The following is a 210,269-nucleotide window of genomic DNA, read 5'->3' on the forward strand; positions in this document are numbered from 1 at the left end:
AACTTTAAGTTTCACGCAATTTTCTCACGAAGAGGCAAAGTGCTGCTTTGCATGTAGTTCAATAGACAGTGCACTAACTTCGAACTATTCACGATTTATAGACAATACAGCTTTTGCCGCATCACTCCACGACACCGACGAAAACAGCGGAGCGCATGGGGAGTAACTGTTGCTGTTCGTCCTCCCGTTGCTCTCTTTCCCACCAGGGACTAAACACTTACTCTCCAAAATTTGCACACGGCACGCACATCCATGCAGTTACTCCCTTGAGGGACGAAAGCGCCCTTTTTAGGACGAACTGCCCAGTTACTCCCGTTTTCCCCGGATTTCTTCTTAGAGTGTAGTGTCTAGGGAATACGGGGCAACATCTGCGTGGTCATACGAGATATGGTTCCCATCATATGAGGCTCTAAGCAACGTGCACGAGGGCGCAACGCAGCGATTCTTGATGTCCCACTGCCACTTCGTCCTACGCGACATTGTCTCGTGCTCAGAGTTGCATGTCCGCGCGCCCCTACAGCGTCGTGCTATCGACCACTTCCGCCAGAGTGGGCAGGGGTTCGCCGGTGGAGACGTGCGCACCCCTGTCCTGCGCAGGTGCCGTCGTTCTGCTTTTTTTCGAAGATGGCCGGCCGTTGATCCAGAGCCCGATGTTGAAGAGCAGCGCGAGGGCAAGCATTCCTGCCATCAGTTGAAAGAGTCCGTCGTACGAGCCGATCGTGTCGCGGAAGGCACCTGAAAAATGTGAGTTTGCGATATTAACAAAAAACAAAAAAATTCGGCAGAACCCATCTTACTATGACTGTCGACGTTAATGCGATTAGCATTCAAGCAATGTAGTGACGCACCATATTGCCACCACCGAGAGGCGTCATGTATAAGCCATGTACCGCAGCCGGGTTCCTCTGTCGGGTTTTCCTCTAGATACGGCGTGCCATCTGGTGGCGCGCCCGCCAAGACCCTCTCCTTTTGCGCGGCATTCGAGATTGCTAAAAGGGGCTTTAGAGAGTGCATTGGTGGCGCGCCATTGCGTCCTACCACTGAGCATTAAGGGGAAGCTTTAGCTCGGAGACCTAATAGAGAGTATTAGAATAGGGGCCCCAAACACTTTGGGGCCCCAACGAAATAGCGTCGAAGCCACTGCGCATGCGCGAGACGCTAACTGCGTTTGGGTTTTGCGTTGGGAACGCAAAAGCTTTGCGTCAGCAAACATGGCGGCACCCATCGAAGCGACGGCTCTAACCTATATAGCACTAAACTGGGTTCGATTCGGGGTAACGCGTGAAGTTCGCAAGCTAGGACAAGTGACTACGGTTATCGCTCTCACAACTAGCATGTGTTATGACGATTGATTCATCAGGCGCTGCTGATTCTGAATTCGATTGTGGATTTTATGGCTCGTAGGCCTAACACGACTAAGCTTGGCTGGTGAAGGCACGTAAAGTTGGTTTGCTCAAAACTAAGCGCAACCAATTGTTTGCTGCTTACAGGATAACCTCTAAATTGTAATTAAACGCGAATACACGCAAGTCAAAATTACTATTACTATCATAAAATTGTATATTTTGTTTAATTATTTTTAATAACGTTTCTTTGACACCGTAGTGGCGCTGTCAGCGCAAGACCCTATCCGCAAGCGTAAAACTCTATTTTAAATCTCTTCACTCCTGCGTGCCCTAACGCTAACACCCGCAAAGCTCTATGGGGCCCCGAACTATTGGGGCCCCTATTCTAAACCTCTCTAATATCTCAAAACGCTGGAAAGAAGAAATTGTTTTTACGGCAACCACTGCAGCAATTTTTGATGATGTTTGTTCCACTTAAAAAGGCAACATCCAGTGACTGTTCAGAGGAAATTTTCGATTTAGGCCGTCGATGTTTTGATAAATATTGTTGAAAACCAAAAAAATTTCATAGAACGATATTATCAAGTTTATAGCCCTGTAACTCGGCAATCAAACGCGATATCACGATTCCGTCAATTGAATCTCCGTATGGATCCGCATCAATGTTGTCCGCCTTAGATGTACTATTGTACATCTAAGGCGGACAAAAAATTGATGTATTACAGTAGGTCGTCATATATACCACTAATATGTGAGCAGCAATTTAGCAAAACCCGTGTAAAGAAACTACCACTTTTACGTAAGATATAAATTGATACATCAAATTTGTCGGCTTTGGGTGCTCTAACAACGGCGATAACAATTCGATTAGTTCCGGGAACCCTGCCGCTCCTTGGATAGCTTCGGGGTTAGAAAAGTCCTGGCATGCTGCGACATGCTTCCGAGCGCACTTTCTTTCTGGACGTGAACCGTGCATGTAGTCTCTGGGCTTGTGCTGCGATTGCGGTTGTGTGTCCGGCAAGCCTCCATTGCCGCGGAATATGGATTATGTTCATGCCAGGATATGCCTAATAAGTGCTGCGTGCCCAATTGCTGGAGAAATTACAAAGCGGGACCAAAAAATCATGCGTTCATGTTTCCGCAAGATCAATGACAGAATATTGGGTGCCAATGCTAAGGCAAAGAAGAGAAAAGCTGGAATTCTGCGGAATAAGGCAGCTGTTTCTTTGTAAATAACTGTACTAATGTTTTGTATCTTCATTGCTAAACTCATTTGAGGTGTTGTAAATATGTGGACTGCGGTACTGTATGTAATAATGCGTCGAAAGCGAAATTATTCGTTTAGAGCCTAATCTAGACTGGAATAAATACATGTGTCCTGAATGTGAAGAAGGGCACACCAGTGAAGTTGTCATGAGATATGTGTTATGTTGCAGTGCTAACATTTTGTTGAAGAACTATTGTGGTCACATGAACGGCAAACTCTTTGACGCTGACGATAAATCAATGCAAAGAAGCTACTATGAAGAAGAGGGCAGCACTGTGACTTTTCAGTATAAGCCATGCTGCATGTCATCATTTACCCGAAATTCTTTCTCAATCCTAAGGTTGAACCATTTCATTTTTATGGACGGGCTTTTTAATAATGCATCACGTAAATAGTTTTGTAGTAGGCAAGAGCGTTTGGTTATCGAGGAGAGATCAGTGAGTGTAGTTTGTATTGTGGGAAGGACTGGCCAGGAGTTGTGCCTAGGTGTTAGTTTCGAGAAAACACTTTAATCGATATTCGTTTTGCGATGTTATGGCATGTAGGGAATGCGGAAATAAATATACGCAAATGCAGTTACAGTGCGTCCCAATTCATGGAGCGGAATGGATCAGGTTAATTAACGTAGAAGGTATTCGTTAGCACTACATCACTCGTGTCGCAGTAAGATCAGTATTGCAAGCGCAGCAAACGCCATCTTTGGTCTTTGTTGGTTAGCCATCAGACCGTATGTATCTTTAGACCTAGCCATTACTCCGTGTAAGAGTTCGACTTACCTACTACAGGTGGCCGAACAAAGCTTCCCACGGCAGTGACGAGTACCAGCACTCCGTAGGCCATTGGGAGGTTATCAGTCCCCAGCTCTGTAGAGATGCGTTCGGATGTGCCAACAAGGATGTAGCCTCCGGGTAGTCCCAGAATCGCAGACACGGCCAAAAAGACAAGCTTTCCCGCGACCAATGGTATCAGGGCCGAAATGACGGTAAGCGAGAGGTAGCACGCAGTAATCAACGACGCTGTCGATGCGAGTCCGTAGTCGCTCAGGAATGGTACGAAAAACCGGCCGACGGTATCCATAGCTGAGAGGACCGTCAGGGCGAGGACTGACTCGCTGACCGGGACGCCAATGTCCTCGCCGAGATCGAACATGACTGCGAGGTACGAGTCCATGAAGAAGACGTACGTGAAGAAGCTCAAGGTGTGGAAATACATCCGCGGCGCGCACAGCACTTCCCTGAGGCTGCTCAGGGCGGAGGACCGTGCTTCGACTGCGGTCACCTCGACAGTCGTCTCCTGCAGGTTTCCGAGTCCAGACGGACAGGTCACGCTTATCACCGTTCCTCTTCGCGAGAACGCATCCCCCCGGTTCAACGACAGCCGTTTGGCGGCAAACATGGATCCAGCGACACTCATCATGGTTCCCCTTCTCTCCATTGCTGCGTTCCTTGGCGAAACCGTCGGAGCGATGGAAGACACCTCGCTTGGCGGCGCTTCGCCGACGCTGCTGGCAAACGTACTACTTCGTCTGGATGCGATGGAAGGACGGTGCTCAGGCGTCGGTGAACGTAGATTGCCAGAAAAGTCCCGGTCGGCGTTCACGTTTGACGCTGTTCCTCTCCTAACCACGTCGGCGACCATAAGTCGGCGCACGCTGATAGTCGTGCTCTGCCGCACTTCAGTGGGTTTCGTGACGCTGATCACTGTCGATCGCCGCCTTCCGCGCGCCGGGATCGGGTCTATTTCCACGCTGATTCTGCCGGGAACCTTGACATCGTTGTTGTTACAGACCATGGAGACGCGCTGAGTGCCACCATTAGCCACCTGCGAATCCACAAATGTGTCCTTCATGACTAAGCGCAATAAAAGTGCAAAAATTACAACAGAATAGAAATGGGGCAGAAGTAGCTGCTATATTGACCACATGAGCGCGCCGTGTCTTACGTGCAAATAGGAACATATTGATGGCTTTGGTGAACAATACTTTATTGAAAAGGCTGTGATTTGAAATAATGAAACAGTATATAATTGGCGTCCTAAAGTATATAGCCATGCACAGTCGTGTTCAAGACTTTTCACTCAAGCGCGCCCGTGGCGACAAATGCTCTGCAATTAGCGCACGTCACAGACACTTTTTGACCGCGCTTCTTCATACTGTTGACCACTTCCCGTATTTCTGGATACTCCGTGAAATGTGCGTGCATATATGTTGCACCGAACGTGAACAGTAAACTGAAGCTGTCTCATTATCGTTTTCTTTATGCCCACATTCCTTTATGTACCTAACTTGCTTTGCATGCGCAGTTCCCCCGACCCCATCCAAGCGTCAATTTATGGGCTAGAGGCGCACCACTCAGGCCGACCTGTTGCTGCCGACTGCGTCTGCTGTCGTCTGCCCTCAATACAACGGCGCAGCAGTTGTAGCGGGAAAACACGGGGGTGTGCGCCGCGGTAAGCACCGCGGTGTGTAAGAACCAGATTGTGTATTGCAGAGGTAGACAATTGCAACAGTTGCAGCTCTAGCAAAAATGGGAAAAGCTGGAAGACCACGCAATGTGTGCACGGCCGAAGAACAAGCGAAGTACGAGGACAGGCGTCGACAGCAGAGATACGACTAAAACCAACGACAACGTGCCCGTGCGAAAGCGGCCAGTTACTGCCTCCGAAAAATGTCAGCTAGAGCAGATGTGAGAGTCTAATAATCACTGGCGTCGAGCGCAAGCTACCGATGAAGATCGCGCACTAGAGGCCGCTCGTAAGCATCTAGCTAAGTCTTTCGAGTCTGCGTCTAAGTGGCAGAAGCGTGAGTGGTCACCTCCTTGGAGCTTCACCCGGGCAAATTCCAAATTCAAGAGAATGTTTCTGGACACGGAGGTTGGCCATAGTTGCTCGGTCTGTGATCTACAGCTTCGCTGGCTAGTCCGTCACCATATTAGTGGTTCGGCCCGAAATTATTCTTCGTACGCTTTAGGCGCATACCGTCCTCCTCCGCTTTTCTTCTCGCGCTCTCTCCGCTATCGCCGTCTTTCATACCTTGCTGCGCTCCGCTCGTTCGTTTGGTTACGCCGAGGGACGACGCCGGTGCGAAACGCCGGAACGAAGGCTTAAGAGCTGCGATCTAAAACAACATACAACGATGATGCCACGTAGTGCTGTGCATGGTAGTTCAAAGGATTCAGAGCTACGGAGGGTTCGATATAGCTGCAATGAAAATATGTAGGAAAAGAAAAGACTGCCTCTAACCTCGTAACTGACTCTATGCCGTTTCACTCGTGGGAATAAATGTAGAATTCTTGGCCACATAATTGAATATTTCTTAACTAGGACCTTAATGCGATTTTCGGAGCCTAAAAATTATAAAAAATGTTTTTAGCACATCAACCGCTTCAGTAGCTGCCGCCTAATTCTTTGGTTTGGTGAAGGCGCAAACTAAGCGCTGTCTCTTCAAATGCAACCGAACTGTAGGCCAACATGCTGCCATGCTGCCAGCCTGCAGAGATAGCGCGCCACGTACTCTGGTCTAGCTGCCCTGGCGTGAGATACGGCGTGTTCTATTCACGCGACGACCGCGTCAAACCACGCCCGTCGCCGAATGCCGCCGGTCACACTGGCTGCGGCGCGACGCTACATTGTGGAGCGCCCACATACGCCAGACTATATCCGCGCCTTTAGTGATCAAGGAAGCCTCTGAGCATGGGTATGCGGTTCTCATCATAACTCGCTCCTTTTCTTTTTCATCATGGTACTTGCCCTAGATTCTATGCCGTAGGAGATGGGGTCAAAGCAAGCCCTGAAGCATCTTTTTAATAAAGTCACCCACCACCACCGTGCGGGTCACCGCAGCGAACGTCTCCGCTTGTCCCCTTTTAGTTCACCTGAGTGAGGGAGCCTTGGTCCAGTGCAGCCGAAGCGTCCCGGATGTTCTTCTCCCACGGAGGGTTGCGTAGCAGGATTCCCAGAACCGGCACGTTGACCAGGCAGCCGCCCAGCAGAAGAAAGGTGCCGCGCAGTCCGTACTCGCTCAGCAACCATTCGAGCAGCTTTGGAACCACCAGTGACGTCATTGGGGGGCCGGCCAGGTTCAGGCCCAGAGCGATGCCGCGCCGCTTGTCGAAGTATTGGGTCACGGCCACGATGGAGCAGCTGGTGATTATGCCGTGACCGGCTCCTTTAAGCAGCGAGGAAATGAACGAGGATATTGTGCATCTGATCGGTCGTTTAACGGGAAGCAAGAGTCGACGTCTTGTGTCCTAAATTGCTGGGTGTTGCATTGCCGAATTCGTTATAGACAGCAAGGAAAGGACGATGATATTAATTTCACACAAAACTATATTTTATTTATTCATTTCTTTAGCAGGCGCCCTAAAGGCCCTATAGGGCATTACATGGGGGGGGGGGGGGGCAATACCAAATCTTTGTGTCAAATATAAGAATACCTGAACAAATAGCAGAAAACACAAAAACAAATAAAGAAAACGGACTTGAATTGGGTAACATGTATAAACACCGTGGTATAAAGGAAGTTTAATGACACATTCAGAATGCTATTCGTGAGTAAATCAGGCGTAATGAGAGAAATGTTACACAATTCTAAATGTGCATAAATACCAATAATAAAAAAGAAAAGAAATGATTGCCGGGATATGAATCCCGAAAATGGTAATACAGTATTACAATTTCTGCGTATTACAATGTGAAGGTTGAGTGACACACATAAATGTACAGGAGTAAAAACAGCAGGAATAAAATAAAATAAAATGGTATAGAAATCTAAGAAACGCATTAACATACAAGCAGCTGTTACTGATGGAGATGCTCCAGAAGCTGCCTTTGAAAAGTAACCCCTTTAGTGCAAGCGACAATATTTTCTGTTAACGCATTCCATTCGTTTATGGATTGCACTAAAGGAAGACATTGATATTTTAGTGTTAGAGCAAATAAAGGTTGCACTTCATGTCCATGACCTCGCCTGGACGAAATGCGATGTGCTGGCTTAATGCGATTGGTTGCAAATGCTGTCTCACCGTAATATGAAGAATAAAAGAATGTTAAATGCGAATATTTGTGTCCGGTGTTCAGGGCGGAAATGTTGATGCTGGTTTTTAACAATGATATGCTTACGTACGGTGAGTGTGAGGAAAGTATGAATCCTACCGCCTTATTCTGTACTGACTCTATGCGGTGCTGTAAAGTACTCGGTTACCATATTTTCAACAGATATTTTAATAAAGACATAGTGAGAGATGGCTAAGCGTGAAGCTTCGTTCCTTAGTTGGCAGGACAGAAACGATGTTTATTTAATCTGAATTTCTTAAACGCTTTTTTAGTTATGTATGCTATGTGTGTATGCCAAGTTAGATATGTACTTAAATAGGCGCCCAGGTATTTGAAATTTTGCACTCTCTTTATGACTTTATTGTCTATTGTGTAAGCGTTTATAGGAGTATTGGTAAGTGTAGAAAAGTCATAAGATTTGTTTTTTATACGTTATACTCCATGTGGCAGAACTTACACCACTGGCTGAGTTAGACTAGGTCCGTTTATAAGACAGTGACGCCCTCGGGAGTCAATATCTGCCTGCAAGTGACGCAGTCGTCAGTAAAAAATCTCATTTTAGAACCGATGTTATTCGTTAAATCATTAATGTAAACAAGAAAAGCAATGGTCCCAGAAGTGACACCTGTGGTAAGCCTGAGCGGACATGCGTTGTTCCAGATGTATGTTCCTTAAGAACTTAAGAACAACTCGTTGATATTTATTAGTTTTAAGAATTCGGCAATACAACCGGTTCTGTTAGAAGCTAATTCTAGGTTATCGATATTCTGCAGTAGTTCGTTATGCGGAACATGATTAAAAGCTTTTCCAAAATCAATGAATATTGCGTCTGTGTGTTTTTCCTCATGTATGTAGTCATGAAGGTCTGTAGCTAGTTCGAGCACTTGTATTTGACAAGATTTTGACTATGTAAAAGTAAACTGTTTATATTTAACTGGTCATAATGTCCGAGAAAAGAATGTGTTCTAACAGTTTGCTGCAAATAGAGGTCAGTGATATCGATCGGCAATTGTTAGGACTTGTGCAATTGCCGGATTTGAATATGAGAATGGCATGCACCATTTTCCAGTCATCAGGAATGCTCGCTCTCTAGAAGGACTGCTGAAGGATGAGCGACGCTGAAATGGAGGAAACATGCTTTGTAACTTTTAGAAGCTTACTTTCGACGCCGCCAGGACCAGGGTTTGAATTAAGTGGCAACCGTTCAACAGCACGCGCTACGCTTGGTACTCTTATTGTTACCTGTGCACACAGGTGATGAAAAGCTGAATTCGTCTCCTCAAAAAAGCCTGAAAAGAGACTCATTAGTGAAAACTTCAGAAAAATAGTTTTTATATACATCGGCTGTGGTTCCTCCGAGGACAGCGTTACCGCTTTCGTCGTTTATTCGATGAGCTGCAAGTTCTTCTTTAGGATAAATCAGTCGCCAAAATTTTGTAGGCCTAGTTTTTAACAAGTTACCTAACGCATAATTAAAGAAAAGGTATATTTAGCCCCATTATTTGCTGTCTCAGCAATAACGTATTCCTCTTTGTATATTTTGCCAATCACTGGTAATATTTGTTTTGTGCGCTCTTAGGTATGCTCTCTTTTTTCTGTCAAGACATTTTTTAACATCTCGCGTGGAGCATGGTGTATCTATTCTGGTTTTAGTGGCTATTTTAGGAATACAAGTAAGTTCAGTTTCCTTTGTTTTATCACGCACGACAATCCAGTCCTCATTTGTTGTGCGGGTGTTGAACGTGTCTTAGAATACGGGGGCAAACTTACCCAACATTCGGTTTAGTTGTGTAGTGTCAGCCCTGGAATAGTGTAGTATCTGTGGTGTGACAGTAGACTTTGTTCGAAAGAGAGTGGCAGTGTACAGTGAACGAATATGTGGTCACTTTTTCTCTTAAGTACGTTTGTGCGTGCTTTGCCTGGCGTATTTATATATAACAAATATAGAACATGTTCGCCTCTAGTCGGCTCGAGTGCCAGTTGAACCAAATCGAGCATCCTCATTGCGTGAAGAAAGTGGGAACGATCGCGACAATTAGCCGAAGAGTTCAGAGAGGACGTTGTTCAATTTATACCAGGGTAATTAAAATCACCGCCCAATATCGTTTGCAATAGGGGTGCTCTAGTCTTTATAGGGTGTTTCCAATATATTCCTGGAGAAACATGGGCGGGATTTTTCCTGTGTGAGCTTTTCTGAATGGTGATTTGCTAGTTTTATTGTCAAGGCTGTTAAATGTGTTGCGTTAGGTTAGATACATCGATCTACCGACTACCGACCTATTACTGTTCCTACATGGCTAGGTATCCAGCACGGGCGCAGAACTTTAACTTAAAGGGACACTAAAGCGAAATAATAAATCAGTTTAGACTAATGAATCATTGTTTGAGAACCCTGCACGCAGTCATTTGAAAAAATAGTTTGATTATTAGATGAGAAAATGAAGGTACAAGTATCAGTACTTCAATTTCGCGCCGAAACCCCAGCGCCGGTACGTCAGCGTGACGTCAGGGATTCCAAAGTATGTTTTCGCATTTGGGCCGCGTTGGCTGAATAAAAGTTCCCAAAACTAGCCATGCTTAATATTTGGTTCCTTTAGAACACATCGTAGTCAATCTGTACCGCGACATATATTTAGTAGGCCCTATAAGTTGCCATCAAAATCCAAGATGTCACAGCCCCCAGCTGCGGGAACTTGAGTAGGCGTAGCCACCCGTATTTCGTTCTTGCGCTTTTTCTGGCTCACCAAACGTCTTATCATTGTAAGAGTTGTGTTTTTGGTATTGTAGAAAGGTAATTTACTGATGCAGAAGAAATCATTTTTCACTTTAGTGTCCCTTTAAAGGGGCACTAAAGAGAAAAAACAAAAACTTGAGCTGTGTTTGCAAATAGCCATTCTCAATGCCGGAAAGCGCATTCTTATTATGAGAAGAGACCTTGTAAGTGCTAAAAGACGCGAGAACAAAAGACGGCTGCTGCCACCACCTTGAAGTTACCGCACCATAACGCTGTGATGTCACGGATTTTGACGGCATCTGCTAGGGCCTAGTCAATCTATTGTTATCAGCGATGGTGGACTGCATTGTATTCCGAAGGAGCCAAAGACCGCAAGCAGCAGGTTTCAAGAACATTTACAAAGGCACATCAGACCAAATACCAAAATATATCTTGAAATCAGTGTGGTCACACTGACGTCTCGGCGCTGGGATTACGGCGTGAAATTCGAAAAATAGAACTTTGACTCATTTTCTCCTTATAACTATCAGTAAGTCATTGCGACATTAACGAAGGTTAGCTTCTAAAGACAGTACTTGATCAATCTAAGTTGATTTAGTGTGTCTCTCGAATTTTTCTTTAATATGTTGATTAAGACGACATGCTCAAAGGCCGATGAGCGAGACATAAGGACGAAGGACACGACGAGGATACGAAGCATGGGAGGTGTTTTCCATGCTGGTAAGCGCTTTATTTCACTTGACAGACGTACCGTGAACGTGGTGTTCTGCGAGTGCCCATTCGTTTATACACGTTTCCCGAGTACAGTAGACTAGATAAACTTACCTGTTACCACTCCCACTGTAAGCACGATGAACAGCGTTGAAGTAGCAAAGAATGACACGCCGAATCCGATGGACATCATAATGCCACCAAGGACGATGGTATAGCGTACTCCGAAGGTTTTAATTAGTGCTCCAGCCACAAGGCCTGAAGAGAGATAGTGGTTAAGAGATAAAAGACTTGGAACACCATTTTCCTTTCATGAATTGGTCTTCATTTACTGGAAGGCATGCTGTCGGTATCGTATCAAATTGTGCATCAGTAAAAATAAGCCTTTCATGGACTTAATCTTTCACCCCTACTACCCACACCCCCTCTCCCATCGTTAAAGAAGTCCAGGTGATAAACGTTAGCAAATATTGAAATTGGGCTAGTTGGTGAAGTTACGCCTTTTTTTTTGCGCTAGCGTTTGCAAACAACACGAACAAAGACGAAACACAAACGGTCGAGGATGAAGATGTGAAGTCAGTGTTAATTCAGCGCTTCACAGGCAATAAAAAGGCGGATCAATGCGCATCTGACAGCGCACCAAAGCATAACAAAGACAAGTATTCCAATCAAAGACAGCATTCGAGCAATTTGGAAGGTGTTCGCGTCAAAATGGCAGCACGAGTGGGACTCTTGTGCGAGAAACAAGCTACACCTGACTGAACCGGTGCCTAGGGAATGGAAGACTTGCCACCACCAAGAACAATTCATTCAAATAATTTCATGTCCACTTAGAATTGGGCTCCACACACCTGATCCACGTTTTTTCTTTTACTTTGAAATGAGCAACAAGCACATGTCCACAGTTCTTAACACAATTAAACATCAACATATTTTCAAGAATTATGCAACTTACGCATACCTTGGCCCCCCAATTTTTTTAGGACATGGTCCATTTGAAGCTCTGACGGAAGTCCTAAACTAATTCAATAAAACATATCTTGTGAACAAGCTTTAGAGCAACACAGTTTTCGCCGCTTTTTTTACTGATCTTGTAAAACCTGGTGGCTCGCGCCGCATAACCTAAGTTGCTCTAGCGCCATTAAATCCAATTTTACGAACACTGATGTTCAAGGGCATGGGTAAATCATACGTGCTCCAACACAATTTTATTGATCTGAAATCTTTATTATGGTCTTGGTGAACTGTAATTAGGTGGCCTAGATGAACACACTCCTTCACAACTTCATGAGGCCGACTTCTACTCGTGGGCTATTCCCTGTTTCGTCTATTTATCATTTATTCTAGTTTCCTGCCTATTAAAGTGGCAAATTAACGCTTATACATTGCCATTTCACGTTCTCAGTAACCCCTCCAGTCCCGAATTATAATAGACTGATGATGTATGGTATTTTTTTTTTGGCACGAGGGCCAGGTATGGCCAATGAACGCCAAAGAATGTTATGGCGAAGTCGATGACGCGGTGAATGACAAGTGTCCGACGTAACGTGGCTTTTAAGAGGCCTAAACTTTCCCGGTAAGGCACGCAATGTATAGAAGTAGTAAAATAATGTCAGGGACAATTGATGTGAGCGATGACCATATATTATATTCCGGAAAGTAAAAAAAAACAACAAGAAAATACACTGCTTCCAGCAGCACTACCGCCTCACTGTGACTTTTGAGCACAAGGGCCTGGAAGAATGCGCGCTACAAAAAAGGTTGCTCGGAGCAACACCTTCTAGACAGAGGGAGGGCTACGATTTTGTCGGGCTAGTATCATGTATTCTAAAGGAGTTGACTGTTGGGCTAGTTGGTCGTCCATATTTGAAGTAGTAACTTAGCGCGAATAAAAACACAGAAACAAGAAAGACGGACAAGGACACGCGCGTGTCCTTGTCCGTCTTTCTTGTTTCCATGTTTTTATTCGCGCTAAGTTACAACTTTAGATAGTATCATGTAGGACAACATCACTAAAAAACTTAGGCGCTGCTTTGGTCTAAAAAAAAAGTTTATTTTTCGGATGTGAGGGAATATGTAGTGTGTATGCAGAAGAATGTGTTTTTTCGTTCTGCTTCTGCTACCAGGCACTAGAGCAAGACGTGGAGTACGGTCAGCCTTTCACCCCATCTGCCTCAGAGAGGAGGTTCAGCGCCAGTCAAAAGGAATGACTGAGTACCGTATGTGCGCCCTAATCTGAGGCGGCAGAATAGAACTTCGGAACGTCGTGACTTTGTTAATTATGCCAGTTGCCTAAATGTGGCTTAATTACATGGAGTTTATGCAATGTTTGCGCTTACTACAAGTGTTGCCAATGGCTCCTGAGTTTTCTGCGTAGGAATGGCTTCAAGCCTGTGGCAGGAAGTGGTATGGACGGATTGCTAGGTTTCGTTGCTATGGGAGTTGCAATTTTATCTGTGAGCTCGTTACCATATATATACGTACTTGAACCCAGGTACCCAACGTATTACAACCTATTGGTTAGATGCATGCGTACTGCAGAGCAGTGAATAGCGGTCGTTGATGACAGGATTTTTATATTTTTGTAGCGATTGCAAAAGCTTTCACGACACTTAAGGAATCTGTGAATATGACATCCTTTGGGAGCTTTGTTTTCTTAATCTCTTTAGTAGCCGACAATAGTGCATATGCCTCCGCCGTGAAGACACTGTTTTCAGGTTGTAGAGCGTCGAATTCCGAAAACTATGGGCTGATAAGTGCGTAAGAGACGCCGGCTTGTGACTTTGATGAATCTGTGTTAAAATTTGGGTGACTGAAGCTCCAGAAAGTGCATTTGTATGTGCACACCTGGATTATGCCATTGCTGCGGCGGTAACAGCTTCACTGAAACCATTAGAGGATTTTCAAAAACTGGAACACCCATTTCTCACTGAGGTTTCTTAAACGCAGAGAAAAGGGCTGTCTTACTGCAGGTCGGTTATGAAAGAGGGTGGCACTAGCCATATCATTTACAGTTGAACAGAAGGGGTGCTCATTGTTTGCGCTTCTATCAGAAAGTACATGAACCGACCTCTGAAGATGAAGCGACCATTCACTAGTTTCACTGTGGAAACCTTCTACAGGACTTGTCCTGAAGGCACCGGTTGCCAGGCGGATACATAGATGATGGATAGGGTCCAGCATCTTTAATGCGGTAGAGTAGCCGATTACTATGGCCGCGTAATCTAAGCGTGTTTAAATTAGGATATTGTACATGTTCAAGAGGCACTTCCTCTCACTATTCCCCGTTTTGTGTGACAGAATTTTAAGAATGTCCATGGTTTTCAGGCATATAACATTAAGGTACTTCAGGTGTGGAATAAAAGTTCACTTCGTGTCCAAAATACTGCCTCAAATTTGTGCTCTCTGTTTACAGGTAAGCGTTGACCATGCAGCTCAATATGGGAGTCTGGGAACAGGTCTCTACTTCTAGAAGAGAGGACGCAGGAGCTTTTAGTGAAATTTATCTTAAATTCTTTCTCCTGTGCCCATCTCGATACTTTGTTCAGACCGAGTTGAACCTGTCGTTCACAGATTGCGGAGTTACAAGATCTAAATCCCATCTGTACGTCATCAACATAAGCGGAACAAATGAACGTAAACTTAAGTACTCCACCTTGTGGTACCCCGGTCTCCTGAATAAATGGCCTGAAAAGAGCATTGCCAACTCTGACACGGAAAGCGCGATTCGATAAACAACTTTTTATTAGGTTAAGTATGTTGCCACGAATACCAATTTACGAGAAAGCTCGCAAAATTCTGTAACGTCGGGTGGTGTCATTAGCATTTTTCTATATGAAGGAACACCGTTAGGAAGAACTTTTTGTGGAGAAAAGCTTCGCGAATGTATGCCTCAATCCGTAGGAAATGGTCATTTGTGAATCGGCCTTCTCAGATTGATAAACGTCAAGTAATTTCTTTGATTCGCGGAAGTGTACTATTCGGCGATTGATCATTTCTTTAAATAGCTTACAGAAGCAGCTCTTTAGTGCTATAGGGGGATAACTTGCCACAGAAGATGGATCCTTACCCTGTTTTGAGATAAGGATGACAACCGCCTCTTTACATGATAAAGGAATCTTCCTTGTTGCCCACATAGTATTACAAAGAAACAGAGCCATTTGTGCATCAAGGTGACGGTGTTTCATCATCAGGTACATAATTCGATGAACTCCCGGTGTGATGTCGCGGATCTACGTGTCAAGCCACTGATCCCTCAGTCAATGTTTTGGTTTCTCAAACGAATGGTGCAGCGCGCCTCTATTGGTCATGCGACCGTGTAGCGGGGCGTCATGGAGCTCCATATATACACCTACTCTGTTTATTAAAATAAGTTCCTGTTCAATCTCAGCCTAGTCTTGTTACATTTACGCGCTATCCGCGCAAGTGTGGCCCTTTGTTCGCCTGACAGCGTCTACGACGTCTTCGTCGGCGATACGACACCCGCAGCAGACTTCTCACAAGTATTCAAAGCAGCTCCGAGCTCGGCTACACCGAAAGGGCGGTTGTATTGTTCACTTCCACTGCATTCGCGTTTCAATGCCTTACTTTATGCTACCTATTTGTGCTTCAGAAAACCTGCGGAGTAATGTTGTGAACTAGAAACACGCTCGAAATTCCGTCCAAGGGCATTGGCCTGGTCTCCTGTCTCTGGCCTTGATCGTCAACTAGCGGCAAATGGTGAGAAGGCCGACCTAATAATTTTGTTACTCTGTAAGTTTGTTTCTTGCGTGCGTGAAATAATGCCCGAAATATAATTTTGCCAGCTCTCCCTTCTAGCAACATTTCGTGTTCGCCTGCCTTGTGATTTTATGTGTTTAAAGCTTATGAGGTTCTAACCCATTGGAGAGCCACGTAGGAGACACCACGCCTTGTTCTACCTTCTGTGTGCTTCCTTACATTCCTTATTCCACCACAGAATGTGTCGTTTAGAAGTATGTGGGGTGCACATTGATGCGGCTTCAACTACGCTGGCAACATCAACGTGAGGGTACGGACATCATCCTAGGAACTGCGTAAGCACACGAAACCGCGTCCAGTCACCTGAATGGACTTTCCATCTGGTAATTTGTGGATAGCCATCAACTGGTTTTGTTAACCTAGAACAATCGGAAAATTATCACTTCCGTGAGGGTTCTTCATGACATTGCACTGTAGCTACGCCATGAGTGTACCTGATGCTCTGCTTATGTCTATGGAGTAGACTGCTTTATGTGCAACGTCGCTCTTTCTTAATGAGGAGACACGCACGTGAGGAAAAAAGGAAATTTTCTATTAGGCGGCCTCTGGCATAACAACGAGGGTCTCCTCACAGGGTGCTATGTACGTTTGCATCTTCTACGACTATATAATGTTCCGGAAGTTCATCAATAAGGTTCTGGAAATCCGTTCTGTGAATTTGATAGCTGGGAGGAATGTAAACGGAAGTAATGGTCGTCATCTTTCTGAACACCAGTGCTCGGACAGCAACTGCTTCAAGGGACGTTTGGAGTTGCAATTGCTTATACAGAATACTTTTATCAACTATTACAGCCATACTGCCCGGCGAAGAGCGAAAGTCATCGCGGCCTTTCTGAAAATTGGCATATTGTGTGAGAAAGTTCATGTGTCTAAATTTTAAGTGTGTTTCCTGGACACACAGCACTTTGGGTTTAGGTTATAAAGAAGTTATTTAACATCATCTAGATTTTGCAGAAGTCCCCTAACATTCCACTCTAATATTTGTCTGTCCATACTGCAGAAGAGATGTGTGCTATGTGCCTAATATAGGCAAGTTATCTTACAGAGGCGTTTTTGGGCCCTGTGATGCGGGGTTTTTCTCTCTCTCTCTTTTTTTTGAGCGGTCGAGAGATTCTCGACGCTCCTTTGGCGCTGGTGGCGCCGGTTGACTGGAAGTCCCGTCGATCGTTTCTTGCGGGGCGCTGGATACGCGCTCTTGCGAGCGGTGTGTTCGCCTTGAAGGCCTCGACTCGGAAGACGAGACCTTTGAGGCCACCAACCCAGACGTTGACGGGCCTTTCTTGGATGGTGGAACAGCGGTGGTAGCGCCCGTTGAAGGGGCTGGTGGCCCAACCACGGCTACACTTTTGGTGGTCCGGGCTGAAGCCGGAGTCTGCTGCGGCGCTGCCCCCTTACGCGCCGCATCAGCATACCTTGCGGTATGAGGAAATGAGAAACGTTTCCGCGCTTCCTTGAAGGAGCTGCTGTCTTTTACTTTTTTAGTTATGAATTCTTTTCCTCTTTTCTATGTCAGACAAGATCGGGAAGAAGCTGCGTGGTCACCGTCGCAGTTCGTGCAATGTAGTGTGCCAACGCAGTTGTATAAGGGGTGATCATGGTCACCACACCTCGCACAAGTTCGGTGGCTTCGGCACCTTTGTGAACCACGGCTATATCGTTGACATTTGAAACATCTCCGAGGGTTCAGGATGCAGGGCCTGACACGAATGTTAATGTATCCTGCCTCGATGGTCACGGGCAGAACACTGGAGTCGAATGTAAGTATGATATATTTTGTTGGAATTTCTTTGTTCTCTCTCCTCACCTTTATCCGCTATACATTAATTACAATGTCACCTATCCATCCACCCGGAAGCTCTGTCTTGATCAGTTCAGTAAATTAATCTTCTGAAATGACACCTGGAACAGGGTTCATTGCGCAGTGTTTAGTTACGATCACCGGGATCTCCCCGAGTTACACTAGTCTGGAAAGCATTTCACACTGTTTCTTGTCCCGTAGTTCCCACAGACGGTCACCTTTGGCCATCTTCGGGGCTTTGTACCTTTGCTTTGAGAGTCTGTCAGTGATGTTACTATGTGAAAAGGCGAAATCCTTCTCGCTGTCTTTACTGTGTAGTCCCTGTGCAATACATGTATTGGGAAAACTTTGTCTTTGTTTGCCAAAGAAATGAAAAATGTCATCGGTGCGCCCTTCTTTTGAGGACGATTTGCAAGTATAGGAAATTGCGCTGCCGTAGATTTATGCCAGCCTTCAGCAGTGAGGCGAGCTACCCATCAAGTAGTCCTACAAGACGACGCGAGAAAACCATGTTCTGTATGCGCCACTACCACAACCCTGGGATAACCCAATATGCATATTCAAGGGTGGTTACGATACACAAGATTAACCCTTGCTGTCTGGAAATGTGGAAATGGAAAGAAGCGAAAAGAAGACCGGAAAGATGAAAGGCAAGAAAGAAAGAAATAAGATTGAAGAGGGGGATAGGAAAAGGCGACTGCCGATTTCTGGAGGTACCGTCTATGTGAAGCAGAGGCCGAAGAGATGTGTTGCCTCCGCAGGGGGGGCTATAAAGGTCCGAATGCCCACCATCGCTTCAACCACCAGGGCCCCCTTTCCTGAGGCACGGCTAAGCCATGTACGGCTAAGCGCGGGGGTTCCAACCCTGATGTGCTCGGGTACGTGGTGTCTCAACGCCCCAAGCGCCTGCTTACGAAGACGTCCCTGCGGTGTATGATACTGTCGAGAAATGTGTCAAATGTACAAGTATATTGCAAGGAGCTGCACAATGAATTGCAAGAAAGTCAAGCTGTAACGTCCATGCTTTGGGCATTTTCTAGTAAGTCCTCATAATTACACACTAATTAAATATCTACTTATTGGGCAGCCACTCTTGTTACGTTTTCTCATGCGAAGACCTGCATCTCCGGCTAGAGCCACGTAAACATGTCAGTTATAAGCTGCAAGCATTACAAGAAAGCTAACAATAATACTTTCGCTGATTCCTAGCGGAACGCGGTGCGCCAAGTCAAGCATGGCAGTGCCTTTAGCAAAGACGTCGTTTTTAGCAATAGGAGGTTTCTGTCTCCAAGCCTCAGAGACCACTCCATCCGGGCGGCGGAAACGGGCCTCGAAGACTATAGTATCCCTGACTGCACGCGCCGGAAACATGTCATAGATGCTACTTTTTAGACACTACCTATAGGCAGCACAATTAAGTGAAATGGAGACGTATGAGATATTAAGCTGGTAAATTTACCTGAAGCTCAAGGTTCATGTTTTTTTTTTGTTTTGCTACCATTTGATCGAACAGGTGAAAACTGTTTCGGCATGCACAAATCTGTGAACTCTGATTGAAGAAAATGATGTTAGTAGTCTGCTCTGTAACTGAAGTGGGTCATCTACATCCGCAGGCTGCTGAGCTAGTCTACGTAAACTATTTCGTCGGTTGCATCTTTACCTGGAATCGTCGCAATCTATTGAAATAATGCAGGTAGTACAATCCAATACGCGTTTATTATTCCATGTTTGTTACAATATGAGGGGTGAGAGAAAAAGCCGCTGCAGAGCAGCTTGACTGCCCCTATGAAAATGGTCATTGCCTTTATGTTTCCTTCTTGTGCCCTATGTGACCTTTATGATTCCTTGTCCTTTGTGTGACCTCCGGGACGCCAACTTTGTGTGTACCACATGTTTACTCATCCTAACGTATACCTCGAGGAAGTGACCTTTATTATGCCTCTAGGATGTGTCCTTTATGTTTACGGCAGGATGTTAACTGGGTGTGTACTATGTGTTACCTGAGTGTACACTTGAGTGCACATGTAGGTGACATAGAATGCACATAACAACTGTCTGTACATATAATACAGGCAGATATATCTGTACTTTGTGACAGCCGTTGATACACTCTGCAGAGTCATTGTAAGTACTAAATCTTGACTTATCCTTTCCTTTGCCCCAAGAAAACAACCCTTATTATAATTATTGTAGTATGTGCCCTTTGTGTTTACGGCGGGATGTTACCTACGTGTGCACTTCAGTGCACACGTAGGTAACATAGAGCATTAATCTATATATGGTGCATGCGCTCTTTATATGTTACCTACATGTGCACTTGAGTGCACACGTAGGTAACATAGAGCATTAATCTATATGGGCTACCATCTCCTTTAGCATGAGCAGCAGTGAGTAGCTGCATTCGTAACATCAAAAACAAGAGGTTCACGCTAGGTACACGCACGTACGAATTACACATTTTCGTTACCCAAGATCAGCATAATCAGTGCTATGGTGCAGGCAAAGGAAGGAAAGGAGAAAAGAAAAGAAAGCGAAAGAAAGAGAAAGGAAAAAGAAACATTCGTAGCGACAAAGCCACGAACTCATACGACATATGAACAATATCACAGATATAATTCGAAGAATTGTTTGTCATATATGTAAATAAATGCATCAAAGTCCGGATCCTAGAGCTTATGCAGGTTTCGAAGGAACACACTGCGCACCGCAGAAGGATCTCTACGGTTTTACACGGAGCTTCGTGCCACGGGTATGACGCATGCTTCTTTAGCACGTGGGGTGCTTAAGTAATCCTACCGAAAATGTGCATTTTTCTTCTTTTTCACGTTCGAGTGCAGCCGGTGCGTATACTTGTCTTTCGGTGAAGTTGCTGTACCGTTTTTCGCCGCTGCTTTTGCTTGGACATGATTTTTTGCAGGGTTCGTATTGTGAGGCACCCTCGCTATGTGCCTCTCCAACGAAGAATATCGACCAACAGTGCGCTTTTCGAGATACATATATATTCAGTGCACGATCGCAGTGCCGTCGTCTTTGGTATTCTCTCCCAAAAGTAATTGTTGTTACTGTTTATTAGCTGTGACAGTATGGACAATTTGGCAACTGAAGAGCCCGCCATCTTAACAAGTAACTAGAAAAAAACACTAATTGCAATATCAGCAGAATAAGAAAAATAAAAATAACAGCTGAGAGAAAGCACCACATACACAAAACAAATCTACTGAGAACCAAGTTGCTAAAGTATCCAAACGACCTACAAGTGCAAGACTTGTGACAGCATGAGCAATCAGCACATGACCTGCGATAACATGAATGGTTATGCATAGCGTGAGAAAGCCCATGACATGTGAAAAGCATGGTAAGTATCTACTCATGCTGAAATCAATATGTGAGAAAAAATTCAGGCGTGCAGACAATGACGCAAAAGAAGTCAAACGTAGAACGCAGACACCGCTTGTTTTGTTTGCTTTTTCTTGTAGCCTTGTGTGCACGCCAAGGTTTTTTCTTAAATGCATCCCTAGCAGTTTGCTCCATTTCCTGTCGTTCTAGTAAATAATTCAGCGCCCGAAAAGTCATTGACGCGGAAGGGTTAGGAAATTAAATTAAACCAAAGGTGATCGATTTTTGTGGCTGGTACGTACTATTAATGTGGTCGCGTTAAAGTTTCTAATATAGCCTTGTTTATTGCGTAGGCCTACAATGCTGTAAGGATTTTCAATGCTGCTGTTTATCAGAATGATTGCTCTCTGCTTCATATTACATACAGGGTATGGCGAAAGCTTCAGCATTAAAATAAAAACGCATAAATATGGTTGAGATGCACCCATACACAATTACTTCAATGTTAGCCTAATGTGTAACGTTCTGCATATACAAACCAACATCTACATTTCAAAAAGTCAATGTTGTCCGCCTATAGTCGTTCCGGAAATGCATCAATGGCGGCACGAACGTAGTCTGCGTCTACTTCACTGCGTGTTTTTTCTAATGCCCGAAGAAGAGCAACCAAATTGCGATGAGAACTAGAGCAGACTGAGATTTTTAACCCAGACCAGACTGAATAGTCAAGTGTGTTTACATCCGTACTGGGTGTGAGCCATTGGAAATGAAATCAGGGAAGTTTTTTTAGAGCCCTATTGTTGCACCCCCTTCCTTCGCCTAGTGAGCCAGAGGGGAATCCCACTGATACGTCAATCGACGGTTTCCGACTGATGATTCGGTAGAAGGCAGGACTTTTCATCAGGATATGTACTAGATAATTTGCGCTGTTCCCTTTGGCTCCCGGTTTTCAAGAAAATCAGTGGCATCTTTCCGCCAGAAGTTATTGGTCCCCAATAGTATCACTGAATGAGGACGAGAAATTCTTAAAGCAATGCTTGCACTGACATTGGCTTATCTAGAGGCTACCTGTCACTACCCTATCGTTTGGTGGTTTAAAAACTACTTGATATTGAACGAGTCTTCGTGTGGGAAGGGAATTATGCGTTTGCGTGCTGTGTTCCCAAAGGGTTGAGCAGGTATTTGCATGGGATGGCCCTGGGGCGCTATAACGTAAAACTATTCCAAACTTTTCTTTTCCAATTCTGCTATCAGCCTTTCACGATTGGTCAAAAACTTTCTTCAACCACCCACGCTTAACCTGTCTGTCACGCGACGTCACGAAAACCGCGATACCTCCCCATCTGATATGACCTGTACACACTGACTATGCATGATTTGACTGAAAAAAGAAAAATAGTTATTTCTGATTCGACCCCTTTTCGCCATTAGCCCTCGGCTATTGGTAAAAAGTTCTCGGGCTGCACCCACTTCACCTGCCTGTCACGCGACGTCACAAAACCGCAAGAACTCACCGCGTCAAAATGAAGTGTACGCGATAAAGATGCATTAATGAATAAAGAGAAAATCAGACATCCACCCATTCGTAGCAATTGCAATTAGCAATAGCAATAGCAATTGCTACGAACTGGTGGATGTCTGATTTTCTCTTCATTCATTACTTCTTTCCACCTTGCGGGTTTCCGCAGAACTACTACGTCAGATGCATTAATATGCCGAACAAAACTGAATTTTCTTCGAAACAGCCGCAGGCTGCCCCGTTCCGAAAGGAATAAAAGATGGCTGCTGCCGATCGCTCAGACGCTGGCTATTCGCACCTGCCGGAGAGCATGGGTGTATTTGCGTATAATAAAACTTCTTGCGTGGCCGTGTAATGTTTTCGAGCACTTTCGGCACATTTACCCCCTCATTCTGCCAACTCTTCTTTGCTGAGGGTCCATTTTAGCGTCATTCTTGAGCTTCCGTTGCATGCCGCCGCGATTTTCGAGCTGGATTTTCGAGCTAAAGCTGGCCCATAAACTCAAAGGCCAACTGCAATGAAACTTCACCTGGGCTAAATTGTGTATAAATGCTTAACATGCACTATGAATGTAATCTTGGCAAAGCCACGGGGATGGTAATTTTATAAGTTTCCCATTAGCAGGCTTTAAATAGCGCCTAAGCAGACGACGCGTGCACCTGGCGGTAAGCGGTAGCGATGCCGAAATGACGAAGGCTGGAGAAACATACACGACTGAGGCGACCAGGCGCGTCGTTCGCTCAACATGGGCAAGTTGATGAGTGTCTCTCTCGGCACGTGATACGAGGTGCGCACGTGATTTGAGCTGTTGCAACAATGCCGACGCGTTGCATGGCCTCCGGGCGCTCGGACACATATCCAAACACGAGAGATAGCTGTGCAGTGCACTACGCCGAGTAGAGGAAGGCCGAAAACTTCTTTTTTTTGGTCCCAGCTGTCAGGGCGCAAGCATGCACCGCGGTGCAGCAGGCCCGTGCGACGGGGACCAGCCAACGCGCATAAAGCATGTAAACTGCCTTTGACGGAGCTGCACACTCTACATTTCCACAGCACGCACACTTGCCCATGCAAAACCTGCTTGGAAAACGCTTTCTCGTAAACCGCGAGTATAGTGCTGTAGTGTAAGTGCTGTATGCCGCGATGGCGCACGAAAAACTAAGAGGCGATACTCTCGAGCGATCATTTTCGGTAGTAAATCATCTTGAAGACATTTCGCGAATCTCTACATCGTACACGTCGAAGTAGACGAACGAAAGCTTTTCTGGCACAGCGCCAGAAACGCTGTCAGCAGGAACCGCATGCTCCATTTGCCAAGAAGGGGAAAGCGACGTAGCAGCCGTTGTGTAGATTCGACCGACACTCATGCAGGCATTGGATGCCGCCAGAGCAAGATGGTCGAAGCTATTACGGCAGGAGTCCGGCCTGTGTGGCCGTGAGTTTACGTGCACTTAGCACCCCGGTCGAGCGGAGCCTCGGCTACTTGTCATCCTTTACTACGTATGGCGGTAGTTGTCTGATCGGTCGACGAGTCTTGTGTTTCCAGCGTGACAGGCAGCCGCCGGTGAAGTGGGATACGTCATGCTGGAGAGGCTAAGATCACTAAAGTTTTACCGTGTGCTTTAAAGGTGACCCGCAGCAGCGCGACGATCAGTTGTTGTCGCAGCGCAAGCGCAGAAGTGTGCGGCGAGCTAGCGCTTCGTTGTGTGTCGAAAGTGCCAACTCAACGCGCTCGCATCAGGGAACCTGAACTGTAGAGTGTACAGGTCAGCATGCTGCCGGTCGGCCAAGCTAGGGCGCCATGCAACTTCTTTCAGCGGCTCCGGCATGCGACATGACATGTCCTATTCCCGCGTCACGCCCACTAGGTTGTAGAGCGTCAAATAAATGCGTGAGCATTCTTTAGAGAGTACCCCAGCACGTAACGCAAGAAGTGTAATGTCTTGTATGTGCACAAAAATTTGTATATAATGAAGACACTTAGTCGCTATAATAGTGTCAATTTAGATGATTGGCAGCTTTATAGCGATAAAGGACAAATTAAACAAAAAAATTGATCGGAGAGAATACTCATATAGGAATACATAGCGCTGTATAAAATATGCATAGGGAAGCTTGTAGGAGGGGTGGACCAACTTGAAATTGGTGGTGGGTCAACTCGAAATTTGGAGGTAGGCCAACTTGATAGTTTAGGGTGTGTCAACTTGAAATTTGGTGGTGGGCCAACATAAATTTTGGGGTGGGGCGACTTGAAATTTGGACGTGGGCGAACTTGGAATTTGAACATGCACCAACTGAAGTATGCGGGTGAGTCAACTTAAATTTGGGGGTGGGCCATCTAGAAAGTTGCAAGTGGGGCAACTGAAATTTGGGGGTGGGCGAAGTTGAAATTTCTGGGTCAGCCAAATTGGAAATTGGGACGTGGACCAACTCAAATTTAGGAGTGGGCAACTTAAATTTGGTGGTAGGCCAACTAACATTTGGGGGTGGGCCAAATTTGAGGTTGGGCCAACTTAAATTTAGGGGTGGTTCAACTAAAATTTTGGGGTGGATCAATTTCAATTTGGGGGTGGGCCAACTTCGATTTGGTGATTGGCCAACGATTATACGATTTAAAATTATGGACTTAAATTATGGATTATACTATTTGAAATTTGGGGATGGGCCAAGTGAAATTTGGAGGTGGGCAAACTGAGATTTGAGGGTCTGCTTACTGATACATAGACGACTCGAGTGGAGTTCCTGCATACTTCTTTCGCCGACGTAGTGCAACTGCGCCTCGCGTGGATCGCGTCCGCGTTACGCCGGACTATATACGCACCTTTAGCTCGGCCACTCCAATGCACTCTTCCTGGAGCCGAGGCAGTACGCATCGAGGCTCTGCTTGGAGAACGTAGACAACCAGATGGAGAAAACCGGCTTTACACGGAGACTAGCGCACGCGATAAAAGATCATCGCGGGCACACAACGACGTTGGACAGCGCGCGAAGCCGCAAGCACAGTATACTAACTCTGTGGCTAGAAGACGTGCGGGACCTGTTCGCTGATACACGGGAACGGTACACAAGCAAGCGAAGCATACGACCCGGGCGCTGGTTATCTATAGTCTCCAGAGTACGTCGATTCCGGCAACTGGTAATGACGGCGTTTTTTTTAAAGTTTCGGTATGCATCAATTTTTACGAGTGTTTTGCGAAGCACCCACTCGCATTTCAAGCAAAAAATCTTCCACATATGCTGCTTTATGTGTAAATGATCTGAAGCGGGGCTTGCTACGCGGCCCAGAATTTCTTTGACAGTTGGCCTTTAGGAACTGAATTGCGTAACAGCGAACTGGCACTCAAACGACGCGGAACCGGCCCTCAGAGGCAGTTCACCCGATTACTGTCCACTTGAAAGTTGAGGAGGAGGAGGAGAAGGAGGAGGAACTTTATTATTGCAGAAACCATTGCGCGGTTTATTCCTGCGTGGTTCCCTCTGACAGGGCTCCACTGGCGATCGCGGCTCACCGGGCCTGGTCGAGGGTCGCCAGTTGGCATCCCAGGTCCAGTTCGGAGAGCCTCGCCTCCCAAGACCACGTAGTGCACTAGTGTGTGTGTTGTGACTCGTGGCGAAATTGCGTCGCCCGGACGGTCGGTGCATTCGTGTGTTATGTGCGCCAGTGTCGCTGTGTGGTTGCAACACCAGGGACATGTCCGCGACGTATAACTGTCTGGGGAGACTGCGTGTAGACGAGACAAGTGTGGCTATGTGTTAGTTTGCAGGCGGCGCCAGTCCCTTGCCTGGAGTGTATTGAGAGCTTTGTACGTTCAAGGGGCAGATTGCTTGGACTGTGTTCGTGTCCTGATGAGCAAATCTGTGCAGTCGGTGCCGATCTCGACTTTCAAGCGTATTGCGTTCTTCCGGGACCAACGTCTCGGAAGAACGCAGTACGCTTGAAAGTCGAGATCGGCACCGACTGCACACATTTGCTCATCAGGACACCGACACAGTCCAAGCAATTTGCCCCTTTCACGTAGACAAAGTATGCGTAAGTAGCCAATAATAAAGTAACATGGACGAAACAGTACATCGTGCTGGAAAAGTGTACAAGGGCGCGCGTGAATCTACTTACCGGCCACGTTGTAGAAACCCCCGTAGAGGGAAACTGGAACGGACGCGTCGCCACGGCTCGCACCGAAGGTGTCCATGATGGAGTTGAAGAACATCCCGGTGCAGCGGTAGAAGCAGGACGATATGAAGTTGATCGTGAAGCAGGTGATGGCTATTGACCAGCTCAGCCGGCCATCGGGGCCCACTACGGCGGAGCCCGTCTTGGCGCGGTCGCTGCTCGGGCGCTTGACCTTCGCAGCGGAGCCATTGGCCTGTGGCGTGTGTGGGTTCTGCTGCGGCGAAATAGATTATACGAGGCATTGTCAGCTTTCGGCGTACTTTCGCCAAATCGACAAACTATCTTCAAAATAAAGAAAGGGGGTTTAGGTTAGTGGAATGTCTTGTTTACTATGTTACCAGCAAAAAAAGTGACAACAAAATGTTCCTTATACTAAAGAAATTAAAGAAAAAGAAGAATAGACCCGAAGGGCGAAGCACACAAAAGCGTTGCGCTGCATCTCCTAGGCCTGCGCTCTGGCAATACGCGATAGCGACGTGTTGGCGCGATGCAGCATGCAACGCAACTGCTGCTTCGCATTAGGAACAGTGCCCAGGCGGCTACCAAGCGTCTAACAACGATGGCGCGATGAGGGGCGATGCCAGCTACGTTGCACGAGACAGACGGTAAACCTTCGGCCTTTGTCAGTGCCGAAATAAGGGAATAAATAGTTGTATAGTTTTATCAAACTTATTCAATATTTGAGACCTTTGAGAGACCGTTGAGACCTTTGAGACCTTGGCGCTCTTAGTGCGTTCCGCTTAGATGAGATTCTAAGGTGAAATGCACGTAGACGACCACGCAGTTAAGAGAGATAGATAAAGCGACACTATCCACAACTAATATGCACTCGCTACACCAGTCGATGCAGTATTATTTAGGAATGCTGGAGACATCGATAGAAGGGCTATGCATGCCGTTAAATGTTACTAAAAGTTCGGTACTAGTCTTTCCGTTATAATGGCTATGGCGGATTCAAGTAAAGTGTTTCCTTTCTGCGAGGTCCTCCCAGTGCTCAAGAAACTATAAGCGCCGATAGAAAACTTTCTGAAAGTGGTAGCAAATGTTCTGGTTTCTAGCTTGTAGCTGTAGAGTACGTGTGAAAGCTAATGTGCTTTGCCAATGTGTGCAAGATAAATAGGAGCGTGAGCGGTGCATGTTACTATTTATTAGGTAAAATATGCGAAAACAGCTGTGTTCCGGAGTTCCATTGTGGTAAGGCACTCGGTTAGCGTTATAAAGCCAGATTTTCGAATTGAAGTATTGCCACGATCGCTTGAAAAGTTTCCGAAATTTTCTATTCCTTCTATCCCTCTTTATTTCTGTTTTTTTTCCTCAAAACTATTATTGAAAAATTTAGCGGTAATTCATCTAAACGGATTACGTATAACGAGAGAGCTCGTCAACAACTTACCAGAAATTCTGATGAGTAAAAATTTAGAGCAAGTTAGAAACAGGAAAGAAACTCGCACATCACGCACCAACGAGACACAAGGTGGCCAGTTACCTTTCGAAACACATCACGTACGAAGAAGGAAATTCACGACGAACTCTCATAAAGTTGTGAAAGTTTATTCTGAAAGAACATTAACATTTCATTAGACGTGCACTAAAAATTTTCATAAGGGTAACCTTCTGGGCGCACGAAATTTGATGATGGTGATTCCATAATCGCAATTTAATATTCCCGAATGCTGTCATCTCCTTAAATGGCGCCACACGGTAAGAGCAGAAGCATGACTGTATGACTAGATTTGGCTGGAACGTTACAAGACACAGGGCGACTGGATGGCCTTCTGATAGGCCTTTTAAAAATTGCCGATGAATTTTTAACCTGGGAAGCACCTACAGTGATCCCGTAGAACCGAACGCGGCTTACGCTTAAGCACGACTGATGCATGGATATCTCGCGCTGAATCGAGCACATACACCAAATTTAGACTGAGAAAAACTCTAATAACAAGTTTTCTATGAATAGGTTTGCCTTAAAAACACGTGACTGCACTCTTTTCTATCCTTTGTTGAGAAAGGCCTGCTGAGGTGCAAGTTTTGCCAGCCAGGTGCGACACCGGCGTCGACTTTTCCTGGAAAGCCACCGTCATCCTCTAGCCAAACGGCGTCACTAAGTCTACTGTGTCCGGAGGACAATGCGCCGCGTCCGCCACTCTGCGTCGCGGGATTGCCGAGATGAGGTCGACGAACCAGGCTTTGTGACTGAACACGCCACCGCCGACCTCGTCTGCCGCGAGCGGGGGAGTTCCCGAGGGAACGCATTTGGCGGCAACGTCCCACGCGCCTTTCAAGACGCAAGACAATGGAGAACCGGGGGCCACGCTGCGGGTGTCGGCTCGGAAAATAAGATGCGCCTTTCCTGACGTAAGCCCCGAGTTCTGCGAAGACCGTCTGACCTCGGTGGGACCGTGAACCTGTGGGGAAGTGTATGTGTAAGCCCCCTCGCAGAGAGGCGGCTCGTCTGCGATGACTGGTTGAACGTTTGCCTCACCTAGGGATCGAGGGAGGACCTAGTGTTTATAAACCGCTGTTGCGCGGCTGCTCAGTGTACTTTCTCTCGCAGTCATGCTAGACTAATGAACTGCAACGTCCTTATGTAGATACTGTAAATAAATCCATATTCCTCGTTCTCGATGAGAAGCAGTCCTTCCCTTCAACAACGTCTTCAGCGTGGATAAGTTGGACGACGGCATGGGCCAGCTACCTTCTAATTCATGCCCGACTACAATTTTGACAACTGGTTACGAGCGGTGGGATTGACCTCTCAATACTTACACCGTCAAACGATTCTTTTTTCAAATATTCCGTCCTGTTATTTGCGAACCAATTTCCTTCTGCTTCGCAGTTCACCATACAATTGTACAGCTCTTGGACGACGCTTCTTGTAACAGCTTTTCTAACAAGCCAGTTCCAGCCTGTTTTTGTTCGCTGTAGAACCTGTAGTCGCTAGAATCAGCTATTGTGACGACACCCAGTTCAGCGCTCGTATCGTCGGTCTCGCGGATCGATCAATACGTTTGCCACGTTCTGCTTATGCTAGGCATGTGGGTGCTCGTGAGGAACTTGACATTTGGCGCACCTTTTATGCAGCGTGTCGACTAATATCTAAAAAATAAATAAATGCAAGACACAGCGGGACGGGAGAAGCTCTGTACAGGTCACTGGAATCAAGAGCGCCAGCTGTTTCTGAAATACAGTCGACAGCGCGTTAAGACGAACCTGGATAAGCGGAATGTTCAAAGAATACGAGGGACAATGTTGAACATTTGCTAGGTTTCCCGCAGTTATACGCAGCTACACGCAGCTACAAGCATTGTAAAGATGAAATAAATTTTCCGTATTTTTGAGGTCGCAGTCATATATATATACGGCTGCGACCTCTAAAATACGGAATATATATATATATATATATATATATATATATATATATATATATATATATATATATATACATGTATATACATATATATATTTCATTAATTTACCTCAAAATTAACAATCCATGTATTATTGGGAATGTCCTCGCAATCACGAAAGCAGCCAATGGCGTTGGTCGGCTCGCTCCTTTCTACGTGGCGGCACTGAGCGCAGGCGATTTTTTCGCTGTGTTTGACGCGAGGTTGCAAATGCCCTGCTGCAGGCAGCGCAGTAATATTTGGCTCACATGTTCAGAGCAGCTTTTACGACAGATCAGCAACGTTTTCTTACTTTGTTGGCGAAGTGTCTTAGGGCCCCTTTAATGAAGCGTTTAAAGAAATGCTACACAACTAGTGGTGACGCGTAGAATTGCGCTTACTTTCATTCTACGTGAAGCGTAATCGAGCTCAACGGTTATCTTTAAGCACCACAGTGGCACAACATATATAGCCGTCGTGTAAGGGTGGCCACATTACATCTCAACACATACCCATTTTAAGGGTTTAGCCGAGAATGGGCAGCCACCTAGTAGCACATACCGAATGTCTAAATAATAGGAAATTAATCGAATCAAATGAACTGCTGCGCATAATGCGCTATTACGTTAAGAGGTCAGTGTGCTTTACGAATGCCTATGAGCCGACATTAGGTGTTCAGGTTGAAGTTGAAATTATTATTATTTTTTTCTTTTTTGCCGAAGGGAGTCTGCTTACTCGCACAACTTTTTTTTGCGATCAGCATTCAAGCTTTACATAGACGCCTTTGCTGGTACTTGCATTCAGAACACACATAAGCTTCGTATGTATATCAACAAATACATCTGACCCGCCGTGGTGGCTTAGTCGATATGGTGTTAGACTGCTAAGCACGAGGTCGCGGGCTCGAATCGCCGGCCACGGCGGTGGCCCTTCGACGGGTGCAAAAACACCCGTTTACTTAGATTTAGGTACACGTCAAAGAAGCCCTGGTGTCGTCCAAATTCTTCCCAAGTCCCCCACTACGGCGTGCCTCATAATGAAATCGACTTTCTGGCACGTAATACCCAGAAATAAGTTTTTAACAAACATATGTGGTGAGAAACTGATGACCTACGCCAAACCACGAGGAAGTGAAAAAAATGTTCGATTAAAAGTTAAGCATAAGAAAAATAATAAAGAGGCAGCCAGTGTGAACACTGGCTCTACTGGGGATGTACGCTAACAGTCACAAGCGTTCGAACAGTCCAGTCACCTTTCAAAAGGGCCATTGGGTTTTGTGGCAAAGTGCATGCAATAGCACTTAGGCCGACGCACCAGGATCGTTTCCTGCGAGAGTGGTCTCTCATCCAAGTGGCTGGAACTAGCCCGTATAGCACCTCGTAGAGCGTCGGAGGATGGGCAGTGGCACAGAGGGTGCTCTATCGTGTCGCCGCTGCCGAGAAAATTGCACGCAGTACTGTTGGTCACTTCTATAGAAATACACATTCGTATATATCAAGCCCAACCGCATGTGACACAATAAATGTTTTTCGCGAAGGGACAGTCCTCGTGGCAGGCGAAGTTGCAAGTGGGGGTGGAGAAAATGCAAGAAGAGAGTTGGTGAAATTCGGTGCATTCCATTTTCGAAGTGCGATCTGGTGAACGAGTGATAGGAGCTGCCGCGCAGCATCAGTTCCCGAGATTGATATTGGCCTGTACTTAGGCCTCGAGGACATACTGTGGCGCTATCTGCTGGAATATCTCCGGGACTTAGAAAACGACATCACGTGTTACCGGCTTCGAAGTGTTCGGCACCTCCAGCGGTTCAGCGACGGTTATTTACGACTGTTTGCATGTTTTAAGCGTTGTATGTGTGGCGTCTTGTCTGTAAAATCACCTAGCGCGTACATCTCAGTCTTGTGTGGAGGGCAGCAAAGGTTTTTAGCGAGCGAGCAACCTGATGTTTTCGTAGTGGTTATTCAGTACACATGGTCTTTTATAAAAGTAACTATGCGCACTTATGCCGCAATAACAGCCCTGTTCTCAGCATTCTTCGCGGGGAGTGCGGCTTGCCACTTGCGCCAGAATCATCGACGATGGTTGAGCACTGGTCTATTATAATACGCGGAACCTCAACTGTTGATATCCATGTCTCCTCAATACACGCTTCCGCTGTTTTCGCGCATGCGAATTGCCTGCATCTCAGCCCAGGGTGTTCTGAGTGATGTCATATAAAGGCGAGCACGCTACAAGCCCCATGTACATTGCACGCTCCACACTTGCGGTCGCCATATTATTTCATTGTTCAGTAACTTTATCAAATATGCATCTCGCTGCCGCTTCCTTTTGGAGTACGCGTGAAAACTCACACCGGGCTCAGTCGAATAGATGCGGCACTGGGGCACTGCGGCACCGAGCGGTTAACCATGCCGTAAGAGTGGTTAACTAAACATTTGCCTTGGGAATGAGGAACGTTTTCTACAATACTAGAATCAAGGGTTCAATCGTCTGGCAAGCGAGTTGCGTAGGCTTTGGCAAAGGCCTTGACAAAGGCGCGAAGGTAAATCACGTGAAGTTCCTTCTACGTCACAGCGATAGCAGCGCCAATTTGTCCAGTGCTGGCCCTCCAGAAGCAATAGACACCCGCAGATCTTGTTGGTGAGCCGAGCGCGCAGCTTTATGTGCGCTGTAGTTGCCGACAAATGTGCAGTGGCTCGACGGTCATCTAAACAGAATGCAGTGTCCGTACTCAAGCGCTGGGTGGTGAGCGTGCCTTAATTCGTACAGTAGCTGCTCGTGTGAAGCGTGAGGCAAGCCTAACTGCAGAATCTGTAGGGCTACTTTCGAGACACATAAAATAGCCCGGTGAGGCTGCTGCAGCACATAATTGATGGCACCTCGACGAGTCGCAAGCTCTGCTGCCGTGGATGACATGACAAGAGAATGTTTAATTGCATAAAGACGGCATGTGACAGAACAACCACTGCTATGGCAAAGCTGTTGCAACTGGTGGAACCATCTGTGTAAATGTGCGAAATGACGAAACTCCGCTTTTATGCAGGACGAGCGCACAGACGCATTGTAGATGGCATGGCAGAGAAAAATCGCTGCTCTGATAGAGCTGTTACAACAGGTGGAATCATCTGCGAAAACATGCGAAATGGCGAAACTTCGCTTTTAATCAGGACGAATGCACAGACGCATTGTAGATGGCATGGCAGATAACAATCACTGCTCTGACAGAGCTGTTGTAACTGGTGGAACCATACGCGTAAACATGCGAAATGGTGAAGCATCGCTTTTAAGCGCAAAGAAGGCACAGACACATTGCTCACAGTTGATTTGCGCTTCGAAAAACGCTAAGCCACCGACGGACGCGGCAGAACCGCAACTCTATTAAAAGGTCACAGCGGGAGGCAGGGCTTGCGGACGAGGAACAGAACAGTCAGCTGGACCTCCTGCACCAAGCCCAGCGAGCTGCTTGAGCCAGTGGGGCCTTCGCCAAGGAGCTCCACCCGCATTTCCTTTTTCTTTCTTTTCTCAATAAAGCTGGCTTTATTCTTGGTCTCTCTTAAAAGGTCACAATTATGTTTCCGATGACGGTAACAAATATATCGTTGCCCTGTTTTTAACTTGAATGCTTCTTCCCATACAGCACGCGGTGAAAGTCGCATCACAAAATCCCCGCATGCATCGCGATTCCTTGTACGGAGCGCGCACAGTGTTTCTACCAAACAATCATACATGACAAGAGCTAGTGAGACTCGTTCGTTTGCGCAAATGTAAGATGCATATCGCTGGGTGAATTCTTGTCATTGTATTTTTTGCCACGAAGCTATACTGCTTATTCAAGGGAGTATAGTAACATATCATGTCTAACTAAGGCCTTGTTAGACAGCTTATGATTGAATTTTTCGCCTTATGTACGTTAAACACAAGCACTTTTGCGGGACGTTACGGTGGGCGTCCCTTGACAGTTTCAGAAAAGCATTTGCGACGAAACGCGAACGCATCACGTACGTAACGAAATAGCGTTGTCATCACTGCACATACTCCGAACGTTATTGGGTTGCTGTGGTTTACGTTCACGTAGTAGTGACGGTGAAGAAAGCCGCATAACTGGGAACGACGAAAGTAGCGTCTCATTGGGCCAACCTGTGCCCTCAAAAACAGGTTACACTCAAAGAACGGCGATAGCGCCGAACGCATTCGGCGATCGTCGAAGATCTGATCTGCCGGTCAAGCGCGTCGGCTTTTATACACGAGTCACCGAAGGTTCCAGAGTAACCGGTGGTAGCCGCGTGTCTTCCAGAAAGTTCTACATAATTCACGTGGCACATGCAATCAGATTACACAAGTTTCGGTTACAACAGAACCATCAATAATATTCGAGAAACTTCCGATACATGCGGGTGCGTCCCACGCTGAGCGATAACATTTGTTAGATGGTGAGAAGCGCTTACCCGTAAATGATAAACAAGTCCACGTGTCATATTCCCCCCCTCTCGAAAAGCATCGTCCCAATGCTACAAGCATAACAGGAGAGCGAAACACGAAAGGACGCTTATTAAACAAAAGTAACAAATCAAGAAAGGAACAATGTTCAAAGTAACTCAGTCCAAAAAACGAAAGCCCAAGTTTAGCTATGGGAAATCCGAAAGTTCGTTAGCGCTAGTAAAACGGCTTAAGTCGCACAACATGGACTACTTCAAGTCATGAGCGGCGTCGCCGTGATAGGGAAATCCCATCTTGCACGACCTCATAGTCGAGTGCGCCAATGCATCGGATGATCTCGTAGGGTCCGAAATAGCGGTGTAAAAGCTTTTCGCATAGTCCTCGTCGGCGTATTGGGGTTCAAACCCAAACACGGTCACTGAGCTTGTACTCGACGTAGCGTCGTCGAAGGTTATGGTGGCGGCTGTCGGTCCTCTGCTGGTTCTTGATCCGCAGGAGGGCGAGCTGTCTGGCTTCTACGGCGGGCTGGAGATAGGTGGCGACCTCAAGATTCTCTTCGTCGGTGCGGCAGCATGGCGTCGAGAGTCGTCGTCGGGTTTCTGCCGTAAACCAGCTTGAACGGCGTGACCTGTGTCGTTTCTTGCACCGCCGTGTTGTAAGCGAAGGTTACGTACGGCCGGACTACATGCCAGGTCTTGTGTTCGAAGTCGACGTACATTGCTAGCATGTCAGCGAGGACCTTATTGAGGTGCTCCGTAAGGCCGTTCGTCTGTGGTTGGTAAGCAGTTGTCTGGCTGTATTGCAGATGGCTTGGGTGAGTTCCGCTGTAAAGGCCGTTCCTCGGTCAGTGATGAGGACTTCTGGGGCGCTATGTCGCAGCAGGATGTTCTCGACGAAGAATTTCGCCACTTCCGCTGCGCTACCTTTCGGCAAGTCTTTCGTTACAGCGAAGTGGTGGAGGTAGTCCGTCGACACGATGCTCCACTTGTTTCCGGACGCTGACACCGGAAAGGGTCCCAACAAGTCCGCTCCGATCTGTTAAAATGATCGGCAAGGAGGCTTGATCGGCTGTAGTAATCCCGCTGGCCTTGTAGGTGGTGTTTTGCGTCGCTGACAGACTCGGCATGTCTTGACATAACGGGCAACGTCGGTGGTCAGGCGCGGCCAGCAATACCTTTCCTGTACCCTCGGATAGCGTCTGGGAGAATCCGAGCTGCCCGGCGGTCGGATAGTCATGCTGGGCGCGCAGTACTTCCGGACGCAGTGCTGAGGGAACAAGAAGGTAGTTGGCGCGGACTGGTGCGAAGTTCCTTACTAGTCGCTTGTTTTGAAGCGAGGATGAAGACAATTTTCGCTTAAATGCCCCAGGCACAACGTCGGTGCGCCCTTCCAAATACTTGGCGAAGCTGTTTAGCTCCGGGTCTGCTCGTTGCTGTACAGCGAAGTCTTCCGCGCTTATTATTCTAAAGAAGGCGTTCTCACCATCGCCATATTGCGGCGGCGGCGGCGCGTGATACGCAATCGGCGTCTGAGTGTTTTCGTCCGCACTTGTAGATCACAGTGATGTCATATTCTTGCAGTCTGATGCTCCCCCGCACCAGACGTCCAGAAGGGTCCTTTAAATTCGGTTGCTGACGACTTTGAACGGCCTGCCTATAGGTAAAGGTGGAATTTCATTGTAGCCCAAATGTTGGCGAGGCATTCCTTTTCTGTAGTAGAATAATTGCCTTCCACTTTTGAAAGCGACTGGCGACTGGCTAGTGCAAGCTCTCACCCGTTCAAGTCCTTCTTTCCTCTGGACTAGGACGGCACCGAGGCCTAGGCTGCGGCGGTCAGTGTGGATTTCTGTATTGTCGTGCTCGTCGAAGTGCGCAAGTACCGGTGGCAACTGCATGCGTCGTTTGAGTTCTTAAAATGCGTTGGCCTGCTGCGTTTCCCACTTCAACTCGACATTACATTTCTTTAGGTGTGTTAGCGGCTCAGCGATGTGTGAACTTCACAAAGCACCTGTAGTGGGTACATATGCTAAGGAAACTACAGAGCCTTCTTGTCGATGGGCTGCTGGAATTTTACGATGGCATTTGTCTTCTGCGGGCTGGGGTGGACTCCTGATTTGCTGATGATGTGGTCAATGAACAGAAGCTCATCGTAAGGGAAGCGGCGCTTTTTCGGCTTCAGAGTGAGCCCTGATGACTTGACCGCCTTTAGTACTGTCGCAAGCCGCCTAAGGTGGTCGTCGAAATTGTCAGCGAAGACTAGTCACTCAAGTAAAAAAGACAAGTTTGCCACTTCATGCTTTTCATGCTTCATCAATGCTTTCATCATCTTCATCAATCATTTTGCATCATCGTTTTGCATCAATCATTTCGCATCATCATCATTTTGCATCAATGCTTTCATCGAAACATCCGCTCAGTTTCTAACAAGAAAAACGCCCTCTCCTTGTTTTTTGAACAGGTAGGGCAATCATTTGATACGATACTGTTAACAGAAACATGGTCAATGAACGATGCGGATATTTTCCGTATCCCAAATTATAGTACCTTCTACTTAAATCGGTCATACTCTCGAGGAGGCGGAGTTTACATCCTGGTAAAGGAAGTATTTGAGTGTGACTTACCACCCGAACTTTCCGCAACAACAACTAACTATGAAATTCTAGCAATAAAAATGCATAACAACGTTATATAGTGTGTTATCGCCCTCCCAATGGCAGCGTTAGCAAGTTTTTGGATAAATTAAAAGAAATCTTTGAGTTTGTTAATAAAAATCGGCTTGATTTAATTTTCGGCGGGGACATCAATATTAATATGGTGAAAAACGATTCCCAAACTTTACAAATAGATATTTTACTGAAGATGAATGGTTTAGTGAATGTAATAGACTCGCCCACTAGAGTTACTGAATATTCATCATCTTTAATTTATATTTTTTTCACAAGAATCACCCCTGAAAAAGTTAAGGCGGGTATATTTGCCTATGACCTCAGTGACCACTTGCCTATATTTATTTGCGCCAAAGGGCACATTCGAGAGAAGGTAACGTAGCCCATGCACCAGATGCAAAAAATAACCCCACGCAATTTGTCTATATTTCGGGAACAAATAAAAAATGCCTGTTGGGATGATGTATATAGATCCAACGAAGCAAATGGGGCCTATGAAAGCAATGCGGCATTCGCATATTTTTAATCTCTGACTAAAATTAGGTGGGACAGACTGCACATAGTGACTGCTTAGGATGATCTGATTGTTTGACTGATATTACAACATTTCCAAAAATACTACACTTCTTACATGCTATGCACAACATAGCCCACCAAATTTTGTAAAAGAAAGAAATGATAATAAATATGGGCACCTGGAAAATTAGGGAAACAAATATTTAGACGCAAACTTATGGGCACTGGCATCAAATGCCATGAGCCAGGCGATGGAAGGCAGTCAACATACTTCAGGCGAATGTGCAAGAAATATGATTGGCTGCCTCGTTGAAATCAAATGTGACTACCTTCGAAGGCGCCAGAACGGGTTCACTGCACTGTCTCAGACAACTGTTGTCCGGTTTTATTATGCTAGCAAAAACTTCATTTTCTCTCTTTCTACGCCTACAGACCATTAGCTTTCGGCCGGAGAAAAAAAAGCTAGCCGCAGAAGAGAGTTACAGCAGCTCTTTATATTTTGCACTCTTGCATTGTACGGCAGTAGTTACTTTTTCTGTTTCATTTGAAGCCCCTTCATCATAAGGAAGGATATCCTACAATAAGCAACCCGCCGTGGTTGCTCAGTGGCTATGGTGTTGGGCTGCTGAGCACGAGGTCGCGGGATCGAATCCCGGCCACGGCGGCCGCATTTCGATGGGGGCGAAATGCGAAAACACCCGTGTACTTAGATTTAGGTGCACGTTAAAGAATCCCAGGGGGTCAAAATTTCCGGAGTCCTCCACTACGGCGTGCCTCATAATCAGAAAGTGGTTTTGGCACGTAAAACCCCATAATTTAATTTTAATTTTAATCCTACAATAAGCAAGCTCACAGTTTCGACACTACATTTGAGTTTACCACGTAGCAGAGTGCTGTAGGGGGGGGGGGGAGGAAAGGGAAAAGCAGGAGGCAGTGACATAATATCCAGCGTAGATGCAGGAGGACAGGTAGACGGTGTGTTCCTGGATTTTCGGAAAGCCTTCGACACAGTATCACATTCACTCTTATTGTTTAAACTTAATACCCTACACATTGATGCAACTGTTTTTAAATGGATTGAATGTTACCTTTCCCAAAGAAGGCAATGTGTAATACTGAATGGAAAATGCTCCGAATATTCAAATGTTACGTCAGGAGTCCCACAGGGCTCCGTTCTGGGTCCGTTATTATTTTTGGTGTACATTAATGATATCTCTGCCGGAATTTCATCTTCTATACGGTTGTTTGCGGATGACTGTGTTGTGTACAAAAAAATTTCCCATCACAATGATACAATTGAACTTCAGAACGACTTATCAATCATTCATGATTGGTGTACTAAATGGAAAATGACTTTGAACATAACAAAGTGTGTACATCTCTCATTTACTAAAAAGAAGAAACCAATTCAGTCACGGTATCATCTGAACAACGTACTACTGAAGCAAGACAGTACGTATAAGTATTTAGGTGTGCTAATGTCGTCTGAATGTTCGTGGAAACCACAGGTAGACAGTATCATAGCCAAAGCTGGTAAAGCTTTAAATTTCATTCAGAGAAACCTGCGATGTTCACATGCGAATTTAAAACGTATGGCATATACAACTTGTGTTCGACCACTCTTAGAATATGGCTGTGTTGTGTGGGACCCCCACGAGGTAACCTTCATTGCCGCTCTGGAAAAAATACAAAACCGTGCTGCCAGGTTCGTCTTGGGGCGGTACGGAAGAAAGGAGAGCTGCACTGCAATGAAGGCTGAGCTAGGATGGGAATCACTTTCTGCCCGCCGCAATAAACTGAGATTAAAATTTCTATATTCGATTTATTACAATAAAACAGGAATTAATAGGGAAATTTACCTACTGAAACCTCATTACATCTCAAAACGAACTGATCATAGTTGCAAAATCCTCGAGTATCCTGCCAAGACGAACATGTATGCCAACTCATTTTTTGTTCGAACAATTAAACAGTGGAATAGGCTGACTGAAAAGCAAGTGCATTGTGTGAACGAAGATGTATTTTATTCCATGTTGTAACCCCCCTGCTGTAACGCCTTCGGGCGCTGCGGGGTAATTGATGAATAAAGAATAAAAGAATAAAGAAGTGAACCAGAATAACGTGCGGTTGGCTACCCTACACCGGGAGAATGCGAAAGGGAAAACAAAGATAACAGCGAGAGAGGAGTGAGGGAAAGAAGGAAATTAGCCGTGAGTTCTCTGACGCGTGTGGTCGAATAGTAATTGCACTAGTAGTGACAGACGTTCACACAAGCCCGCCGTTCTCAAGAAGCAGAAAAGTGCCTTCACCGCTTTATGGGCCGACGAGCGATGGGGGTGGTGTTCCAGCAGCACCTGCACGGAAAGCGGCCGATTGTCCAGTTCTTGTAGAGCGTTAGCAAGTTATTGTCGTTTTGGGGCATATCGTGGACAGCGGCAGAGTAGGTGGCCGATATTTTCTTCGGTGCCGCAGACCTCGCATGCTGCACTGTCGGCAACTCTAATTAATGTAGAGTATGCCTTTGTGAAGGCATCTCCTAACCAAAGACCACAGAGAAGCGTAGCTTCACGTCGAGGAAGTCCAAATGGAGGCCGGAATTGCCGTGAGGGGTTTAATCGGTGTAGTCGTGTAAGTCTTAAGTTTGGTGAGCTCCACTCGGTCAGTCAGAGACTGCGTACCAGGTGTCGAAGCTGCCTTGCGGCGTCTGTCCTCGAAAGCGGAATTGGAACGCTGTGCTCTTCTTGATGTGATGTGCGAGCAGTGTTATCGGCGGAACATTGCCACTGATTCCACAATGGCCAGGTACCCATTGAAAGACAACCTTGTGACCTTTTTGTTGGACGTGATGGTGAAGTTTCACGATTTCATATGTCAGCTGTTGATGACCTCCGCATCGGATAACAGACTACGTCCACTGTAATGCCGGTTTTGAGTCAGAGAACACAGCCCATTTTCTAGGTCTTTCAGAATCAGTGAATTGTAGTGCACGACGCAGAGCCGTTAGTTGTGCCACCGTTGAGGTCGTGACATGCGATGTCTTGAACCGCAGTGCTATTCCTTGCGTTGGTATAGCCCACCGCACCACCAGAACTGGACGACGTAGTCCATCCACAGGTATAGATGTGCACGGGGTCGCTGTACTTTTCATGCAAGGGGAGTAAGCTCAGTTGTTTAAGAGCAGGGGCCGGTAGTTCAGACTTCTTCTGTAGTCCTAGAATCATTGAATGTACTTGTGGATGGCTCCAACACCACGGAGGAAACACGGGCTTGGCCGCAGTTGCGTACCCTGAAGTAAACGGCGCACGATGTGAATTGACCGTAGTGCTAAATGTCAAGCAGGGCCTTTCAGCAGTGAGGCTTGCCAGGTGGTGGGAAGGGTGCGTACGCATTGTCTCAACGATAATGTGCATCGTGATTGGGTAACCCTGCGCAATTGAAATTGAAAATTGAAATTGAGGTTTATTCAAAATAGGAAAGTACACAGGAAATGTGGTACAGGACATCTTGTTACACCTGATGTCCAAATACAGATGTCCTCCGCGTAGTTGGAAAGTCGTACGGTGCTTGGCAGCTTGTCAACTAATCAAATGAGGGTTGGGTTAGATTGAAAAGCATCGGGCTAAACATTCCGCCTTGAGGCACTCCTGGCCTACCGTAATGCTCGGATGTCGGGCCACTATGTGTGCGCATGTCTATAGAATGATCTCTGTGAGTAGCTGCACGCCCACATATATACCTTACCACCAAGGCCTAAGGCTTCTAACGCGTTAACGACGGCTTCATGGGTGACATGAGTGACAACGCCAAGAAACAGAGCAGCAAATAGTCGTTTACAGGCCTTCTGGTGCTGCACAAATGTTACCAAGTCAACGACGTTGTCCGTTGACAAACGGCCACGCCTGAATCCAGCCAAAGCATTTGGGTAGAATTCGTAGTACTCTAAGTACCATTCCAGACGTGTTAAATCATTATTTCCATTGTTTTTCCAACACAGCTGGCAAGTGCGATCGGCCGGCATGAGGAAATGCCCAAAGGTGACTTGCCACCTTTGAGAAGTGGAATGAGGTGACTTGACTTCCATTCTTGTGGAACCATACCCACCTGCCAGGAGTCGTTGTATAGGAGCAAGAGTGCCTTCCGAGCTTGGTCTCCTAAGTTACACCTTCAATGGCAGTAAAACTTGAAAAGTTTACGTCCTTATAATAAGTTGTATCTTTTCATTAGGTAACTATGCCTACGTATTAATTGATCAGCAAGTATAGTTGCTATGTACGCGAATCGGCGAGCATACGGAATAAATTGCTAAATTTGCTTTCATGTTGAGAAAGAAAGCAACAGCAGAGCGCGGGAGGCAATCTTGTAGAGCAAATCGAACGCATGAAATAAAAGAAAGTAAATGAAAGGCAAAAAGCGCTACAGCATGAGCAAGCCGCTTATATCTGCTTCGTTCTCCTGGTTATGCGCGTCATCCCTTGCTCATTCAATTTTGCAGCACGTTTACGTTCGTCATGCCATACTTCACTAAATTAATATTCCTCCGCCCGAAATGAATTGCGCGCTGAATGTGTGCCTGAAACAGCCCCGTAAGTGCGGACTGTTGCGGCGACAAACCTGCAAGCATAGAAGGAAATATACAAAAATCCCCGTATTTACAGGACACAAAGGCATTCTTTGTGTGGCATTTCGCTGCAGTATTATCTTGCAGTTACGTAGTTTAATATAGGAGCTCATATATCGCAATGTTGACCAGTAGCGACCATAATATAAAGCGCATAGGAGACGCCCGCCGCTTTGGCGCAGCTTCCACAGCGGAGGAAGCCCGCGGGTGCGGCAAAGCAGCGCGGCGGCGCGGCAGTTCTCCGCAAGAGCATCTTCACCCTCCCCGTATTGTAGGTCACCCTAGAACGGTTTGGTCCAATTGGGAACTGAGGCGCAAGATCGGACCATAAATGGGCATAACTACAGTGAACTAGAATACAGTGAACTAGAATATTCTAGTTCACTGTAGGCATAACCGTCTCGCGCGCGCACCTGCAAGCACGCGGCGCCAACGTGTCGCATCGGCAGACGGGAAGAAGGGGTGAGCGTCCGAAGGAAGAGCAGGCGTCGCTGGTGCACACACGCACGCACACACGCACGGCTCGCATGACTTCCAGCGGTCGCGTCTCGGCGACTCGTCGGCGCCTCCCGTAAGCCGAGGAGCCTTACGCTTCCCATCCCTTTGGCGCCGTCTGCAAAAGTGTTCCCATGCCTGATTTTGAATGTCTCTGCGCTTTGCGCTCGCTCTAACAGCTGCCACACAAAGGAAGCATGACATTAGCTATGAAGGAATTTGATGTACATGCGGTCGAGTTTCTGCGAACAATTGTTTTTCCTGTCTCGAGATTTTGGTTGAATAATCTGATCGCCATCATCGCGCATCCTGTCATCGTATTCTTCGTGATTTTCATTTTTTACTCGTACCAAGCATACTGCTACTAATAATTTCATGTATTAATTCCGCTAGTGTTCTAGTGTTTTCCATTGCATAAATTACTTGATTGTGCTTCTTTTGTATTCATATGTATGCCCTCCCTGCAAGATCTCTTGTGAGGTCTGCAGTATTCCTAAAAGAATAAATAAACGCTACGTGACTTCCGTTCGCCTGTTTGAGAGCATTAAATCCGTTCTCTTTCCGCTGCAGGAAACGAAATATTTCCCACCCATCGCCCACCTAAGACCGAGGATTCAACGGAAGAGCCATTCGCCCAATAAATGCCGAGAACACGACAAAACTGCATAAACTACAGCAATGTGATGCGTGCAAATTTCGCTGGGCTGGAGAAGGTGACTTGGCTTCAAAACGCTTCCGACTAACAGCAGACAGCCAACACAACGCGATAAAAGAAAAAAAAAACGAAGAAACGCAGATATTCTGCTGAAATGCACTAAAATAACTTGCTTAGGGCAGTTTAACAGCGCTCTCTTATTGTTACTCAAGTATTGCACAATATAAGATACGGTGAAAACAAATGCGCAAACAGCAGAACTTATTATTTAATGTTTCAACTCCCGTAAGTAAATGGGAGCTGCTCCACGCCTCTCGAGCAAGCGCCGAAATTGGGAGGGCGAGTGTCAGGTGACGAGAGGAAGCGGGGCCGCAAGGCGTTTGGGATGAGCAGATGTCTCTATGCTTAAATCTTTCACTCCTGAAGAACCTTGTTAATGGGAACATATTGCAGATTTTATTTCACTTCGCTACCAAAACAGTTTTGGGTGGAACTATCACAAATATGGTGAACAGCCCAGAATACCTGTAATGCTAGAATTTACGCCAGTAGGCTCGTTAAACTGAGCATAATATAATCCGTTGGCATTTGCGTTGGTGCTGTCGTTTGAGACTGTTCTTGTGGTTCTGACCAGCGCCATTATATTTGAAAAGTCGCACTGCTAAGCTCGAGTAAAGGGGTTCGATCCCCGTCCGCGGCGGCCACATTTCGATGGGGGCGGAATGCGAGAAACCCAGGTGTTCAAAGTTAATCCGCAGTCCGCCACTGCGGCGTGCCTCCTGATCATATCATAGTTTTGGAAAGTAATGTCTCGGAAAGTTGAGAAGTTCGCTGAATCATGCGTAATGCATACACCATAAAGGCAAAAATTTTAAATAACCTCACGTTTTAAAGTAACCTCAAGTGACCTCACGTTCCAGTAACTTCACACACTCACGTTCCCACTCACCTCCATTACCTTACACTCCATTAACTCACAAGCACTCACCACGTTCACATTCACTTTCCCTCACACGCACGAGCACTAAATCTTGTTCACACTCACCTCCACTCACACTCACAGCACTCAGTCATGTTCATACCCACCTCCACTCACACTCCTTCACGTTCACACTCACCTGCACTCTCACTCACAGGCACTCACCACATTCCACACACTCACACTCGCACTCACCTCTGCTCACACTCACTGGCACTCGCACTCGCCCTCACCTTCCTCACACTCACTGGCACTCACTCGCACTCGCCTCCGCCCAAACGCACCGGCACTCACTCACATTCGCACTCACGCCATTCAAATGAGTGCGAGTGAGTGTGAGTGAGTGCACTCATGAGTGAGTGTGCCGACCTATGGAGAGGACACTGGAGGAGATGCGCGTTGCGCGCGTGCTGCGCTCCCTGGCAACCACGTGGACGGTCGCGTCTACGCTTCCAAGGGGACGTTGCGTACCCCACAGAACTGACGCAGAAAGGTGTGCTCCAAGTTAAGCGCAAGAGCATCAAAGTGACCACCACAACCACATTTGGTCAACCGGTATATACACATATGTGCTTCGTTTACAAGACATTGTATTTGCTATGTAACATTGAACAAACACAAACACGTGTTTCAGCAATCCTTATGCATTTAAGGAAAGGTATTTCAAAAGTGTCTCTTCTCATCAGGGAACACGTAAAATTCAGCTCACAGGGAATTAGTACCGGTTTCCCCTTATTTTAGCATACTTAAAGTTGAACAAATGCCTTGTGAATGGTGGCTGAATATAAGCAAAGAGAACCCATACAAGGCGAAAACACTACGATAGATGCACCCTATTTGTAAGTTCTTCCTTGAGTGAGCGCCTCTCCGCCACTCATGATTCGAGCCGTCGACGTTCATGGCAGCAGATGTCTTGCTGTGTTAGAGATTCGTGAGACACTTACCCTATTCGCGTTTCTGTGTCATGCATGCTGTCGGCACCTTTGATATATGTGTAGTCACATATGCAACAAAAGACATAGTGTCGTCTTTAATAGCGTGCATAATTACGGTCGTAGAACATTCGAGCAGTCAATGCTGATTATAAATGGCCACTTCCGAGGAACTCAGCACCAGCTGCGACATAATTGTTGCTAACGTGGAAATATTAAACAAAATTGTGGTCTTTCACGTGCCAGAACCACGAGCTCATTATGCGGCACGCCGTAGTAGGGGACTCCGGAATGATTTGGACCTCCTGCGTTCTTTAACGTGTGCCTAAAATCTAAGTACACGGGTATTTACGCCGCCATCGAAATGCAGTCGCCGTGGCCGGGATTCGAACCCGCGACCTCGTGGTCAGCAGCCCAACACCATAGCCGCTAAGCAACCATGGCGGGACCGTGGAAATATGCAGGTAGCGATATGAATCTATGTCAGAAGAGCACGGCCGTAGGCAGTGCGCATTCGTATACTGGTGTACGTTCCCCTTTGTTTATACAGAATTCTATTGGCGGTCATATTAGGCTTTAGTATTACAGTTAACATCGTTACCCTTAGTATATCGAAATATGTAAACGTTAATATAAATTATCTTTAAAGTATTCTGCGACACGTAGTCACGAGAATTATGCACGCGTCTCCTGTATACGAGGCCGTTGCACACATTTTGTCCATTCCGCATATATACACATCAAATCTTTGAGTTCTTGAGTCATTCCGCTGTCAGTTATGCACAAGGCTCCTAGAATTTCGGTTGAACACAATAATACGCTTTCTTGGTTAGTGCGTAAGTATTAAGAATTTTGCTTGACTGTAAGCCTGTCCACTGTGCAATTCGTTCTCAGTTCGAAGTTTCACTTGGCTTCCACGCTACAAGAATGCTTCTAGTTCTACTGACGTCGAAGCTATCGCGACGCCAATAGTATTTCGCATACCATCGATCAACGCGACGTTTTAGAATGATACCAGCAAGACTGAAATGAACTGAGCGATGAACTCGTAGCATATTCTAGAACGAACGAATGCACATGTGGGAACGCGAATCGTCGATGCCGTGAATCCCTGCCGGCGCACATGCATCTATAGCACAGAAGGAAGTATAGGCTGTGATTACCACCACCACCACCACCACCACCACCACCACCATCACCACCATGATCATCATCATCCTGGCTACGCCCACTGCAGGGCAAATGCCTCTCCCATACTTCTCCAAGAACCCCGGTCATGTACTAATTGTGGCCATGTTGTCCCTGCAAACTTCTTAATTTCATCCGCCGACCTAACTTTCTGCCGCCTCCTACTACGCTTCTCTTCTCTTCGAATCCAGTCCGTAACCCTTAATGACCATCGATCATTTTCCCTCCTCATTACATGTCCTGCCCATGCTCATTTATTTTTCTTGATTTCAACTAAGATGTCATTAACTCGCGTTTCTTCCCTCACCCAATCTGCTCTTTTCTTATCCCTTAACATTACACCCAGCATTTTTCTTTTCATAGCTCGTTGCGTCGTCCTCAACAATTTAAGTGGAACCATTTTCGTAAGCCTCCAGGTTTCTGCCCCGTAGGTGAATACTGGTAAGACACAGCTGTTATACACTTTTCTTTTGAGGGATAATGGCAACCTGCTGTTCATGATCTGAGAATGCCTGCCAAACGCACCCTATCCCATTCTTATTCTTCTGATTATTTCACTCTCATGATCCGGATCCGCGGTCACAACACTCTTAGCCCGGTCCTGGATAATAGCCTGGCTAGAAACGGCACCCTTCGACGTACTGCTTAATAACGGCTATGGCCAGCCCGACAAAGGGAAATATACGTGACACTTTTCAAGCGGCCTCCAAACCAACTAGTACTGTCGATATGCACTCGCAAATACGCGGCCCATGTCCCTATACGGCCCCGCATACCGATGTTCGTGCGCGATACGCGACCGAATGCGCCGAAACTCAAACTGCCGAAGCCCCATATATAAATAAACTCACCACGCATGCGCGAATGAAAAGAGAAAAATATATGCAAGTGAGGAGAAGTTTCGGTTTGACATCGGAGGAGCCATGTGAACGCGCCTTGTCGAAGCTCCCGTTCTGCGGGCTATGTGTGCATAACGGTTGCAAAGTTTTGTACCTGCGTTGGCGGCGCCCTTCGCGCGTGCAGCAGGGCGGTATGTTTTCAACAGTGTACATGAAAGGTGTGTTGCGAGGCTAATGCAATGCTCCGCAATGTGAGTGCGACGGATTTTGCCGTTCCGCGAACAATGAACCTGCTGCACCATTCCCGGCCGGTTGACACTCATACTGTGGGCACAGCCCAGTACAACATGCACGAATTGGTGAGTGGCACTTCTGTTTTTTTTTCTATTTCTATGTCGTGAGGTTTGCTGACGCGCGTATAGGTGCAGTGTCACTCAGTATGGTTAATGCAAAAAAAAAGGGGGGGGGTGCATGCAGGTATACGTAGCTCACTGTACACGACACAGGGCAAAGGAAATCAGAGTTCAGCAACTATATTAAATGCCATGTACGTAAATTTTACAATGCTACTCATTCGAAGCGCGCACAGGTGCGTCTTGAAGAAAAGCTTAGCAGGGTGCATAATTTAGTGCGGGATTTACACTAATTATGCTCTAACCACGAGACACGTAATAATTTGACTATATTGTATTGCACGGAAAAACCTAGAGCGAAATAAATTGTGTGTCAGCTTCGTTTGTATACATATAGTCTTTCCTATGCATCAGGTTTTTCGCGGAATTCATTACTAGTTGACAGCCTATCTTATGATGTGTACTCTGTTTACATGACATTTGTTTACTGGTTTACTCGCTTGTTTTGCGACTTAGTTATGAAATGCCGGGGTATATACATTTTCAACAGTTGACATAACCCTGTATGTTTTGTAGGGACAACACAGGACGTGTAATTCTCAGCACCCAGTCAACTGCCAGAAGTGACTCAAACACAGGCCACCAGCAAGTGGACATCAGTTGCAATCTCACGTTATGCAGTCGGCTACTGGCTTGTACTGAGGCTTTCTTTGTTTTGTTTTTAATGAGGTGGTGATGTTATTCTAACGTGAATTTTGACCAAAAAGGCGCGATCATGTCTCACAGAGGCATATATGGTTGCTATTCTCTGCGAGGGACATGTGCTCATATTAGTGAAGTATTTGTGTTAGGCAGTATTGTCACCCAATGAGTCAGATATCAATACTGTAATTTGCCAGTGGCAGCAAGCAGTTGCGAGAAACACGATATATTATGACGCTGTCAGGTTATTTTATTAATTCGAAGGAAGGTTTCATAGCAGGGAAAAGGTTGCTATTCCAGGTAAAAATGCATTTTTCTCACAAGTTATATAACCAAACTGTGGATGTACGAAATTCGTAACATATGAATGGATTTTAATTCGTCCTTTAGTAATGCATCTAAAAGAGACTAGAAATGGCATGTTACTACCTCTCCAATCAGCAGATCATATACATACAGTCATAAGTGGTAGTTCCATGCAGTGCCGCACTCTATATAACCTTTCCTTTCAGCAGCATTCGAACTGGTGGCTGTGTTTTCAGAAGGAGAAGTGCACTTAACACTGTATATGCATGTGTCGATTCGGTTTTGTTTGTTTGTTGGCTCACTGACTCAAACAGTGCAAAAATGAGTTGTACCATGAGGCTGATGACGACTTATCCTGATAGAAATGCTCCACTTCATCTTTTATAGTACTGCATGGCATTTAAAGCAATGCTAGCACATAAAATTATCAAGAAAACTAACCGCTGCTATAGTTGTTTTCCTCAAAGAAAGCTTGTCCTTTATAGGCTGTGTTATTCTGAGCTCTCCACTGATGTTTCAGTAGTATTATCCCTCAGTGAGTGGGAGATTGGGGTCAATTAAACATGTTAGTGTTAAAATGGTGTTCTAATTATGCTCATTTGTTCTAGAGAACATTATTTTGCATTGTACAGCTTATGAAAACGTTAACAACTACTGAGTTGCTAACATGCATATGCATTTATCACTATGCAGGTGGCACTCGGCTGTACCACTGCAGTGCTGCGGAAATTGCCAGCACCAGCGGCGTTGCAACAGCTGTTTCACAGCATGTCGGTATGTGCTAATTTATATTTATGTTAGGACGGGCTAGTATTACGGACCACTGCTACTCTGTATTGTGACATATCCACATGATATGTGATGTAGTGGGTATATAGAAAACCTTTCAATGTTTTACTATGATACATAGAATACCTCTCCTTTTCGTCACTCGAGCAGGGGAGAAGAGCATGCAGGCACTCCTAAATGTCCATATATTTCAAAACATGACACACACACACACACACACACACACACACACACACACACACACACACACACACACACACACACACACACACACATACACACGCGCGCGCACACACACACACACACACACACACGCACACACACACACACACACGCTCGCGCACACACACACACAAACACACACACACACACACACACACACACATATATATATATATCTAATATACACAGACATACAAAAAAACGAAAGGCAGGGACGTTCCATCCTTCATCTTAAATTGCTTTGTACAGCACAAAAATACAACACTGACCAAGGAGAAGCACACATGTTAACAGATTTGATGCATACGTTAATTCAACAAATTTGATACTTCGGGTGTGCTATTTTAGACAAGGGAAAGGTAAATGCGAAAAAGTCAGAAAAAAAGAGTGGAGTTAAAAAGAAAGCAATCATGCCAAAAAGCATGAGAAGCGTCGTGCAGCAATCAAGTTGTTTCCTTATGTCGGATGAGGGAGTGATGTGGGCCCAAAAAACTGTTTAGAGCTGAAGGATTATGTTCCATGCTAGCCTCTAAGCCTGCTTTTTTATCGTATTATTATCAGCTGCTTATGTTAGGGGCAAAAAGTAAGAGTACGAACTGTTTCCTGATTCGCCATTCCACGCAACATGTCTTTGTGACTATATGTACATGCAGATGATCCATAGATGAAAAATATTCAGTACAGTGGAATCCCGTTGCAAGAGACACTTGGTTGCAAGAGACATTTGAAAATGGTTTGGTTAGTTTTTAGGTGCCTGCCACGTTAACAACACTGTATAGAAAAGACACCTTTGTTACTAAGGATGATTTTTAACTATTCTTCACTATTTCGAAGGGACACAACCCAGACACATTCAGTTCGTGCAGCTTGTGTGCTCCGAAGAGCTTAAAGATCACGCAATCTTCACACAAGTCAATCGCGCATGTCTCCTTAAGCGTGAACTAGAAAAGGAGGGCAACGAGGACAGTGCAGGGCAGGAAGTGTCGGCAGTTGAAGCTGACGAGCGTCTATAAGCACCTCAAAGGTACTGCGAGCAAAAAGGTTTGCAAAGTGAAGTGTTTAACTTCCAGAGGTTAGGAAGGAAGCTAACATAATCTACAGTCGCTAAAAAGCTGTGAATGTCTTCTTTAAAGGGCCCCTAAACCACCGAGGCTGAAATTTAGTTGCGGTGTTGCAGTTGTAGATGTTAAGGCAACGAACACGTGGCCACGAGAATTTTTCGAAACGGTGCAATAATAGTGGAGTCACGTGTGTTTTATAATCGAAAAGAAGTCCTCGCTCATTTCACTCTTTCTTTCACCTGGTACGCGCCATCTGGATGGTACCATCTTTTCTTCGCCTAGTACACTTCCAAATGTTACGTGACAGGCTACCACCAATGAGCTCTGTTGCTGCCGTGCCGGCCCATCGTCCTGCCAGGGGTGCCGATAATGACCTCGCCAATACAATGGAACCGTATAGTGACTTGCTGTGTTGACTAGCCTCATAGGGAGATCTTTCTGTCGGCGTTTCTGTTCTTTGCCCCTATTGGCTGCCCACAATGGCATCGCGGAGCAACGCGACGAGGAAGAGGCAGTGCGTGTAATTGCTTGCAGACCTTGCCGGCAGTCGTACACACTCTTTCAACCAATCGACAGCACCAGAAACTGGGGACATCATCAGAGACAGCTCGGTAATTTCAGGATGAACTTAGGGGTGCAGGATAAGTCCGGAGAGGCGCAAGGGGTCGTTTTCTTCATTTCGTGGCGCTCCCGCAGTGCCTAGCACTGCGGCGTTTGACATCGTCGATTATGACGGCATTCTGATTTCGTTGCGTGTGTTTACTTGAAATGTTCAAAAAATATCGAGAGGTGGTTTAGGGGTTCTTTAAGGCACCCTAAGCAATTATTCCTTGAGATATATCTAAACATACTTTATTGATGATTCATAATAAAGCGATCTCGTCTGGCTCCTCAGTGATTTGAAGTTTTTGGTTTCAAGAGACATGTTTCCCGTGCCTCTTGAGTATCTCTTCTAATGAGGCTTTACTGTAATGTGCACACACAATTGTGTAACTCCTGCTGCAAGTATTATTCATTAAGCCTGGTCACTGATGTACAATGCTTGTGGTTAGGTTTCCATGTCCGTATTTTTTAGGGCTTTGTTTATTAATTCAGGCTGTTATCACTGGTTCTTCGATGCACGACAAAATGCCTACGAAATTATTGGCCCTGATGACGAGAGCCCTCAAGGGGCAAACGACATCTCTGTTGCAGAAGTGAGTCCGATACCACCTGACGTTATCATGACAGGTGAGACGGCAGCAATAGATACAGAGACTGTCGTGTCTACTGCAGCTACAACTGTGTACGAGGCAAGCAGCAGCGCGTCAGCATCAGCAGCAGTGTCAGCAGGAACCGCGCCAGGCCTGGTAGGGCAACATGTGTGCTATCACTGCGAGTTTTTTTGTAGTATACACAACTAATTTGCTCAACATGCAAAAGCTTTTCACCACGGCTGTGAGTGAATGTTCTTGTGCAGAAAGTGCAAGACTACTTTTGGTGCTATATCACAGCAAAAGCTGCACTTTAAAATATGCAAAAATATTACAATCGTTGAATTCCCCGGCCAGCCGACATAGCGACAACAATGTGGAACGCATGGTGGGACACGCCTCTCCCCCAATAGAAGATAGTAGAGACTGTCAGTGTTGTTGCTAGATTAACTGGTCTTTGTAGGCAACTAGAAGGACAACACAGGTGTCATAAGATTGTTGTTGATGTTGAGGTAAAAAGGAAGTTTGATGCAGCTGAAGTGCCAACTTATATTGAGCAAATCAAAAGAAACCACCTGAGAAAGCAACACTATTGAAATTTGGGTATTTATGAGCCGCCAACTCTGCTAAAGCTCACAGGGAATGTAAAGGCTTAGAAGTTAGCAGACCTCCTTCAAAATGTGCTAAGGCACCCAAACATTGTTTAATATGTAAGGAAGCCCTGCAGAATGCAGAATGACTATGTACTTAGTGGTGACTTCTGGGATGGAACAAGGTTTCACTGACATCCAGTTTTTAACATACAAAGAAAATGTTCTCAACCTGAATCATGATGAAAAAGAACTTGCCAACCTCATTGGTTCAAAAAGAGGCAAATTGGGCAAGCTCAGTGTATTTTATTTAACAATTAACACGCCACCTGTTCGGCGTTCTAAACTGTCTAGCATCTTTTTGATGGGGGTTGGTTACACAGCTGAATTCAGGTTTTTTTTACTCTCCATGCGGTTCAAGTGGCCGTTGGACAAGCTAGCCCTTTTGACAAGCAGATGCTCATTGTGTTGCTACGAGCCTTACTAAACGAATGAAAAATGAACCCTCCAACTCGCTTGCCATGCTACTTCCTAAATGAGAACATTGTAAGTATCAAGCTAAGGCTCAGCTACAGAGGCTCTCTCACTTTGTTTTGCTTTTTTGTAAGGGGCGAATTCCATAAATACAAATCTTATTAATAACTGATGCTGGAGAAATATATATGCATCAGTATCCATGAGTGACCTACCTGTACAATCTGTAGAAACATACGCCTTATTCTTATATAACAGCAAACGGAAGTCCTCTTGAAAGTGACTATCTCGTGATATGAATCCCATGAGCTGCATCAGTTAGTCGCAAGGGGGTTGTGGGGAATAGAATCGCTAATTTAGTGGTGGCAAGTGACATTTTGTTGATGGTGGTGTGAGAGTGCGATCGGAGATCTCAACGGGGGTGCCTCAGTCACTCTTACTGAAGTTGCAGGAATGCACCTCATAGTGGCCATCTGTGAAACCCTCGCATACGCTTGGTGAGGGCGGTAGTGTCTCCCATTTCGTTGGAGAATGCTAATTTTCATTGTGCCAGGCACCACCAAACTGCCTCACGCTTCCTAGCAGGCTGATTTAGATTTAAACTGAATTACAAGGTTGAGTAAGCTTGGCTTCCTAAAATGTTGGTGAGTGTGTTCAAGTGGGGTCGGGCGAGTAGGATTCGCAGAGCATGAGTCTGAGTGAGCACTATAAATATGTTTTGCGAGTGAGCTTCAAACTTATTTTGTTGGTCAACCCATGGGGTGAATACAGACAGTGTGTATGCCTCATAGCGTCAACAGTTAATCGTATCGTCAATACTGTTGATGCTTTTGTGAAATCTATTGTTTTATGCTTTCAGATCACTGTGGAGGCAGAGCTTCGATTCAAGGATAAAATGGCAAAAATGTTGGAGCGGCTACACCTGGCAAAGGAGCTTGTGTCCAAAATGTGTGATCGTGAAAAGGACTTTCCAGGTATTGATGACTAGCTGAGGGGTAAACATGCCAAACATGCACTGATAACGGTGGTAAGGCTTTCAGTTTCCTGTTATTCACATTTTTTTGCATCCTGAACTTGCAAATGGGGTTACAACCTTTGCCGGAAAAAAAAACTGGCCCTTCGAAATGGGGGGGGGGGGGTAGGGGTATTTATACAAAAGGTTAAATTTACGCTGGAAAAATGACAAATCAGCATACCATATATGTTTACAAAAACACAACGGTGAGCTAACCAACTACTAGGCTGGTTAGCATAAAAATACCAGCGAATGTTGCACTAAGGCCGACTGAGGTTTTGGTTATTGCTCTGAAGTAATGTGCTGCACTGAAAGTAATTGCACATGCTTAGCCCATAAAAAGCTCTTCTTTGTGTCTGACTCTACCAGACCAGTTACATCACATACAGAAAGAATGTGTTGGCCGAAAAACCAGTCAGTGACGGCCGGTCTTATGTGCCAACCAGCAACCGGCTCGCTATCAAAAAACTGGCCAGACCGGTCGAAACTGTTGCAGGTGGCAACCCTAACTTGCAAGCATGCTTCAGAAGATGTGTTCGAAGATCTTATAGTATGCAGAAGATGAGCTACTTATGCATTTTTGTAACAGCCACAGGTATGAGAAAATGGGCCTGGGTGGGGTAGTACACAGAACATCAAAGTAAACTACGACATTTTATTCAGAGCACAGCCACAATGAAGCAAGATTGGATGCTATTTAGAAAAAAAATTCATGCCCGTTTTAGGATTATAGTAGCTGCTGCTACTCATTTGTATGGAGCGATGCAGTCTGGCTAATTTTACATGAAAAACAGGAACTGAAGTGTCACAGTGATGTCATAGTGAGTGATTACCAGAACGTGTTGATGCACTCTTTAGTAATGCCTTGTGCAACTGGTTTTCCTTCCATTTCTGGATGAGGATGTGCAAGCTATTTTGTCAAGTGCAACAGACACAGCAACAAAACAAGGAAGGTCAGCACTTGACGATAACAATACTGCTCCTCCTTGCCTGAGAAGGCAAGTGCAGCAGTGACGTTGCGCTTGGCATTGCAAAAGGGCGCAGCCAGTGCACCTTAGTTTAGGTTTTGCGTGTGAAATAAGGCAAACGTCATCACACCATAGGAATTACCATCATTTTCTTGCTAATATTAAAATGAATATAGATTTGCTGCTTGCATGATTGGCTCCTATAATTGGACAATGTTCAGATGTGTCTGTTATGGTTAGAAAGATTTCCGTGTGGTTACCTACTCTTCCAGTTGCAAAGCCAACTCCTGCCGTGCCTCCAGCCATTGCTGAAGTAATTTTGCAACCACATGTATATACCTCGAATCGCATTGGAACAAGTTTTTTGAAACACATTTTACATGTATTGCACCCAAATGCATGGCTTACCAGGACATACAGAACATGTCAATGAAATTCTAATGGCTGTTCACTCAAACAAATGTCCAGTAAATAAAGTTGTGGCTCAGTGTATAATAAAGTCACAAGTTTCATGGGTGTAGAATATGCTCCATGCTCATTTGATATCTATTTCAGGAAGACTTTTCTGACAAACATGCAGCAGTTCCTGGTCCAGGTGTTTTTGGTGATTGTCTACAAAAGCACTCTATTGCGGGAAACCAGATGAGATTATTGAGCTCCAGGATTCGTCGTTGACAAAGGCTCTCCTTTTGTGCCTCACGGTGTATTACATACAAGACCTGACATATCCCTCTACATTTGGACAAACTCTGGGACTAGTTCAGAGTGTCGTGCTCAAGAGAAAAAAAATTACTCACTGCTGGGCAAACAGCAAGCTACCGAAAATTTTGCACAAGCTATAATGGTGATGGATGGAACATTTGTGACATTCTTAGTCATTTTTTCATGGTGTTGAAGCATTGAACGATGTAGGTAAGCATTTTCTTTTAAAATTTGAGGTATATCATTGATTTATTCAAAGACAGCTTCCTACAAAGGTGTCAAGCTAGAATTCAGTTTTAAAGATGACAGTTATTAGACAAGAACTGAAGCATTAGATGTGCAGATGGCATAGGAAGAAGTGTGATGAAAATCACACAGACACTGCTGCTGCATTACTGGCCACAGTGATCAGCGACTTATATGGCAAGAGAGTAAACTGAAAGGAACATTACGACAGTGTCATGCTCTCATGTTACTACTTTCCATGTTATTTTGCATGATACAGCTCAACCTCCAGAAACGAGACCGCAATTGTCTGTAAAAAAAGCTCTCACAAAAAGTATTCATAAATCTATTAACACAGCAGTATCTTTTTTTTTGTGGTTTCGAGGTTCCCGGATGTTCATTAATGCAAAAAGTGAGAAAAAAAGAGCACGTGTCGTACTTACACCTTTTAACAAGTACGAGGGGACAAGACTTTTCTAGTCATGCATGTTCATCACACCATCAAGTCTTTAAACGCCTTTCATAATTATTATTACCAGTTAGTTATATCTGAGTGCACTGTATGCATGTAGCAAGTGTAAAATCAGGTCAGCTTGATCAGATGCTTTATCTGTAGGAGAGCCCTATATTAAAAAAGATTTGAATGAAAATAGGTACGTTAGACGAAGTCTCTTATCTGTTTGTTGCATGTAGTTTAGGCATTGCTCAATACTTTTGTGGATGGCAGTTTCAACTGACACAGCACTGTGCTTCGCCACAGTCACATGTTTCTTCAAAGCGGTTTTTACCAGTTGAGTTGATCTGTTTGTGTATGCATAGAGCAAGTTTATAATTTATTTTTTCCCGCATTCTTATGCTTGCAATAAGCTTGTTTAAGGTAGTTACAAAATGTACATCACAATAACGAACTGTTCTATTGAGCTTACACCTGCAAATAATAGTGTTCAGATGGCCGCACTTCTATGTAGGTGCACCGCTAGCTTTGTGTATGTTCTCATGTTTGTATAAAGCTTGTATAAGCCAGTTACAAAATGTGTGTTACTGAGCACTGTGATATTCTTTAAAGAACCGCTTGGTTCGTTTTACACTTGTGAATTAGTACTGAGGCGGTGGTATTTCCATGTAGGCCCACCGCTAGCTTTCTGTGTGCTCACGTGTTTGTATTAACCTTTTACAAGGGAGTTGCACCATGTACGTCACTAAGCGCTGTGATATTTTTTTAAAGAACTGCTTTGTTGGTTTTAGACCTGTGAGTAATGTTGCTCGGGTGGCACCAGTCATGTGTAGGCACACAGGGACCATTTGTATACATTATGCTCATGTAAAGCAGTTACAAAGTGTATGTCACTAATCACTGTGATATTTGTTGAAGAATTGCTGTGATGGTTTTACACTTGTGAATAATAGTGGTCAGGACACAGTACTTGCGATGTATAGTTGAATTTATACAGTGCCAAGACATGGGCTGTATACGTACCAAAAGAAATGCAAGTAATTATATTGTGATGATTATTACTGTTTGGATTTTATTAAACTGTAATGATGTTGTATCAGTTGAGGTATGGCAATTTGTCATGCAACCAAACTGAGGACCTGAACTTGTGCATACAAATAAACAACTAATTTAAGAGTACACTGCGCATATTCTGCTAAACCAGTAAAAGAAATCTTGTACTAGAATGCTGGAAAAATGACAGAGCTGACTGGGATGTACAGAAAAAGTTCTGCGCTGGCTCAAGGACTGCCCACACTGGAGTTGGTAATGTTGCGTTTATTGGAGTAGAACAGAAAGTGCACTTCTATTAAAAATGCGACAGTCAGTGCAGCAACAAAAAGTAGACGAGCAGATGTGGCACATTTATTTCAGGGACCTCCATGCCTACTATTTCATTTCTAGTCTTCATGTGCTCTGCGTATAAGTCCCTGTTCAGCCAAGGTTTTTACTCCATGACAGTTGTTCTACAGGGTCCCTAGCAATATTGAAGCAATAAATTCAAGGGTTTTCAAGGACTTTCGAGGCCCTGACATAGTAACTTCAAGGACCTCATGCGATGTGTTTAGTAGCTTGGCGAGACAATAACTTGTTCAACGACGACATCGTTAATTTTAATGCAAACAAAAGAAAACAAAAGAAATCGCATTTCACTGATTTCAAGAATTTGAAAGACGGTTAATTTGCCTTTCACCGCCCATCACTAAAAGCACACAGTGCCCTAACGCACACACAAAGAGGCATTTCAAGAAAGCGCTCGAAGTTTCTCTGCAATAGCATAATTAACTCCTTGGACCTGCAACATATGCAGTTTTTGAATACTGCTTGATTTGACAGTGTATGTGATGTCATTTGTTGCCTCTGCTTTTCACCATCAAATAAGCAATAGTCATTTCTAATTCCTTTTTATTGTGTCTGTAGCTCTCGATTTACTCTTTACAGCTCCTCTTCGAACGCCTCAACTGTTGAGCTTCCTGATTCTCCTCCAACTACATTTGTTACCGGTTCCATGTGCCTAAAACTGGTATTCGCGGCTCCTTTGTAATTTCAACTTCAAAGATGCCGCTTTCCTTCTATTACCTCCACAGACAATTCTCTGTGACATACGAGAGAGTCACAGAAGGAAAAAAAAAACGCTTTCCAATGTCTGCTAAGTCTAGCAAAGTGTACAAATTTAAGGACATCCCAATACTTCTAAAAATTCAGGAGTTTTCAATGCCTTGAAAATGGTATTTTAGAAATAAACGTTTTTCAATGATTGCTACACGAAGTCTAGAAGCGTACGGTGAGGGGCTAGTTGGTATGACATTATGAGAACAAAGAAAAACTGCGCAACTGGTTAAGAAAAACTGCAACTGGTAAGAAAAACTGCAACTGGTTCTTTCTCTGTCTTGTTCTTTTTTGCGCAGTTTTTCTTTGTTCTCATAATTTCTACACGACCTGGATTCTAGCACCTAATTTTACAAGCTTATTTTGGCAAGGAATTCGGAAATTCATACTTTTTAACTAACGCTGCACTATATCTGCACATTGAAGCCACAACAGCGCAACCATTTTGGAGTAAATAAAAATACTGAAAGCCTTTAATACCACTTTTTTTCTATGGAGCTCCGTATTGCCTAGTTATGTTTACAAATGTGCCTGGTTTTGTTGGGAATTTCTGCGACATTTTCCGTGAAAAGCAGATGACTAACCCCCGTATTCAGAAATGGATCTTAATTTGAAGCTCATGCTTGACTTGATATAAATGACGCCTGGTGAGAACCAACCCAAGACGCTCATTGCGTTTCTTTTGGTGAGTTCATGACCTGCGTCATTTAGATTACGTCAAGCATGGGCTTCAAGATGCATTTCTGAATACGGGGGTAAGCGTGCACAATTCGGGGCAGCGCACTGTTCCACTGACACAGAGAGGAAACGGGGAGAACATAGTTAACCCCCCATGCTCCGAAAGTTTCGTGCACCTGTTCACATTCGTGAATGGTTCGCGCGATACTTTTTATACACGTATTTCCGGAGAACATACAATGCATGGAGTGGAGAAGCACTCGATCGCGAGCAGAACGGCACATTTGTTATTTTCCTGCGGTGACGAAAAGCCGGGAAGAATAGTTCACATGTTGTCGTCTACGTTGTCTTCCTTTGTTAGTCGTAGCAGGGAATGGAAATGATGCAAACGCAAACATATTCCGATACCCAACAGCACAGTGCACTGCAGAGAAACGCCAGCCACCACCGCCGATTCCTCAAATAAGTTTCGTAGGTGTATAACCGCTAAAATAACCCCAGTGGGCGTAGTGGCACAGTGGTGTAATCGTTACGATGTGTGCTTTGAATTGTATGAATGCGAGTGTACGCGGTTTAGAATCCACGTGATTTGTATAGAGTGTTGTGAATTCTTCATAACTTGTTGATTGTGTTCTAATTAGGTTATGTGACTCCTGATTGCAAAACTTGCCAAGATAATTGAGGATTAAGTGTTAATTCACTATTCTTTTTTCCGCACTGGCGTGCGATCCGTATACGCATAAGGCCGCCTTCAGAGCAGTCAAGCCTCATGTTAGGCCGCAAATAGCAAGGAAAAATTTGACTTAAAATCCTGTATAACTTTGCTCACGCCTATTCTGAAGGCCGCTTGGAATAGGGCCGCCTGAAACTTGAGCCTCTTGAAAATGGGCCGCTGTCGCTGGGGGGCCGCCAGTGAAGCCGCCTAGCGAGCGGCATATCAGCGGCCGTAATTTGATCTGATTTCCTGCCTGCATGCGGGGATTCTAGCCAGGACTTGGCTAATAGTGTACCTGCCCAAAGTAGATCTATTCCCTTACCACTTCCAGTGCCTCGCTACCTATAGTAAACTGTTGTTCTCTTCCGAGACTGTTCAACGTTACTTTAGTTTCTTGCAGATAAATTTTTAGACCCACCCTTATGCTTTGCCTCTCCAGGTCAGTGAGCATGCATTGCAATTGGCCCCCTGAGTTACTAAGCAAGGCATATCATCACATAATCACAAGTTACTAAGGTATTCTCCATTAACTCTTATCCCCAATTCTTCCCAATCCATCTCTCTGAATACATCCTGTAAACACGCTGTGAAAAGCATTGGAGAGATCGTATCTCCCTGCCTGACGCCCTTCATTATTCGGATTTTGCTTTCTTTATGCAGGACTGCGGTGGCTGTGGAGCCGCTATAGATATTGTCACGTGGTAGTGACGTTAAAGAACACAGTAGCAGTACTGTGAAAAACAAAACTGGCTTTTATTGGGCGAACCTGGGCCTACAAAACAGGCTACACTTAAAGCGCAACGATAGCGGCGAACACAGTCGGCGATCGTCGAAAATCTGATCAGCGGGTCAAGCGCGTCGGCTTTTATACAGTAGTCATCGAATGTTCCAGACTAATCGTTGGGACCCGCATGCCTTCTACAAAGTTCGACACCATTCGTGTCAAGCGATGAAATCAGATAACACAAGGTTCGACGACAACAGACAGCGGATAGAAGCATCGATAACTTTCGAGCAACTTCGGATAGATGCAGGCGCGTCCCGCGCTGTGCAATAACATTTGTTAGTCGGCAAAACGTGTCGCCCGAAAAAGACAAGTACACGTGTCAATACCCCCCTCTTAAAAAGCATCGACCTGATGCTGCAAACAAACGAAAGTAACAAATAAGCACTCGTAGCAAAGAAAAAAACAAAAACAAAATAAGGAAAATTCGTTAGCGTCCGTAACACGGTTTAAGACGCATCACGTGGACCACTTCAGGTCGTGCGCGACGGCCCTGTGAATGCGAAATGCCGTCAGGCACGACCTCATAGTCCAGTGCGCCAATACGTCGGATGACTTTGTAGGGTCCGAAATAGCGTCGCAATAGTTTCTCACTCAGCCCTCGTCGGCGTATCGGGGTCCATATCCAAACACGGTCGCCGGGCTGGTACTCGACGAAGCGTCGTCGGAGGTTGTAGTGTCGGCTGTCGGTACGCTGCTGGTTTTTGATCCGCAGGCGGGTGAGCTGCCGGGCTTCTTCGGCGCGCTGGAGGTAGGTAGCGACGTCAAGGTTCTCCTCGTCAGTAACGTGTGGCAGCATGGCGTCGAGCGTCGTCGTCGGGTTCCTGCCGTAGACCAACTTGAACGGCGTGATCTGTGTTGTTTCTTGCACTGCCGTGTTGTAAGCGAATGTTACGTACGGCAGGACGGCATCCCAGGTCTTCGACGTCGACGGTTCGACGTCGACGTACATTGCAAGCATGTCGGCGAGGGTCTTATTCAGCCGCTCCGTAAGACCATTCGTCTGTGGGTGGTAGGCAGTTGTCCTCCTGTGCCTTGTCTGACCGTATTGCAGAATGGCCTGGGTGAGCTCCGCTGTAAAGGCCGTTCCTATGTCGGTGATGAGGACTTCTGGGGCACCATGTCGCAGCAGGATGTTCTCGACGAAAAATTTCGTCACTTCGGCTGCGCTGCCTTTTGGTAGAGCTTTAGTTTCAGGAAAGCGGGTGAGATAGTCCGTCGCCACGACGATCCACTAATTCCCGGATGTTGACATCGGAAACGGCCCCAACAAATCCATCCCAATCTGCTGGAATGGTCGTTGAGGAGGTTCGATCGGCTGTAGTAATCCTGCTGGCCTTGTCGGTGGTGTCTTGCGTCGCTGACACTCTCGGCATGTCTTGACGTAATGGGCGACGTCGGCGGTCAGACGCGGCCAGTAATAATACCTTTCCTGTATTCTCGACAGCGTCCGTCCGGGAGAATCCGAGGTGCCCAGCGGTTGGATCGTCGTGTAGGGCGTGCAGTATTTCTGGACGCAGCGCTGACGGTACAACAAGAAGGTAGCTGGCGCGGACTGGTGAGAGGTTCTTCTTCACGAGCAGGTTGTTTTGTAGCGTGAACGAAGACAATGCACGCTTAAATGCCCTAGGGGCAACGTCGGTGTGCCCTTCCAAATACTCGACTAGGGCTTTTAGCTCCGGGTCTCCTCGTTGCTGTTCGGCGAAGTCTTCCGCGCTTATTATTCCAAGGAAGGCGTCGTCATCCTCGTCATCCTGCGGCGGTGGGTCAATGGGGGCGATGCTTTGCGACTGGTGTCTGTCGAATCTTCGATGATGTCGAAAAGCAGTCTTTGTATCGTCGAAGGAGACTTCTGAGCTGTTGCCGCTTAATCACGGGGAGACTTGGATTTAAGTCGAAGTCAATAACGCTGTCGGAAGGTAAAGCGATACCGCCGGAGAGCCCTCGTAGTCACCATGCCTTGAGTGTGCTCGAAGATCAAGTGAGCCTCCCGCCTCGCTCCAGCATTGTTACTTAGGTCGGCACCGAAATACCCGCTGACGTAGAAGGTGTCATTGAAGGCGACCAACGTCTACTGCTAGGCCGTGAAATTTGCGTCGCAAGAGGGATCGCTCGACTGCATGGAGGGAAAACTGAAGTGTTGCTGACAAACTTGAGCCAGGAGTTCAAGCACGTCAACAAGGGCATGACGATCGCATACATCGAGGAAATTCTGGAAGCGAGCAATGCGTTTGTCCTCTCGGATTCCGTCGCATCCACCCCGACGACCGTAGTTCCCAAGCCAGACTTCGACATAAATCCAAGTCTGCCCGTGATTAAGCGGCAACAGCTCAGAAGTCTGCTTCGACGATACAATGACTGCTTTTCGACGTCATCGAAGATTCGACAGACACCAGTCGCAAAGCATCGCATAATAATCGAAGAGTGCGCTCGACCACTCCGCCAGAGCCCTTACCGAGTTTCGACGCGAGAACGCGAAGCTATAAGATAACAAGTCGACGAAATGCTGCGCGACATCATCCAGCCGTCGAAAAGCACGTGGGCGTCTCCAGTTGTTTTAGTGAAGAAAAAGGACGGAACCCTACGTTTCTGCGTCGATTATCGTCGACTGAACAAAATCACGAGGAAAGACGTATACCCCGCACCTCCATCAGATGTCACGTGGTAGTGACGTTAAAGAACACAGTAGCAGTACTGTGAAAGACAAAACTAGCTTTTATTGGGCGAACCTGTGCCCACAAAACAGGCTACACTTAAAGCGCAACGATAGCGGCGAACACAGTCGGCGATCGTCGAAAATCTTATCAGCGGGTCAAGCGCGTCGGCTTTTATACAGTAGTCATCGAATGTTCCAGACTATACAAAGTTCGACACCATTCTTGTCAAGCGATGAAATCAGATAACACAAGGTTCGGCGACAGCAGACAGCGGATAGAAGCGTCGATAACTTTCCAGCAACTTCGGATACATGCGGGCGCGTCCCGCGCTGTGCAACAACATTTGTTATTCGGCAAAACATGTCGCCCGATAAAGACAAGTACACGTGTCAATATCTTTCAGTATTTTTACCTATGACTCGTCTACACTCTGATTCCGTTATGCTTGCATGACTGCTGATGTTTCGACTGAATCAAACGCTTTCTCGTAGTCAATGTAAGCTATATACTCACGGACAACTTTCTGTGACAACGAAGGGAAAGCTACGGGCGTGTCGCTGCTGCACATGTGTTACGGCGCGAAGTAGTCCGCCAGCGTTTGACAGTGCTTTTGGTTGCTTAGAACAGACGCTGAATCGACGCGGCTTCACGTGCGACAGTTGCGCGTTTGCCCAGACGCGGAAAAGAAAAGCCGCAAAATAAGTAAACTTTTGCATTCAGCAGTGTGTTTTATCTTATTTAACTGTTGCTGTTGCGGCTGAACTGCGATACTCAAACAGCATCGCGGCCGACGCTTTGTGCACCATCGGTGAGGGCTGGGTGATCGCTAAGAAGCCGCATTTCAGCCGCTCAGCACGTAGGCTTTGTGCGTTGCCATTATAAATCATTAGAAAGGTAAGCTTGTTTTTGTCTATTGTTTCCCAACTACATTTCGAGCTTTCATGTTTTGACGGCAAAGCATGTCGGCAACGGACCATTGCACTTGCACAGAATATACTGCGCCCTGCACTCCTACATGTGCGATGTGTTATAAATTGGCAGTGGAAGTAGCCCTTAGTCTGTGTTGCAGACTCTTTGTATTTAGTATCCGTGAAATAGCTGCCTAGAACACAACATTCCATGTTTTTTGTGAAATAATATCGCCAGATACGTGGACTCGATCAAGCTCACTTAAAGAGGCATGACTGTATAGTAAACCACAACACGTGGCTTCATGACGCTGAAGAACCCACGCGTCTTCAAGACAGAATTACCTGCCACGTGCGGTAGCTTGGCGGCTATCCGGTTACACTGCTTGATGGTTCGATGCTGCCCTCGACGACCGCATTTAGATGGGGCCGGAAAACTATAGCGCTCCTGCACTTAAATTGAGGTATTTAGGTGAACGATAAAGAACGCCTAGTAATGAATATTATTCCTAAGTCCCCCACTACGACGTCTCGTGATGAGATCGTGGTTCTGGCACGTAAAAAGAATGTTTTAGAATTAATTTTTCGAGACGGGATTAATATTCACGAATCTAGTTTTACGATCATTCGGTGTTCTCCTACCTAAGAAGCGCATTCGCGTAAGTACCGCGTGATTGAATGAAATTACACAAACCTACGGCCTCAATCGCCAAATGCTTTGAAGAAAATTCATTAAATTGCTTCCATGGTGTACCGAAGCTTACCTCTAAGTGCAATATATTCAAGATATACCATACCGCGTATATCTGCGATGATTATATCCAGTCATTAAAAATTTGTCATTTCAGAAGAAATTGTTGCTTTTGTTTACAAAGTTTAATACAAGCGACGAACAGAAAAGTATTTGAAGAATACTTGCTAGTGAGCCTATTGCTGAAAGTTGTTCTGATTGTACAGCGAAGCTCATTGTGCCACTATAGAAGCACTGAACATGTTATATGGCTGTTTTCATAGTTTCCTTGACAAAGGAGGTACCTCACGAAGTTTGTATTTGCGGCAACGGAAGTGCCAGGGTTGACATAGAAATGTTGAAGTGTGCACGTTAATTGGGGACTAAATGAAGACTGCTGATCCCTCATTATTGGCCTGTTTTAACGCGTTATATGAAGTACTCACAAACTTTGTCCCCTGTCCTCCAAGGACCCCTACCATATCAACTCTACATTTAGAGCAAATTGGGGTAGAAATGGTTACTTGTACCGAATTTTTCAAGTTGGTTGGGTAAATAAGTACATTGAAAGTTTTTACCGAATACTCGCTTCCTTGCAATTTGATTGCCATATGAGAGGCGCGTAGTTAATTTTTGCCTGTCTCATTGGTGAACTCTGCCAGGCACATTGTTTATATATCGTTGAAGTAGGCGACACATTACGAGTCACGAGCGATAAATGCTTAGTCTTTGAAGTTTATTCAACTACTACTTCAACTACTCTCAACGACTTATTCGAGGTTTATTCAACTACTTATTCAAACTTTCCATAGTTTCACACTGCCGTTATCCGCAATGTTTTCCAGATTCCTGAACAACAGTACCTGAGCCCTAGTTCAAATTCAGCGTGTTAAAAGGGCCCTGAAACACTTTTAGGCCTCCCCTAGTGCTTGGTGAAGAAACACAGTCTGCCGATAGAATACGCTGCCGTCAACATCTCAGCCAATGTTTTCAGCCGTGCGTAGAGGCATAGAGGTCGGCTAGTGGATCGCGAAGTCGGATTTTTCTCAAAGACTCGTTTTATCCGAAGCCTTCGCCTCACTCTTATCAGGCTGCCATATTTTTTTTTATATAGAAGATTCTCATTCGCGGTTCTTATTCGCCAATAGCCAACATCAACTAAGAAAAGTGTGCGGACCATTGTGCTTTTCCTCCTGTTACTCTGCATATTTATTGATGCAGTCCAGGGCTCCGCTGGCTCTTGCCATCTTCTCAGCTCTCTGTATCAGCTTGAGCTGGTCGTCGAGGGCCGAGCTGGACAGCAGTGCCTCCCATTGCTCCCTCGTACTGTTCGTGTCAGGGTGTTCTATGTTGTGTAGTGTGCTCTTCCACGTAATGGGTTGGTGTGGCCCCGCACCACGGGCATTCCTCCCTGTAGGCGGTGGCGTGTATCCGATGTAATAGGTGTAGGTTCGTGCAAGTGCATGTCTGGAGCCTACGCCAGGCAGCGGCATCCTCTGCCTTTAGATTTCGATGGGGTGGTGGATATCGCAAGCGACTCCCTCTGTAGTAGCTAACGATGGCCGAATACTCGAGGTCGACAGGGTCCGGGTCTTCTGCAGCCGGCGTGATGAGTGCTCGGCTATGCACGAATCCTCGAGGTGCTCTGTCGGCCTGCAGGTTGCCCGTGATGCCAGTGTGGCCCGGTATCCAGATGATGGTTTGAGTGGTGATGCCCTCAGGGCCCTCCTTGAGTATTTGGGCTAGGACTTGCGTAGCAGGTCTTCCAATTCTTCCATGTAGGAAGTTGCGGCAGGCCTGCTGGGAAACCGTGAGGATAGTCAGTGGTTTGCTTGCGTGTTGGCCTTCGCGGATTACTAATGCGATGGCTAGCTCTCTAGCACATGAGTGCTAGAGAACACCCTATAGCCTTGTCATGCACATGGTCAGCCACTACCGTTGCATGTAGCTGTGGATGCAGCATAGCGTAGTTGCCGCGGCCGCCGCAGAGTGCCCTGAAGAGCGCTCTCGCTGAGCTCCTGCGGCTCATTGAGGGCAACGGAGTCCTCTGATTGGCACTGTGGGTGACGTGCTAGGCCAGATCGCTCGCCAAGATATGAGGAACAGGTCATCTGGTTCCCGAGTTGAAAACCCTCGAGGGTGAGTTTCCATCGTGATCGAAGTTGACTACGTTTAGGAATTCTTTAAACATGAATCCGGAATGTGGCATCCACCGCTTAGCTGATGTGCGCGATGCCGACGTATTTGCACGAACGAACATGAAGATGAAGTTTGTTCGATCTTAGGAAATGGTGTGATTGTCGTGCGAAAGGAAATTTACTGTTCACGTCACTTGGTGCAAGAATAGCTGCACGTAGCTATCTAGCATACTGCAGCAAAGCAAATGGATGAGATACCGGGAACTCAACCGTAAGTTAAGGGATAGCCTCAGAGTTTCGCACGTCGTAGGCGCCAAAATTAGAAGTAGTGACGTCTATGTGAACATCCAAAATCAACTTTAAACTGCGCGCCACAGTGACATTCGGCAGGCGGAGTGTTGTGGGCATCACCACCCTATACCGTAACCTTCGCAGTGGAAGGCATTGAGAAAGGACTGGGAGCACCGCAATGGGCATTACCGGCGATCTTTGACTGCCAATAACTTCCCATCTACTAAATGAATGTAAGTACTTTTCTGAGGCGCAGTACTTCTATAATGGTCTGTTTTAAATGGGTCCCGAACCACTTTTTTCCGAAGTTGAGAAATGCATTTGTCGTTAAAACAGGCTACAACAGCGAGCTTATATGTCGTGAGAATGGGGGATCTGAAGTGTAATGTGTATGCGAAACAAGCGTTTCTGGCATAACTAGGAGAGTTGAAAATATCTACAGTACCGTCATATTTTTCTACTTTTATGTGTTATACGAAGTTTGTAGTAGGTTTTCGGGGTGTCCCCCATGAACTAGATAAGCCCCATTCATACAAAAAGGTTGATTATAGGTGATACGTAAAGAAAAATCAGAGCCTCGGGGGTAATTGTGGCCTTTGTAACAAATTTCTTAAGCTGACATTCTGGAGAATTAGAAGTGTGTTTTAACAACAGCATACAATTTAACCCGCTGCAATGGAGGAACTATGAACGCCAGCAAGACCAAGTTTAGTTCAAATGGGGGGCATATCATTTTGGCTAATGTTGTCTTGCCGTAAAATCTGCGTGGACGAATTTCTGTCGTTCTAAATATAATTACGTAACAAGTGCTTGGAATCGGGCAAGCTTTCTAAGGCGCGAGTATTTGTCGGCAACTTTTTAGAGTATGCGTTTTAATCCCGAATTCTAGAAACATCTAGAAATATTTACGGAAACAGTTCGAAAGAACCTTCCGAAAGAAAAATGTGGTTGCTATTCTGCAAGTTCTCCCAAATGTGCACTATTTTTTACTGATGATTTGAAAAGGCATGTTGTCTCTGCAGAATAAAAGTCAGTCAGAACTCAAAGCATACTCGTTTGCTAGAAACTTTCTGTATAGCACTCCCTACCTTTCTCTCTTCGTCCACTGTATTTACTTGGGCAATGTAGACGTACTCTGGCATGGTTTCAGGGGTATAGCTGCAATTAAAAACTCATGTTGCGCTCTGCCAAGGTACATAACAGCAGCCACGACTTTAGCCCGAGGTATAACAGCTGTTCACTGTCTACGATGTGCAAGTGCTGAAGGTAGCGACGACCTCCTGGTAACGTTTAGTGACAACGGTTCCGCTACTCACCGGGCTCCAGCTGTCGACGCTCATGGCTGCGAGACCGGGGCGCGCGGGCGAAGCAACCCTAGCTGTCTATGTTGCACAAGCAGGGCTGCTCGAATCATACCCCTTTCGCTGATCACGTGGTTCACAGTCACAGTGCGCGTACGGCGCCTCTACCGGTCCCGGTGTCGCGCGAGCTCCGTGCAGGCATTGTGAAGGTGCAGAAGACAAAAGATATGACGACACTCTCACAACGTACATCAGCAGTGACGCAGGGCGTTCGCGGTGAGCTCTTTATGGAATGTGGTCGAGCACCTCGACAATAGCAGCGCCGAGCTGGCGGGCTGCACTTGTGAGAATTCATAGGGAACTCCGCGAACCGACGTCGAAAGGGCTTGGTTTTGTGTAATTGAGCACTGATAATTTGTTTATGTATTACGTAAATGATCAGGGGCTTCGGAAATCATGCGAGACTTGGAACGTGTTTGAGTCACCTCTCGCGGTTTGCACTGCAGTACCTTTGTGCAGCAGTAATTTCCTTACGATTATTAGGAATGGACGTCTCACGAAAACTGACAGTGAAAACGTTACTGCAACTATTTTAATGCTAAGCATGATTTGGCTCATGCCACACACCTGAGGTTGGTGGGTGGTATCGTGTTGGGCATAAATGGAAATGGACTGTCCTATGCTAGGATGGAATCTTGGCCCCCTCCGCGCTAGAGCCCGATGGTCTAACGATCGGGTTACGTTCGCTTTTTTTAGCGAAGCTTTTAATCTGACTAGAAGCGCTCAAAATCTTTATATGCCTGTTTTCATTGTTTTGCAAAAAGTAAAAACGAAATTCCTCACGAAGTTTATATTTGCAGCATCTGTCGGGTTTGTTTGGCGCGATATGCAGATAAATATTCAAGCGTGTGTGTTCGTTAGGGTAAAATGAAAATTGCTAAATCCTTGTTTTCTACCTGTTAAGCAAGGTATTTTTGAGCCCGTCAAGTTACAAAAACAACCTAAATAAAAATTACGGAAACCCGCACCACCTAGGTATAGGAGGTTTAAGCCAATCGAAAATGAATGATGAGAGGTAAAAACCCAAAGTGTAATTTGAGAAAAAGCCAATTGCAGAAAGAAAAAAAAAAGGAAACCGAGGTAAGCCGACATAAAATGAATACAAATCAAAAGTAGGGAGCAGGCATTACCGTCGAAATAGAAGTCTGCATTGGCACGGCATGTGGCGTCTTGCGATTCCGACCAGTATTCTATTAAGGCACAGAGCAGAAGAAAGGGAGGAAGAGGGAAATAAAGGGGGAAATAAGAGACAGCAGAAGAAAAAGAAAAAGGAAAGAAGAAAAAATCAGGACGACTGGAGAGGGCAGGACCAGAGGAGGCGGAGGCAGGTACAGCAGGATGCCGGACAGCAGGAGGAGATCTTCGGGTGAACCTGACCGCAAGAGGCTGGAGACAGAGTGGCACTTGGTAGGTGGCTGCCGGTCGACTAACGCAGTAATAAATGCGCTGTAGGCTCGTGGTGCGGCGCGCATCTTGTACGTGTGATCAGAGGTCTCAGGTTGGCCCGACAATGCGCCGGACGGCAGAAGCAAAGCGCAGGGTCCGCTGGACCGCCGCGCGACTGCATAACTGCGAGAGGCTTAAAAGCGACATCAAAACAGTTTCGGCGAGTGTATAATAAGCATTCGGAGAGGAGACAGACGTGGAGACAGACAGGAGATGGACAGAAAACAAGAAAGGGTCTGAGTCGGGAGGTCAGGCGTTCCGTCTAGAGTGTCCCCGGAGACGAGCTCCACCTTACTTGGCATAACTGAGGACACTATAGGGCAAAAAGCGAAGAGCAAGCTGGGAGGAAGAGGAAAGGTAAAATGAAACGAGCGAAGAAAAATAAATAAATAATTAAAAAATGAAAAAAAACGATGACGAAATATGTATGGCTGAAGGAAAGATCATACTAGGAGGGGTCAGGAAAAGTGAAAAAAAAAAGATGACGCCATAAGGCGAGCGGGGAGTGCCCGTTTGCGTTGGTCGGTGAGAAGAGAGTGAAAAAGATCAGGTGTCACGGTAGGCTGGTGATTGTCTTTAAGGAGATAAGCAATATTAAAAGTGAGAGGACAGTCGTTGGGATAATGTAGCAAGTGCGAGCAAGGGGTGCCAAGTGCGCAATTACATTGAGATGAAAGATGAAAGCGGAAATAGTAAAAAGGGAAGAGTCCATGAGTGGTGATGAGGTGAACAAGGGGTCTTTTCGGCTGGAAAGAAGGAGGAATGCGAGTAACGTTTTCGATCCATTGAAAAAGTGCAGTGTCACTGTTTTCTCGCGTCCAATGAACATTCCAATGGGCGAATGAAAAGGCACGCATCTTAGATTTTACGGAAGAAGGGGTGGCAAGGAGAAACCTAGAAAGACCGTGGAGGCGGTGGAATTAGCAAGGAAGTCCGCCATCTCATTGCCATCGACGCCCTGATGTGCCGGCACATGAAAAAGGCACACCCGTGGCCAGGTAGAAATGGAAATAAGGAGTTGCTTGATGTCCCGGACATAGGTATTGGTTGCTGTGAAAGTGTTCAATGCAGTGACCAATGATAGGCAACCCGTGTAAATATGCAGAGGGGTGGTATGAGCCAGAGTCCGTATGTAGGCTAGGGCTTCTTATAACGCGACAGTTTCAGTGGCGTAAGAAGTGGCACCACTGAATTTAAACTTGCCGACCTTAGAGATGTGACCAGTTAGACTATAATGTATGAAATAAGCGCCAGCAGAGTGGGAAGTATATGAACCATCAGTATACAGGTGGTAGACCGGCAGAGCGGTTACAGAGGGTACCTGTTAGAGTTGAAGGCAATGATGAAAAAAAAACGATGTTTGAGGCTGAAATGACAGTCCCAAGTTTTCAGGGGGTATTGGACAAGCGACGAGTGGTAGGTGGCAGGGCTATAAAAGGTGAATAAAGCGAGAATAAAGAAAAGTGGGCATTTAAACGGTCGAGTTCAATGGGGAGCGGTAGAGCATTAGTTAAACCTGGAGAGACAAGGTACGCGTCGTACGAAAAGCGCCGGTGTTTGTAAGAACATTACGTTGTATAGGAGTAATTTTGAGTTTAAACTGTGACACAGGAAATGTCGGCCACCGTACAGGAGAAGCACATGCTGTGGAAGGTAGCAGAACCTGATTATAGAGGAGACGGAGAGCAGAGGGAGGCATCGAATAGTGCACTCGAAGGAACAGGAGAAGACGGGAAGAAAGTCTGCTTTGGTACGAAGATATGTTAAATGCGCATTAAAGGTAATATGTGTGTAAAAGATGAGGCCAATAATTTTAATACTGGGCTGAGATTTGAGGGCGATACCGTTAAGGCGAACAATGGGTAGACGGGTGTGTGAAGAGGAAGAGGAGTGGCTATTGGGGAAGTAAAGGAGGAGGAGGAAATAACTTTAATGTGTCCTGAGGAACCCCTCCCCACCCACTCTTGGTTTAGTGGGCGGCAGGGGTCGCGGGCCGCACCCACGTTGGGACGGGAAGCCCGTGAGCCTCCGCCCTTTCGTGAGCCCTCTGGACGGCCCGGAGCTGGGTCTGGTGGTCGTCGCTTTGCAGGGCGTCCACCCAGTCGTCTTCTTTAGTGAACACGGTGCCGCTTAACGCGGAGCATTGCAAAGGAAATACGATTTCTTAGAAATACGATTTCTTAGTACTGATAGTGAGTTTAGTGCTCTTTGCCCAGGTCGAAATGAGATTGAGAGTGAGAGATGCTTTAGGTTCTAAGGCGCGAGGATTTGCTGCGCGATAACAGTGTCATCGGCGTAGGCCTGCGCAAACACGTCCGGGGGAAAGGCGAGGTCAAGTAATCAGTTAATAGCAATGTTCCACAGCAGCGGACTAAGGGGTGACCCTTGAGGGCTGCACAATGTAGGCGTGGCAGACACCTCACTAGCCTGAGATGAGAAAGTGACCACGCGGTGCTCTAAGAAGGATTTCAGGAGATAGTGCAGGTTAAAAGGACAATTGTGGGAGCGTAAAAAGTGGAGAACGACCGGGTGCCAAACACTGTCGAAAGCCCCTTTTAAATCTAGGCAGATGAGAATGGCGTGCAGTTTATGTCCTTATAGGTGTTTAAAGTTTTTCGCAAGCGGTATAAAGCGGTTGACGCACTCTTACCATGTGTAAAAACAAATTGATGCGGATAAAGTAGGTTATTGGAATGAAGAAAAAACTAGTCTGGAATTTAGAAGACGTTCGAGAATTTTGCTAAATAGTGGGTTCATAACAATAGGGCGGTAGGATGAAGGAGAGTCAGGAGGGCGGTTGGGGTTTGGAATAAAAATGACACGTCCTTTATGCCAATGAGCAGGGAAATAAGATAGATTTAAACATTGATTAAAAATAAAGAGGAAAAAGGACGGGTTGCTTGCTAATAATGGAAACTGAACCTGGCAACATTTAACCCGCAAACCCTGTCGAGTGAGGTTAGCTTATCAGGGCTCTTTGGTTAATTATAAGGCATTGCTTGAAATATTATTAGTATTAAAATATCATTATTATAATATTATTAATGAAATATTAGTGAGGTTAAAGAACAGCCTTTGGTTTGCACATGACATCGTCCTGTTCAGCATCACTGAGGATAAACTGCAACAAATGACCGAGGACCTTAACAAAGAAAGTGTGCGAGTAGGGTTCAAGATCAACATGCAGAAGACAAAAGTAACGTTCAATATTTTGGCAATAATTCCTAATCGCCAGGTAGCTCCTAGAGTCTGTGCAAGAGTACGTTCATCTAGCTCAATTACTCACAGTGGTGCATGATTATGAGAAGGAAACTTACAGAAGAATAAGAATTGGTCAGCGTGCATACGGCAGGCGTCACCAACCCCTGACTGGAAGCTGAGCGCTGCTGTCGTCGAAAACAAAAGTGTACAATCATTCCATTCTGCCTGTGCTAACATGCTGGGCAGAAACTTGGAAGTTAAGAGAAGCTCGAGAACAAGTTAAGCACTGTGCAAGGAGCAATGGAACGAGAAACGTTTGGCGTAGCATTAAGAGATGGATGTATGGAAACAACTTTATTCTGAATCCGGCAAATTTGACGACCCGGGCTCAGGTCTCCCATGAGGGGACTTCGAGGCCTTGCCTCGTCGCCGCCTCTCGGGCTTGCTGGACAGCCCACTCTTGTGTCTTGAGGTTGGAGCTGCGCAGAGCGGCGGCATTAAGAGAGAGGAAGAGAGCGGTGCGGATAAGAGAACAAACGGGGATGATCGATATTGTTGATATTAAGGGAAAGAAAAATAGCTAAGCAGGCCATGTAATGTCTAGGACAGATAACCGGTGGACCATTAGAGTTAAAGAATCGGTGCCAATGGAAGGGAAGTGCAGTCGAGGACTGCAGAAACTTAGAAGTCACAAACATCTAGCGCAAGACAGGGGTAATAGAAGATCATCGGAAGGGGCCTTCGTCTTGGAGTGGGCAAAATTTGAGTGATCATGTGTAAATGTAATTGCAGTTTTGCCTTTTACGCCCTCGTACGTTATGTGATCCGTTAAATTGACGCAAAAGGCAAATTTCCAGAGCTACTCGTAACTCAACCTGGACGGCCATTCAGAGAGATACAATCTATTTCTTTCCTGATGTCATAGCAACGAGACCAAGCTTTTACACAGCTCAGCTATCGAACAGCCGTGTAATACATCGGGTCCCCTAATTTAGATCTTAAGCATGAAATACATGTTTTATAATGCTGTGCAAGCTTTCTTTAATTAGTTTTCTGCAAACATTTGAAAAATATAAGATCCTCAGACTTTCTTTGGACATAAATGGCTTCTGTGTAGTCCAAATAATGCCGTAAGGCCAACCTTAATACTATGCCTGCTATTGCAGAAGAGTTGCAAAAATTCGAAGTTAAGCACCAGACGAACACGATCGCTGGTTTGAACTACAAAATCTCGAGACTCGTGTTCTAGGGTAGACGGGGAAGTAAGGCGGGTCTTACGGCATGCCATGAATCATACAGAAGGCGTTGACACCTTGTTTAACGAAATCTGAGAAACTCATATTTGGAAATGTTTGCAGTAACTTAATTAAAATAGGCTGGGACAAAATTACAATCAAAGGGCACGAAATGTACCTTATATTCGTTTTAAGCATGTAGTGTCACTTATATGTACAAGTTTTCAACAGCCTCTACCAAGGAATAAAGAACTAACAAAAACTGGTGGAATGTCTATGTCCTTCATTAAAGGGGAAGTGTAATAATTATGTTTTCCTGTGGATAGGAGGTATATATAATCTATATAACCACTATCGACTGCGCAGCTGAACACTGATGCCAAAACGTGCAAGACTGCAGGTGGAAGTCCGCTGTGCTGAAAAACTGAGGACAAGAGAAAAGGAAAGTAGGGAGGGAAGGCTTGATCGTTACGAAAACGTGAGGCATACGGTTCGACGGCTGCTGCTAAGCGGCCGCCCATACTCCAGGGTTGCTGGAGGAAAACCCTCCGCCGCTGCTCACTGGTCGAGGGTTTACAAGGAACGAGCAGACACTACTGCTAAGATGCGCGTCGGCTGCTGGTAGATCGCTGCCCGCAAGCATGGGGATGCACAATTTATTGAAAGTTTGATCGGGAGGAAAAAAAAACATATTTTCCCTGTTCCTCTTAGAGTCAATTTCTCAGATTTTGGTAAAAATCGAAACTGCAATAAAAGATAGTTTACATTTATCATTCCAACAAAGAAGCTTATTACCGTTATACATGCGATATTTACGCAAAGAGCACGAAGACATTGGAATGGATGCTTTCTTCTGCTCTATGAAACATTGCAAATCTGGTAACTGAGAAAAAGGCCTTTCACTGTTTAAATAACTCTCTCTGGACGCACTTGCATTAGAATCGGTCACGGCGGTGTCCACATTCAACTTTGATTGTACGTAGATGAATTTTCGAAAACGTTTACTTGTGAGTGAGAAACGTAATTGTTATGAGCATTTCAACACAAGGACCAGTTTCGTTCGTAAGAAAAGCTGTTTATCAAAGCAAATAAAGGTACTATTAAGATAGGCCTCCAGTAATGTTAAAAAGCCCTCAAGCGTAACACCGGCTGTATTTTGAAAAGCTGTGATTCCGCTCTCTTCTATGCACATCTTTACCGCAACAAGAAGTGCGTCATGTGGAATTGAACAAAACAGATCCTCAGCATCCACAGAAAACGCATTGGCTATGGATTGTTTGTTTTGTAGAAACTGCACTATGTCGTGTGGATTGCCTGTAGAGAAATGGTCATTTACTTCAACAGTTTTTAGCCCCTTTAGAATGTGCCTACTATGTAACAACTGCTACATGCCACGTTTGCTCACGATGCTCCTAAACGGCGCATTGGGCCTGTGCGTCTTTGCACTGAAAAATATGTTTAGCGCTGTAACTCTCAGATTGTTAATATCTTTGGCCAACTTGTCCAATTTGGACGCCTTACATAGCCTGACAACTTTGTTCTTTACCTTTGGTTCAGATTTCCTAATCTGTACAAAGTTTTTGTTTACAGCCTCTGCGGCTTTCTCATTTTACATTCCTCTAGGAAGTACGACAAAACACCCCTCTTTGTCTGCTTCCAAAATAACTAGGTTATGATCCCTGCAAAAAGTAACAGTCTTCCGGATAACAGCAGCATCACGACTTGACCTACACCCTGAAACGCTTTATTATAGACTGTCCACACCATCAAGCAAACATCTTTCCTTGTCCTCCTGGGGAGCTTTCCTAGCCACATTTCTGTTAAACACTGCTAGTTCATGCGCATGAACGCCGGGCTCAATGTTATACTTAGATCCTTTCGTAAGAAGATTTGTGGCATCCTCAGGAATGCTGGCATTTCCCAGCAGCACCAGGTTGTTCGTTGCTACTGTTGTCTTCGATCCACCATAGGCTTCGCGGAGCTGTCCTAGGGCTTGGTTCCACCAGTACTCCGTCATATGATGGATGACGCGTCTAGACGTCTTCAGCTTCTTAATAATACCTTTAATAGTACCTTTATTTGCTTTGATAAACAGCTTTTCTTGCAAAAACGCGGTATTTGCATTGGCTCGTGTATTGCACCGCTGCTGTGCGACATATTCTTATGCAGTGTTGACCGCCGGCTTTTCAATGGGACGGCACTTTAAACATTTTAAATGTTTTTAGATACATAGACGACTTCGTAGTACTTTTTAACAGACAAGGCTTATTGAAGCGCTGTGATGATATTTTAAACATATTTAGGGACAATGGTAAAGGGCTTTCGTTTACGTATGAAATGCCACAGCGTAACACCCTGCAATTTTTAGATTTAAGATTAACCCTTCATGATGGACAAGCTTGTTGCAACATTTCCCACGTGCCAAGAAAGGGTTGCTGCCGTATAATTCAAGGCATTCCAAAATTGTCAAGCGTGGAATTGCTATGCTCTGCCTGGAGTCTGCCCTCGGAAAATCGTGTACACACACGATGCAGGCCTCGTTCAATAATCAGATTAAGCGACTTAAAGCAGCACGGTTCCCTGACTCGTTGGTGACCTCAGTCACCGAAAGCTTTTTACGGAAGGTTAAAGGTACCAGCGTCGCAAGGGAGGAACAAAGAGCCAGAACTGTAAGGCCAACAGTGATTCCTTATGTTCATAAGGTCTCCCATAACCTCAAGAAGGTGGCAGGCCGGTATGGTGCACGTATTGCCTTTTATGCCCCCGTCAAACTGAATCGACTCTGTTCGAGAACCCCATGAGAGGATGCGAGAACCCCATGTTCGCAAGGCTGTGACAAGAAATATAGCACGTCCTACGGGAGATGCGCAACGGGCGTGGTGTATGGAATCCCCCTTGAGTGCGGTAAGTCCTACATAGGACAGACTGGACGCTTCATAAGTGAACAAGCCAGGGAACACGAACTAAATCTAATGAAAGACGGCGTGGCACATTTGCCTGCGCACTGCAAGGCCTGCATGTGCAAACCACGTTTTTCTGAGGTTAGGATTCTTGGCAGAAGTATACTTCAAACAGCACGTGAGCGAATGGAAGCTTACTATATAAAAAGGAAAGGTAGAAATTGCATAAGCGATACATCTATCGTGCGATATAAATCGGAAACTAGATTGTTTGACCACTGGGTAACGTAGATCTGTGAACAGCCAGCGCATGCGTGTATGTGTACATATATTCATGGGTCACAGCCCAAATTAAGTCAGTTGGAAGTGCCGCCCGTGTTGTCTTTATGTGTCTTCAATTTGTGTGTGTTCAAATGCGGCAAAAAACGTGTCTTTTAAGCTATAGCTGCCAGCGGCTGATTAGTGCGTGGACTTGCCACCAATTTGACGGTTCCACGTGCTGCGCGAAGTAACAGACGCCGGTCCTCGACCACAGAGCTTTTTGTATTACGCTACGTTCGAACGCTTGAACTTGAAGCCATGTCTTCTACAACCAATAACGCTCGTTCCACTTGGAACAGTCCCTCCTCGTAATACGTCCGCCATCAGTTCCGTAAGCCACAATCTCGGCGCCCGTGATCCCTCTCGCACCAGGCTGGTCAACCACCGTCCCCGATGCAACCCCGATGCAACCCCGATGCCCGTTTCCAGAACACTAAATGACGCAGCTCCCGATTGTGACCCTGTATTGATGACCTTTTGGTCACCTTTGTCCACCAAACGGAAGTTGATGGGCGTTGCATTCGATGGCGTCAGTGTGCCGCCACTCATTATGCATCTACGATTATCCGTCTCTGACAGTCCCGGATTGTCCGAGAGGCTGCACACGCAACGCTCGTTCGCTGAAAGCACTGCCACGGGCAACCCGGGACTGTCGGGGACGGATGATCGAAGAGTCCGATTGACATTGACGCACATATTCATGATGAGTGCCCAATTGTGCCGACACCTGAGTAAAGTCCACACATCCGCTGCATTCCGCACGCTCCGCGTCGCCGATGGAGGAATGCCTGCCGTGGTTGCTATCAGTGGCGTAGCCAGAAATTTCGTTCGGGGGGGGGGGGGGCTCACATTGCAGCTAGGCCTCCTCCTTAAGAAGCTTTAGCTCGGGTGCTCATCTAAATACATGTAAATACGTTTTTCTCGGCAACCACTACACCAAATTTGACCAGGTTTGTTGCATTTAAAATAAAAACTTGAATTCTACTGACTTTTCGTTTCGATATTTAATTTAGGTTGTCAGTTTTTATTAAACATTGGAAGAAATCACTAATTTTGTGAAAACGAAACTATCAAGTTTAACACTCTAATTCAACAATGAAAAATACCATCGCAATTCTATCAATTGCATCTAATAGTACATCTACAGCGGACAAAATTGATGTGTCACACATGAATCTCAACAAATTTAGTATTACGGAAATACGGCTTTTGCATAACCCTTGTACACAACGTAACTACTTTACGTAAGATACAAATTGACATATCAAATTTGTCCGCTTTGACTGTTATAATACATGCCATTTACAGAACCCCGATATCTGTTCTTGATGCAGAGCTATTAGCTTTAAACGTCGTGCTTCTATTTTCTTTTTCGAACTTTCGAATTTTTCAAGATATTTAAACAAAATTCAGACCCTAAATCGTAATTCCGCTTCCAACAGACACTATAGTTTAACTTTCTCTTTTAAGTGCAACAAATTTCAAGAAAAGCGATCGAGGAGTTATCTCAGAAAAGTGTTTCTGCGTTTTATATGTACCTGAATAGGCCGCGTCGGAGTTAGGCCCGAGCTAAAGCTTCCTCTTAAACAATTTGTCGAGGTTTCAAATAGATGAATAATAACTGCATTGCCATTGCCAAAGAAGCTGCAAACGAATTCTTGAACGCTACACACTGTCAAAACAAGTAAAATATGTATGTTTTCATAAAATAATGTACTCGTATGTGCCAAAAATTGTGCCCAGAATACCTGATGTCAACGCTTCCTTGTTGTTTGCCTATCTAATAAATAAAGAAAATATCACACGGACTTTAGAACTATACCAGTCCGAAACCAGCAAAGCAGTGCATGCCGCTGATATGAAAAATGTAAAGGCCATGAAATGAACAAGTTGAGGACAAATGTGTTAATGAATCTTTGTCATTGAACAACCTTGTTTACATTCTTGTACACATGCAACTGCCAGTGAAAAATCTCAATCACGCTGTCAATTGTTCCAATATATTACGCAGGAGCAGCTGTCACCAGTTGTGTATCGTGAGTAATTACATCGAAATTATAGTCGCAACAGAGAGCACGTATAAAAAGCAGGAGTTCTGCTAAATATACGAGGGCGAGTGAAATGAGAATGAGCCAGTGGGAATACATGACAAACAGGGCACTTTATTTAAAAGTAGTCTTCATGAGCATTTAGACATTTCTCCCCTTGACTAGCGAGTCGCGTGCTTCCCGTCTCATAAAGCTCCTTGGGTTGCTGCTTCAAAAAGCCTGCAACTGACTCTTTCACATCATAGTCCGACACGAATCTGGTTCCCTTGAGCTGTTTTTTCAGCTGCCCCAACATGTGGAAGTCGCAAGGCGACAGGTCTGAGCTGTGTGGCGGATGTTGCAGCGTTTCCCACTTGAACTTTGCCAGTTTTATATTAACCACATCAGCGACGTGGAGACGGGCATTGTCGTGGAACAAGATGACCACATTCGTCAATTTTCCACGTCGTTTGTTCTTGATTGAAACTCGCAGCCGATCCGTCGTTTCACAATAACGGAAATAATTGATAGACTCTCAAAATTTAGCAAATTATATCAGAAATGGCAGCTGACGATCGAAAAAAGAAAACTTAACAACTTTCCGCGGTAATGACGGCCTTTGCGTTCTCTGGCGGTGGTGAATTCGAATGTTTCCACTGTAAGCTTTGCCGTCGTGTTTCAGGCTCGTAGTAGTGGCACCATGGTTTGTCCCCGATCACAGTTGCAGACAAGAAGTCGTCACCCTCATTGTGATACCGGATCAGATGAGTCAAGGCAGCGCCGAACTTCTCCGTCTTCTAGCGGTGGTTCAAAATCTTGGGCATCCATTGCGCACAGAAGAGCCGATAACCGAGATGTTCATGAATTATGGCGTGAACCGAACCATGAATGATGTCCACACGCTCTGTCAGTTCATCGATGCTTATTCTCCGTTCTTGTCTCATCAGATCATCAAGCTTTGGAATTTTGTTGGCGGTGATTGCACGATGGTTTTGGCCCGGTCCTGGATCGTCTTTGCAACTTTCACGTCCTTCTTTGAACCGTTTACTCTAACGCTTCACAGTGGCCAATGAAATGAAATGTTTAACGAGCACGACAGCCATACGGCGACTAATTTCTTTTTGGGAAACACTTTCAGCTGTCAAAAACCTCACGGCACCACGCTGCTGAACTTCTGGAGCATCCATTACGTCACGCAACCATGTCCAACCCAGTGCATGAGAGCATTAAAGAACATTTATCCTCACACCTGCGTGTCACTTTTGTAAATGAGAGATGTGTGTGTGCTAGGCGCATGCCTCGCAGATAATGAACCGAAACATTATTGCGCGGGGTGGTAGGTTAACTTTCATTTCACTCGCCCTCGTACATTAGAAATGCGAATATATATTTGAATATATATACAAATGCGAAGATACAGCTTGATGAAGGGCAAAAAAGGTGTCACTAGAAACAAAGTTCACTGCACGTATACACAAAACCTGGCAACAAGAAATTTAAGTATACGCATAAGTATCCAATAAATCTACCTAAGGGAAAGTCACTGTATATAATGCGTCAGACAAGGCAAATGAACATGTTGCGCAATCACAGATTCACAGAATTCTAGATCCCGCTCCCATTCTATCCACTCTCCCCGATGTATCGCGCGCGATGGAAAGCGGCGCGCTTGCTCCCAGCTTTTCTCCTTTGCGCACACAAAACTTCACGTCCTTCGCGCCACCATCGTCAGCTCACCCATTCGACCGCCCCCGCCCCTCAAAGTCAAAGTAGAAAAAATAAATAGGAGCCTGGTTACCTTGGCTGGCTTTAGTGTCTTGATATGGATGCTTTGGCGTAGGTGAAAAAAAAAATGTTGGTATTTTTTTGCGACATGACGCCACGAACGAACCACCACAACGCTTCGTCTCATCGGACCTCGCTGCGTGCTTTGTCAGCTTGATTGATTGATTTATCGATTGATTCTTTATTGGTTTATCTTGCCTGATAGTGAGTTGATTAGGCTTGTCTCTTTGTATGTTCCGATGTAAGACTTTAGAAAGGTCAATGCACCTTTGGCGTTAAATGTTTATAACTACATTAAACCCACAAAGTTCCGCAGTTGAAAATTTAAAGCACGACTTTGGAAATGTCAATGCACCTTTCGCATTAAAAGTTTATGAGAATTTATGCTTATAAAGTTAAGGAATTGACATCCTTGCGCTCCGTAGAATTCGCGACCTCCGCGACATGCCGCGGTGAGCCCGTTCGCCATCAAATCCCCCTTGAAATTTGGTGCTCGGATGGGGCTCCTTGCGTTATGAGACTCTCGGTGCATAGGCGTTGCCGCGAAATCCAGCTCGTGTTCGCAATGTTCGCGGTGAAATGTCTTTTCAAGCGTGAAAAGGACATTCTAGACAAAATACAGAATGATTACCGGCGCCGGAGGTTGCTTTTGTCGGCCGTGCATGGACAGCACGAAAAAATTTCGGGGGGGGGGGGCTGAAATAAGCCCCCCCCCCTGGCTACGCCCCTGGTTGCTATGTGCACTGCTCGCACTGGCATCGTGCGGCACCATAACCACTGTTTTGCTTCCTAAGTCGGAACAATGCCCTAGCAACGTTATACCTAGCTTAGAAGCTCAGACTTTTTATAGCCCCGTTCAACCTTCTTTGACTGCGCGTCTAGTGTCATTCAGCTTGAGCACCCCACGGCTCCTATAGTTAACCATTGCCGTTTGTTGGGCGTGTTTGTAAACTGACTTGGAAAGCATATTTACCGCCAGCGAACTAGGGCAGGATGGAGACGACACCACAATGCGCTAATTTCAACAACTTAATTTTCAGGAAACAACCACCTATTTAACCTATGCACAGTGGCACCATCGCATCCAAATCTTAACCATCCAAAAAAGCCGTGTCCTCCTCTAACAAGTCGACCGAAGATTCACTAACACACCTATCACTATTCCGACAGATAGCCAGAGCCTCAATAATCTCTCGCACATCTGTTTATCTTTGTGCTTCGCAAGAACCCGGCAGGATCCATACACCGGCGCACAGCCGCATTCCTGACAGTGAGTTGACAGATGACCGTATTGCATATTTTTCACGTTTAGGCTATTTTCTCGTAACCGGTCATTAAGACACCTTCTTGTCTGCCCGATGTATTTTTTCCCACAGCTGTGTCGCCTGCTATAGGCTGTCAGCGAAAAAATGTAACCGGTTACATGTAAATAATGATTGAAAAAAGTAATTCAATTAGAGCGAACGTTACCGACTAAACAAAGTAGCCGTTAAATTACATAATTACCAAAATATGCAAATGACTATAAATAATTATTCATGTGAAATTTGTTACGTGCAAGTCTTGTCACTGCCCAGCACACGCAACGAGCGAAACTCACTGCTACCCACTGCCAGCAGGGCTTCCCTCCCTCCACTATAGCGGCCATGATATTCCCCACCCGCAGGCAAATCCATGTGTTCAAGGCGGTCCTCGACTTCCTGTCCAGCAGATTGTAGAGGTCTGCTGTGCACTACCAGTCCCACTTTTACGACGACACCTTCTATCTTGCTTTTCACTTGCCTTCACTTTGCCTCACTTGCCTTGTCTTCACTTGCCTCTTTCTTCTATCATTCCCACTTCCCTCTCCCCACAGACACTGAGTCATGCTCCCATTAGGGCTGCAGAAATATGAGTGTTTTCGTCGCCTCAACCACGACGTATCCCCCCCCTCCCCCGGGTCCTTTGGCTTCTGTATGGGAGCATGCTGGGAAGGAATGTTGCTTGCGGACGGACACTATTCAAAGCAAAAGGAGGGAATGTTTTCGTTGGCTGTGCAGGTCACTTCTTGGCTACATGGCAACGCGACATTTGCATTCCTCATATCTAACAACGAATAAATTTTTTTGCGACAGTTGTGCGTGAATGTTCCTTAGACGCCACATTAGAAGTTCGAGTGTTTTAGAGCGCAGCTCTTAGGCACTCGTTCCTGTATTGAGCGTTGCCGTTTCAATACCTCGTAACCGAATGAACGAAGAGCGCAGTGGTAGATGAAGAAAAGTGTGCGAGAGGAGGAATATGGAGGAGGAGGCTAGAGTGAGAGCATGAGGCGGGAACCGAAGAGGGGTGGAGGGATGGAGGGGAGACTGCCTGCTGAGTTGTGCTGAGTTGTACCTGCCATGCGGTGAGTTGCCGGTGGCCACGGCATATTCAGCCACGTGTGCGATGTCATCTGCGCTTCCGAAACGAGAAGGAGGCAGGCTCGCGTGAGGTAGAGAGGACTACGCTTGTCCGCGGCGTCAACTACTGATGTCAGACCACGGTACCAGCGTGTGTGACCGGGATCACTGCTCCTGCAAGCGGCGATGGCGAGCGGGTAGCAGTAAGGCTCGATGTGACGCTCCCTTGGGTGTTGTTGCCACTGACACCGGTGGCACTAGTTCCTCACGACGAACGGCCGCTCTCGTCATTGGTGGAACGAAAGCGTGCGAAGAAAAGCGTTGCGCCGCGCGAGACGAACTGCACGGCGGCGATGGCTGCGATATGGCGCCAGAGTATCGCGCGCCATCTGTATGGAAACAAAGAGATTCATGGGCTGGATGGCGGGTACTGCGAATCCCACCCACGCGGCACCCGCGCGCTGCCTCTCCCGATTAGCGAGGCGGTCACGCCACACTTCGTTCCGCCACACTTCACTCCATTTGCAATGTGCCGGATTCTCCACGCCAGCTACGCTACTCACAGCGCTCTCTTCCTAATAAAAACCGTGTACCTATTTAATCATGATGCAAAATATTGACTCGCGGAAATGAAAACACGTATAGAGCTTCGCCCAAATTTCGCCTTATGCAGTATCGTAACCGTCGGTGATTTTTTTTCATCAGGCTCGCATGAGGCCCTACTAAAATATTTGTTGGGGCCTGATGAGAGGCCCATTAAGAGGGCGCTGGGGTTAGGTTAAGCCAGTCTCCCACAAAATTTACAGTCGTGTGCTTATTCTCCCACATAGTTGATATTGGTATCGATGAAAAAAAATCTGAGGCATTGTGCACCTGCAGTCGCACAGTATTATTTTCGCTGCAAGAAATTTATTAAATTTCGGTTGGCCGATGACGACGCCACGAGCACACACATTTCGGCGTGTGCTTTATTTGAACGCGTGCCTTCTGACGGTCACGGCACACGCCTGGCTCAGTCGCATCGGTAGCGGTGGCAGCGTCACCCAACGGTCGGTCACTGGGTTGTAGCGGTAGGCATTTTTCGTGGCTGCTCCGGCATCGTCCGCTAACTGACCGCCGAGGATATAGATGTCATCGCCTGCAAACCAATAACGTTGCTATGTTGCATGTTATACTGTTCTATCCTAGGCGTCCTGTTCTCTCCTTACGACGCTACGGCGGGTGCTACGCGGCCACTACATGGAGATAGCGACCCAGTGACTAGCACGTTTGTCGCGTAAAAAGGAAAATGATAAATCATGCTGGTCATTTTGAATTGAATGAAACATGCTTCGATTCCCCGACAAGCTCTGCTCGAAGGAAGACGCTAAGTACAGATGGCATTTTTTACTGCTACTAAAATATGACATAACTGAGCATAGGCTAAGATGCGCCAAACAGTGTGAGTGTGTGCTATATGTTAAGCATGAAAGGAGATGTGAGAACAGAAGCGTGATATGGCGGGCCAAGATATGGGAAGGTCCCAATTACACCCATCAGCTATAGCACACATTGAAGTAAGTGGGTAGCCGAAACGGTCTTTACGCCGTTTGCTCAGGCTTAAGAACTTAAGTTGCTCCTGCGCAGCAGTCCGCCAGCTTATTCAGCAAGCTCCGCTGGCTCGCTCTGTAAAGCACACCAGTAGGCTCATGGCCTGGATGGTTGGTGTTCACAATACATAAGTTCGCTCCTATGAAACGCATGACCGCATGTGACCACGCACATATTGCGTGGCTTAGGTGTACATGGGACTTCACCGTTAAACTTAATTACATTACGGCGTTTTACGTGCCAAAACAACGATCTGATTACGAGCCACGCCGTAGTGAGGGACTCCGCAAACGTATGCCGCCTGGGGTTCTTTAACGTGCACCTACATACACGGGTGTTGTCGCATTTCGCCCCCCGTCGAAATGCGGCCGCCGTGGTAGCGATTTGATCCAGTGACCTCGTGCTTAGCAGCCCGACACCATAGCCACTGAGCAACCACGGCGGGTACCTTTAAACTTTAGTCCAAAGGAACATCGAAATGTCTCTGCCGGAGCTAATGTGGGGAAGACGCAGCTCCGGCAGCGTCGGGCTTTGAACTGTTCTTTTAATTTTTTTTATATTGCACTGCGCGCGCTTCGCGACCGGGAGCTAACTTCTTCCTTTTTGACGGGTGCTGCACGCGGAGCGAGTTGTGGCCTGCGGCCCGGGCCCCAGGCAAAGGACGTCACAGGGCTCTGTCGCCCCCCCCTCCCTCCCCCGTGTATAGGAGTGGAAGCCAGGTGAGCCGCCCAGTGAACTTGCTCAGATGGGACAGCCCGGGGTGATGAAGGAATTGAGGCCAGGTTGAGTGGAGGGATCGCGGGCGCGAGAGCGGCGACAAAGGCAGGTTTGAGTGGGTCAGCAGTCACGACGTCTTGGCGACCGTTAATGTCCAGCGTGAACGTCTCATGCGTACAATGAAGTAGGCGGAATGGTCCATCGTAGGCGGGGGTGAGGGGTGCACGCACGTGGTCACGACGAACGAAGACATGGCTGCAGGAATCCATATCATGGCTGTCAAATACACACCGGTGGCGCCGGTCAGCAGTAATTACAGGAGCAAGGTTACGAAACGTGCTGAGCAGCTCCCGGATGTAGGTGGAAGCATCATGAGTGCACGGTGGCAACGACGGCGCTAAGAATTCTCCAGGAAGGTGCCGCGGAACGCCGTAGACAAGTTCAGTCGAAGAGCAACATAGGTCAGTCTTCAGTGCTGATCGGATGTCAAGAAGGACGAAGGGAAGGTGGACGAGCCAACGTTCCCTTGGTTGATAAGTGGTGAGGGCAACCTTCACTTGTCAATAAAATCATTCCACCATGCCTTTCGCGGAAAGATGGTAGGCGGTCGTATGGATGTGTCGAACGCCCAGGATGTTGGCAAGTGCGGTGAATAGGGCCGATTGGAATTGGTGGCCTCTGTCGATGGTGACGACAGAAGGACATCACCCAGCCGCTCACGAGAGCCGTAGAAACTGTCTCTATCCTAGTGTCTCGAATGAGAAACGCCTCTGGCCATCGATTGTAGCGATCCACACATGTGAGCAGGTAGGAGAAACCACTTGGTGTTGGGACAGAGCCAACAATGTCGAGGTGGACGTGGGAAAACCTCGCGTCTGGAGGCTGAAATGGAGAAATACACGTGACGATATGGCGGTGAAATTTAACACGGTGGCATTGAAGGCAGGTTCACGCCCAGCGACGGACGTCTGCATTGATCCTAGGCGAAAGGAAGCGAGTTGTGACTAGCTTCTGGGTCGCACGAATTCCAGGGCGGCTCATGATGTGCAGTCGGTAAAATATTGCGCGACGAAAAGCCAAAGGCACGAAGGGTCGAGCAACACAAGTGGATGTCTTGCACGTTATGCAGTCTTGCAATGAAGGACAGGGACGTGGATGAGGAACGAAGGCGATGCAGCTCAGTGTTGCGCTGGGCGGCTGCTAGCTCCTCCATGTGTACTGGTGGGTGGGACGCCAGGGCATCGATGAGGGAGAGTGCATGAGCGGCAGCATTTTCCAGTCTATACGCGTGATGTAGATCCACTATGAACTCGGGGATAAAGCACAGTTGGCGGATCTCCCGTGAAGTGTAGTTGCTGTGATTCTGATGGAAGGCAAACGTCAGGGGCTTATGGTCTGTGAGGAGGTCAAAGTCCTGGCCCTCCAGAAAGTGGCAAAAATGCTTAATGGCGAGGTACACCGCGAGGAATTCTCGAGCGAATGTACTGTATTTAGCTTCAGGTGACTTCAGGTTTTGCGAGGAAAAACGAAGAAGCTGCCAACCAGATACGTGTTGCTCGAGAACTGAGCCGACTGCCATGCTCGATGCATCGGTGATGAGTCTAATTGCAGCATCAGGAACGGGGTGCATCAGCATGGTGACGTCTGCCAGCGCCTTCTTGGCAGTAGCGAAGGCGGATGCAGTTTTCTCAGTCCACTCAAGTGGCGCAGCCGGATCTTTTTTGATAGCCAGTAGGTCGGTCAAAAGCTTCAGGAAATTGGCTCACTTCGGAAGAAAGCGGCGATGACAGTTCAGTAAGCCCAGGAATTCTCCGAGTCTTCTTAGTGAAGTCGGGGTGGAAAGTCCTGAATTATCTTCACTTTGCTTGCGAGAGGCCGGATACCTTGTGGGGTGACAAGCTAGGTGGCCTAAGAACTCGATGGTTCTTAGGCCACGATGGTCGGGGCTGATGCGAGGAAGACCCAGCTTCGGCAGCGTTGGGTTTTGAACTGTTCTTTTATTTTTGTTATATCGCATAGCGAAAGTGCGCGGCCGGCAACTAACTTCCTCCTTCTTGACGGGCGCTGCACGGGGAGCGAGTTGTGGCCTGCGGCCCGGGCCCGAGGCAACAGGCGCTACAACTCCAAAGGTCCCGTGTGCTGAAATGCGGAAGCGATTTGCCGTAACTGCGGATACCACAATAAGAACATAAGTGGGCTTACGCTAAAGAGTCTTTAAAGGAATATTTACGTTATAATATATCATTGCTGTGTGCTTCGCTGATTTTATTAGTGGTTGCACAACTTGGTACCATACATGTTTTCCAAATGTCTAAGTATGCAGCATTTCACTTACGATGGCAAGTTTTACATTGTTTGTTCGTCAACGTGCACTCAAAGCAACGATTGATGAGCAAGAGCCCGTACGTTACCGGCACCGCTCGGCAGAGAGACACGTTCTATTGAAAAATCTTAACTCCATGATTCCCTCCTGACGTACGCCCCACTCAGTGCTCTAAAAAGTAGTGTCCCCGTACCTTCATCGCCATCTGTTCTGCTGCTTGGATCTACGTCGGAGTCCACATAGCACTCACCGAGCGACGCGAGCCCCACGCTGTGTGCTCGCACTGGCATAATGCTCAGGCGTGACCACGAGTCGTTGGCGGGTGAGTACTCGAGTACATCGCCGACGGGCGCCATGGGTTGCTGATGCGGCGACGCCTCTGCCGGCGCGCGCACTAAGCCACCCACAGCCAGGAGGCGGCCGCGGTGAGCCACCAGTGAGCAGTTGCACATGGGCAGGGGGAGGGACGCCTTGTGGTGCCACCTAAGGCGAACATGGCGCGCAATGAAACCGTGCCACATGTTCGCTCATGTTATCGCACACGTTGAAACCTTAGTGCTCTGTTCTACGTCAACTCAGCACTCGGATGTCGCATAGAGGGAAACCAGACGTTATGTTATTGTAGAAGAGCAAGGTGACCGAACGTACAAAAAAAAACGTAATAAGCGAGGTTTGGTTTCGTTCTCTGCATGAACGCAATGAAGAGCTGTTGATGGCATAAAATAAACGTAAGTCGCTTCACGATTGATCCAACAGTGTTCTATTTAGAGCTCACGTCTCTGCCTTGGAAGCGCAACTAGGCAAAAGCTGTGGTCAACGTCTTCAAGACATAAATGAACACGTATAAGGAAACTGTGAAATGACAGAAAAGAATCTCATTACAAAGTCAAAGCTTCAGTAGACGGAAAGATGAGATGGCTTTAATAAGGCTAAACAGCAGGGCCCATATTCCCAAGAACTTGTCTAGGATTGTTCGCAACAGCGAATTTCAGCCAATCCTGAAGCTGGCCATAATATTAGCGAAGGCAGTGAGCCAATGGCAAAGCGCGCTTTTGAATGAAGTCTGTGAATTCGGCACCAGACCTGCGACAGTAAAAATATGTTCGATAGCGACCGATTCCACGACAGCACGTAACTATATAGCCCTTATCAGAATTCCCGTTCGGGTTTAGCGTCCGCAGCCCTTTGGAGGGACCGAGCATGCGTTTGTCACCGGTACTCCAAGGTAAATATACCTGGTAGCGAAGCTTCCATAGGAGCCCATACGTTGAAAACATGGCGGTCTATCGCCGGTTCATGGGGCTTAGCGCCATCTGTATGTGGTGGGAACACTTCCGGCGGAAGAAAAAATAACGTGACGCCATGTCCGTTAAAGGCAGAAGTGACGTCATTTTGTTTTCGAAGGCGCGAAATTTGTTTTCTTGTTCTTCTTTTGGAGCTATATATTCAAATGCCCTGCCATTCGACTTGATGGGCGTTTCGAGCTTTCAACGTGGAAAGCGATGCAGGAAAAGGCCAGCCGTACGGTTGCCGAAATCGCATCCCTGCACAGAACATATGGAACATACTTTCTTTGGAGGCCGACGAAAGCTTTAGGTGCAATAGGAGTGCTGATCCTATTGTCGGATGCCAAGCCCGTCAGCCAGCGCAGTCGCACGAAAACAACTACACAATTATCTGGCGGTCGTAACTCACTACTTTTGACTAAACAGATTAAGAAGCAGTGAAGCTACCCGCGTCACCGAATTCAGACAAACTTCGACAAGCAAGAAAGCACAAATTGTGAGGGGGGCGTATTTCAACAAGTGAACTTTACGAGTGCGCTTTTCTGCCCATTTCAAGACGTGCATTGCACTGCGAGCGATAGTGGCGTCAACGCCCCCTGTAGCGATGGGCGCTGAAAAAAATGCATTTATTAATAATAATAAAATTAAACGCATTTTCTTAACTCATCACGAATATATAAAATTGACTAGGAATTTTATTTTCGTTGAATGAATCTAACTGTGTCTCGTTTGAACTAAAAAACGCGTTTTTCTTTCCCAATGTTTGTTCCCTCCAAACATAGTCGCGTTTCAATCGCTGCTCCCATAACCCCCCATGCTGATGTCGGTGACAATCTGTACTGAACCGCTTTTCGCCCGAAGCTTCGCGACCTATTTGGATCGACCTAGGGTACTCGAGCACGGTTAAAAATATTAATGAGTCTAGAGCCTTTCAAGTTGCGGATGTGCAAGCCTCTTTTCTCGGTCCTTCGATTAATTCAAAAGCTGGCACAAAACGTCCCGGAGATCTCTACAGCGGGCGTGCGCCAACAAAATTATATAAAATACGTGAAGTAAAAATGCGTCACAAGTCATATAAATGAGCCGACGTGCAATTACTGCTTGCGCAGAGCACGTACGTGTCGTCCATCGGGTCGAAGCACATAGTGTCGGGCACGATGCAAACTTTTCTCTTGTGGCCGGGAACCATCATGAGGCCGCCGACGACGTACATCTGTCCGCGGAACTCGACTGCATTGGCTGCCATGCGGGCGCAGCACAGAGGAGTCACCTCCGACCATCGGTCCAGGTCCGGGTCGTACACCTCCACTGAATCCATGAACCTGGGAGAGGTACGTGGTCACGTGGCGTGTGCGCAGTAGACAAATCACGCTCACGTGCGCTGGCAAGAGCCCCAAAACTAGAAATGAGGAGTATTTTCCCGTAGTGGAAACCGTGAAGAAGACAGCAGCGAAGCTATGAATGAGGAAACAGTTTTTATTAGGCGAACACGTGCCCACAACAACAGGCTACACTCAAAGCACAAACATAACAGCGAACAAAGTCGGCCATTGTCGAAACGTGATCAACGGGTCAAGAGCAAGAGTCGTCGAAAGTTCCAGCGTAATCACTGGTGCTCGCGCGTCTTCCAAAATATTCCAGAATTGTGGACCATGTGCACAATTCGCGCTTAGTCAGAACACAATGTTCGGTGACATGGTACAGCTTCTAGAAGAACAGATAACATTAATGAAACTTCTTATATACACGCATGCGTCCTGCGCTGAGCGATAACGTTTAACATTGGTTATCTGGTGAAAAGCAGTCACCCGAGAAAGCTAAAATGTACACGTATCAATTTCCCCCTCTTCGCTGTCGTCCCAATGCTGGAAAGAAACACGCATGCGAAAACAATGCCACGCATATTAAAGAAAGAGCCGAAAGGAAACGAAGTCCCGAAAGTCGTAAGTCGTCAGTGGGCGTAGAAAGGCTTAAGACGCACCATGTGCATGACTTAGGTCGTGCGCGATGCCGCTTTGATTGCGAAATGGTGTCTGGCGTGACCTCATTGTCCAGTGCGCTGATACGTCGGATGATTTCATAAGGTCCGTAATAGTTTTGTAACAGTTTCTCCCTAAGTACTCGTGGGCATGTCGAAGTCCAGACCCAAACGCGGTCATCGGACTGGTATTCCACGTCGCGTCGTCGAAGATTGTAGTGCCGGCTATCGATCCTCTGCTGGCTGTTGATGCGCAGACGGGCGAGCTGTCGGGCCTCTTCGGCGTGCTGTAGACAGGCGGCGACGTCGAGACTCCCTTCGTCCGTGACGTGTGGCAGTGGCGTAGAAATTCGTCGTCAGGTTCCTTCCGTCAACAAGCTTGAACAGCACGATTTCCACTGTATTCTGCGCTGTCCTGTTATAAGCGAAAGTTACGTACGGCAGGGCGTCATCTCATGTCTTGTGCTCGACGTCGACGTCCATTGCTGGAGTGTCGGCAAAGGTGGTAGGCAGTTGTCCTCCTGTGGCTTGTGTGGCTGTATTTCAGCAGGGCTTCGGTGAGCTCTTCTGTAAAGGCCGTTCCTCTGTCGGTGATGAGAATTTCTGGGGCGCCATGTCGCCGCAGGATATTCTCGACGAACAATTTCGCCACTTCGGCTGCGCTACCTTTCGGTAGAGCTTTCGTTTCAGCGAAGCGGGTGAAATAGCCCGTCGCCACGACGATCCCCTTATTTCCGGACGTTGACGTCGGAAGGGGTCCCAACAAATACATCTTGATCTCCTGAAACGATTATCAAGGAGGCTCGATCGGCTGTAGAAATCACACCGGCCTTGTCGCCAGTTTCTTACGCCGTTGGCAATCACGGCATGTCTTGACGTAACAGACGACGTCGGCGGTCAGGCGTGGCCAATAATACTTCTCTTGCATTATTGCGAGTGAACGGTAAAACTCGAAGTGCCCGGCTGTCTGATCGTCGTGCAGGGTGTGCAGGACTTCCGGCCGGAGTGCCGCAGGCACAACGAGGAGGAGTTAGCGCGGGCTGGAGAAAAGTTCTTGACCAGGACGTCGTTTCGCAAGGACAACAATGGAAATCTGCGTCTACACACCCTCGGGACAAAGTCGGTCTTGCCTTCCAAGTTATCAGCAAGGCTTCTTAGCTCCGGGTCCGCTGGCAGCATGCTGCTCGGCAAAGTCGTCGGCGCCTATTGTTTCTAGGAAGGCGTCGTCATCCAGGGGCGCGCTACATGCAGTCGGCATCAGAATGCTTCCGTCCGGACTTTTACATAATGGTGATGTCGAATTCCTGGAGTCTGAAACCTCATCGGGCGACCAGAAGATATTTAAGTTTGCCAGGCAACACAAGGCGTGGTAGTCGCTTACCGCTTTGAATTGCTTGCCGTATAGGTAAGGGCGGAATTCCACCGTAGCCCGAATGATCGCAAGAAACCCCTTTTTCGTTTTAGAATAATTCGCTTCCACTTTCGAGAGTGACCGGCTAGTGTAAGCTATTACGCTTTCAACTCCATCCTTCCTTTGAGCCAAGGCCTACGCCGTCCGAGCCAAGGCCGAACCAAGGCCTACGCTACTTCCATCAGTGTGGATTTCCGTCTTGGCGTCTTCGTCGAACTGTGAAAGCACCGGTGGTGACTGCAGCGATTGTCTCAACGCCGGAAATGCGTTTTCCTGGCGTGTTTCACATTGAAAGTCGACGTCAGATTTCGTGAGACGGGTTAATGGCTCCGAAGTTCTTCAAACGCCTCGTACAAAGCGCCTGCGATAGGCAGAATAAATATCCGCACTGCCTATTTGTCGAGGGACCGCGGGAACTTAGCGATGTCAGCTGCCTTCTGCCGATTGAGACGGACTCCAGACTTGCTGACGACGTGGCCTACAAGCAGACGTTCTTCGTAAGCGAAACGGCACTTTTCCAGCTTCAGGGTGAGTCCGGATGACTTGATCACCTCTAATACTGCCTCAAGCCGCCGAAGGTGATCGTTGAAATTGACGGTGGATGTCATTGAAGTAGACAAGTCGATGAATTAAACCCTGCTATCATCATGTCTATCAGGCGCAACGGCCGAATAGCATGACCTTAAACTCACAGAGGCCGTCCCGCGTGATGAAGGTGGTATTCTCGCGATCCCTTTCGTCGACTTCTGTTTGCCAGCAGCCATCCTTGAGATCCATCGATGGGAAGTATTTAGCGTTGCAGAGCCGATCCAGTGCGTGGTTTGTCTGTGGGAGGGGATAACCCCTCCCTGAAGTTTGTCAGCATTACTTTCGCTTTTCCCCCGTGCAGTCGAGCGATCCCTCTTGCGACGCAAATTTCACGGTCGATCAATCGACATTGTTCGCACTAGATGACGCCTTCTACGTATGCGTGTGTATCTGTGCCGATGAAAATGGCAATGCTGGATCGAAGCGGCATGCTGACTTGATCTTCGAGCACACTAGGACGTCGAGGTTTACACTTCGGTATCGCTTGATCTTCAGGCAACGTTATCGATTTCGACTTCAGGTGGATGATTGCGCGGTGTTCGTTCAGGAAGTCCATGCCGAGAATGTTGAGCACTGTTGGAGTAAAACCAAGGTGGCCGGGTAGGTGCGGTCATGGATGGTAATTCTTGCCGTGCAGATACAAGTCGACGTCATCAGGTTTCCTCCAGCGGTCCCAATTTGAGGGTCTTCCCATGTAGTCTTACTTCTTAATGTGAGCTGCGATGGGCCCACTCATGAGCGAGTAATAGGCTCCAGTTTCCACAAAAGTAGTGACTTTGTGGCTGTCGAAGAGCACGCCGGGTCACGGCGTCGGGTCGGGCTGTCGGGTCACGCCTGCATCGTGCTGACCTGTGGTTGGAACGTCGCGTCGTGAGGTCTTCTTTTGTCGGCGTATTCCTTGCTTCCAGCCTTCGCCTAGATGGCGGTGCTTCATTGATTTGTCGTCAAGATTGTCTCCCCCCTCCTCCATCCCCTTTCTGATCGCGGCCTCACAAGGCAGGAGTAGCCGCTCCTGCTGTGCATGCATTTCGGCTACTTCTGGACGTCATCTCCGAGGTGCAGCATGAGTCTGGCTCCATTGTCGGCCTGATCTGCATGTGGCGAGGCCGAGACATCTGAGCACGTATTTTGCTTCTGCACTGCGTACTCCGAGGAAAGGGCTTCTCTCTTCATATTGTTTGGGTACGTAGGCCTTCCGGCTGTTTCAGCAGCGCAACTTCTGTTCCCCAGCCGGCCTCACACCTCCGCCTTTAAGCGCATCCTTAGGTTCCTGGAGGATACGGGGCTGGTGCCTAGCTTGTAAATGCGCCACTTACCCTCTGCTGACACCCATAGGCTCTGTGAACACCCCGACTTCCTCTCTTTTCTTTCCTCTACGTGCCCCCTTCCCCAAGGCGCTGAGCCGTGCGACCTAAATGATTGCGAGAAATAGCAAATCTTACTTTATCTCTCTCTGTCTCTCTCTATTGGAGATGTTGCGAGAGGTGACACTCTGCCGCATACATGAGCTGACAGTAAAACTGAGGAGTGACACTGCCCTCGACCTCTACGAGGCCGTTAACTTGGAACAAAGAGCGCCAAAGCTTCGGTTGTGCCCACAGAATCGAAGTATTTTTTTATCACTAGAATCCCGCACTCTGTGTAAAGCCATACCCGCTGTCGACAAAGGAAAAACAAATTTCCGATTGCGTAAGTCTTTTGTGGAAGTCGAGAACATTAACCTCGATCTTCAGTGCTACTCTATAAACCTCTCGCAAAATCATTAACATACAACAAGCATTATACAGACCGAGTTTAATAAGTTTACATCAGAGACGCAACTTCTCTGATGTAAGCAAAGTCAGCGACCGGCCATCGCGGCGAAATTCATCTGGTTATTCCGCTCACTTCAATAATGAGTGGCGGACGTGACCCATCGGCCAGTCCTAAAGCAGTATTATGTTATAGATGATTTGTGAACGCTTCTGTTCTGCGTCGAAAAAGAAAAGACTGCGATATCAATTAGGTACTAGACTATTTTGAAGGACAAATGACGGATATTCTCACTATAGTTTTACGAAACGAAGCTGTCACCTGGCTTAAATAATCGTCCCCCGATGATTTGTCCATTTTTACAGCGAAGCTGTTAGTGTGATTAGAGGCGTTTGAAAACGTTATATGCCAGTTTTCGCTGTTTTGTGAAATAACTAGATCGTTCACTGAGTTTATGTTTAAACATAACCGGGGCATCCAATAACGGTGCTGTGCGGGCAAATGTTGAAAGCGTGTGGGTCGATGAAGGGCTAAAAGAAAATCATGATTTTCTGCCTGTTTGGAGGCGTTATATAAAACGCTTCAATCAAGTGTGGCATCAGTTGCGCATGTTAAAGAGAATGGGGACAATATTATTGGTGACGTGTGGTGACAGTTTGAAGAGTGTACGCCCTTTGTGGAAAATTACCTATGTATTCGCTCCGAAATTTTGTAAGCGTATAGGATGAACCACCCAAGAAGTTTGCCCAATGTCCTGAACGAACTCAACGTGCCACAAAGTTGAAGTTTTGAAAGAATATGGATCATCTGATGCGTGAGTGCGCAAAGTGCCAAACGTGTCAGGTAATTTCTTAACTAAGTAAGCGTTGGAAAGCGTCGCACGGTCGTTATCGGCTATGTCCCAGTGACCCTTAAAGACATTACATCAACCTTGCTTGTGGTAAATGTGCAGTGGGGCACCCTATATGTAATGTAGAGAGCCTAATTAAGAGCGTTGCGAATATTAGCGGGTGCTTCTTTCTTCGCTGTTTTCTGGCGTTGCGAGAGGTTTTTTAGCAGACATCGCCGATATCCTGAGTGAATTAAAGCGAGCACCTTCTTAATGCATCGTGATAATTAGGGAACGTTATAAGCAGTGTGTAGGGTAAATTCGAAGCGTGTGAATTATGGTCTTATCAGTACATAACATATACAAACGCTGTGGAGCGTTAGGAGCGTGCTTTACGAAAGCCGCAGTATTTAGCCCAGCGCCTTCGTAAAACTATAAATGCTACCAAGGTAAAGTTTAGTGAAAATGAGGGAAACACACTAACCGACGTGCTCGCGAAGTAAAATGTCCGTAGATGAATTAGAGCTACCGTAAGAATTTCCATAAGAACAAGTGCTCGAAAGCGTTACATTCGAACAAGGTGTGAAATGGGCGAACCATATTCTGGCAACGCTTTAAACGATGGCGTTTAATTTGAGGGCATTGAATTACTTAATGCAACTGTTCGAATGAATGCTCCAAAGAACACATCTCTGAAAATGGGCTGCGATTTCACAAGGATCAATAAAAGCAACCTTGTCACGAAGGTTGATTGCAAAATGATCAGCGGTAAGTGCTCAATTATCTGTAAGTCATTGTGTAACAATGCAGACAATTCAGGTCATCACACGGAGCTTTCTACAGCTGTGCTAGCCTCACTGCTATGACACCGCAATTAAATGTTGTTATAGCTCTTTTGTAATAGAGGCCATCGGAAGGACATTACAACCATAAAAAATGATTTCCGAGAGCTTGAAAACGGATGAACTTTCGAGAGGGAGAAAGGTAGACAGGTTAATCAAAAAGACGTCTGATTGACTGCTGTATGCGTGGGATGGGGAGAGGAATCGAGAAACGAGAGGGGTTTCCTAAGGCATATGTGCATAAGGATTTGCGGAATGCCAATCACACACGCACGCTGAATCTTGCAAAAAGGAAAAGAATAAAGGTACTAATAAAAGGCCGGTGGCACAGTTGTACTAATGTGTGGGAGGGATAATCGCTGTGCGACAAGCTGAGGTGGTCGATAACTTCAGCGCAACCGCTGAAAGCGCACAGAGCACTGTCAGTCTTTCAGATGAGAGAGTCGTAGACTTTCGGAATTGGAAGTCCGAGCCACAGCCCTCGAACATAAGACGTTGCAAACCAGTGCGCCACATGAACACCAGTGAGAGCGGGCTTCGTAAAGGAGCACTGTCTCGCGAGAGAGGTTTTTAGCGTGCGCTAAGAGGGCGAAGGTCACCACATTAGGCTAACCCAAGCGCGCCACCAGACGTGCAAGGCAGAATAGAGGGAGAATGTTTCTATAGGTCAGTGCATGCTATCTACGAATTGTACTGGTCGGAAATACGCGAGCCTATAAACTATGAACCGTTGTAAGTGGTGATGCACTATAACGGTCGCTGCTTTGCGCACGAACGTGAGCTACGAAATACACTATGGTGTTTATTTTTTTAGTGCGACGCCGCAGTATCCTTTTGCGAACACGGATGCATATACCCCTCGTCCACGGACTGTCCACCGACGGCGTACACCCTCCCGAGAACCACTGCGACGCCGTGGTGGCAGCGTGCGCGTCGCAAGCTGCCCATGGACTCCCAGCAGCTCCGGGACAGGCTGAACCGGTAGCATGCTGCGGTGGCCAGCTGGCTGGCGTCGTTGCGCACTTCGAAGCCGCCTGCACGGATGCGGAAAATAAGTGGCGTCAAGGCTGCACGGAGCGGCAGTCCCTGGACTCCTCCGAGTAATGCAAGACGTACGATGCAAAGTTTCGAGGTGGTGAGAAACAAATATCGGTACGGATCTCTAAAGGAGCGTGGTTTACTGACCATAGCGAAACAGAGGAGGAAGAGATATGCAGTCAGTTTACTTTTAGTACGCGCTATAGGTGTGATTTCCCATCGTGGACTCGACAGCGAACTGGCATTATTACGTATAGTTAAAATGCACAGGAATAAGAATGGTTACGCTGGTCATGTAATGCATATAGCACGTAAGTAGTGCCCCGTTGGAGTAGTACCGTGAGTGATAATTGCGAGCGCAGTGGAGAACAGCGCAAGTTAAGGTTATGTGATTGCATTAAAAAAGTTGAAGGCGTATAATTATCAATTAGTATGACACTAGGCTATAATTCGTATATTGAAATATGTGGCGTAAAGCAATTAATTAACCCATTGAGGGTCGATGCCGTAAATATACGGCGCCGCGAACAGGTCCGAAAATGGTCGATGCCGTATATTTACGGCGCCGTCTGTACGTTTAAAACGCGCGCTAATTTCCTAACTTTTTCTTGCCTGGCATGTGGTGCTACTATGTGGGAATACATGAAATTTTTTTCTCGCGTCTCTCTCTTTCAGTTTTCGTTCTATACTTTTTTTCTTGCTCCGGCGCGTCTGCTACCGATCGCGCATTGGCGCGCTCGCGGGCGCGCGGCGGTTAGTTTCGGTTTTGTTCCGCACGCGGTTTCAGCTTCTTTTGCTCGCAAAACTGATGGCTATTTCGTTCTTGTCACTCAAAGGGTGACCGCCTGTTACCCGCTCGGTTGTTGCTCACAGGGGTCCGCATACGAAGGATGCCGCCGTGCATGCGTTTCCTTTTTTGGCCCTTTATTCCGAAGTTGCCTCCCACGTCTGCTCAGGGAAGCAGTACCCAGAGGAGGTGCCATGTCTGCGCCAACACCACTCGGCAGCAAAAACATCGCGAGGACAGACTGATCCCTCAGGACCTAAATAAAGTCCTTCATACCATACAAGGTACATGCGCGCTGAGTGCAACAAACCGCTCTGCGTGGAGCCATGCTTCAAGAAATACCACACGCTGAAGAAGTATTAGTGCAAAAGGAACATTTGAGTCTTGCAAAAAATTTTCGTGCGCGCATTCTTCTTGTGTATTTTTCTCGTGTGCACAGTGTGTATAACAATGCGCCAATTTTTTGAAAATCTTATAACTTTATTTGCTATTTTTATTGTTTTTCTTGAATAAACAGTCCATATATGCCAACGCCAAACATTTTTTTCTCACTTAACGGTCACCCTAGAAAAATTACAGTAATTTTTTTTCGAAATAGCTCCCTCTGAAGAATTTAAATGTGCAATAAAAAAAATCGACCCTGAGTGGTCGCATGTGGCGAAAAAAATCGACCCTCAAAGGGTTAAAGCACTAATTATCGCAACTGCATCAATTCTTTACTTGAACATTTTGATTTCTCGTACAAGTAATGGCCGCCTCATCGCGTAATTTAGATCAAGGGTTAGAATTGTGCTATCTGCCATAGGCAAACTTTAAAAAGATTGGTGCAGCAAAAACAAAGATACACTGAGTTTAGGCATGCCCGTAAAAAGAAGAAAATCAAGATCATTTGAAACGTACTTATAGTGCAACAGCGCGTTAACTGTAGACGGAAAACAAACCTGTCATTTCCACCTCTCTTCTGTGCTCTCAGGCCGCTGCTAGTGGACTATGTAGAAAAAAAATTGCCTAAGTACTTTCTTGTTCTCTTCTTTAACGTCGCCCTTTAAGACGCCGAACGGCTGAGGTCGTTTGCCGGCAATGACATAATGCGCGTGAGCGCAATGAAAAACGCAACCTCAAGCCATGTTCCCTCTTTCACCATCACCGACACTGCAAAGTCCTCAGCATTCCTGATATCGCTCTCCCCCCAGCATGTTAGAGGAGAGGTCATGTTCAGCACGCCATCGCAAGTGTCCTTGGCTGCAACTGATACGCGTAGCCACGGAATAAGCACGAATGGGCACTTATGCTACATTCAACTGGCCGATTTCTAGCCCTCTGGAGCGCTCTTGTGGTGCGGTTTAAGTTCGGCTGGTTGAAGTCGAATACTCAGAACACATATTAGCCTCGCTCATTCAAAGCGCCTTGATTCAGCTCTGAACGCGCTCAAGCGCTATCTCCTGCGAACTGTGAGAGCAATCCGCAATTCGACAGATTATTGATGATGTGGCTACTCCGATTGCCCTGGGCATACTGAGCGTTCGGCCGGGGCAGCGTTTCTCTGGCTCCAATGTCGAGAGGGCTCCTCATAGCTGCAAGAAGAGTGGTAGTGCGGTAGCAACCAGTTGCATGTACCATTATATGCCCAACGCCTTGCCAACATATGATCATGAATGAAGATTTCAGTGGCGGCCACCTCGCCACATGCAAAGCTCGATCCACGTGCACACCCTCATGATGTTGTATGTGCTATTTTCATTTCGACTCACCCACAACATAAATGTAATCCTCATGTATGACGGCCCGGTGACCGTAGCGGGGCTTTGGCATCCTGCCTACACACTTCCACTTGCTCTCTCGGGGCCCAAATGAGTAAATGGCGGCACCTGAGTGAAAATGAGAAAGAAAAAGAGAGCGGACACGCCAGAATCACAGAGTACCCGAACAATCACGTCATAAGCGGTGGCCTTTTATGTACAAAGGTTGATTTATTTTTCCATTTTCGAATTTATTAGGTTTGCTTGCCCACGCCTTTTCGGCAAACCGATTACGCACCGAGCCCACCTAAACAAAGTGATGAACATGCATGTCAGTACTTGACGGCAAAACGTGATCAAGCGACTCACGGCAGATGTCTTCTGTGTGGAACAAAAGTCAGCCTGATATCTTGTGGTTTGCGTTTTAGCTTACGCGACTCATCACCATGTTGGCAGGCATTTAGGAAGATTGAGTCGCTGCTAAATTAGTCAATTGCCTAGTATCACTATCACGTCCAATCTGGCGACTAATTCCAAGATAAAAATGGTACTTATGTACCATGTGGGACATTAAAATGCCATTTTTATATTTATAGAAACTTAGTGCATCTGCTTCGCAGATTACTAAAATAGCTAGCGTCTGCAACAACGAAATGATTAAAGTGGAGTTTATAGAAGATTCTACCCATTTTTCTCATCCACTTTCATTTCCATTAATTTATCATTTCTTTATTTCATTAATTTCCCCTATCTTGTCTTCGGTGTCAGTGTTTGTTGTCTTCTTATATGACGAACAAAAATCGGGCCCCTCGGTTAACTCCCTTTCTTCTCGTCTATCCAAAGAGGTATGATAATATAGTTCAGTCATGTTGGCCCATATACATGGAGCATCTACGCATTTGACAGTGGACTCTTGTTCGCTCAGAAAAGCTCATGTCTGGCCTAGAATGTGCAGTTGTCACCACCTAAGTTCTTAGCATATTCCGTTTTTCGCAAAGAATGGCACGAACCGGAACCACGACGCGCTCTACGTACTCTCAAGATTAGCGCCTTTGGAGTCGGCTGCCAGACCTCCTAGCAGAGCAACCACCAGCTGCTGGTCGCCGATGGCGGCGTATTCAAGTGCCTTGGAGCTCAGGTCGGACGTGTGCGGCGTCTCGGAACGCGCCCGGTGAGGTACCTTAGACAGGCGCCGGCGACGTTTCTGGCGGTCGGTGCGGGACGTAGTCTTGCCGACGACGAGCGACAGGTCCGAGCCGCCACCACCTGAAGAGAGCCTATTAGCGCTACGCGCCATGCGTCGGACGGCGTGGCCGCCCCCAGAGCTGGACTTCTTGCCCGCCACGCCTAGGTCCGACCTGCCCCTGTCCTTGTCGGGCTTGCGCTTGGGAACAGTCGACGAGCTCAAGCTCTTGCCGGATGATTTGGCATGGCTGCTTGACCCCTCGTGCGATTTGCGGGACAAGCCCTCGTGCGATTTCGACTTGTCATGTTTCGAGACGCTTGTCTGTCCGCCCCCTCCAGGCCCTTCCGCTGAAGACCTCCTTGACCTTGACGCGTTCACAGGGGCGTCACGCTTATGGCTTCCCCCTCCTCCGCCACCAACCGATTCGGACTTAGACTCTCCGGGCTTTTTATCCTTGCTGTGCTTCTTCTTCTTGATCTTGTCCTTGCTGCCACCCTTCTTGCCTTCCTTGCTGGTCGACTTGTCCTTGCTCAGCTTCTCCTTGCTCCGCTTGTCCTTGCTGTGCTTTTCTTTGCTTCCGTGCTTGTCCTTGTTGTGGTGTTTCTCCTTGCTTTGTTGCTTTTCTTTACTTTGTTTGTCCTTGCTGTGTTTCTCCTTGCTGCTCTTTTCCTTGCTATGCTTCTCCTTCGAGGCCCGCTCCTTGCTCGACTTCTCCTTACTGCCTTTGTCCGCCTTCTCCTTGCTTCCTTTGCCCACCTTCTCCTTACTGGACTTAGCCTTGCCGGCCTTCTCTTTGCTTCTGGATCTCGAGCTGCCTTCCTTCGAGGAGCCTTTCTTGGCCTTCTTCGACTTGTGCTTGCTGGCCTCTGTCGTCTTGGCCTCGCTGCGGCTGATCGCCTCCTTTGGAGTGGATTCCTTGCCCTTGCCTACCCCTTTCTCTTTGGTGCTCTTGCTGCTTTTGCTGCTTTTGCTTAGCCAGGGACAGAAACCCTTCTTTTTCTTCTTCTCTTTACTACCCTTGCCTTTGCTTTTCTTGTGTTTGCTCTTGCTCTTCTTGTCTTTGGACTTCTTGTCCTTACCCTCTTTCTTTTTTTCCTTGCTGTCAGCCGTCGAAGGCGGAAAGGTCGTGGCCGATGTCGGGCCACTCACGGTCGGAGGCATGGTGGTCGACGGTGTCGCGGCGACGTCGGACGTCGCCGTCTTCAAGGCGACGTCCGCTTCGTGCTTGCCTCCGTGCTTGCCACTGTGTTTGCCCGGGTGCTTCTCTTTACCTTTCTTGTCGCCCTTAGCGTCTGGTCTTTCGAGCGAATCGGTCTTCTTCTTATCGGGGGACCCGTAACCCTTGCCTTCCTTGGTCTTCGGCAGTTCCTTGGGGACAAGCGAAGGCTCCGAGACGGGGGCTGCCTTGCGGAGCTCCTTGGAAGGGGAGTCCTTCTTTCCTTCCGTCGCCTTGGCCTCGCCCTTTGGTTGTTTCTCGTGCTTCTTCTCAGCGGCCTCGGCCTTTTCCTTTGACTGTTCCTTCTTGCGGGGTGCGGCCTCACCTATTTTGGCCTCCGACTTGGATTGAGGCTTTCCCTCCGGCTCGGTCGACAGCACTGCCGCCTGTTGTTCGAGGGTGAGAACTAGCGGCGCTGCCACAGGTACCGGTTGCTGCTGCTGCTGCTGCGGATGGTGCGGCGGCGGTGGCTGTGAAGGCGGCTCACGTGGTGGCGGCGCCGAGTGCACAGCCGTCGCACTCAGCTGTTGCGCAATGGGAGCTTCCGCGGGAGGCACGGGACGCGGGGCGCCAGCGTCGTAGCTCGGCATTGGCGCGACCGGAGGCTTGGGCAGCGCGGCTGCTGCCGCGGTGCTTTGGCTTGGCGGTGCGGGCAACCGCTCGGCGCCTTCGCCTGCTTCCACCTGCGCGACCACGTTTGCATGCTTAGAGTTGAAGCAAATGATGCCGATAAAAGGTATTTTTTCGCGTTATTTTTTCGGCAATTTGTAGTGGTTATTAGGCGATGTAGTTCAAAGATTTGGAGGCCTACGATGAACGATTGACTTCAAGAAGCTAGGGCCACCGCAGCCGCCACAGCTCAAGGCACTACATAAACTGTTTTGACTAAATCTTGCCGATTCACGCACTACACCATATTTCACATAATTTGAATTTTATGGTATTTTTTCCATGTTACTTCAGGATGTGCATCTTCCCGTGCATTCAATTATTTTATTGTCTTGTCATGAGCGAGTGTCGATGCCTTTATTCATCTTTATGTGAGACCCGTCATTACCCTTACCGAATAAATCAAGCAGCATTTTTTTCTTTTGTATGATTGCATGCTGAAATGTGTGATCAAACATAATCATGAAACTTCAACTTGACTACATCGGGCTCTCTAACGTGGGACGAAATTCAAGTAGGTGGGTGTTTTAACATTCCCCTCGCAACATTATCCAGCTTCAGTGGCCGGATAACGCGTACAATGAGCGGCGAACATGAGTTATATTAGATATTATGTGTGTGACTACCTAAATATCTGATATAAAGATAAGCGGACTTTGGCTAATTACTACGGAACAAATACTGTGATTATGGAACTGAAACTGGTCACTCTTCACGACATATCCGCTTAAAACACCCCTGTTCAGCGTATGTTGCAATATAAATCACGAGCAGTTCTTTTGAGTTCATGAAATTACGGTGATACCGACTCTTACGCACGTGTTTATGCGTATGCATATGCGCACTTCCCAAATAAGACCAGTCATCTATTTCCCTCTCATAACTGACTTCAAGCGACTGAGCCACCACATAGGGTAGAGGTGAAGGGCTTAGCGTTTTAATTGGCAGCTCAACGATAATCTTATCTGACAAGACCCTCTCGAAGAATTAGACGTATTCATAGATTGGTCGGGGCCTTTGAATATAGCTTTAGTAATTTACCAGCTAAATTGTAGTATTCGCAAAAATGTCATCCGTGAGCAGCAGCAGATGTTTTCGTGACAATGCCTGTTGGCTTCGTCGGTCATGTCTTAGCGCACGTGGTTGTCCTATTTTCGCCAATGCAAAAATTGTTTCCTTTGTTGAAGCAATCCTTTATTTATTTATGTGCGTAGAGCTGCATTTCAAGAGCACACATTTGCGTTGTCAGAGTAAGTACCTAGCACCAGTTGTGGACCCTACATTTACCTTTAACCAGCTTGCCAACAATATTTTTTGTTCTATAGTATTTCGCTTAGTCTATAGAGAAACCCTTTAGTATTTCACTTAATGTGCAGCTACGGCATACAAAAAGGAAATAAAGCAATGAAACCATTTTTAAGAAAAGATTTTCGGGCTCATTATGTTAGGATTGTTTAGAGAAGATGAAGCTATTTGAGTCAGCGATGTAGCAGTAGAAGCGAATGACAAGCGCATGTACTCGTCGTCTGTCGCTGTCTCTGTCACGGGTAGGAAGCCGATTTATGATTTTTATGATGTAATAACACGAGAAACAATGCGAAGCAAAAAAATTGGTAGAAAAGAGCGGAAAAGTGCTCTTTTCTGTGCCGTTCTTGCATCCCATTGTTTCGTTTCCTGTTAGACCACACTTATGCAGGAAGTAAAAAGAAAAATAAGCTGTGAGGTTCTACTTGCCCAAATCATCCTCTAATTATGAGGTACGCCGCCTTGCGGGGCTACCATTTAATTTGGCCTGACCGGTGTTATTTAACGTGCATTCATATCTAAGTGCACGCACGTTTTTCTTCTTGGCCGCAATTTATTCGTCCGCCGCGGACGGGATCGCACCCGCGACCTGGAGGGTAGCAGCGCAGCGCCATCGCCACTAAACTAACGCTGCGGGTAGACGTGCCAACTAGCGCGGCTAGCAAGTTGTAAGGTGGTCCAAGGTGCTCGGCGAGGGAACGATTTTCATGTGCGGCGAACGCAAGGAGAAATACGGTGTATATGTAAATCTAATGCTTCTGTACCAGTTGTGTCACAGTGACACGTGCCCATACTGGGGGGTCGGCCAAGAATCGACCCATAAGAACGCCATCTAGACAGTATAAGGCCTTTTCACTCCATGACATCATGTTACCTGACCCGACTGCCATAGAATTTAATGGGGATACTCCGGAGTAGGCAATAGGGATTTTGACGTCACCGCTTTCCTCAGGCCTCATCTGTCAATGGAAATTTCGGGCCAGGTAGCGTGACGTCACGGGTCGGAGTAAACAGGCCTTGCTCTATCTAGGTGGTGTTGCCCATACCCAGGTGCACGCACTCGGGGGTATCGTTAAGATCTTGGCCGCCGCATCCTCGCCTGCACCGCTGTACTCCTCTCTTTCCCCCTCGCTGTTGCCACACCTGCGCTTCCCGCACGCTGATTGGCTGCAGCGCGCACAAGAGACCTATCAGCTCACCCTCATGTCAAGAAGACGATATGAAACTTATTCGAGCTATCTTTTTTAATCTTTTTTTTCCGGCAGCCATTTGCGGGCCATGTGTTGATCACGCCGCCACGGCGCATGTGCGTTTTGCAAGTTAGGTGAGCTTCGTTTGCCGGATGAGTGCCTGGCTGCTGCGTTTTTTGGGGGAGCAGCAGACGGGAAAAAGGAATAGCGTTGTTTGCAATCCCCGGAAGAAAACGGGAGGTCGTGCGGCCTGTTTTTCTCCAGCGAGTAATTTGGGTTCTTGCCTGAATTAGAGCGAAAAAAGAAATGATTTTCTCAAAAATTTGTTGGCGGGCTCTATTAACCGGCGCAGCGAACTTTCATGCATGGGGTTAGTTTATCGAGCACAGTACATTGCGCACATATTTAGTGCAAATTTCGTGTTCAGTACGATCTAACTGGCGTGCCATTGGGAGTTGCATTTATCTACAAATTATGCTCACCAATAAGAAAAATAAACTATCGGATCGCAACAACTACTACGAGGGTAATGTCCGAGGCCATTTTTTCCCTTTTCCGAATCACGTACCAGTCGCGGACGCTTAATTCCGCCTACATATATCTAAACAATTATTTTTCATTCAATAATTAGTACTCGCACGCCTAGAAGCTCAGCAGCTCCGTAGAGTTAAGTGTCGGTAATTATGGAACACCGGCGGCGAATCTCTTGAAGAAAAAAATTGCGCATATATGATTTCCAGTCAAAGCAAATAAATTTATGTTCTTATGCATGAATTGGAGAATGTGGCCTGATTTTTTTAAAACATGCTGTAGGTGCCCAGCCTTCATTTTCTGACATCCCGAATGAAAACAATATATCACTTTACCGCTGCTAAAAGTTATGTCGGCATCCGCTGTGCAGTAAGCAGCCAGCAGCACGAAAGAAAATCGCGCAACTTACGGGCCCTGTTCGCGGCTGCTATAGAATACGAACTATGCGCGTAGCATTTGGCCCCTTAGTTCTGGTAGAAAGTACATGATGCATGCTGATGGTTTATTATGGAGGGACGCTAGCGAAGTACAAGTGCGTGCATTCTTTCGTTTACTGACTCTTCACGCAAGCCCAGAATGCATCTCGCGTAGTGGCATTGGCTCAAGTGCTTTCGGTGCCCTCAATAGTGGTAGATTTACTGTAAAAAACCATCATGTATATGCGTGCTTACGTTACCAAGTTTCTTTTAAAGACCACGCCTATCAAATGAGCGCTCGAATTGTCTGCATTGCGTAAATTTTTCGCATACCCTACTCCACCGCGATATGGATGGCCAAGCCGCGGGGCCATTAATGCCACTGAATGATAGCGATTGTTTAGAGGGTTTCCGCTAGTTTATCTTGGAGTCGATTTTCGAAAATCTTCGTCAGCATGACCCACCAAAAGGTTACCTTAGTCATATCAATTTCATTAGGCGATGAATTCCAGAATAACGCTTCAAACGACTGAAACAAAAAGCGCGCGCATTCGTTCTTCCGCGGCGACCGGCGGTCGCTGGCCCCAAAAGCGTGCCGTGCGCAACTCGCCGTCCAGTGGGAGAGTGAAATCTGAGGAGAATTGAGGAGGAAAGCGAGTGCGAGGAGGAGAGTGTCGCTATCTAGAATAGAGGGGCTCAAATTCAAGGATAGCTGCCCGCCCCGGTGATGTTCAGTAGAGAGTTTTTAGCTTAGGGGACGCAAGCGGCTTGCGTACGCACGAACTAGGGGCGACGGTATTGCGCATGCGCAAACCACTACGTCTGTGTCTACGCATGCGCATTACCTTCGCCCCTAGCTCTCGCGTACGCAAACCGCTCTCGCGTACGCAATTGCGGGCTCCGCCGTAGCCTTCGCAGTGCAAGACATTGAAGAAGCGGGAGCACTGCGAAGGGGATCAAAGGCAATTGTTCATTGCCAATGCCTCCGCTCCTGCTGAACGCATTGAAGTGCTTTTTGCTGCGCAGTAGTTCCGAAATATTCTCTAATGCATTTCTCGAGTTCGATAAAAAGTCTTATAGGGTCCCTTAATTATGCGCACGCGATTGCCTGTGCGTCGTAAAATCGTTCCGATGTTACTGCGCGATACAAAGGTTGAACTTTCAGCTCGTCGTTCTTGTCAAGTGAGTTTTTGCTGGGCTGTAAAACATATAAAAGGAGTATCCACAAGTACGTTCGAAATGTCGTTACACTAAAGAAGGTAAATTATTCAGCGATTTTCTAACGTTACATACAAACGGTTCGGCGAACATGGGCCCGCGGCCCAAATTCACGTAGCTTTTCGCTCGCAGAAGATGAATGACATTAGCCCAGTAGCCTCTGCTAAAAATAATAATACTTTAAATAGCGCTTCTTTCTGTGCCTTGCGCTGCGCGCTGAAGGCGAAAGTTGACGATATATCATCGAGCTCAAGCGCGTTATTATGGCCTCCTACTTAATAAAAAAGTACGCAGTACCGTTTTAAATACCTTGCGGAAAACAACTGCTGCGATCACAGGCGCGCGGCGTTCACTGAATAGCAAACAATGGAAATTTCTATCAAAGAAGGTGCATCCAACATAAGTGTCTAAGTGAATCCTACATGAAAGCGCTGCGCTAAAGGGATTGCTGCAGCATTTTGACGGATAAGGCGTAAAACTGCTAAATATGTACTGATCTCTGCGCGCTAGAAGCCCGTTGAACAGCTGAAAGACGTATAAGGACCAGGGTTCTTCTGACAAATGATGTATTTGCTTGAGAGACCGCGTGGGCACGGATGCTATCACATGATTGCCGCGGAGGAGAAAACGCCAGCCAGCGCGGTCGTGCTGACAGCGGCGTGCGTTACCAGCGCCGGTACGCGACACGTGTTTCGCCTTCAGTGTGCATGGGCCTCTCCGTTATACTTTGACCTGGAGGAGGTTCTCCCCATACCGATACTATCCAATATTACCAGGCAAAAATACATGGGCTTGCATGTTTAACAAGCGCGCAGCTTTTCTCAATAAATGTGTGCCGTTCTTCAAACGGATGAAAATCTCGAAGCTCGCAGCAGCTTTCCAGAGAGTTACGTCGATCTCATTCTTTTTCTTTTTTTGTGCCTTTACCTGAGCGGCACCTGCGGATGAATTCACAAAGATTTTTTTTCTAAGTGCTCTTTGTTACTGGCTGGCCGCATTTAGCGATAGTATGCCCACCATCACAGTTGCCTGCCGTTCGCTATTACGAGCAATTGTAGAATACGAGGTTTTTGTGAATGCTGGCCCTGATGTTTTCATAGTTATTGATGCCCAAGATCCAATATTACTGCAATATGCTTATTTTCTAACGGCTGTCTCCAGTTACGAAATTTTTATGTGTAAGCTTGTGTGGTTATGCTATGAATATATTTTCTTTTTGTTGCGTAGTTTGCTACCATAACCATCGTCTTAGATAAATGCTCGTAGTGGTGTCAAAGACGCCTTAACAGTACTAATTACAGTTGCGCATGACCAGGTCGAAAACATGAGTTGTAGGGTCGTGTGCGTCTTGTGGGTGACACCCTCGCGATAAGCCCCCGACTCCTTCAAATGTCGTCTCTAGGTCGCTGAAAAACAACAAGTCCTACCTCTGTCTATCTCCTTCTAGCAAATCTTAAAAGAAAGCATAATTCTACGCATATTTTGCCGACATGCTTACTTGTAATCTTGTTGTTTAAATGTATATTTTTCATGCACTCTTCTGCTTGATCGTATCTGCAGTGACCTTTCGGTGCATTTCGCTTTGCAGCGAAGCATTTTAGTACACGAGTCGTATAATTATAATGATATTACATTCCACCGAAGTAGACTCGAAAAGGGTAGCCTTACGCCTACAACCTTGCTTTAGCACCCCTCGGCCTATGCACATCGTGTACGTGGCGACTTGTCGTACGCTCCGCACATGCCATTTTTTTTATTGTTTGTACACTCAAACAGATTCATTAGCCGTTGTCAGAATATCTAAGGAGTACTTGCCTTGTGTGCTTGAGCGTATTCTCTCCCTTTGTCAGGCTTCTTCTGTCCCCTGCAAATGGCACGCAATACAGTCTATAGCCTGTATAGAAGATCGACGTCTACCCGGCAGTGTCTGTTGAAGTGTAACCATACTAAATCAGGGGAAGGCGATGCGATATTGCAAGATGATCCACTGGCATCCTCTAAATCCGATAGCGCATTATCAATTAGCAAAGCGAACTAGGACACTGACTCAGAAGGAAAGGCACATCATTACCCGCAAGTGGCGGAGGCCGCACGACCAAAGTGCTCGCGAAGCGGCAGTCGCATATATTCGCTTTCGTATAAAAACAATTGTTTCAGGTGAGCCGCTCGCTACAACGAGCTCCATGCATAGAGCCGGAAAAACTTCAAGAACAATGAGCGGCGCGTGAGACAAACTGTCGGAATAAGGCTGGCGTTTAATTTACGTAACAATATTTTAGAGGTGCGACCGGAGGCACACTCCATTCCTAGGGTGGTGACAAAATACCGCCTAGAGTACTTCTATCGCCCTCTGTCACTGTCACTTTATTTTCTTCTATATTCCAACTACAGTTCAAACTGCCACTTTATATTTCAGAACATTCGTAGTGAGCTTGTCATCAGCGTAGGTGACGGCAGCTCTAGAATAAAACACGCGAAAAGGAGGAAGAGGCAAGAATGTGCGCGATAGAAGAAGTTGACTCGGGGATGGCCCGACTGTGCGGTAATGTTTGCCAGCTTGAGGCGAACGAGACGCAAGCAGGTACTAATCCTGTGTTTTGCGCTGCGTGTATTCACGGAGATCAAAACTCCTCCCGTGCGAAAAAGAGGTGCGAATTAACAAGGGAGTGACACATGTGCCGAAATGTTTCCTCCTGGGGAGGCGGCGACTCGTAGACCGCGCTTAGCGGTGTAAATATAGGTCGCCTGGAGTCGCTCCTTTGCACACGACCGACCGCATGACCCCTGTCAATCGTCGGTGTCAGTGCACTCGAAGGGAGACGGACGGTGGGCAGCGAGGCAAACGTTTAGCAGAACGTGCTCAACTGACTGAGATTTCATGGGATTGGATGTACCGAAGCGATAGTAGTGCCGCGATGGCCGGTGCAGTTAGGAGCTCCAGAATAATTTTGACAGTGCACTCGAAGGGAGACGGACGGTGGGCACCGAGGCAAACGTTTAGCAGAACGTGCTCAACTGACTGAGATTTCATGGGATCGGATGTACGGAAGCGATAGTAGTGCCACGATGGCCGGTGCAGTGGGGAGCTCCAGAATAATTTTGACAGTGCACTCGAAGGGAGACGGACGGTGGGCACCGAGGCAAACGTTTAGCAGAATGTGCTCAACTGACTGAGATTTCATGGGATCGGATGTACGGAAGCGATAGTAGTGCCACGATGGCCGGTGCAGTGGGGAGCTCCAGAATAATTTTGACAGTGCACTCGAAGGGAGACGGACGGTGGGCACCGAGGCAAACGTTTAGCAGAATGTGCTCAACTGACTGAGATTTCATGGGATCGGATGTACGGAAGCGATAGTAGTGCCACGATGGCCGGTGCAGTGGGGAGCTCCAGAATAATTTTGACAGTGCACTCGAAGGGAGACGGACGGTGGGCACCGAGGCAAACATGTTGCAGAACGTGCTACACTGACTGAGATTTCATGGGATTGGATGTACCGAAGTGATAGTAGTGCCGCGATGGCCGGTGCAGTGAGGAGCTCCCGAATAATTTTGACAGTGCACTCGAAGGGAGACGGACGGTGGGCACCGAGGCAAACGTTTAGCAGAACGTGCTCAACTGACTGAGATTTCATGGGATCGGATGTACGGAAGCGATAGTAGTGCCACGATGGCCGGTGCAGTGGGGAGCTCCAGAATAATTTTGACAGTGCACTCGAAGGGAGACGGACGGTGGGCACCGAGGCAAACGTTTAGCAGAATGTGCTCAACTGACTGAGATTTCATGGGATCGGATGTACGGAAGCGATAGTAGTGCCACGATGGCCGGTGCAGTGGGGAGCTCCAGAATAATTTTGACAGTGCACTCGAAGGGAGACGGACGGTGGGCACCGAGGCAAACGTTTAGCAGAACGTGCTCAACTGACTGAGATTTCATGGGATCGGATGTACGGAAGCGATAGTAGTGCCACGATGGCCGGTGCAGTGGGGAGCTCCAGAATAATTTTGACAGTGCACTCGAAGGGAGACGGACGGTGGACACCGAGGCAAACGTTTAGCAGAATGTGCTCAACTGACTGAGATTTCATGGGATCGGATGTACGGAAGCGATAGTAGTGCCACGATGGCCGGTGCAGTGGGGAGCTCCAGAATAATTTTGACAGTGCACTCGAAGGGAGACGGACGGTGGGCACCGAGGCAAACATGTTGCAGAACGTGCTACACTGACTGAGATTTCATGGGATTGAATGTAGCGAAGCGATAGTAGTGCCATGGGGGTCGATGTAGTGGGGAACGCCGGAATAATTTTGGCCAATTGCGGTTCATTAACGTGTACCTAAATCAAAGTATTCTATTTCACCCACACAGAAATGCACCACCGTGACAGGGGATCGCACCTGCAACCTCGTTCTCAGTAGCCATATTTACCACTGAGTCACTGCGGCGGCTGCGCCACAGTGATAATTGAATGGCTGAGAAAAAATGTGGGTTTAATTGCTTTTTCGGCAGCGTGCGCTTGCGATACCTCATGGTACCGCGATGCAACACACTCTTCCCAGTTTACAGAAAGACTTCGTCTCGCCCGAAACAGTGTTTTGTAGACTAGCTATTTGGTATGCTACACAGACTACTGGAAGGATACCATTGTTTCCAAGTCGTGCACGACAGCTGCCAATATAGTGTCACGTCTTCAATGCGAAATGGCGTGACAAGCGAGAGGCAAGGAGAAAACAGGTTCAGACGTGATCGGGACATTGACGCAGCCTTTCTTCGCCAGCGTGTCATGTTCCGTCAGTCGAGGTTAGGGCATATATTAGATTTAGCCGTACGCAACTTAATGTAATTCATTCAGTGGCTATATGTAATTTTGAATGACTGCAACGACGGACAACGTGGGAAAAGCCAAAAATAGATCGGGTAAAACTTTCCTTCTAGTTCGTTGCATAAAGACGCCATGTAAATGCTTTAATGAGGACAAAAAGAAAAAAAGTCGGTGATAAGACACACAACATCACTGTCGCTTATGATGCCGTAACTTCCTTTCTCAGCCTTAAACGTTTCTCGTAACAATAAGATGAAGTTATTCAGAAAACAACGGACTCAACAATGTGAGAATGCTTCGAAAATTGTTACCACCACCCAACTTTCATTTCGTTAGCACCCCATCCCCTGAGTAGTGGCAAAATCAGAGATTACGCTGCAGGGAATAAAGGTACGACACGACACTTACGCCTGAGGTAGGCGCTGGCTGACGTCGAAGTACTTCTGAACTTCGGGGCACACCTTGACGGCTTTGAAAGCCTCGACCTGGGCGGCCGACATGTCCTGGAAACGGATGGCCTCAACTAGACTGCTGGCGTACTTGCTGCGCGCCTTGCAGTCGTAGTGAATCCAGTTGATAAGAGACTTGTATAGCGCCAGCTCACTGGAAGGAGTCAAGGCAACGAAGTACATGGCGAGGTGATTCAAGAGCACCTGACATCCGTTGCACCGTCTGTTCAGCACAAGCCCCGGCAGATTAGCGTCGGTGTTCACAATCAGTGGATATGTTCATGGAACTTTTGGTCGCTTCGTCCCCTTACACCCGAATCGCGACTACCATAGCGTTAGTATGACTAACTTAGTTATACTATGAACTGTATGTTAACGATGCGGAAGCCTCCCGAGATAGCAGCCCGAGAAAGCCTGCTATAGAGCCAAAATTCGGCCGCTCGCCAGAATAAATGCAGGCTCAAAGCAAAAATACGTCAACACTGCTTATGTTGTAATAAACAAGGTGGACACATACGACCTGCAGAGGCATGTCTGTTGATGCGGCTGACGCCGCGTTAGCAACGTAAGTTGTGGCAGCCACGTGGTTCTGTCGGATCTCCATTGCGCATCCAGGACTAAAAGCGCCCCCGAGCGCTCTGACGTGTAGCGACGTGTCGTAAGTGAATCAGGCGAATGTGTTCCGAAAAGTCAATTTCGCCAGGCTAATGTCATTCCGCGATAGTGACCCCTAGCCCCTGGAAGAGAGCAGTCGAATGCGTCATTGTTTTCGACAGTTCGGACCACGCAGAGCGTTCATGTGCCTCTTCATGTTAATGAACAGTTCTTGGAAGCAGCCATGGGCCAGAAACGATGGCCAGCGAGAACACCTTCAGGTAACTTCTCTTTACTAGCCTGTGAAATGTCAGAGATGTTTGTATGTGAAATATTCAGACTGCCTGAGAAGCAGTGTGACTGCACGACCTGCGCCATATGTGACTGTACACGCAGAAATTAATTTTCAGTAATGTTTATTCGCGATAGATTAGCTTAAAATGAACGTGCGAAAATGTACCAACCTATGAAACTGGTTTCTCGCCGTATATTTTGTCTCACGGGAAACTTCTTTGTGCATCTAGTTTTGGTGCTCGCTTTCGTAGCATTCATCCCTGTGGGCTAGAAATTTTTGATCAAGGCTAAGTCTTAGCTGTAAATATATTCCCTTATTTTTACTTCGGTAGACTCATATGTATAAATACAGAGGATGGCTGCAATATTTATTTGTAATAGGTACAGGAGAACTGACAGTATTACAGAAATGGTTAGTTTTCTTGGACTCGAGTCGCTGCAGTCTAGGCGGGCGGAATCGAAGTTAAAGCTCTTGTATCTCATGTATCATGAAATTGTGGGGTTTTGCGTGCCAAAACTCTCATGTATCATGATTTTTTACCAATTGATTTGTCTCGCTACATAACCCCCGTGTCTGGCGCCAGCACTCGTTGCAGTAATGGCAAACAGCTCGAACAGTATGGTACAAATATTGATACATTCAACTCTTCAGTTTGTCCCCTGCACTGTAGCAGCCTGGAATCTGTTACGGAGGGACGTTGTTGACAACTCCAATGTTGAAGTGTTCCTCGCAAAATTGAGAGCTATGTCTGAATGATGCATCTTTTTTTGCTCTTTCCATATCTTTGTAGTGAATGTCTATGTATGTGCTCACTCCTGCCTGGACTCAACAGAGTCTGAAGTATTGTAAAATAAATAAATAAATATAGAGTGTGTGATTTTCTACCGAGGTCTGGTCCTGCACAAAGAAAAATTACAACTAAGTGGATTTTTTCCCCCTCCTGTGCCGAAGATGCGGTTTATATATTTTTTTCTGTCTCCTTACGTCTCTACATTCTTCTTTTCCGCCTCATACAAGATTGCGTTGGGAAATACGAAATAGTGAAAAAGATGCATGCCTTTGCCTTGCCACCTCAACAGCAGCAGTAGCCCGGTGACAGCAACATGATCGTTGAAAGCCTGATGTTGGCAGTGTAGTCCTTCTGCTGAGGTGACGACGCAGTTTCCACACGTGGTTTGTCGTTAAATACGGAGTGCAGCGTCAACATGCATCAGCAGTGCTTACACGCCACCTAGTGCTTCACTTGAGAAGGCACCAAGAAAACTGTTGCACTAAGCGGTCCAGAAAGGTAACGACGCCGAAGGGTGAATCTCGTTTCGGTCCGGCGAGAGACACGGTAGCCCATAGCAGAACACCTTTGCGCGTTTGTTCGCAGCGCACGTTGCGAACCCTGTCACTTGCATTCCTGAAGCAGAGCGCGTCGCAGCTTAACTGGATGGCCAAGACAGTACGAAACCGGATAAAAGAAACCGTGAGTTCACGATGGAAAGATGCAACATTTTCTGCACAGACACGCTTCACTTTCGCGTTCTACCGAATCCTATTGCTACATGAATGTTGCGTGTTTCTTTTGGACGATGCACGCGGGCGCCCCTATGAAGACGAACTGCTCCTGGGTCTCGAGCTGTCGGCCGAACTGGCTAGCGCTGCAGTTGTTTTTGTAAAAATACATTGTAAATAGACTTCAGCGTTTCAGTCTTCTTTCGCATAAAATTTTCATGGATGTTGTCGCTTTCCGTCCTGGCCGCGCAGCTCCGCAGCGTCCACACCATCCAGCTTTACATCATGGATCCCGGTGACGGCACCTCGTCTGCATCCACATCTGCGACTTCATCAACAAAGTACGCCACGGTTACCAATCCAGAAAATCCTGTTATATGCTCCGACCAAAATAATGTTGTCGTTTAGGCTCAGCATGTATGAGCGTGTTAACCAGAACAACATACTTGGGTGGAACACCGCGTGGCTGATTCCAAACAAACGTGTACGAGCTGTGTAGCTGGGATGCCTTCAAGAGGAAGCTCCACGACCTCTTCGGAAACGCGGCCGGTCGCCAACTGGCTGAAAGAGCTTGCTGAGTGCAGTCTTGCACTGAATCGTACGTCTCGTACATACAAAACGTGCTTGCTTTTTGTCGGAAAGCCAAAGAGAAAATGGCTGAGATTGACAAAGCAGGCCGTGTCATCAAATGCATCACAGCTGACGCGTTCAATTTGTCATCTACGACAATGTTTCCACCATCGACGTCATTGTCAAGGAATGGGCCCTCTTCAAGCTGGCCAAAAGCCGCCGCGTCATCCCACAGTTCTCTTGTCTCACTAAGAAGGCTGCGAGGTCAAACCACGTCCACCTTACTACTCTAGCCTATATTCAACGAGAACGAGAGGCATATTCACTGCGAGCTCGAGGTTACAAGTCCAGCCCCGTTCCGTCCACGCCCACATAGACAATCAGCATCAGTGATCTCCCTCATTGAGGCAGTTGTGCGGAAGGATCTGCCAAACTCGGTTTTCCTGCTGCCTGCTCTGTCTCAAGACCTGATGTCAGACCGGTGGCGACAGCTGTGGCTCGCAGCGACCTGTATGGTCCTCCCTGGTTCCGCAACCATAATGAGTGGGGACCTCTGGACGACAAGACAATCTGCTTTTGTTGCCACCAAACAGGCCATGTAGCTCGCCACTGCCGCAACTTCTGGACGTACCCGTATTGGAGCTAATTTTCCCCCTCTCCTCGCCGATATGCAGATTCTCGCCGCTACTCGCCTCACTGTAGGTCTCCTATGTCTGACACTTTAGTTGACACTCGTCCCACTCGCTCACCATCACCTCAGCGCCGTTGGTGCCCTTCGCCCCAACCATGTCGCTATTTGTGGCCGACCAATTATGGACTCTCTTGAACGGAAAACTAGACCGTTCAAGCTCCTAGGGGTAGTGCTGCATTATTGTCATCGTGCCGAAATCTTCCATTGACTCACCCATCCAACCAGAACCCACTTGATGTTCATGTCGACGGTGTACCTTTGACCGCGTTAATTGATACTGGAGCTCAGGTGTCCATAATCGGTGGTAACCTCCATCGTCTACTGAAGCAAGTTGTCACGCCTGCTATTACACGAGCCTTACGCCTCGCCGATGGCAACACCGCTGCCGTCACTGGAATGCGGACTGCCCATATAAGCATCGCTGGCCGCCACGTTTCAGTTCTTTTTACAGCGCTGACCAGTTATCTCCATGTCTTCATCCTCCATCCACATCATTCATTTGCAGTAGATGCCTGCTCTGATTTTTCAGCATGTCCACAGGATGCAAGTTGCCTCGACGCCACATTTAGTCTAATGATTGCTGCGGGCTTATTGCTTGAACAAGCAGCAGCTATATGCCGCCTTTTGGCTTCCTACTGCGACATCTTCAGCCTCAACAATAGTCAATTGGGTCACGCTTCACGTGTTAAGCATAACATAGATATAGGTGAAGCTAGTCCTATTCATCACCCGCCATACCAAGTGTTTGCTTAAGAGCTTAAGCTTATTCATGATGAACTGAACAAGATGCTTGCAAAAGGCATCGTTGAACTCTCGTCGAGCCCTTGGGCGTCGCCCGTTGTGCTCGTTAAAAGGAAAGATGGCACGTGGTGTTTTTGCGTAGATTATCGTCATCTAAACCGCATTTCCAAAAAGGACGTCCGCCCCTTGCCTCGCATTAACGAGAGTATCTTTTGCCTCTACGGTGCCAACTACTTCTCAATAGACCTTCAGTTTGGCTATTGGCAGGTCTCAGCGGATGAAAGGGCCCGAGAGAAGACTGCGTTCGTCAACCCTGATGGCCTATATGAATTCAAAGTTACGCCGTTCCGTCGATGCAACGCCCTAGCAACGCTCGAACGTATGATGAACTCTGCTTCAACAGCTGAAGTGGTAAGCATGCCTTTGCTACCTAGACGACGTTCTCCTATATTTCCCTACATTTGGGACCCCCTCGAGAGCTTATCAGCTATTCTGCAAATCTTCCGCAAAGCTGAGCTCCAACTAAATTCATCATAGCGTCACTTCGGCCGCTCGTATATTACACTGCTTGGCCACCACGTCGACGCCTCTGGTATTCAACCAGGCGCGGAGAAAATTCATGCTGTCACGTCTTTTCCTGTACCTCCGTCTGTCAAAGACCTTCGAAGTTATGTAGACATGCTCCTACTCCAATGATTCGGGAAAGATGTCGCAGCGATTTCCCGACCGCTTACTTACTGAGCTTCTAAAGAAGAATGAGCCGTTTGCGTCGGGTCCCAATTATGTTGCCGCTTTTGCCCACCTCACTAACATTCTCACCACTCCATATTTATTGGCGCATATTGACCCGTTCTCTTTTGCAGAATTGCGTACCGATGTCAGTTGTTACGGGATCAGAGCCGTCTTAGCCCAACGTCAACTGGGACAAGATCGTGCTATCCACCTCCTTACAGCAGCGGAGCGCAACTATGCTATTACAGAGCGTGGATGCCTAGTTATCGTCTGAGCGCTTTCCAAATTCAACTCGTATTTGCATGGCACGCACTTCTCTGTAATCACGGACCACCACGCACTCTGCAGAGTTTCTTCAACCAAGGGTCCTACCAGCCGGCTTGGTCGCTGGGCTCTGCGGCTACAAGGATATTCCTATATAGTAGTGTGCAAATCAGGCCGCCTATATCAAGACGCAGACTGTTTATCACGTTATCCAGTGGATGAACCACCCACCGTCCCTAACACCGATGACGACGCTTGCGTTTTCTCCTTTTGTGAACTGCTCAAAGCGCCGACGAGCAAAGTCATGATGCCACCTTGTGTGCCATCATTCATTGGTTCGCCTTCAGATTCGTCCCTTCAAATGTTTGCCCTCCGGGTTAGTGTATTCTACCGCCACAACTTTCGCCCCAACGGTCCTGACCTACTCCTCGTCATTCCTAAGCATGTCTGCTCAGCTGTTTTCTTTGAACTTCACGGCTTACCAACCGCAGGTCACCTCAGCGTCTCCCGCACCTACGACCGGATTTGCCGATGCTTCTTTTAGCCAGGCCTTGCCCGCTCCGTCCGGAAATATGTTGTGGCGTGTGACAAATTCCAGCACCGAAAACCACCATCAGCGCTCTCTTCCGGGGTGGCGTTCTTACAATTGCTAGTAGGTACAGCGGGGCGGGGGCTTTCGATGGCGCTCGACGTTTCTGCGCAGGCGCGAGTAAGAGCGAGTGCGAGAGAGAAAATCTGGGGGCCTTCGCTCCTTGAATATGTGACTCTGCCTAGGCACTACTGTGGAGAAGTTTCTTTGCGGGTGTAGCGTGCGTTTGTCCCTAGGCGTGCCGGCATGGCGAAGGGCGGTCGAGTTTGTTTACGCTCCGACGCTGACTGCCTGCGCGGTGTGGAGGTGGGCACGGACGCCCCATTTTGTGATCACTGTCCCTGATGGAGCAAGGTTCTGACTACGTTGTATAAGAGGCGGGTTACTTTGATAGTCACAGACGTTAGATGCATTTTCTACAAGAACTGCTCCAGCAGGGCACATGTAACGGGCAAACAGAGGCCTCAGGAGAGCACCTGAGGTTATATAACCTCAGGTGCTCCTGAGGCTTATAAAACTTTTGTTAGACCTTTACTTGAATACGCCTCAGTCATCTGGAGCCCTCATCAGAAAGAAATGACTACAAAGTTAGAAAAAGTTCAACGTCGTGCCGCGCGCTTCATATGCTCAAAGTGCCGCCGTTTAGATTCCGTTACACTGATGTTGCAGTCTTGTGAACTCGAAACACTAGAAGTACGAAGGCTAAAAAATCGTCTGAAAGTGTTTTACAGAATACTACATGGACATTTAAAAATTAACAAAGATGAGTAGGTGCAGCTTCCAGGAAAACGAAGCAGTCGTGTTAACCATCAATATGTTTTAGGTCCTTACTTTGCTCACAGTGATGTGTTACATTTTTCTTTTTTCCCTGCCGTGATTGAACTCTGGAACGCAATACCAAGCTTTGTGGCAGAAGCCAGTGATGTTTGTGAATTTCAAAATTGTTAAACATGTATTTTTGTGCTTCCGCTGCCGCTTGATGCACCTGTATATATGGTCTGCCTGTATTTAAACCCTCCCTGTAAGAACCCTCAGCAGAGGGTTGACAGTATGAAGAAATAAATAAATAAATATCAAAGCACATGGCGCAGGATCTCCAGGGCACCCAAGCGTTGCCATTTGTTAGACGTGTTGGTAAACTGAAAGCATATTTAGCGCTAGCAAACAAGGACGGAAGGGAGACGACACCACAATGCGCTAACTTCAACAACTTGATTTTCAGGAAATACACCTATATAACCTATGCACAGTGACGCCACTTTATCCAAATCTTACTCATCCAAAAAAGCCGTCTCTTTATCTAACAAGTCGACTGAAGGGGCACTAACACACGTGTCACTATTCCGCCAGATAGCCTGAGCCTCAATAATCTCTCGCACATCTTTATCTTTGTGCTTCGCAAGAACTCGGCAGGATCCATACACCGGCGCACAGCTGCATTCCTGACAGTGGGTCGACAGATGACCGTATTGCTTATTTTCACATTTTGGCAATGTTCCCGTAGACGGTCATTAAGACATTTCCCTGTCTGTCCGATGTATTTTTTCCCACAGGACAGCGGAAGCTCATATACAACAGCTTCTACGCATCCCACTGGCGCTTTTCAATGATTTGTAGAGCATTCGGCAGCTGGCTTACGGTACGGGTCCGTCAATCGACATATTTTTGCCAGCTTTTCTAGTGCTGAAAAGACCACTTTTGTGTCCACCCGGCTAGCCATTTTTTAAAGTTTATGTGCCGTTTTATGCAGGTAGGGCACTACCACTACCTTCCTTCTACGTTCCCTTCCTTGATTTGCCGTGCCCCGAGTTGTGCTGAGTTGTGCTATCTGAGAATTGGCGGTGCCCAAATCCCCGCTTCATAGGGTGGCGACCTCTGGATTTTAATAAAGGATCTTAAGAGGTATGCTTTTGCTGCTTGAATGCAGCGGAAGCAGTTTTGGCAGGCGGAAACGCGTCATAGACGTCGCGTTCTGGACACCACTTATTGTATACAAATGCGGAGCCAGACATGCATCTTGGCCATCAACTTTAGACATTGCTTATCGAAAGGGCAAAATGCGAGCACCGCTCTATACTACGCACTCGTCGGCCTTGATGACGTCGGCGCGTAGAATCTCCTTGACTTGCATGGCGTCCAGCTCATAGAAGCTTTCCGTCTTCGCGATTTCGTCGAAGTTGTGCGTGATGTAGCGGAACAGCTGCTTCTCTTCGCTCGGCATGTTCAGCCGCTTGGCGGCGATCCAGGCCGGAAGGCTCCGCTCCATGGGTTCCTTCTCGAACACTTTCTGCACACCACAACAACCCACCAGCAGAGCGCGCTGAAGTTCGGTCCTTAACGTTTCCCTGTATGAGCTAGAAAAATAGTACGCGGTTCAAAATTGGACGATAAGTATAAAGCACGTGCAAATAAAGTGGCCTTCACTCAGCATGATACCCATTCTCTGTTCTTGCATTCACTTGGCGCAGTTGTATTTGTAGTTCTACTTGAGAAAACACATCTATTCTATAACTATGTTTTAAGGCAAATCCGCAATGAGCCCTTTTGTGGTTGATCAAGATTGTTCAGACTGAAAAATTTTGACCAATCGCGGAGGACTAGTGGTTGGATTCGGAATAACAGGAGTGGAATAGTTTTACATTATCGCGACCCCGTTCAATTACGACCTAGCTCTTACGTGCTTCCTGCTGCCGTATACTTTCACAGTTGCACGAGAACTCTGCCGAGTTAATTTGCATATGTTTTGCAAGAAAACACCATCTTTGATGTGCGCAAATATCCTTAATTGCCTTCAAGCAGCTCAACAGCGGCTCACAATAGTCATTTACTTTTGAAGTTTGGGCATCGGCTGATACCACCTGATGCGGGCCTCAATGATTTTGGTTTGGTCTACGTGGCTTGCTGCCAACAATCGCCGGAAAACTGTACATGTTGTAAAGGCAGACATGTCTTTCTTGCTTCATTTATTTATTACACCTTAAGGTTATGCGTATACACAATGGCGGTACAAACAGTTCTTGAAGAATGGTATGTTTCTACGGCAGTTTTGAATTGGAACTGGTCAGTCATCAAGGCGATGTAGGTGAGCAGATCGTCCCAGGCTTGGGCTATGCTTACTGAAAATGGGTGCTGAATGGTCTGTGTTTGTTTTTAAATTAAAGATATAAACCATTTCAGTGGCTGTGAAGGGAGAGGGGATGAGCTGGCTGGATAAAATAGCCGACTGCTGGGAGCGTGTGAAAGATAAAGGCGAAATCGTCCTTTAAACCACGAGACGCTGCGGTAGGAAGACTTACTTGCGCTTTAAGTGAACATAAGCTAACATTATTAATTATTTTTGTTTACGAATACTGCCTACTCTGTGTAGGGTTTCTACCAGGAATCGATAATAAGACATGTGTACTACAATGACAAAACCAATAATCATGTCAATTGGAAGTTGCAAGTCTTATTAGGACAGATAAGTTCACGCATCATAAAAACAAAAAAAAACATTATACAAATAAAAAATAATACCTCCCAAGCAGATGGTTAACCAGCGAAGCCTCGGTGTTTATAACTGTTATACCTCCCTAGGTATGTGAACACTGAATGATTACTTGAGCTAAGTGCCCCAGACCAACTCATGGAGACCCAAAAAACCGACCTAGCGGGAACAACTCTCCCTCACCACAACTGGCAAGGTCATTCTCAGTAAGGTCGGACAGAATCCCATTATGAATTCAGCAGGACGAACCACACTTCTCGGTGCGCTCAAACGCGGCGGTTGGTTATCATACCTCCAACCCGGTACATGCTTTCTGGCAAGCCCGACAAGAGGCGGTCTGCCAGAGTCAAGACCCTTCAAGAAAGGTACAAAAACAACCAACACGCCGTGTATGTCAATGCAAGTAAAGCAAAATCAGCAAAGTTACGTAATGAGTGTCATGACCGGAGCGAGAAGTAGCCTCAATGCCGCGATCATAAAAACACCGTCCACCGCGGAAGTGGAAGAGACTTCCATTGCTTTGGCCATCGCGGATCCCTCCGTGCAAACCGTCATAAGCGACTCCAATAGGGCAATCGACAACTCTTCGAGAAGCAGCATAGGCGTCTGCGCGGCGCGTGTTTACGGAACTTCACAAATGAAAAGGTTATTGAACTAGTATGGGCCCCTGCCCATTCGGGGAATCGAAGGAAATGAGGAGGTGCAGTGGCTGACGCGACGTCTGATCAACCGGGAGGTGTAACCCTAAGACTCAGATCCCATGGATGAGGCATCGACGATATACCTCGAAATAAACTACGGCAAGCATAAAAGGCGAATATATCCGCCTCCAAACGCAAGCCTCAAGCGGGCACAAGCCTGGATTCTTCATCGAAAGCAAACCAATTCGTTCGCGAGCCCACATTGACTGGGCATAATAACCAACGGGCAATGGAACCCAATATGTCGAAACTGCACAAATCAAACATTGGCTACCCAAAATCACATTCTTTGGGTGCGCGAGTGTTGTCGCTCCTGCCAACTCCCACATAACAGACGTGGGAGGAGCTGCTGAGAACGCCAGGTCAAAGAGGACAGCAAGCCCTCGTTGCCTGGGCCGAAAGAGCCGCTCCTCGTGCGGGGCCATTCTAGGACTCGAACCTGCCAGGTCATACCTCAGCAGAATTTTAATAAATTTGTTACCAACACCACCTTACGCGCCTGACTTTCTTATCAGCAAGAAGGGATGCAAAAACGAGCCGGTTTTAACGTAGTTTTCACTTATTTAAAGCTCAAGGGCAGAGCAATAAATCACTCAGTGTATTGTCACTACTATGTTGCGTCACTTCAAAGAGCTTGGACAAAGAGCAATGAAAGCAGAAGCACCAAAGAAGGCATATTTTGTCGAAACGGCATGTCATCGAATGGGATAGCAGTCATTGTATTCAGCAACAACTCGATGTCATGTACGCATTTTTATCGTACGTATAAATTGCAGTAATCATTCGCTTACTTATTAAACAAGCAAGCACGGTGTCAGGAGTGCACAGGCAAATATGAACATGTCTCATTGGATGACGGTTAACACTCGCTGCCATAACAGTCGCTTGATGAAGAGAGCTGGCAGCGGGAAACGAATGCTTCGTGCTGCCTCTCGCTTAAACGCGTATCCGAAAGATTAAACTACACGATTTCTAAATCTAGGCGCGCGGAACGGCAGCGCACACGAAGTCACCAGAGATTCTCGGCTTGCCCAGTCTTTACACCTGCCGCAGGCTGCTTCTAAAGTAGGACACGCAGGCTCATTTTGTGTACAACCATGCGGACATTCATGCGCAGCAATGGCCGAGCTGGAGGAGGAGATGCGCGCTGACCTGAGCCTCTACCCTCCGCACCCCCCCCCCCCCCCCATCCCACAACGCATCTGACTATGCTGCCACTCGCTCACCTTCGTGCCCCCCCCCCCTCGCCTTGCGCAACTTTGATCAGTGACCTCCAAGATTGAACGCGCGGGAAAATAGCGCGTATCTAGCCGCTTCTTTCTGGGCTCACCCTCACACACTTTCTCTCTCCCACAAGATACGGTGGCCGGGGCGTGATATTATTGCACTTGTACTTAGTACGAAGCATCACGGCGACAGTGGTGGTGAAAATTTGCCTATATTGTCCGTGTAGTTACTATCGTAATAAAAAAAAGTCGCAGTTTCGCCCGAAAGAGGAAGTATCGATTGCGCTAGCAAATCCATGGGATAGCTGTACTAAGTAAAGATAGTAGTTATATCGAGCGTATAGATGTGTAAACATAGGCATACTAACTAGACTAACAAGCATTGTCTCACGCGCGCACACGAACATGAACACATCTCACTCGATGACCGCGGAAACGCTGTCAAAATGGTGGAGTAAGGCAACGTTCACACTTTGGAAGCGGCAAGCGGGCGCAAAGGCCAAAGCGGGCGGAAAATATTTTCCGCGCATTTCCAAGATGTACACATTTGTTTCGCCACTGCAGCGGAAACCACTGCCGCTTTCGCCTACGTCCATCTAGTCTGCGTGCGTTTGTCCGCCTGGTGGCGCTGTTCATTGCACCATTTCGAGCGGTATCTTTATTCATCGGCCCATCAATTATTAAAAGCTATCATTTCGCGCGACTGCGTGCGTCGCCGTTAACTTTCGTCTACCATCAAAGAGGAAGAAGACACGGTTTCGATGCTTTTGGCTAGTTTTTCCTACAAATGGACAATGAACAACCAAATATGTTAAATTTTACGACCGGATGTTTACATGCTAGTGCAGCTTCTAGTGAAGCAGACCTGCTGTCCGCTTCACCGTGCCGAAAAAAAATCGAACCTAGAGCGATTGGGCGGATTTGGGCGATTGGGCGGAAGCAGGCGGATTTTGTGTTGCCATTTCCGCCTGCTCCGAGACCAAGTGTGAACGTGTAGCCTAAGCGCCGCAGCAGCAGCGAGCTAGTTGACCTTCATGCTTCCGCTCGCATCAACGCGGGCTAAGCCGCGAGAACTAAGCGCGCTGTGGTCTGTATACGCGCGCGGGCGCCCGGTCCGCCTGGAGGGAAGCGCGCCCTCCACTCATCTCTACCCGTCCCCCGGAGCCTTGTGCGTGACGAAAGACGGAGCGCTTGCTCGTCGCTTTCCTCCCTTTCGCTCGCGAGACTGAGCAGCGATCATCGGCTCAACCTCGCGCACTTTCACTCACGCATACAGCATACGGCGCGCGGCGACAATTTTAACGCGATAACGTTAAGGGCCCCGTGTCGCAGAAAATCCGGCGCCCTGCGTCAGACGTCGTTTCAGCAAAAAGAATGTCGAACCACGCGCACCCAGGTCATCCATGTGGCGCACAGAAGTTACTGAAGTAATTGAATTTCTCAAGCTAGCATACGTAGAAAAATCGTAAAGTACGACTTACACACAACCTACACAAGATACAGTCGGATTGTAATTTGAATATACGAGAAAACACAACGAGAAAAAAACCCGTAAGCCCCTTTTCCAGCGTTTCTACCATTCATAGAGCGGCCATGCCCTCCCACATTTGCGCGCGCAAATCTCAAACGCCATAAAGCGGCGCGCACGGTTCTTTGCAACACCTCTAGATGGCGCTGGCCTTTTCGCATTGAGGCTTATGCAAGAGGCCGCTTTTCTACCTAAGGCTCGCCTTCGTGCACAGCGTTCACCGCCAGCATTTCTGGGTAAACATTACGCTTACACGAGCTGCAGTTGCTCGGATCATTGAATGCCAGAATGTGAAACTTCAGCATCCTCCAAATGTTTATCGCCCTAGGACTTTATACGGAACCTCATGGCGACGCCAACTGCAGAAATGCGCTTGGAGTGTCCCTATAATTGCTATCGCAATAAAACCACGAGAAACAATGACCCCCACGCCAAGTGGCTAGCAATAGCTTTTTTTAAAAATCTAATTGGTGCGTACAAGAACATCTTTCATCTTCAGCCTATTTTTATGTCCATTGCAGGACGAACGCTTTTCCCATCGATGTCCACAAAGCCCTATATAACGCTAGCGGATTCCAACTGTTGCGCCCACTAATTACAGGAGTAATTCTCAGTATAAGCCTGCTCATGTGGTTTTGGACTGATTCAATTAAGCTTGTTAGGACTCCTTGACTCGGATCCAAGGTGTACATATATAGTGCCAACAGCGTGCTAGTTTCGAACGCTGCATGTCTTGTTGACCTTGTGGCGTGCTGCAATTCCGAACACTCGCTGCATCGTATATAATATGCCTCCAATTCCCATTCAATCGCTCTGACAAATCGTTTCGGGCATTTACCAAACAAAGCAGCTTGTATTATTCGTCAATAAAAATCAAGTTAGGTTGTTGGGTTTTACGCCCCAGAACCACGATATGATAATGAGGCACGCCGTATAGTAAAGGACTATGGATTAATTATGATAACCTGGCTTTCATCGATGTGCACTCAATACACAATACACGGGCGTTCTTGCATTTCGCCCCTATCGAAATGCGGCCACCGCGGCCAGGATTCGATCCCGCGACCTCGTGTTTTAAGTGTTTTGGGGTCGCCACGCTGCTGTTGCCGTTATTTATGATTGGTGTGTCATTGATGTCTGTCATAGTTTTACACGCCGCCGTAATTCTACCTTCGCTATGCAGTCGTCTTGTCGATCTCGTCAGAATAGACGAGCTTACGTCATCCACATGCACATAATTGCCTCACACGGAGGATGGTTTAGTTCCATGTGTTTATATTTTGTACAACCTCAAAAGAGGCGCGATAGCCAGCCAACCACAAAATGCTTCCCATAACCGTAATTTTCACTGTACAGGGTCCTGAATATATGGGTGCGCGTGTTCAAAAAAATATGTTGCGCTCACCGCTGCACTTTTCTTGCTCAAATTTTGCAGAACGATCGCATTTTGGCGTCGACATCGTTTAGTATAAAACTTGTTTATCGAAGAAATATATAAGCTTATATAACACATTGTTTACACTATTACACATTGTCTACACATAACACATTGTTTACACTGCTATCACTTATATCTTTGCAACCATACCACGCATACGCCTTACTTTGGTATTACTGTGTAGAGGAAAAGCCGTAACTAGGTCATTCATCTTTTGCATGCAGACATGGCGCTGTTTTGCGCCAGGCATGATGCTCTCCCTCTGCTTTCATAGAGGCACAGATTGGCAGTACTTTTGCCGATCCGAGCCAAAGCGGTCGCGTTTGAGAAAGCTCTCACAGCCATTGTAGTTACAATCCATCGAACTCAAACGTGCACTCATCAGGGGTTACAAGACCTACAGGTGTGGAAAATGTTGCAGACATATTTCATGCTTGCTCAGTTATGACACCCAAGCGTTCGAAACGTAGGGTACGGAAACGGCGTGAGAAGTCTCTGGCAGCAAGGCAGAGAGTTATCGAGGCATTTGACCACGGCGGGACGTGTCCGTCCCCACAGGGAGCGAAAGCGCATGCAGTAAGGAGCCCTAACCATTTACGAGTTCGGTGGGCTCTAGCGGCAAATGACTGCCTCGCGTGCCAGCAACAGGGTGCCATTTCTTTATCTTGGTGCACAAACATCATTTGCAAAACAAACGGGCCCACTAGGGATAGGCAGCGAGCACGATTGTAAAATTAGGTTAAGATACTGCCACTAGCTTTTATATGAGTTAGACGTGTAAGCCTATTAATGGACTGAGAAATGTAACTTTCGTGTTTGGTTACTTTATTCCTGCGCCCTATATTGACCATATACCACCTGCAGCATGCACAAGACGTTCAACGTAGTCCACTGCGGCAGCGTCCCTGGTATAGCCTATTTGTTTTGTTTGTTTGTTTTTGTTGTATTAGAGGACTTTCTTCCCGCCAAGATTGCAGAAAGCGTAATCATAGTACACTGATATGATGTTTTCACAACAACGCACAAAGAGTTCAATATACTTTCGTAATGTATTCCTCCACATGTGTGCTCAATATTACGTATTTTTCCCCAAGTAGAAGGAGCGAGAAGCTAGTAAGGGTTTTCGTCGTGTTTTATCCTCTTCCGACAGGATCCCGTGCTCAAAGAAACGCTGAGCCACAAATTAAAGCCGAGAAGTGTTTCCCTTTTGAGAACACGCATCTAGTAATGTTGAGATCGCCATTACTGCTCGCTAAGTAGATCTTTCCCAAAAGCAATCATAATAATGTTGCTCTTCGAAGGCGCCCGGGAGAGGGCAAGGTGGCTCACCGGCTGTAGCATTCTGCTGGCGACAATGAAGATGCCGGTTCAATTCGCCATCTTGATTGCCGCATTGTGATAGGGATGATGTACGAGAACGCCAATGTAGCATGCTTTGGGTGAAGGAGAGCTCCAGGTGGCTGATGTTAAACTGGAAAACAAACTGCGACGCGCTTCACAGCCTGTGTAGGTTTCACATGATGTTAAACTGGAAAACAAACTGCGACGCCCTTCACAGCCTGTGTAGGTTTCAGATGTTAAACCTCTGAATTTTTAAAATCTTAGTACAGCGTTCCCTTGGCATTTGCTTTCACTCATGACCAACGTCATAGCAAATTGAAGCACCGACGACAACCTGGTGTATGTCACGTGTATGCGAAAGAGAAAAGACGTTCTCACGTTCCAGCACATGGTCTCGAGCGGCGTGATCTGTAGGCTGTTGGCGGCGTGGTAGACGTCGATGACGTTCTGAACATTGATGTCAGCGTGACCTGTTCGCATGTACTCCACGATCACTCGGAAGGTCTTGTCATCGACGCCCTTGATGTGAATCTGTAGGCCAAGTTTGAAGATGTTTCTTGCGGCAGCATAAATGAGTAGTTAGGGCAATGTACAGTCTGAATCGCACTTCTCTAAAGTAGTCGAGCGGCAAGCGGCGGACTGTGCCTTCCCCAGTACGGCCCCGTGGTAGCTTTTTGCTAAGGTGTAGTTATGTTTGTCCTACAACGCATGCGACTGGACCCAGCATGCGGCGTGACCATGCGTGGTCTTATTGTGACATCAGCCTCTGCTTCTTTTTCCCTTTGCGTTTGAAAAAAATGGCGGCAAAGTCAGCTGATTGACCACTCCAGAGAAGTGTGATTCTGATAATACAGGGAATTTTGCAGCGTACGACACGCATACCTATCTAAATGTATATGCATATCACATGCGCACTTTCACAAATGTGAGGCAGGAACACTTACAGGACAGGAAAGTTCCCATTGCGACATCTCGAGAATTTCTGATTTACTGTTCAACGATGTGTTTGAAAGATTGTTGTGTTGCAAAACTCACTCGCTCTAAAATATTTTCGCATGCTTGGGCTATTTTTCGAGAGAGATTGTTACCAAATTTGCTAGGTTGGATCGTCGCAAACCTAAACAACGCGGAACAGTGACGAGGACAGCAGTGAAGGCAAATAAAAGTTCGCACACAGAATTGGTTATTTTGCTGTACTGGTAGCGCATTCATTAAAGCCTATTTTTGCGCTCCCTCAGCAGCGTGCCACGAATTTCGGCACCGACTGCTCAGAGATTGATCGGTATATAGTAAACGGATAAAAAGAATGCATTTACATTCACTAGCAGACAGGTAATGCAAAAATGGGTGCTTGTCAAATTGACAAATAAAAGTAAACCTAAAATTCCTTCTCATTTCCCCTTTAAAGGGCTCGGGAATCCCTGTGCAAGGTCGTCTTTAAATACCGCCCCTCACATGAAGTAGCCAACGCCGAATTCGAACCCGGGATACTGTGCTCTGTAGCACAGTCGCTGGCCCACCGCGGCAGATTGTAGCAATGTTCGTACAGTCGTGAACAATAAACATGGCAACACCGAATCCGTCATAACATACCTCACACAAATTGTAGACTCGACCGTTCCCTGCGGAATTGGGACGTTGCATTTATTCAGAGACGTTCTGCAGAAATGGCGAGGTACTGAGAGATCGTTTTAAACGGTAGGTTGGAACATAGCCTCAAACCAGCACGCCACGCTGCTCTCCTCTTTGCATCGTTGCGTACGCATCGCCGTTTATCCCAGAGGCAGCTTGGAAGGGCCGCGGTGTCCGAACATCGCCGGAAAGCTGCCGGGCCGACGCCGCTCATCACGCGCTGTGTTGCTTCAGAAAATAAAGTTCCCTATTGCAGAGAGTAGTTATTCATTTTTCAGCTTTCTCGAGTAACCGAGGTCTTCTTTCACAGGCGCCACTCGAGCCCTAATAGCCCGCATATTCTTTCAACGCGTCGCGTGCGACTGGTTGACCGTGGCGATTTCACGGCCACTGTCATCGAGTCGCTTTATCGACTACTCCATAATAAGAGGAAGCTTTAGCTCTGGCCCAACTCCGACGCGGCCTATTCAAATACATGCAAAACGAAAAAATGCTTTTCTGAGATAACCCCTGGACCAATTTTAACGAAATTTGTTGCATTGGAGAAAGAAGGTAAATTCTAGTGACTGCCGGATGCGGAATTTTGATTTAAGGCCTGAAGTTTGTTAAAACGATTTTCAAAAATTCGTAAGCTTGAAAAAATGGAAGCACAAAGTTTAGATAATAATAGCTCTGCAATCAAAAACGAATATCGTGGTTCTCTAAATGGTACCCATTAGACCATTGAAAGCGGACATATTTATTAGGTCATTTTTTATATTACGTGAATTTGTTACGTTGTGCAGAAATGCTCTGCAAAACTTGTATTCATACATTACTAAATTTTTCGAGGTTCATGTCTAACATATCACTTTTGTCCGCTTTAGATGTACTATCACATGTAATTCCCAGAATTGTGGTATGGTTTTTCTGTGCTGAGTTACAGAGTTCAAAACTTCATAGTTTCGTTTCCCAAAAACGTTTGATTTTTCCCAATTTCTAATAAAAAATTGACAACCTAAATCGAAAATTCCAAATCAGCAGTCACAAGATTTTAAGTTTGTCATTTAAATGCAGCAAACCTCGTCAACTTTGGTGCAGTGGTTGCCGAGAAAAACGAATTCTCCTTTTACATGTATTTAATAGGAGCACCCGAGCTAACGCTTCCTCTTAAGGGCCTTCCTTTCGAGCGATTTTAAGTTCTTTATTTCGTACCTGATGCCCAGGTGCCAGGTAATCAATGCTTAGAAAGTCATACTGCGACAATTTTAGGAGCAGGTAAGTTAGCAAAACATCTTTCCTCGGAAGTGCGGCTCACCGCATGGCATACGAAGACACCTCTGATTGTTGCCACTTGCATGATACCTTGATAGAGTTCCTGGTTAGATGCCCAATGACAACTCTTCACACGTATATTACGTATCTACAATGCTCACACTTCATTCGCCTCCTATTCCGGTTGCGGGCAGAGCCCTGGCAGCGCACTTAGGCCCGTCGCCTTTCGTAGTTGCGGCTATATCGATGCTCAGTTAACTCAGTAACGACACGCCAAGAAGTTTCCCAGTCACAAAAATTTGCTGAGGCCGCACCGGAAAACGTGCAAACGTGGCACACGTCGTCAACAGCACGTTCGCTGTGCACCCTCCAGCGCGATCCCACATACCAGCATCGCGCCAGCCGATAGACGGCGCTGTGATCGAAAAATGGCGGAAGCCTTGATAAAATGGTCTGTACGTAACGACTACTAAGTTCTATAACAATGATACAAGAAACGCATGAAAAAAATGAAATTGTTGAACGGTCTGACAAATGAATTGTTGAATGGTGCTGAGATGGAAATGCATGCAAAACAGCTTTCCCGCTCTATATTTCATTTGATGGGTCATCGTCACATTCCGCACTGATGTATGGCTACTACAGCCTGTCGAATGTAAACTGGTGCGCTCCATTCTTGTAGTGCTCGTTTAGGTACTACGTTAAGCTAAAAGGAGTCAGGCCAACAAGCGCCAGACACCCTTGCATATGGCCCATCAAGACGCTCAGTAGACCATGAATATTTATGGACCGACTAGTTCAGCAACGTGTACTTCTATCAAGGCGCGTTGGTGAAGAAATCGAAAAAAAGATGAGCGAAGTGCAGTTATGTCGTCTGTTGACAGCTTCATAGCCTTTTATTTATGAAGTTATTTGTTTGTTCTAACTTCAGGGCCAGAGTTAATATTATCAGAGGCATCAGTACTAGAAGGAACGTTCCTTCTGGTCAGTGGTCGAAATTACAAACCCATTCATTCGTAACAGCCGTTTGTCACTGGCCAGACGCTTTCGCTAGTGCTTCCATCATCACCAGTAGTTGCCACCCACCTTATGAAGTGTTGTTTTGGACGCTGTTCCTTTGAACAGTGCTTTTTGAACACTGGACACTGCTTTTGACCGCTGTTTTTGAACACTACTCGTCCGAAAAGTGTACAAGGTTTGTGAATACGAGCTTGGCTTCTGTTAAATTTCTTTCGAACGTAGTTGACCCGCTACTACCTCGGTCCTTAAGTATGCCGAGCTTGACACTTTGAGATTGGAATCGATCCTGCTATTTGACTATACATCCTGTCTCGAACATCGGCATACATAATTTTGCAGCGAACGATTGGCTATAGTTCCATTGTATATCACAGAGCAAGGACTGGTACTGACGTGCACCCAAGCAGCATAACACGCTTGATTCCCAATGGCCAATTAGATTTCTCTCCAGTGGGAGCAGCAGCCAAGAGACGAGGGCAACACATTCCCCTATATTTCAATTTTAACCCCAGCCCGCCTTCCTTGGTAGGGAATGAGGCAGCATGCCAGGCGTTAACATTTAGTACTAGGCACACTATAGTACATCATGGAGGCAAAACCGTTTTGCATTCCATCGAGTGAGTAATGACTATAGCTCACCCTACAAAAGTAGGGCTGTGCTTTATTTATTTTATTTTTGATAAACTGCAGTTCAGAGACAACACATTGTCTGGATGTTTCTTTTGGACTAATGTTCATCTTCGGCACTATTTAATCATAGAAGCTCACCCTGGGAATGGTGTCCCCCCTCTGGACGTTCACGATGTCCCTGATTATGGGGCTGTGATCGCAGAGCACCGCTGTTGGCAGCAGGTAGTCGTTCTCCTTCATCCGTATAACGCTGACACAGTTCAGTGAGCCGTCGGCCGTCTGCAAATAACCACGAGCAAATGTGGCGTTTTAAGAGGGTGGGCCACTCAGGGTGTGACCTATGGCCTTATTTTATATGCCTAGGCTTCAGGATGTAGCAACTGCGACAGAACTCCTAGCGCTCTTCATCCTTTAACAGAAATATCACGAGAAGAGCTCCGTCCTTCAAAACGTTGTCACCGGCTTCATCAGAAGGTATGAGAGCTAGAAAACTGACAAGAGGCGGGAAAAAAAGAAGAACGCTTATAAAGTTATGCCGACGGAAAGCGAGGATGAAAAATCACGGATATCGAGAAAGAAAATTTCTGTGGCACCTACCAGTAGGATATTTAGATGGATATATGAATGAAATATCGCGTCATAACGTATTTTATCAATTTTTTTTTCAGCCCCGTACTATCCTCCTACATTCGTTGAGACCTGTTATCATGCGGCGAAAAAGAATACAATGGGGAGGAAAAGAGTCGACGGAGTAATTTTTTCAGCCAAAATTCTCCGTTCGCTTCCTCTTAGTGCTACCTTCACCAAGCCGAAATAGTATGATGTGAAGAATGCTTCTCAATTACTCCAAGCCCACCTTGGGCGTGAATAAACCTGCCTAAACATCTGTATTATGCATTCAAAATACTACTTTTGCCTTAGGATACTGTTAGCACCAGGCCTCTCGCTTCAACGTGTGTTCGACACCTTAAATTAGGCGACCTCCAACGCTATAGGCGTGCGGGAAGACTGCGGGAGTGAAGCGACCAGCCGTCTCGGCTCATCCATCTTTGCGCCCAAGATGCGGCGCGTGGCCCGCGTATGCGCTCAGCCGCGCGGACAGCTTTGCACAGCCACAGCCTGCAGGTAGACGAGGCGGTGTAAGATGAGCGTAAAACGGGACACTCACGGCGTTCATGGCCTCCTTGGCGAATCCACCGCTGCCGGTGCTGTTCTCGGCCATGGCGGTGACGGGGGCTCGCTGTGGCCGACGGGCCCGCCGACCGCGCTGCCGCGACTCAGAGCCCGGGCACACCCGACCGCCGCCGGCCCATCGGTGGTGAGGCGCCGCCGCAAGAGGCCCCCGTTTGACGCTTCTGCTTCTTCTTCTTTCTTATCGCGTGTGTGGCTCTTACCCACTGTGGCGGACTGGGGGTCAAGGAGTGAATGGATTGTTCCAATTTATAGTGAAGAACTTTCCGAACGTCTACGAATTTAGCGCTGCATAACGTGGAATTATCGGTTAAAATAAAATCAGTAAAGTCACATCGAACAAATAACAGTTCATTTAATAGCGCACAAAAAGGAAAACATAAAACTTAGCCGGGCATTCAGCCATATTCTGTAAGAATTTTTGGGACTGCGGAACATAAGCGTCCCTGTGGCTGAATCGCAAAGCGGAGACGCCAAACGAAAGAATTACAAGTTCTATTGAGTCCAGGCCAAATCATTGAAGAAGTATTTCCACTACCATTTTTCTTGCCGTGGAAAAGCGGCGACAAGATAGAAGGAAGTGATGGATTGTTTCTTCCTCATTAGAAAACGAGCAGATAGGAGAGGGAACCAAACCCGACCTGTGTAAGTAGAAATCCAGGGAAGAAACGCGGGCAATGTATTTTTTTTTAGAGAAACCTCAAGTATCTCTTTGTTACAGGATTCACTACGTCAGGGAAATTCCAGTTGCTTATAATCTGGAGAAATAGTCAGAACTGGGTTTTATAAGGCTTTCACAATTGATCCCATCAGAAATCTAGCCGCCGTGATATGTGGTTTCACTGGCAGAACAGGAAGGACCGCGTCCAGGAGTCATGCCTTTGCCAGCGAATTGGCAGTTTCGTTAACAAAGTTTTATTACCGGGTACCCAGATCAAATGAACACATTGCTTATGTGCAGGGACTAGCAAGTGAAAACAGTTTTAGCATGGGCGGATTACTACTAGCGGTAAGGGAAGAGCACACAGACAGTGAGTCAGTAATAAAAGCAGATGTTTCAGTCGTTTGGTCCAACTTTTGTAAAGCTTGGATTACTGCTGTAAACTCAACCAGAAAAACAGGCACATCAGTCATCGTAAAAAAAAAAAAGAGCTGGTCGAGTGCAACGCAAAATATTCCAATGACAGTTTTTTAGTCGCACTGAGAAGCATCTGTCGCAGTGATTATGTCCGTTGCTAGAGTGTTTAGATGGCCTTGTATGCCGTTTAAGATGCCGTAAGGAAATACTTTCGCGTGGTTTGAAAAAAAATGTCTTCGAACATAATTTTGGGAGAATTTGAATGCATGTTACCGCAATCACTGGGGTACTTACGCCGAAATCTACGTAATCCGCCCTCTAACATCCGTAGGCTAGCTTATCAGACGTTTGTTCGCCCCCAGCTCGAGTTTGCCTCCGCAATCTGGTCACCCCATCATAACAACCTAATCAGCTTATTAGAATCAATTCAAAATAGGGCCGCCAGGTTTATCTCGCGTAATTACACTTACAATTCAAGCATCTCACAAATAAAACTTGATATTTCATGTTCAGCCACTAAGTACTCGACGCGATTTTGCACTCATATCATTATTTCACAAGTACGTTCATGCGGATAGAAAATCTTCTTTACGGCTTGAAGTCGCACCTTTCACATCTCACAGATTACATAATCACCTCAGCTTCACATGCATCTACGGGAACACGCATGCATTCAACTGGTCGCCGCTTCCTCGTGCCATTCGATTGTGGATCGCTCTTCCTGATTTCATCGTCTCCGAACCTAATCCCGATAAATTCCGCCAGCTCATCATTTCATATTCCACCGCGTAACTTCAATAAAGTGCACGATGCTTTTTTCCTTTTTTTCCAGTTATGTGCTCTCTTGTTTATGAGCTCATTTCGCTTATTATTCTTGTATTCTTTAGTATTGTTTAGTATTTGTACTATAGTGGCAACATTATTTTTCATTGTTTATTAAAGAAACTGTATCGTTTGTTTTTTTCTAATATGTACACTCCGGACCTTGTTATGTTGTACAATGCTTTTAATACTTGTATAAGATAGGCATATAGTTTTTCACTGTCAATTAATAATGTATGTCTATTATGTTTTTATATGTTCTATATACTCTGTTAATCTTATTGTAACGCCCCCCTTACCCAATGCCTCATACGAGGCCTGTAAGGACATTTTTAAATAAAATAAAAATAAAATAAAAAACACCGCGAATTTGTACACGAAGTGGCTCAAGAAATGTTTGCACAAATATGAGCCGGGTTGTATGAAACCTGGACCAATGAACGGGAAAAAAAGTTATTCTGGATCATAGATTAAAAGTATTTCAAGACGGCTTAATGGTGATTCAGATAGCCTTAGGAAAGTCGGCACGGTCAGAAGGTGAAATCGCCATAAATGTGTTTTTGTTATTTCTTTTTCCCGAGCGCTGGTTTCTGCCGCTCCTTCTAGCATCTGTTTCAGAGACACGATATCCCACGACCACCGGCGAAACAGGTAATAGAGGGCTGCTGTGCACGCCGTCGACACGCCGGCTGACACACGGGCATTGACACGTGATTGACAGACGGCCGTGTCGTTGGTCTTGTGCACAGCACTCCTTTATTCTCAATTCGACACCCTCGACGCTAACACACCTTCGCTCGTTGCCGTACCTACCCGCCTTACGCCCGCTCTCCTTTAGAAGCACCCCACCTATATATACTGTAACGAGGAAAGCATATATCGCCTTGAAGAAGACAAGTCCACTTGTCGAAACGTTTGGCTCCTGCTTTCACCTTGTTCGCGTTTTGCTCATCGTCACGAGCAGCTAGTGTACGAAATGTGACACCAGGCCTCTCAAATCCTGGCAGTCCAGAGGGCTCGCAAGAGGGCCGTCAGGCTTCACCTGATGGTCCCCGAGTGGGCCTAGCCAGGTGACGTTGAGCTTGCTTGCGTCTATAGTGGACCATATGAGCTTGTTTCGCTCACTCACTCACCCACTGACTCACTCACACGCTCATAATCACGCGCTCGAGAAAGGCCACGACATTGTATTTCAATGGTTGCCAAGCCATTGCGGAATGCTCGGCTACGACAGTGCTGATAAAGCTGCGCATTCGGCTCACCGAAAACGTCAGCGGGTTCCTATACGACTTTCGAAAACTCATGCTGCGCGACAACTTCAATCACTTGCTCGCCACATCACACTTGTACGATGGAATTCACCGGGTTTCACCAACTCACGCTTGCACTCTCTCGACCCTAATTTCCGACTTCGCCTGCTACCTGGACTCTCCCCTCGCGAAACAACTTTACTGTGTCGCATGTGGCTGGGCTTGGCATTTACAAATTCCCATTAATTCCTCACGGAATGGTCAGCAGCGCGGTGTGCAAGTTGTGTGGGTGTGATGAGACTCTAGAGCACCTCCTGTGTCACTTGCCCATTCTTTGAGACTCAACGACGTACTTTACAACCTAAACTCAACCTGCTAGACAATAGAGCGCTCTCAGAAGAAGAAATCTACTAACCATGGCATATATGCGTTCTTGCATGCAAAAGGCTATAAAAGCCATTCTGCGTTTCTAAAAGGACACTGGATTGTATAAACGCTTGTGATAGTGGGAATTCTTCTGCGACTGACTGTCAATGACTGACTAATATTTGTCTTTTCTCTCCTTATGTGTTCTTCCATTTTTCCCTCTCCAAGTGTAGGGTAGCCAATCGGGCCCATCCTTGGTTAACCTCCCTACCTTTCCCTCTTTCTTTCTCTCTCTTACAGTCAGAAGATTTAGGCGGCATCACGCGTGTTCGCTACGCGTATATACACAGGAAGTAAATTTCAGATTTTCGGTACTAACACTTCGCGGTTTACAAGAAAAGTGCTGTAGTTGCCTGGCTAACACACCTGTTAGTACAGACAACGTTACTTTGAGCAGCTTTGGTCTACATCAGAACTTTAACCAGGATCAAATCGAGACCATCTTTATGTATATAAATATGCAAGGGAAGACGAAAAAGACAAATCGGTAACCGACACGTCAGTCATTATAAAAAATTTGGTTTATTGATTGTTATTTAGCAGAAAATACAGAAGTCGAGTCTTTTACACATTATTCAGAGTGTCTCGCTAAATTCGGGACGGTTGGCAAGCCTAGTATCCACTATATGAGCTACAAAACCACGCCTGTGGCTAAGTGTTTCATCAGACGCCTGTCCTGTAAATTTGCTATGGTGGCAATTATTTAAAAAAATTATTGCGGCTGTTGATCAATTGTAGACTGGTACGCAGCTGGCCCTATATAACAAGTTTTCATGTCAGAGTGATTTAAGGGCCATTTATTACGTGCCCCATCTTGCGCACCCTTCCCCACCCTTCTAATCTCTAACCCTGAAGTTGTCTTTTCCATTAGGTTGCGCTTGTTCACGCTACACCGCATTTCTTCAATAAAGTATGAATTATTTCTGAAGATTGCTTTCGTTGCGCAGTGCCATCGACATAAATAGTACTTGGGGTACCTATTTAAAGTCGTCATCAGTTTTCTTTCGCCAACTTTACGCTAAAGTGCAATATCGCAGTATTACGGGTTTTTCTTAGTTTTGCTATAGAGTGTAATTTAACGCGCCGTATGGGGTCAGCGGTATGACGTTCTCCTGCTAAGTACGAGTTCGTGCATTCATATATCTAGCATCGGTGGCTACACATTGATATGATACCGGCAGAACGTAAGAACGCTCCTCTGCCAAGATTGGGGTATGCTATAGCGTTAAAAGCCGAACTGCGGCGTCTTGTGTATTTCTTGTGCTTCACAGGGGTGCTAAACGCCGTTAACGAATTATAATTACGCGTACCTAAATCTGATTCAGCGCGAGGGCGCACGACCGTATGTGTAATAAGAACGTAAAGGTAGCCCTTTTTTTCTCATAAGTCGGGAGCTTTGCGCGGCGGAGCATTGGGCGTGAGCTTTCGCGTGATTCGGATGCATACGTCCGGGATATCAACGCTAAATGAAATGAAACGTTGGCGTCACCCTGCCTCGTCACGCTCTCTAACCACACTGTTTTCCGCAATGGTCTCTACGTGCGCTCATTCAGGCTCACTGCGTTCGGTCTAAGCCAAAATTAAACCGCGTGCACACACGCTGGAGTTCAACCCCGACGTCGGCGCTGACGACACCGTTGCATCTTTTAGGAGCACGCTCCTGATGTTCGCCTTCTAATGAAATGCCAATCGCCTGGCACGGCGCCTAACGCAGATGGCGTTGACGTTTTGAGCGAGTCGCGTCAGAACGGATAAAACCAGGTGACAGCGCGGAACGGATACAGTCGCCTATCAGTTGTTGAGTAGTCGGTCGCCTCCTCAGGGGAACATTGCCCGGCCTTCTATCCTCCCTGCGAAGCATCATGCGGCGACCCCTCAGCTGGAAGCCTGTGGGTAAAGGCCACCTGTATTTGCGCCTTGTGCTAATTTCTTGCTTCGTAGGAATAATTTGCGCGCACTTGCACCTTGCGCAATCGGACGGCCAGCGTTCTGGCTTTTTCTTGAAAACTCGCTTCTATATAAGCGAATGTGGACGCCATGTATGCGTTTCTTCTGCGCTGTTGCCTACTTTATACTTTTCTTGAACCGCGGTAATCCGTGGAACGAGTGTAACCCTCAGTAATTTTTCAAAATAGTGAATAACCACTGTGCCGTGGCGTTTTTCAAAATTAGTATGATGTAATGGATGACGACCAGTTTGCTATGAGGTGCGATTCACAGAGGCGAGAACTGCTTTGCGTATTATGGAGACGGCACTCAGTCTGACGAAACTCCTTTTAGGCGCCTGCCTTATTCACTTAGAAGGCACCTCAAATCACATATGATATCCATCATATCTCACTTTTTTTGCCCGCTCAGCGTGATTTTAGCTCGTAATTTTCTTTCTTGCATATATTGACATTGCTACTTGATGTGCTTATCGCCCAGGCTTCGTACAACCTAAAGCCCCTACATCCACGCGCCACCGCCGACCAAGCTAAGTACCGCCAACCTACCCTCCTCCTCCACGCTCCTCTCCCACTCACCCCATCAGCTTCCGGCGTCAAGCGGAACTTACGTAGCTTCAGCTTCCTGTTCCGAGTGGAAGTGACGCTATGTTTTTAGCGTTGTTTACTTTCGCGTCTACGGAGAGGCTTTAATTGCACCAGCTGCGGTTGAAACAGTTAATGCGATTCCATCCAAGAACCACCGCCTATTGTAATCGGCGATCTGGTCGTGTTCGCTGCTTCGCGTCAACCTGCGACGGGAACGTTGTGCCTCGAGAGACAACGTACAGTGGAATGCAGTGCCTGGGTGCTTGGAGACCGCTCCCGTTTTTCGTGCATTTGGAAAATAGCGACCGCAAACTACTACTTCAGCGGAATACAACAGCTTGTCCCCTTTGAATTCTTCTTGTTTTGAAGCATACATCCCCTTCAGCCAGCACGTACGGAGGGACTTTAGTGATGGAGTTCGCGACGCCAATTTGTACGGCAGACACATAGAGTTTATGCTGTTGATTCTGAGGTTGAACTTGTCTCGTACGGCAGATCGAAGGTAACGAACGTCCCAAGTGCGTGCACTGCGTGAAGAACTGCAATGACGTGAAGCTATGAAATATAACAAGTTCAAATTTGCGTGGAAGGCATTCAGTGACATGGTGAAAGCAAGTGTGCTTTTCTTGTGCGATATGCACGGAGGTGTGCAGTGAATTGGTGCGTGCGCGCGTGTTGTAACGCGTGCAAAGGTGTACGGCGAATTGTGTTACTGTTGTGACGCGAGCAGATGTGTACGGCGAATTATGTTCGTGTGTTGTGCCCCAGCCCATGGCTCTCCGCACTTTGTCAGAGAAAGGGGACGACAGGCAAAGCGTGCGGGCGCAGCGTACGCAAACAAGCACGTAGATGCACACGAATGACGCTTGGTGGAATGGCTAGAGCGAGCTACTCAAATTAGCACCGGTTGCTAAGCACGGGCGTCTCACCATCGTCTGCAATCACAGTGGAAATTCTCGCAGCGCAACTCCGGGAAGCGTAAACGCCGGAACCGGAAATCTTAAAACCGGACATGCTGGAACCGGAAACGCCGGAAGCGGAAATGCCGGAACCGCATTTGGTGTGAGGGGAAAAGGCGGTTGGCGGTACTTAAGAGAGCGGCGGTGGCGCGCGGATGGAGGGGCTTTAGTACAACCTAAGACCTTAATGGGCCGCAAGACTTCCGTGCGGTTACGCTATAAATGCCTACTAATAATGTACGCAGCGCTATCGCTTATAGACCTTTTCCAGCAGCGGCAGGGCCAGAGGGGCGATGGGCGCGCTCTTTCGGCCTGCTCTTCTAGGCTAGTTCCCACCTTTCACCGCCGCTAGTTCGTGGCGCCGTTACCCAACCCTGGCTAAAAGCCCTAAATGATCTAAAAGTAACGACATCTCCTCTCTCCTCCTCCTATGCTGGCGCTCCTTCTCAAGGTCGGATTAAGAAAAGTGGGGGTCCTGGGCTAATGCGCATGCCGGCTCCCTTTCCCTATACTGACCCCCCCCTGTCACCCGCTACGCTACTGGAAATATGCCACGTTTGATTTTAAATCCACCAAATTAAACGGAACGAAGTGCGATCAACGGGATTATTATTATTATTATTATTATTATTATTATTATTATTATTATTATTATTATTATTATTATAAGGAAAACAACAAAACTTGCTTGAAACGCATGCTGTTGTAAACACCAACACATATGTTCACTTTGCGATTAATCTGTATTCTGTTTTCAGCAAAACTTGGCTTTAGGGAAAACTTTAGTGCCCTCAAGACGAACAAGAATGTAGAAAAGATAACACAGCTAAGATGTTGATCCTTCTGAAGCTAGGCCTTGTTTGCATCACTAAGTTTAATCCCGTGAGCAGACGCATGGCTGTATCCAAAACTTTCTTTATTAAAATTCAAGCATCAGACTGCAGCAATCGTTATACACGTTACTCTATAAATATGCAATAGATGTATACATTACGTAAGGCAATACAAAAACCATAAAAGTGCACTAGAATACAGATGAAAATTACCAACTGTAATTACAAAACATTTGAAAATATTTTCGTTAAAGGTAAGACAAGCAAGGACCACACCAAATAAAAGTGGCACTATCAAAAACAACAAAGATACATTTATTTATAAGCACGCTAAATATCACAAGAAGAACAAACAAGAGACGAACAACGAAGATTTCCATAGCTTGAATTACACCGTTCAGCGTTTCAATGACAACGTGGAGGCTAGGAGGCGACAAAACGAACCTATTGGAACTATTCATGTATAGCGCACACAGTCCTCTTTTAGAATGACATTTTTCGCGCCTTCGCTTTGGCGAAATCAGATATAGTCTGTTCGAAGGATAGATCGCGGAGGAGGCCACTTTCACTGGACATGATATCAAGCGAATTCACCTTGTCGTCAAGGAGGCTCAAACGAAGGCGATTTTTTACCAGCGACAACTTGGGGAACGCTGGTTCGGTCTCACAGTTTGCCACGGCTTTGCATTCGCCAAACAATAGAAAGGTTGGGAAACACATCAGTTGTGGGGATGCGCGACCCTCGCGCCTCCCCTGATGTTTTTCCCGCATAGCGCGTCTCCTGTAGTGCGGCTTCGCCGCACACGCGGCGGTCCGAGTGGTACAGGCGCAGTCCGAGAGATGGCGCCAGTGTTGCGCGGCTGCGGGGTTACCCTCGGCGGGAGAGGCAAGGCGCGCCAGGCCCCGCACACTCTCAAGTTCAACAAATGGCCACAGAGGGCGAAAAATCAATCGAGGCGCGTTTCAGCGTAAGCGCGCAAGTGCAGCTACTGTAATTTGGTCGAATACTTTAATTTGTGCTTTCTCTGCTAGGGGCGCTGAACATGCTGAATTTTTTAATTTACGCAAACCATTGACATGAACAATCGAGGTGTTTAAGGATGATTTTTTACTTCAGGCAAATAGGCAGTTGATTTTTTTTAATTTGATTGTTGAAGCTGCTTTTTAGTCATAGCGTCAAGGTTTTTGTGCTTGATTAACCACCGACAGCCGACAGCCTATTGGTATCGATGTGTTTCCTGGCCGTTGGCGTTCGAACACTACGGCGGTAAAACATTTTCGAAAGCATGCTGGTTTGTCTACGAGTCATTACATAGACTTGCTGTAAAAAGATCTACTCTTGGCAAAGAATAGTGCTTCATTTTGTTTAGGCGTTATCATAATGAGTGCGGCGGAGGTTGAGGGAGTACGCTTGAAGGTACGTTTTTATGCCGTTGATCTCCATAACACCGTAAGTACGCAAACCGATGTCACAGAACACCCGATGCATAATTGTGTGTTCTCCGTCATCGCTTGTTTGCTGTACGCCTACTAATTTTTCATTTCTTCTTCAAGTGTTGTATCCTCCTTTTGTCCTTGTTCTCTTGTGCTTCACTTACAGTATGTCGTTCCGTCAGCTGTAATGCGCATTTGCAAAACCAATACGTTTGATAAGACGCAGTGGTTATCATAATTTCACTACACATGTATTAAGCTGGCACATATGGTTCAGATACAGATACCTGTATGCGGACTTGCACGACGTTGAAGCGGAGATTAGGATAATTATGACACCCGTAAGGAAGAGGCAGCTGACGGCCGTAAGCTGTTGCGTTCTTTCCGCCAAACTACACGGCCTGGTAGTGCTGTAAAGATGCTGTATAAAAGTTACACGCGGTGACAGGGAAATTATTATACTTAGCAGCCGACCGTACGTTTTGTAGCTTAGGTCTCCTTTCTTGTGCGTTTGTGCTACCCATATTAATGAGCCATTTCTTGACTATGTTCTTGACTATGTAACCACGTTTGTGAGGATGCGTAGACGTGTGATTTTTGTTGTACTTGTAAGATGCCAATAAAATATTTTCAGGCTTACTCAATCTATGGTGTCGTGTGCGTTTATTCCAGTCGAGGCCATCGTGCCATCTGGAAACCGCATTCTGTCAGTAGCCCTACACGAAATGCAACAGCTGGAGCGCGGCGGCACAACTCGGGGTGCCCCGAGTTGTGCCGCCGAAAAACGAAAAACCGCTCGGGATGCCCTTAAAAGTCAGTTCAGAGTGTGCCTTAACTCGATATGACTCAGCGCTACATGTATTCTGCTGCACCTCGATCGTGCTCACGCCAGTTTGGTTGCTGTGTGGCAAACGTACGTAGCGCCTACATAAATCTGTAGGCGCTACGTTTGCCACACAGCAACTAAACTGGCGGGTGCACGATCGAGGCGCAGCAGCCAGAAACCCAGTAAAGCAACAGAACACCTGGTAAGCTGTGCAAAACCCCGTTTCCGTTTCCTGTTGTACAGCGCCACCCATGGTCGCATACTTTAGTTCACGACGCCACCGCTACGCTTATTTCCGTAGCACTGTGGAAGGTACAGTTTCCCTTCTCTAAGTTTGTATAGGTGTTCTGTGGGCGCGCTCTCTTGGGTTCCAGACAGCCAGCGGGAGAGACGTGCCGTCCCGCACGTGGAGCGACCCTCTTCCCCGGCGGGTCGCCGAAGCAGCGCGGACATTCCGCGCGCGCGGCGCCCGATGCATCTGCGAGACCGCCTCGCGTGACCACCTTCGAACGCGCCACGATTCGCGTGACTATACACGCGAACGACCCGGCGTTGGGATCCAGCATGGGGCGAACATATTCGCTCGCTTCCGGTCGCGGTAAGTCGGACTTCTAGACTTGTTGCGAGCCCATCGGCATGTTTTGTGGATAGCAGCTCGGCTAGCAGGCATTGATGTATGAAAGGTGCAATAAATGCCCTTGTGATTGTGTGCACTACTGTGTTGTCGTTCCTTTGTCCCAAGAGTACGGTGTGAGAATCCCACTTCAGACCCCACACAGTAAGCTTTCTTTCGTGCAGCAACTTTATTATTCCCAGGCGACTCGTGTCCTGGCACACAGAGTTGTGCAGAATGTTCGCAAACTGAACGATTGCAGCGGAAAATGCTGGCTCCAAATCATTTTTATAGGTTTTCACCAACTTCTCAGCCTGCTGTGCCAGAGAGGCCTCGCTCCCAACTTCTGTCAGCAATTTTAAGAATCCTAACCTTTCGCAGAGTTCAGTGTAGGCAGCCTTTCGCACTCGAAAAGCAGAGCCTAGACTGTCAAGTACAACATTGCAGGTCTCTACGATAAACGTTTTTCTACCCTGTAGCTCACTATCGCTTTTTCTGTCCGGTTGCTTACTCAAAACGTACATTTGCCCTCATCCTGATTAAATTGATTGGTACTTAGCGTGCGTGCTCTCTCTTCGAAGGTATCAAAGAGAGGTTGCAAAGCATTAACAAAGCATTCTAGAGAGCTCAGCAGGTCTACAGCAGTTGAAATTTCTAGGCCTGGTTTCTGAAGCGCTACGCTCGTTTTGTCAAAGCGCTCCAAGATTTCACTCCAGAAAATCGCCATATATGCAGTCTCTAGTTTTGTCATTTTCTTGAAGAGAGAGTGCGCTTCGTTCCTAGTGTCACCGTTTTTATGCGAAGCATATTACGAGGGCTCAACCCAGCTCCTCAGGCGCGGCGGTGACCATGAAATCACGTGACACCGTGACGTCACGACAGAGGAGAAGTGGCTTTGGCTCAACTCTTGCAAGACGGGCTGGGTGGGAATCGAACCAGGGTCTCCGGAGTGTGGGACGGAGACGCTACCACTGAGCCACGAGTACAACGCTTCAAAGCGGTACAAAAGCGCCTCTAGTGAATGCGGTGTTGCCTTAGAAACGCGCTGTTTCTAAGGCGTGCGTCTCTTGCTCAGGCGCACGTTTCGTTGCCGCGCCGAACGCTGCTTTGCTCGACGCTCACCGCGTCCAATGCGGGGCGCGTAGTCGCTGCCCTGTAGCCCATTGTCTTACACCCCTTGGCGGGTCGACGGGAACGCTGTCGCGTTCCACTCTTGAAGGCGAAGAAGTAATGCATGAGTTGTCTCTTCGTCTAGCCGAACCAAATATAGCCAAGCAACAGCAGTTCACCAGGCTAAACAGTGGTTCAACAACTAAAATAAAGGCTAGTATGCTTCGCATCCTGGGCTTAACCTGACCTAAGCCACAGCCATTTTTTTTCCTCGTTCTTTGATATATCTTCAAGGCAACACAAGACTGCACTGAAATTTTTCAGAATGGCCTTACATGATTCAGCCTGTCTGGACTACCTGGTCTCACAGAGACTGCTCAAAACAAGCTGCTGGCCAGTTCCGCCGATGCTGTCCAAAAGATACCTCCATCGCTTAGGTGAGGCAGCAAAGAACACATATAGTCTCTGAATTAGAGTGAAAAATTTGACTGCAAAAAGGCAACTGTCAGCGCTACACGCGCCAACTAAGTTGAGTGAATGACCAGCACCCAGGACGTAGACTGCCAATTCGTTCAGGTGTTTGATTTCAGCTTGCAGTCCTTTGCATTTTCCTGACATATTACTCGCATTATCATAAGCTTCGCCTCTACAATCATCCATTGAGATTCCATTGGTCGTCAAGAGGGACATCACGGTATCGAAAAGATACAAGCCGGTATGCGATTCAATTGGAACAAATCCAAGAAAGCGTTGGTGCACTTTGCCATTTAAATAGTATCGTAAAACAACTGACAGCTGATCAACGTGAGTAAGGTCTGGAGTCGAATAAACAATTAAAGAGAAATATTTTGCGCGTTTGACTTCGTCAACGAGACGTTCCTTGACAGCCTTTGCCATATGCTCGATAAATTCATTACAAATGGTTTTTGACAGATGCGACAGGTGACCTTTTCCTTCGTTCCCGTAGCGTTTCATGTGCTCCTCTAGAAAGGGATCAAACTTGGCAATGGCCTCAAGCACTCCCATGTAATTGCCATTTCTCGGTAAACCAAAAATCGCCTCACTGCCCCTAAACGCTAGGTTGCGCTCAGCTAGAAGCGTAACTACAACGACTACATGTTTCAACACCTCCGTCCAGTAAGCGGTCTCAGTGCAAGATGCTTAACCAGCTCCTTGTCAATTGTGCTGCTCGAGTTAGAGCGGACGAGCCATGCTGCCAGGTAGTTCCGGTGCTCGACGCTATTTTCATGCGCGCAAACATTTTCTTCTGCTCTTTTCCAATCAGAAAAGTCGTGCCTGGTGAAAGCACTCGGGTTGCTTGAAATCGAAAATAGTTTCACATGAAACAGTAAGCAGAACCTTTGGACTCCGAGTACATTAACCAGTGTCGCTCGTACGCGTCCCCATTTACAGCCTTTCGCACGAAAAGATGAGGTGACGTATAGCGTTTCTGAGTTTTGTATTGCCTTTCGGAAGACGGAAAATTTTCTGCCCGATTTTGAAAATACAATGGCCCTTTCTCAAGGCATACACTCCGAAAGCTGTCAGTAATAACGTCCGGCCACTTAGCAGGGTCACTTCGGAGAATCTCGCAGCGTACCTCTTGCTGCGGGGGTGTCTCTACTTCCCTGTTGGCGCAACGAGAAGCCGTCTCATTCGTCCTCTCGAGGCACACTTTGTGGGTGGGAACATGAACGTGTTGTTTCCTGGCGCTCCTCAGTAGAAGGAGGCTCATCGGGGAGGTTTGACACCTGTTGATCAGCAGTAGTAGAAATCGGGCGTGGCGGATCGGACACCTGGAGCTTTGTGGTGGTGGCCCGGCAAAGTAAAGCCCCTCCGTACACGTTTCCTCTTCCTCCACGCTCCTCCCCCACTCACCCCCTTAGCTTCCGGCGTCAAGCGGAACTTACGTAGCTGCAGCTTCTTGTTCCGAGTGGAAGTGACGCTATGTTTTTTAGCGTTGTTTACTTTCGCGTCGCTGGAGAGGCTTTAATTGCACCAGCTGCGGTTGAAACTGTGAATGCGATCCCATCCAAGAATTACCGCCTATTGTAACCAGCGATCTGCTCCTGTTCGCTGCTTCGCATCAACCTGCGACGGGTTGTGGCACGAGCGACAACGTACAGCGGAATGTAGTGCCTGGGCGCTTGGATACCGCTGCCGTTTTTCGTGAATTATGAAACAGCGACCGCGAACTACTACTTCAGTAGAGTACAACAGCTTGTCCCCTTTGCATTCTTCTTATGGTGACTGCCACAGCTCTCCTAAGCACGCGCGGGCGTCTCACAATCGTCTAACAGCAGTCAAAGCGGAAATTCCTGCAGCGCAACTCCAGGAAGCGGAAACTCCGGAACCGGAAATTTTTAAACCGGAAATGTCGGAACCGGAAATACCGGAACCGGATTTTGTGTGAGGGGAAAAGGCGGCGCACAACAAAGGTTGTCGCTACTTAAGAAAGCGGCGGTGGTGCGTGGATGGAGGGCCTTTACGGCCAAGTAGCATAGACGTTGCTGACTCAGCAATAGGACCAGGCTCGGTTCACGTCGGTTGCTGAGAAGTATGGACGACCGAGGTTTGCACCGTTTTCACAGGATCCAGACAACCAAGATGAGTCAAACCTTGCTTCTTGCCAGGAAACCATGCTGATGGAGTTGGCAAGTCCTCCACAGAAGCACAGTCGGTACTATTAGGTGTTTGACACGGACTCTGGGTAGAGCGATCATACTGCTCCGCGGAAGCTGCATTCAGTAGGTACTTTGTCATCTTTGGTACCTTCATTTCACGCTCTTCTCTTTCTAGCTTCCCCTTTCGTTTAGACGCACCACTTTGATGCTTCCGACCGAGCATTTTCGCATGATTGGATGCTGATTGTTCACCGGGCACTTCGTCAGTCCGACGCGACCGCAGGTGTCCAACGGTGGCCGTCCCGATGACTGGCGCACTCTGCCTGGGTGGTCTGTGGCCGGCCGATAGTGTTGCGTCCCCCGGGAGCTCCTCAGCGGGCGGACTTAAGGCTGTTTCACATGCTGCGACTGGAACGACGAAAATCGGTGCTGTCGCACGCGTCGCAATGCGATTTTTAGAGGGCTCATTTGAGATGTTTGCGATTTTAACAATGAGATGGGTGCGCCGCCCAGGGTTGCTTACTGCCAGGTTTTGGGGTACACGCTGCATAATGCTTTTATTGTAATGAATAAAACGTTTACATCATAATATTATTGACTTCTTTTGATTAGTAGCAAATAATATGTACCTTTACTAATTTAAAAACATTAGTTCAATTTATCTTGGAGTGCGCGACGGCGATTTCTGTAGTTCAGTGCGACATGGCGCACGTAAACAGCTGTTCGCAGGTGGTTTAGCGCTGTGTGCTGTCTCATCTACATTCTATGACCGTTTCGTTCTCTCTGAGCGACAACAACCTACAAGATGACCTATCGACAAGTTCATATAGCTGCCCCCACCGCATATGCAGTATACTGAATTTGGCTGCCACGAAGTCGTCGTGTCAGCCCAACAAGATCCTCGCGCTACCCGTGCTCGGCGTCAGCTTCTAGAGAAATGATGCGTGTATATTGCCCGTGATTGCGCATATGTGGTGCCTGCTCCTAGCTATATTCTTACGCCAAACGCAACAAGAAGCACCAGCCCGAAAGCCCGCGTGTGCCTCTGAACGAAGCCTCAAATGATCTGTGTGATTACGACGTGGAATGAAAATTGTGTTGTAAAATTCAACCTTAGATCGCCCTGCTTGCGCTATAATATATATATATATATATATATATATATATATATATATATATATATATATATATGGGAGCTCTCTCTAAATATTTCTAAAAGCGCAAAAGCCGACGCATAAAATGTTTCGAGCAGTTACCGTCACGTTTGTAGCAACCTGTACGTTGTAACATAGCATTCTAAAAGACACGCTTCTCGTCAACTTTGTTGTCCTGTGTATCGCGCTGGTAGTATACTCGGAACTTCTAACAAGAAGACCATATCAATACGCGCTATCCATAATGCAGGATCGTAGGCCCACGGCAGGCGCACTTGCCGTATAATTTTTCAGCTTTGTGCTCAGCCTCGCACGACGCCTACGGTTAGCCTCTTTTGTGGAAATAAATATTATTATATATTATTAATGTTATTAAATAATATAGTTTCTTCACTGTAATTTATAGCAGTCATCCAGATTTCTTAAGCTAGTCATACATTTAACCTGTATTAGATAAACATTGTTACGACATGCTTATGGAAGTCATTTCAAACTGATTGCTCAGCCGGAGAAAGTACAAATGCGAATCTCAATGTTTATTCCAATTTAGTATTCCTAAACAGATTGTATTGGCAGAATTTCAAGCCTGCTTGCATTTACTGCAATTCAATGTTCATAGCTGGAAAAACTTATTCCTTTTCTTGCTGTCGAAAGGCTGCTTCAATCTCGATAGCAATTTCGATGATTCATTTCGAAAGTGTTAAGCAATTACTATATCTCTACGCTTATCAATGCGTTTTTGTTCAACGAACACAATTAAGTTTCTTTCTCCCTCTCATTGACAGCCATGGAATTAAAGTGTTCACTTTCATAAGTATCAGGATGCAAACATTCTGGAGTTTGTTCTGAGAATTTGTCTGCATCCTGTAGTGTGCATGTTTGTATCAAGTTCTGGTGCTGCAATCGTAGTGATCTACGCATACTGTTATATTGCAACAAATAAATTCATTTAACTTTGTTTTCAAATCTACAATGTGGCCATGCAGTAACGACTACATTAATAAGCACAAAGAAAAACTGCAAATTCAGTGTACGTGTTGGAATCTATGCGAAGTGAAGTTTTTGTCAAGTGGCGAATTAAATGCTGTGAAAGTAACTGCGATATATACAATTTGTCTTATTTTCAACAATCCAACATGTCATCTTTTGCAAGGTTTGCTTATGCACCACATAGGTCACAACCTTAATGCCATGTAATCTTTATGCACTACACTGTTGACAAACTATACCGAAACGCAAACGGCAGGTGATGTAGATGCATGCTGAGAGACATCAACGCAGTGACGTTTGTTGTGCAAGGAATGGTGCGAGGTGTATGCAGATGAATGAATGACGTGCTTATGCACTTATTTATTTATAAAACTCGCAGGCTGCAAGGTTGGAGTATTATGCGAGGGGGAATAAAAAAGTTGTTACAAAAGGAAGAAAGGCACAACTATAAAAAACAGCAAAAAAAGCAACACCAGTACATTGTACCAACTAGCCCAACGTGTTTTACTGGCACAACGTTATACGATACTTAACAAACAATAACAGAAAAAATTACTGCCCATGCACCCTGTACAGATGGTAAACCAGCGAAGCAGAAATGAGCGGCCCCGGTGTTTATTACTGGGTTAATTCCAATGGTTTATTAAAGTCTTTCTATATTATTGGTTATGTCTTTGTTTCTTAGTGAGGTTATGCACATGTTTGGCTTGGGTTTATCACATTGTTTATTTGGAATGCCACACATCGCACTTTTAAGATCACCATCATGGAATGTGCAATGAGTGGTTCATTGTGTTATTCCAGCGGGTCCATCAAAGTCATTCTGAATTATGTTACGCGTTTGTGTTTTGTAATGCGTTAATCATTGTATTTAAGACTCGTCTATGCACTGTAGTTACCCAGTGACACACCGGGGTTGCTCATTTAATTAAATACAGGGACACATTTTTCAACCTATTGGGAAGCCGGAGAGAGACTGCTGCATGCACGCTCTGCTGCGAGAGCGAAACGACGTCACTATCGGTCTAGCCAATGGCCCACCACACCTTTGCTGCGAGATAATTATGACATCATCAGGGGCGTCTGCGCAAGCAGGCGTTTGGTGTGTTGCGACACCACGTACCCGAGCACACAAGGGTTGGACCCTCTCGCGTGTAGCCGTGCGTGGCTTAGCCGTGTCTGGGGAAAAGGGGATCCTGGGGGTTGAGCCGAAGCTGGGTGTTTGGACCTTTAAGGCCCCCTGGTGGAGGCAGCACACCTCTTCGGCCTCGGCTTCACATAGACGGCACCTCCAGACTGACCCACCGGAAGAAATCCGCAGTCCCCTTACTGTCCTCCTCTCCGATCTTCGTCTTTCTCTCCCACTTTTGCATCTTTTCTGTCTTCACTTCTTTTACTTCCGCCTTTCCTGGCGGCAAGGGTTAACCGTGTGTAGTGTATCCAATCTTGGCTATATACATTAGGTTATAGTGGCTGTGTACTGCTGGCGCTGGCAGGCTGCATTTATACAGAATCTTATCGTGTCCCCGTGTTGGGCTCCATGGTGGGCGGCTGGCACGGCTGCCGAAATTTCAGTAATTTCTATGGCTTCTAGCTCATTCCCCAAGCTACCTGATCGACCTCTTTTGAAAAGAGGCCGCACCGATGAACCCTTCAAGTTTTTCGCCAAGAGCAGACATATTTTCCCACATTTTCACGTCATCCATAAAGAAACGAACCAAAGGACTGTAAGAACACTTTCTCCATTTGTTGTTGCGAAGTGCCTCGCTGACACACTGGGCCCTGGATACAAAATTACTAAAATGGCCAGTGGCGACCTTCTCCTTGAAGTTCGTGACAAAACAGAACACGACAAATTGACAAATCTTGTTTCATTTGGTGAAACCCCAATTTCAATAAGCCCTCACCGTTCCCTCAACAGCACAAGAGGTGTAGTTTCAGAGCAGGACCTTCTAGAACTGACTGAGGCAGAGCTCCTAGAGGGCTGGAAGGAGCAGCATGTCACTAATGTGCAACGAATCAAGATCCGCCGAGATGACAAGGAAATACCAACAAAACACCTGATCCTTACCTTTTGTACCAGCACTCTCCCTGAAACCATCGAAACAGGCTATATGAAAATTAATGTCACACAGTACATACCAAATCCACGACGATGTTTCAAATGCCAAAGATTGGGCCACGGCTCTCAGAGCTGCCGAGGCCGTACCACCTGTGCAAAGTGCGCGTCCCATGACCACCCTGCGGACAACTGCAATGACCCACTTCAGTGTGCAAACTGTGACGGCGAACACGCCGCCTATTCTCGCTCCTGTCCTTCATGGAAGAAGGGAAAAGAAATCATAACACTTAAAGTAAAAGAAAATATCTCATTCAAGGAAGCGCGCAAGCGTCTTTGTATTGCACATGGACCTACATTTTCCGAAGTGGCACGGCTGGGGGCAGGGCCACAACGGTATTCGGCGGCTGGTAGGACCACCCAGAGTGGGCCGCTGGCATTGCCACTCGCCCCCACTGCGGGACTATCTAGTGCTGGCCTGCCACACAGCAAGAGCCAGCAGCCCTCAGGGTCTGCTGTCTCTAGTTCTTTAAGGGCCTCTGCACGCGTAGAGAAGCCCGAAACACCCGCGAGCGGACATCCAACGCCTCGGCGGAGGCGATGGATACATCACAAAGTGCGTCGGCGTCCCAGACGCCGAAGGCTCGGCGCAGTTCTCAGGAGCGAGCCAAAAAGGACAAAACCCGCATCACGTGGCCTGGAAAGAGCCCTGTGGTATAAAGTAGCTTCTCTCTCCTAAACACACAGCACATATCAATAACAACATGGATACACCAATATTACATTGGAACGTAAGAGTTCTCCTCCACAACCTCGACGACGTCAAAGAACTCGTACATAATTATAATCCCAAGGGGCTGTGTGTACAAGAAACACATCTAAAACCAACACAGTCAGCCTTTCTGGCGCAATTCGCCATTTTCCGCAAGGACCGTGACGATGCCAACACCTCTTCCGGTGGTGTAGCAATAATAGCTCATAAGTCCGTTGCATGCCGTGCTCTGGAAATTTAAACACCTCTTGAGGCGGTTGCGGTTCGGGCCTTATTGTTTGGAAAACTAATTAGCATTTGTTCTATATACATACCGCCTAACTTTCGGCTGCATAGAACAGAACTCGAGGGATTAATAGATGCCCTTCCAGACCCATACATGATGGTTGGGGATTTCAATGCACACAATACTCTTTGGGGGGATTCCCGATGCGATGCAAGAGGTCGAATAATTGAACAAATCCTGTTTTCTTCAGGCGCCTGCGTGCTAAATAAGAAACAACCAACATTTTACAGTCTTGCACATAATACATACAGTTACATAGACTTATGCATAGTATCCCCGACCTTAGTACCCCATTTAGATTGGAAAGTTATTCAGAACCCTTATGGCAGTGACCATTTTCCTGTGATCCTCCAATCTACAAAAGAACATGATCCTTTCCCACACGCCCCTCGATGGAAGATTGCATCTGCAGACTGGGAAAAATTCAAGACTCTGACGTATATGCCTCGAAATGCTCTTAACGATTTTAATATAAACAATGCTGTTGCTTATTTCACCGCTTTTATTATTGGCGCCGCATTGGAGTGCATCCCACAAACAAACGGGACCCCGAAGAAAATGCGAGTGCCCTGGTGGAACGAGGATTGCAGGAATGCACGGAAAAAAACAGAATAAGGCTTGGGACATGCTGCGCCGCTCCCCAACAACTGAGAACCTTATTAACTTCAAACACATAAAGTCCCAAGGAAGACATACACGGCGCACGGCTAAAAGGGAAAGCTGGGAAAAAATATGTCTCCGGCATTAACTCCTACAAACAAGAAGGAAAGGTATGGAGTCGGTTGAAAAAATTAGTTGGCCACCAACCTTACCTCCTGCCTTTGGTCGATGTCCAAGGCAATAACCTTGAAGACTAGGCTAACACCCTTGGACAGCATTTCGAGCACGTGTCCAGCTCCGAACATTATTCGGAGTCTTTCCACAAGCTAAAACAATCTGCAGAAAGCAAGCCGTTCAATAGAAAGTGTCGAGAAAACGAAACTTACAACAGTCCCTTCAGTATTATGGAATTCTGAGCATCATTAAACACTTGTCAAAGCTCTGCTCCCGGAGCCGATCGAATTATGTATGAGATGATCAAGCATCTGGACTCAAGCGCTCAAATGGCTCTGCTGTCCCTCTTTAACACTATTTGGGCAACTGGGTTCCTTCCACTGGCGAGGAGAGAAGCCATCGTAGTACGCATTCTAAAACAAGGTAAAGATGCATCCTCAGTGGAAAGTTACCGTCTCATTGCTTTAACAAGTTGTCTTTGCAAATTTTATGAAAAAATGATAAACCGCAGGCTCTTACATTTCCTTGAAGAAAACAAACTGCTCGATCCTTATCAGTGCGGCTTTAGGGAAGGCCGTTCTAGAACAGACAGTCTTGTTCGCATAGAAGCAACTATCCGCGACGCTTTTGTACACCAACAGTTTTTTCTCTCTGTCTTCCTCGACATGAAAAAAGCATATGATACAACGTGGCGGTTTGGAATATTACGAGATCTTTCAGAAATTGGTATCCGCGGGAATATGCTTAACATAATAGAAAGCTACCTAACAGATCGCACGTTCCGCGTTAGAGTTGGGAATGCTCTGTCCAGACCATATACACAGGAAACTGGAGTGCCGCTGGGAGGCGTACTCAGCTGTACGCTTTTCATGATAAAAGTGAACTCCTTACGTTCAGCTATACCACCTGGCGTGTTCTACTGCCTATATGTAGATGATATACAGATCGCTTTCAAGTCGTGTAACCTCGCAATCTGTGAACGACACATCCAAATTGTACTGAACAAGGTGTCTAAATGGGCCAGAGAAAATGGCTTTAAAATCAATGCCAATAAAAGCTAACGTGTGTTATTCACACGAAAGAGAGGACTGACCGCAGATCCCAATATAGACTTAAATGGACAGCGCATACCTGTAAACACAGAACACAAATTTCTGGGCATTATTCCGGATAAACAATTAACTTTCATTCCGCACCTAAGATATCCTAAGCACAAATGCCTAAAAACAATGAACATTCTAAAAATCTTGTCGCATGCAACTTGGGGCAGTGACAGGAAATGCCTTATGAATGTCTACAAAAGCCTTATACGTACACGCCTAGACTACGGGGCCGTGGTTTACCAGTCCGCCACCCCAAGCGCCTTAAAGATTCTTGACCCTATTCATCACTTAGGTATCCGCCTGGCTACCGGTGCCTTCAGGACGAGTCCTGTGGAGAGTCTCTACGTTGAAGCCAACGAGTGGTCGCTTCAACTTCAGAGGTCGTACTGTAGTTTCCTTTACTTTCTGAAACTTAACGCGAATCGCGATCATCCGTGTTACGAAACCATAAACAACCTCGCATCTGCAACGCTTTTTGATAATCGACCTGCAGCTAGAGAACCATTTTCTCTGCGCATTAGAAACCTTTCTGTGGAAATGGAAGTTCCGGCTCTTGAGCAAAACCTTATGGTCCCAGCAAAGCCACTGCCGCCGTGGCAGTGGCAGCACATTGAATGCGATACATCCTTCGTAGAGGTTACAAAACACGCTCCAGAGGCGCACATAAGAATGCATTTCTTAGCACTCCAGCACAAGTACCCGTACTCAGAATTTTACACTGACCCTCCGAAGTCGCACGCTGGCGTTTCCTATGCAGCTGTAGGCCCATCGTTCTCCGAATCCAATGTTATGCACCTGGAAACGAGCATCTTCACCGCAGAGGCTTACGCAATACTGCCTGCTGTCAAACAAATCAAGAAAACAAAGCTACAGAAAGCCATTGTATATACAGACTCCCTATCTGTCGTAAAATCTCTGATATCACTCAAGAACCTCAAGAATCCCATACTCATAATCTATATTCACTCCTGTGCAAATTATATTCGTGTAATAAACAGGTCATAGTATGTTGTGTGCCTGGGCACAGGGGCATCGAGGGCAACACGCTCGCTGATGAAATTGCCACATCCATTACAAAAAAAGCTGGCAACCCTTCCATAGGTATCACACCATCAGACCTGAAACCATTTTTGCGCAAAAAACTTAGAAAGCATTGGCAACAGATGTGGGATACTTAAACTTCCAATAAACTCCATTTAATTAAGCCACACTTAGGAAATTACGCACCAATAACAAAAACACGGCGAACTGAAGTCATTTTCTGTCGCCTTAGAATAGGCCATACTTATGGCACACACGCTTATCTATTGACCGGTAGCGAAGCTCCAACCTGTTGTAAATGTGGTAAAACACTGACCGTCCTACACGTCCTGCTGGAGTGTCGGGAAGCGGAATCTGAAAGAAAAAGCACTTCCCTCTAGCGTACCGACAGTAGATCCCTTTATACCCATGCATGTTCCTTGGTGCTGACCCGCTTTTTAACCTAAAAACAGTTTTTAACTTTTTACAGGATGTTGACGCATTACAAATACGAGGCCCACAAGTTTCGTAGCACGGCCTCTAATCAGAGGCTCCTGCTGCGAAAGCAGCGCTTTGTGTAGCACTTGCCTCCGGGCCCTTTCAGTTAAGGACCTCGTTGAGGCAGTAGTGCTTCTGACATATATTTGGTACCTCACACCTTCATGATATAACTTTTAGTTTAACAGCACACCTCACAAACCATTGTCATTATGTTAACATGTTTATATCCTGCTTCTTGTCTTATGCCTCTATACAGCCACACTATTTCGTCTTAGACCGCCACCATACTCTTTGTTGTTGCTTTTCTCACCGAGTACATACCACCATTGCTTGGCGCTCTTTGGCCATGACTGGCCCTTGCGCCACAAAACCCTATACATCATCATCATCATCATCATCATCTTGTCTTAACCCCGTCCCCATCTGTGTCCCTTCCCTGCAATAATACGTAGATAAATGTATGTTTGAAATGCATAAGCACTTCTATGTTTACCCAACAAGAAATTTCTCCGTCCATCATGGAAGACTAACGCAATGGCTCACACCCCCTTAAACAATAGCTCTTACCCCTACACTAGGGTTTTTGGGATCGGACCATGAGTGTTTTGCCTAGGCTTATACAGCTTCACTGTAAAAAGAATGAACACCTTTCTGCTAGAGACTAAGGCATACTAACAAATGAGAGTTTATTGAACATACCGAGTAAATGCTGGTTGACAAGCAATAACTCGAAGTTACACAAAAAGCAGAAGCAAGAACTGATGTGTGTCCATACAGATCCCAATAGAAAACCTATCCGTCTCTGAAAGTGTAAAAGAGGCCATGCTGACAAGATTCTGCCAGTGTATTTGCATCTACAGCATCCATAATTTCTCTAGGCAGCCGATCTCCACAGAATAGAGATCGGCTTCTTCGTCTACAATGCACTCTCCACATCTGAGCGTGCATTGTAGAGGAAGAAGCTAGCATTCTGTGCAGATCAGCTGCCTAAAGAAATTGCGGAAGCTGTAGATCTAAAAATGCTGGGAGAATCTTGTCAGCACGGCCTCCATTAGAAATGGATGCATTTCCTGTCAGGAAACGCACATAAATTTTTGTGTATGTTCGGTCTATTGCTTGTCAGCGAGCATTTACTCGGTGTGTACATTAAACTTTTGGTTGTTAGATCATCTCGGTTTTCTTGTTCGTCCTGTCTGTTCTCTGGTGCCATTTGCAGCTAGGCTATTTGTTATTTTTTTTAGACTGTAACAAGTCACTTTAGTGGCCCTTATGATGCTTCTGTGTACCTTATAAAATCTTTTATTTGGCCAATGCAGCAAGAATGTATAGTGTGAAGCAGTAAGAACAGGGTACGCTAACTTCTAATTAAGAGGTTTAGTCTGAAAATGCAGTAATCTATAAATATTACCAGAAAGTAGTACAGCAATAAAACTTGATAAAGGCTAGTGTTTGATGAAACCAAACATAAAAGCGGGAAAGATAGAAAATACACACACACACACACACACACACACACACACACACACACACATATATATATATATATATATATATATATATATATATATATATATATATATATATATATATATATCATGTGTTTGTTGGCTTCTCATTATATGACTATATATATATATATATATATATATATATATATATATATATATATATATATATATATACAACTCCACGAAAAAAAACATTGTGATCAAATGTGCATGTGGCTACCTTCCAGGGAACTCATTTTTTCTCCAATGGCATGGAACTGGAACAATGTGCTTGCATAAGCAAGCTGTCAGTCTGCCTATTGGAATAACAACAGTGTTTCCTGAAAGGTGCTGTCATGCAGGATTGGCAATTGTAATGATTTTTTTCCTGCACTTGGAATTTTTGTGTATTTTCTTTCTGTAGCATTTTTATTTGTTTGGCAGCATCAAGCACAAATTTTTATCTATCCTTCAAAGATGTCTTTGTTTTTCTGGGGAAAACATGGGGAAGGCGGGACATGGAAATTCAAGGCGATGAGCAACACGAGAACTAGGTGAAACTAGGAGCCAACGTTTCCACAAGTGGACCTTGAAGAAGACAAATCCACTTGTCAAAACGTTGGCTCCTGCTTTCACCTTGTTCTCGTTGGAACACCACGCACGCTCGTCGGGGTCAGACGTGCCTAACCGCTTCTCCACGGCACGTACTTCGACTCGAACCGCCGCCCCCAGCCGGGGGCCCCCGAGGCACCGCGAGCGGCACGGCTGGCCTCGAGACCCCGGCGGCTCCGGCTCCCCAGCTCCGTGCATTTTCATCTGAAGTTAAGCATCACCTGAGCGAGTACTACTGCTATCTGCACCATACTCTAACCAACGAGGCCACATCGCTGATCACTGTGTTCGAAATAGCAGCTAAGTCAAACGACACCACGGCTCGGTAGGCCCGGTCAGCCAGTGCACAGCATGGACACAGACGAGCCAGCGGGCGACACCGAAGAATCAGGAGCTGCATTCACGCTGGTTACTTCGATCAGACGCACGCAATAAACACAGAATGTTGTACTCCGTCTCGGAAACCGCATCAACCTAGCTACCGTATCGGCATTCCACCTCACAAACGATATAGTCATGGCCGCCGCACTGACTGTATCAGAAACCAAGGACCTCGACATCCACATCAGGCACACCCAGAACTTCATAATTGCTTCCACGAAGCGGGAATCAACGCTGTAGAAAATTCTCGCCTTGCACACAGTCGTTCACAACGGCACCGAACACCAGGCCACAGCTTACAAAGCCAGCGAGCCAGGAAACGCTCGCGGAGTAGTTCGAGGACTACCAATAGAAATCCCGGACAACAAAATTAGCGCCTACATGACCGTCAGGGACGCCGAACTTCTCAGAACACGGCGCCTCGGCAAGAGTGAATTCGTCCTGATCACAGTAAGAGACCCAAAGCTCCTGCGTCAAGCCCTTGCTGCTGCTGTGTCTCAAGGTATTTTGGCCGACGGCTAGGGGCGAAGGGGGAGAAGCATTTCTCTCCTGCCGTTCATTTGACTGGTGTTTTTAATAAAGTTCTTTCTCCTCCTCCTCCCGCACGTCGCACTAGTGGGACGGGTAGTCACATCGGTGGCTCCCTACAGGCCCAACGCGGTACAGTGCGCAATATGCCACATCATAGGACACCGAAAGGACGTCTTCCCCACAGCACAAGACTACATTGCATGTGAAGGATGCGGCACCCAATTCACCCCGGGAACTGACCTTAAATACTCACCCCACGAGTGCGACATGAAATGCTTAAATTGTGAAGGCGCACACAGCTCCCGAGACCCCATCTGCCCCAAAAAACAAGACGCCGACAAGGCCACTCGAACAGCTGCCTACAGGAGAGATCATCCAGAATATTCTATGGGGCTCTTGCATTGCCCAGGGAGCGCTGCGAAAAAGGTGCTAAAAAGCGCCCTCTATCCTAAAATGGGTCGTACCAAGCTCGGTCGTCTGCTTTGGAAAGCACGTTTACAATATGGACCCGCCGCTTTCGGTTGTGTTGTATCACGGCCTGCAGCGAATATCCGGTGCCGAAGATTTTTTCAGGGGTGGCACGCTGCGTAAAGGCAAGAAATTATGCAGTGCCTAATACCTGTATGCCGTTCAAGGATTAAGCGGCGAAGTTTTAGCGCGGTGTCAATCGCAAGTGAAGCGAGTCACGTACGAAGTGGAACTTCAGGTTAGGTTTGCACGCTGCTAGATTCAGGCGCACAAACGCGAGGAAATGCTTCATATAAATGAATCCACAGCAGCGATAAGCAGACATCATGTGTACGGAACTGCTCGAGCACACGGTCGTACGCGCCGCGAAGGCAGCGGTCTTTCGACATGCCGCGAAACGGCGGGCCTCCTGCAATCTTTGTTGACTGCATGCCGCTAAACAAGTAGTTATGCCTGCGTTGTCGTAGCGGCCATCTGTCCCTTTTAGTAACTGGTAATAACTGATGCAATGCATATGAGCTCGCACGTACGTGCGAATCGCGCTGCAGCGCGAGCTCGGGCGCTGCTGGCTAGACGTAGCTTTTAATGAAAGTGCTCGAACATCGATCTACTGTAATCAATACTACCTTGCTGCGCTGCCTCAACATGCTGACTTGAGGTCAGTATGAGCACATTTAACTCTCTAACCTGTGCTGCTCGTAGTGGGGTAGTGAATTGTCACCGAATCAGCCCGGCCATTTCTGGTCATTTGCACACACCTGGTCACTTAACCACTTCGCATCGGTCGAATTGTTAATTGTCGCTGTGGCCGGGTCTCGAATCGTGAATTACCAGCCATGCCTGCTGCTATGTCGGTGTGCTGTGGGGACTGTAGGTGCAAAAGACCGAAATTTAGAACGCAGATAATCAAGCAAGCTTCAAGACAGGCGAAGCAGTCAGCATGGCGCGAAGTTTCGCTTACTCAGCGCGATGAACTGCAGCTATGCAGCGCGCCCGACGCTCCACTTCGTGAGGCCTTGAAGGAAAACGGTAGAATCTGATGTTGGGATTCAGGCCTTCTTGTTCATGGCAGCCCACGACGCAGAAGTAATGACGGTGACGCCTTCTCGAGGCTGGGCTGGGTCTCTCCGGATCGGCGTCACCGATTCCGTCTGCTCCCAGCATTACGTCCCACGGCACACGGAGAGCCTGTTTTCGTTAAACTATAGGCTGCGGTGACCTCGCAGCGTGGTCGGCATGGTCTGTGAGAAGTGACGAGCCTTTTCGCACTCGCAACAGGGCAGAAAAAAGTGCGAATCGACGCAAAACTTGGCCTAGAAACGTGCTTCGCCATAGCCAGGGCTCAATACGACCCGAGCTGGTACGACCCAGATGTCGTTTCCCGCGCCGCCACCAGGCGCCGCTACTATACCTCAAACTCCAGCGCAAGACGCCCATACCAAAGCCCAAGCGAAATCAACTGCAGGCAAAGGGACAACAGCTGCCGCACAATACAAAAGATAATTTCCCCCACATAACTACGCACAACCGCTTCGCAGCGCTGGAAGAAATAGAAGAAATCAAACAATCCATCGAAGTTGACGCGCAGACACAGGGCAATATTCCAAAACAAGCAGAAAGAACAAAACAATACGACAAAGCTTATGCCATGGCAGCCCGGACCATAAGACTCATGCCCGTGCAAGGGGACATAGTACGGCCTCAAACGTCAAAAACCGCAGGACCATTACAGCCACTGGAGAAAGGACCAACATCCGCTCGACAGCCGCACCAAACAGCCATGCAAGAAGGAACATCCAAAGACAGAAGTGAGGACCGCCCGACCGACCAACCGCCCAGGCCACAACCCACGCAGGTAAGTCAGTCAGCCACTCCGACACCACACGACAGCCATGTTCCCAGCTACATTACTGACATCTTGCGCAGACTCGACAACGTTGAGAAACGGGAACGCGACCGTAAAGACGCACATGAACTCATTACAAACCAACTCACAGTGAGCATAGAATAACTGACCTCACGCTCCGAGAAACCTTATGCCGAACTAACTCCACAAATGAATATGCTAGTAGAGAGCATTTGTACTCTCTCAGACGTACGGTAGAAAGCATGCAGCAGTCTATACATGCACTCGAAACACAACAATGGCATCTTCGCAAGCGAACAGACACTACACCAACCGAGGGCCCCAGCAAGAAAGCCACACACGACACCGACAGTGAATCCATACACGAAGATGGCCAGCCCTAAAACAGAGACGCCCCCCAACACATTCAATTCAACCTCAAGCCACGTGTCACCCCAAATAACAATATGGCAATGGAACTGTACAGGCATTCGTCGCAAGAAGAACAACTTCGCTTAATTCATTCTCACAGCACCACACAAACCAGATGTTGTCACCTTGCAGGAAACAGTTGGCCCAATAACCCTTCCAGGATACACCACCTACTCTAGCCCAAGCATTGCACAAAAACTAAGAAAACGCCCTCTCGGCAAGTAAACAACACCGTCGACTCACAAGCCCAATACGACAACCACACTTGTAGCGAACAAGCACGCTACGACCCAAATTTCCACAGACGCCATCAACACGGCCACAGAACAAACTGTACACACGCGCAGCTGCTTCTACGGAACGTACAACTTAGACGTAATAAACACCTATCGCTCTCCAAAAGCACTGAGGTATGGTCCACAATGGCGCAAACACCTCAACAATTACAGCAAACGTGATATCATCTAGTTGGAAGACTTCTATAGCCAACACATAGAATGGGGCTACGCCTGTAACAAACCCAATGGAAGACAACTTCTAGTTCTCTCCGAAGAATTCCACTTCAGCCTAGCTAATGACATCACCCAACACACGCGCACGGGAAACTCAGTAGAACGTGACACCAACCCAGATCTCACCTGGACACGAATAACACAGGAGCCGATATGGGAAAACAAACAGGAAACACTCGGTAGTGACCACTGCATCATCACCATAAGCATCACAATACCAAAAAAGAAACGCAAACGCACAAGCAACAAAGGATGCTCAATTGGCCTTGCTGCGCTGACGGACTGGACGAAATTCCGAGCTACTCTTGAAAATCTTACATCATCCACGTGGGATGAGTGAACGCAGAATGTAACCTCAACCTGCACCAAACATACCGCCGCCATACAACGGACAGAAGAGGTCCCCGAAGTAGATGGTCATCTTCTGACTCTCTGGGACAAATGACACATATTAGTGAAACAGTGGAAAAGAAACAAACATAGCAAGCAACTACAGAAACGCATACAGGAACTCACAGAAGAAGCTGAAACATATACCGATAGCCTCGCCGCCTCCAATCGGATACACACATGCGAACGGGCAGGAGAATCACTACACACAAAAATTCCTGGACACTTTTTCGCAGGCTTCTGGAGCAACCCCCACGAAAGAACCATCTTGCCGAAATCCAACTCACTCACAATATAACGGATGAAGAGCACGCCAAACAGTTTGCAGACGTATTTTTTCCGACGGCCAGCTCACAGCCAAAAACACCACACTTACAAACCCAGCAAAACAACCTACCACACGAAGCAGATGCACCGTTGAGAATGCGAGAGCTTCTCACGGCAAACAATAACACCAAACGCAACACAACTCCAGGAACAGACGGCATCACTAACAAAATGCTGGCCAATCTACCGGCGAAACAACAGAAAAAAACTTCTCGAATACATAAACACAGTTTGGGAAACAGGCGAGATTCCGCCAAGCTGGAAACACGCCTCTGTTATACCAATCCCTAAACCTGGCAAATCACCCAACAACCCAAAACATTTCCGACATATATCACTGACCTCATGCGCAGGCAAAGCCATGGAAGAAATGGTTGTAGCACGTCTTCACTGGCTGCAGGAACGAGACCAAATATCAGACCCGAGAGTCCTAGGATTCCGCCCTCATATGGACACACAAGACGCCATGTATATGATATACCAAGACGTATATGCCACAGAAGGTACCAGCCAAATCAGATCAGTTGTGGAACTTGATGTCAAGGGTGCCTTCGACAATGTCACCCACACTGCTCTACAAGAAGGCTTCCGAAGACTTAAACCAGGCCCGCGCATGACACAATACATACACAACTTTCTCACGATCGCACAGTCAGCGTCAAGATAAATGGAGAGGAATATCAGAAGCTTTATCTCACGCGGGGAGTACCTCAGGGATTGATCTTATCCCCGATTCTCTTCTGCATGGCCTTGGACAGTGTCAGCGCGCAGCTGCAAAACGTACCTGACCTAGGATACAGCATCTATGCAGACGACATTACACTATGGGCACATACAGGGTCTCCAGGTGACATCGAAAGCACACTACAACAAGCGATTAACGTCATCCACTCCCATCTCAAAGAAATTGGTCTTTCCATCTCACCGGAAAAATCAGAATATATCGTAGTTACGAACCAAAGAGGTCACTAAGGAAACCACTACCGCAACCTCATCCATCTCCGAATTGAAAATGAACCAATTTTAAGACGGAAAACAATTCGCATTCTCGGATTCCACATCCAAGATGATGGCAAGGCCGACAATTGGGTGCACAAAACTACACAAAAGCTTCCACAATTCAAACGACTGCTATACCGCATCACAAGGAGAAACAAAGAAATTTGCGAGCACCATTTATGCAGAATAGTCACGGCATTTGCAGTACCCACTATTCTATACCAGCTGCCATACCTTCACCTCACAAAAACGCAGCTCACGAAACTGGATAACCTGTACAGGCAACTCGTCAAAATCACTTTAGGACATCCAAGATACGCACCAAACCACAGAGTAAGCCAAACCGACATACTTCCAAATCTTAGCAGACTATTGGACGTCCACATAGAATCACAAATAAATGGATTTAAACGATCACACCAAGGTTAAGCGCTGCTTAAAGATCTCGGACATTCTCAAGACAACATGTCTGAAATAACGCTGCCACCTCCACCATGGCAAGCACTTAACAACATTCACACGTTGCCAATTCCCCGAAACATGTACCTGCAAACAGACCATGGAAGAAGACAAGCGCGCGCAAAACGCACCCACCATAATCCCCCGGACACCACAGACACCACAGACGCATCCCCGGGTGCAGACACCACAACACACCGCACGACGACATACAACGCCGCGACCAATACGTATACACAAGGCCTGTACACAGGCCTCCCTAGCCAAGCAACAGCTGAAATAGTGGCAATAACTGAAGCAGTCACAGCACCGCAGCACACACACACACCAGCATCCTCATTCGCACAGAGAGTCAAGCAGCATGCTGAGCGTTCCTCACGGTAAACCTGCCCAACCCCATCCGTGAAATCCTGCATCGATATACGACGAATAATCCGGCACACCACATCACTATTCAATGGGTACCTAGCCACTGTAACATCGATGGAAACGAAAAGGCCCACGTTCTATGCCGCACAAATATTCCGGGACCTCCTCTTCAGTGGACAGACGCACACAGTTCTACAGAGTTAAAACAAATATCTTCAAACATGCGACGCCTAAAATTAGAGGAATGGCATGAACAAGAAATTACTCTCCCAGCTCCCCCACACTCCTCAACACGCGAGGCCGCTGCCACTTGGCGCCAAGCCCAAACACACTGCCTACCCACACAAAGCATTCTACACTAGATAGCTGGAAACGACGGCTCCCCCAAGTGCACACGTTGTGGATGATATCTCAATACACCCCATACACTCTGGTACTGCCCGGGAAGTCAACACGCACTTCAATCTATACTTAGGACGTTACCAAAAAGACCACACACATTAGAGGAGTGGCTGGCTGACCCAACACCACGTAATGTGGCCGCGTTAACGGAGCTCACCATGGCGCTTGGGATTGGAGTGGCCCAAGAAGCGGACCCAGCCCAATCAAGAGTCGATGCCACCAACGTCGCACCTTCGCCGCCATTTCCGGCAGCCCCTCACCATCACCTTAATGCCCAGTAGCCCCGGACAGGTGGCCGGAATGAAATAAATGTTTCTCTCTCTCTTGTTCTCGTTTTGCTCGTCGTCTTTTTTTTTCGGTCAATTTGTATAACTCGCCATTTTTGCAAATGAACCTCAGTGGAAAGTTAGTCCTCATCCATCTCTAGTGTCATCCTGTTGATACTGCTTCATGCTGTGCACTCCTGCTACATTTGTGTGCGTGTGTGCGCGCGTGCACGCATGGATTTGGATTTGAAATCAGGCCCTTGAGTGGAGGTATCATTGTTCTCCTGTGCAGCCTTATGAATTCATTAACTATAGGGCAACATAAATACAATGGACAAGAACAAAGCGAACACACAGAGCGCTTCGTTCTTGTTTGTTGTCTATCTGTTCATCATCATCATCATCATCAGCCTGGTTACACCCACTGCAGGGCAAAGGCCTCTCCCATACTTCTCCAACAACCCCGGTCATGTACTAATTGTGGCCATGCCATGCCTGCAAACTTCTTAATTTCGTCCGCCCACCTAACTTTCTGTCGCCCCCTGCTACGCTTCCCTTCCCTTGGGATCCAGTCCGTAACCCTTAATGACCATCGGTTATCTTCCGACCTCATTACATGTCCTGCACTACATGTCTATCTGTTGCACTTTAGTTAATAATGAATACACGCAAACTCATCCAGTTTTCAGTTATTATGTCGGGCTTATAAGCCCGCTTGTGTCCTGGAATATCTGCATGGCTATGCGTCCTGTAATTTAATTTCTGGCCATGTGCTTACAAGTCGCGTGCCAATCTCCTGATTTTCCCTACAATCTTGTGTGATGTACAGGCCCAGACAGTATCTCGTGAATCCATGCAGGGTGTAATCTGCACTACAAGTGCTGCTTTTATTGCTTTCAATTCAGCTTTTCTAGGTGCAGGATGACCTAGAATGGTACTCACTTATATGGGGTTTAGTCTTATGTAGTGTCATTACTACTGTTACACTGCTATTGCCACATCAATGTACTATGTGTGCCTGATGTTTGCTTGCATATTCATGATTAGCAACCTCCTCTGTGTGTTTGGCAGTAGCGTAGGCTCCTGGCCTAATTGTTTGCCCCCATATTTCACGGTGGGCCTATTGTGTTTCAAGTTCAGGTGCTCCTGAGGTTGTTTCTGAAGGGAGGCGTAGTCGCCATGTCCTTGCATCTCACATACTAGCTGGCATAGTATCTTGGGACCAGGTTCTGAGCTCTTGAGGCAAAGAACATGCTTCTCAGTTATGCAGACGCAATGGCAAGCCATTCTGTGTGTTCGAAAAGTAAAATTTAAGCTATAAATTAAAGAATGCATTTCTACTCAGAAACAACAAGCGAAAATGATGGATTCCAACCGTGATCATTCTGCTGACATTAAGCGCATGATTAACAAGTCGCTGTCTTCTAGTGAGCAGTGTCTGCTGGAAGCTGTGCTCGCTCGCTACGCTACAGTGTTTGATTTTGCTCAAGGCCAACGAGCGTCCCGTACACCACCGGCGTCTCGTATGCAACATCGCATCCATACAGGGCAAGTAACGCCAATTCGTCAGAAGCCCTACCGCGTTTCACCTTCCGAGAGAAAAGTCATCGCCGAGGAGGTTGTTTGAACCGCACCGATGGCACCGGCTGTTGGAATCTCAGCGCGGCCACCAGCTGTTGGAACCTCAGTGCTGACGCCCGTTATTGCAACTGGGCCGCAAGCCCCAAGGGTAGCGTTGGCCTGGCGGCCTGGGGCACACTGGAAGCATCCGAAGGTCCCAGCAAAGCATGAGGCGACTGCTAACAGAACAACTTGTTTATTCTAGCATCGCAAAGAGCGGGCGGTCAGGTCGACCGAAGTAGAGAGACGGGAGAGCACGTTACTCAACAGCAGAAATCGGAGCCTCTCTCTTGGCGTCCGGGGGCAGCTGCTCTTATACTCTCGGAGTTGAGAGCAAGAGGGAAGGTCACGGGACTACGTCACGTGACAGCGGCGACGGACGGCCTGAGAGACACGTTGGAACAAGGAGGTGACGCATCAGACGGGCCGGCGCCGGTCAGACCTCCTCGCTTCACACTGGGGGAGCTCCTCTCCCCGGCTGCCGCGCTTTGACAAGCGTGGGCACACACACACACAAAGACACGTGGCACTGAACATGCCGGGACGCGCTCGGCGGGGATGCGTCGCGGCCGCTCCGAACGGGCCAAAATGTCCGCCGCTTGGAACGAAGCCCCGGCGTCCGTTGAATCCGCGCCGGCTACAGCGCGCGTCATAGGCGAAACGTAACAAGGTCGAAGAAATGTTACAGAAAGGAGTGATCCAGGAATCATGTAGCCCTTGGGCTGCTCCTGTGATCCTAGTGAAGGAAAAAGACAACTCATGGAGATTCTGTATTGGCTATCGCCGCCTAAACACCGTCACAAAGAAAGACGTGTACCCCCTACCACGAATAGATGACGCCGTCGACTGCCTCCACTCCGCGTCGTATTTCTCTTCTGTTGATTTACGGTCAGGGTATTGGCAAATTCCTATGCACCCCTCAGACAAGGAGAAGACTGCCTTCGTGACACCTGACGGTCTCTTTAAGTACAACCTTATGCCCTTTGGCTTATGCAACGCTCCAGCGACATTCGAGCGATTTATGGATACCGTGCTCCGCGGACTCAAATGGGAAATTTGCATGTGCTATTTAGACGACGTCATTATCTACGGCCGGACATTTCACGAGCACAATCAGCGCCTGTCGATCGTTCTTGACTGCATCCAGCAAGCTGGCCTTATTTTAAACTCGAAGAAATGTCATTTCGGTGAGCGTCAAGCCCTCGTACTAGGCTTTCTGGTCGACAGAGATGGCATGTGACCAGACCCTAAAAATATAGCAGCGGTTCGCGACTTCCAACAGCCACAAACGGTGAAAGATCTGCGAAGCGTTTTGGGTCTTTGCTCATATTTCCGGCGCTTTATCAAGAATTTCGCACAGCTAGCCTCTCCCCTCACTTCTCTCCTTCACAAAGACAGCCCATACTTGTAGACTGCTGACTGCGAGTCGGCGTTTTTTTTGTTGACTTCCGGACCGGTACTGCGGCATTTTGATCCGGAGGTGTCAACTGAGCTGCACACTGACGCCAGCGGTGCGGGTGTTGGCGCTGTGCTTGTTCAGCTCTGCGATGGCCGTGAGCATGTCATTGCCTACGCTAGTCGGACACTTACTAAAGCGGAGACAAACTACACCGTTACTGAACTCGAGTGCCTAGCACTCGTATTCGCCATTCAGAAGTTCCGTCCGTATCTACATGGCCGCGCATCCACGATAGTGACTGACCATCATTCACTCTGTTGGCTGGTTGGGCTGCGTGACCCGTCTGGTCGGTTGGCCCACTGGGCTTTGTGCCTTCAAGAGTACAGCTTTTCCGTTAAATACAAGAGTGGACGCTGTCACATGGATGCTGATTGTCTATCCCGTCTCCCTTCGCCGCACACTAAAGCTGAGGATGATGACTTCGATGACTACCTGGTTTCCATCTCATCCGACTTTCCGGACCTGCATACATTCGCGAGCGAGCAACGTTGCGACCCTGCCTTGAAATCCCTACGGGCAGCTGCACGTGAGCCAGCAGGAACAACACCGTTTACTTTTCGTAATGGCTTGCTGTACAAAAAAAATTACTCGGCTGATGGTCCCCCATTGCTTCTAGTTGTGTCCGAAAACCTGCGCCCTGCTGTCCTTCGTTCCACGCATGACGATATCACGTCCGGGCACCTTGGCTTTGCACGCACACTACACCGACTTAGACAGATTTTTCTGGCCCAAGCTCTGGAAAACAACGAAACAGTATGTCGCCAGCTGTACTGTTTGCCAGCGCCACAAGCAAACAACGACGGCCCCAGCAGGCTATTTAAAACCAGTTAGGCCACCGACGTTACCATTTGAAAAAGTAGGCATCGACTTGCTTGGCCCGCTCCCAAAGACGTCAGCTGGCTACCGCTGGATTATAGTATGCGTAGATTATCTTACTCGCTACACGGAAACGGCGGCACTTCCATCTGCCACTACAGCAGATGTCTCTTCATTTTTGTTGCATAACGTCATACTCCGTCACGGCGCTCTCCGGGTTGTCATCAGTCACCGTGGACGGCAATTCACCGCCGACTTCGTTGAAGAACTTTTACGGCTTTGTGGTTCTGCATATCGTCCTTCCACTCCTTACCACCCGCAAACCAATGGCCTCACGGAGCGGACGAATCGAACCCTTACCAACATGTTATCAATGTATGTCGCTGCTGACCACAAGAATTGGGACGCCGTCTTACCTTTGTAACATACGCGTACAATAGTGCCAAGCACGAAGTTACTGGATATGCGCCGTTCTTTTTGCTCTACGCATGCGCTCCCCAGAGCTTTCTGGACACTATTCTACCTTTATTGTGCCAAGAAGATTCTTCCATCGCCCAAACTCTGTGTCGTGCTGAGGAACCACGTCGACTGGCGCATCTTAGGACGTTCTCCTCACAAGGCCACAGCAAGATTCGCGATGATGCGCGGCATATCCCCCTCAGCTTTGCTCCCGGTGATTATGTTTGGTTGTGGACACCTGTTCGCGAAAAGGGATTGCACCGCAAGTTTCTCGCCACTTACACCGGACCATTCGTTATACTCAGTCGCTTGAGTGATGTGAACTATGTCGTCGCTAAAGTGACGGGAAGTAATCGGCGTTCACGTGCGACGCAAGTTGTTCACGTGGCCAGACTCAAGCAGTGCCATCACCGGTCCCTTTGACTCGCTCAGCGAGCTTCGTCTGCCCCCGGGAAAAATGTCGCAGCACTGCGCGACTGAGGCAGAGAAAGAGGCAGTAGAGTGGGCGCGCGTGATCTCGCGGTACTCTGCGCCGGCTGGGCCTGGCCTGTAGCTTCCATCTCGGACCTCGTTTCACCTTGTAAATAAACATCATTCGTAACAACAGTATCAGAAGCCCAAGGTACAGAAATCATAAATGATTTTTTAAAAGAAATAATGCTATTTGAAAATGCAAGACTCTTTAGAGGAGGTCAAACAAGTCAATATAGGTAGAATACTCTGCAAAATTATGCAAAGAATGGGATAGCAAACAATGACTCAGGAAATGTGTTGTCTTTCTGCAAAACAACCGCTGATGATTGTCATTACATGATGAATGTATAAGGGGTTCCAGCAAGTACGGACACGAGTACAAGTAAAGAAACGGACAGGACAACGCTGATTGACGGACAGGACAACCAGCGTTGTCCTGTCCGTTTCTTTTTACTTGTGCTCACGTCTGTACTTGCTGGAACCCCTTATACGTTCACCATGCACCAACTTGCCCAGCAAACCACACTACTAAAGTCATTACATGAGTCACTTTAGCACCATGAGATGCTGCTTGATAAATTCAGAAACAAACCAAAAAAGTAAGCTACGAAAAAATAAAAAAAAACAATTTATTGATGCTCTTTCCACACTCCGATAAATAAAAAAAAAACGGATCACATATAATGTGGACATATCAAACACCTTGTGAAACATTAAAGAAAAATTCAATTTCGTGCTATGGCACTTGCCGCATAGATGCCCCCCCCCACTGTCCCTTGGGTTCTTTGGTGTTCCTGTGCAGCCTAATTTATTATAATCTGAGGTGCTCTCTTGAGACTTCCGTTTGTCGCTTACATTAGCCCTACATCTGGATCAGTACTTGTAAAAAAAAGCAAATCCGATCTATCGTCGCGACGAGAAAAGCACCCCGCAACGAAAAAAGCGCCCAGTGGCTTCTGCAACATATCGCGCCCGTGCGAACATAATTACGGAACGACAACGATGAATCTGACCACAGCTTCGAGCTCCTAACTCGTAACCTCGTCGAGTGATACTCCTTCAACAGGCGTGACCGCTGAAAACCGCATACCGCCGGAAACATCAGGATCACAACAGGATCATACTTCGGTTGTATAAATGCCACCTGCACGGCCAACATCCATCACACACACACCATCCTGCAACATAAAATAAAGAACCACCCTATAAATTATAGCCCAAACACACGGCTTCTCGCACACCACAACAAAACACAACAAGCGAGAAGCTGCTACGTGGGCTACGCTGCTAACTGCTAGAAGCTATCGGTTGCCAGTATAAAAGTAACTACTGCCACCAAGTCTAGCAAGCGTCTCAGGAGCTGGCAACCTCAGCGCGTAGCAACATATGGCGGCACTCTTGTGGTTTCCGATTCCAATGCATGGGCGCTATGGGTAGCTTGTCCTCTAGAGTCAGTATAGTAACTCTGGCTGGGCAGTGCGCTCTGTCTCCCTGGCGCCTTTCGCTACCTGTCGTTCCTCCTTCACTCGGTTTTCTTCATTTAACTCGGCTACGTCCATATGGACCAGTGCCAGTATGGCGTGGTGTTGTGGGGTGTGGTGCGGTGTGGCCCTTGCGAACATGCACTACACCCATTTTAAGATTATTGCTGGTATCATCTCCAATCACGCTCCTTTGTATGTTACCATTTCATGCTTACATGTACTATGGATTACGGGAGAGCCAGCAACCTTTTTTCTAGCGTCAATAGCAAAAATAATCCTCGAGGAAGAAGAAGCGATACGTGTGCGACTCCTGGCAAGCACATTTATGAACTAATTTATTTTATTTTTCAATCATATCACAACCCAGATTTGTGGCCTATCCCCCATAGTGGGTTTGTGCCATTTTTTGAGGCTTCATCATCATCATAATTCCTGGCTAAGTATCAAGAACAGAAGAGGCACTTGCTGAAGAGGAGACGATGAGAGTGACGACGGTCGGAACAGTCTGTTTTACTTACTCGCGTTTTCATTGGCCAGCGGTGAGGGATTCCGGTGGTAGTAGCGTCGAAAATGGGTCTATTGAAAAATTGGTCATATAGTTCTTTGATGTGTTGTGCCCATTCCTTGATCGTCATTACGCGGCCTTGATGTTGCGGGAAGAAGAGACTTGTATCTAAGTCGGACTGTTGCCTTTCCCTGAACTTAAGCTAATTTGTAATTTAGGCCTTTCCTAGGGGTCGGCGTAGTTTGGCCTAGGCGCTGGTGATTTAAATAAAGTGGTGACCACTACCCAGCGAGTCGTTTAGGACCCTCAAGCTTGTTCCTACGGTATCGTTCGTTATGGCGAGATCATGAGTCGTGTCTCTGCTGGCGCTTTTTCCTCTTGTAGCAGGCGTACCTGGTACAGTAGACATGTTTTTTGCCGCAATTGAACACTCACAAAAGGAAGACACACGAAGACAACACGAGCGGCACTTCCAACTGATTTATTTTGGGCGGTGACCCAAGAATTTATATATATATATATATATATTATATATATACACGCATGCGCTGGCTGTTCACAGATCTACGTAACCCAGAGGTCAAACAATCTAGTTATGTGCCTTCCTTTTGTGAGTGTTCAATTGCGGCAAAAAACGTCTCTTAGCAAGCACCAACTAGGCCAACAAGCAGTTCTGTTGCTGGTACAGTAACTGACGTGTATCCGTGGCGCTGAATGGCTTCTAAGAGCTTGGTGCCCTTGGTGTCTGCTTTTGGGTACCCAAGTTGTCGTGGTTCGCATTCAAATCCCCGGTTATAATTAGGCGATCGCGGTGTTCCAGCGTTCCCTGTACGTGCCGGAACAGTGACGCGAAGTCAGCCTTTCTGTGTGTGTGGGGGGGGGGGGGCGGAGGGGGGAGGGCGGAGGGACTGTATACGTTGTATACGACCTGTTTTGATTTCCTTTTGTTGCGCCATATTGCGATAATGAGATGTGAGATTTCCTTACCGAGCAGTAATCGTAGGGTTGTTGCAAAATCTTTGCGGACGCGCGTGGGCACCGTATGATTGCGTGGGTCGTATAGTGTATTTATACCCCATAACAAGGTTTGGTTGCTCTCCCACCTCTTGCAGTCAGATAATGACCGGGGGTACTAGCGCTGCCTGTGCGTAGAGCGAGAGATGTGCGCTTGCTTTTAATTGACAGCCTTAGTTCAGCCTACGCTATACGCTATAGTAAAACCTATGCTGAGCAGCGCAAGTTTGTTACAGTTCTAGTTGCCTTGCGAGTTGTTCGGATCTCGGAGGCAATATGCCGGCGTTGCGGCTATCTCCCGACTGGAGCGATAGGTGGCACTGACCTCTCAAATTGAGCTTGAGCTGCACTTGAGATATTGTGGTGAATGGACGTGCTTTTCGGGACTCCGTGGTGGCGACGAAACTATGTTTTTGTTCATGCTTTGAGCTTGCTTCTGTTTTTGATTTGCGGATTTGTTTAGCCTTTAAATAGTAATCGGGTGGTTTTCTCTTCTTTTGTCTCTCGTATTTCGTGTGCTCGGGTGTGTTTCGTGTACATTTGGTTTTGCACGATGGTTAGAGCGTCCTTTCGCGCCACGTGCTTCAACACGTGCAGCCGGGTGGGACGTTAAGTGTTTGTAGCCTTTAAATGGTAGCTTGAACGTGGCAAGACTATTACCTATTAGTGGTTTACTGTGCGTGTTTTTGTAGAAAAATGATAACGTGGCCGCATGGTTGATCGCGTGCGAGAGCGTGTCCTACCTTGGGTCTCCGCGGCATTGATTGCTTTTGAAACAGTGGTAAGAGTTGCTTTGCGACATTTGGAGGATTTGGATCCTGTGCGTATCGGTTTTTGCTAAAATGCACGTGCTCTGCATTGTTATACTATTATATTATTTGCATCAGAAAAAGGCCGTGCATTACATGGCAATAAAAGCCGGGAAAGCAGACACTGCGCGACGATTTAACAACAGGCGATATTGTTAGCGCCGATGTTACTGTATCAATTGATGGCCACGGCGTGACGGCGCTAGTAGATACGGACGCGGCAACGTTCGTCAAAGACGGAAGACACAACAGCAGAGCAGTGGCGTCGGTGGTTAATTCGGACCTCAAGATCACCAGCGCATCACTACAGGACTGCACTGTAGTCGAGGCCGAAGAGGCAGCTGTGGCTCTGGCAGCACTGGAGGGCTATCGATCTGGCAGGTCCCTAACAATAATAACAGACTCTCAAGCAGCATGCCGTAATTATACAAACGGCAGAATTGGGCGCAGAGCACGCCACATACTCTGCTCATGCGACCCGGAAACAAAGTTCAGCATACCATAATCTGGGTACCAGGGCACACTGGCATAACAGGTAACCAAGAGGTGGATAGGATAACTCGAGGGCATTCAAACCGGGCGTCCGACACATCCAGCCTTGAGGAATCCGAGTCAGTACCCATGGGCTACTCAGATATCCTAAATTATTATAAAGGGGTCAGACTGAAGTACCCACCCCCGGATAAGGATCTAAGCAGAGAGGATGCTGTTGCATGGCGACAACTGCAGACGGGTTCTTTCCCGAATCTAAACCTTCTGAATAAAATTTTCCCTGCACAATATGAGGCTAAGTGCCCATGGTGCGGAGAGAAACCAGATCTGTACCACATATCATGGGCCTGTCAGAATATTGAGTCCCCAACTATATATAAAATTAAAAACGCGAGTGTGGAACAGTGGGAGAGTATGCTTTCCAGCGTAAGCTTGAACGGCCAAAAGCGCCTAGTAGAGCGAGCTCGCGGGTTGGCCATACTCAGTGGAGCCTTGGACTAGGGCACCAACCCTGTGATTGCAGACAGAAGAATCCATCAGAAGATGGAAGAGGCCGTCTGAAGCCGCGAAGATCTCTTTTCTAAAGCCCAATAAATGTTTCCGATCCGATCCGATCCGACACTGCCGCGGACTTTTCGATCGTAACTGAAAAACTGGTGGACAGAATCCGCAAAGTGAAAATGGAATGGTGAGGGCCGCACATTAGAGGTGCTGGAGGCCAGCTACTGACACCGACTGGCAAGGGTCAACATAGGGGATTTGTCATTCGTCGCAAATTTTGTTATTCTCCCCGACTGCCGCAAAGATGTAATCTTAGGTATGGACTTATTATGCGAGTACAGCGCCGTCATCAACATACCAGAAGGTATACTACCCTTTTCTGGGGACGAAAGTGCAGAACTACAACGCAAGTCATTGCGCTTCATAGACGACGTGGCCGTATCACCGTAATCTTTCTGTCGTGTTCCCGTCAGGCGCGACACAGAGTACGATGGGGAAGGTATTGCCGAGCAGATAATTACGCTTTTGCTCACTCAAGGTATTGCCACGCCCAGAAGTCTCGTCAAAATAATGCATGGGCAACCACAACTACTGCTGACAAACTTCAGCAAGCAAGGACGACACATTGCAAAAGGCGTAGCAGTTGCTTACGTCGACGAGATTGCGGAATTAGGCGAATGCTGTGCATTACAACAAGGAGAGCAAGACGCTTCGGCACCGTTATCTGTTCTTGACATGAGCGCGATCTTATCACCAGCGCAAAGGCAGCGCCTTGTGGACGTGCTTTACCAGTTTCGCGATTGCTACTCGTCGACATCCAGAGTTGGTCAGACGCCACTGACGAAGCACCCGATTATCACGGAGGAGACAGGTAGACCAATCCGACAAAATCCGTACTCTGTAGCACCAAAAGAACGCGAAGCGATCCGAGAGCAAGTAAAGAAAATGCTCGATGAGGACGTTATCCAAACAGCAAAAAGCCGTGGGCATCGCTGGTAGTGGTGGTCAAAAAGAAAGACGGCAGTCTGCGTTTTTGTGTCGACTACCGTAAGCTGAACCGGATGACAAAGAAAGACGTGCCTTTACCGGCTATCGACGATTCTTGCGATAGGCTCAGGCATTCACGCTACTCTGGTCGATGGACCTCAAAAGTGTATCTCTATGGCCGTCACTCATCATCATCATCACTCTCTTTGCTGGCTGAAGAACTTGAAGGATCCGTCCGGTCGACTAGCGCGTTGGAGCCTAACGCTTCAGGAATTCGATATGACAGTGGTGTACAAGTCCGGACGAAAGCACTCCGACGCCAACTGCCTTTCAAGGTCACCGATTGAGCAGGAAGTCACAGAAGGTGACGAAGGCATGTCTTTTATAGGTGTCCCAGACACGTGCACGATTACTCTTCAACAGCGGAAAGACAGCGAAGTGATTCCGCTAATTGAATTTGTAGAAGGTTGGATTACAAGCGCGCCCAAAACATTTGCAAGGAGCTTGCCATCATTCTGCTTCCGTAATCACGTCCTTTACAAGAACAACTACTCTGCAAGCGGAAGCACCACCTACTTGTCGGGCCAACATGCCTCCGTCATAAGGTCTTGCAAGCCTGCCTCGATGAACCGACATCTGGCCTCCTCGGCTACACGCGAACACTGGCCCGACTCAAAGAGAAATATTACTGGCCAAGGATTGCCACCTTTGTGAAACATTACGTGCGCACGTGCCTCGGTTGTCAGCGACGCAAACCACCATATATGAAACCAGCTGGGCTACTACAACCAGTCCAAGCGCCCACGACCCGATTTGCCCAAATGGGGATGGACCTTCTCGGGCCATTCCCGACTTCCAATACTGGTAATAAGTGGGTAATGGTTGCCACTGATTACCTGACACGCTATGCAGAAACCAAGACCCTTCCAAGTGGCACCGCCATCGATGCAGCGCGATTCTCCATTGAAAGCGTGGTTATGAGGCACCGTGCACCAGCGGTGTTAATAACGGAGAGAGGGATTGTCTTTACGACTACACTTCTAAAGACAGTGCTTAGCCTCAGTGGCACGGCTCACCGAAAGACCACAGCCTATCACCCGCATAGGAACAGCCTAACAAAACGCTTGAACAAGACAATCGCCTTCATCTTGAGTATGTACGCAGACGTGGAGCACAAAAATGGGGATTACATTCTACCGTACATTAAATTCGCTTACAACACTTCTCAACAGGAAACAACGCGAAAGACACCATTTAGCCTTCTTCGTGGCCGTGATGTGACGACGATGCTCGATGCGATGTTGCGATGTTGCCTCATGACTGCGGTGATACAGGCGCGGACGCTGAAGCTTTCGCTCAACGTGCTGCAGAAGCGAGACAACTCGCCCGCGTCAGAATCGCCCCACAACAGGACTACGACGCTCGACGCTATCACTCTAACCACTAGCTAGGGTATCGCAGGAGTGAAGCGGCCGATTTACTTTGCAAAACCTTGTTTTACTCTCGCAAAATGACGAGTGGAGTGAAATGCATTGTTCACTCCGTCATCAAGGAGAGAGTCAAATGTGCTTCTCAGTCTGCCCTTCAGAGAGCGAGTAGAATGCCGGTTCTACTCTTGCGGCAATAGAGAACAAAACGTAGCGTAATCTTCTGCTTAAACTGTAGGAGGCTGGTCCCAAACGTGGCAATGTATCACTCACGCACGCTGAGCAAAGAACACCCCGTTTTGCTTCTAAGAGAACAGGCAGCCACAGTTCAAAGGAATGCGTAGCGAGCGCTCTACTTTTTCACTCCGAGTTGCGGAACAGCACAGCACCGGAGAAAGTTGATCCGTCCAGCGAGCTGCAACGAAGGCCATCCAAGAAAGATCGTGCGTCAGCCATCTCGCTTCACCGCGACAACATGACAGTCGTTCGTCATTCGTTAGATATAACAACAAATCCTCCACGGCAAGTGAATTCTAACTTAGGTGCACATTCTGCGCATATGACATGATATCGCTAGGAGGTACGTCGCGGCGCTTAGCGGACACGATTGACAACGGACTAGGCAAGCACACTGTGTCTCTCGATGTCAATCGAAAAAGCCAGTCGTCGCGATAACTGCATGTGATTTTATCATTTGCCGCTATCCGTAAGAGCTTTGAAATCGCAAACACTGCCAGAACCATGGTATGTTCGAGAACACGTGAGGCGAGATGACGCTTAAAATGGTTTGCTCACCAGCCGATGATTCCGAGCCTATGTGGAGCGTGCTTAGCGTGCGTTTTGTGTGTTTGAGTTTATTCAAGTTGGCAGAAGGGAACGGAAGAAACTGGTACATAAGAAGCCTATCAATGAGTTAGCGGTAAGAGGGAAAATAGAGGAATTCCAGATCAAGCTTCAGAACAGGTATTCGGCTTTAACTCAGGAAGAGGACCTTAGTGTTGAAGCAATGAACGACAATCTTGTGGACATCATTAAGGAGTGTGCAATGGAAGTCGGTGGTAACTCCGTTAGGCAGGATACCAGTAAACTATCGCAGGAGACGAAAGATCTCATCAAGAAACGCCAATGTATGAAAGCCTCTAACCCTACAGCTAGAATAGAACTGGCAGAACTTTCGAAGTTAATCAACAAGCGTAAGACAGCTGACATAAGGAAGTATAATATGGATAGAATTGAACATGCTCTCAGGAACGGAGGAAGCCTAAAAACAGTGAAGAAGAAACTAGGAATTGGCAAGAATCAGATGTATGCGTTAAGAGACAAAGCCGGCAATATCATTACTAATATGGATGAAATAGTACAAGTGGCTGAGGAGTTCTATAGAGATTTGTACAGTACCAGTGCCACCCACGACAATAATGCAAGAGAAAATAGTCTAGAGGAATTCGAAATCCCACAGGTAACGCCGGAAGAAGTAAAGAAAGCCTTGGGAGACATGCAAAGGGGGAAGGCAGCTGGGGAGGATCGGATAACAGCAGATTTACTGAAGGATGGTGGGCAGATTGTCCTAGAGAAACTGGCCACCCTGTATACGCAATGCCTCATAACGTCGAGCGTACCGGAATCTTGGAAAAACGCTAACATAATCCTAATCCATAAGAAAGGGGACGCCAAAGACTTGAAAAATTATAGACCGATCAGCTTACTGTCCGTTGCCTACAAACTATTTACTAAGGTAATCGCAAATCGAATCAGGAACACCTTAGACTTCTGTCAAGCAAAGGACCAGGCAGGATTCCGTAAAGGCTACTCAACAATAGATCATATTCACACTATCAATCAGGTGATAGAGAAATGTGCGGAATACAACCAACCCTTATATATAGCCTTCATTGATTACGAGAAAGCATTTGATTCTGTCGAAACCTCAGCAGTCATGGAGGCATTACGGAATCAGGGTGTAGACGAGCCATATGTAAAAATACTGAAAAATATCTATAGCGGCTCCACAGCCACCGTAGTCCTCCATAAAGAAAGCAACAAAATCCCAATAAAGAAAGGCGTCAGGCAGGGAGATGCGATCTCTCCAATGCTATTCACAGCGTGTTTACAGGAGGTATTCAGAGACCTGGATTGGGAAGAAATGGGGATAAAAGTTAATGGAGAATACCTTAGTAACTTGCGATTCGCTGATGATATTGCCTTGCTTAGTAACTCAGGGGACCAACTGCAATGCATGCTCACTGACCTGGAGAGGCAAAGCAGAAGAGTGGGTCTAAAAATTAATCTGCAGAAAACTAAAGTAATGTTTAACAGTCTCGGAAAAGAACAGCAGTTTACAATAGGCAGCGAGGCACTGGAAGTCGTAAGGGAATACATCTACTTAGGGCAGGTAGTGACTGCGGATCCGGATCATGAGACAGAAATAATCAGAAGAATAAGAATGGGCTAGGGTGCGTTTGGCAGGCATTCTCAGATCATGAACAGCAGGTTGCCATTATCCCTCAAAAGAAAAGTGTATAATAGCTGTGTCTTACCAGTACTCACCTACGGGGCAGAAACCTGGAGGCTTACGAAGAGGGTTCTACTCATATTGAGGACGACGCAACGAGCTATAGAAAGAAGAATGATAGGTGTAACGTTAAGGGATAAGAAAAGAGCAGATTGGGTGAGGGAACAAACGCGAGTTAATGACATCTTAGTTGAAATCAAGAAAAAGAAATCGGCATGGGCAGGACATGTAATGAGGAGGGAAGATAACCGATGGTCATTAAGGGTTACGGACTGGATTCCAAGGGAAGGGAAGCGTAGCAGGGGACGGCAGAAAGTTAGGTGGGCGGATGAGATTAAGAAATTTGCAGGGACGGCATGGCCACAATTAGTACATGACCGGGGTTGTTGGAGAAATATGGGAGAGGCCTTTGCCCTGCAGCGGGTGTAACCAGGCTGATGATGATGATGATGATGAAGTTGGCAGTCTACTGCCTACGGAACGCTGCTGAAATAAAGAGTTGCATAACAGAAGGCGTCATTTTGCTGGCGACATGCTTTCGCTATAAATAAGCCGCGCAATTGTCGGTGACTCCCCCATGGGTAATCTGCGAGCACGTAAGTTACCTGCACCACCAGTGCTAGTTAGAAACTTTGCCGGAGGCATTCAGCTGCATGCTGCAAGAGGTCAATTGGGTGCGTTATCTTGAACTTACCAAAAACGCATGAGGAATCCATGTTTTATGCTGAATAAAGTATAAACACCATATAAGCGATCTTGCGCGCGACAGCTACAAGCGATGCGATGTAGATGGCTGCCGCGTTCGCTCGTCGCCCACAAGTCGTACTCCGTGCGAGCGACGATGTTGAGCGACGTCTCCCCGGTGTTGCCGGTATGAGGGCTGCAAATACGCGTCGAAACTAGCGTGACGCGTGCTTTAGTAATTTAAGTGGATGTATTTTACTATAAAATGTAGCATAAAATATTTCCGATGGTCTTGCAGTAGGTTCTTATCCTTGCAAATATAAAAAAAGTTCGATCGTTTGCTCGTTCCGCGCGAGAATCGGTAGTGCTTGAGCGATGTGTATCCAGTTCTGGCTTCGCACTATTGGATAGTCGCTCATAGCACTTCCGCGAGGCGAGCGGCGATTTCTAGATTTCCAGAACCGAGCGATCAGTTGAAGCGACGGCCTGTTTTGTCGCTCGAAGCCGTCTCTCGTCGCCGTCGCGCACTAAATCGCTCTGATGGTGTTTAGCCCTAAGACAACTGTTTTTGTTCATGTGTTGGAATGGTGTGATTATATGTCTGATTTGAGGGCTCCTGTTGCGGCTTTCGAGCCCGGTGCGAATCGGAAAGGGTGCCTATATCTACGAACTCGGTGAATTGTCAAGCAGCGAGTTATGCATCGGTATCGAATATAACGGCTGCTTTGTGGAATTACAATTGCAGGGGCGCCTTGCGTACTTATTGTTTCTTTTTTTTACATGCCTGTGCACTTGCTAATATGAGTTGGCGTTTCACAGTTATGTCATATGAACAGCTAAATCACCCTTCCTCTGGTGGTTACAAGCGTAATGTGTGCGTCTTGCTACTGCATGGCAGATCAAAATGTGTTTACCGCTTTAATATGCTCAGTAGAGAAATAAAGTACCAAAATAAAACGTTGCTTTCACTCCGTGTTACCAGTCGTCTGTTGTACACAAAAGAAAGAGTCGGTCTAATAAACTAATAACTGCGGCCTAACTGCTACTTTCACATGCCTTCAAGAATGTAAAATGCTATATTTGAAACTGGAGCAGTAGTCGAATCTGTCAAAAATGAACTCCACTGCGCACTTCATAAATGAAAATAGGTTCATGCCTTTTAGTAAGCTTAGATGCAGGCCGTAGTAAAGTTTCTTGTTATTATTGAGTTGTGGGTAAGCTTGCCATAACAAGCCTTGTTGCCCTTTCTTATACGCACATCCAGTCATATGCATTGAACTGGAGGACCATATTTTCATCCCTACTCAGCATCATGTTTGCCGATATGATCCTCAAATTATGGCTTGAGCAGTGGGACAACCAGAGATGGGGGCATACTGGGCACGTGCTTAGGATGTGCCAGAAGTGGTGTTTGCGACACACCAGACTAATGACAGGCCTATGACATCAGACAATGGCCAATATTCCATTTATTAGCAGGCGTATTTTAACACTGGTGCCGAACGATGATGAAAAGTCGGTCATTTCTTTTTTGTGTAAATCTAAAAATTCAAGTTAGTTCAGCAGTTGGCTGTTGCAGTCACTTAGATGTTTCGCATGCATTTCAGTAGAAAGACTAAAAGCTAAGACTTTCTTTCAGTGCTGTGACCTTACTTCTTGACTGTCTTGATGTTGTTTTACACCATGTACTCGTGTTGACGTTTTGCACACAATATTTTTCAGGCACCCGCTTTATATAACGCAAGAAGGCAGCTGCAAGGACACAAGAATGTCAAAGAGCCAGCCCAGTGCGACTTCACATAGTGCAGAGGAGCGCACGCCAAAGAATCAAAATACATAGCCAATACAAATTTGGACAAGAAAGCTAGAATGTGGGTACATTGGGTGTACCATTTGACTAAATGTCAACAAACTCAACATACAGTATGTCACACCAAGATGCAAATTCTCACGTGCTCTAGGCAGTCACCTTAACATGGTATACTTATGTAACGTCTCTGATGGAGAGTCAAAATCAAATGTGCTCTCTGGAGACAAACACATGGGAGCAAGTGTCATTGAAAAGTTAGAAATGTGTTAAAAGAAAAGCTGATTTGTTGTGAGAAGTTGCTGCTTTTTGTCTTGCGTCTTAACAAATATTTCCATGTGATAAAAAATAGTCGTACAATGAAATTGCATATTTGCTTAGCGACATGATACATGCAATGAGCACGGTGCCTGTGTTCACTATAAAAAGCAACAGCTCAAGCTTGGTTAGGTGCTTACATATATTTACCAGCTTTAATAGCTTACATTTAATAGCACCTGATTGCAAGGGTGCAAATACAAACCACTGTGAGTCTGTATTGTAAATGCTGTCATGAAGCAGGCAGATTTTCATGTCTTCCTTTTTATCTATTTTTTACACCTAAATTTAGAATTATGGCTTCCTTTTAGATTCGAGAAACGGGAAGCATTCGGGGAAGACAATCCCATCTTTCAGAAGTTATCGTTTACGCGCATGCTCATGAAACCAGTCCATTAGAACCGCTTGTGCCTTCTGAAGTGAAAGAAAAGAGTAATTAAAGCATTTAACAGTGTATACCGTGCTGCACACCTTACGTCTTAGAAGCCGGAGGGTCACTTGGAATTGAAAATTATTTTAAAAAATGCAAAATTATGGTTTCTTCAATCTACTTGCCAACCATGTATGCTAGTGGAGATAGAGATGCGTTCAATGCAAAGAACTCAGCACTGATGTGAACGTATAATGTTAAGCAAAAGCCCCTTAGTTTCATGGCTTCTGTAGACATATTTCTGCTGGACATAAGATAGAGTGCGCAGTGAGGCGATGTAATAATTTTCCAAGACACATATTTACTTGTTTTGAAACGAAGGTTCTGCGTAGTGTCCAAATCATATCGGACAGTTTCCCTGGCACAGACGCGGAACTACTAGAGAAACTGAAAGAACGATACATTGGACCACCGCTAAACAAATACGCCCCAAACGAGACGCGACCATACCTTGGAAAGGCGAATTCCAAATTAGATGAACCTTTCACTTATGCAGAAGTCTTTGAGGCAGCTCAAGCAGCCGCCAGAAACTCGGCTCCTGGCCCTGATGCCATCACGAACGCGATGCTTCGGAAACTGGACGCTAGAGTCCTGACTAAAATCACAGAACTGTTCAATGACGAGAGCTAGTTCAAAGGCCAATTGGCCCCGGAATGGAAACACGCTAAAATGATCATGATCCCCAAACCTAAAAAGACCCCCTCAATAGACGCTCTGAGGCCCATTTCTCTCACCTCCTGCCTGGGTAAACTGTACGAACGAGCAGTACAAATAAGACTGCAGCGGTACCTTGAAGAAATAAGATGGTTTCCAAACACCATGATAGGGTTCCGTATGGGGCTATCCTGTCAAGACGCATTCTTACTGATCAGAGAATAAGTTATTGCTAACATCGCCCGCGGAGAGGAAAGACTAGTGCTCGCACTAGGCCTCAAGGGAGCATTTGATAACGTTTCACATAAAACAATATTGGAGGAACCCGAATTGACGGGATGCGGAGAACGAACATACAACTACGTGCGGGCTTTTCTCTCCAACCGCACCGCCACAATAGGAATCGGTCAAATCACTTCCCAAAAGTTCAATATGCCCACTAGAGGAACACCCCAAGGGGCAATAATCTCTCCTTTGCTGTTCAATATAGCGCTGTGTCGCCTGGCGCGAGAGCTGGACCAAATCCCCGATTTGGGATGCACACTGTACGCAGACGACATAACGCTGTGGGCAGCAGGGGGCTCTCTGGGACACAAAGAACAAGTACTAGAACAAGCAGCCGAGGGAGTAGACGAATTCTCGAGGAGCAGTGGCCTCAAATGTGTCCCCGAAAAATCGCAGGTCATAGGGGTACACTGGAGGGGCTACATATCCAACGGACCTGTCAACATCGTTGTGGAAGGACACACGGTTCAAGAAGTTAAGGCGATGCGGATCATGGGTTTCTGGCTCCAAAGTAGCGGGAACGCATCCCACACCATCAAAACATTGAAAACCACCGCAAATAACATTGCCCAAATGATCTGTCGCGTAACTTATAGGAAAGTGGACATGCAAAACACGACACGCTGAGGCTCGTCCAAGCCCTAGTGATAAGCCGAGTCACGTACGGCCTGCCCTACCACTTCCTTAGTCGCGAGGAGGAAAGCCAGGTCGACATCATAATAAGATCAGCATACAAAGCTGCCCTCGGACTACTCAATGGGACGTCCACAGATCGCCTGCTAGCTTTAGGAGTACACAACACATTCGAAGAACTAAAACAAGCCACACTAATCTCCCAGAGGGAACGCTTGAGCTACACTCACGCAGGACGGGCCCTACTGACAAGGGCACATATTTCCCCACACCCACAATTTATCAGCGAGCACGTATTACCACTACCAACCTCAACACGAGCTCGAATAACAGTGGCCCCCATACCCCAAAACATGCATCCTGAATACAATAAAGCAAGGCGAAAAGCACGCGCACAGCATATTAGAACAAGGTATGAAAACAATCCCACGTACAGCACAATATACACGGACGCAGCCGCGTATACGAACGTACACTCGAACGCCAGTGATACCCAAAGAACATCAGGAGGTACGCAGTGGCAATCGTCGACACGAAAGCACAGCAACAATTTATGGCATCCGTCAAGGCAGGTACTTCGGCGGCTGCCGAAACTTTCGCCGTGGCAATGGCCCTCGTTCACGCGGAACGCACGCAAAAGAGCGTCACCATAATAACAGACTCCCAAGAAGTATATCGCCTTTACCTCAGGTGCCACGTGACCAAAAAATGTCACTCAATAATACCGACGAAATTCGCCCATCATCACCGGATCCTATGGTGTCCTGTCATACAGGCCTTGAGGGGAACGAACTGGCCGATTCGCTAGCCAGAGGCATTATTAACCGGGCCGACTCGACTGGGATGGTCCCAAGTAGCCACAGTAGTGACCCTAATCCAACGAATGCCCGGGAGATTCTCGCTCACCAGCGTGCAACCAGGAAAAAATACCCTCCCCCTCACCCACAACTCAGTGGAGAGGAAGCCGCCAGCTGGCGCAAAATTACAGAATGCCATGTTCCCCACTCGCTACACTGCAGGCCCGACTGCCCGTGGTGCGGAGGCATACCAACATTACAACACATTACTTGGGATTGTGAATCACACCCGTTTGATAAAACACACCGCACAATCGAGCAATGGGAGGCACAGCTAACCAGCTCAGACCTGGCGGGACAACAGTCCTTCATAAGACAGGTCAAGCGGGCGGCCGAGGCCAGCGGGGCCTTGGACTAAAGGGTCTCCGACCACTGCACGTAAATTGTTTAAGCCAATAAAAGTTTCTCTCTCTCTCTGCGTAGTGCGATACTTTTTGTTACTTTAGCGCATCTTAACCACTTCAGTAGGAAAAAAGCATTGTTTTCAGGTTGTTGGTTCATTGTGCAGGTATATGCATAGTCGCATGCTAAATCCATGTGCATGGAGGGGATATGTAAAACAGGGTGGTGCCATTCTCAATTTATGTTTTGCTTTGTTTGTCTTTTTCGTGCACTTCCCTGCCTGTACTTATGCTTATGTCGCCTTTGATGCATGATATTCATCATATCTGATTTTTGGTTCTCATCTGAAGCCATGCTATACTTTAGTTAGATTGCATATTCAACCAGTCACAATAATTGATCATGTAATTATGCAAGCTGCTCTTCGGAAGTATAACATTGTTACCGTAATGGGAATGAAAAGCTACCAAACATGATAAGAAATTTGATGCGCTAGATTTTAATGCCAATACTCATTACAGTTTTATACTCATTTGCTACACGCTAGATAATATTGTAAATTTAATTTTGCTTATTTGTGATAAAGTGTAACGGATGAATCCCAACAGCACCAGGAAACTACTTTCGTGAGGAGGCCAACCGAATAAGAAATAAAATATGCCTCTGTGTCGGTTTGCGACCGGGCAGGATATTGCTGCAGAACCACCACAAGACACACTTAGAAGCAATGGCGTGGAGCCCATACACGGATAACTTTATGTGAAATATAAGGAAAGCTAGTTATACCTGCGGCCTCACATGAGAGTATACAACACATTTCTGAATGCACTGTACTCTCAGTCAGGAACATCCATACACTGTACAGGACGTTATCAAATGAGCTGCTGCCTTAGCATATGTCACACACAAAAAAAACGTTTCTTGCGCTGTTTATCTAAATTACCAGCCCCATGCTTAGCTCACCTGATAACCTCTGCCATACAGATGCACGCGTTTTCTGCCAGAAATGAGTTTGCTGGCCACTAATGTGGCGCGTATTCCCTTTCGAGCAGCCAATACTTTGTGAGTATGCGCACGTTTGTTCTACGTTTAACTTTCCATTGTATACCTTATTTTTGAAAAGAAGGAGCCAATTGAAATGAAAGGCTATTTGTACACTATAATACTGATTGAACTTTAGAGAATATGCTTGTTTTATTACAAGATGCGTTCTAAAGTTCATGGGCATCATTGTAATCTGATTTTATGTCAGTATGTTTCTCAGATTATTATTCAGTTTCTCTCGCGACTGATCAATAAAGATTTTGACCTTTTAAGAAAGAAAATGTTTCAGTTCAGTAACTAGGCGACTTAGATTACCAAGCATAAGTGCAGGAGCTGATTATGAAGGAATCAAATATTCCCCACATGTAAATATTGCGAATCCCTCCAAACGTGACAACGGATCTACATCGCGCTTTCACACTGTTGGGAACAGTACTAGCAATGTTCTGAAGGAGTACAAGCACTCTGTTTGGGGGAGTAGAAACACTCGGCTTGGAGGAGTAGATGTACTCGGTTTGGAGGAGTACAAGCACTCGGTCTGGGGGAACACTATTACCCCTGTGAGGAGAGTAGTAGCACTCTGCGGATAGTACTCACACTCCCTTGCGGGGGAGTAACAAAACTGTCTGGAGGAGTTGACCTACCCTCTCTCAAAGAGGGTCGATCTACTCTCGAAAAGAGAGTGAAATATGGGACATGCAGATACTCCCTCAAGGAGAGCGCCCGGAACTCTCTTTGTTTTTAGAGTACAACCTACGGCGTCGCTACATCACATATCAGCCGGGCGACAGAGTGTAGGTTTGGAGTCTCATCCGATGGCAAGGGCTTTCAGAAAAGCTACTCACGCGGTACTTTGGTCCGTACACGGTTTTACAGCGCCTCAGTGACCTGAACTGTTCGGTTATCCCTGACCGTCTTGCTTCATCCAGGGCGAGGCAGGGTCCACCAGAAGTTGTGCACATTGTGCGCATCAAGCTCTATTGTTCGGAATTAAGCGCCCACACTTCGTTTGACACATTTTCCTGCCACTAGGTGAGCATCGGGAGGATGCTCTCTCTGGAGGGAGGCAAATGCCACATCCCGGTACGCGGCACCTAGAGGAAAACGAAGATCTCGCGCATTGCGGAAGAGAAGAAGAGGTCCCTGCGCGATCGCTTTTCAGTTGGCCTGCAATTAAGGTGTCCCGCCCTTTTTTTACTAGTTCCTGCTGCTTGTGAATCGCGAAAATATGTATCACTAAATCAATCATTAGTAAATGTCAAAAGCTGAATGTCAGAAACAATAAAAGTACTAAAAGCATGTTGACAGCTGGTAAACAACGAGCTTGATTGAAGAACAATGAGACGCGAGTAAATGACATTTTCCATGAGCTTACGGGGTACGCTAGTTAATGATAGGGGTCGCTAAATAAATACAGAATCAGAGGGACCTGATATTTGTATTGCTACTACATTCCCTCGTTTCCAATCATTAGGCAAGGTGCAAGATTCTATGGATTTAGCAAAAATGTGCCTTGGTAATAAAGAAAAATACGCCCCCGTGTTCGTAAGGAACTTGGAATTTATATCATTGATGCCTTCGTAAAAACATATTTCTACATTTGTTATCAAGCTCACAACACCAACAGCATGACAAGAAATAGGCTTCATTGGAATGCAGTCAGCGAACGAGATTTCAGGATAAATAAACATTGGGTTATATAACAGGAGCGAATGACACGAATATATTTTTCCCCCTTTGCAGCAGTTATCGTGGTGTTACAGAAAGGCCCCTTTCATCACACAGTTCAAGAGAGGACGACTACTCGTCACTGACTATATTCCGAAATTTATGTGGGTTAGCATGAACAATTATAAGCAGACTAGCTTCATAAAGTGCGCTCTTGGAAAGTGAGTCATAGCTTGTGTGTGTTCCAGGTGAGCGGCTACATAGGCGCCACAACGCTCTACATAACTGGCTATCTTGTTGCACCAAAATTGTCTATTTTTAATGAGCAGACACTTAAGACGAGCATTAAACCATGACACATGTGAATTGCAAGTGGTGAGTATAATTAAGATTAATCGGTTAACGAGTGAAAGCACTTCCTGTTTGATTAGGCACCAAATTTCTTCAGTGCCTTTGCCGTGAAAATTACGAAAGTAGTCAGTCATAAACTACAATAACGCTTTGTTAAAATAATTAAAGTCAGCATTTTTACAATGGTGAATTTGTTCTCATGATTTCGCGAAAGGAACAGAAGCGCATAAGTCAACTGCTTTATACAATATCATAAGAAGCCAACAAACAGACATGAAGGACTGCAAAGTGGAAATTGCATGTATTTCTTAATTGAAATAATGAAATGATAAATAATGAAAGTTAAAGAGTATGAAAAAACAACTGGCTGCAGGTGAGGCACGAATCCGCGTCTTCGTACATAAATGCGAAGACGCGGTATTGTGCCCCGCCTGCGGCCAGTAGTTTTTTTCACCCACTTTCATTTCCATTATTTATCATTTCTTTAATTCAGTTAATGAGTACATGTAATTTCCCCTATGGTGTCCTTGGTGTCTTTATTGGGTTCTTGCGGTATGACTAATAAATATCGGGCACTCGATTTCTTTTTTTCTTGTTCATTACATTACAGAATAATCGCTTAGACCTGGCAAGTAAATTATAGTGGGAACAAGGTGGGGTACTGTAGAGAAGATCACGTCCAAAATGCTGAGCACCGAATTGGGTTCAGAGCACGCCGCGTTAAGTTGAAGTTCACATAAATATTTAGGAAAGTTTAGCGTTGTGAAGAACTAGCAACTATTCAGGGAGAATCAGTACACCAATTAATAGTAGGCTAGTTAAAGTCGACTAAGGCGTATAATAGATACGAGGGAAATCTTGCGGTTAGACTACTTTATGCGTCATAAAAATGTGAACAATATTTGTTAAATAAAAGTGGTTGATAGTAAAAGTCACTAAGGCCGGCATGTACATGGGTGCATATAAATTGAAGAGAGGGCAAGAGTGCTATGTTGCTAAAGATGAGCCTGTCACGGACAGCTATCAGCACACCACCACCAGAGCGCAGGCCACAATCTTATTGGAAGTATTTGTAACGACTCTGACGTGGCAATATTTCGCGATCAGCGATTTTGCTCGAAAGCCATGTCTCGGTGAACACAACAATATCGGCTCAGCATGTCACTAAACGTGTTGCATGTGAACATGTTGCTGAATGTGCACTGAATGTGTGAAATGAATGTGAACTGGATGCGTTACTGAAATTGAACATGTTACTGAAGCCGTTACCACTCACTCAAGCTTGGTTCGAAATGCTGCTCTTCTACGTCGCTTGAGCGACCACTCGCTTACAAATTTCCAGCTCCTCGTCTCGTAATATTTTGAGCGAAGACCAGAAGTTCATTAGAGCCTACAGCAGAGATGACTATAGTTCCATACATATGCAACACGAGGATTTAATTGCAAATAGCAATTATATGGACAATCCAAATGCACATCTGTCGTCAGTGTCGCCGTAACCGTGATGTCGCATGTAAAGTCCAAGGACCATAAAATCGTTGCCGCGCGCCGTATGTTGCATGAGCGGGTGAAAGCGTGCGAGGGTAAGCATGCGATCGGGGCTCAATCTCTCGCAGCAGTGGCCCTCAGCGGAGATGGCTTGTGAGGTCGCCATTTTAAAGGGATTTCCTCCGTTAACGGTCTTTGATCAAATCGCGATTGCGAGCGATCGTCTATGTGAAATGCAGCGAGGACTGTCACACAGAACGTTTTTAAGATCTTAATTCCTACCAAAGTCATCATACGAGGCCTAGTCGACGCATCTGGCTAGGAAAATAAATAACTTCGTAACAGCCAATTCTGGCCGCATTCGACATCGTAGAGTGGCCTCGCGGCGCCAAAGTCCAGCTGGGACGCAAAGGCGGAGAGAAGAGTACAGGTGGTGCAGCCGGTTGCCTTGAAAATTTGAGTAGTTGCGCATTCAGAACGTGACATCTCGTGCAAGCATTTGAAGTTTTCTAGCGACATCTGTCTTTGATAAGGTATCGATCCCTTTTTAGTGCCTTCAAGAGCCAACCAAGCAGAGTTATCGGCGTGTTCGTTACCTATGACACCGCAGCGATTTGAAAGACGCTGAAATGCCACGTGGTGTCCTTTCTAGGCCAAGGTACAAGTTAGCTCTGTAATCTCGTAACCTATTTGTTCTTGTGGTTTGCGCTGCAGGGCTGATAGCAAAGACTGCAGTGCTAACGTTGAGTCACTGCATATTGACCATCGTTGAGGTTCTTGGCTGGCGAATCACACTGAAATGCTAAAAGCTGCAAGTTACGGAGCCGTCGATATTATTGGGTGGCACGTCTTAAAAGTGGTGGTGGTTGCTTTCACTGGAAAACCCACGGCTCCGGAAGAACACAGGAGACTTGCTAATTCCCCGGTGTAAATATGCATGGGGTTGGCATAACTATCGTGGAAGAGGAGTACATACAGTCGTTTAAGAGCAGAAGATGGCAGCTATGATTTTCTTCTGATTCCTGGTACAGTGAGGCGCCTGATGTACTCGTCTCTGTACTCGTATGGCCTTGTTTCTTGCGCGCTTCTGTTTTCCCATCTAATTTATAAATCAACTCATCCAGGAAAATGTTTTACTAAGCCATATTTCTCCTACGTTGCGCTCTTTCTCATTTTTTGTCGGCACGAGCCAAGCACAACAGCGCAGTTACCATCGTCAACCTCATCGCTGTTGCAACACGCCACTACCGGGTTCTGGCTTTCTGCGTACTCGTCTCCTCCTCGTTTCTTTCGCGCTTCTATTTTCCCTTCTCAGCCCCAATGGAAGGCTAACGGAGTAAGCAGAAATTGTATCACAAAAAGATGTTTGAGGCCTTTCTGACAGTAATGTTGCAGGATGGTGGCAACCTGATCGGGCAAAGAGCCTAACACGCGCACTCATCGCTTCCACCGCGGTGTGTTTGTGTAGGTTGGCCCAGGGTGATTGCAGTACTCCTGACGTTGACGCGCACTTTGGCAAACCAAGACAAACTCTGAGAAACCGATCTTGAATAGCCTGTTGAGCATGAAGATTTCCATGCAAGCGTTGGTCAGTACGGGCAAACCTCTAATTTAACAGAGAGAGAGAAAGCAAATGATAAAGGAAAGGTAGGGAGGTTAACCAGGACTGAGCCTGGTTGGCAACCCTACACTGGGGAAAGGGAAAAGGGGACGGAAAGAATAAAAGAAGAAGAAAATTTAACAAATGCGAAAGTTGCCTATGGGAGCAAACATGTGGAATGTGCTCCTAACGTGCTTTCGAAACGAAGTCACCTACTGTCGGCGCATTCGTACAGTAAGCGCTGAGTAAGTGGTTTTAATCAATGCAACTCGAGCTACGAAGTATCCGCTGCATTTGGCAATTGCACGCAATACTTTGCTGAAAAAAATCACAAAGAAGTCATGGACCCGCCGATCGAAAGCATGCCGGGAACGGTACATATGCACGCCATCGCGTTGCTCGTTTATGCGTGCCAGCACAAGATGCGATGGTGGCACTCAATTCGGAATAGTTATACGTGCCATGCTGTCCCGTGTTGCCGCTAAAATATAAATAAGACCTTCTGACTCATAGTGACAAGTATTTGTGCCGGGGTAACATTGGGCTGTGGTATTAAGCATTTAGAACAATGCATTTCCTTTTTATAACTTTTAGCTTTCTGTTTTGACAGAGATAAACACATAAGAATTTTGCCAGTAAAAAGTCTTCAGCGTAGGTCTCAACGTGCCGTGTACGGAGATAGAAATCAATGTGCTTTAATCGTCGTCTCAGCCCTTGTAGAGCGGTACTTACGTGGGTCAATACGTATATGTATGGTGACGGCAGAACTTATCGTGCAACTGAGCTTGAACTTGGCTGACGTCTTCTTCCTGACGGTGTCAACTCTCCTCGCTTGTTCCGCGAAGTATCCAGAACGACTGCACTCCACTGCTCGCAGCATGTAGAAAAAATTGGAGGACGCTTAAGCTTCGCCTTCAAGAGTGGAACGCGATAGCGTTATCGCGTCCCGTTCGCACCGCCTACTGAAACGCGCTACGCCAGCCAAAAGTCGCGATCGGCAAAGATAGCCGGGCCCCGACGCGCCATGAAGGCGGACGCAGTCATAGGGCGAGTGGCGCGCCACGTGTCGGGGCAGCGCCGTACATTGCGAGGAGGGGGTCTTCTGTGTTTGCCGCAAGATGGTTCTGCATGTGCGCAGAGCGCAGAAGAAATTTTGCGGAAACGTACTTCGCTGCTCGTGAAACTGCGACTTCTGTAAGTTACACGGTCATAATTACCAATATACACCGCAGTATAGCTTCCTACGGCACGTTTCTAAGGCAACACCGCATTCACTAGACGCGATTTTGTCCCGTTTTGAAGGAACGAACTCGTGGCTTAGCCAAAACGTCCAGATCTTCTTCCATTAACAACCGGTACAGTTGACTTTGTTTTTTCCTAGAGGCAAGACCTCGAACCTTTAAAGTGGCGAGTGTAAGTGACGTTTGAGAAACCATCGTTGATTTCTGGAAACGGTAGGCCCGGAGCATGGCGCTTACATTGCGCGTCTAGCTCAATGCTAGACGCCTCCGGGACCACCCGATGAGACGGTCTCACCACTTTGCGAAAGTGGCTTGTCGTCAACTTTCTTATCCGCCGTGCCCCCAGGCCTTGCCCTGAGGCTCGTGAGTCTACCCGTTGGTGCCTTCGCAGGCGGTCCCTCGATGCTTCGCGCGCCGACCTTGTCTCCTTGGCTTGTGGCGTCTTCCAGGGGTCTTTTAACTGCCGAGCTGACGCCAGTACTCCCCGTGACGCCGCTGGCATGCGGCGACTCGCCGTGGTAAACTGGGGAAAGTGTCCTGGCTTCTGGCACGGAGAATGGCCTTCCACCCAGTTAAGTTTTTGGATTGTTCTTTTCTCCTTGAAGTCGACCAAAGTCTCTTCAAGGTGTTTATCGGCGTTGATGAAGCAGGAGGCAGGTTGGAGGTAACAAAACTTGAAGAAATATTGCAACGGAAATATTTGCACAGTCAAATACAGAGTTAGCAAAAGAACACTGATACAAAACACACAAGTAAACAGCGCCTTACTCTTCTACTTTTTCTTAAGTTAGAGCCTAGGACAACTGTCACTACATACGACCAACCGAGTGTCACTGTTCTACCACTAAGTGGTTACGGCCCAGACTAGCGTTGCATCGTACGGAGTCTTACTGTTCTATCAGGTTTAGTGATTACAGCCTAGACTGAGGAACAAGCGCCTCGTCTCGATTGTTATAGGGGAAAGAGACAAAGAAAAAGGGCGGTAGGGTCGTTAGCCCATCCCACGGAAGCAATTGCCAATGAGAGTTGACAGTTTCTTAAGCCACAACCCAAAGGGATGGGCTTACTCTCATAAGTGCATCTATTGGAAAACCACCCTGTTTTCCCTCTTCCCACATCTTCTTCTCCCCCTCCTATTTCCACGTGGTCAGTGACGGCCTTGGCAAACACGCCAGGCATGCACGATTTATTGAGGCCATCTCGCACCTCAGCGGCGTTTCTAGCCAGCAGGGGGCTCGGGCGCTGGTGTCCCAACACCGCGAACCGTAGCCTCCCTCAAGGTTTTTCCTGGTAGAAAAATAATTACCGCTGGCGGCATCCGGACTCGGATGCTCTTAAAACGACGTTCTCCGAACGCTGCCTCCGCACGCGCACCGCGCCCCTCTCTACGGCGCGCACTGCATGTTGTAACACGACACCAAGCGGGCTCTCCCCAGCGCTCAAAACAAGATGCACGTGGCTGCCGCCCGAATGCGTAGGGGCGTGAACCCCCCGCTCCGTACGCGCCAGACGTGGTCAACATTGCTAGCAGCTGCGTCTCCAATTAGCAGGGGACTCAAGAGCCGGCGCCACAACGTCGCGTATACAACCGTCCCACTCGAGCTTTGTCCGCGTGGCCCTATTATGACCATCGGCGGAATGTCAACAAAGCCCGCGTAAAAGCATGTTCTCCGAATCCGTTTTCCGCCTCTGCACCGCGCCCCCCGCGGCGGCGCGCGCCTCGGCTCGTTACCGACACCACGCGGGCCGTCCGACCCCTCAAAAACAGAAACGGTTGCCGCCCGACGCGCTGGGGGGTGGACGCTTCCCCATTCACAAAACGCATGGGCAACTCGCGGCACTGCAAAAGTATATACAAAACAATCATGCAGCCCTACGCCGTCCATTCTGCCTGTTCGAGAGATGAGCGGCCTAACACGTTCCCCCTAAAGAGTATACTGGGCTGATTTTCGCTCAGTGATACGATAAATCACTGCCGCGATTACGTAATGAACATTCTAACCACGCCCTAGCCTAATTACATCACAACAACAAACACTTTCAAATAACAAAGCAAGAAGAGAGTAAAAAGAAATACACAATACATGTCATCAAACTATTAAGCACACGATTGCAGTTCCAAACTGTAAGAGCACTCTAGTGTCTCTGTGTCTTGAATCGGCACTCACAAAGTCCGCAATATACAGCGCCAAGTGAGCAGGAACATTCACGCCCATCCAGTTGGCAGCCGGCAGTATAGTATTACGCTGGCTTCCATGAGCTGTTGTGAAGCCTGGACAAAGCATCCGCGTTACCATTACTGACACCCTTCCGATGTCGCACTGACACGTGATATCGCTGTAAAGCCAGCGCCCATCTTGTCAATTTTGCCCCGTGTGGAGTCGAAGTTGTAAGGTACGACAATGGATTGTGGTCGGAAACAACGTTTATCTCGGCACCAAAAAGCCAGTAGTCAAACTTCTTTAAGGCCCATATAATAGCAAACGCTTCCCTCTCAATTGTCGACCATCGCGTCTGAGTCGGCGTGAAGCGGTGGCTGGCAAAGGCAATAGGCCTCTCCTTTCCCTCGGCTGTCATTTGCACCAAACAAGCGCCCGCCGCCGTAGCTGACGCGTCTGTGAAAAGCCAGTAGGGCTCAGATGGGTCCGGAGTGCTGAGCGCCACGGCCTCGCACAGGGACTGTTTCAGCGTCTTAAACGCCGTCTGAGCTTCCTCTGACCAGGGTATGCTATTGGGTACCCCTTTCTTTGTTAACCGCATGAGCGGGCTCGCCACCTCTGCACAATCTCGGACGCACTCGCGATAGTAGCCGCACAGTCCTAGCAGGCTGCGTAGGTCCTTTTTAGTGCGTGGTGGCGCCACATTCTTAATTGCAGCTATTTTCTCTTCGTGTTCTGGGGTTGAGAATCTTGGTGCGCAACCTAATTTCTCGAGCATCGACTGTGTGAGCTGTGATTTGAAATTAGTGCCCTGGTCGGAACAGATCATTTCCGGAACGCCAGTGCGACTGAAAATTTCAATCAACGCGTCGCAAGTCGCCTTAGCTGTCAAAGAGCGCAGTGGGACAATCTCTGGCCACCCTGCGCAAATGTTCACCAAGCATAGCGCGTACCTATGACCTTTCGCTGACGGTCTGTCTAAGGGTCCAATGATGTCTGCATTGACAATTTGAAAAGGGTGATTTGGCCTAGTGGGAGGAGTTATAGGTACTCTGTCCGTGCGACGCCTGTCAGAGCGAATTTGGCAATCATGGCATGAACGACAATGCTCTAATACCTCCTTCTCCATGCCAGGCCAAAATAAAATACACCTAATACGCACTTTAGTTTTCCTTGGCCCTAGGTGCCCTCCGCATAGTGACTCATGAGCTAAACGCATCACCTCACTGCGCTTGTCTTTGGGAACAACTAGTTGTCTCACTCGGGTGCCTACTATTGAGTCCCAGTGGTGTAAGAGTCCATCAGAGACGAACGTGCCGGATTTCCCACTCCGAGCATCTTCCCAACCTTTCTTTAAGGTAGCGTCAGCTAGCTGCACTCTGCGGAATTCTCCCCTCTGGCTTAATGACTCATCCTTCTCATCATAAATTAGCTCAACTTCCCCAGAAACACCTTCCTCCTCCAAAGTAACGTTGCAGGCCACTACCTCGGCTTTCTCATTTGATCTCTCTATCCTCTGAGTAGGCTCGGCCGGTGCTACAATGGTTTACAGAGAGCTGCTGGCCCTGAATAAATGTTCCCAATCTTCCTTGGTCAACAAACAATCTGTGCCCTCGACGAGCTCATTAGTCAACGCGCAGAGTAGGTCAATGTTCTGGGGCTCCGCCGCCATTTGCGGGCTATTTAACTTTACCGGCAACGTTGCTAGCTTTGCCTCGATAGTTTTACCAAATGCAGACACCAATCTTATTGTGCCTGATGGCTCCACGATACTTTTTGGAAGGAGACTCTCGCGTATGACAGTTATTTCACTTCCCGTATCTAGAATCGCATCTGTGGATACGTTTCCGCATGAGATAGCGATCAACTGCAGGTTAGTCATGCCTTCGCCTTTGTGTTTCAAGGCCTCCACCTTTGCAGTGAGGACTCCATTCGGTATCTCACTTCCCGTCTCGTGGGCTATCGACACCCTTTGTGCCCTCTGCCTTGGCTCGATAGCCTTCTTTGGCTGATTTTCCTTGTCACTAGACATCGGGCAATCCTTAGCGAAATGGCCTGAGCTGTGACATACGTGGCACCTGAGGGCGCTTTTCGCTACGCGCGTCTGCTTTTGCCCCATCTCTGCCACTGATGGCTTTGAGGCGTATCCTTTGCCTTTGGCTTGTTCCAAAGTTTGTAGTACTTTGGCAATCTCAGGTGGCTTAAGCCATCCCTCGCCTTCTCGTAGCATCACGTATTCAAGACCCTCTATATTAAGGCCCGCTTTTATACGATCCGCTACCATGAGTTCTGCCATAACTTCTACAGTGTCGGCTCCTCTTACTTGAAGGTAGTAGGAAAAATACGTTTTCACTCGCGACGCGAACTGTGACCACGTTTCCTCCTTCCGCTTCACTGCTCTCTCAAACCTTTGCAGATACTCTGCCGGAGAAAGCTTCAGTTCCATCAACACTGCCTGTTTAACTGACTCGTAATCTGTACTCTCTTCCTGGTTGAGGTTACGCAGTAGGTAGCGAACGCGCTCAGTTAGAGCTGGCATGACTAAATGCACGCGACTCTCATACGGTACCCCGTAAGTAGCAAAAAGTCTTTCTACCGCCTCAAACCATAAGGGTACATCCGCATCACACGGCAGGCGGAACCCTTTCAGCACTTTTGCGCATTGCTCGACGGAGTCGAAGCCCATTCGCCTCCGATCGCCCCGCTCCGACTCAGCGCTGGACGACGTGCCATTGAGACGTTCAGCATTCGTCCTTGCCTGCAACAGCCTTTCGTACTCAATCTGAAGCTGTATACAGGTAGTCTGAGCATTGAGCCTTTGAATTTCAAGCTCAAGCGTTCTTGTATCATTCGGAATTTGCAAAGGCTGAGATGCCTGCTGCGAAAATTCCTGGCTCTGACTGGGTTCTCTCAATTCATTTGCCTTATCGGAATTTAGCATATCGTTATTTGATAACTCCCGATTCCGATCCATTTCCGCCACCGTCGCACCCTCAACTCCATTAGACTCCATTGTCTCTGCGCCCCCGCGTGTCCTCACCATTTGCTCTACACATCAACTGCCATGCCAACTTGAGAAAGACGCAAGAAATCCTGCTCACCCTTTGCTGAATGCACTGTCGTTTCCGGATCTCCTCCACGGTGCCGGGCTTGGCTGCTGTGGGATCTTCTCAAAGGTGCAGGAGGTGCTCGTTGGATGACTTGATCTTCTCACCACTGGTCCAGGATTCGATGTTGTAGAGCTCGCCGATCCTGTCGACTGCACCAGTTAAGTTTTTGTTTGTTCTTTTCTCCTTGAAGTCGACCAAAGTCTCTTCAAGGTGATTATCGGCGTTGATGAAGCAGGAGGCAGGTTGGAGGTAACAAAACTTGAAGAAATATTGCAACGGAAATATTTGCACAGTCAAATACAGAGTTAGCAAAAGAACACTGATACAAAACACACAAGTAAACAGCGCCTTACTCTTCTACTTTTTCTTAAGTTAGAGCCTAGGACAACTGTCACTACATACGACCAACCGAGTGTCACTGTTCTACCACTAAGTGGTTACGGCCCAGACTAGCGTTGCATCGTACGGAGTCTTACTGTTCTATCAGGTTTAGTGATTACAGCCTAGACTGAGGAACAAGCGCCTCGTCTCGATTGTTATAGGGGAAAGAGACAAAGAAAAAGGGCGGTAGGGTCGTTAGCCCATCCCACGGAAGCAATTGCCAATGAGAGTTGACAGTTTCTTAAGCCACAACCCAAAGGGATGGGCTTACTCTCATAAGTGCATCTATTGGAAAACCACCCTGTTTTCCCTCTTCCCACATCTACTTCTCCCCCTCCTATTTCCACGTGGTCAGTGACGGCCTCGGCAAACACGCCAGGCATGCACGATTTATTGAGGCCATCTCGCACCTCAGCGGCGTTTCTAGCCAGCAGGGGGCTCGGGCGCTGGTGTCCCAACACCGCGAACCGTAGCCTCCCTCAAGGTTTTTCCTGGTAGAAAAATAATTACCGCTGGCGGCATCCGGACTCGGATGCTCTTAAAACGACGTTCTCCGAACGCTGCCTCCGCACGCGCACCGCGCCCCTCTCTACGGCGCGCACTGCATGTTGTAACACGACACCAAGCGGGCTCTCCCCAGCGCTCAAAACAAGATGCACGTGGCTGCCGCCCGAATGCGTAGGGGCGTGAACCCCCCGCTCCGTACGCGCCAGACGTGGTCAACATTGCTAGCAGCTGCGTCTCCAATTAGCAGGGGACTCAAGAGCCGGCGCCACAACGTCGCGTATACAACCGTCCCACTCGAGCTTTGTCCGCGTGGCCCTATTATGACCATCGGCGGAATGTCAACAAAGCCCGCGTAAAAGCATGTTCTCCGAATCCGTTTTCCGCCTCTGCACCGCGCCCCCCGCGGCGGCGCGCGCCTCGGCTCGTTACCGACACCACGCGGGCCGTCCGACCCCTCAAAAACAGAAACGGTTGCCGCCCGACGCGCTGGGGGGTGGACGCTTCCCCATTCACAAAACGCATGGGCAACTCGCGGCACTGCAAAAGTATATACAAAACAATCATGCAGCCCTACGCCGTCCATTCTGCCTGTTCGAGAGATGAGCGGCCTAACACACCCCGGTCACATTCGCCAATGTCAAGTGGCTGACGACATCCGTTAAATATCCAGGCGTCCCGCTGGAATATTACAAAAATAACGGTGAGTATTGGCAAGATCAAACAAGAGAAACACAGATAAAAGCGAACAAGTGGAAAGGTGGACATCTGTCAATGTTTGCAAGAGCTACAGTCTGCAATCTATTTTTTGTCGCAAAATTATGGTATGTCATGCAGGTATTGCATTGTTCAAGGGTACATATACAGAAGTTGCACCGAGTATTCGCAGTATTTGTGTGGGCTTCGAATTGGGAACGATGCAGTCGAACGAATTTGTTCAGGCGAGTTAAAGACGGAGGTTTGGGAATGACGCACCTTTTTATGCGACAGGTCGTAAACCGCTTTTATTTTTCCGCGACTTAAGCGATCCTTTCTTGCGCACAGTGTGCCAAGTGAGGCTAAGGAGCGCGTTACCTGGCTATGTAGTCTGCACAGACAATATGAGCGGTCCTGTTTGTGGATTTCTTAAAGAAGTTATTTTAAGTGTACGGTTTTTGTCCGTTAGATGTTCAAATGTGTACCTTTTTTCAGTGAAACGTAAAACATTGTACAAAGACGTATGCGATGTAGTTCTCCGTGTGCCAATGTACTGGGCCATATACAGTGGAGGTCAAGGGCAAGACGTGCTTAAGCGGGTGAAAAGAATGCAAGTAACGCCAGAGACCAAGTCTTTCTTTTTTAAGCTTCACACGGGTACGTTGAATGTCAAAACCTTTTTAGAAGATCGTGGGTTTTTCTTACCCTGGGGCTCGCATTGCTTGATCTGTAAGAAAGCAGAAACTATAGATAATGTATTTTTAGATTGTTGGGCGGGTGTCTTCTTTTGGGATGTACTTCAGAGGACTATCAAATAGGACTTTCCTTTAGATCCACACGGTATTAGATATTTATCTATAGAAAACGATGATGGACTGCCATTCGACCTTATTATGCTAGATGGCCTTCACTGTCTATGGCGCGCCCGTATGGCGGGGTATCACTACGATCCGGATGCTCGGCCTGCACGAATGCTTTTCCGAGAATGCATGTCGAGATTTGTGGAAATTCAGAAAGCACAAGATTGTGTACCTGCGTGGCTGTCAAGGGTGGAACCCTTGACCGCGCTCAAAGAATTCTAAAATAGTCAGCCCTATAAGGCTGACACATGGTGCTGAAAATTTTCAATTTGTCTTGTTTTCTCAAATGTCATTTGTTGTTTGATATAGAAGTACAAAACAGGCAATAAATTAATTTAAAAAAAAACTCGTGGCTTAGTGGTAGCGTCTCTGTCTCACACTCCGAAGACCCTAGTTCGATTCCCACCAGCCCATCTTGCAAGATGTTTTTTATTTATGAAGTGCCTTCTGGAATTTATCGCTCACGGCCACCGCCACCGACGCCGACGACACCGGCTTTTCTGCGACACGAGCTCCTTAACGCTGTCGCGTTATTACATAAAAGTGATGAAAGCTAAGCACAATACTGCGTCAGTTAGGACATCATATACAGGTGCAGTGTGTGCTACCGACCATACCCACAATCTACCAGAGCTTCGCGTATACGCGTTTGTAGCATAACGCATTTTGCAGGTGGAAATAATTTTTGGGCATGGGCTTTTACCTCTTTTTATTTTTGTAAGAAACGTCAGGGACCGAAATCTTACAGTATGGCGAAGTTTGTACGCTAGAGTAGTTCGGAATAAAATACGTTGAATAGCGCAGGTAGTTGCGCGCCATAGTTGCGTGCCATATTTTATCATCTCTGAGAGGGTTGAGCATTGTCATTGCCTCACATGGCGCATGGCATCGTGGCAGAAGTGTTAAACTTTAATTGAATTATGGGGCTGTACGTGCCGAAACCACAATGGGATTATGAGACACACCGTAGTGGCGGACTCCGGATTAATTTTGACACGTTCCTGGTGTTGTTTAATGTGTACCTAAATCTATGAGCGCTGTCGTGGTTGTATTGCGCTCCCGTTAAAATGAGCCTGCCGCGGTTGTGATCAAACCTGCGACCTCGATCAATGCCGCTACAGCAGCGGGCGCAGATGTGTTCGTTTGAATCGCGACCGTTTCCGTAAGGTCAACTAGACTCTGCGGTGTGCCTCAATTAATGTGGCTCTGCTTCTGCATGTCTTGCGTAATTAAGTTGTCCGCTAAACATATTTGCATGGTGTTCATTTTTCAGAAATAGCAGAAATGTACCGCACCGTATCTAGCACGTAAAGCTGCATAATAGAAGTGAGGCGTGCAGACAGGACACAAGAGTAGAAAAGTGGACAACATGAACGCCGTGGCGTTCGTGTTGTCTCTACACTTTAAGCTATCCAGTTTCCTCGCAAGAGCTTTCGTGTCTATAGTAGGGGCGTTTCCTTGCTTTCTCACGTCACCTATTACCTCCCCCTCCCACCCCCCCTTACGGGAATTGCGATAGTCGCAAAGTTGTTATTCACTCGTTTCGCGACTGCGTCGGTTCTGCCGATTCTCTGCCCCCTCTCCCACTCTATCAAGCTTCCCTCTGGACTTGCAAGTTAGTAGAAAGGCAACTGCTCCAGTTTCTTCTGCAACGATTTTGTGGGGACTCACGGATCATTACACCTGTCAAGAGACTAATGTGGCGACGCCCAGGAAGCTCCCATGGCATTGTGCCCATGCGACGCTACGGAAAGGTCCAAACGACTATCTCGAGTCTCCTTTCCTCTCTGTGACGCTCGTTTCAAGTATACACATATTCTGAACCGCCCCAACGCGGCGTTCAATACAGCTACAGCAGCAACAGTGGGAAATTATTATTATTATTTGTTTTGAACACATATACACATATACACAGGTGTTAGGAAAGGGAAAGCGAGGAGCAAGCTGGCAACTGCCACCGGAAGGGGCACAACGCCTGCCTACTCTTCTCAAGGGAGGTCACAGCAACACAGAAATAGAAGATAGGAAGGAGGAGAGGAAAAAGGAAAGAGGAAAGGAGAGCAACAGGACACTGCAACAGGACAAATCTAAAGACGAAAGTAGAACTCTGCAGCCGGAATTAAAGTGACGCCGCGTCGAACAGCCTCCACAATTATCAACCACATCCATGGCAAGTTCGCTATGCGGCTAATTGTGTTCTCCACGATGAGACGCCAAGTAAAGCTGCACGTAATCACCGTTTCACTGTTAGTCGGTTCACAATATACACTATAAGGTGTTTGAACCCGCCACCTCCCATCTTCGAAGGAAGAAGCATTAGGGTACAGCACTGATCACACACAGTAGTGCCGGTCACTGAAGGTCATGCTACTACAGAATGTTCAATGTTCATGTTACAAACGTGAACCTAAGTTAGTTAGTTCTATAAAGGTTAGAAGGGCGCGATGGGCCTGATCACGTTTAGATCCACAGCCACTGGGGTATAAACATTCCTCGAGTGTCGCACACCGCAGGCCAAGGAGATGATAGTTTCTCACTAGCGACATGCGCTGCGCACTGAAAGCGGGACACTCAAATATAAGGTGCTGAAGTGTCTCGTAGCAGCCACAAGACGTGCACCATGGACTTTCCGCACGCCCTTGTCTGTATAAACGTTCGTGCACGTTCACACAACCAACCCTTAGCTTGAGCAGTTGTGCTCTAGCGCGACGAGGCAAGCCTCGACCACGAACACGGGGCGGCAACGTTCCATTTGCGACGCGCTGATCTGGATGCTGCTTGAGTAGGTGGCGACGAATCAGCAGACGAGCGTCATCAATTTGCACAATATTTCTGGGCAGTCACAGTTGTTTTGACCGCAACTTGAAGCGAGCCGATTAGCCTCTTCATTTCCGGTGATTCCTACGTGTGAAGGTATCCATTGAGCAACGAGAGATACCCCACGTGATGTAATTTTACTCGCAGAGTCATTAATGCTGCGCACAAGTGTGCAATCAAGCTCACTGCGTTGTAACCTGCTAAGGGCAGCACGTGAGTCCGTAAAGATTACAACCTTCGATGTAATTAACTCCTCTAGCACGTGTTTCAATGCAACATTATTCGCTGCTAGTTCCGCAGTTGTTAACGAAGTTGGATGAGGTATCTTAAAGATACGTCGTACTTGAGTTGAAGGGCAGTAAAAAGCTGCAGAGGCTCCTTTGCCGTCGTTGTGTGCAGATGCATCTGTGAAAACTTGAAGATAATCTGGAAACTTTTCGAACAAGTGAGATTGTGCCAATTGGAATATTGCCGAAACAGCCATATCAGACTTTTTGTGCATGTCAGGAATTGTGAGGAAAATGGAGAATACGTGTTTCGTGATACCTTTTGGAGGCGGAGACGTATCTGTATCAGCATGTTCAGAAATAGTAGTGATATCCATAAATAATGCCGCTATTTTTCCCATGCGAGATAATGGGCGGTGAATGAGACGATGAAGGAGCGATTGACCATTCGATGCGCGATGCAGACGCTCAATATGATATAGAGCTCTCTGATCTGCTTGCAGCCTCAGGGGTAACTGATGCGCTTCAGTAAGTAATGCAATAGATTGCACCTCACGAGGTAATCCAAGCATTAGTCGAAGGGCAACGCGATGATCTCGCTCCAGTTGGGCCATCAAACAGGGTGGTATGTTCAAAACTGGTAATGCGTACAGTATGCCTGAGAGTACAGATGACTGGCACACCTGAAGAGCCGTTGTTTGGTCGCAACCAGCACCTCGAGCAGTCAAGGCGGCCACACACTTAAGAAGGGAGTGCGATTTGCGTCGTACTAGATTTAACGGCAGGACGCCAAGAGATGCGATCATCCACAATTAACCCCAAATAACGGTGTTGTCGCACCCAGTTTGTAGGCGTTTCGTCAAGATAAAGTCGGCTCATTGTTCGACGAGCGCGTTGTTTATGGTGATATGCTATTGCAGCCGACTTAACAGGTGATATGAGCAAATAGAAAGGAAGCTTCGTTTTAAAAAAAAAAAAAACATGATGGGTGTTGTAGATGTTTACCTCGCCACGCACTCAGCCTGCTGCTTCACATGGCAAGAATAAACTGAAAAAACACCCGTTCGTTACATATTACACACGCACACACAGCATACACAAGCACTCTTGATAACGGGAAACCCTAGCGTGTCGCATTCAGGCCCGTGTCTCAGAGTAGTAACTCATAGCTCCACCTTTACACGGCTGCGAAATCCCAAGAACGTGATGCCACGTAAAACTTGAAGCAGATTGTCGTATAGGCCTTGGGATGGCAAAGGGCGTACAACCGCGCAGAACAGACAGATTTCTTCGTCAAAGAGTTGAACCCCCCTACAACAAACGCTCCCACATAGAAGTGTCATGTATAATAAATGATTTCGTACGTCCGTACCGAAGTTCTATCTTTCGCATGTGTTGTCAACGCCGCTGCCACACATTTGTCTGTACAACCAAAGAGGAGAGCGAACGCCCAGAAGAAAGAAAGTACTACACAGGACGAGTACTAAACTTCAACTACATGTTATTCACAAAAAAAACGCTTGTATAAATCATCGTCATCATCATTTATTATTGCCTAAAAGGCCCCTACTTGGTGTATTACATAGGGGGGGGGGTGTAGTACACTTACAAAGTACACTGAATTGGTCAGTAAAAAAAAAACGTCAGAAGTCACTGAATTAACAAAAATCTGTAAAGAACAGCAGAATACCCGTGGTAAAACAGGGGTCACTAAGACATACAAGAAAAATAATATTACACAGCATAAACACATTGTAGCGAAAGACAATTCAAGAACTCTTGGTACAGAGAAGCAAAATTGAAAAACAAAGCATGATTGCAATGAACAAAAACAAGGGTGAACTGTAGTTAATACAATAATTACATAGGTTGCGTGGATAATAAATCACGATATTTTACATAATCACGTTCGAGGACGATACGTTCTTGAAGTTTATTCCATTATTCTATAGCAGTAGGCAAGAATGAGTTAAATGCGTTAGTGGAACCGTGAAGACGCTGAACGATAAATGAATTGAAAAGACGACGAGAAGTATGGATCGGTGGGAGGAGCGTTCCATTTAAATGAGGAAATGTATAATATATTCGGAGAAATAAACGGAGTAGGGCAATTCCACGTCCGTATGCTAGAGAAGAGAGACTGAGGTATACAGCTATCACCTGACATGACGACAGACAAGGCTTCGCTGCAGTAAGACAGTAATGAGAGCGCCTGCCAGCACCAATTCTCCGCCATATAGCCCTTGCAAAGCCAAGCAGCATATGGCGATTGTACATTGCATAAACGCTGGGTGGTGTAGCGTCTACTAATTTCCTGCGGTGGAGTATGTACATGTCACACTAGAAGATGTGTAAGTATACGTTTAAGAAAGCACCACAGCTCACCGAAAGGTGCAGCGCGTTCCCATTTTGCCTTGCATTGCAAGAGCTCCGGATGCGCGTCGCTTTTGATGCAGCCGAGGTGCTTTTCCATCACAAAAATCAGAAGGCGCGCGAGCTAGTAGAGGCACCACACATAAAGAAAAGCAGGCATGTGCGTGTCAGCCAGACGTCAGCATCGGCTCTAGAAAGTGAAGTAACCGTGTTCGGAAACACGCTAGGAACGCGCGTAATCTTTGTAAAACCGATGTGCAGCCAATGTGTCAGGATTTGTACCTGATGTCAACTATAGGCTTGCTTACACTCTGAAAACTTTCTTCGGGGTTTCCTTCCTTTTCAGTGGTTATCTCGTGTGATAACTGTGCTTAAGTAATGCTGTTCGCATTTAAACAGGCGTTTTCTCTGAATGAAGAAATGTTGAAGTTCGGCGCTCGTCTTCTCTTGTGCTGTTCTTGGTCCTCGCAGTTCGCGCTGCCCGTTACCACGAATCGACACCAACGCGCCCACTTTTACGTTCTCTTGTGTCTCGGATGCTTGATTTGTTGCTTTACAGCCAACGGACGTAGCTGCGGCTGCACTACCCTTCGCAGTTACCACTGTGAGGCGGTGCTGGTCGGGAGTGGTGATCGACACTGCAACACAAGCCACGAGGCTGTGTTCCGAGCCAACAGAAGTCCTGGTTGCCCCTGCCCCAACCCCCCATGCCACGAACAGCCGAACAGCTTTGAGGAGCGGCATAATTAGTATGTCGTGATCGTCGACGCCACATGAGGTCGGCTGCAGTAACATATTACGTTAGACAAAGTGTGTCAGGCAGGCACGTACCCAGGATTTTTTTTCGGGGGGGGAGCCCACCACCTCCATCATCATCATCGTCATCATCCTGTTTTATGTCCACTGCAGGACAAAGGCCTCTCCCTGCGATCTCCAATTACCCCTGACCTGCGCCAACCGATTCCAACTAGCGCCTGCGAATTTCCTAATTTCATCGCTCCACTTAGTGTTTTGTCGTCCTCGATTGCGTTTTCCTTCTCTTGGTACCCATT

The 210,269-nt window shown here is 47.0% G+C and overlaps 2 protein-coding genes across 2 annotated transcripts; both read right to left on the reverse strand.

Moving 5' to 3' along the window:
• Positions 1-360: 360 nt before the first annotated feature.
• LOC135909056 (monocarboxylate transporter 9-like) lies at positions 361-68,860 on the reverse strand. Its single transcript, XM_065440906.2, has 6 exons — positions 68,837-68,860; positions 66,649-66,888; positions 26,654-26,924; positions 6,486-6,778; positions 3,390-4,434; positions 361-735 (listed from the first exon to the last, which is right to left on the reverse strand). Exons 1-6 carry the CDS (start codon positions 68,858-68,860, stop codon positions 515-517), a joined length of 2,094 nt encoding a protein of 697 aa, XP_065296978.2. The 3' UTR covers positions 361-514.
• Positions 68,861-85,063: 16,203 nt separating this feature from the next.
• Positions 85,064-135,666, reverse strand: LOC135909000 (uncharacterized). Its single transcript, XM_065440864.2, has 12 exons — positions 135,458-135,666; positions 134,428-134,568; positions 130,132-130,284; positions 122,117-122,319; positions 114,016-114,210; positions 110,601-110,649; positions 102,090-104,139; positions 101,067-101,183; positions 98,347-98,524; positions 91,209-91,412; positions 89,055-89,287; positions 85,064-85,312 (listed from the first exon to the last, which is right to left on the reverse strand). Exons 1-12 carry the CDS (start codon positions 135,509-135,511, stop codon positions 85,143-85,145), a joined length of 3,747 nt encoding a protein of 1,248 aa, XP_065296936.1. The 5' UTR covers positions 135,512-135,666; the 3' UTR covers positions 85,064-85,142.
• Between the last annotated feature and the right edge of the window lie 74,603 nt (positions 135,667-210,269).

This window comes from Dermacentor albipictus, chromosome 2 (genome assembly GCF_038994185.2).
Source record: "Dermacentor albipictus isolate Rhodes 1998 colony chromosome 2, USDA_Dalb.pri_finalv2, whole genome shotgun sequence".
Taxonomy (NCBI): Eukaryota; Metazoa; Arthropoda; class Arachnida; order Ixodida; family Ixodidae; genus Dermacentor; species Dermacentor albipictus.

Excerpts from the sequence above, each read along its gene's own strand:
- LOC135909056 (XM_065440906.2), bottom strand. The coding sequence starts at position 68,860 with ATGAGCGTCGACAGCTGGAGCCCG. Across the intron at positions 66,889-68,836 it reads GCGTCGACAGCTGGAGCCCG|GCCTGCCGCAACTTCCTACA; the intron begins GTGAGTAGCGGA and ends GTTTCCCAGCAG. Across the intron at positions 26,925-66,648 it reads ACCTCGAGTATTCGGCCATC|CAGAACCCACACACGCCACA; the intron begins GTTAGCTACTAC and ends ATTTCGCCGCAG.
- LOC135909000 (XM_065440864.2), bottom strand. The coding sequence starts at position 135,511 with ATGGCCGAGAACAGCACCGGCAGCGGTGGATTCGCCAAGGAGGCCATG. Across the intron at positions 104,140-110,600 it reads AATACGCTCAAGCACACAAG|GTGGAAGCAGGCGAAGGCGC; the intron begins GCAAGTACTCCT and ends GTGGTCGCGCAG. Across the intron at positions 91,413-98,346 it reads GGACAGTCCGTGGACGAGGG|GTTCATGGATTCAGTGGAGG; the intron begins GTATATGCATCC and ends TACCTCTCCCAG.